Genomic DNA, 288,358 nt, shown 5'->3' on the forward strand with positions numbered 1-288,358 from the left:
ACTGCTGATTCAGATAAAATTACAAGATATCTAAAAATGTAGTACCTACTATAACAAGTTAATTTAAAGTCATTGGTCAATAAAAGAGCTGGCACAAATGGATCTGTCTGCTGTTGGCAAGGCTGAGATAAATTTGATTCCTTCAAGATTAGAAAATGTAATGGAAAAATATCTCAATCATGCCAGCATTCCTATTATAAAGTCAAGGGCTATTGAAGTTATCAATTTAGTGCAAATTTCATGTCAAGAGTGCCAATTGGCCTGAGAAGGAAGTAGAGACTGAAATAAGGAGGGCGATGGTGATTTGCTTTAACTGTCTATGAAAGCCTCCTGGTTGTCACTTGTATGAATTTAAATCCTGTCCTCTAAAGGAAATTACTGTTTCAATATGTAACATGTTCTTTAACAGATAGTAAAGATTAAAAATTGAAACTAATTTTAAAACTTTTCTGTTGAAGCAATCATTTAAATTTGCTTCTCACTTGCATGTTTCAAAAAATACTTTATTATGAGTTTATTAGGATTAATATGGAGTTGGCAGCTATCATATATCTAAATAATAACTCATTTCCAACTTTAAGACCGCAGATTATCCATTTCTGGCCTGGGTGGGGAGCATTCCTCCATAGAAAACTAATGTACAATTTGAGGGTCACAGTTCCTGCTCAAAAAGGAGGTTACAGCTATGGCCAGAAAGATCTTTGCACAACTTTATCTTTTGTACCAGTTGTACCAATTGCACTGGGAGGCTGTGCCTGCCACATCTTAATCACTTCCCAGTTGCATTAGTGTGACACACTGTACATGAGGGTGCCTTTGAAAATAATCCATAAATTGTTAACTATCTAGAATGCAGCAGCATGGCCAATTAAGGCACAGGCACACCCTACACAGAGATGTATACCACTACTCTGCAATCTGCATTTATTCCCAATAGGCTTTCCAGATGCAATTCAAAGTGCTGTTTATCACTTATAAAGCTACACATGACAGAAATTGGGTTATTTGTGGGGGCCTCTCTGCTCATTCTAGTAGTATAGCAATACTGCAGAGGTCCCTTGCCTTCATTTGGCAAGACCCAGGAGGTACCGTATGTCTTTTTTATTTGCATCTGCCTTTGTTTTAACAAATTACTCGACAGCAAACATATACAACACATCTTCCTCCTATTTTCCCTACAACCACAACCTTGTGAAGTGGTTCACAATGAGTGGTCACCTAGCTAGCTTTCACAGTTAAGGCAGGAACTCATAGCCTCCTGCTTTCTAGCCAGGTGCCTTAACCACTAGACACTGCCTAGCCTTTAGAACGGCCTCCCCTTTAACCAATATATGTTGCCTTCAGAAAAACAATAAAAATATCTTTTTTCTTGGGCACTGAGGCCAAATTGATTAGCATTCTCACCTGGAGGATCTAAGGAAAATTTGGTGTTCCAGGTTTCTTACCAATTTTTGTTGCTATTTTTAACCATATGGCTTCTTTGCTGTTTATTTTATTGTTACTGATTGTATACTATCCAGAATTGCAATTATTCAAGTTGGTCAGCTATATAAATTCCAAATAAATAAATATATGCCATGAACGTAGAGGTTTCTTATATCTTGATTAATATCATGCTGTATGAGGAATCAAGAGTGACAATAAGAATGAGAGGATAATTGAAGTCTACCAGGAATAGAAAAAAGGACCCAGTCTGTAATGTGAAATATAGTGGACTAAATTGCCTTTATACTTCATTTTTTGTAGTATTTTTTATTAAAGATTACATCTGTAAAAAGTAATAACATAATAATAAAAGAACAAAATAAATGTTGAAAAGAAAAATAATAAATATATAAAATAATTTTCCTCTTCATCACAGCAAGCAACAATTTTAGTAACCTCAAAGAATTCACCATCTCTTAAAACGAAATGATCTTTATATCCCATCTCTTATCTTAAACGAATCCATAAAACTTCATTTCAGGAATGTATTTAATGAATGGCAAAACTCATCTTTAACAGTCCTTCGTATGTTTAATGGATTTTCAAAAATTATCCCTGAAAGTGTAACACTAACAAAATCCTTTTATATTCAATAGAACTGAATTCCTAGTACCTGCCCTCAGTTGTTTCTTGTAAATCCCATTTAATTCAATAGCATGTGCTTCTGACACTGTAAATTCAAATGATACTGCAGTTCAGGTCCTGGTCTCCTAATATTTTTGCTTTTAGAGTGCACGCGTTTAAAGAGATACATTTTGATAACTTATTAAATGTTTAGTAGGTTATTTTATATTTTATAAAAGTTGTTGATTGCTAGTAGTGTCTTACGTTACTTAGAACCGAAGCGATTACATAGCAACAAAATTTGCAGATCAGAATGAAAGATCGGAACACATTGCTAGGTTCCGAAATGAGATACACTTTCTTCTTCCTTCGCCTTCTTACAAATAACATCATTTTCGTCTTCCTTTTTCCAAACCGCTGTAGACGCTAAACCCGCCCACTCGGGATGAATGACACCGGAAGTGTGGCGACTTTCGGCAGGGTAAAGCGAAGCGGGTCAAAGGAAGGGTGGCCAAAAAACCTGCACTCGGAAGTAGAATAATCATGAAAAGACCATAGAGCTGAAACAGAAAGGAAGTTCAAGATAATTCACGTGTCTGGAGAGAGGGGGAAATGTCCGCTTCCCTGCTAAGAAAGGGACTGGAACTACTGGAGACGGCGGGAGGTAACTGAGGGCTGCGGGGTGGCCAAAGGAGAAAAAGGGGGAACTCTTCAGGCTAAATAATCCCTCTTGTTTCTCTGTCTGATAAATAGTGTCCGAGTCCTCCTCTCAAAGATCAGGGACCGCCGCCCGACCTAATAATCTGTTGAAAAAGAAGAAAAACAAGCAGTCAAGGTCCAAAAGAGACAAGGCCACAATCAAAGGAAGAATTATCAAATCTGCATTAGGTGAGTAGGGGGAAGATGGAGGATGACGACCAAGTGGACGACCCTCACCGAACTTATTGGTTGACTCAAGTCTTCCATCCTCCCGAGGTCGCTAAAATGAGGACCCAGATTGTTAGGGGAAATATGCTGATTTTGTAAACAGCTTACAGAAAACTAAAGCACTGTGAACCTGTCCTGTATACAAGTCTAAATGCTGTTGCTGTTCAGTATCGTACTTTGGTTGCGCCTAATTAGTGCAAATTTTTGAGCTATACGTGCATTTTGCAGTTAAACAATAAATGCATAACATTGTATGGAAGTTTCATGGAAATTTCCATTCTATATTTAAGCAAAACAGAAACATCTTAACTGATGTCAATTTAAAATCTTTGTATACAGTCTTATGCACAGAGACATATGAGTGACATGCATGAGAGTTGTAGCGTAACATTTTTTCTTTTAGTGTAACTATATTTTTACCTACTTTATGTACGTCCTTTCATATCGCATTCAAGATAATTTATATTTTCAAACAATATACATGCTAAAGAAATTGACAATATATGCTTCCCCCCAAGTGATTAAAAATAAATAATAAAATCATGTATTATTGTGTTGCAAAAAAATGTGTTCTAAAGGCAGAGCCCCTGCATGTCATAGCTTGATGATGATATTTTCATCTTATATTTTTATAATGTGTATGTACTCAGAATTGAGGTGGTGTGGTCTGTGCCCAAGCTGAAACTTTTATGTGTTATATGTTTTGGTCAAAGCACAGAACAAAATAGATCTAGTCCGGACAGGAGTAATTGAACATGGTGTAGATAGAGGCAAGGGAGAAGAGAATGAGGAAGTGGCAGGGACAGCGAAAATACTTCCCTCTCTTCTCCCTTCAGGATTTTCCAGTGTGATACAGTCTATTCACCTGCCCATGGCCAATCTTCGCATTTTATTCTTCCTTTCAGCAGTACCAGTGCCCAAGCATGGGACATAGTACCAAACTTCCTGCCCTCTGAACTTCCAGTTCCTTCTCTTCCTGCTATTCCCTGAGCAGTTGCTGATGCTTATATCCTATCATGCTTATATCCTATCACTCCATTTGCTGATTCAATTATTTCCAGCTCTCCCACAATAGGTTTGACCGTGCTCCAAAGTGGATTCTTTATTCATTTATGTTGTGGTTCGTCGTTATGTTGTGCTGGTGGCAGAATCGGACAGTGATGAGGCGGAGACAAGGCCAGGGCCATCGAGAAATGGGGTGTGGACTCCAGAGCCTCCAGGGCCTGAGAATAGTGAGAATGAGGAGTGGACTCCAGAGCCTCCAGAGGCCGAGTAGCGGGGAGGAGGAGGAGGAACTGGGAGAGCCTGTCCCTAATGCCCGAATAAGAGCTGCCAAGAGACAGGAGCAGCTCAAGCAGAGAGGACACTTCGGGGGTAGGGCCAAGAGATAATCGGCCCTTCCCATAAGGTTTAAAAGGAGACCGGCATCAGTGTCTCAGTTTGCCGGAAAACAATGTTGGAGCTGCGCTCATCCCATTCTCTGCTCTGGATGTTTCTCTGGGAACACCTTGGCAGCTCTCCATTCTCTGCTAAAGACACTTATTTGCAAAAGACTTTGGCAATTATCTAAATTGGACCAGGTTGGAAATAATGACAGACTGTTTTGTGTGAGAAGCCTTTGCTTTCTTTTGAGTTTCACGACACTGGGAATGGTCAATTCCCAGCTGCTTGAATAAAGTTTATTTTCATTAAGGACTGTGTTTGTTGCTACTCGCTCAGTCTGGGTCACAACAATTTAATGCAACAAGAAAACCCCAAAGTTTGACCTATATTCCATATAAGCTGAAAGCATGTTTTGGAGCAGTTACCTACAACTTTGAGGTCATGTTTTTGATTATAGCTCTCGTGTTCCTCAGCCAACAGAGCTCTATTTTGTGATTTGTATTTGAGCTTACTTAGAGACAACCAGGCTGCAGACTATTATATACAAAACTTCTTGAAATCTTATGTAGTACAAGATTTTCTCTATAACTGAACACAATAATAAAATGCATTGATGACTATGGTCATATTTTCTGTTGTCTCAAAAAGGAGATAAGTATAAAACTTTTCACTGATTTTGTCATGTCAACAAACTCCCTTAGGAAAAAAGTTGTTGTTGTTTTTTTTCTTTATCATCTCATTTACTGCATGTGAAAATTCACATATGCCTTGATGAAATTTGACACCTCCAAAATAGTGGCTGCAAGAAATCAAATTAAAACATGAGGCAAGCAGGATGAATCAGGCTTACAATTGCAGTACTAACTCCCTAAAGACAAATATGAATTTATTTCCTCCTGAATTTTATCTATATGCATTCTCATTATTATTGTATTGTTTTTTCCAGAGGAATATCAGAAACATCAAGCAGCTGACCACTTTAAGAAGAACATGCAGTATATGATGGGTACTCATTTTGTGGCAGACAGTACAATTACTGAAAAGGTCAGCTTGTTTACTTGTCATTTGTTTATTTGGGGAGAGGAGATGCCATTAGAAATAAAAGAAAAAAGACAATTCTATTTATACATAGATAGCTTTTTGAGAAGGGAGCTTGTTTCTCATTGTAAACATATTTCTCATATTTCCAATTTTTTCTAATGTCCTTGCCAAATATTTTAGATCTTGAGTTTTCAAATTTAATTATTTGAAATTAGCACTGTGCGATTCAAAGCACAAATTGTAATTAACAGCCTGAATGGGCATACATATAGCATCTGTTGGGAGTACCTTAAAGTTCTCCCAGGATCATGCATCAAATCTGGAGAATACCTCTGTGAATCCAGATAAAAAGCTGTTTCAAATGCTCCCAACAAATACAATCCTTGAGTGGTGTTTAGGACTGCATACATGGACCTGTATCTATCATCAATTTAATAAAATATTCTTTATTAAGTTTGGTTAAACTTAGAAGGTTTATTATACTGATTAATGATTACATTTCTATATATTAAAAGATATTGAGGTACTATTTTCCTTTGCATTATTTCTGTAGATTTTAACTCAAAATAGAGGGAGGAAAGCTAAAGATCACCCTGTAGAAAAAGTGAAAAAGAAGAAGCCAGAAGGAACTGTCTTCACTGAAGAAGATTTCCAGAGATTTCAGAGAGAGTATTTTGGAAGAGCTGGAACAATTTGACAAAAACAACTTGTCCATCATTGCTAACAATATCAGCATCAGTGAGCAAATGCTTGCCAGTATCATTCTGGTCTGGAAGTGCGTCTATTATAAGATTACAGTATTTCTACATATGATCTGCTCAGTTGTTGCACTTCATATGGAATGATGGTTTGTGCCCAAAGTGGAGAATCCAGATCTTTGATGCTGAGTTTGGACATATGACTCTCAAGATTATCTTTTGACTCTGCTAGAAAAAATATCTACCTTCAACCAGACAAAACAGTCTTTTGCCACATTTGTTAGGAGTAAATTAAGTTAAACAAGTAATTTATACATATGGAACAGAGAATTTGGATTTCATATTGCAATATCGGAGCTGAAAGTATGTGCTTTATTGCACAAAGTTTTGCTGCAACAAACTAAAAATTACACTTCTAAGTGTGAATATGAAACCTTGATTTAATTCATAGCCAAATATTTTTAGTTCCTTTATAATAATGTAGAAATAGTCAGTTATAGGCATTTGAAGTGCTTCCACAAGGATATCAATGTTATTTTTGCTGTACTTAAGATGCAAGTATAAGAAGTCACTTTTATGTGATACCTTTTAGGAAAAGGATACCCCTGCAAACTCTTTTCTTCTCAAAATGTAGTTTGTATAATTTCCTACCATATTGTTAGTTACTATACAAGTGTTTTTGAGTTTATTCAATGTATCACTTGTCATTTCTTTAATAAATGAAAAAATTTTTATAGAAATAAAATGACCAATTACACCAGACTGTTCAGGCAAAAATTGTTTGTGAAGTACCAGAAATAAATAGCCTAAGAATATTATATTATTTTTAGAATCAACCAGATAATAAGAAAAATTAAAATTCTATACAGGAACAAGAGTGGGTCAGAGAGATAATAAAATGCTAATCAGTGGTTGGAAAATTCATATTGATGCAATATTTATGGTGGTAAAATTATGCATCATTTCATAACTATGAAATCTACATAAGAACAGTAATTTGTGCATTTTACTAAAATGCAAACACACTGAAATATGATTTTCTTCATCTCTTACTCATTACTAGCATTAAGCTAATTATATATATTGTCCATTGTACTTTTTCACTAGTATAATGTGGTTATCAGTTATTTGTTTGCATCACATCTTTAATATTTTTACAAACAATTCAAGATGGTGAACATATATCCACACCTTTCTCCTTCTGTTTTCCCCACAATTGTGTGATGCAGAGTGGCCAGCCCAAAGTCGTAACTCAGAATAAAGTCATGTCTGAAAATACTTCTGCCTGAAAGTGCACAATACTTCAGATTTACATGGAGTTGGCTATACAGTGGCATGTGTCTTGCGAAACCCAACCAGTTTAATTTGTAGTTCGGCATACTGGATGAATTGAGGCAACTATATACATTAAGCAGACCATAGTAGTTGACAAGGTTACTGTTAACCACGTTAGTATGTTGGACATACATACTCATATTTGAAGTTATAATCCTGAAAAAAGTTGTAAGAATGGTGTCTATTTACTCTTTTCAAAAGGGTGTAATTATGGAATAAACTATTCTACTTTGTACTTTTTAAATCATATAGAATAGAATAGAATTTTATTGGCCAAGTGTGATTGGACACACAAGGAATTTGTCTTGGTGCATATGCTCTCAGTGTACATAAAAGAAAAGATACGTTCATCAAGGTACAACATTTACAACACAATTGATGATCAATATATCAATATAAATCATAAGGATTGCCATATAAAGCAAGTCTTTAACCTTATTTATTTTAAAAAATTATAAACCTGCCCAACTCAGTGACACTGGATGGCTGAAATTATTCCATTTTGCTGGAAGGAGCACATTTTCACATTTTACTAGCTGAACATGTATTTCTGTGGTAAAATTAACCAAATTGTAAAGGTTTTCCCAGAGGTGGGTTTCAGCAGCTTCTGACCAGTTCTGGAGAACCGGTAGCGGAAATTTTGAGTAGTTCAGAGAGCTGGTAGTAAAAATTCTGACTGGCCCCGCCCCCATCTATTCTCTCCCTCCCAAGTCCCAGCTGATTGGGAGGAAATGGGGATTTTGCAGTAACCTTCCCCTGGAGTGGGAAGGGAATGAAGATTTTACAGTATTCTTCCCCTGCCACACCCACTGAACCGGTAGTAGAATAATTTGAAACCCACCATTGGGTTTACCTAACGTACTATCCTAAGTTATCCAGATAGGTAAATTATTCTATCCTGCTAGGCTACAGTGATTAGTTTGTAGCTGAGCATGTGCATGAAAGGTGCTGGTATATTTTAACCATTAGTCAGCCACAAGTGATGATTCATAGGAAGTCTCTTCTTCCCCCAACCACTGCCAACCCCCACCCCATCTCCTAAACCAGCTCTGCCAGAATCCATTTCAATTCAGTTCATGTTTGAAACAAAATAGCCCCAGCCTGAAACATCTGAAAAACAGGCCAGGAGGCGTTGTTTCCCATTTGCTGCCTAATACACTGTAAAGGAACAACTTTATTTGGATATTTTAATATTTAACAAATGTCATCTACAGTTAGCTTTTTATTTATTATTTATTTTTATAGCTTTTTATTTAATTACGCAATCAGCTTTTATCTACAATTAGCGTTAATATTTAGTGATTACAACGTAGTGAAATTAATTGTTAACAAGACAGCTGTAGGAACAATCTGAATTGTTTAAAAGACTTAAAACAATCTCAAAATTATTGGTTAAATAAAGCATTACCAATCATCTACCAATCATTAAACATTAAAATTTAACAAATAAAAAATTGTTTAAATGGTAGTCTGTTTATGTTGCTCATAAACTGATTATAGTTTTATTCCACGTTTGCTTGTGGATCAAAATAACTCTGATAAGTTCAACCTGTGCTTTAAACCAAACTGAACTTCTAACTTTGATGTTAAATATTGGATAAGGTTGTACAAAATGTTCTAGGCATCCTGAGCATATAAAGCTGGTCCTGTTAATCTGCATTTTTTAATATTTTGATCCATTTGCAGAAAGAGATTTTGTTCCACTTATACTGCAGCATGAAAAAGTAGTTTTGGGGGGAGCGCAGAAAAAAAGCAGTACCAGTGATTATGATTGAGACAAGGTAGGGAACAGGTAGAATATGCCATACTGGAAGCCTATTCCTTACAGTTGAAACATTTAAAGCTTACAAACTTGTACTTTAGCAGAAACCAAGGTGAAGTAAAGCATATATTTTAAAAGCAGAAGTTGAATGGGAAGCAAATGTTACACTGGGGGCTGGTTCTATATTGCCAAGATACCATTAAGATATTTGAGCTAATCTTTTTATTAGTGATGGCAACGAAGACAGGTGTTGAAAGATCAAGAATGGGCCCACCGTGTACTTTATGCTGGAATTGCTCTGGGGAAAAATGGGGCTAAGTACATACTTGTTCTAATTGTCCTGTATATCATTATGGAATGCAATCAGATTATTGCAGCCAAAACCTGTAACTACAAAAAAAAATCTGTTTTCTCCTGGCATGTTTTACTTACAAAATGTATATAGCCACCCATCTCATCAAAGGCAACTCTGGGTGGCACACAATAGTTGGGACATCACAACAGATAAAAGCATAAAAATCCATATGAATTCTATTAAAAAAAACAAAAACCTCTAGGTGATGGGAGAATTGTTACCTCCATAATGGAACCATATAAGGATGTCTCCAATCTCCTAAGAGCCAAAGCCTGATGACATAACCAGATCTTTCAAAATATCAAGGAAACCATCATTACATTACTACCCAAAAAGAAATTGCCTCCAAAATCTAACTAAAAACTACGCTTCTATTGCTACTGAATTTCTATTTAGTATTGGCCAAGACTGAAAAGTCTTACAAGAATTTACCAAAACCAATGAAAATTCTTACCCAAGTTTTGGATATTATAGAACACACGAAACAAGCAAGAGGCATTTTCCTGATGTTTTTGATAATTTTAAATTAGCCTGTTTAAAATTTTAGTTCACATTTTGATGAACCTAATCAAGAAAGGGACCTCTTAGGGTAGTGTATTCAGTAATAATATCTTTGTTTCTAATTTCTTTCAAGCAAGCAACAGATTCCTCAGGTGGAATTTTTTCCTGAGAAGTGGTCCAGGCCAGAATTGTATAAAAAAGTGAAATCATTTAATAACTCAAAAAACTCTCTATAATGTAAAAATTGCACCTCTTGAAAATTCAATTAGTCATTAACAGAATCATGCTATTATTATGGATGCTATGAATTGTTACATGGAACGTAGCTGCTGGGCATGCTCCTTGATTCAAATTATGCTAGCCAACGAACATGTCAAGTATGTTTCAACTGCATATAGATTCCAGCTCGTGTTTTGGTCATGGGCACATGAAAGAACCTTACTATGATTTATGAATAAAAATTGCACATTATTCCTATTGTTTATACTGGCCTTGGGAAGTTTTGAAGCAATTAAGGTAAAATGAGGGATATGGGTAAAAGTAAAGGTTCCCCTCACATATATGTGCTAGTTGTTCCCGATTCTAGGGGGCGGTGGTTGTTTCAAAGCTGAAGAGCCAGCGCTGTCCGAAGACGTCTCCGTGGTCATGTGGCCAGCATGACTAAATGGCAAAGGCGCACGGAACGCTGTTACCTTCCCACCAAAGGTGGTCCCTATTTTTCTACTTGCCTTTTGTACGTGCTTCCAAACTGCTAGGTTGGCAGAAGCTGGGACAAGTAACAGGAGCTCACTCCATTACACGGCACTAGGGATTCAAACCACTGAACTGCCGACCTTTTGATCAACAAGCTCAGCATCTTAGCCACCGCTGAGCATGATGTCTTACGTGTAAAAGCAATTTAAAGGGAGTGTTGATGAGAAAGCTAAACATTTGGTACACTGGCTGATCAACCAAGTCCAAAGTTAATGAAAAGTACGAAGGCATAGATTCAAGTAAAATTGAGTAGAATGGTTTTAAGATTGAGGGGGAAAGTAAGATATTTGTTAATTTGACAAATATAATAAATAACAACAGAGTTGGAAGGGACCTTGGAGGCCTTCTAGTCCAACCCCCTGCCCAGGCAGGAAACCCTACACCATCTCAGACAGATGGTTATCCAACATTTTCTTAAAAATTTCCAGTGTTGGAAGATTCACAACTTCTGCAGGCAAGTCGTTCCACTTATTAATTGTTCTGTCAGGAAATTTCTCCTTAGTTCCAAGTTGAATTATGAATTATGTGGTTCCAAAATTATAAGACATGGAATGAAAATTAAAAAGACATCTTAAGATAGGCTAAACTGCAATTGCTATCTTTTGCTGTTCATTTTTTAATGTAAAAATTGGGTTTTTTAATTGAGGGAGCCAAATAAGTTTCAGACAAAACTTCACTGAACAATATACACATATCCAAATTAGAAAATAATTTATTAAGCATTTAAACATAATTGTTTGCAGTAAGCAATATACATGCAGTAACCCCTACTCCACTATTCTATTCTGGGGCTTTAACCTTTTTACCCTTAGCTTTACGGACTTCTTGAATCAGATCCTTTAAATATTTAATTTCTTTGCTCAGGGAATCAACTTTTGATGTCAGGGCTTCATTTTTTTCTTCTAGTTCTCTACACTCTCCTGATAAAGCTTCTTGCTGTGCCCTTTTCTTTTGTCTATATCGTGTGGCAGCTGTCTTATTCTGCTCCATCTTCTTCAGTTTCTTATCTATTCCCTTTTCTTCTTTAATCTTTAATATTATGATTCCTGGAGGGTGATCATAAGGCTTGGGCCTTACAGAAACATGAAGTTGGGTTTTAATTGATTGGTTATCACTGAGGGAACTCGTAGAAGTGGCAGGACTTTGTTGAGGTGACTCTAGGTAAGACTCTGGGCTCATACATATTCCACTATCGTTGTCAGAATGTGCTTCATCCTCTTTTTCACTCTTGGGAAACACTAAAGCAGTGGGGGTTTCTGTTTTCTTGTCTCCTTCAAGAATGTCTACTTCACTACCTAACTCTAAACTGAATGAATGGTCAACAGTAGAATTCAGTGGCCTTTGGGCTACTGGAAATGGCAACAGTGTAGTCAATGGGGCCACCTGGTCTGCTTCAGGAGACCTGGGGGATTGGTTAATTGGTTCTGGCATTATTAAACTTTCTTTGCTGGGAATTTCTTCAATGGGCGGGTCAAGCGGGTCACACGTGTCTTCCAACGTGGCCATGAGCTCATCTGGGGAGACGGTGGCTTCCAGATCAATACCTAAAAGCGCATCAAAGTCAAACTCCTTCAGGTCCATCTTCTCCACCATCCAATCCATGCCAGAAAAGGCATCCTCTGTAAAACAAACAAAAAGCTATTCCAAAGATGATCTCAATAAATACAAAAAAAGTTCTCCTCCTGCTTTAGATCCATTAAACTATAAACATTTAACAGATGCATCAAAACCCCAAAAGGTTACCCAGTATTGGCAGAATATAATTTATCTTACCCTGGTTGCTGTCTGTGGCATTATTCCAACTGCCCACATCCAGCCAATCGGAGGAGCCCACTTTAGCCTTAGCGCTGGAGAACCCATGTGAACTGAAGCTCTTAGCCACCTCCAAGTAGTCATCTAAGAGCCCCAGACCTTCATCAGCCACCAAACACTGCTGGCTGAATGGGGACAGAAAGTCCCCCAACAACATCTCTGTGTTTGAGCAGCTCATTTTGGTCACGTTTTAGCACTTTGTTGTCAATTTGTCTAGACAAATAGATGGTGTCTTTATCAATTACAGCAAAGCTGCTGTGTGATGATTTGAAAAACCTGAAAGAAACAAGATAACTATTATAAAAAGAGCTTTTAGATTTGAATTTCAAGTTAAAAATCACATAGGGCAAACTGTGCATGGTAATACTGCAGCAATGACTCCTACAGTTCCAGTTTGTTCCCCTCTAGACTTCATCTGAACTATCTGTCTTAGACACCAATTATAACTACAGTACAACAGCGCCAACTAGAATTTGTTCAGCAAGTCAGCCCTCTTATTTCCTCCTAACTACACAGCTTCAATTCAATCTCCACCCATCTTGGACTGATTCATGAATTCATTAGTGACAACAGCTGCAGCCATTTCGTGATCTGCTTGCTGTGTGCATGTCTATAACCTATAAATAGGCCGCCATTTTGTATCCTGCCACGTTTACATTTAGCTCACCGAGAATGTTAATGATTAAGGTGTAACAGCAACTTAATACCACATTTGTTTATATCCACTTAGTTAAAAATTGGCAGTTTCTATGGAAAAGTTTATTTTAAAGTTACAGATTCATTACCTCTTAACTTTATTAAGTCAATTTAAACCTGCATTCCACCCAACGCCCATTAGCTATTTCAGCAAAATGTTATTAGAGTCCTGTCAGTATATCCATTGATAAACATTTTAATTCGTTATTTCTGTTGTGAAAAGCTCTTTAGATTACTCTCTTTTTCTTAACATAGGACAATTTCAATTTGTCAAAAGTTCTATTTTTGTCCAGAAAAAAACTATTAGTATACCAATTGCTTAAACCTCAGGGGATTTTCCCCGACAACGAAGGAAATCATTCTGCCTTCTAATTAGTCTGGGAAACCCAAGGGCTCATTCAACTACCTCCCCTTTTTCATAAATAGCCTAATCCAATGGTCTGGAATTTTTTGCGCTAACCTACCGTATTTCTTGATACCATCCCACCGCCTCCCCCGTATTTTTCGGTCACGAACAAGTGCCATTCCTTGGCTGAGATTTCCAATTTCCTCCCATATATTCGCAAACTCCGGCTGTTTTAAATCCATACATAGATCTTCGCTCCCTGAAGTCTCAATACCTTAACCCGATCGTACCCCCTTGCCTTATCTTCTACATTATTTAATAAAAGCCAATGCCTCCACCTTTAGTGGATTTCCACCTCCCCCCGCCACCCACCCAGGATACTCACGCCATGGTTGCAGATGCTCGGAGGTGCCGAGGCCGCGGCCGCCGCTGCTGCGCTTCTGCAATGGCCGATGCCGTCGCTTGCGCTGCCGCCCCTACCATGCCATGGTGGCGGCCGCGTATATTAAAACCCTTCCTCGATTGCTCGATTGGTCACTGTCACACTCCGGGGGAAAAAAGGTGGGGAGGGCAGGTGCTACTAATTTTTTTTCGGAAACGACAAAACAGGACCCAAATCTTTTTCTCAACGAGACAATAGGAACTAGAGTTTGCGCGTTTTCTCTTTATATAGTCAATGAGATCCGGTAGAACCTCATTTCAGTAAGCAACGGTTCCAGAAAATCCTTCCGCCCATAGCATCAGAATTGAATCCATGCCAGTTGAAAAAGCAGACTTCCTCAGAGCCCTCTCTGTGATGCCGGATTTGAAGGAAACACTCCGCGACGCTTCGTACCCGGATTCTATTAGACCTAACTCAACAATTTGCGGAAGGATTACAGGGACTATTCTAAATTGTTGAATCATAACGTCGGTTGCCGCTGCCGCTTCAATTAAGGTCAGACACGTGACGGTGAAAAAAAAGAATTCTAGCTTAGTTTTCCTATTGGCTGCCCAAGGGGTGCCCGATTCTGCATTCCAGTAATTTGAGAAAGAACGTGAACACGAAGCACCTGATTGGTCGGCAACGTTGGCTTCGTGTGTCCTGTGAAGTATTGTTGGCCGAGTGAAGAAACCACGTCAAGGATTATGCTTAATTGTTGGGGGGAGGGGGAATGCTCTTGCAGGGTCGCCCCGGATCACTAAAAATAGAGTCGCGGGGTAGGGGTGGGGCTTCTGCTGTTTTCTCTTAAAATGCTGCTCTTCCGACCCACATTTTCTGCCTACATGTCAATGAGAGATCAGCCTTCTCCGTCCTTTTTGCCAGACTCCCTTCTTTAGTCCTTCCTCCGTGTTTTCTTCGCCATTTGGGGTTAGCGACCATTGATGTCCGATTGCTCCTAAATCGGAGGGGGGGGGGGAAGACTGCAGAGAGGTTGCGACCTTCGGCTAATCCCTAACCACCGCGCTCAAGGGGGGGGTTGGCAAGATGGTGGCTGGAAGCTTTGGGTAGCCGGCTAAAGGCAGCAAGGCTAAGCGTCGATTCTGGAAATAGTAACCACTCTTCAGGTCTGGTCAGGGTCGAATCACCATACATGGAGATCCTACGCTCTAAGCCATTTGTGACGCACCGCCCAAGAGGGCTTGGTCGGGGAAAGAGTTACCACAGCATCCGTTTTTCTCGCTCTTCGGCTGGCTCGAGAGGCGCGGGAACTCCATCCCCCTCCCCCCAACCTGCTGGGGGAAAAACGCCTTATTGAAGCAGGCGCCTCATTGGAACAGCCACCGCCCTTTTACTCGCGGATGCTTCATGGCTGTCTGAGGGCGGGGTAACGTCTGCAGCTTTTCTGGCCCTGCTGTTGAGAAAAAGGCGGAGGCATGAGCTATTGCGGGGGGCTTCTTCGCGGAACAGCGTCACTTAGAAAATGAACCTGATGTCCTGGACTTTATCAGCCCGAGAAACCACAAAGCGGGCGCACCCTGCGTATTCCCTGCGTATTGGTAAAGGGCAGGTGCCTAAGGTTTATTAATTAAGCATATGCTACCAACTACTGAGATCTTTTTGAAGTTTCTTCTTCGAAGTTTTCCAGATGTTGTTAGTTGCGAAGTTGTGTCTGACCCATCACAACCCCATGGACCAAGTTCCTCCAGGCCTTCCTGTCCTCTACCATCCTCGGGGGTCCATTTAAGCTCACGCCTACTGCTTCGGTGACTCCCCAGCCATCTCATTCTCTGCCGTCTCCTTCTTTTGTCCTCAATCTTTCCCAGCATTAGGGTCTTCTCCAGTGAGTCCTCATTAGGTGGCCAAAGTATTTGAGTTTCATCTAAAAAGCAGTCAGGGTTGATCTCCTCTAGAACTGACTGGTTTGATCACCTTGCAGTCCAAGGGACTCGCAGGAGTCTTCTCCAGCACCAGAGTTCAAAGGTCTCAGTTCTTTGGCGCTCAGCCTTTCTTATGGTCCAACTTTCACAGCCATACACTGCAACTGGGAAAACCATAGCCTTGACTATACGCACTTTTGTTGGCAGGGTGATATCTCTGCTTTTTAGAATGCTGTCTAGATTTGCCAGAGCTTTCCTCCCCAGGAGCAAGCGTCTTTTAATTTCTTGGCTGAAGTCCCCATCTGTAGTGATCTTAGAGCCCAGGAAAATAAAATCTGTTACTACCTCCATTTCTTCCCCATCCATTTGACAGGAATTGAAAGGGCCAGATGCCATTTTCTTAATATTGAGTTTCAAGCTAACTTTTGCACACTCCTTCACCTGCATCAAGAGGCTCTTTAGTTCCTCTTTGCTTTCTGCCATTAGAGTGGTATCATCTGCATATCTGAGGTTGGTGATATTTCATCCGGCAATCTTAATTCCAACTTTTTATTCATCTAGCCCCGCCTTTCTCATGATGTGCTCTGCATATAAGTTAAATAGGCAGGGTGATGGTATACAGCGTTGCCAGACTCCTTTCCCAATTTTGTCAAGCTACTAACTGCTGAGATCTTTTTGAAGTTTCCTCTTTGAAGTTTTCCAGATAGTATCTGATCCAATCCTTAAAATCACAAATCAGATGTTCCTCTTAAAATAAGACTAAAATGCTTGGGGAAAAATATTTTTGTACTGTGTTATCACATAGGCACCTAAATTCAGAAAAAAAAAATTGCACCACAATTAATCTCAAAATAGATATGTCCAAATGTACCTCTTTTGTTTCCTGATTCTTCCCAGATACTACTACAAAATAAACTACTTAATGACCTCTGGAGTAATTCTTCGTCATTTCCATATATTTAATTTGTAATAAAATTTGCAACTCTTTGAGGGAGTTAACTGGATCAGTGATTGGAGAATTGATGGCTGAAAAGGGTGATAGTGAAGTTCAAAAACAATTAAAAAAAATAAAACCTACCAGTAAGTAGGGAAGGAAATGGGCAACACTGTTTTTGAGGCAGAACTAAAAAATGGGAAGAGATAATAAGGAACTGGCTTTTCCTCTGAAATTTCTGGTGGTTTCTGGTGGTGCCTTATCATTTGAACTGTGCCATTGCCACTTCCAGCTTTGCTGCAATATATATTCGTTGCAGGCTACAAGCCTATCTTCCCTATATGGTAGAACTAAAAATGGGACTGCAAAAATGCATTCAAGATCAGGATCAGGGAAAATCTGAAGTATATTTGTTCATAACAAAGTTTATAAATTCTGTTTCTGTTACCAGAAATGAAATCCTAAACTGAGCATATGCCCAAGGAATACTTTTGTTTTTCAGTTTTTGATTTGCTTTTCTTGAGCGGTTTTAAACCTAATTTAGTTAGTCCCAGAATTCAAGTGAAATACAAAAATAGCTAAATGAAAGGTTAAAAGTTTGCTTATCTATATAATACTGATACCGGTACTTACATTACTAGCCAAAAAAATGCTAAACCTATTTGTAATGTTTCCAATATTTGTCATCTGGTAATTCTTTGTTCCCCTTAATGCAGTAATATTTTGATAGGACATAGAAAGAGAAAATAAATTGCTCAAAACCAGAAAGGGGAAAACATTCAGTAGGTAGACAAACCAGTATCTTTGTTTTTCATTAACAAAAAAGCAATTCCTTGTTTGCTTCGCAGGTGCTTCAAAGGCCTTATTTTAGGGGGAGGGCTTATTTCAGCAGATGTGCTGAAAAGCCCAATTGGGCTTATTATCTGGAGAGGTCTTCATTTTGGGGAAACACAGTACAAGTTATCTGCCATGTTCAGATTGAACAATGATTTTAAATGATTTGTACAATAAGTGTGCTAGAATAAAATATTAAAAGAGTCTAACAAATTCTATTTCAGTTTTATCATTTGTTCTCCAAAAAAAAATCTAAAAAAGCACATCAGTAATGTAGAGGACATTCATTTACCCTCACCACAAACAAAACCTTTTTTAAAAAAACAGTAAGAAAATGCATCTATGCAGTTGCATATGTGGGTGAGTGGGTATCTATAGTGAGTAGCCAGTACAAAAGGTTCCTCAACATTCACCCACTCATTGCCCTTTCTTTTAAATGAAAATAGAATGATTGAAAATTCTTTTTTACAGAGATACTGTGTTTCCCTGAAAATAAGACCCTGCCTTATATTTTTTTTGAACTTATTGCCATGCACTCAAAAGCCCAGTTGGGCTTATTATCAGGGGATGTCTTATTTTGGGGAAAACTGGGTAGTAAATGTATATGAGTTCATTCTGAATTTCTGCAAAAGGTATAAAGATACATGGATTGATTTAGCTTGGTATTACAGAAAAATTAAATAGAACCTTCACTTGTATGCTACTTAAAGAACTTATCTTAACATTAGTCAATTTTAAATTTCCTGCTTTGAATTTGTATGTGCTGTTACTGTCCATATACTTCTACACTACAGCTGAGTTCTTGGTGCTTTGTGAGCTTGGTTGTTTTCTTGCAGATGCTTCATTACCTCACTAAGTAATATCATCACTGCTAGTGAGTATGAAGTTTGCTTCCTGTTTATATATAGTAGGTTACTCTGCCAGTGTTGGTAAAGGGGTGGTTTTCTCCTTGGACTACCAACTCCTGGATTTGAATTTTTCCTTTGAATCAAGTAATAAAATAAATAAGAGAAAACATTGGTAGTGTTACCACCAATGCTGGGAGAAATCCACAGCTACATATATTCTCTTCTATTGAATATTACAGAAGGATTAATGTAGATGGATGTAAATAATTTTTATATTCATGATAAATTTGAAACAGGATCCCAAAGTCTAGTTCAGCTGTTGGCAACACGCAGCTCCAGAGCTGCATGCAGCTCTTTTGTCCCCTGCTGAGGCTCCCTGTCGGGTGATCCCACCACGTCTGGCCTCACCCCTCACCCTCCCCTTCAGTCATTCCTTGCCCAGCCTGAGAAGGTAAGGGGCAGAGAGCAGGTCATGCGTCTCCCCAAGTGACTGAGGTGCATGCAGCACCAACATGGCCGGAAGAAGCACCCATGAGACCCAGCAAGAGATGAGGTACCAGAGAATCAGAATCAGAGACAGAAAGAAGAGGAAGGAACGACAGAGGAAGAAAGAGGGAGGAGAGAAAGAAAGAAAGGGGAGAGCAAGAGAGAGAGTGCAGCATCAAATTCTGAGATGCAAAGGAGTCTTTGAGGGTTGAACTCCGAGAGGCATGGATTTCCTCCGCCTTCTGCATTCCCACCCCATGCTGAAGCAGGCCAAACAGGCTGGGGTCTCCCTTCCTGCTAAGCGGCCCTGCCGAGACCACTTGCAAACTCTCCGAGTGCGGCTCCAAACGTTTGATTCGTGTATCCTGCCGTGGCGCACCTCCCACCCGGATGGCTGAACTGGATGGTGCAGCGCCTACCTTCTCTCCCGAAGAAGGTGAGGGTGGGTGCCTGCCCACCGGCCTCTACCCACTTGCCGCCGCCGTCCGGCCCTCCTCCACCTGGGAGGCATTGTGCTGCTATGCCAGCTGGCGGGAAACACAATGGTGCCAGCTGCCAGAGCCTTCCTGGGGCTAAGTGAGGAGACCCCACCGGGACTCCCTGCAAGGCGCAACTGCCACAGGAGCCCCTTGGCGGCGCCTGCATATAGAGATCAGCCAGCACCAACGCTACAGCAGGGAAGGTGTGCACCCTGCCTGCTCCTCTCTCACCAGCCAGAGGTGGGGCTCTGCACTGCCGCTTCCCAGCCGTAGCACCATGTTTTTCTGCTTGCTGGCTATCTCTGAGCAGGGAGCTGCCCTTGGGCCACCCAGGCCCCTGCCACGGAGGGAGAGGGAAGGCGGGGTTTCTCCGCAACAGGATCCAGGTTGGAGTTGCCTTATTTTGCGCAGATCTCCAATGCTTGGCTTTGCCTGCCAGCCTCTACTACCCCTCAGCAGCCCAAGTGGTTGGATTCACATGACACGTGAAGCTGGCCAGGAGAGCACAGATAGATAGATAGATAGATAGATAGATAGATAGATAGATAGATAGATAGATAGATAGATAGATAGATAGATGAATAGAATAGAATAGAATAGAATAGAATAGAATAGAATAGAATAGAATAGAATAGAATAGAATTTTTATTGGCCAAGTGTGATTGGACACACAAGGAATTTGTCTTGGTGCATATGCTCTCAGTGTACATAAAAGAAAAGATACGTTCATCAAGGTACAACATTTACAACACAATTGATGGTCAATATATCAATATAAATCATAAGGATTGCCAGCAACAAGTTATAGTCATACAGTCATAAGTGGAAAGAGATTGGTGATGGGAACTATGAGAAGATTAATAGTAGTGCAGATTCAGTAAATAGTCTGACAGTGTTGAGGAATTATTTGTTTAGCAGAGTGATGGCCTTCAGGAAAAAACTGTTCTTGTGTCTAGTTGTTCTGGTGTGCAGTGCTCTATAGCGTCGTTTTGAGGGTAGTAGTTGAAACAGTTTATGTCCAGGATGCGAGGGGTCTGTAAATATTTTCACGGCCCTCTTCTTGATTCGTGCAGTATACAGGTCCTCAATGGAAGGCAGGTTGGTAGCAATTATTTTTTCTGCAGTTCTAATTATCCTCTGAAGTCTGTGTTTTTCTTGTTGGGTTGCAGAACCGAACCAGACAGTTATAGAGGTGCAAATGACAGACTCAATAATTCCTCTATAGAACTGAATCAGCAACTCCTTGGGTAGTTTGAGCTTACTGAGTTGGCGCAGAAAGAACATTCTTTGTTGTCATTTTTTAATGATGTTTTTGATGTTAGCTGTCCATTTTAGATCTTGCGATATGATAGAACCTAGAAATTTGAAGGTTTCTACTGTTGATACTGTGTTGTCTAGTATTGTGAGAGGTGGAAGTATGGAAGGGTTTCTCCTAAAGTCTACCACCATTTCTATGGTTTTGAGTGTGTTCAGTTCCAGATTGTTTTGGTTGCATCACAAGGCTAGTCGTTCGACCTCTCGTCTATATGCGGATTCGTCAGTCTCGAATGAGACCAATCACTGTTGTGTCATCTGCGAACTTCAGTAGCTTAACAGATGGATCATTGAGATGCAGTCATTGGTATACAGAGAGAAGTGGGGAGAGCACACAGCCTTGGGGGGCCCCTGTGCTAATTGCACAGGTATTTGATGTGATCTTGCTTAGCTTCACCTGCTGCTTCCTGTTTGCTAGGAAGCTTGTGATCCACTTACAAATCTGTTCCGGTACCTGTAGCTGGTTTAACTTAGTTATAAGAATGTCTGGAATGATGGTATTGAATGCTGAACTAAAGTCTACAAAAAGGACCCTTGCATAGCTCTTTGGAGACTCAAGATGCTGTAGGATGTAGTGCAGAGCTGTAGGATGTAGTGCAGGATGTAGATAGATAGATAGATAGGAGAGAGAGAGAATGAGACAGACAGACAGAGAAAGAGAGAGAGATACCCATTTCCAACAGAAAAAAAACCCACAGGGAGCCACAAAACCTGGATAGGCGTGGATGGGTGTCATATGACTGGGTGGGAGTGAGTGACATCGAGTTGGCTGTGCCCACCCAGGTTTTGTGGTTGCCAGTGTTTTCTGTGGAAAATGGTCCAAAGGTTGTAGACCCCTGGTCTAGTTCAACATTAGCCTATTTATAATTTGTTTTACTTCCAACTACGTCTGTTATCATACACTGTAAAAGAACTGGGGTGCTGAGTTAAGTGTGTTCCTATAAGCAGTCCAAGTCCAGCCCCTCCTGAATTCCATTGACCCTTATCTGGTGCCAATTTAGTGTTAAACTTTAATTGACCGGATTCTTGTGTATAGGCTTGAATTCTTCTATGCTGCAATATAATAGATGGTCCTGATTCTTTGCACCTGACATATACATAGACATAAGGGAATTCAAGTGTCACCAAAATTACGCATTAGCCTCATAATCTGAAATCACTAATGCTTGATTAAGCAATTTGTTCCAGGCCAAAGATTACATATTAGGACAATAGAATAGGAATCCAACGGTAGTTAAAAAGTTGCAAATCTGCATATCAGGCAGTGGTGGGTTGCTACCGGTTCGTTCTGGATTGGGTGAACTGGTAGCGTCAGTAGCGGAAGGCTCTGCCCACCCTCCTGGACACCTCTGTGCATGCGCAGAAGCGTTGCACAAGCGTGAGCAGCGATGAGCAAACCGATAGCGACAGATTTAGAAACCCATCCCTGATGTCAGGTCCAGTCTGACATCAAGCCCTTCCTTTACTCCCTTCAAACGGTTTTTCAGACTATTCACTGGCATTTTTGTTACTCAAGTAATTTTCTCTCTCCAATAGGGGAAGTATTCAGATCTCATGTTTGAATAAAATATTTTTGACTTTATTTCTACAAACAGTATAGTCCATCTCTATAATAATGCATAATTCATATTAGTTTGTGAAATAATTGTATTCTTACTGTTACGGAAAAGTAGAAACTCAGACCCAGCTGCTGGTTGTTCTTAGTTTTGCTTAACACATGGTGCAAGGAGCTCCTTTTATGCAGCAGCTAATAACAGGCAGACGTAACTAACACTGAGCGTCAAAAATGAATACAGAGCAAGTTTGTAAAAATATTTCCATAGAAAAAAGAGCACTGCCAGATGAACAATTTGAACTGATATGAAGAACAGCCTTGGGAATAAAAATCAGAAATGAAGGACAGAAAGTAAAGTAACTGAATTTTAATAGTACACTGCAGTTTTGTTATTAAGTCCTTTTCTCCACCATATCTTTCATTCTAATAATGGGTAGCAAAACAGAACCATCTTGTTTTCTATAACCTATCTTATATAGTACATCTGGGAGAATTCAAGCAATATCCAGAATAATTCTTTGATTTACAATAATATGTACACCTACCGATACTTTTACTTATTTAATTCTACTAGAGTAGAGAAAGCATGTTACAGGCAAATTAGCAATAGCATTTAGACTTAAGATACTGCTTCATAGTGCTTTTACACCCTCTCTTAAGCGGTTTATAGAGTCAGCATATTGCCCTCAACAATCTGGGTCCTCATTTTACCCACCTCGGAACGATGGAAGGTTGAGTCAACCTTGAGCCTGGTAAGATTTGAACTGCTGAACTGCAGCCAGCAGTCAGCTGAAGTAGCCTGCAGTACTGCACTTTAACCACTGTGCCACCTTGGCTCTTAATTGCTGCTTGTGGGAGGTACTTATTTAGTTCCTTATTTCTATTTTAGGCAAGATGATCCTTTTATGTCATAAAAGTGTTACTTGCATACAATTCTGTCATATCAAGGACGATTTCTTATCGTAGACACATGGATGGATGATTTGGGATAGCTAAAACAAAATTTTGGGTTACAATTTGACATATGGGGTATCATACTTTTGTGCAATGTTTTTATTAGAACTACTTTTTTAAATGCAATATTCTAATTACAGGTAGTCCTTGACTAATGACCAAAATTTCTGCTCAGTGAGACGTTTGTTAAGTGAATTTTGCCCCATTTTACAAACTTCCTTGCCACAGATGTTAAGTGAATCTGGCTTCTACACTGACTTTGCCAGGTCACAAAAGGTGATCACATGACCCTGGGACACTGCAGCTGTCATAAATATGTACCAGTTGATAACTGTCTGATTTTTGATCACATGACCATGGGGATGCTGCAACGGTCATGAGAAAAATAGTTATGCTACTTTTTATAACTTCGAATGGTCACTAGTCAAATGATTAGTAAGTCAAGGACTACTGTACTTGCTTACTAACCATATGCTTAGTTCTAGACATAGTATTAAGATTCACTTTGAGAATATTTTTCTTAGTATCATTAAGTGTTCCAAATGAAGAAGGTAATTTCATGATTATCTGATTGCATTTTCTCTTCATAAAAATAATATAGAAAAAGTGCCAACATATATTTAAAAAGAGCCACATGGTTGTGGAGGATTTTATTTCACAGCTTTTATGCATTGTTACAGACCATTAGAATTCCCTCCTCCAACCCTCATACATTTCAGCCTGGCCAAATATCCCAAGTATTTCATCAAACCTTGGAGGTCGACAGTGCCAAGTGAAGACAAATTTATTATTCAGCTAGCTGGTCATAATTGCAGTTCCTACTGATTGGTTTGACACTTAACATATATTCCAGGACTAGCAGACTTGGGCTATTGGCTTGAGACCATCAGCTGCTCTCATTGGCTTCCCACTTCCCAGTGATTTAGAACAATTTGTTTGTTCTAAATTTGTTGTACTTCATACTACTGAATCAATATCTATGTTCTGATTGTTTTACAGACTGAGAGCTGAAAACTAAACCTGCCAGTAGGAAGTTGTCACATACAATTTAAGTGAATACTTGTAAGTTTAAGTATACTAAGTTTTCAAATTGAATTTTCCAGGGAAATACAGCTGCCTCACACAAGCTGATTCACATAGAATGCAAGGTATATTACCCTCAATAGAAAGGAAGAGTAAACACATTTCTTTCAGCTCGAATTTTGCACTGATGGCAGTGGCAATTTGTGTTAATCAGTCTTATCATGAAATCCTTTTTACATATTTTAAAGAAAAAAAAATCCCAATTCATCACTGTTTTGTAGGAAACGAGAGTTAAAAGACATGAAAGTGAAATAAAAATCAAAATGGCATCTGTCACAGGGATAGTTGCTTAAAGCTACATACAATATATATACAACCTTACAACAATTTTTTAAAAAATTAATAAAATGTTTTTGCAATTTTTAAAAGTAATAGATAAGTGAGAATGCAAGAGATACTGGATTCTTCTAAGTCTTGCCTCATGATTTGCTTTCATGCTCTAAACAAACAGCAGACTAAGTGACAAAAGGAAAAAGGGAGCAAAGATGACGAACAATGGGCCTCACAGAAAAGTCTCTAACCGCATAATGTCTCTGTAGGTGTTCATCAACTCATACAGCAGGAAGAGGAATGGAGAGGAATGTATTCCCAAGTATTTCCCAGGTTACAATTGCCAGCACTCAACTTTCTGTCTTTGGCTATAACACTGAAACTTAAATTAGGCTAATACTGATTCCATTGCCACAATATATGCCATCTGTAAAAGACAATCTGATCTCAAAATATAATCAAAGATGTTGCACTCTCCATAGCTATAGAATTGGAGCCTACACATTACAACTAAATTGAAGAGTATCTTAATAACACAAGCATTAGAGCTATATTTTGACACTGATTTGAAAGGAACATTTTGAGCCTTGCACAACAAAACTAGCAGCTCTGTGCTATTTATTAAATTCATTTTTTCAGGCTTCCAAAATATGCCACTACTTTACAGATTCCATTCATTAAAGTTAACACACCTCTTTAAGTGGCACCCTGAAAAAGAACTGGCTACTTTAATGAGTATCAGGTGATTCTATGCAAAGAAGGACCAAACCTTCTTTCAAAAATGTTCTGAAGCGTATGTAGCCTTAGTAAGCACCACTTTCAGCAGAAAGAATATGGAAGATTTATGTTCAATTCCCAAAATCTGCAAATTATCTCATTATCCATTCTACCATTTAATGTTGAGGGTAGATATTTGAAACAAGGTAACCCTCAGAATTACATACAGGTATGTATTGTAGCAATTCTTGTTATGCAGGTTTGACAGTTTCATCTCTTAGAGTACCTTCTCTTGTTTTTTCCCTTGGGGAAAGATGGAAGAAGTACCAGATGATAGCAACATTAACAAATCATATATTCCCAAGAGATTACACATTCATCATGCCATGCTTGTATCTGCAAAGCAAGAGATATAGCTACAGAAGCTCCTCCCTAAATCTTGTATCGTTTCAAAGAATGAGTAGAGATTAAGAAGAGGGTTATATAAATTATGTACGGAAGATCACATAGGAGAAAATGTGCTGATAGTTCCTTGAATACAATTGGATCAAACTGGTTAAATATATAATATGCTACCTCCTTTAAAATTAAACAGCATAGTATATATTTTTCACTTAAAACTATTTTGTGTTCCTCCAGTAGCGTCATTTCTTCTAGTTGCCTGTGCCCAATAGTTTATAGATAAAACATTCAGGAATTATATGTCAGTATCCATACATTTGCCAGCTAGTCAATAATTTGAAGCTCAAGCACTAATGATATGCAGTATTCAGAATTGAAGGGGGGCAAAGGTGCTTCAAATTCAGACTGGGCTTCTCTGACCATCAATAACAAGTACAGCAAATGAAGTTATATCTACCAAAGCATATTTACCCTCTTCAGTTTTGCATATAGTCACCTCTTAACTACTCTTTGTTATGATTTTAAGGCACAACATTTTTTGAAGTGTCATAGCACTTATTCAAGAATTTTTATTTCAAGTGTCCTCATCTGTGCCTTAGTGATATTTCCTAATTTCTCAAACAATTGAACACATGGACAAATTATTTCAAAAGCAGTAAATATGAAATTTCTCTTCTTACATTCCTTTGCATCAATTAACAATCTGCTTACCAGTTTTTCAAACGAGTGTATTGAGGACCTTATATGTGCTTGTGCAGTGAAGGACTCCAATCTGGCAAAGCAGCAAATCCTAGACAATATGCACTCAGTTTTCAAAATATGGGGTTATCATCTCTCTGCCACATAAATTTAAGCAGCATGCTATTTAAAAAGAAAAAAACCCACCTCTAGACAATATAATTACAGTCAATGTACAGAATTCACAAATATATATCCTGCTACAAATATTTTTCTTGAAGCTTTTCTGTCAAGCACTTTCAGAATAAAAAGGGGGAAATGATCATCAATCAATAGGAATATTATACTTTGGGTTTTTTTTAAATTATTAGTGACAATTTTACGCTTTTGAAATAGGAGGTAAGAATTTTCACTGCAGCGAAGTATAAAGTATTACAGGAAATAGAGCACAGGTTGGGACTCCAGCAGCGGATACATCAATAAGAACATTATCACAAATTGAGCAGATCTTCAAAGTTGCTTCTTCCTTCAATTCCTTGAGTGTAGTGGAACTAGACCAGTAGCACCAGGAAATCTAAAGCCCCCCACTCCTATTTAATAACAATAAAAATGCAGAGGCAGACTTGCAAAATAACCAGGGCAAGATGTGCATAGGTCACTCAGAAGACAAATTGTCATGGCAAGTAGTTCTAACACTAACTCATACTTAAGGCAGCCATTACATTTGCAGCAGAAGTTCTGGTTCTGAAAGTGAACAGTACAGAGTATAGCCTAACTCATCTACTTCTCCAGTAGTAAGCTCTGAAAACAAGTTCACCTTGGGATTTAAAGCACTCGGAAGAATTCCTTCTTCCAAATAACCAATTAGTTTTTTCAATACCTGAAGAAAACGGTCAGCTATTGCATCTTGTGACCAATCAGTTTCTTCTTGAGTCAGGTGTAATATTACATTGGTAAGCTGGCTGGCAGAAAGACGACACAGAACTGGATTCAGTTTACATATGGCCTTTAGGATCTTAAGGCACAAAGAACGGCAACCAGAGTCATCTTGGTCCAAGGCCCGCAGGCGAGCTGTCTCTGCTGGCCGAAGGCTGAGTCGCCATAGATTATCATATTGGGCCAGTCGATGTGGCTTGGCTACCAATACAGAATCACCTAGTGTCACAGATGGCAAAAAGTCTATTAGAAGGTGCCGATCTGGTTCATACTGGACCTCCATAGTTAGAGATTCTAAGGGTGCAACTGGACGAATCACATAATCTAGGAGGGATCCAATTGCTGGCCAATTGATGGAGCCAGCCACTACTTTCTCAAAGGTACCACAAACAGACTTAGGCGAGAGATAACCTCCCACTACACAGCGGTCCCAGTAACTGCTACCACGAGGAAAATACTCTGGGTTTTCCCGACGTACTAGGCAGAAGCCAGGGATGTTCATAATGGTTTCTTCACCTGGAATGCATGACCATAAATTCTGTTCTAGCACAAGAGGAACAATAAGTTGAATGTGATCAGCTGTCACAACCTAGCAGCAGAGAGAAATAAAAAAGAGCATTAAACATCTGAGGACTGGTCCTATCAACTAGCTTACTTGCCTCCCTCCAAATGTTTGCACTTGAATTCACATAATTAAAGGGTATAATCCAACTGATATGGCCACCAATTTGGGAAAAGCTAGGCCAGAAGGAAAGCTGGGAATACTAAGAACACTTCAGTTGCAGTATCTGTGATGTTCAATACCGTATCCTCTTTAGCTATACTAAAGTCAGAGGCAGTCTAAAAATAATATGCTATACTGTAGTTAAACAATTTGAAAATATATTTTGCTGAACAGATGTAGAAAAGACACAGAAAACAAAAATGTGGATATTGGCCTCAAAAAGGGCGCTTTTTCTTATACAAGATCAGGTTAGACACACACACAAAAATCAAGAGATAACCCTAAGAACAGTGGGATAAATTATCTCTACCAACATTATTCTTGCTGAAGAACATTTAAAGCTTTTCATCTGTTCAATTTACCTGTAAGTCATCACAGAGGCTACCACTCAGATACATCTCACGCAGAGGCATGTCTGGCAACTTGGTACGGAGGAAACTGCGTAATTCAGCACAGATATCCACAGCAGCTTGCTTAGCTTTGATCTGTTCTTCTACAGAGATAGCCACCTTTCTTTGATAATAAGCAAACAGTTTTTCTTGCAAGGACATCCGAAGGCGGGATTTCTTCAATTCCACCTGGCTTCTTTTAGCAGGTGATTTATGCTTCATAGATTTGATGGAATCTGTTCAGGTAATACAACAGAGAAAAACTCAAAAAGAGCCAAATATTTCACTGCAAAATGCTTGTGTAAATTGCCTGCACTGAAATTATTCTGTTCTGAACGTGTATTTTTTAACAAACGAAATAGCCCTAGTGTAAAGTTTAAGGGACAAAGAAAATCCATGGGACAATAGACATCTTTTGTTATTAAAAAAAATCAAATGAGACAAACTACAAAGCCATGCCAATACATTAAATATAGCCTAAAGTCAATTCAATGTGTATATTCTTTCTTTAGACTATTTCTCACATATTTCAAAATCTGAAGCATCTGTGGGCAGAGTCTGCAGAGAACGGCTAAGATTTGTCTTCATGTCTTGGTTCAGTAATCGTGATGATGACCCAAGCCAACTTGGTTCCTCCCAGCTTCTCTTTCCTGACTGGCTTAAATGGGTGGGGCTGGCTGGAGCACTGATTGCTCTGTCATACATCTGCAGAGTAAAAGTAGAATATTGATTATATGACCTAATGAGACTTAATTTCTCTATTCCCTACTGAATTTTTTCCAACCTCAATAAATCTTGATATTCCTTTACTAACTATATTATTTCTTTTAATCTTGTATTTTGTATTTTAAATGTTATGTCATATTGTATGCCTTTTTTAAATTGTGATGCTTCTGACACAAATAAACATTTCTTACCCGTTTGACAGCCAAGGTAGCAATCCCCAGCATAGCAGCACCTCCCACTCCCAGTACAAGTCGAGCATTGGACAACACAAAATCAATAGCCGTGCCAATCCCGTTGTCATCCTTCTTTCCTTTGCGCTCTCCAGCGCCTGCCATTGCTCCTACATAGGAAAAAAACCCAAACAGCACACTGTTCAAAACGTTAGGTTGCCATTCGGTGCTTATTTGGTTTTAATTCCATGGACTTTTACTAAGATTAAATATTTGAAGCTAAGTTTATTTTAAATATATCACCTTAAAACATGTTTTGTAATTCCAATTGTAAAAACCATAATCACAATGCTACTTAATACAATATAAATCACAAACTTTAATACTAAAAATTTCATTTTCCATAAAATTAAAATGCAAACTCTATGTAGAAAAATGCAGAAAAGGTCAAATTGGGGGTGTGGTACAATTCCATGTATAAGGTTATAGTCCAAGAATGGTCTCCAATTAGAATTGAATTTTATATCAGATTTACTTTTTAAAGAATAGAATAGAATTTTATTGGCCAAGTGTGATTGGACACACAAGGAATTTGTCTTGGTGCATATGCTCTCAGTGAACATAAAAGAAAAGATACGTTCATCAAGGTACAACATTTACAACACAATTGATGATCAATATATCAATATAAATCATAAGGATTGCCATATGAATATGAAATTAATTGAATATGGAATTGAATATGAAATATGAAATTATTCTAGACATTAACTTCCTTAATTCAATTAGTCATTCTTCCAAAGAAGGAATCTAAGAAGGAAGCATATAAGATCACTGCAGTCATTAATATATTCAAAGGTTGTTCAATATAAACAACCAGAGTTTTAACCTGGTTGTTTTGGTTCAGCCAAAACAACCACCTTTGGAAAATATCAGGCTGGATAAGGTTGACTTGAAGTGAGATTTGTTCAAGACCAAGCACTAAAACTCACATTAGTTAATATCTGACATGTAAATAAGACCCTTTTTCACATTAATAAACTTAGAGCTATTATGAATAGAATTCCCCAGTAGCAGAGACTAATTTTAAAAAAAGGATTTCATGGTGAAAGGGAATTTCTGAAAAAGGAGTGGGTAAAACATAATTGCAAACCCTGTCAAGGAGGGAAAAAATGTAGATGCAAAAGTTATACTTGCACAAATTTTTTTGTGAAGATCTGAGAAAAAAACAATACATTTAGAAGTTAAAGAGATGAAACATATACATGTTTATATATGTTTATATATATATATGCAGGTAAACTAGAACTGCAAAATTATGAACCAATATTTCAATAGATGTCCCTTAGACAAACTGATTTCCAGAATTTAAGGGGAGTCAAGGTAAGAGTTGCCAGTACAGAAATAAAATTTGGTATAAATTTCTCCATCCTCTCCAGTGTAAATATTAATTTTGTAATTAACTTTGAATAGTACATTCTTTATAATGCCTATTTCAAGCATGCTAGAATTGTTTTATTACTATAAATAAAAATTAACTTCCAATTACTCAGATAAGTACTCAGTTACTCAGGTTAGCTTTTTATCTGTTCAAATAATGAATAATTAAAATAGCAAAATACATATATTTTACCTGAGGCTTAATGCATCTGCAAAAAGGAAGGAGAAATGCTCCAAAGGATATACGTAGGCTACTTTGAGAGATTTGTTTTTTGCAGATTTGCAGCAGAATTCTGATATTGACCATCCAGTTCAAATTACTAAATAAATAAAGGGAAATAAAAGCAAAGAAATATATGACAAGAAAAAAAAAGAATTTCCTAAATAAGTCCTCCAAGTTGGCTATGCAAAAAAGCCTGGCCCTTTTTAAGTTGTCGCTCTTTATCTTCTGGGGACGTAAGGTGCTGATTCTTGCGAAATTCTTTCCGGATCGAGCTGAGATAGAATTCACGATCAGTGTAGCGCAAGCCACGTCCCTGACGCAACAGTGCACGATAAAGATTTAGCACAGCTTCACGGCTCCACATTGCCATGGAGGACAAGTTGAAGAACAGTGAACTAAAGATACATAAAACAGAGAAAATGAAGTAATCACTTTTTTTCAGAATTTATACTTCAGTTATTTCATTAATTCTAAAAGAATGAGTAAAATAAATCTAGTCATAAAAATAAATTCAGTAATTCATAGCACTAGTATTACTAGCACAGTAGTAACTAATAAAGAAAATATTTGGTCATTACAAAATATTACCTTCATATACATAGACATTAATTTTATACATGATCAACAGTACAATCTGAATGCTTCAAACGCACAAGGATCTTTCGTTCACCAGTTTAGCTTTTACCTATTTAATAGTATACCACTTCACCGAGTGAAGGGTTTCAAGCCTTTATATGCATCCCAATTTCTTCCCCAGATATCACAACTTCTGAAACTTGTGGTGTTGTATTTTACTGCTCAACATTTTGGAATCTGGGCAGAATCCTATTTTGTTTAACTGACTTGCTCTCCAAATGTTTTTGGGGGTTTTTTTTAACCTATGTTATGCACAGTAATTTAGCAATCGTAGAGAAAGAGCCATCCTCGATTAGAGGAGTATCTAGGCTCGACTTAAACCTCCCACAACGGTAAGGAAATAGATGCCTCTTTGTAAAAATATACGGACATGTTTTCCACAAAGTCGGTTATGAACTCCTCAAGCGAGACCCCAAACCTGAGTACTATGACAAAGCATCCTCAGATTGGTATCTCCTTCCACAGGAGAAGGAGGGAGGGCACTCAAGAAAAAGAGGGGCAGGTGCCTCATAAAGAAGCTGAAAGGCCATCAGGGGAATCTAGAAAGAGAGGAAACATTTCCTCCTTCACCAACACCCTTTTTCGCTACTCCGAACTGGGTCTCACTTAAGGGGAAAACTAGGGAGGGCCCGGACGGGCGAGTGGAAGGATTTTGGAGGCGTTGGGACTCACCCGTGAGAGGGCGGGAAATCCGTCAAATCGGCGGCGGCAATAAAGGAAACGGACTCGGTTTTCGATGCCTTGGAGCAAATCCGCCGCGCTTCAGAGCTCCCAACCCCGCCTCTTCCCGTAACCGGCAGAGTTCCTAGGGTCAAGCAACAATATGGCCACTTTGCTTCCGGGGTATGGGTCGTTTACCATAGAAATCTTCCCTTCCGAAGGGAGGGAGCGGTTCCGCAAAAAGTTTCAACTGCTACTCCGTCGATGTGTGACACGCGGGAGGCGGTGTGTGGGTGGTGCGCAATTTGGGCGGGAGGGAGGAATGCCTCAGACTTCTGGAAGAAAGTCCGTTTCAGATGACCGGATCAAGGAGGCAAGAACCCTTGAACGCCTCCGGGGGCGAAGGGTTGCGTTTTTTTCTGCCTTTGCTGCCGTCTAGCGGTCGTCCGGATAGTTCGAAATTTCACTCCACTTCTCCCACGCCGATGCCCTCGAGAGGCGTAAAAAGTACAACCGCCCGACCAGGATTTTCTGCCTTACAGAGTTGTCTTTCCATCGCCTTCTTGGAATTCCCGTTTTTGAACGCCCCAAACCCAGACATTACTCAAATAATAACAAGGATTTCCCTCTCGGATGCCGCGGCTTGGGTCGTCGGGAGTTTTCCAAGTCAAATGGACTTTCCGAGATTTACCGAGATTCGTCCGGTTTAATGTTTGTTGTCACAGAGGACAAAAAATAATAGTTCTGATGGGCTTTAGCTGCAGAGGAATAAAAACAAGTTGAGCATTACTAGGAATTTCTTAGGAACAATTCTATTGATTTATATAATTGGAGCCAATTATCTGCTTTATTAAGTTCAGTATATAAAAAATACTGTAGGTCTGGATTTATTTTATAGGGTAAAAAGTGGATTCAATGGCCTACATTAGCAGTTCTCAAATATTTTGGTCTCGGTCACCTTTACATTCTTAAGAACATTTGAGGACTCCAGACAGCTTTGGCTTCTGTGGGATATATCTGTTGATATTTTATTTCATAATTTAAAACAGAGACATTTTAAAACATTTATTAGTCTTCACTAACCCCTTGAAAGAGGCTTGGGGACCCCCAGCCTACACTTTGAGAACCACTGGCCTATGGGATTCTTTTCTAATTCTTGCCAATTGCATTTTAGCTATGTAAGCTCAGCCTCTGCGAACTGAGAAACATTGGAATTGGCCAAAAGTTTATTTTTCTTCACAATTTAAGCAGTATCCAAATAGATTCTGAATCCAACTTGTCTGGGAGTAACTCCTTTGAATTCACTGCCTATAGGACTGAATTGTCAGTCACATACCTAATACCTGCAATCTGACATAACTATACCCACACTATGAAGTGTAAATGTTAACAGGAAATTCATTAGGGTGTTCAGTATTAATAATACATATTCAACCTTTGAGAAAACTAGTTAGCACAAAAAGTCAACAAGGAAGTCTTATTTCTTTTTATAATAATCTTCAAGTTGCATGTTGGGAGAGTATACGCATAGGAGTTAGAAGAAAGAAGATCAAAAATTTGTATTGGAATGAAACTCAAGTTTGCTTTGAGCATCGAACTTTGAGATCATAGAGACAAAACAACGTGATAGAAAGTCAGCAGCAGGATTTCTGAGGTACACATGAAGCACTTTTCCTGGTGGTAGATTAGGGAGCTTGCTTGAATCAAATCAACAGCGCCACCTTTTGGCTGATTTATGGACAAAGAACATTTTCAGAACAAATTAAGAGAACATAAACATGCAGTGGAAGGAGGCATGTACTCCACTTGCTTTTTGGTGCAGAAACTGACAAAACATTAAGGGTATCTTACAATATTGGGAATATAGGATTTTATAGAACTAGACCTTCCCTGGTGCTAAGAAGGAAATATTTTTCTATTTAGTTCTACTTGTGGAAACGACAAAGACTAATTGAGCATGCTTTAATTCTATTCTCATTAGGACTAAAATGCAGCAAAAGTAGGATATATAGTTTTTCCTTTCCTAAGTTAAGAATGTGAACTTCTTTCTAAAAATGTTCATCATGTGAATTTTATTTAAATAGAGCGCAACACATTCCTTTCCTAGATGTCTCTGCATCAGGGATACTGGACATTAAACAGACACAGAAGGCACCAGAGTGAGAAATTATACCAGGGCCTAGAGAATTGCTTACTTTTCCTAGAGAACTTACCTATGGAAAATTTTGAAAAGCTTCCAAATCTATGAATATGAAAACCTTCCGTGGGGCAGAATTTTTGTAAAGACCAATCAAAATGCCAGAAAAGAGAGTATAAGTTTCTTAGACCACCAGAACTCTGTTCGTGTTATTCTCAAAAGAGGAGGGGAAATAGGGAACAAAGTCCAACATTTAACCAGAGTTTGCTGCCAGGAGATCTACAGTTTAAAGACAGTTTCAAAACTCTAAAATGAATTCATTAGTTAAGAGAGACAAAGAATAAGACAGTGTCTTATAAATGTATGCTGGATTAAACATACTCAAAAATATGGAAGATGAATACTTGTGCTGTTTTAGGTAATCTCAAAGCTTCCGGCAAGGCACCTGGGAAAGATAACATCCCTGCCAAAGTTCTGAAGTGCTGCAAAGAGAATATCTCCACTGAACTGCATGAAATCTTCTGTCTTTGTTGGAGGGAGGATGAAGTACCACAGGACATGAAGGATGCAAATATTGTCACATTGTATAAGAACAAAGGTGACAGAGGACTGTAACAACTACCGCAGCCTCTCTCTTCTTAGAGTTGTAGGGAAGCTGCTTGTCTGTATCATACTGAAGAGGCTCCAGGTGCTTTCAGAGAGAGTCTATCCAGAATCACAGTGTGGATTTTGAGCCAACAAGTCTACTACTGACATGGTATTTTCCCTTAGACAATTGCAGGAGAAATGCAGGGAACAAAGACAGCCTTCATAGCCTTCATAGATCTTACAAAGGCTTTTGAGTTGGTTACTAGGGACGGCCTTTATAAAATTCTCCCCAAGATTGGATGTCCACCTCAACTCCTCAACATCATCAGGTCCTTTCATGAGGAAATGAAGTGCGCTGTAGTTTATGATGGCTTAACATCAGATTCCTTTGACATTCGAAGTGGAGTGAAGCAGGGCTGCGTCTTCGCGCCAACTTTATTTGGGATCTTTTTTGCTGTCATGCTGAAACATGGTTTTGGAACTGCAACAGAGGGTATTTATCTCCGGACCAGATCAGATGGAAAATTCTTTATCTCTCTAGATTGAGAGCAAAGTCTAAAGTCCAGCTGAAATGCTTACGGGATTTCCTCTTCACTGACAATGCTGCCGTTACTGCTTACTCTGCCAAAGACCTTCAACAACTTTTGGACTGTTTTAGCAAGGCCTGCCAAATCTTTGGACTAACAATCAGCCTGAAAAGAACACAAGTCATGGGTCAGGATGTGGATTCACCTCCATGTATTACAATCTCTGCACAAGAACTGGAGGTCGTCCATGACTTTGTGTACCTCGGCTCAACTATCTCCGACACTCTCTCTTTAGATACTGAGCTGAATAAATGTATTGGTAAAGTGGCTTCCACATTTTCCAGACTTACAAAGAGAGTATGGCTTAATAAGAAGCTGATGGAAAACACAAAGATCCAGGTCTATAGAGCCTGAGTCCTGAGCATACTCTTGTACTGCAGTGAGTCTTGGACCCTTTACATACAGCAGGAGAGAAAGTTGAACACCTTTCATATGCTTTGTCTCTGACATATTCTTGGCATTACCTGCCATGACAAAGTACCAAATAGCACAATCTTCAATTTCTGGAATTTGGAATTTCTAGCATGTGTACACTATTGAAACAGCGATGTCTATGCTGGCTTGGGCATGTCATGAGAATGGCTGATGGTCGGATTCCAAAAGATCTCCTGTATGGAGAATTAGTGCAGGAAAGTGCCTCAGAGTGAGGCAACAGCTGTGATATAAGGATATCTGCAAGAGGGATTTAAAGGCCTTGGGAATGGACATTAACAACTGGGAAACCTTGACCTCTGATCATTCAGCTTGGAGGTTAAAGACGCAGCATGGCCTTCTCCAATTCGAAGAGATACTTGTTCGGCAGGCTGAGGCAAAGAGGCAGTCCCGGAACCAGCGAAATCTGGGGGCTGGGCAGGGGACAGAATGTATCTGCCCTCAATGTAGAGATTGCCACTCTTGAATTGGCCTTTTTAATCACACTAGTTGCTGTTTTAGGACATCTTTCCAGAGCATGATACCATAGTCTTTTGAGACTGAAGGATGCCAATGAAAGTAGGAATAGGCACTTCCCATTGAGTGGTATGCCAGAGGTTTTACTGAAAGAAATAGTGTGGACTAGAACAAAATTGCAAATTTACCTAAAACTATTAAATACAGTTAATATTAACCTTTGTGCATTTGATAATTTACAAGCATCAATTTTGTTGCAATTTTTGGAGAGTCTCCATCACTGGTGGGATTCAAATAATTTAACTACCGGTTCTCTGCCCTAATGACTGGCTGGGTGGTCATGTGACTGGGTGGGCGTGGCCAATTTGACGTCACTCATCACACCCAGTCTTGATGCCCGGCCACTCGCCTCAAAGACAGAGGTGGGATTCAGCCGGTTCAGACCAATTCGGGCTAATCCCACCACTGGCTGGCCCCGCCCCTGCCCATTTTTTGGCCCATTTTGAAGTCCAGAAGTCTTAAAGTTGCCAAGGTTGGATAACCCTGAGCTAGATGCTCTGATAGATGAGTGTTTTTCAAATTTGGCAACTATTAAGATGTGTAGACTTCAACTTCCAGAATGCTGTCCCAGCAATTCTGGAAATCCACACATTTTAGGATTGCAAGTTTGAAAAACTCTCAGAAATGGGCAAATTAAGATCCTTTTTAGGGATCTGTGCTTTGGTATCCTTAAATTTTTTGTACAGATTATCCTGAACAGCGTATCTATAAAGGAGAACTCTAATAGAAACATGATTTATGCATAAAAATATAGAAAAGCATCTAAGGATCACTTATTTCCCCACCTTCAAGGACCATAATTAATGAGAAGTTAATGATCTCAGCAGAAGTTTTCCTCAGCTCTGCTTTGCCTGAATATGCAATATCTGTGCTCTGTCATTGAGCTGTGATCATTCTGGTCCTAAAAATAGACACAAAGTTCTCTCAATCACAAGAATTGTCCTCCATTCTCTATATTTATAGTATGGGACCCTAAAAATAGACACAAAGTTCTTCCAATCATAAAACCATCCTCCTCTGTCTTTATTTATATTCTGGAATAGTCAAATAATGAGGAAAACCTGAGCAGGAGAGAGACATGGACAAACTTTATTATTGATCTGATTTATCCTAGAACTGTTATCACTGGAAAAAAGGGACTTTTACACTGATACTTAAGATGCCTTCCCTGCCCCACCCCATTACTGATGTACTGATATGAGGAAAAGGTCCAAGTGGGTGGAAGGATTTTTGATCCTCTTTCAAGCTTATTTTCTCAGAATTGGTTCTAAAACTGAACGTAAAATGTATTAGTACAGAAATTGTAATTGGAGCAGAGGACTTTAGGAAGACAACATGGCAATTCAAGTTTTTGATGAAGTTTTCTTGTTTTCCTTATTTTCATATGTTGGCTTTAAATCAATCCAAAGACATTACATTTGTTCAACATAATCTATATATGGGGTATGAGAACTTATATTATTTTTTCCCACAAAGTTTTGCTATAGTCCAGGTGTTACTGTTCTTAATAGTGCAATTTTATACTATTTCATATGGTTGTGTAATAATCCAAATTCAGAAGGGGGAATATGCTTTAGGGTGAAGGCTCACTTTGTGTTTGCCAGCAAATGTTTAAAAGATTTGTGCCTACACAAGCTATGAATTCCTCTTCTCTTTTCAAATCCAGATTGTTTTACAGCTTCAAGAGAAGTAATTGAAGATTTGAAATCTTCATTTTTCAGCCTGTTTTGGGGGCATTTTCAGACCGTTTTTGAGCCGTTATGTATGTTCGGTAGTAGTAAATAAATAGGGAAATTGTACCTTGTTGACGTCTTTGACTCAATTTCCCTCTCTATTTACTACTACTGAACATCCAAAATGGCCAAAAATGGCTGAAAAACGGCCCATAAAAGGTCCAAAAAATAATCTGAAAAATGGGTGGTGGTGGGGCCAGCCAGTGATGGGATTAGCCAGTTCACCGAACTGGGCAGAGTTTTAACAACTGGTTCACCTGAACCAGTCTAAACCAGCTGGATCTCACCCACCTCTCCCCTCCCAGGAGTCTCCACACAGCCCGTTTTGGATGCCAGGTAAGTGTAGGGCCCGCACAGAGGCACTCTGAGGTTGAAAAATGGACCTCCTGGAAGTTCCGGAAGTCTGGAAATGGACCTGTTTCCGGCCTCCAGAGGGACTGCGGAGCCCTGGGGAGGCTGTTTTCGCCCTCCCAGAAGCTCAAAAAAAGCCTCCAGAGCCTGGGGAGGGTGAAAAACAGGCCTCCTGGAAGTTCCAAAAGCCTAGAAACGGGTCTGTTTCCGGCCTCCGGAGCCTAGGGGAGGGTGTTTTTGCCCTCCTAGAGGCCCGAGGAAAGCCTCCGGAGCCTGGAGAGGGTGAAAATGCTCTCCCCCGCCATGGTGCAAGAGGCCAAGTAGGCCACGCCCACCGTGACCACACCCACTCAGCAACCGGGCAGAGAATTGGTTGCTAAAATTTTTGAATCCCACCCCTGCTCTTGTTTTCAGTATATAAGACACATAGATTGTGAAGAGGAAGTGTTGTTGATATTGGAATTATCTAGAGCAGAGTTCAGACTTGTTCAGAAAAAGAGGTAAGGAACTGTACTGTATGTAATCTGGAAATAGGGCAAAGGGGATGGCCAGTTATATAGCAACCCCTATAGGTCACCGGGTTTCAGAAGGGCCTTAAAAAGACAGTGACAATGATTCAGTATTGATGGGCAAAGAAGGGTAATTTACTAGAATTGTGGAAAACCTTAGATTTTATGTTATTTATTTTTATTTGTTTATTCAATTTACTCTCACTGCAATCAGACGACAATGGATTATAATCAATTTACTTTAAAACATTTATAGTTCTATGTATTAAATCAGAGTAAGAAATAAAAAAATGGTTATTAAAATGACCATATAATGTCACAAACCAAAGCAAGTCATATAACCAATAATTACATTCATAATTCAAAACCTCTTTTAAAAAGTATCAACCTCAGGAGTCTTTTTTTTTACAAAAATAATTATCATAATGTTAATATTTCTCCCTTCGTACACTCTTTTGTCATCTGCTATCTAATAAACTAGCAAGTACAGAAGAGGGTCTTTAAAAAGATATTGGAATGCAATGAAGTATGTTTCTATGTTAAAAAGATATTTGTGCAGATATATTTCAGACTTTCTTCCAGCAGCAAGGTTCCTAGGCATTGATGTCCATTCCATTTAGTTATTCATAAGAAATTCAGTCTAGTAAAAGGATTTAAATCTTGATTTTTACCTCTGTAAACACACATTCTTTGTGCTAAAGAAGGGTCCGCACCAGCTACTTACTGAACTGAATGTTGTTTTCCTCTAATGCTGCTTTTGTTTGGATAGTGCAAATCTACAGGCCACAGTCAAATAGATGTTAAGAATCTTCTAGAACAGGGGTCACCAACCTTTTGGACCTCAGGGACCAATACATTCATAATTTTAAATCCTGCAGACCACTAATATGATCTGCCTAATGACCAGCTGCATGGGTGTGGCTAGCTGGTCATGTGAATGGGTGGGCGTGGTCAGCTCAATGTCACTCACATTGAGGGGTGCCTCACCAGCCACTACTCACCCCTCCCCACCCAGCCATTCCTCGCCTGCTCACCTGGGCTCCTTAGGGCCCCAACAGGAAACAGTTGTTGAAACTAAGCAGCCACCACAAGAAAGAGTTGGCAAAACAGCTGACTCAGTTCAAATTGGATCTGACCAAGAAGGAGGCTCAGCAGAAGCACCTCATTGAGGACTACAAGCATAAGCTTTCCAAGCAGAGGGAAGATCTGCAGAAGTGCAAGGCCAGGAACTGGCGCCTGGAGGCTCAGCAGGCTGAGATGGTCAACCAGTTCCAGGCCATGAGGCAGTCCCACTGAAACAAGGCCCTCCGGCTCTTCACCACCAGCGGCGCTTCCCTCCAGCTTTCGCCCAAACCCCGGCACCAGGAGGCCGAAGCAGACCCCAGTCAGAATTTCTGCTCCCCTCTGACCCACAAAAAAAGACCCCAAAGGGGGGAGACTCTCTGCAGTAACACAAACATTCATTGCACATAGGACCCCTGATTTAGTGCAATATAAAAAAATGCAAATAATTTTTATAAAAACCACCAAAATTTTCTCGCAGACCACCAGTGGTCCATGGACCACCAGTTGGTAACCGCTGTTCTAGAAAGCCCCTCAAGCATAAGAAGCAATTTAGTCTCAGTTTTTTCCCATAGTAATGGGACTGTGGTCTTGAACTCCACCCAAATCTTGGTGCTATGATTAAGTGTACTTTTGCTGCCAGCTGTCATTCTATTGTTCATTCTTTCAGTCCTGCCACAGAAATTGCCATCTTCCCTCTAGTGTCTAGTCCCTGACTAAGATATTACAGACCAAGTCTCTTGAAGGAACTAAAATACAAAACCCTGGTCAAATCCACATTACAGAAATTACATTCAGAAACCATTATTTCCTTAGCTTGCTTAATTTATTCTGGCTCTGGCAGAACTTGTTGCAATTTTATAGGGCATGTCAAATTTTTCAACTTTTGATTTCCAAACATTAGGGGTGCTCAAAGGTTGCGACATACCTTGGGGGTTGTAAATATATTTTGGTTACTTTAATATAATTTAGATGTGCTTGGTAAATAACTACATAAATATCATAACATTTTAACATTTTGTTTATTTCATTTCATAGGTTCAGCTGTCTTTTTCTTTTTGTTAAATGTTATTTTGTCTGAGAGTGTTAATACTGCTGGCCTCGTTTCCTGTGAGAGTGATAATAGATCTGTAATGGATTCTAAAAAAAGAACAAGACTGGGAATATTCATTCAAATGAGCAACCTAATTGGGGCTCACAGAGACTTGTTGCTATCTGAACTCCCAGCGTTGCGAGACATTCTAAGATATTGTTGTGTCTTGCCCGCCCTCAGAGCAGCCGGGGCCTTCTTACCTGCTCCCGAACACTGAGGAATGTATGCCTCCCGGCCCAAGTCCTGGCTCCATGCCCACACAAACTGCAGAAGAAGGAGCATCTCCCTGCCCCAGCCCTGACTCCATGCCCAGGCAAACGGAGCAGCTAGACCCCTCCCCCTCCTCCACAGCAGGTGAGCCTGAGGAGGGTTTACTCCCAACAACAGCTGATTGGAGTAATCCTCGCATCAGAAGATTGGAGAGGCGGAGGCAACAGAAGGAAGGGAGGGGCAGGCCTTAATGAGTGCTGAGTCATGGAGCCACACCCCATGGCCTATATAAAGGATCTACTTTCTGGCAGTCTTTGAGTCAGGCAAAAGTCGAACTTATCTTGCTGAAGTCACTTACTGGTCTCCTGCCTGCTCTGAGGACTTTGCTAGGACTTTGGGCAGAGCTGCAGAGGCAAGCCTGATTCGGATTTCCCTGACCCGGCCGTCAGCGGAGGAGTGGGACACGACAGATATGGCCGACTGTTAAAAGAACAAAGTAATAATGCTAGAAACTACCCAGCAACCAGTCTAGCAAGAGACATATATCCAAAAGTGCTTGAAAAGTGGGAATGAGCTAACAGTTCTTTTGTGACTCCTGTTGTAAATTCATGAGTGACAATCTTGAAAAAGATCCAAGTGAGCTGGGATCAAGCCAAAAACTTATCTCTTGGTAGAGGAAAGCTAGATATCAAAGAGATTTTCACTGTGAAACTTGACAAACTGTTTGATTTCCTCAACTGCAAGTGTCAATTTGTTCTGTGTGCCAAATTTGGTTGCCCTGCTGGGTGCAAAAAGGAAACTCACAGTAACTCTACTGCCCTAAGAAGACAAAGATACCATTGAAGGAACTTGCTTTCATTAAGGGTCAGAGAGACAAGATTGGTTCTTTTGGATCACACCAGATTGATTTCCCAGATGTGCCCGAGCAGAAACAACTAGTCAAAAGGCAAACGTGGCAAGACAATGAAAGACAAAGGCTCGCTAAATATAAGCAGACATTTCAATACTGACAAATGAAGTAATTATCTTTTACGATGAAAATGAAGACCAGACAATAGATGATGAAGATGAAGAGGAATGTGATAGAAGTTACGAAGATGCCTTAGACCAAACATGCATGCCTTCTACTTCAAAAGAAAAGACAGAATACAATAGATTAGAAATAACAAAAGTCACTATGCAGAATAGAGCATAAGATACAGTGTTGGTCTATGTGCCACCGCCACCTTCATAGATGCTGGTTTGATCACCAAAGAAGACAAGAGACTTGCAGTTGACCACAATAAAGTCAAGAGAGCCCAGAAAAAAATTATGAAGTCCCTAGTTCAAGAATTTGATAGACTCTGTAAGAAGGGCAAAATAGAATGCATCTTCTTTGACAGCCTTAAGGATGCAACAAAAGTTATGCTGAAAGCAAACAATTCAGACCAGCAATTCCCCAGTACCATCAAAGAACATTATTCTGTGTGCAGTGAGCCAGGTGGAAGATATCTTTATCATTTCACTCCAGAGAATGGCTCAAAAACAGGAAAACCTGTTAAAGTGATTGCAGATAATCTGATGTATTTCATGAAGAAGAAATTCATTGACAAAAGCCTGGAGGCCATTGGAGGAGATTCTACAAATGTTAATACTGGCTGTGAAGGTGATGCCATACACTGGATAGAGGTCAGATCACTCTCTTCTTCGCCTGGACTTTCTGACCACCATTCACCACCGCAGGGAGACGGAGCCGATACGTTGGTTCCGTCCCAGGCGCCTGATGGACCCGGATGGGTTCCGGACGGAGCTTGGGCCATTTCCTGAGGGTCTGGCTCACGGCTCGGCTGAGGAACTTGTTGCAGCCTGGGAACGGGCCGCGGCGGGGGCCTTAGACCGTGTCGTGCTTTTGCGGCCTCTGACCCTGCGCAGGTCCCAACCGGTTCCTTGGTTCTCCGAGGAGCTGAGAGGGATGAAGCGCCGGAGAAGACGCCTAGAGAGTTCCTGGAGGTCTAGCCGTTCGGAAGCTGATCGGACACTAGTGAAGTCCTATACTAGGACTTACCTAGTGGCATTGAGGGAAGCGAGGCGTAGCTACGCCTCCTCCCTCATTGCATCGGCAGATAACCGCCCAGCCGCCCTGTTTCGGGTGACTCGCTCCCTCCTACACCAGGGGGAGCGGGATGACCCGTTGCAGGGACGTGCTGAGGAGTTTAACGGTTATCTATACGATAAAATCGTTCAGCTTCGGGATGGTCTGGACCAAGATTGCGGTGACGCGGGTGAGATGCTCGAGGGTGGTCTTGGCGATATTGTTTGGGATGAGTTTGACCCTGTGGCTCCCGAGGACATGGACAGGTTGTTGGGTAGGCTGAATGCCACCACGTGTTTACTGGACCCGTGCCCTCCTGGCTGGTGCTGGCCACTCGGGAGGTGACACGAGGCTGGCTCAGGCGATTCGATCGCTTCTTTGGTGGAGGCGTCTTCCGGCCGCCTTGAAAGAGGCGGTGGTGAGGCCCTCCTTAAGAAGCCTTCCTGGACCCGGCTGTTTTAGGTAATTATCGTCCGGTCTCCAACCTTCGCTGCGGCGAAGGTTGTAGAAATATGGTGGCATATCAGTTTCCCTTACACCTGGATGAAACTGTCTATCTAGACCCGTTCAGTCCGGTTTCCGGCCCGGTTACAGCACGGAGGCGGCTTTGGTCGCGTTGGTGGATGATCTCTGGAGGGCCAGGGATAGGGGTTGTTCCTCTGCCCTGGTCCTATTAGACCTCTCAGCGGCTTTCGATACCATCGACCATGGTATCCTGCTGCGCGGTTGGAGGATTGGGAGTGGGAGGCACCGTTTATCGGTGGTTCTCCTCTATCTCTCCGACCGGTCGCAGTCGGTGTTGACAGGGGGCAGAGGTCGGCCCGCGGCGCCTCACTTGTGGGGTGCCGCAGGGGTCGATCCTCTCGCCCCTACTGTTTAACATCTACATGAAGCCGCTGGGTGAGATCATCAGTGGTTTCGGTGTGAAGTACCAGCTGTATGCGGATGACACCCAGCTGTACTTTTCTACACCGGACCACCCCAACGAAGCTATCGAAGTGCTGTCCCGGTGTCTGGAGGCCGTACGGGTCTGGATGGGGAGAAACAGGCTCAAGCTCAATCCCGCCAAGACAGAGTGGCTGTGGATGCCGGCATCCCGGTACAGTCAGCTAAATCCACGGCTGACCATCGGTGGCGAGTCAGTGGCCCCGATGGAGAGGGTTCGCAACTTAGGATGAACGGCTGTCTCTAGAAGATCATTTGACGGCCGTCTCCAGGAGAGCGTTCTACCAGGTTCGCCTGGTACGCCAGTTGCGCCCCTTTCTGGACCGGGATGCCCTATGCACGGTCACCCACGCACTCGTGACGTCTCGCCTGGATTACTGCAATGCTCTCTACATGGGGCTCCCCTTGAAGGGCATCCGGAGGCTACAGTTAGTCCAGAATGCGGCTGCGCGGGTGATAGATGGAGCCCCTCGTGGCTCCCGCATGACACCCATCCTGCGCAGACTGCACTGGCTACCTGTGGCCTTCCGGGTGCGCTTCAAGGTTTTGGTGACCACCTTTAAAGCGCTCCATGGCATTGGGCCGGGTTATTTACGGGACCGCCTACTGCTACCGAATACCTCTCACCGACCCGTGCGCTCTCATAGAGAGGGTCTCCTCAGGGTGCCGTCAGCGAGGCAATGTCGTCTGGCGGCGGCCAGGAAGGGCCTTCTCTGTGGGGCTCCCACCCTCTGGAGCGAACTACCCCGGACTTCGTCAGCTTCCGGACCTTCGGACCTTCCGCCGCGGGCTTAAAACATACCTATTTAATTGTGCAGGACTGAGCTAGATTTTAAATTTATGGGTTTTAATTGGGTTTTATTTTTATATTTTAATTAACGGGCTTATAGAATAAGTTTTTTAATTGTTTTTATATTGTATTTATGTGTTTATGTGTTTTTTAAGTGCCTGTAAACCGCCCTGAGTCCTTCGGGAGATAGGGCGGTATATAAATATGATTAAATAAATAATAATAAATAAACTGGAAGTTGATCTGGTTGGTGTGTACATACTACACAAATGAGTTATCCCAGGACACTTAATCACAAAATTGTATGGGAAGACCTTGTCTAACAACAACTGGGCATGTAAAATTGTCAACATGCTAGACACTGCAACAGAACTTGGCATTGATCCTTCATTCACCAGAGTTTCAAATGGTGAGCCTCTCATTTCACTGAGCGACAGTGTTGTAAAGGATTTCTCTTCTGATCAAACGTATGGATACAGGATCACGCAGGCAATAAGGACAGGAGAACTTCCCACAAAACTGGCTGTTCTGGAAATTGGCCCTATAAGCCATTCATGCTGGTTGATAACTGCAAATAGGCTTTGTTAAATATAGGCTTTAAAACATGGTTTTGGAATACATCGTTGGTGTGTACTACCCTTGCTGGTTCAACATCAAAGTAAAATATTAGTGGACTGAAGTCCCGTGTCATGTGTTGTTCCAGCTGCAGTAAGTCAGACTGCAAAAGAAGGCTGTAGTACATGCTGTTTTGCCAACCATTCAGTATGGTATGCTTTCAGTGAAATGATAATCAAGATACTCTTGTATTCAGATGACATTCAAGAGAGGAGAGCTGGTCTTTTTATTATTCTTTCCTATCTCTTTATTTTTATTGTGAGGGGATCTAAAGTTTCAAATTTTTAAAGGTGGGAGGTTATGTATATTTTGTATACTTTAGCTTGTGATTGTTGGTCATAATACCCGGTATTTGCTCTGGGAAGTCTGGGGGAAGGGAAGGGGGAGGAGGGGGGAAAAGAGGGGGGGAAATGATACAGGGATTGATTATTAATGTACAGTAATTTTTGAGGATATGAAATTAAAATTTAAAATGATATTGGGGATGCTCGACTGCCATTTCAGAAAGAAAAGGAGAGAGGAGTAGAAGGAGGGAAGAAAGTAGGTAGGAAACAGTAGAGAAGGAGGAGGGGAATAAGAAGGTTAGATAGGGTGGAAGAAGGGAGGAGTGGAGAAGGAGGAGAGGAAGTAGTAAAGTGAAGGAGATGAAGGATGGGAAAGTAGTAGAGGGTAGAGAGGGAGGTTGTGAAGAAAGGAAGTGGCAATCGGGCAGGCCTGAATTAGTAATAAATAAAAATTAATGATTAATGTTGGATAATAGTTTGTACATAAATATGATGTTGGAAAATGGAAATAAAAATTATTTAAAATAAAAAAGAGAGGAGAGCTGGTGTGCAAAACATCATTGACTTGAGAGGTGCAGACAATGATGCACTGGGAGATTTTTCTGTACGTGCAAGAAAAAAGCCTTTAATCAATGCCAGAGCATCCACTCTGTTGGAGGTGATTGAGTGGTCTGAAGGTTTATATGAGCCACCTTTGATGTGCAAACTGACTACAGCAGAAATAAAGAAGTTCATTGATGAACCAATGTAAGTACCACAGTGGCCCTGTCATGCCCAATCAAGAGAGATATGTGAAACAGATCACAGAGGCAGGAAGCAGAGTATATACATGAGAAATGTGAAGGTTATATCAAAGGCCAAGAAGCAAGTCAGTGGCTGATGTTGAAGAACGAATCAAAACAAGACTTTATGAAACTTGCTTAAACATTTTTGTAAGTCAGATAATTGCTTTCTGATGTTAGTTTATGATTGCATGGATTATTTTTTGCTTATCTAGATAAGATTCATGCAGAAAAAAACTTTAATTTTTATAGCACAAAATGTAATTTTGAGAAGATAAAGTTAACAGTATTTGCATTGCAAGATACTTTTGTGGGTTATATGATCAGATGTGGATTTACCATACCAAGCTAAACTTTGTACAATTGCAAAAATAACAGCAGGTTTGAATTCTTTGTGTAAAAACACATATTTTTTAGAATCCCTCACTGAAAAAAATTGCAAAAATTAATTTTCACCTCATTAAATGACACACCCTAAAAGCATACTACCATATCAGGTCCTTCTGATCGGATTCTAAACTTCACTGTTGTTATGAGGGCAAGTATGCTTCCATTCCATTCAGTTGAGATATCCCAGGAATATTCTGGACGCATCTGCATTACAAGGAAATGAAAAAGGTTTATTTCATATGTTGGTTCTGCTTAATCATTCATTGTGTTGTGTTCTTTGTGTCTTGATGAATGGGCCATGAATGCAATACACTTTCAGCAAATATATATTACATTGAGGTTTTCTGTAACTGAGAGCAAGAATAAATAAACAGTAAGCCAAACAAACCTTAGCATTACGTGTGAGGTATATACCATTATTTAAATATTTCTGAACCTGACCGGTACAAACTCATCTTGAGAGCAAATTCAGATGGGGTGGGGTACAACCACAGTTTGGCCCTGGATTAATGATTAATGAATCATAATTTCAGATACTTTCTCCTTCTTCCCACTACAGTAGACTATGTTTTCACCAGGAATAGTAGCAGTGGTGGGATTCAGGCAGTTTGCACCACTTCGGGAGAACCGGTTGTTAACTTTCTGAGCAGTTTGGCAAACTGGCTGTTGAAAGAAATCATTAGGGCAGAGAACCGGTTGTTAAATTACTTGAATCCCACCACTGAATAGTAGCTTCTTCAAAAAGTCATGCAGACCCCATTTTTCTCTTTAAAATCTTGCATCATATTCTGATAAGTAAAACACAACTCACTGGCTGGTCAAAAGTATCATCAATTTCCTCACAGTACTAGGAGAGGCTATGACAGAGATGAAAGAGATATTTAAAATTGTGATTATATACAGTATATGCCCATTGAAAATGCAGCACACACATTCCAGTCTTATACTGTAGCAGTGTATTCAGAAGGCCAGGTTGCATAGGATTGCAGCTGTGTTTGAATTTCTATTCACCCTCTTGAAGCCAGCTGGAATTGTATAAGGATCACTTGTGACTGACACATTCTGATTTCATTTTCAAAAGCAAAACGTGTGTAGGGAAAAATACTCTAGTAAAATTAGCAGCCAGAAAACCACTTCTGTCAAGAAATATGTATAGCTGGAGCTATACAGTTGAATTCCAAATATATAAATAGTTTTCAGTTCTTGAAAGAAAGTTGGTAGGCGAGGCAAATTTTTCAAATACATTTTTTCTACCCATTTTGCTGAGTGGAGAGACATGGAAACCCCATAAACTTTATTGGCAAACCTTTAACCTCTTTAGATTTCTATATTTAGTTTCATAGAACATAATATTCCAGACAGTGTTTCACTCCTATTAAGCAAAGTATTTGGGCAGGAGCTTGAATAATCCTATTGCTGGGTTTCAAATCCTTAAGCATTACTAATGCACAAGATCATTTTCAATTTGCACCTTATTGACTACTCAGGTAAGTCTTAAGACAGCTCTGAACATCCCATAGACCTCTTGATATATAAAATTTACTACTTATTTTAATTTGTCTAGATTGTTTTCAGTAAATATGGACTAGTTTCCTTTTAATTATTTGAAACTAAAAATGAGGGAATGTGCCTCTGTCTCACTAGTTTTCTATTTGTACATGATATTGGAAACTTGTGACCATAGTAATGATATTTCCAAATCTAATATGAAAAATTATATGAAAAGTTGAGGCATTTCTTATAAATATGAGCTGATTTCTTCCTGTACAATGCACAGTATTCCTCGCAGGAAGTTTATTTATTCATTTTAAGCCTAATTCAAACAATATGACTGGGCAACATACAACAAGAATAAGCATTAACAAAAAATAAATAACCATACATCATTAAAAAATAAAGTCCAGGATCATCAAGGAGTGATCTGTTTACCACAAAATCACATCACCATTATCCCAAAAATAAAAACTGAGTCTAACCTATGACCTGTCCTGGAGATTAGCCCTGCAATAAACTGAGTCAAATCCCAAGTGGTCACGAACTCCTACACTACCTCTTAAGTCTGTCCCCAAAGATTAAAGTCCTCCCAAATCATAGATCTGAGGGACTTCATTACAAATCCAGAGGTGGCACTGAGCAGAGCAGGCAGGGAGGCTGCCAAGTAGCAGGGAGGTGAGTAAAACAGAACTCAGTCTTAAAATCCAGTCTCACCATTGTGACTCAAACACAGTTGTTTGCAGATCAGCTCCTGCAGATCTTAAGAAAACAATAGGAATTCCCCACTCTGGCTTAGAGTTGCAGTTTGGTATCCCTTGGGCATGTTTCAAAGTAAGCCACTCCCCACTCTTTGCCAGCCAGGTCTTGATAATATATGCTAGGTCAGTCATCTTATGCAGGATCAGATAAGCAATAGCACTCTCTGAGCAGTTTATAAATGTCAGCATATTGCCCTAACAGTCTAGGTCCTTATTTTACCAAACTCAGAAGGATGGAAAGCTGAGTCAACTTTGAATCGGTCTGGATCAAATTCCTGGCTATAGGCAGAGTTAGCTTGCAATACTGCATTCTAACCACTGTGCTATCAGGGCTCCTGATCGCCTGATTCCAGATCTCATAAGGAGCATTATTAGAGGCCAATATTACATTCAAAACACCTTGCTTGCTTAAGGTTCAGTAATCTGTAACTGAAGATAAAGGCAGAGGGTTGGAATGTGAGATTGATACAAGACATTGCTCCCATGCTCCCTGTGTGCATCCCATCCCGACACATCCCATATCTTCCATTGCCTGTCGTCATCACAATATTCTCCCCTGAATCTGACTGCTGACCAATCTCTCACCACCACCACCTCCTACTCCTTTCCCCCAGCCATTAAAGGTCCAATTCACACTTCCTCTAAGTTGGTATGTAGCATCAGATGCACCCATGAGCCAATCCCCCTGCATATTCTATCTAAAAAATCCAACTTATTTTCACCAGAGGTGGAGGGCAAAACACACAACGTTATAATGCAGGGCCCTATTCCCTGTTCTGACTCCTACCTGAGGTATGTTGGGGGTGGTGGGATAGATGGCTCAAGCCCCAGCCATTCCTCAACTATGCTATCTCATAACGTGCCTCCACCCACTCACCATCCTTCTTCCAACTTCTAGGCAGCTGCACTAGGTCGACCAGGCAATGGATGAGCTTTCACAAAGACCACCAGTGAACTACTCCTGATGTTGCTTGGTACTGCCACCATGCTTTACCCTCAGTCTTTCATAAATGTGGGGGCCAGCTGAGACCATACATCTTGCTCAACTACTGTACAAAATTGGGAACAGATGACTCCAATCTGGACACTGAGACTAAAATACAGCCTCAGGTAGGGGCTCTCCTCTCGGTCCAAGTTTTACAGATCTCATTTGGCTAGTTATTTGTTTTAAATGAGAAAGCACTAAACAGTTCATATAGTGATTTGGAAGAATATGACCCCCATCCCCACCCCCGTGACAAGTCCTGAGCATCTCATAATATGGAATGTGGACCAAAGCTTATATTGTTTGTTTATTCTCCATTAATTGAAGACTTTAAATTGGTTAATTTTGAGGATGTTTTTATACATTTTATTTAATTAGTGAGGCACTAATTATTAATGTTATTAAATCAATTATTGCTATTTTAAATGATCCAATAATCTTTCCCTTCCAACATTTGGAAAACTTGATACAGTGCGAGTGCAAATGAGTGAGTGATAACCCTGATCTTTGTTGACAAATTGAATTTTCTGTAAAGTCTGAGATCATTATCTGTATCAGAAGGACTCATTGTGGGTGTGTTTGTTCATCTTCACTTTATAAAATATAAAGCCAAAATCTATATTAACTGCTCTAATGATTGAAGGGATGGAGATATGTTTATAAATGATAATGCCAACTGTCACCAGTTAATCTCTGTTCTAATCTCAAATTGCAAACAAAATATATGAAGTGGATCCATGATTTTATAATGCTTAAGCTTTGAATGAATAACTGTCCACTGGTTAAATTATGCAGCATTCCATTTTAATACATTGGATATACATTTCACAATGGATGTATAAAAGATTTCAAGCTTGAAAAGATATTCTGAGCATGTTGAGGTTGGAACGGAATCCTGTTCAAACAGCTTTGTCCTTATCTTTGAATAAAATGCAATGGTTTGTTGCAAACTTGAATCAATCAGCCATTTTGAACAGTATTATTTCAAGTGTTCTAAGAGTCTCTTTGTTTTGTAGCATGATTCTATCTCTATGCTTGGACAAAAATAGGTAAGGAAATGGAGCAAGGGAAAAAGGCATTTACATAAACACATGCTTAAAGTATATGCTACTGTTAGGGCCCAGCCACCAACTTGTTTGTACGTTAAACAAATCTCAAGCCAATAAACAGAGATGTTTATATATATATTTTTCTTCCTCTTCTTGTTTAGGGTTCAGTTGAATGAATCATGGTATATAGATTGTTCCTTGCTAGGCTTCTATAGCTCTTTCTATGGGCCAGGTGGGGAAATGTACTTAAACAAATCTTATAGGCATTTTTTAAATGTTTCCACAAATTTTTGTTTTGAAAAATCATTCCCTTGGGCATTTTTTATGGAAAATGAGCAATAGTTCCTAGGTGAAAAATAAAGTAGAAACAAGCTTATTTTTTGCAGTCCCGTTGTTCCCTAGAGTAGGACATGGAACACCGAGATGATTCAGGTTTTATTCCTTGGGAAACAATTGACATGGAATGTTCCAATGGGACACTCTAGGTCAGGGGTCTCCAACCTTGGCAACTTTAAGCCCGGAGGACTTCAACTCCCAGAATTTCCCAGCCAGCAACGCTGGCTGGGGAATTCTGGGAGTTGAAGTCCTCTGGGCTTAAAGTTGCCAAGGTTGGAGACCCCTGACCTAGGTAAAGTAGCAGTGCTTCTTCCCACCTTTGAAACAGAAAATTTAGTGTAAAATGACTTCCCAGTGACTTTTTCCACTCTGTCTATAACTTTATTTGTAATGGGGGGAAAAACCACTTTGTCAATTTACATCAATATCCAGCTCATATCCTTTCTAAATTATCTTGCTAATTATGTATTAATAGCAATATTAAGCAATTTAATTATAATATTTAGTATAATATTTCTGCATTCTTCTGTGTTTGGATTATAAACTTTCTAACACTAACTGGAGCCTTTTTCAGAATCCAGTGGGCACGAAGTTAATTCATAGTCTTACACTGTCACGCAGTTTGTTTAAACAACCAGGATAGATGGCTGAATCAAGCTGTCACAACTGTGAGAAAAAGTGGTTACATACTCTACACCCCATTAAAAAGAACACAAATATTTTAACGCTGCATACTTTTCCATATATGTATGTGTGTTTATTCAGAGCTGAAAGAAACAGGCTCGCTTACCCTCTTCCTTGAGCGTCTTCCTGTTCCAGTTTGAAATAAAAACAAGCACGCGTCCCAGGTTCCCTTTCATTGTGTAATTTGTTTTATTTTTTCCTTTAAACATCCCTTTAAGGGTGAAATGAAATCCAACCATTTACAGAGAAAATGATTTCAGTATGTACACACCGATTTACCCTTACAAAATTATTAATATAGGTATTATAAATTAGACTTTAGAGGACTTCTACGTATTTGGCGAGTCCCACATAAACCTTAGCCAACACGGGCCACAAAAGCTATTTCGGTTTGCTAGTATAAGATATCCCACATCCTTTCCTTGAGAAACAGAAGTCCTATTTTCAGGACTTCTCTCTGTGGTAATTATACAGGACAGTGGTGCATCCTTGTTGCCAAATTTCCTTTTTAAGCCAATGTACCAAGCCTAGTAACTTCAGTGATGGTGTAACACAATTACCTCTATGTCCTAATACTGTAGTGCTATTAAGGCCTCTATTTCCTCCTATACCCACACAACTAGAGTTACCAGCAACATATTTTCCCTTTTAAAATTTCTCCAAAGGTGGAAAAGCACCTTGGAAGTAGACATAAATGAAGGCGAGAGCAGTCCCTTCCTTTATTAAAGCAGCTAGCTTTTAATGGACTTACCAGACATAATATCTTGTCCCTTACAATCTATGCCAGATTGTGAGTATAAGTCAGACAGCCATCACTTTTGAAACCAGGGGTAAAAAAGAGAAAAACATAGTGATTGGCCAGGAGCAAGCAATGAATCAATATAAATATCAATTCAGTTTCAAGGTCTGTTCAGCTGCACTTTTAAAAAATGGCAACACTTTTGAATGATTCAGAATCTCCTTGAACAGTATGCCTGCTAAAGAAAATAAAATGAGCTTCCTGTTTTTGTAATACAGATATCGGAAGATAATAAGGAGATATATAGTAGGAGAAAGAGGGAAAGTAAGAAAAGAACCCCACAGAGAATCAAATGATGAACATATACAATCCTTTACTTAATGCCAGATATCTTTCTTAACCAGAAAAGCTTTTCTTAACCTGGTATTTTCCTAGATATTGAGACAGCAATTGCATTAATATTCAGCCACCACAGACTTTGCTTAAGCTGATTTGACTGCCATTGTAAGAGCAGGTTGTGGAAAGCCAAAATAAGATGTGCCAGAATTGTAGTGAACATAAAAAAATGAGAATTAGAACAAATGGACAAAGATGGTAGCATAATTCCAGAAGTCTCCTAAGTTGCTGTCTGTATTGTATAAGAGATTAAAAGATAATAAGATAAGAATAAATTAAAGCCATGATTAGCCTAGTTCATATAAGAAGTAAATATGGCCTCTGCTATGGAAAGCTGCAGAAAATGGACAACAAGACAAGAGCACATCCCAATTGCAGTCACAAAATCAGCACATCATAGAAGCTGATAAGATAAAAATCTTCTCTCTCCATGTGTACGCCTCTATATATATAAATTTATGTTTTATAAAGAAGATCACTGAATTCCCCCACTTACAATTAAAGAGAGGCATAGCCTAGCCCTAGGATGAATATTAAACCAGGCTGTAAGTTTGAAAAAGGAGTAGAATGTCTTAGGAGTAAGGCGTTCTCTGAACTCTATACAAATGAGAAGCTAAGGTCCAAAATTAGACTGCAAAGTAGGCACCACTTATCAGCTACTCAGTATGGCTGCCATTGACTGTGGCAATTATGCTTAAACTCATCTACAGATTTGTTTGGAACAGTACAGTAGAATATGGTGGGGTAAAGGCTGTAGAGAAAATACATAATTTTGATCTGCAACCGTTAAGAGGCATTATCCTATTAGCTCCAGTTATTCATGATGGCTGGGAAGGAAAAAAGAAAGAAAAGAGCCATTTCCCAAAACTAAGTCGTCCAAACCAAACTTCACAGCAGATGCTCGAACGATTGTTATTAGTGCAAAGTTCCTTACAGTCTGCTCCGTGAAACTGAATGCTAGTAGCTATAAAATAAATAAATAGATGGTTCATATACTAGAAGTATTTCAGGCTACCCTGTGCAAAAGTTTGTTGTTACTATTATTAAAGCAAAGGTTTTACTGTAAATTCTCCTTTTCTCTCCCATTAGAGGTCAGATTCAAGTTTCACTTTGGTGCAATTGGAGGAGGAGACCAGAACAAAGAGTCCTTTCAGCGCCCCAGAGGAATTTAGTGCTAACTTATCCATTTAGAATAGGATCTGTTCCTTGGAAACAACAGTGGACGGGAAAGAAAATAAAGGGAGAAAAAGAGATGTGGGAAAGAAAAAGATGGCTAAAAAAATTCTAGAACGATAAAAGAAGAACTCAGAAACATTTTGGCTGCATTTTGATGACAGGTGGAGCCAAGAATTTGTGCTAATGGGTGAATTAAGAATTCATGGGCATTCATTGTAAAAGAATCACAGTTGCACATACAAAATGTAGGTGTTAAATTTTATGTATATCACAATCAACGTTGACTGAGCTGAAGGGAAGGCTGCATTCTTCTAGGAAACTCCACAGTAATAGTATAGAAAAACATCTCGTCTGTTGTTTTAAGTAAAGTTGATTGACTTGAACCCAATGGCCAGATATGCTTCAACCCTTCAGTTCATGTCTCACCGAGTATAAAAATGCCGGTTTTTTCCCTATTACAGTAGTTTGAAAGCACCTCCTCCATTTGGTTTGAAAAAGGATCTCCCAATTACTGCTTTTTAATGGAATTATAAGTACTAAAAACTATAGCCTCTAGAGTAGCCTTCCTCAGCTTTCCAAATGTGAAGTCCAGCATATTTAGAGAACACTGCAGTGGAAAGAGTTGGCCCTAAACTAAAGTGGACAACTTGCAATCTTTCTGATGTTGGATATCAACTCCTGTCACTTCTTATAACTGAATGTGCAGACAGACCTCCTGTTTAATTAGAACTAGAGAGCAATGGAGTTGTGGCCTAGATTCTCATTTCATCACAAGGGTGAAGGCAAAACATTTCCTGCATCTGCAGTGAAGAAACACTAAGAAATCTGGTATTTCATTACCTTCAGTTCCTCAGTAGTGGTTCTTTTGCTATTGCTACACATTTGCTTTAGCATAGCCATGTGACCCTTGAAATACTCTTTTCCGTTCTCCTTTGACATGACAAATCTTTCTCACAATATAAGGCATATGTATCTTCTCTGGCTCAGTTTAATTTTGTGATAGAGCAAGTAGCAACATCTATAGAGGGAAAGTTTAACATAATTTAACATTGACTTCATCTTTATGCTGATCACAAAAGATAAAAAATAGTACAGATCTCTTTTTGGTAACAAGACAGATTTTAAGCAAGCTCAGGGCTCTTTTGTACTTATCATAAAATAATTTCTTTTTAAACTGTTGATGAATTCACTCGAGCAACAGAATATTACTTTGCTGGTAAAGGAGCCACCCTTGAAGCACAAACCAAAAAATCCTACTCATCTTCTCCCTGCTCAAATCCTCTTTCCTGAAACTTTGCTATTGGAAAAGAGTCTGTATTTAGATATTCACCACATAAAAGAAGTCAGAGGATGAACTGGCAGAGTATACCACACAGGCAAAATGTGCAAAAAACAAATCACATACAACATGGCTTACAGTCTCTGGAATGGTAGGACTTCAGATATTGTAAAGGCAGCAAAGAGTGTGAAATGCTAGGTGGATCAAACAAGGAAAGAGGTCATGCCAGAATAACACATTATGACAAAGAAACTCTTTTTGAACTCCTCATTGCTTCATATATTTTCCTAGCAGCTAGCAAAATGTAAACCTTGACCTGTTTTTCATCCTGACTTAGGGCCATAGACACATAAGTGATGGGGGGGCGGCACTGATATATTTCATTGAAAGCTAAAAAAAAAAATGGAACATAGAAATGCTTGGCATCCAGATTATAATTGTTGGCTTCTCATTTCATTTCCATCAGATAGACACCCTCCTTTCCCGTCTCTGCCTTTGCAAACCAAATGAGTGGTATTGGTATAGCAACAATATTATCTTGTCCTCAAAACAATGGCATCATAGAGCCAAGTACTTTTGCACTTCTTCTGTTTCAGAAGTAGAAAGACGGGCACTGGAGCTGACCTCTCCTTTCCTCTGAAGCATTAGACACACCCTGTTTTAGTTGAAAATGTAAACATCACATTGTGTTGCTGAAGAAGAGGGAAGTGTATCTGTGATAGCTATACTCTTTTCAAATCTGTGGGCTACGGGTTGTGCTGTCATCTTATTCTTATATTAAAGGCTAGCTATCCAAAATATATCCAAAATCAGACAGCTTTTCAACCTTCATACCCTGCCAGTTTGTAAAGTTTCCCTGAATGTCCATAATCATGAAATGGAAAGCAGAATTCTTTGGTGCTACTATGCTTCCAGTTTGTGTGTGCTCCCATCTTTATATCCTCATATAACAGATGCACATGGCAAAATATAAAGATCCTAGATGAGCTCAATGTCCATTTTCACTGACAAAATCTCTCTTAGTGGCCATATATTAGGAAAGCAGAAAAAGCCATTGATGCCAAAGTACTTAAGGAGAAACTGGGTTTTGAAAATGGAATTGAATGTTATCCTTAGCTATACTACAAAGGCTGTAGAGGCTTTGGCACATTCATAACCTCGCACATCCACTGCATGCTCCCCAGATCCCATGCTTCCTGCATCAGGTTTTTCTTCAATCCTACCAAAAGCTAGTTCCTGGGGACAGGAATGTTCCTAGTTATTAACATAACTAGGAGTCTCTTTCCACACATACACACATACCCTAAGTCTCTTGTCTGCAGTGGGACTGATAGGTTAGAGAGAATGTACAAATCCCAGCAGAATGGGGCAGGGGAAAAAAACAAAAGACACAGTCTGACTTTCCCTTTTTTCCAAAATATCCTGTTTTCTCATGCAAGCCCACTCCCCTCACCCTGTTCCCTTTGCCTTCTGATAGGGATTTTCCAACAAGTAACAAAACCGTTGATAATTCTTCAAAAGGTATTTGGGGGCATACATTTGTTCTTTGGGGTCTGCAGGTGGATACTCCTGGGTGGTACCATCAAACCACCCACCAGTTCGAATTAACTCCCGAATATAGTTAAGGTCTCGCTTGTCCTCATAGTCACCCCAACGGGGAAAGTCCCCATTTTGAGCTGAAACCAGTTTAAAATAAATTCCTTCAGGTGTAAAACACCAAGAGCAATGCCAGCCAGCAAAGTGGAGTGGACTGCCCAGTGACCACTGTACTAGGATGTGACCTGTGCTGTTTTCATACTGCCGAAAGCCTGGCATGGTATAATATTCTCTCCGGCGTAGGCGAATTCCATCGGTGGCATAAACAGCCTGGAGCATTCCAACTGTACAACCAGAAACCACTTCTAGAGTGCCAGGCTGCTTCCAGAAAAATCCATAGAGAGATTTGCGCATGTGGAAGGCAAAAGGCTCTGTCCAACCGTCATAGAGTTTGAGGAAAAGCACACCATCACGGGCTGGGATTTCGTCCGCATCATCAATAATGAAAACATCATCAGGACGCAAATTGCGGAAGCGAGAGATGCCATCTCGAGTTAGGAAAGTACGCAGGTAATCATCAGCAATCCAGCCATCCTGACGGCCACCAGGGGGGAAGTGATCCAGGAAGACATAGAGCACCTTGTGGCGGATGTAATCAAAGGAGCCATTGAGTAGCATCTCACGGAACTTGAGAGGGCGTGGTTCACCATATGCTGTGAAATTTGATTCACAAACCACAAAGGCATCCACCACATCACCTAGCTCATGAAAACGCACATCCAAGAGGTCAAATTCATGATTCACATTGATGGCATTAATGACTCTCCTGGGCACCTCCCGTGGTGTCAGACGGTCTTTTGTAGGGAGATTTGAATACTGAACCACAGTGGGAACACCACAGCTGGGTCCATGCCAGCCTGTCAGGCACATGCACTCCACCCATTTACGTCGTTTTGTCCCACTGGCACTCAGAGGTTTACGGCCTGTGCGCCCCAATACAACTCCCTCTATCTTCTCCTCTGGACGTCCTGCTAGTGGCTTTTCCAATATTTTAGTCCCTGGCTTGAAGCAGACACCACCAGCTTTGGTGCGTACAAAGTATTCTGTGGTGTCTTCAGGAAGCACAAACTCAGCTTTGTGCAGCTCCTCACCAGCTTTGCTTGGGGAGAGAGGCTGAAGCAGTGGTGAGTGGGAATATAATGGGGTACGGAGAATTTCTGGACCCCCAGAGTCAGGGCTAGCCTGAGGTGTGACCGGTACATTGTTCCAGAATAAGTTAGACACGAGGTTAGGGCTAAGCGATGCCAGCTCCCTGGGGAATGTGACATAGGAGAGGGCCTTCAAGAAATGAAGGAAGGAGATGAGGCAGAGACCAGCCATGCACAGAGTCAAAAAGAGCTTGTGGCGTCTCATCTTCATCCTGTGATGGAGAAAAAGGGAAGAGAGGGAACATTTGGTCATTTTATTTCACTAGCTTGCAAGACTGCTTAAACACTTTCAAATTTTCCCAGTACAATCAATCATTGACATAGGACACTAGCAACAATGCTTTAGAAAGATTACATAAATAAAAGAGGAAAATAAAACCAGTGCTATGTATATAAAAATGACTTTACCAGATATAGGATAGAGGTATAATAAGCTATTAGGAGAAGGCCAATATTAATATAGGAACTGTTTGCAAATGTATGCAATCTAAACAATAGGATAAAACCAATGCAAAAATAATTCTGTCATGCTATTAAGCCTACTGTGACTTCAGTCACTGACCCTTGGTGTCCTAGACAAAACTGTGGTTGCAGATTGACTAGTAGGTCTTCTCAAGACTTAATACTCTTATATGGAACTTTGTATTTATTCTGACTTTCATGTAATTTATTTTCTAATCGTTAGTTGCATTAGGAGTTTTGCTCTGAATGATGGCCTGTAAAAGCACTAAACAAAACGAAGTAAGCAGTTAAATTACACATAGGGGTAGCTTTGGTACCATTTTACATAACTATATAAAAACACTTTCAGTCATGCAAAAATGGCAATATTAAGTAATTAATATTAGCTGAAATCCTAAACGTTTACATCTTTGCTTTCCATCAGCCTAAAAGAGCTTACATGAGGTCTCCAGTTATTCTCCACAATGGCAATCCTAAAATGAAGGTTGGAGAGAATGATTGGCTCACCAAGTTTCCTACACAGTTTTCTTATTCCCAAAAGGAAGAAAATTTTAGAGATGACAGGGAAGTCATTGTCTTTCACGGACATGAAGAGTCATGTGGATTTGACAGGTGATTTCAATCCAACCCCATGAATAGGTTAGATTTTTTTTATTTAGTTGCTAATGTTGCTATTAATGCAGGGTTAAGAAGCCACTGGCCCACAAGCTGTTTTCATATGTAAAGCCCTGCAATCTTCATTTTAGACTCTGCTATAGTTTCGCAATATTAGGAGGGGTATGGATTCCCTTATACTGAACAAATATGTTAAATTTAATTAGAATGCTGTTTGGGATATTTTTCCCCCCCTTTCTGTCTGCAAGCAACTTGATTTTTTTAAAGAAAGCAAAATGAAAGTTTAAATTATGGGAGAAGGTATTGCTTTAGATATTGGAAGAGAAATGAAGAAGTAATGCAGATGAAAATATCAATACAGTCTTGTGGTTGTTAAGACTCTTTTTGTCTGTCTTCAAGATGACCAAAAAATTCGATAGAAAAGTGGAACAGTTTCAGATATTGCCAGAAATGGCTATTTACAGGACTCTAAGCCAGGTACAAATTGAAAAGGCAATTCATATTAAGGACCAACATTAGAATGAAATTCTTTTTTGATTTCCATGTCTATAGAGAATCTCAGTCATCCAGGTCATGGTTGTCCCAAAAGTGCTTTTTCAAGAGGCAACTGGACTTTCTGGGGTTTTTTTCTTTGAAGAAGCTTCTTGGATGAGAAGCAAATGTCTTCAAAGAAAAAAAACAGTAAGCCCAGTTGCCTCTTGAAAAAGCACCTTTTGGGATTTAATTTCCATGTTTCATTATGCAGCTAAGACAGACTGAAAGCTCAAAAATGGTTTAGATAACTTTAGAAAATTCCCAAATTCAAATTAGATGAATTAACCATAAAAATATTGAAACTTTAATATTTTTACTCAACTATTATGTTTCTAACTAGAAATTCCATTCCAGTAGCATCAGCAAGAAAGCACTGTATGAATTTCCCACTGAAATAATATAGAAAATATCATAAGAGGAATATTGTGTAATATGCATGTCTGCTTAATAGTGCAGGCTAATCTAATACCCATATAGGCACTTACACACACACACACACACACATATTCATACACATACCGTATTTCCCCCAAAATACATACATAGATACATACACATACACACACCTACAGAGGGGCAGAGAGGAATGTAGGTATTTTATCATAATCATGGTGTCAGTTTTGGAAGGCAATTTTCTTTCTTGCTTCTTAACTGCCACATATTTTAGCTGGGGAAGTTGGGAGGGGGTTGTTGTTGGAGCAGTAGAAAGTAAGTCATAACAACATTCCGTTTTCAAGGACATCCTGCATCTGATGGAGACTGCCTGAAGATTGTATCCAATTGAGTGTGAAGAGTTGATTGGACAATGTATGGGGCAGGGCTGTCAACTGCCCACTGGGTGTGGAAAACCTGGAAGCTTTCATTTCGGGTTTTCCCAGCTGTGCCAACATGACATCTCTAATAAATTGGAACTTTGAGGAACCTCAAGCCTCAGAGCTTTATTTCGTGGGGGTGTTCCTTGGAACCCTGACACATGGGCAGTATTCACTCATGAAAATGCAGGACACTTCCCAGCATCCTTTGTTCACTAAGTGAAGGATGGGTTCATGCTTTCAAGGATGCTTGTGAATTTTTTTTGTATCTTTCAGCTGTATCTTCCATGTGAGATGCATTGAGAAATATATTGTCTTTCTAAAAGTACTAAATACACTTACAGAGGCAGAAATAGAGGAAATTTATGTTCCATGGAGGAAATCATCTTCCAGTGGTTCATGCATCTAAGACAACAATTTAAATTTGTCAATTCTTTGGATCTTATCATGCATTAGGGCTAGTACTTTGCCACTTGGGAAACATATACTGTATTTCTTCGATGCAGAAGACTTTAAGCAGCTGTCATTTTATTTCTCCCTCTTTTAATGCATTTTTATAGCAATTTAAGAACTGACATCACTACTACTATATGTATTTTTCCAGATTCTTACATCTGACTATTATCCAGCAGAAAAATAGGAAGCAAAGTAATACATTGTGATAAAATTCATGCTGTCAAAAAATGGTTTTAAAAAATCAAAAAAAAGGGTGGTGACAACATTTTCTATTTTCTGATGTGTAATTTTGCCTCAAGAGATCATTGAACCAGCCCATTACTGTGCTCTAAAAAATGGAAGTGCAACATTTTAGAATTAATCATTGCTGAAATTAATTATTACTAATGGGTTGACTGACAAAAAAAAGATACCTTGAATTGCATCTTACTCTCTACTGCACCTTCTAAAACTTCACTATCTCCCCCATAAATGCAATAAAGATACAGGAATAGTTATACAAACAGTTACATAAAGATATGGAACATAAAACAATTCGTTTAGTGACTGAAGTTACAACAGTACTGGAAAAAGTAACTTAGGACCATTTTTTCACATTTGCGACAGTTGCTGCATCTCCCATGGTCACATGATCAAAATTCAGTTGCTTGACAACTGATTCACATTTATGATGGCTGTAGTGTCCCATAGTCAAGTGATCCCCTTTTGCAACCTTTTGACAAGCAAAGTCAGTTGGGAAACCAGATTCACTTAATAATTATGTTACTAACTTAACAACTGCAATGATTCACTTACCAAATGTGGCAAGCAAAGTCATAAAACAGGGCAAAACCTATTTAACAAATTTATCACAGCAACATACATCATGGGCTCAATTGTGGTCATACGTTGAGGACTACCTATATTCTCTATAAGGGAGCATCTTCCCAGATGGACAGAAATTAAGCTAAGAGGTCTTCAGTTTTCATCCCTTGTTTCTGAAGATAAGATGTGATCTTTTGGTATCATATAATTCAATGCTTGGAATATACATTGGAGATCATCTACTCTAACTACTTGCTCATTAAAAGATCTACAATATAGAATCCAACTAAAACAGGATAAATAGTCCATCTTTAGATGCAACCCCCATATTTCCTCCAAAGTCGCTACATATTTATTTTTCCAGGCTTCTATCAAATTAAAGTATATTTAATTCAATTTAAACTTATATTGGGGAACTGATACCAGACATTGGGGGAGGCAACGCCATATGTTTGTTCTGATACCAAACTTCAGTTAGAGCGTGACAGGGGAATATGGTTATCTAAGCTCAGCATATTTATGGGTGTATCTTGGCCAGGCCCTGGTCATACATCAAGCTGAGAAAGCAGTTCCCTTAATATAGCTGACAAGACATTTCCTTTCACAGGGAAGTTTTTCTTGACCAAAGTTTCTTTTCCCAGTGGCTTGAGGCCTGCTATGTGTATCCTTGGGCTGAATAGGTGTATGTAGCCCACCTTAGTTCAACCTCCCATCTATAAGCAGATTCATCACTATCTCTCAAATAAGGCCAATTATCATTGTATTATCTGCAAATTTCAGAAATTTAACCATGGGTTCCCTTGAGGTGCACTCATTGGTATACAGAGAGAAGAGCAACAGAGTTGGCAGATAGCCCTCAGGGGCACCTTTGCTAATTGCTGGTTACTAGATGTAATTTTCCCTAGCCTTACTTGTTGCTTCCTATCTGTCAAAAGCTGATTATCCACCTACAAGTATGAATAGGCACAGTGAGCTGGATCAGTTTAGAGTGAGGAATTTCTGGAATGATAGTATTGAACACTGAGCTGAGGTCCACAAAAAGGATCTATGCATAAGTCCCCAGGGATTCAAGATGTTGCAAGATAAAATGCAATGTCATATTGACAGCATCATCTGCCAATTTATTTGCTCAGTAGGCAAACTGCAAGGGGTCTAACAGCAGATCCACGATGACTTTCAGGTGGGCCAGCACTAACCTCTCAAAGGTCTTCATGACTACAGATGTAAGAGCAACCGGCTTGTATTCATTCAGATCCCTGATGGATTTCTTAGGATGATGGTAGAGCATTTAAAGCAAGAAGGGACATAACACATCTCTAGTGTTTTATTAAAAATCTGGGAGAAGATGGGGCCAATTGTTTAAAGAATTGTTAAAACAATGAAGCTTTCAACATAAATGCATAGAACAGCCATATATCCCTGTTAGATGAGGAAGTAATTTGAAAATTTTTAGACTGTGCTGAAATGGACAGACTAACGTTAACATAACATAACATAATAACAGAGTTAGAAGGGACCTTGGAGGTCTTCTAGTTTAAAAATAAAAGATAAAGAAGACACAGAATATCATTTGATAGGGAATAGATTTTATTAGTGGTTAGAGACAAGAGGTAAAAATTAGAGGAAGAAAGACTATGAATGTTTCTATTAAAAATAGTGATGGTTTATAGCTACAATCATTATAATTAACAAAAATGTAAAGCCAATATAAAAAGAAACTTAGTTAAAATTATTTGGTTATATTATTACTATTATTCTCAGTAAATATGTTATATTATGATTATTACTATTAGTTCATGTGTTAATATTTATTACTATTTTCTATCTGGTCTTTTTCTTCTTGTAAATGGTATACCCTGGCAATACACTGTATTCAAAAATGTTTATGAATAAAATTATTAAAAATTTTCTTAAAAAGAACCATATATCCCTTAACTACAGAACTTACAAATTATTATTGTTTAGCCTCTGTTTAAATATCTCAGAAAACCTATCAATTCCCAAAACAGTCTGTGACATTATCACAACTGTTAACATAATTTCCCTGAAATTTTAGATTCTTCATCCTTATCTGTCTTTGAATAATAAAGACATTTGCTCCATTTTCTGCATGACAGCTCTTCATTGAGAGAACTGAGATTATGGTTTCTCTGCATTAGTGTTTCTCAACCTTAATAACTTTAAGATGCATGGACAGCAACGCCCAGAATTCCTCTGACAGCCAAGTTGATTAGAAAATTCTGGGAATTAAAGTCCATGCATCTTAAAAAGTGTTAAAAAGAATTGAGAAAAACTGTTCTACATGAAATAGCTTCATCTGTTTCAATTTTCCCGCAAAAGACAAGGGTCATCTACCTGGTTCTCCAATGTTTATTTAAAGTTTTGCAACTTGTTGTAATATCTGCAGTTAATTTGTATTGTTTGCTTGGGATGTTGCTTTAAATTCCTTTGCTTTATACTTCTTTCTCACCAATATCAAAAGAAAACATTTACAATACTAAACTAACCGATGAGCACTAAGGAAATCTTCCTTTGCATCTTTCTGAACCATGGAAGAACAAACACAACCTGATGCGTTCAAGGAGCAGAATAAAATCTGATAAAGTCAAGCATGTTTTTTATTTCCCCTTCTATTTAATCTATTTAAATATTGTCTGTCTTCCTATTCATGAACAGATGCCAAAAAGTGAAACAGGAAGTCCCAAGTTGGAGGTCATCTGTGAAAAACACATCTACTAAATCCTCTTTTTACTATACCTCTCCATTACCTTTCTTTCCTTGCAAATCAACCTCACTTCTGCCATAGCCAAATTTAACTTCAGGCCATGCCTTTTGTTTTTAAATTTCTCATCTCTCAATCCTGATTTGCTCAATCAAGCCACCCACTCCTTCATGTAGTTGTTTTAGATTTCAATATCCATTCAGCATTGTTGGACAAAACCACCTCATGGTACTTCTTTCATATTGGCCACTCATTTTTGTATTCAATCCATATTTCTTCAGCACCGTGACCATATTTTATATGTGTGTTTTTTGTTAGATTTTGTTCCATTTTAGTTTTCTCACTGTAGCTTTAAAAAGAAAAAGTCTTATTTTCCATTGTTTCACTTATGGCCATCTTAAGTTTTAGAAAAGGGCAAGCCTACCTCCTTTTTTCTTCTTGTTCCTCTATCCTTGAATTCTCCTCCATGCTTTTTCATTATTATTATTATTATTCTAATGCATCCTCAGCACCCCTGAATCTTAGCCTTAAATGAAGAGATTAAATCTCTTTGGAGACTGGAGACTTGAATCTCTTTAAATCTCTTAATATTGCTTTCCCTGATCATAAACATACTTTGCTTTACAGTCTTCCATTTTCCCCTGCTTGTTGAGGGTCTACAACTGTTAAATATTATGAATCATATCTAGTGCTATTTTTGAATACTGTTAATAGCTAAATCTCCTGATCACTAAAGTTCATCAAGATATTCCCTCTGCCTTTATTTCTATGATTTCCTCTCCTTTGTTTGTATTGTTCTTGTAGCTTTAAGTTTACTTATGTACAAGCTTTGGGACTGTGCTCTGATTTTCTCAGGTGGCTACCAAGTATTATTTCAAACTACAGATGGGAAAGGGAAACTTCACTTTTGTAGTGTATCCCTCCTTACAGCAATCAACTACTGTATTTCTAATCCATCAACACTCCCTTTGCTAATACCACTCCGGCTGCCAGGTTAGTGTTTATACGAAGGGGCACAATGTGTATTACAGCATGACCTTCCATTTTGCATCTTAGTTCATTGCATTCAATCATCGGAAAATTAAACAGTTTGAATTGTTTCTGTTCTTGAACGCTCCTTGCTTTTTTACAATTCAGAGCCAATTAAGATCTGTAAACATTCCTAAGGGACAGATATAAATCTAATTACTGGGGACAACTGATTTTGGCTTCCAGTCCCATTTTTTGGTGCTTTCAAGTTCCCCAAGATTGTATTGGGAATTACAACATTATGAGTTTGTCAGTTTTCAGCAGGCAAATCTCTTGTTTGTTTTAATGCACCTATTAATCTTAGAACAATCACTTTAAAAAAAGTATTTAAAAAGGTTGGAAAAATGCAGCCCTGTCCCCATTACTAATACACGTCACATGCTTTATGTGACTATTGGTGTCAGCCCTTCAAGGTAGACCAGTTCGGGAAATAGACTGCACAAGGAGTACTGGAACTATTTTTGTAGAGTATAATAACAGAATCTTGTTTCCCTATACCTGCCCCTCCCCCTTATACTAAGCCAATTGAAGGCAAAGTTATCTGAAATTCTTTTCCTTCTTAGAGATAAATTGATGCTTACATAATGATTCTTGCAGTCTTTCTTCAGGTTTATCTCCAGAGTCCTCCACAACATTTTCCTTGTTGGACTCAGTCTCCCCTCTCACCACAAAGATAATATTGGCAAGTTATTATGGGAACCAACTACACACTCACTTCCCTCACCCTTAGCTGTCAGTTCCTCAGAGATATAAATGGCATGTACCCTACAAATAAGCAGTCACAGATCATGAAAGGCATTACAAGTAGGATGTGCAAGATTGTGGAGAAGAACACTGTTCACAAATGAAATCAAATATACTTTCCCCAGGATAATGTTGCAGGATCCAATTTGGGTCGGTCACCGGGACCAGAAGTTTAGTCTTCCAAGCTTTCAGACTCATGCTGGAATACTTCTAGTCCCAGCGATTGACCCATATTGGATCCTGCGAGAACACAGTTCCACAAAATGTCACAGAAATCTAAAGATGGCTTTATGACAAGGCAAGCATGGACAACCTTAAAAGTCTAACTCAGTTGGTTGAGGACCTATGAGGAAGGTCCAAATGCTGATATACAGTAGGCAGAATTGAAAGAAAAGCTCAGAGCTTTTTGGAAACACTAGGATGGGATCATAGAACATCTGCAGTATGGATTAAGGAAAGCTGTATATCATTAAAGTGGACATACATGGTCCTTAGTCCTTGGGGCTCCAATAGATTAGGACAAGTATTCTACGAGTAAGTTAATTAAAATATTTAGAATGGGACATTTCCAACCAGATGAATTCAAAATTTTCTATTCTGGAAATGAAACTCAGAGAAAGAATGGAGTAGGAATTTTTATTCTAAAATATATTGCTGAGTATATAACTACTCAGTTCAGAGAATAATTTCCATCAAGATTCAAGTAAGGGTAGGGTGGGATGGGATGGGATGGGATGGGATGGGATGGGATGGGATGGGATGGGATAGGATGGGATGGTACTTACGAGACCGCCTGCTGTTACCTTATGCCTCCCACCGACCCGTACGCTCTCACAGAGAGGGTCTCCTCAGGGTGCCGTCCACCAAACAGTGTCGGCTGGCGGCCCCCAGGAGTAGGGCCTTCTCTGTGGGGGCACTGACGCTCTGGAACGAACTTCCCCCTGGCCTGCGTCAAGTGCCTGATCTTCGGACCTTCCGTCGTGAGCTCAAAACTCATTTATTTATTAAAGCGGGACTGGCATAATTATTGATGAATTTTAATTGGGTATTCTTAATATTTTTTAAATTTTTAAATCTAAATTTTAATAATCAGCCTTTAAAATTTGCTCTTTTTAAATGTTGTTTTAAATTGTATATATTTTGTTCTTATTCCGGCTGTACACCGCCCTGAGTCCTTCGGGAGAAGGGCGGTATAAAAATCTAATAAATAAATAAATAAATAAATAAATAAAAATGGGATAGGATAGGATAGGATAGGATAATGATGGGAAAGATTAATTTCTTTGAGCTATCATGCTCAAGACTGCCTCATATTTCATGGACAGCCAAGAGAATCAAAAGTTCAACACTAGAGAACATCAAGCCAGAATTCCAACTGGAAACAAGGATCATGAAACAAAAACTGGCAAAATGCTTCCACTGTTTCACAGCTGATTCCTGGTGACATAATGACAATTGCATCTGAGACTGGAATCTGATGTCAAGAAATTTTCTATCTAAAGCATTTGTAAAAAAGATGACCAAATATTTTGAGTTGAAATATTCAAATATAACTAAATAATCAAAAATAAAACCATACATCTTTAACTAAATTTTAAAAATTTATGAATTCACCAAATAGACTTAAGATAATGTGGAGTATTAAGACAAATCACTTTATTAAACCAACACTTTTTATTTTATTTTATTTATTTTATTTTAGGGGCTATATAATGTATAATGTATTATTAGATTTTTCTTCTCCCTTATGTTAAGATTTAAATAAACATTTGGTTATTTATTTTTGTCCACTTTTTTTAGAAACATAAATCCAACATCTGTTAGTTTTGTCACATTTTCAGTATGTAAAATATTGCTGTGGTTTAGATGCAATGTTGGATAAAAATAATTATGGAAGATTATTATCAAATTGAGAGTGTACTTACTCAGAAAAAGATGATTTCGATAATAAATTATTGTAACTCATGAAGCATATAGAATACACTGACACAGTCATCTATATGGGCTACATAAAACATTTGCACTACAGTACAATAAAACAGAATACTTTGAGTATAAACTTGAATTTGTCCTCACAAAGTCAAGGAACTGGTTATAACACACAAAAATGTGGACAATCAAGCTTTAAAAATATCTTACAATGGTGGCTGATTCACTGATTAACTAACTAGATGCACTGAATTCTATAGGGACATCCATTGTTACAGCCCTGTAAATTAGGAACAGATTAAATTCAGGAAAAGGAAACTTCTCCTTACAGTTTATAGATTAGGAAATGTCTGCTATGTTGGCCAGAGAGTTATGTTTTTACTGTACAGATACTCTGATTTTTATTATTGTGGTCTACATCTCTCAGCAAAAAAATTTTGAGGTCATCAATACAATCTAATGTTTATTCAATTCAGTGAGATTATTACTTATTAAGTGTGACGCAATTTCAAAGAAAATGAGCAAATGAAGTTTATAGATCAAGAAAAGCCTTCAGATATTATGAATTTGATTTAGTAAAGTAATGCTACTCTTATATTCTCCCATTTAGGACCTGAAGCAGACAGCAGCAGAACTAAAGAGAGCCCACTTATCCATACGCACACCAGATTGTAGATATGTAGCTGAATATAGGTCTGTTTCTCTAAATAAAACAAATTTCTGCCCAAATAACAATTTATCTTGCCACACTTCCTATTGATCAGATAGCTACAGCATTATATCATTTCTGTTAAATCACTGAATCCTTAATATACTTTTTGATTTCTTGCCAGAACTGATTAATTATGTTCATGTATTAATACAGCCTAACCAAGGCACTAAAGACATCATTCTGACAGCAGTTTTTATTCAACACATCAGTGCATCCATTTAAGATCAGAGAAAGAATACTCTTTTTTTAAAGAAGTACTACACATTTGATGAGGAAGTCCTCGATTTACAACCAAATTGAGCCCAAAATTTCTGTTGCTAAGCGAAACATTTGTTAAGTGAATTTTGTCCCATTTTACAATCTTTTTTGCCACATTTGTTAAGTGAATCATCGCACGTGTTAAATTAGTATCACGGTTGTTAAGGGAATCTGGCTTTCCCATTGACTTTGCTTGTAAGAAGGTCGCAAAAGCTGATCACATGACCCTAGGACACTGCAACCATCATAAATATGAGTCAATTGCAAACACCCAAATTTTGATCACATGACCATGGAGATGCTGCAAGGGACATAAGTGTGAAAAATAGTGATAATTCGCTATTTCAATGTCGTAACTTTGAACAGTCACTAAATGAACTGTTATAAGTCAAGGACTGCCTATAGCCTGCTACATAACAAAACAACAGGTTCTTAAGGACAACTAAAAACAGGTTCCATATACAGTATAAGGATATATATCTGAAAGCTTACGGAAGGGGAAATTACTCAAAAAACCACTCTTCTCAAACCATTTCACATTGTCTGCAATTGGAGAAGCACGTTTTAGCAACTTACTAGCAATGTCAGTTGGTATGGGTTTGCATGACAAGCAGTACAATGCCTGCTAAGTTGGTGCAGTAATTAAGGTGCTGCCTAGATACCAGTTCTAGTCCTGAGTTAGTTATGAAAGCCTTCTAAGGGACTTTGGGCCAATCTCTCTCAGCCTGTTCCACTTCACAGGGTTGCTGTTGTGGGGAAAATAGAAGGAGGAAGGAGTATTAGGTATCTTTGGCACTTTGAATTACTTATAAAGTAATAAGGGCAGTGTTAGGTTCGGGAAGTAACGAGGCTGGAGACCAGGGTAGTGACAACAGCTCTTTAATATATGGTGAACCCAGCGACTAGGCTGGGGAAAAACCTCTCCTTATATACAGTTCTATCGGGCTTGTCCAATCAGCAACGTGCTGATTTCCTTAAATATTTAAAGGTACATACATGAATACATAACACTCCTCCTCCCAGAAAACACTTTGCTTCTATTTACATATTATTTACATGTTATTTTTAGTCACGCAAATAACCTTCTCTAATTCTTTCAGACCTGCGGTTCAGTCCTGGGTGGTGTTTTGAGCTGGTCGGAGGGGCTTTTCTCCTCCCAGCTCTTTCTCTAGGCCATCGGGCCCTGGATTACTTTCAGACTCTTTTCTTGGCCATCCGCCTTGGATTACTGTACTTTTCCTGTCGTTTCCTCGAACCTGATGGCGTCGCTGGACCTCCGGGACCTCAGCTAAGTCTTGCGCCTCCCCCGGGTCATGGTCAGCTGTGGGTTCAAATAAGGAGTGGTCATGATCTGTTTCATTTGGCTCGGGTTGTTCAGTTATTCGTTTCCTTATCTGATCTATGTGGCGCCTCCATACTCGGTTGTCTTGTAACTCGACCAAGTATGATTTTGGACCGGTTGCTTTTATGATTTGCCCTGCGAGCCAACTTGGGCCATCCCCATAGTTGCGGGTGTAATGTATTACTGTAAGTTTTGGAGGGAGTTTTAGGCGGGAAATATCTCGTCTCTGATTGGATGCAGCCTCAGGCTGAAGTGTATATAAGGAGAGGTTTTTCTCCAGAGTTTTGCTGGGTCACACTATATTAAAGAGCTGTTGTCACTAACCTGGTCTCCTGCCTCGTCAATACCCAAACATAACATTGGCGACGAAGGTGGGATTTTGAGGCAGAGCACCAGAACAGAGCTGAACTCACTACGAGACTCAAACCCAGCAAGGTGACGGCGAATGCAGCGATGACCGGCTACACGCCACCCACTCCGTTTGACCCTGCCCAGGAGACATGGGGAATATACATGACCCGTTTGAAAGTTTCCTGGAGGCAACGAGCTACAGGAGTCTCCGACAACCGAAAACGGGCTTACTTCATAAGCCACTGAGGGTCCGCAGTCATCGCCGTCGCAGAAGACCTAGCGGAGCCAACACCGCTACACTCCGTATCGTGGCAGACCCTTCAGACCCTCCTGAAGAATCACTACGCACCAGCCCCGCCCAAATACGCTCGACGGTACGAGTTTGGGGAGCGAGGCAACAAGAAGGCGAGTCTATCAGCGACTACATGGCAGCCCTGAGACAAGCCTCCAAGCATTGCAGTACCGCGATCTGGACGAAGAGCTGCTGGAACAACTTATACGGGGGTCAGAGACATCCGTTTGAGGAGACGGTTGCTAGCCAAGAGCAACCTGACATTGGCAAACGCCTGGACGAAGCCAGAGCCCATGAGATGTCCAACCATGCAGCAGACACCTTACAAAGCGACTCACGCCGATGGCGGGCGCAAAGCCGAGCACAGTCCACCACGAAGAAACCTATCGTGAGTCAACCAGCGAAGAGGAGGAAGAAGTCCACTACACCGAAAATCGACAAGGGAAGACCGGAGGAATGCGGAAGTTGCGGGCGACATCAGCGCCAAAGATGTAAGTTCAGGGACGCCATTTGCGGCGGTGTGAAAGGAAGGGCACCTGGCTCAAGTCTGCCGAGCACCCCAACCTTCCCGCGAAAATTCAAATCGCCAATCAGAGCGGCTCTGAGTCAGAGATGCAAACCCCACATTCCCGCCGAATTTCAAACCAGCCAATCAGAGCGAGATCGGCGAAAGCGATTGGACACAGGAAAGAAAGAGCGAAGTCAAACCGAATGACTGTTACCATAGACCACGCAGCTACCCGCATCAAGAAAAGATCTTCACAAACCCGACAATTGAAGGCGTACCGTGCCGACTGGAAGTAGACACAGGATCAGCTATCTCAATCATGTCCTGGGACACTTTTGTGAAAGCCTTGCCGCACATCGCAAAGCGCAAGCTACAGAAACAACGGCCCGGGTGCAGGATTACCAGGGCAACCGCATCCCTGTTCGAGGGACAACGACCGTCGAGGTCAAGTACGGGACATACGAAAAGACCCTGCCCATCACGTTAGTCGAGGAACCTTGCCAAGCTTGTTGGGGCTAGACTGGTTCCGGGCGTTGGGAATGGGGTGACTGGCGCCACCGGACGGATGCAACCTGCAAAACACCCTAATGGAGGAATTCGCAGACGATTCGAGGACCGTTTAGGCAAGTACAAGGGACCCCTATCTCCTTCAATTTAGACCCCAAATAGCTCCCATTAGGTTAAAGGCAAGGAGGGTTCCTTTGCACTCAAACCTAAAATCGACAAAGAGTTAGATAAATTAGTCAGCCAGGGGATACTAGTGCCAGTTGACCATGCCAAATGGGAGACGCCAATCGTCACCCCTATAAAACCAGACGGGTCCATAAGAATTTGCGCTGATTACAAGGCTACCTTGAACAAAGCATTGCAAAAGAGCGCCTACCCAGTTCCAGTAGTGCAACACTTATTGCACTCACTAGGGCACGGACAAGTTTTCGCCAAATTAGACTTGGCACAAGCGTACCAACAGCTACCCGTAGATGCTAGCACAGCTGAAGCCCAGACCATTGTAACGCACCGAGGTGCCTTTATGCACCCGGTTACAGTTTGGGGTGAGCGTGGCCCTGGGCTATTCCAAAATTTGATGGAGCGACTCCTACAGGGCTACCAGGAGTCGTGCCCTATTTCGATGATGTGTTGGTATCGGGAAGAATTTAAGAACTGGGGAAGCGGCTGAGGAAAGTTTTGGCCATTTTCCGGTCAGGCCTGAAAGTTAAAGCAAAAATGCCAGGTGGGGTGAGTCAGTGGAATTTTTGGGATATAGGATAGATAAGAATGGAATTCACCCACTGAGAGTAAGGTCAAAGCGATAAAGAGAGCCCCAGCACCCAAAAACAAGACAGAGCTTCAGGCTTTCCTGGGTCTGGTAAACTTTTATGCTGTATTTTAAGAAACAAAGCAACCGTTGGAACCGCTGCATAAAGTTGTTAGGAAAAACACTGTTTGGTCTTGGGGAAAGACAGAAAACAGAGCATTTGAGGCAGTCAAAACTTGCTATCAAGCGATAGCCTGTTAGTCCAGTACAGTAGCAGGCTGCCGTTAGTATTGGTTTGTGATGCATCCCCTATGGAGTAGGAGCTGTACTTAGCCACAGACTCCCAAACGGCACTGAAGCCCCTATAGTACAAATAAGCCCACGGAGTAGGACGCTCACAGGGCAAGGTCCAGGGTTCCAAGTCCAGCCTACCCGGCTAAGTGAGTCCACAGGGCAGAATCCAGGCCCAAGACAAATGGCAGTCCTTCGGGCAAGGACAAGGTACAAGGCAAGAGGCTGTTCTAATAAAAAAGCAAAGCAAAGGGCCAAAAGTAGTCCACCAGACAAAGGCAAAGTCTAAGGCAAAAGGCAAAAAGCAGTCTTCAAAGCAAGGCAAGGCAAACAGCAAAAGGCACTTAAAGGCAAGGGAGTATAAGCCAAAACAAACAATTGTTCCTGGCAAAGTTTAAATCCCAACGGCTTCTCCTGTCACTTCACCCCTCCCACTGGTGTTCCTTGTGAGGAGGGGTCAACTCTCCCGAGTAGTAGCTTTGCAGCCTTCTCTGAGCTTGCCTATGCTCCGCTCTGTGTCCTTGGATCTGGAGGAGGCAGCTGTTCCTTGTCAGAGATCTGCTGCCTATCAGCAACACTGCCTGTCAGCAGCCAATCCTCCCTATGTCTGTGAAGGCAGGCAGCTCTCAGTTTGGTCGACCATCTCCCCCAAAACCTGTGGGGCCTGGGACAGCATCGCTCCTCAACCCCTGGTCTCCCCAACATGAGCACTAAGGAAATCTTCCTTTGCATCTTTCTGAACCATGGAAGAACAAACACAACCTGATGCGTTCAAGGAGCAGAATAAAATCTGATAAAGTCAAGCATGTTTTTTATTTCCCCTTCTATTTAATCTATTTAAATATTGTCTGTCTTCCTATTCATGAACAGATGCCAAAAAGTGAAACAGGAAGTCCCAAGTTGGAGGTCATCTGTGAAAAACACATCTACTAAATCCTCTTTTTACTATACCTCCATTACCTTTCTTTCCTTGCAAATCAACCTCACTTCTGCCATAGCCAAATTTAACTTCAGGCCATGCCTTTTGTTTTTAAATTTCTCATCTCTCAATCCTGATTTGCTCAATCAAGCCACCCACTCCTTCATGTAGTTGTTTTAGATTTCAATATCCATTCAGCATTGTTGGACAAAACCACCTCATGGTACTTTCATATTGGCCACTCATTTTTGTATTCAATCCATATTTCTTCAGCACCGTGACCATATTTTATATGTGTGTTTTTTGTTAGATTTTGTTCCATTTTAGTTTTCTCACTGTAGCTTTAAAAAGAAAAAGTCTTATTTTCCATTGTTTCACTTATGGCCATCTTAAGTTTTAGAAAAGGGCAAGCCTACCTCCTTTTTCTTCTTGTAAATGGTATACCCTGGCAATACACTGTATTCAAAAATGTTTATGAATAAAATTATTAAAAATTTTCTTAAAAAGAACCATATATCCCTTAACTACAGAACTTACAAATTATTATTGTTTAGCCTCTGTTTAAATATCTCAGAAAACCTATCAATTCCCAAAACAGTCTGTGACATTATCACAACTGTTAACATAATTTCCCTGAAATTTTAGATTCTTCATCCTTATCTGTCTTTGAATAATAAAGACATTTGCTCCATTTTCTGCATGACAGCTCTTCATTGAGAGAACTGAGATTATGGTTTCTCTGCATTAGTGTTTCTCAACCTTAATAACTTTAAGATGCATGGACAGCAACGCCCAGAATTCCTCTGACAGCCAAGTTGATTAGAAAATTCTGGGAATTAAAGTCCATGCATCTTAAAAAGTGTTAAAAAGAATTGAGAAAAACTGTTCTACATGAAATAGCTTCATCTGTTTCAATTTTCCCGCAAAAGACAAGGGTCATCTACCTGGTTCTCCAATGTTTATTTAAAGTTTTGCAACTTGTTGTAATATCTGCAGTGAATTTGTATTGCTTGCTTGGGATGCTGCTTTAAATTCCTTTGCTTTATACTTCTTTCTCACCAATATCAAAAGAAAACATTTACAATACTAAACTAACCGATGAGCACTAAGGAAATCTTCCTTTGCATCTTTCTGAACCATGGAAGAACAAACACAACCTGATGCGTTCAAGGAGCAGAATAAAATCTGATAAAGTCAAGCATGTTTTTTATTTCCCCTTCTATTTAATCTATTTAAATATTGTCTGTCTTCCTATTCATGAACAGATGCCAAAAAGTGAAACAGGAAGTCCCAAGTTGGAGGTCATCTGTGAAAAACACATCTACTAAATCCTCTTTTTACTATACCTCCATTACCTTTCTTTCCTTGCAAATCAACCTCACTTCTGCCATAGCCAAATTTAACTTCAGGCCATGCCTTTTGTTTTTAAATTTCTCATCTCTCAATCCTGATTTGCTCAATCAAGCCACCCACTCCTTCATGTAGTTGTTTTAGATTTCAATATCCATTCAGCATTGTTGGACAAAACCACCTCATGGTACTTTCATATTGGCCACTCATTTTTGTATTCAATCCATATTTCTTCAGCACCGTGACCATATTTTATATGTGTGTTTTTTGTTAGATTTTGTTCCATTTTAGTTTTCTCACTGTAGCTTTAAAAAGAAAAAGTCTTATTTTCCATTGTTTCACTTATGGCCATCTTAAGTTTTAGAAAAGGGCAAGCCTACCTCCTTTTTTCTTCTTGTAAATGGTATACCCTGGCAATACACTGTATGACTGTAACTTTTTGTTGCTATCATTAAGGGTTAAATTGCAACCTATGACCAGCATTTGTGTTGTAAATGTTGCACCTTGATGAAGGTATTTTTTTTTATGTACACTGACAGCATATGCACCAAGACAAATTCCTTGTGTGTCCAATCACACTTGGCCAATAAATTCTATTCTATTCTATTCTATTCTATTCTATTCTATTCTATTCTATTCTATTCTGTACATTCTAAATTCAAAATTCAAAATACTGCAGTCCCGATGCTTTTTAATCATCAAATTAATGAGCATCTTCCAATATGATACTTGGAATATTTATTATTATCATAGCCTATCTCATAGTCCAGTATACTGCCACTTAATGCATAGGAAGATTTTTCCCCAGTTTCGATCAGCTATGTTACTATTAAAGCAATCTTGAGACAGAAAGATTGGGGAATCATAGACCAAACGGGCCCTAAATCCTATCTAGTGGAGCTAGACGATGGCGAATCTGGCGGCGCCACATAGATCAATTAAGAAATAGAGTGAGCGATAAGGCGAATTAGGCGAGACCAGCCCTGACTTTGATTTAATTAACCCCACAGCTGACTGGAGCCGAGAACAAACAGAAATCGTAAGCAAAGAACCAAACAGAGACTTATCTGAGTCAGGCGAGGTCCAGCGACACACTCCGGTCCCTCTAGAGGACAGCAGGCCCGAGCGGGCGAATAATCCAGGGCGGATGGCGGGAGGAGGAGCTCAGAGGAACGAAAAGTCCCTCCGGCACGCTCGACTCAACTCCAGAAAGTGAACTGCAGGTCCGGGAGAGTCAGGAGGCGCCCACGTACCTGCAGGACTACGTAAGTAGTATGCAAATATGGGCAAAGTGCCTTCTGGGAGGGAAGGAGTGTAATGTATTACTGTAAGTTTTGGAGGGAGTTTTAGGCGGGAAATATCTCGTCTCTGATTGGATGCAGCCTCAGGCTGAAGTGTATATAAGGAGAGGTTTTTCTCCAGAGTTTTGCTGGGTCACACTATATTAAAGAGCTGTTGTCACTAACCTGGTCTCCTGCCTCGTCAATACCCAAACATAACAGCGGGCCCACACTCGGTCGCCTATGCCCAATTCCCTTGTTTTGTCTATTTCCCCCTTGTAACCCTCTGGTGTGTAATGGGGATTCAAACGGTCAAGTGGGCACCGAAGTTTCCGTCCCATCAATAATTCGGCTGGGCTTCTGCCGGTAGCAGTGCTTGGGGTTCTATGCTGAACGGCCAGAAAGAAATCTATCTTTGTTTGCCAGTCACCTGGCTTGAGCCTGGACAATGCCTCCTTAGCGCTCCGGACGGAACGCTCTGCAAGGCCATTCGACGCAGGGTGGAAAGGCGCAGAGAGGGCATGTCGGATGCCCTCCTCTGCCAAGTATTCTTCGAACTGGGCTGCCGTGGTGCGGGCGTTGTCGGACACCAGAGTGTCAGGCACCCCGTGGGTTGCGAATAGGTGGCGCAGGGCTGCGATTACTGCCTCGGCCGTGGTGGATTTCATGAGTATGATCTCCAACCATTTTGAGAATGCATCGACAACCACTAGGAAAGTTTGGCCATGGAAAGGGCCAGCAAAGTCAATGTGGATTCTTGACCAGGGCCCTTGGGGTTTTCCCATTCCTGACTGGGGCCGTTGGGGTAGGGGTCTGGACTCTTGGCAAGCCTGGCATTTCCCACCCTCTCAGCAATCTCTGAGTCCATGAGTGGCCACCACATAGCTTCTTGCTAGCCCCTTCATCCTTACGATCCCTGGGTGACCCTCGTGAGGAGGTCCAGTACCTTTCCCTTAATTTATCCGGGATTACCACGATCACCCCATAACAGGCACCCCTTGAGCCGAGAGCTCATCACGTTTTTAACAAATTCCTTAAAGCGTTCGCCCGGCAGCGGGCCACCCTCTTGTACCCAACCGAGTACAGTCCTTAACATAATGTCCGGTATGATGCCCGAGCCACTTCCTTAGATGTGACTGGGCCAGAGTCCAAGAGTCAATAAGCAGGATGGGCGTCCCGGGTGGGGTCTTGATGGCCCCTGGTAGTGGGCATCTGCTTAAGCGTCTGCATGCCCCACTTCTTTTCCTGGTCGATGCTGCAGCTTGTATGCGAATAAGCGGCTAAGAAAATAGTCCATCGAGTCAAGCGTGGCGAAAGTGCCACAGGCGTTGGTGATCGCCAGCCAGTATTCCTAACAGCGGTCTGTGGTCAGTCACAATTTCAAAATCCCGCCCAAAACATATTCGTGAATTTTTTACCCCTGACACAATGGCTAGTGCTTCTTATCTAATTGGCTGTAGTTCCTCTCTGGGAGGACATCGTTCTAGAGTAAAAGCTATAGGGGCTTCTGTACCGTTTGAAGTCTGTGGCTGAGTACAGCCCCACCCGTAAGGGAGGCATATAAACCAGCACTAGGGGCAATGAGTTATGATATTGGATGAGCAGGCTATCGCTCGAGAGCAGGTTTTTACTGCTTGAAAGCCCTATTTTCCGACTTTCCCCAAGACCAAACAGTATTTTTCCTAAAAGCCTATGCAGCGGTTCAGCACGGTCGCTTTGTTTTTAAAAAGACGTAAAATTCACTAGCCCCAGGAATGCCTGTAGCTCTGCTTTGTTTTTGGCGCTGGAGCCTTTCTAATTGCCTTGACCTTGCTCTCAGTGGGGTGAATTCCTTTCTTGTCTATCCGGTAGCCCAAGAATCGACTCTCGACCCCTATCTGGCATTGTTTACCTTGACTTTTAATCCGGCTGACGGAAAATGCCCAGAACCTTTCTTAACCGCTCCCCAATTCCTCTATGTTTTCCTGATATTAGACATCATCAGTAGGGAACTACCCTAGGAGCCCTTGCAGAGTCGTTCCATTAGTTTTGGAACAGCCCTGGTGCCACCTCACCCCAAATTGTAATCGGGTGCACTTGAATGCCCCTGTGCGTTACAATCGTTTGGGCTTCAGCTGTGTTGGCGTCACGGGCAGTTGTTGGTAGGCTTGGGCCAAGTCTAACTTTGCAAAGACTTGCCCTTGCCCCAAAGAGTGCAGTAGGTGTTGCACCACGGGTGGGGTAGCGCTTTTCTGTAAGGCTTTGTTTAGCGTCGCCTTGTAGTCAGCGCAAATTCTAATTGGACCCATCTGGTTTTATTGGGTGACGATTGGCGTCTCCCACTTTGCGTGGTCGACTGGCACCAAAATCCCTGATTTATGAGCTTATCCAGCTCCTTGTCAATTTTGGTTTAGGGCAAAGGACTCTCCTTGCCTTTAACCTAATGGGGGCTACCTGGGGTCTAAGTTGAAGGAAATAGGGGTCCCCTTGTACTTGCCCAGGCAGTCCTTGAAGACATCTTGAACTCGTTAAAGAGAATGTCTTTCAGGTTACAGTCACTTCTGTAGATGCCAGTCACTCCCATGCCCAGGGCACGAAACCAGTCTAGTCCCAACAGACTGGGCAGGGTCCCTTCGGCGATCGTGATGGGCAGGGTCTTCTTGTGTGGTCCGACCGACTCGGACGGAGGTGGTCCTCGAACAGGGATGCGATTCCCTTGGTAGTCGTGGACTCGTAGCCGTTGTGCTTGCAGGTGGCGCCGCGACTGACGGCAGTGACTTCGCCAAAGTGTCCCAGGACATGATGGTGATCGCTGATCCCGTGTCTACTTCAGTCGGCACCGCATCCTTCTATTTTGGGTTTGGTGAAGATCTTCTTCTCCACTCGGGTTGAGGCGGCCTATAACCACAGTCGCTTGGTTTGAATCCACGCCTTTTTGTTTGAGCCAATCTGGTCGCCTTGCCGATCCAGCGCCTGATTCAACGATTTGAATTTTCGGCGGAAGGTTGGGCGCTCGACAAACTTGAGCTAGGTGCCCTTTCTTTCCGCATCACGACATGTTGCGTCCTTAAACTTGCAGCGTTGGCGCTGGTGTTGACCTCCGCAGCTTCCGTGATCGCTCGGTCCTCGTTGTCGCGTTCTCGGTTCGGCAGACCCTTCCTCATCTTCACCGCCGGATTCGGTCTGAACCTCCTCCTGGTGCACTGGAGTTGGCTTTGTGTTCGCCTTTGGTGGAGAGGCTTTGCAGTGTCTCCGCCGCTTGGGTGGACATTTCATGTGCTCTGGCTTCGTCCAGAGCGCGTTGGCGTAGGTTGCTCTTTGCTAGCAGCCGTCGCCTCAAACGGATGTCTCTGACCTCGGATGAGTTGCTCGAGGAGCACCTCGTCTAGGTCGCGGTATCCGCAGTCCTTGGACGCTTTCCTTAGGCGGCCATGTAGTCACCTATGGATTCGCCTCCATCTGTCTTCGCCTCTCGAATTCAAACCGCCGCGTATTTGGACGGCGTTGGCGAAATGGTTTTTAGTAAGGTCTGCAGAGTTGGCCACGATACCGATTGTATCGGCGTTGGCTCTGCCAGGGCTTCGCGATATCAAGGAACTGGTTATAACACACAAAATGTGGACAATCAAGCTTTAAAATATCTTACAATGGTGGCTGATTCACTGATTAACTAACTAGATGCACTGAATTCTATAGGGACATCCATTGTTACAGCCCTGTAAATTAGGAACAGATTAAATTCAGGAAAAGGAAACTTCTCCTTACAGTTTATAGATTAGGAAATGTCTGCTATGTTGGCCAGAGAGTTATGTTTTTACTGTACAGATACTCTGATTTTTATTATTGTGGTCTACATCTCTCAGCAAAAAAATTTTGAGGTCATCAATACAATCTAATGTTTATTCAATTCAGTGAGATTATTACTTATTAAGTGTGACGCAATTTCAAAGAAAATGAGCAAATGAAGTTTATAGATCAAGAAAAGCCTTCAGATATTATGAATTTGATTTAGTAAAGTAATGCTACTCTTATATTCTCCCATTTAGGACCTGAAGCAGACAGCAGCAGAACTAAAAAGAGAGCCCACTTATCCATACGCACACCAGATTGTAGATATGTAGCTGAATATAGGTCTGTTTCTCTAAATAAAACAAATTTCTGCCCAAATAACAATTTATCTTGCCACACTTCCTATTGATCAGATAGCTACAGCATTATATCATTTCTGTTAAATCACTGAATCCTTAATATACTTTTTGATTTCTTGCCAGAACTGATTAATTATGTTCATGTATTAATACAGCCTAACCAAGGCACTAAAGACATCATTCTGACAGCAGTTTTTATTCAACACATCAGTGCATCCATTTAAGATCAGAGAAAGAATACTCTTTTTTTAAAGAAGTACTACACATTTGATGAGGAAGTCCTCGATTTACAACCAAATTGAGCCCAAAATTTCTGTTGCTAAGCGAAACATTTGTTAAGTGAATTTTGTCCCATTTTACAATCTTTTTTGCCACATTTGTTAAGTGAATTTTGTCCCATTTACAATCTTTTTGCCACATTTGTTAAGTGAATTTTGTCCCATTTACAATCTTTTTGCCACATTTGTTAAGTGAATTTTGTCCCATTTTACAATCTTTTTTGCCACATTTGTTAAGTGAATCATCGCACGTGTTAAATTAGTATCACGTATTAAGGGAATCTGGCTTTCCCATTGACTTTGCTTGTAAGAAGGTCGCAAAAGCTGATCACATGACCCTAGGACACTGCAACCATCATAAATATGAGTCAATTGCAAACACCCAAATTTTGATCACATGACCATGGAGATGCTGCAAGGGACATAAGTGTGAAAAATAGTGATAATTCGCTATTTCAATGTCGTAACTTTGAACAGTCACTAAATGAACTGTTATAAGTCAAGGACTGCCTATAGCCTGCTACATAACAAAACAACAGGTTCTTAAGGACAACTAAAAACAGGTTCCATATACAGTATAAGGATATATATCTGAAAGCTTACGGGAAGGGGAAATTACTCAAAAAAACCACTCTTCTCAAACCATTTCACATTGTCTGCAATTGGAGAAGCACGTTTTAGCAACTTACTAGCAATGTCAGTTGGTATGGGTTTGCATGACAAGCAGTACAATGCCTGCTAAGTTGGTGCAGTAATTAAGGTGCTGCCTAGATACCAGTTCTAGTCCTGAGTTAGTTACGAAAGCCTTCTAAAGGACTTTGGGCCAGTCTCTCTCAGCCTGTTCCACTTCACAGGGTTGCTGTTGTGGGGAAAATAGAAGGAGGAAGGAGTATTAGGTATCTTTGGCACTTTGAATTACTTATAAAGTAATAAGGGCAGGATAAAAGTCTAATTGATACACAGTGTCCTTTCACGCCTGAAGTTTTAACCCAGGTAGTCAAGGCAAGACAGGCCTCTAGAGAGTTCTTTGTCGCTCTCAATAAATGTTCCAGAAACGGGCTCCCTAATGACCAGTTAGGCTCCACCCCTCTACCCCTTGAAGGTAGCCACCCTCAGCCCCACAAAACAACAGCCCCTATAGTACAAATAAGCCCACGGAGTAGGACGCTCACAGGGCAAGGTCCAGGGTTCCAAGTCCAGCCTACCCGGCTAAGTGAGTCCACAGGGCAGAATCCAGGCCCAAGACAAATGGCAGTCCTTCGGGCAAGGACAAGGTACAAGGCAAGAGGCTGTTCTAATAAAAAAGCAAAGCAAAGGGCCAAAAGTAGTCCACCAGACAAAGGCAAAGTCTAAGGCAAAAGGCAAAAAGCAGTCTTCAAAGCAAGGCAAGGCAAACAGCAAAAGGCACTTAAAGGCAAGGGAGTATAAGCCAAAACAAACAATTGTTCCTGGCAAAGTTTAAATCCCAACGGCTTCTCCTTAAGTCACTTCACCCCCTCCCCACTGGTGTTCCTTGTGAGGAGGGGTGGGGCAACCTTCTCCCGAGTAGTAGCTTTGCAGCCTTCTCTGAGCTTGCCTATGCTCCGCTCTCTGTGTCCTTGGATCTGGAGGAGGCAGCTGTTCCTTGTCAGAGATCTGCTGCCTATCAGCACCTCTGCCTGTCAGCAGCTGATCCTCCCCTGTGTCTGTGAAGGCAGGCAGCTCTCAGTTTGGTCGACCATCTCCCCCAAAACCTGTGGGGCCTGGGACAGCATCGTCCTCAACCCCTGGTCTCTCCCCAACATGCCAAGGGAGACGTTCCATGTCAGGTGTCATGACCACAACAGAGCTCAGTTCCAACTCTTCCTCCTCCAAATTGGACTCTGATGGGACCATGACATCTGACCACTTCAAACAATTTATGTACCATATCAGCTCCTCCTCCTTATGACTTCTGTTGACTTCAACATTTAAGAACTGAGCTAATGAGGAAATTTCTAAAGCTACTACAAATTCTAATTCAAAAAAGTGCTTTGGGCTACTCAAAAATATAACACCTTTCTAGGGTGCTTAAACCATTCTCATCTTTCCCAAGAAGAGGGCCATTAAAATATTTACAGATCCCTCACATCCTGGACATAAACTGTTTCAACTCCTACCATCAAAACAACGCTATAGAGCACTGCACACCAGAACAACTAGACACAAAAACAGTTTTTCCCCGAAGGTCATCACTCTGCTAAACAAATAATTCCCTCAACACTGTCAAATTATTTACTAAATCTACACTACTATTAATCTTCTCATTGTTTCCATCACCAATCTCTTTCCACTTATGACTGTATGACTGTAACTTTTTGTTGCTATCATTAAGGGTTAAATTGCAACCTATGACCAGCATTTGTGTTGTAAATGTTGCACCTTGATGAAGGTATTTTTTTTTATGTACACTGACAGCATATGCACCAAGACAAATTCCTTGTGTGTCCAATCACACTTGGCCAATAAATTCTATTCTATTCTATTCTATTCTATTCTATTCTATTCTATTCTATTCTGTACATTCTAAATTCAAAATTCAAAATACTGCAGTCCCGATGCTTTTTAATCATCAAATTAATGAGCATCTTCCAATATGATACTTGGAATATTTATTATTAATATCATGGCCTATCTCATAGTCCAGTATACTGCCACTTAATGCATAAGGAAGATTTTTTCCCCAGTTTCGATCAGCTATGTTACTATTAAAGCAATCTTGAGACAGAAAGATTGGGGAATAGGCAAACTCATTCACTCAAAAGGAATTGGGATTGCTAATGGCAATGAGCTGATTTACTTTCCAACCCAGTGATATCTCTGATTGCATAGTTTGGTTTGGGGCTTTTCCTATATAAGCAAATGTTTCTATTGATTTCTACATGTTATTTTAAGTCCTAGAAAGAAGAATCATGCTTTCTAGCCATTTTAATAAGAAGTACTTTACTTTCCTAGTTGTTCTTCTCTAAGATTTTTACAGTAGAAAAAATAGTATTTTCCAATGATCCCCTGGACTTAATTTGCTTTTAATATTAAAACTGTGATTTATTCCTCAAAGGAGCAAGAAGTTTAAAATCTGCCTCAGTTGTGCTAAATTATTAGAGCTCTGTATTTATAGTTATTTTGTTAGGCAGAAAGGAAAGAGAGTCATGTAAAAATTGACATTGCCCTTTCCATCAGCTCTATTCTTTCTGATAGAATTATCAAATGATCTACATTACCCTTCACTTATATTCAAAATATAAAGGAGCTAAGATAAAAAAACAGTTGGGAGTTACTTACCGGCATTGTAGTATCTTGAAATCAAATAATTAGAGAACAAATAGAAACAACTGTAAAGTATTATTTTTAGTCAATAATTGCCTTAATAGCTCTCTTAGCTCTCTTGTTTTATGCCTTAGGATTGCTATATGCAATAACAAGAACCACAGCAGTTTCAAGCATCAGATGAACTAAATTTAGAGCAATAATTTGACCAAGACCATTTGACATTTTGAGGAAGAATATACAGGAAGAATATTATCTCCTTTATCTGTAACTTTAAAAAAAAGTAGTAAAACGTATTTTCCAGCTTCTTTTACATGACTCTGATAAAGACCATAGGGTTTATGTCTCCCTGGGGACAGCATTCCATGAATATGAAAATGCTATTGAAAAGTCTTATCTCAAACCAGCTTATATCAGATACTATATCACACTATATGATGTATAGATTTCCAAGGACTACTTTTCACAAATAGTTGTGGCAATTTAAAAAATTGAACACGCATGCGAATAAAAACATGAAGGCTGCAATTCTGTACATCTTTTTCTGAGAACAAGCCCTGTTGAACAAACTCAGCTGAATCTAAAATAGTCAAGCATACAACAGAACCATTGAAACCAGTGAGACAATTGGTTCCACTGATTTCAGATGTACTTTGTGTGTTAGTAAAGATGAATCCAATACAGTAAGGGCTACTTTCTAAGAAGCATCCATAACATAATGATGTTAATTTTTGTTTTTAAATATGAGTGTCATCTCCAGCAATGTCATGGATATTAGCCAACAAGCTCATGCAGTGTTTATTTAACTTTTTTAAATAGAACAGAACAGAACACTTTGTTGGCCAAATGTGATTAGCCACACAAGGATTTGACTCCAGTGCATAAGGACTCAATATACATGCAAAAAACAAATGGTAAATAAGAGTAATGAAATATAAGATAAGAAAAATAATCTTTATTGTCATTTTTTGTGTACACAATGGCACACATTAAAATGAAATTCCAATGCTCAATCTCAAAAGAAAAGAAAAAGAAAAAAACCACCCACCAAACAATGTCACCATCCCAAGGATAACAACAACATAATAACAGCAGTAGCAACCCAAAGTGCCAACTTATACAAAATGACAGCAAAACATACACACACCCGTACACACACAATAGCATTTAGATTCATATACCGCTTCATGATGCTTTACAGCTCTCTCTCTAAGAAGCAGTTTATAGTCAGCATATTGCCCCCAACAATCTGGGAGCTCATTTTATAACCTTGGAAGGCTGAGTCAACCTTGAGCCAGTCAGAATCGAACTGCTGGCAGTCAGCAGAGTTAGCCTGCAATACTGCATTCTAACCACTGCACCATCTGTGCTTACTCATACACACACACACACACACACACACAAATATAAATATTAATCACAGCCAATGTTTTATACATAACAGGAAAAAAGTCTTGAGAGTTAACAAGGTTGATATATATAGTATAACGCTATTACAGAATCTAATTGTTCTGCTTCGAATGCCACAAAGCCTCCTCCCAGAAAACAACAATGAAAACCAGTCATGGAGAGGATCTGCAAAGTCCCTGACAATATTTGCAGATCCTGGTCAAGCAGCACTTATAAGCCATGTCCTGGATAGAAGGACGTGAACTTCCAATAATCCTTTCCACCATCCTCACCACCCTCTCTATAACTTCCAGCCCAAAGCAGTAATACTTCCAAATCAAACAGTAATACAATACGACAGCATACTATCAATTATTCCTCTGTAGAAAGTGGTAAGGATAGAAGAAGGAAGATGCACTCTTCTCATATGATGCAGAAAATGCAGGTGTTGCTGTGCCCGCTTCATCTTACAGTTGAACGACCAAGCTAACTTATCCCCAGAAACTTAATATTATTAACCACCTCCACAGTTGAATCATTAATACACAGAGGTGTATGGCTATGCCTGCCTTTCCTGAAGTCAACGATGATCTCTTTAGATTTTCCTACATTTAGAACCAAGCTGTTCTTATTACATTAGTCCTCCAAATCCTCTATCTCCTCCCTGTAAGTACCATCACTGTCATCCCAAAAAAGGCCCACCACTGTTGTATCATCCACGTACTTCACAATATGGTTGATAACCAACCTTGCACAACAGTCATAGATCAACAGAGTGAACAGCAGTGGACTTAGGAGACAGCCTTGAGGAGAACCTTTGCTCAAAAAAAATGGTGTTAGAAACATTAATCGTAACGTGCACATACTGGGGCCTATCGGAGAGAAAGTCAAGAATCCAGTTGCACAAAGGAGTTTTAAAACCTAAAAGGTCCAGTTTGTCTACTAAATCCTGAGGAATGATCATATTAAATGCCGGACTAAAGTTGACAAATAGTATTCGCACATGAGTATTTCTTTCCTCTATGTACACCAAGCTCAGATGGAGGACAAAGGAAATAACATCCTCTGTGGTGCAATTTGCCTGGTAAGCAAACTGGAGTGAGTCAAATGCTTGAGGGAGGCTGGATACAATAAAATCTTTTATCAATCTTTCAAGATATTTCATCATGATGGACGTTAAGTACAACTAGACGATAATCGTTAAGACCTGCTCCTGAAGATTTTTAAGGCACTGGCAAAATAATAGTAATCTTAAAACATGATGGGACCACTGCCTGCAGCAATGAAAAATTGAAAATATATTTACAAACAGGTTAGCACATCTGCACATTTCCTAAAAACTTCCCCAGGGATATTATTCAGGCCTTCTGCTTTCCAAATGTTAACTTTCTGCAATGTCCTCCAGACAAAGGTAACATCAAAACTATGCACTTGCTCATCAGGATGAGGCATAGCTTTTATTGCAAGGATGCTATTTGATCCCTAGAATCATGCAAAAATGTGGAAGATCTCATTTAAGAAATCTGTGTCACCCTTATACCACGATAGTGCCTCCTTATAGTCTGCAATGGCCTGGATGCCTTGCCATATAACACATGTGATGTTCCTAGGGTCCTAAAAAAAGCTTTAAACTTTTTTTGACAGTGGGCTTGCTTTGCTATTTTTCTGGCGCTTTTCAAATTGGCTCTAGCTGTTCTAAGCACCAGCATATCATTTGATTTAAGCACATTCCGTATGTTTAGAATTTCACGTACCTCACGTGTCAACCAAGGTTTTTCACTATTTATTTATTTATTTATTTATTTATTTATTTATTTATTTATTTATTATTCGAATTTATATACCGCCCTATCTCCCAAAGGACTCAGGGCGGTTTACAGGCATATAAAACATCAATATCAATATACAAATTAAAATAATCCTTAAAAAACTTATTCTAGCGCCCGAATTATTAAAAATAGAAATATAAATATCAAATATAAATATTAAAATCAATTTAAAACCCCTCTAAATTTAAAAATCTAAGCCAGTCCTGCACAGATGAATAAATGTGTCTTGAGCTCGCGACGGAAGGTTCGAAGGTCAGGAAGTTGACGGAGTCCTGGGGGGAGTTCGTTCCAGAGGGTGGGTGCCCCCACAGAGAAGGCCCTTCCCCTGGGCGTCGCCAACCGACACTGCCTAGCTGACGGCACCCTGAGGAGTCCCTCTCTGTGAGAGCGCACGGGTCGGTGAGAGGTATCTGGTCGCAGTAGGCGGTCCCGTAGATAACCCGGCCCTATGCCATGGAGCGCTTTAAAGGTGGTCACCAAAACCTTGAAGCGCACCCGGAAGGCCACAGGTAGCCAGTGCAGCCTGCGCAGGATGGGTGTTATGCGGGAGCCACGAGGGGCCCCCTCTATCACCCGCGCAGCCGCATTCTGAACTAACTGCAGCCTCCGGATGCCCTTCAAGGGAAGCCCCATGTAGAGAGCGTTGCAGTAATCCAGGCGAGACGTCACAAGGGCGTGAGTGACCGTGCAAAGGGCCTCCCGGTCCAGAAAGGGGCGCAACTGGCGCACCAGGCGAACCTGGTAGAACGCTCTCCTGGAGACGGCCGTCAAATGATCTTCTAGAGACAGCCGTTCATCCAGGAGGACGCCTAAGTTGCGCACCCTCTCCATCGGGGCCAATGACTCGCCACCGATGGTCAGCCGCGGATTTAGCTGACTGTACCGGGATGCCGGCATCCACAGCCACTCTGTCTTGGAGGGATTGAGCTTGAGCCTGTTTCTCCCCATCCAGACCCATACGGCCTCCAGGCACCGGGACAGCACTTCGACAGCTTCGTTGGGGTGGTCCAGCTGAAAAGTACAGCTGGGTGTCATCTGCGTACAGCTGGTACCTCACACCGAACCCACTGATGATCTCACCCAGCGGCTTCATGTAGATGTTGTACAGAAGGGGCGAGAGGATCGATCCCTGCGGCACCCCACAAGTGAGGGGCCTCGGGGCCGACCTCTGCCCCCCTGTCAACACCGACTGCGACCGGTCGGAGAGATAGGAGGAGAACCACCGATAAACGGTGCCTCCCACTCCCAATCCCTCCAACCGGCGCAGCAGGATACCATGGTCGATGGTATCGAAAGCCGCTGAGAGGTCTAATAGGACCAGGGCAGAGGAACAACCCCTATCCCTGGCCCTCCAGAGATCATCCACCAACGCGACCAAAGCCGTCTCCGTGCTGTAACCGGGCCGGAAACCGGACTGGAACGGGTCTAGATAGACAGTTTCATCCAGGTGTAAGGGAAACTGATATGCCACCATACTCTCAACAACCTTCGCCGCGAAGCGAAGGTTGGAGACCGGACGATAATTACCTAAAACAGCCGGGTCCAGGGAAGGCTTCTTGAGGAGGGGCCTCACCACCGCCTCTTTCAAGGCGGCCGGAAAGACACCCTCCACCAAAGAAGCGCCAGAATCGCCTGGAGCCAGCCTCGGGCCACCTCCTGCGTGGCCAGCACCAACCAGGAGGGGCACGGGTCCAGTAAACATGTGGTGGCATTCAGCCTCCCCAACAACCTGTCCATGTCCTCGGGAGCAACAGGGTCAAACTCATCCCATAAAATGTCACCAAGACCACCCTCAGCCGCCTCACCAGATCACCGCAATCTTGGTCCAAACCATCCCGAAGCTCAACGATTTTATCGTATAGATAACCGTTAACCCCCTCAGCACGCCCCTGCAACGGGTCATCCCGCTCCCCCTGGTATAGGAGGGAGCGGGTCACCCGAAACAGGGCGGCTGGGCGGTTATCTGCCGATGCAATGAGGGAGGAGGCGAGCTACGCCTCGCTTCCTCAATGCCACTAGGTAAGTCCTAGTATAGGACTTGACTAGTGTCCGATCAGCTTCTGAACGGCTAGACCTCCAGGAACTCTCTAGGCGTCTTCTCCGGCGCTTCATCCTCTCAGCTCCTCGGAGAACCAAGGAGCCGGTTGGGACCTGCGCCGGGTCAGAGGCCGCAAAGGCACGACACGGTCTAAGGCCCCGCCGCGCCCGCTCCCAGGCCGCAACAAGTTCCTCAACCGAGCCGTGAGCCAGACCTCAGGAAATGGCCCAAGCTCCGTCCGAACCCATCCGGGTCCATCAGGCGCCTGGGACGGAACCAACGATCGGCTCCGTCTCCCTGCGGTGGTGAATGGCGGTCAGAAAGTCCAGGCGAAGAAGAGAGTGATCTGACCATGACAAAGGTTCAATGACTATTTCCTTTAAGTCCAGATCTCTCAACCACTGACCAGAGACAAAAATCAGGTCCAGAGTGCCACCCCCAATGTGAGTAGGGCCATCAACTACTTGGGTCAGGTCCAAGGCCGTCATGGAAGCCATGAACTCCCGAGCTGCCGTCGATGACGAGCCGGAAGATGGCAAGTTAAAGTCCCCCATGACTAAAAGTCTGGGGGTCTCAACTGCCACCCCAGCCAGCACCTCCAGGAGCTCGGGCAGGGCGGCTGTCACGCAGCAAGGAGCCAGGTACGTGACCAGCAAGCCCATCTGACACCTATGACCCCACCTCACAAAGAGGGATTCACACCCGGCAATCTGAGGTACAGTGGTCTCCCTCGGCTCTAGACTCTCTTAATAACAACCGCCACCCACCACCCCTACCCTGGGCCTCGGCTGATGGAATGCACGGAAACCCGGTGGGCACATCTCGACCAGGGGCACGCCCCCTTCAGTGCCCAACCAGGTCTCCGTAACGCCTATAATATCCGCGGCACCCCCCTGAATCTGATCATGTATTAGGGGGGCCTTATTGGCCACGGACCGTGCGTTGCATAACATCAGACGAAGGCCCAGGCTCTGAGGGTCTTGACCATCCGGGGGACGGGAGAAGGGAGGGGATCGGGCGCGATCGCCTGCAGACATCGAGCGCGCCCCCAAAACGATGCGGTCCCCCTTCCGCCATATCTGCCCCTCCCACTTACCGTGCAAATGGAACCACCTCACCAAAAGGAACGAATCCCCCTATAACCTCCGAACCCATTACTAAACCGCCACGAGCTGCAAGGACTGGCTCCCACCCGCGGGCTACTCCCAATACCCGCCCTAACCCTCCCACCCCTCCCGACGGGTTCTCTCCCTACCCGTCGAATCCTCCCCTCCCAACCCTTAAAATCCCCATTAAAACTCCCTTAAAAATTTCTTAAAACAACTAATTAAAAGCCCTAAGCCTCCTATTTTTAGCATGCCACCTCTCGGGCTCCAAAGCCCGTCCTCAAGGTGGGCCTCGATAGTATGGAGGCCAAACCCGCGAGAGAGGGGCGCCTCGCAGGGCAAGAAGGTCAGCCGCCGTGGCGTTCGCATCACCAAGAAAGTCCGCAGGAGGCCCATCCTGGGCCGGTCAAGATGGTAACAGATGATACAGTGACCACAACCGGTCTGTCAGTCAGTCCTGATGGGAAGCAGTCAATAGTGATCCTCGTGGGGTAGAAAACAAAACCACTCATTCAGTCAGTTCGCCACCCACCTATAAATAGTCAGGGGTGGACTAAGGAAGAAGGAGAGGGGGGGGGCGGACCGATGGTAGAGATGTTAAACAGGCCGTCCGCCACCTTGGAGCGCCGAGGTAGGCCGCCGCCACCGGCCACCTCCGCCCGCCGCCGCCACCAAAGCGCCCCATCGCCGCCGCGTGAGGCCCCCGACACCCCCCCCCACCTAGGAAGGGACGCCAGCCCCCCCACCGACGCCAGACGAAAAAGCCAGGCCGCCACCGCCGCCAGAAAACCAACAAAGGCCGACGGGGGCCCGGTAGGCCCTCCAGATCTCCACTGGGCCTCCTCCGGGGCTCCGGGGCTCCTCGCCCCTGAAGTCGCCCGTCATCCATCTTCCTCCACGACTGAAGCCTCCTCCATCAGGGCGGGGGATCTAAGGGGGCCCAAGATGTCAAAGGCCCCCGCCGCCGCCGCCGCCGCCGCCGCCAGACCGCCGAAAAAAGGCCGGCGGCAGCCCGGCAAGCCGCAGGCCGCCCAGCAAGCCGCCCGGCTAGCTGCCAGGGCCGCCACTGCTTCCTCCCACGGGCGGGGTCCAAGGGGGCCTGGACATCAGTGACCCCCCGTCGCCGTCGCCGCCGCCGCCGCCGCCGCCGCCAGACCGCCGAAAAAGGCCGGGCGGCAAGCCGGCAAGCCGGCAAGCCGGCAAGCCGGCAAGCCGCCCGGCCAGCCGCCATGACCACCGCTGCAGCAGGACGCTCCGGGGCTCCTCCCAACGCCCCCCGGAGTCGTCCTGCGCCAAGTCACCCCTCCTCCGGGTGACTGGATGCTCCTCCTTCAGGTCCGGGGGGCCCAAGATGTCACCAAGGCCCCCCCCAGAACCGGACAGGGCCCGAAAAGGCCCACTGCCGCTCCCCCGATCAGCAGGGCGGCGCCATCTTGGACATGCCCAGAACCGGTTTCAGTTAAGAAGCTAGCCCACACATCAATGTTTTTAAGGACACAGACATCCTCAATGCACTTTTAATGGAATGTAATGAAATTATCTTCTGGTCTTATCACTCTCACATGTACACATACAAATATAGTAACTGTGTTGTGAGATTTCCTTGTAACAGAAGCACTATTTTTGAAAGTACCACCTCTGTTCTTTTAATGTGCTACAAGCAAAGAACAAGTTATTCTTTCAATTGCAGTTAAATGCTACTTGAGAATTACTCTTAATGTACAAAGATTCTTAGAAGCTCAGAAGTAAATAGTTAATTTATTCTTCACTACAAATACAACCATCAGGATTCTCTTGTGATATTACATATTAGCAGAGATTCCTTTGCCTGGACTGAAGTCCAGCCCTTTACCTTAGATTACATGCCAGATGATCAGTCAAGAGAATCTGCTGTTGTAGACAAAATTAAATGGTAATCAAAAAGGGATTCCATCCATTTTGCTTTCTTGTATAGGAAGAAGAACAGCTGAGCTACAACTTAATGTGGGAAGACAGAAAAGAGAGAGTGGAGGTTGGGTTTACAGAGGCTAATTCTATACTGGAGTTTCTTGTTCTTCTGCTATTCTACAATATTCATGAATTGTAACAAAAGGGCAGCTGGAATTCCTTCTAACATTTTTCCTTCTACCGGTATAACATTTTTTCTACTTTAAGGCTACATTATATAAAACACTTTTGGAGTTTCTGATGGTGCAATAATTCATTAAGCACAATAACAAAATTCTAACAGCCTTTCCCAGGTCAAACCTGGTGATCATAAAATGCCACTATAATAATACTTAGTATGTACTGCTAATCGCCCTGCTGGCTGGAAACATTGAGAATTGTAAATTAAAATATCTGGCAGATGCTGGATTGGGGGAGGCTGAACTAGGCCATTGTGTCACATCATGGGTGAACTCAATCCTCTTCTCTTGGTTCCCCTTCTGCTTTATCCTGCTGGGATCAACCAGCACAAAATCCAGGTAAAGAGCTTTAAAAATATTGCCAGTTTTAGTGAAAGGCTGATGTCCAACTGCCACTCTGGTTCAGCTGTAAAAGATCTCTTATTAAGTCTATAATTGGGGGAGGGGGAGTGACTTCTAATACTTTCAAGGCCTAGTATTAATCACATTTTTAAAACTACAATGAATGAGCCAAATGAGGCAGGAGGAGGAAAAAACCGGAAGAAATGTTTCCTTACTGCTATAGGGATATGAGAGAATATCAGACCTGACCGTTAAGCCTATATGTGAAGGAAATTAAAACCTCTTTCAACTCAAGCGATTCTGTGACTGCATTCACATATTACACTAATGGTTTGTTTAGCTGTCACAATTGGCTGGTTGCATATAATATGCTATGCCATAAACCCTGAAAAACATAATATGCTAACTCAACCAAACAGGCCATCCCTGCCTGTCCAAGTGGTATGTGTGTGTAAATGCAAATGGCTTGTGTGCAGTTTTCTCTTCAAAAGATAGCATAGACTAATGCTTGCAATATTTTACAACAGCCATGTTTTTCTTGGGATTGCATGTAATGCCAGGACAAGGCAGCTTCTTTAAGAGGTTGCAAAAGAGACTTAGATTTGCACTCCCACTCTGAAGCACCTTCTAGCAAATGAATCTAAAGTGCTGCCCAGCCCTAGTTTACATCAGTGTGTTTTCACATGCAATTCCTAATACTAGACCTTTAGTACCATCTATGGTTTTTGAAACTAGAAAGTGTTCTGCCTCTCATATGAGGCAAAATAAATAATTTCCAAGATTAAATGCCATGCTAAACGTATTTTGGTTAATTTGTCAGCTCTTCTATATATTATCAACATCACTCCCCTAGAGTTTATGAACTAATTTTGTCATGTCCAATTGTCCTCAATGCAGCTTCCAAGAATTCCAGATTTAGAAAACCCATTACAAATGTATACCCCTTTAAAATGTCCATAGTAAACATAATTAAAATCAAAATTGTAAACAATAAGGAGGCGGAAGAAGACATGCAGCCAAATACAAGACAAAATGGAAGTCGGTAGTTAAACTGAAATTAGAAAATGATAAGTAACTAATTGCCAAATGATTCATAGAAGAGTTCCATACTAAGAAGCTTCCAGAACATTAAGAGGGATTGTGCAAGGATTACTTAGAGTTTAATGGTTAGGGAGGGCACGATTGTCTTTTTGCTTCCCTCAACTCACAAATAAGGAAAAACAAAAAAACAAGCACCCCGCATATGTCCCATCCCTATCTTTGCTTCACTGTGTTTAGAACTGGGGTTGGTGGTTGGGAGTAAACTATGCATTGCATATTTGTGAGGGGGAAAATCATGACAGCTCCAAGCTAGCCCTTTATTAAAGAAACTGAATTAAAAAAACTCACTGAAGGGAAAAGAAGATGATTAAGAAAATGAAAATTGGGTGAGATGAAAGTTTCTGCCCATGGCAATATTTATTTATTTATTTTTATTTATTTGTCAATTATATATAAGATAACAGGTAAACATAATTTGGATATATGAAAAGAGTAAGTAAAATGGAATATTAGGACAGGGACGGTAGGCATGCAGATGCACTTATGCACGCCCCTTACAGACCTCTTAGGAATGGGGTGAGGCAACAGTAGACAGTTTAAGCTTAAAGTTTTGAGGGTTAGGGAAGAAACTACAGAGTCAGGTAGTGCATTCCAGGCATTGACCATAATATGATCAATATGGCCATGCCAAACCCCTCTAGGACTTCACATTTCAATAAGGAACGTTTGCAATTCTGGAACTGTAACCAAGATAGAAATACTTAGGTTCAGCTTCTCAGTGTTGCTATTGGAATGGGATCAAAAAGATGAAGTGCTGTTACGGAACAAGCACCAGAATTGTATGTAGAAGTCTAAGAAATTTAGACATCAACTTGGGGAAAATAGGAAAGAACCAGTAAGGGGGGACGTTAGGAGACATTATGCAGTCCAGAGACTGAAGTAAGGATGATAAAGAAACTCAAAATAACCTTGCCTTGAATGGGACAGAAAGAAACCTGGTCAGGCTTTCAAGATTCTTTTACCCTTCCCTACAACAATAAATAGCCATGCATGAAATCCTTGCAGTGGCTATTTCTTGAGCAGGTTTAATTTGAAAGGCTGGCAAGAAGTACCCTGATTGTGAAGCTTTTTATCTGCCTTTCTGGTATTGAATCAGAAGATTTATGGTTCAGGGAGAATGTACATACCATACTAGTACTGTAACTATCAGCACTGGAGCTTCTTACATTGTGCAGTCCTAGTACATTGTGCACTACATTGTACAGTACATTGTGCACTACCTGACTCTGTGGTCTCTTCCCAAAATCCCCAAAGCTTCAACCAAAAATTGTCTACTATTGACCTCACCCCATTCCTAAGAGGTCTGTAAGGGGCGTGCATAAGAGCACCAACATCCCTACCGTTCCTGTCCTAATGTTCCCTTTAATTGTATCCAATTAATATAGTTATTACATACTTATGCCTATATATATGCTTATATATTGTATAGTTATTTCATGCTTATGCTTATATATACTGTGTGACAAAATAAATAAATAAATAAATAAATAGTTCCTTCTGAAGTTGTCTGACAACTTTGTATTCTCAGTTGGCTCCAAAATCCACCATTCACATTTTAAGTATCTATATTTTAATCATGACTAATCTAACTATAGTTACAAAATCTAGATCTACTTCATCTAAGCCTAAACCCAATACTAAAATTTCAGCTTCCAATTTACCAAGTAAACTCAAGTATAATTATTATTAAAACTTTTAAACATAAAGGTAAAATCTAACACAAACTAACAGAAAATAAGCAAGAAAGAAAAGCAGAGAAAAAGCAAAAAGCAAAAAAAAAAACAAGACAAGAAAAAAATTAAGAAAAGTGTAAAAGAAAGAAAAAAGTATAAAAGAATGACCTTCAATTTTCTTCACATAAGGAAAAATATACTTTGACTTCTCTTTCTAAAGTTAGATCTTATTACTCTTCTTTCTATCATCTATCTTGCCTAATCATCTCAAGTCATAGGTGAAAGGGACCTTGGAAGTCCTCTGCCCAAGGCAGGAGTCCTTAAACCAGGGGTGTTCTGTCCCCAAACCACAATCAATTAGAAACACAAACTGACTAGATGTGCCAGCAATTTATTCTTGCCAAGTCCAAGCGGTCCTCATACATTAACCATTTATCTTTATCTGCTATTTCTCTTCTATACAGGTAGATCCCAACTTATGATCATAATCAGAGCCAGAATTTTCATTACTAAGTGATTAAGTAGTCATTAACTGAGTTGCACACAATTTTATGATATTTTTGCCACAGTTGTTAAGCGAATCACAGTCATTAGGGGAATTCAGCTTCCCGCATTGACTGCTTGCTGGAAACCCTCTAGAAAGGTTGTACAAGATGAACTCATGATGCCAGGATTCTACAATAGATGTAAGAACATGTTGGTGGCCAAGCACATGATTTTAATGTCACTGCATCAGTCATAAGTGTGAGGCCCAGTTGTAAATTCCTTCTTTAGTGCCATTGTAACATTGAACAGTTGTTAAACAAATGGTTTTAAATCGAGGCTTTTTGGAAAAAAAAAAGACACAACCTGAGTTTATATCTAAAGATAGTCCTCGACTTATGACCACAATTGGGACTAGAGCATCTGTCACTACGCAAGATGGTTAACTGAGGCACACCTAATTTTACAACCTTTTATGTTCTGCTTGTTAACTGAATCACATGGCTGTTAAGTGAATCTGGCTTGCCCTATTGACAGAAGGGGGCTAGAAAAGTTGCAGATGGCGTTACATGATCTCAGAACACTGCAACCACTGTAAATACATGCCAGTTGCCAAGCGCCCAAATTTTGATCATGTGACCATGGGGACACAGATCAATGTAAGTGCATGGACCAGTTGTAATTCTTTTTTTTCAGTGCCATTATAGCATTCAACAATCACTAAACGAATGGTTGTAAGTCAGGGACTACTTGTATTCCATATTCTCAATATGGCCCATCTAATAAAATGTTTTTAAAATCCAACTTCATCCTTATCATACCATAAATACTCATGCAATCCAAACCTCAGGTTGTGACTTCCTCGCTGTAAAAGTCTCTTATTTCTCAGCAGCATCCTTTTTTTTTACCCAGACCAAACCACAGGCAGCAAAATACAATTTTAAATCTGGTAAACCCAATCCTCCTCTTTCCTTTATATGTTATTACACTTTATATTTAACTCTTGGGTTTTTTCCCTTGCCATAAAAATTTAGATATAGCTTTTTGCCATTGTTTAAATGGTATATCCGTTGTCAAAACAAGTATTGTCTGAAACAAAAACATTATTCTTGGCAAAACATTCATTTTTAATCACAGAAATTCTATCCAGCAGTGACAATTTTCTTTTTCCCAGAGAAGCCTTTGTGAATGACTACACTTTGCAAGTATATAAGCTTATGTACAAAAACTGATTACTGATTATAGTTACTGATTATATGAAAAAAGTATTTTGGGAAGGGGTATGAAAATTAGAAGGGAAATGTACTTTTAACCAGTGGTGGGATTCAAGTAATTTAACAACCTGTTCTCTGCCCTAATGATTTCTTCCAACAACCAGTTTGCCAAACTGCTCTGAAAGTTAACAACCGGTTCTCCCCAAGTGGTGTGAACTAGCTGAATCCCACCACTGCTTTTAACCCATCCCCTGCATTGTGTTTCTCTTGCAATACTCCCTAAGTCTGATTACATTTGCTTTGTTCTTTGTGCAGGTTGCCCATTTTTAGTATGATTTGGATTGTTTTTTTGTTTGTGAATGTACTTGGAGATTTCATTCTTTCTATTCACTTCTGTCTGCATTCCAGACATTGGAATAAAAATTATTTTGCCCATAAAAAATTCTCCTTCATCACTGTCACATTAGTTGAAGAATTTGCCTCCTGTTGGATCATATAGTTCTGGAAGTTTCCAGCTGAAAGTAGCTCCTTATTTTATTATTTCTTTTGGAGAACTGGGAAAGATTTTCACTTTATGAATAAATCTGTGAGTTTAAGAAAGCCATATAGCTTTATGTTAGTATAGAATATTCAGATATATTATTCTTAAATAATTTTTAAAGAGCATTTCTTACCACAAAGCTACTGTGTTTCCCTGAAAATAAGACCCTGTCTTATATTTTTTTGAACCATGAAATAAGTGCTTGGCCTTATTGCCATGTGCTCAAAAGCCCGATTTGGCTTATTATCAGGGGATGTCTTATTTTGGGGGAAAACAGGGTACTTATTTAAACTAGTCTTCTAAATGAATGCCCAGAAACATAATTAGTATATGGGTTTGGTTTTAATTACCAGCGTTACCTTTAATGGTTTTATGCTACGCACAGCCATTTCAGCAGGAATGGGCTACTGGGGGTTTGTAGAGGTTCGGGAGAACCTCTAGCTAAGATTCTGTGCAGTTCAAAGAACCCCCAAATCCTGGCTGGCCCCTCCCGCCCCGCCCCACCCAGGAATCCCCACATGGCCCGTTTTGGATGCAGGTAAGCGCAGGGCGTGGACGGAGGCTCAGGAAGGATGAAAAACGGGCCTCCAGAGCCCGGGGAGGGCAACCCCCCCCCGCAATGGTGCAGGAGGCCCACCACGGCCATGCCCACCCAGCAACTGGGCAGAGAACCCCTTGCTAAAATTTTTGAAGCCCACCCCTGCTTTTCAGTATCAAGTTGTCCCCAAAGTACAAAAGATTCTGAATGAAAAAATAAAATCCATCTTAGTACAGAATGGAAAAATAAATATCTCTGCTGAAAGATAGATTTCCTAGGATATAATAGTTCCTCCACCATATGACACTGAATTCTTATTTCTTTCAGGGCCCTTGCTAGAATGTCCAATGGGACAGGATCACGGGAGTTACAGGTCAACAATATCTGGATGTTCACATGCTCATCTCTGATCTAAAGATCTCCCTCCTGGACTAGAGCCATGCAATGTGAAATAGTTCTCGTAATTCTGTTAAGTTGCTACAAACTTTAGGATAGAAAAATGGTCGATTTTTTAAAAAGCTTCAGGAAACAACCTATTTTTCCTGTGTTGTTTTTTCCTTGGGGGAGGGAAACGACCTTCTGGATTAGAAACAGGGTTTGGAAAGGGAAGCTGGTGGCTCAGCAAAACCCTCCTGGCAGGACTACTATTGAGAAATAGGGTAAGAGCTCAAGAGGGGGACTAAACCCTGTTCTCAGACACACACCGGGTCACCCCTTCATTTGAGGTTTGGCAGCATGCTTTCTTTCCCACAGTAGCAGCTCTATTGCTGTTTTGGAACAGAGTAGAGCCTCTCAACCTCCCTTGTTTCCCTTCATTTCAGTCTGCAGGGGTCCCTCCTTGGCAGTCAGCAACTCTTTCTTTCCTTCCGTAAACATTTGGTGACAAGCCAACCCCATGCAAAAAGCATTCCCCCCTGGCTTCCCCCATTCATGACATAGCAAGAAGGAAACTCGACTCCATACTTCCATGGGGGGGAGTGGGGAGGGTCTTCGTCCCCCCCCCTCTTTTCCTCCAATCATAACCCAGCTACAGTAGGAAATAGAACTCACTCTAGAAAGCAGAACTTTTTGCTTAAGGGAGTTTTACTTGTTCCAAATAGTGGCTTTATTTATTTTTTCAGACTTTTGTTCTCGATTTCCTGATCTTAAATTCTGGGAAAAACTGATGATTACTTTAGACTTAACATTATATATACCATAGAATGCTACATACAAAATCCATAAACCCTAGCTTGAACTCCAGCAGTGTTTCCACTTGGCAGAAATTTGCTTCCTGCAAATGCCCATTTCCCCCCCCCCCAAAAAATCTGGTGTTTTCCAGATGTGTTAGACTGTGGTTTCCATAATCCACGTGCAGCTTCAGTAGGACACCAGGTTAAAAAAATGTTATAGAATTAAGAGGTTTTTTTACAAAGTGATTCCACTGTTCACAACAAACCTCAAAATATTTATAATTGTTAAACATAAGAAAAAGATGTGCTATATTAAAAAGCATGGTTTAGGAGGAAAACAGAAGTGGTTATTAGCAGCAAAGAAAAAGCATTCTTTTTTACTTTTTAAAAAATATACAGGTTATTACACTAATTTATATTAGATAAAAGGCATTGATCACATTAATTCTGGTTTATTTTATTCATGCTATTATATGTATACAATTTCTGTAATGTAGCTTTTCCTAGGATATAATAGTTCCTCCACCATATGACACTGAATTCTTATTTCTTTCAGGGCCCTTGCTAGAATGTCCAATGGGACAGGATCACGGGAGTTGCAGGTCAACAATATCTGGATGTTCACATGCTCATCTCTGATCTAAAGGTCTCCCCCCTGGACTAGAGCCATGCAATGTGAAATAGTTCTCGTAATTCTGTTAAGTTGCTACAAACTTTAGGATAGAAAAATGGTCGATTTTTTTAAAAGCTTCAGGAAATAACCTATTTTTCCTGTGTTGTTTTTTCCTTGGGGGAGGGAAACGACCTTCTGGATTAGAAACAGGGTTTGAAAAGGGAAGCTGGTAGCTCAGCAAAACCCTCCTGGCAGGACTACTATTGAGAAATAGGGTAAGAGCTCAAGAGGGGACTAAACCCTGTTCTCAGACACACACCGGGTCACCCCTTCATTTGAGGTTTGGCAGCATGCTTTCTTTCCCACAGTAGCAGCTCTATTGCTGTTTTGGAACAGAGTAGAGCCTCTCAACCTCCCTTGTTTCCCTTCATTTCAGTCTGCAGGGGTCCCTCCTTGGCAGTCAGCAACTCTTTCTTTCCTTCCGTAAACATTTGGTGACAAGCCAACCCCATGCAAAAAGCATTCCCCCCTGGCTTCCCCCATTCATGACATAGCAAGAAGGAAACTCGACTCCATACTTCCATGGGGGGGAGTGGGGAGGGTCTTCGTCCCCCCCCCCTCTTTTCCTCCAATCATAACCCAGCTACAGTAGGAAATAGAACTCACTCTAGAAAGCAGAACTTTTTGCTTAAGGGAGTTTTACTTGTTCCAAATAGTGGCTTTATTTATTTTTTCAGACTTTTGTTCTCGATTTCCTGATCTTAAATTCTGGGAAAAACTGATGATTACTTCAGACTTAACATTATATATACCATAGAATGCTACATACAAAATCCATAAACCCTAGCTTGAACTCCAGCAGTGTTTCCACTTGGCAGAAATTTGCTTCCTACAAATGCCCATTTCCCCCCCCCAAAAAAAATCTGGTGTTTTCCAGATGTGTTAGACTGTGGTTTCCATAATCCACGTGCAGCTTCAGTAGGACACCAGGTTAAAAAAATGTTATAGAATTAAGAGGTTTTTTTACAAAATGATTCCACTGTTCACAACAAATCTCAAAATATTTATAATTGTTAAACATAAGAAAAAGATGTGCTATATTAAAAAGCAAGGTTTAGGAGGAAAACAGAAGTGGTTATTAGCAGCAAAGAAAAAGCATTCTTTTTTACTTTTTAAAAAATATACAGGTTATTACACTAATTTATATTAGATAAAACGCATTGATCACATTAATTCTGGTTTATTTTATTCATGCTATTATATGTATACAATTTCTGTAATGTAGCTTTTCCTAGGATAATATACCCTAGCACAATGCTTCTAAAACTTTTTCTTTCGTTATCCAAAACTGCTTATCAGAAAGTCCTTTTTCCAAAGGTAGGTAAAACACTTTTAAGTAAATGTTCCTGTTATAATTGGATAATGGAGCTTGTGGTCATTACCCAAAGAAAAACTATTTTTGCCTAATTTGGGGTAATTTATTCAGGTTTGGGAAAGAGTGCTCTAAGAGTATTGGATGACACTTGTAAATTCCCAACTAGAGGCTGTAATTGATGGGAATAATTGGAATTGAAATCCAATACACATGAAAGGCACCAGGTAGACACAAACAACCTAGCTTGATTCCTCATTTTCTCCAAGACTGAAAACATTTTCAAAAGATTTCAGTGAAAACCTTCTACAATAATGGATTTTCACAGTTTGCATCACAGGACAAGAAAACAAAAAACATGTGCAGATACACTGGAGCTCCACCATGACCAACAATTTACAGTAAGTCAGAAGATGCTGTTATATGTAAGAATGATGAATATATTATGCAATAATGCTTTCATTATGCAAAAGAAACCCTATAGTTCTCCTGGCCGTGCCAAATTGAGGAACATCATTGAGCAACTGCAGGAATTTGTAAACAGGAGGATTGATTTTGACCTGAGACTGCATACACTAAGGTAATTATTTGCAATGAAAACCTAGAAAAGAAGTATGATGAGAGGGTACATCCAGTTTTATCCTTCCAACTATTGGAACTTTTTGCTTCAAAACAATTTTGCTAGTTGCAGATGTAGGATTCAAAACATGCCTGAAATCATAGTTATTCTGCTGTTGAAAGGGTTACTAATTTATCTTCAAAGTTTATGGATTTCTTTGATTTTACATAATATATATATATAGGGTGGTTTTGTTTGTTTTATGATTGTATATATTGTTCTATTGGTTGTAAGCTCTCCAGAGTCAGTTTTAAGATGGGCAACTATACAAATGCTTATATAAATATATTATTTATATACTTTTACTATAATATATATATTACTGTTACAGCATCAAACTCCTTGATATTAGTTTCCTTTATGGTGAACAAAGGATCAAAGAGATGCTGTATTCCTTCCAACAGCCATGTTTGTGTTGAATTCAGAAAATGTTCAGTATTCCTACATTAGCATAATTTTCAAGAATAACCACCCCCTATGCCTGAAGAGAAAAGTTTTCAATCAGTGTGTGCTACCTGTTCTAACATATGCCAATGAAACATGGACACTAACCTCACAATCAATACAAAAGCTACAAGTGGTACAAAGAATCATAGAAAGATATACACTCAGCATCACAAGACAAGATGGAAAGACCTATACATGGATTAGAGAACAAACAAAAATATACGAAGTCATCAAAAAGGTAAAAGAATTGAAATGGTTGGTCACATAGCAAGAAAAACTGATGACAGGTGGACTAAGGCAATCTTAGACTGGATTCCACTTGATAAAAAAGCATCCACAAAAGAGACCTAAAACAAGATGGAGTGATGACATCAGCAAGTATTGTGGGCCCAACTGGCAAAGGAATGCTCAAGACCATTTGGTTGGAAACATTCAGAAGAGCTCTTCATCCCTCAGTAGATTGACAATGGTTAGAATGATGATGGTAGTGGTGGTGATGATGACGATGGTAATGATGATTCCTCCATTGTTCTACTTTGCTAGTCATACAAGCAGCAGTTTCTCTATGGCTCATTTTAGCTTCTTTCTAAGTGTGAAGGACTACGACCAGGACACATGGTCTTTCCCTCCAGTTTGCTAGAAGCTTTTGTTATTTGCTTTATTCAAATGTTTCAGTAATGTCAATTTCCTCAGTTACCAAACTTTTTTACCTTTCCCTCAGAGGTGGGTTTCAGCAGGTTCTGACCAGTTCTGGAGAACCGGTAGTGGAATTTTGAGTAGTTCGGAGAACTGGTAGTAAAAATTCTGACTGGCCCCGTCCCCATCTATTCTCTGCCTCCCAAGTCCCAGCTGATTGGGAGAAAATGGGGATTTTGCAGTAACCTTCCCTTGGAGGGGGGAGGGAATGGAGATGTTACAGTATCCTTCTCCTTCCACACCCACCAAGCCATGCCCACAGAACCGGCAGTAAAAAAAATTTGATTCCCACCACTGCCTTCCCTATAATAATCTTCTTTTCCTAAGCTTCAAGAACCAGACACTTGATTTTCTCATTGATGTCTGAATAGCAGAGTGGAGGGGGGGGGGAAACCACATGATAATTAGTCTGGCTTATTCATGTTAATGCAAAATATCATCTATATCAGTGGTTCTCAACCTGCGGTCTGCAGACTCCTGGGGGGGGGCATAATGTTGTCACAAGGGTCCAAGAAGGTTTGACGAAATGTTATGATTTAAACCTTGAGTTACATAAGTCTGGATGGTCCGTGGCCATAGTCTGTGGCCACAAAAGGTATTTAAAGGGGGTCCATATTGAAGAAAAGGTTGGAGACCCCTGATCTATATGATCTTAAATGTGTACTAATTTATTACAGCATCTGAATGGACAAAATTGATCTCAGCATCCCGGTGGTTTTACATGTGCCTAAAATACCGGTATATTACAAAATAGTTATAGTTGGGGTAATGCCAGTGCTATAGAAACTTTAAAAGTCACTAAGTTTTCCTAATTCTTATCAACACCTTGGAGTACACTTTTTAGGTGTCTTAGGGAAAAGATAAAAATGTATGCCTAAAAGGGATCTGATTTAACACTCATAAGGGGAAAAAATCCCAATTCTCTTATCAACATAATAGCCTCTTATCAACATCGGGCCTCTGGTGGCTCAGCAGACTAAGTCTGTCTGTTATTAACACAGCTGCTTGCAATTACTGCAAGTTCAAGTCCCACCAGGCCCAAGGTTGACTCAGCCTTCCATCCTTTATAAGGTAGGTAAAATGAGGACCCAGATTGTTGGGGGCAATTAAGTTGACTTTGTATATAATATACAAATGGATGAAGACTATTGCTTAACACTGTGTAAGCTGCCCTGAGTCTTCGGAGAAGGGCGGGATATAAATTCAAATTAAAAAAAACATAGTGTTAATAATAAAGATAACTGAGGAGTTGAACTGGTTTTTCAAGACACCAACAATTTACAAGCCATAAATTCCCACTTGTAGTTTGGTTCTAATTATTCTTAATTCTATAATAAGTATTCTACTGCAGCTAAACCAACATAGCAATTTCATAAAAAAGACTGCAGACTAGCAAGGGATTTTATGCAGAGTGGACATTTTAGAGGGAATGTCTCAAATACTAAAGTGGAACTTAATAATAATTAACAACAGATGCATTTCAAGTGAACTTCGGTGCCAAATAGATTTATAGGCTAGTTGGTCTCACTAATTTCAACAATTTATGCATCTATCTATCCAGCAAATTGAGACTCACATAAGTCATATTTAGATTAATTGGTTTGGGTGCATCAAACTCTGAATGGGAACAAATTATACAGGCATATTTAACTCCTTTTGAGTTATTATTTGAACTTCCAAGAAACACTATTGCAAGAATTAGCAGAGATGGAGGAATATATATAACTTTCTTTCCAAAAGGCTGAGAAGATATTTTCACACAAGAGCTTCTTAAAACTGAACAAGATATATTTCTAAGTTTTTCCTAGTAGAATTCTTGTTTTTCCTAAAAGAATTTTGAGAAGACTCCAAATCTATTAGTTTCCCTTCCCTTGAAGATCCAGGTCTCACATTGTTTGCAGATCTATCATGAACAAATTCTGCAGGATCTTTCCTAAACTATCTAAGATTTTTGTGAATGTACAAAATGTAGTTATGCCTCACTGCACTTAGTCAAGACAATGGCGATTAATTAATGCAAATAGCACATATCAATTTCATTCTCTTTTAAATGGCACTGTTGAATTTATTATTTCTCAATAATCTCAAAAGGGAAATTATTCAAACAATCAAAATTACAGTTATTAAATACTTACTGATTTTCTCCAGTAATCCATGTGTTTCATAATTAGTGTTTTTTAAGAAAAGCAAAAATGTATTGATGATGGGAACAAAACTGAAAGGATTCAAACATTAAAACTTTTCTAGGGAACAAAAAAAATTCTCACTAAAGAGTCAGTTACGCTGCAACAAGTTAACATTTTTATTCTTACCCACTGAACAGCCATTCTTTTTATTTCACTAATGGAGCCTTAACTAATAATAATAATAATAATAATAATATTTTAATTTATAGACCGCCCTTCTCCCGAAGGACTCAGGGCGGTGAACAGCCAGTTAAAATACAGGAAAACAGACAATATTAAAAACAACCCTTAAAAAACTCATTCAGTTGGCCAAAACTAAAACACAGTTACACCCTATAAATTACTAAAAATTTAAAACCCCAATTAATCAAATTAAAATTATAAAAAAATCAAGCCAGTCCAGCGAGATGGAACAAATAGGTTTTAAGTTCGCGGCGAAAGGTCCTAAGGTCAGACAATTGTCGGAGTCCAGGGGGAAGCTCGTTCCACAGGGTAGGAGCCCCCACAGAGAAGGCCCTCCCTCACAGCAATATCCTGTATTTTGTACCTTGATACTCTTCAGGTTATCAATACTTCACAGATCCCTGTTATATATATATATAAAAGTGAAAACCACTCACGCATTAATAACAAAATTTCCAGAACCGTAAAGCCTACAAACTTGAAATTTGCCACATATGTTCCTCTTGGCTTCTAGGTGCTCACTAAGAAAGGATTTTTCGAAATGACCATCAGAGCATTAGTATTTCCTATATTATTATAACACGCTCTGATGCTAATTGGTTAAACGTTCTACTCCCCCTCCCAACTTGAAAATAACTCTGGTGAGAATGGGATAGCATAGGACAGGCTTCTATGGGGCAAGCCTCATGGAGAGAAGGAGCTAGAAACCCTGAGGGAGAGAAGTGGGTAGGATAGGAGACGTTTCTGTGGGACAAGGCTGAGGGAGAGAAGGGGAGAGGCTTCTGTGGGGCAAGCCTCAGGGGGAGAAGGGGCTAGAAAGCCTGAGGAAGAGAAGCGGGTAGGATAGATGTTTCTATGGGGCAAGGCTGATGGAGAGAAGGGGTAGGATAGATTCAAGCTGTAAGTGTCAATTTATCAAGCCCGATTATATAGATTCGTAGTGAAGCACAGGGATCCAGCTAGTCTATCTGATAGAATTATAGAAGTGCAACTTCTTTTCCTCATGAGATTGATTCACCTAAACTGGTCAAAAATGTGACAAGGAATAACCCCTTTCTTCTATTTTCATTTTCTTTGCCTATATAAAATAATTATCTACTGAATCCAAACCAGTCTGGGATCTTACAGATGTATTGAGAATGCAATCCCGAATTCCATTCATCGTATACACTTAAGAAGAATGAAGAGAGCCAGTTTTAGAATTTAGAATATTGCAATATGTGCTTCACTGGTTGGACAAACAGTCTTATTTATATACAATTTATTTTAGAATGTTAAGTATCCTATGAGTGAGCTTCTTAAATGTGTCTGGGATGTTTATTAAAATTTGATTAAGTACAAATGGAAAAGTTTATTATACATTGGTTCGGAGAAAGTGTATGACAGTGAATAGGCATGAATTATAGAATGCTTTGTATGACTATGGAGTTGAAAGAATAACTCCTTATGAAAAAAGCATGAATAAGAATAAATGGGATGCTTCCTGAAATTACTACTGAAGATGGGAAATTGATGGAGAAATTTTAGGATATGGCAATATTCATGGAAATATAGTAGTATGTAGTCTATTTCAAGGAATGAATGTCAGAGGAGCAAAAATGGTTGTATATAAAAACATGTTCCTACCAATTTTATAGTATGATTTTATAGTAAGTCAATATTAGGTATGACAGGAAAATGTAAAATTGGATGCAATGGGATCAGTCAAATTAACTTGAATGATCATTGGGGTGATAGATTGCTCTCACATCCAGATGCAGTGGGAATGGGTTACTTAAGAAATATGTGTGATGAAACAAGAAAGGAGCAGGTCAAGAATCCATGGGTGCTGAGTGGCTTGAATACAAAGGTGAGTGAGCAGAACAAAATGCATTGATTGAGATGGCTTGATCATTTAAATAATGAAAACAGATGAAATCACAAAAGAAGATATATGCTGGAAGAATGAATGGCTGAGGAGAAGGGGAACACTAAAAACTCATGATGAGAAGGAACTTATGATCTCATCAAAAAGAAATTTAAAGAATCAAAAGTAATGTATGAAGTTATATCTGGAAATGGTGCAAGTAATGATTGTAAGGATAGAAAGATATGGAGAAGCATTGTAAATGGTGCTGGGGTAAACCAGATTTAGATTTCTTGCTTTAAAAAATTATTATCTTCATTTTGTTTACTTCTTTTCTCTTGGTGTGTTTGTGCTTAGCAAATGTTATTTAGCCTGAAAGGGAATTAAGTGTTGGATATGCTAGGCTGGCTGGAGAATTCTGGGAGTTGAAGTCCACAAGTCTTAAAGGGACCAAGGTTGGAGACCCCTGCGCTAGTCTATACTAAAAAGACACTTTGGATATTAGATTTATACTGAAGGCTCCTTACTAAAATCTATTTAGTATAAATATTTTTTATTGTACATCACCCAGAATCATCTTCTGTGAGATGCGTGGCCATATAAATATGATCAATAAATATTGAAACAAGAGTAGCATAGCTTTCGATGAACCTAAAAATTGGGAATTCAAATGTCTTCGATATCAGTTCTAAAGTGACATATTTTAAAAAGGCCTTAAAGATAAAAACAGTTGTTTGTATACATATTTCAAATTGTGGCTGTTTTTCACAACTAATTGAAGTCTAGTATTTCTTGACTACATGACTATGGATTGCAATAAGGAACTCAAGATCAAATTCTTCTTCATTTAAAAATCCCCACACATGTGTATCCATACAGGAAGTGAACATTCCAGGCAAAAGGCTAGGCTCTTTTGTGTAGTTATTTTGCTATATATAAAGACTTCCTGGGATGAAAAAACTTTCCATTCTGTTACTTGATCTGCAATCTAAGGTAGATATGGTTAACTTCAGATTTACTACTTTATCTTTTGTTTTCAAGAATTAGATTGAAGGGCCCCAACTGGGCAAAATTAAAAACCAAATATATTATTCTGTTGTGTTCCAATCTTACTTTAAATTTTTTAATCTTTATTTCATAACTACTGTTTTGAAATAAAGAAAAACGTAAAATGGAAATAATGATTTAAGAGGCCAGCGTTTCCTAGACTTCTCATAATTTTTTATTCTGGTTTTCTGAATCAACATTGGAGATCATTCTCATAATTTTTACATCACTCTTGAGATTTAAAGAGACAATTACTTTTGTCCCACTAATTATATTTCCAAATGAGTCACTGTTCTGAGCATCATTTCTGACCAGAAAGTATCAAGGTCAGGCCATTAATTCAGAAAGAGAGTAAATCATGTAGTAAATCATGCAGAAAGGCAGATCCGTTTTTGGAGGGCTTTCTAGAGGCTCTGATAAACAGGAGAAGCATTTGCATTCTCACTTTTAAAAAGTAGTCTTCCTAGTCCTTCAAGTAGTCCCCCTGTAGCACAAAAAGATGCTTAAGAATGACTAGAGTAAAAATGAATCTAGGGCTCTCTATGTTAAGTCACAACAGAACATTTTCATTAAATGCTTTACATTTATTCGTTTCATGTATCATTAAGGCAACATTTCACCTGCTCTGAATTTTCATGCTAGGAACCTATTAAAAATACAGGAGGAACCCATGAAGAGATGGCACTGATATGCTCAAAAGAACTTCATGGATTTTTAAAATGTTGTAAGTCATGCTAAAATCATGAAGGGATAGGAGATTAAAAAGTAATGCTAGCCAGTGAACCCTTAGCAGAAGTAGTACTAAAGTGCTTAGCAGAACCAAAGGTATTGTGTAATTATTGTGCAATAATTCTCCCTTTTCTGTGATGAAGGTTATCTGCAGCTACTGACAATTCCATTAAGGAGGTGAGTTAATTTTATAATAAATGTCTTCTATGAAGTCAGGCTTTTGATCTACCTCACAAATTCCTACTTGCTTTGCTTAGCAGCAGCTATTCCTCCCATAATATCTATAAAAGGTTTTTATAAAGTTCAATAAGTTCTGATTTCCCCGTTATAGTTAATGTCACATTTTATATCTGCCTTGTCCTAATGAATTATGGAAAATAAACATCAGCTTTTCCTAATTTAATTCTCAAAACTTTCCTGTATTAAAACAAAATGCAGAGATAGTGAGCAATATCTAATGAATGCCTGGTTTAAACAATACAATCAACTTCAAACTAGCCTACTAATTACAGCCTAATATGCAAACTCAGCCAGTTTAGTAAGGTGTGTCTTCTACTGTGTCAGGAGAACTTAAGACAATGATATTAAATAAACCATAGTTTCATTGAGCATGTTTGTAGCTAATGATCGTAAGAACATGGCCAATGATTAAAATCAAGTGATCTACCCATTCAAAATACAAGCCTTCCATTTATTACATCACATTATTTCTTCACCGCTTCCCTATAATCTGAAATTCATCAATACAAGTATTTCCTAGTACAGAGATACGTGTAGGAGACAATGATTTAATTTGACCATTGTCTTATAACATCTTATGTGCATCTTAATGAATTTAGGCTGCAATTCTACCTATATTTATCTACTGAATTCAGTATCTATTGGGCCCACACATCATGCTAAACCATACAGTGGTACTTTTGGTTATTACTTAATGTCTTGTGTGAACCTACCCCAGGTGCAGACATGCAGCATAATCATAAGCTTGCATCAATTAGATTTTTTTCTCACAAAAGTAGGTTGTTTCAAAAGTATCAGTCTTACAGGAACAGGATATTTTTATTGCCTTGCTTCATAGGTCCTGCAAAAATCACTACTATCTATTTCTGAAACTAGCCTTTAATAATGAAGACCAAAGGGGGTGGGGAGGCTTTAAGTGCTAACAAGAGCTTCATAGCATAGTTTTGGATTACAATCAATACAAAACTGACAGTCGCTTAAAGAGTTACAGATATTCCAAGTTATAAATAATCAAATGCCTGGGGAAATAAAAAACTTCACAGAGAAGGGATTGCAAAATGGGCACCAAGTGAGTCTGCTTAGTAAGGATTTGTCCAAGTGAGGCATGGCTACACTAATGGCTATGCACTTATGGAGTTACCATACTTTATAGTAGGGACACATGATTGAGAAAAAAACCCTGAATGACACACACAGCTTTAAAATTAATGATAAAAAGAAGTGGCTTCAAACCAGTTGGGATATGATCCCACAGCCAGATCCCTGCTTATTCCTGATTATTCCCATACATACACACCTGAAGGTACTTTTGCTGCTGTTTTGTGCTTACCTTTGGCTGCAGACGTAAGAAATAGAACTGGAAGAGAATCGTGCAGTCCCTACTATCAAATGTACAAATACAGAAGATATATTGCGAAGGAAAACTGACTGTTCAGTGCATTTGATCTAACCCAGAGATAGCTTCTCACCCTTAGCTTTCTCAACAATCCCCCACTGTGGTTTTACCACGGCTATGTTAAGCTTTTATAGGCTCTACCTCTTCCTCAAACAGTATTTCTTTGCTAGCTCGGTCACAATTGCAACAATGTACCAAAAAAAACTTGCTTTAGAGTAAACATTCTAGCCTCAAGTCATAGTAACTTGAGTAAGCATTAATTAGCAATCGCTGCTCCATTTGATTTCAATGGAAACTATTTGAGGTGCTTGAAGCTTACTGATGTTTAGCTTGGTCTCATCCTAGTCAACCTTACTCATACCTCCCTTCAGACTCTGATTATATATAATCCAACATAAGATTGGGAAGGAAGCTGAAGAAATACTTAAATGTAATGCATACTGGACCTTCCTGGACCAGGATGCCCTATGCACAGTCACTCATGCTCTTGTTACTTCTCGCTTGGATTACTGCAATGCTCTCTACATGGGGCTTCCCTTGAAGAGCACTCGGAGGCTCCAATTAGTCCAGAATGCAGCTGCGCGGGTGATAGAGGGAGCGGTTTGGAGCTCCCATGTAACACCCATCCTGTGCAGACTGCACTGGCTGCCTGTGGTCTTCCGGGTGCGCTTCAAGGTATTGGTTACCGCCTTTAAAGCGCTCCATGGCTTAGGACCAGGATATTTACGGGACCGCCTACTGCCATCTTGTATCTCCCAGCGACCTGTGCGTTCTCACAGAGAGGGACTCCTTAGGGTGCCGTCAGCCAAACAATGTCGACTGGCGGCCCCCAGGGGAAGAGCCTTCTCTGTGGGGGCTCCCACCCTGCGGAACGAGCTTCCCCCTGGACTTCGACAAATACCTGACCTTCGGACCTTTCGCCGCGAACTTAAGACTTATTTGTTTCGTCTTGCTGGACTGGCTTGAATTTTAATTTCAATTTTTAGCTGATTTTATGGGGTTTTAATTTTATATTAACTTTTAGTGTTACTTGTATTTTAATATTAGGCCAAATTTAATAAGTTTTTTAATGTTTGTTTTTAATATTGTATGTATTGCTGTATTTTTATTCTGGTTGTAACCGCCCTGAGTCCTTCGGGAGAAGGGTGGTATACAAATTAAAATATTATTATTATTATTATTACTATTCTCCAGGAAGTGTAAAACCAAAAGTCTATTGAGCACTGATTGTTCAATCTCCTTGTTTACCACTTAATGTTCAGCTTCATAGAAGTGAAAGACATTGCTATCAGATTATGTGCATACTCATTATTTGCTCAAAACCAGGGGTGAAATGCTACCGGTTTGCACCGGTTCGGGCAAACCGATAGTAAAAAAAGCTACCGATTCATCCGAACCAGTATTTCCAACAATCAACTCTGCCGCGCAATTTATATTCGCTAGAAAGCAGGAAATCCTGACTTAGCAAATCTAAGTCACGTGGCACAGCTGTTCCCCGCCCTTGCTCTTCTACTTACCTTGTTAAGGCTCCTTTTTCTGCATGAAGCATGCATTTGGCATGCACTGCACATGCGTGTGAGTACAGCATGCTTTTGGCACATACACTGCATGCACGTGCATGCAGCATGCTTTTGGCATGCACTGTGCATGCGAGCACACAGCACACGTTTGGCATGCACTGCACATGCGTGGACAGTGAACTGATGGCAATCCACGAAGGATTTCACCACTGGCTCAAAACTATATTTTGAAGATAAAAAATAAAACCCTTGGATAACTACAACAATGCAAGAGAGGTAACTTTAGGATCAAAAATATGTTGATGTTCCCCTGATGAGTATGGTATGCCCATCAGACAAATGCCAACTTGTCCAATTGGATGCCTTCCATATATTTTTGGTCTTCAACTTCCAATTAGCTATCATACTCACTGGTCAGGACATAAGTCCAACACTGATGAAGAGTCTTAAGTTGAGTATATCCCATACTCTGCAATAGAATAGCCAGACAAGAAAATGAGCCAAAGCAAGTTGTTTATTCCTACAAAGATCAAATACCTACAAGGATCAGTACAATAATACAGAAAGACTTCCAATATTTTAATCTTCCTTTCTCAAATCTATCTTCTGAAGTCAAAAAGCTACTGTAATTCCATGAGCAGTTTTATTTCCAGTTCTTTTAGGATTGCTATTTTTTCCCCACACTAAGCCTTCTGCATTTTGTACTAGGACAGAACTTTAGCTACATGACAGACAGAAATTCAGCAGCTGAAGCTTTGCTCAAAACAGCAAAGTTGGAAAAAAATTAAATGAACAAGATTTTGTTTGTCCCATAATTGCAGAAAGAATAGCTATCCTGTCAGAAGAAGCTGCTCACATCATTCAGAATGTCTTCTGCAATCACCAGCCATTTTAATCAGCATTTCTCTCTTGGTACTTTGTGAGTGCTTTGTGTATATAGCACGGCATAGGAATATATTGCAACTTATTAGACAAAGATTTATTTAGAAATTCTTGTACATACATAGAATTGTATAATTACAAACAACATAAACATATTTAGAAAAAAAACAATTGTTAGGCATGCACAAGGCAACTATTTGCTGGTCTTCTAACCAGAAAAATTATGCAGCTACTTGGGGACCCCAATTCTTGACAAATTTGATGTGGTTTTTGGTTTTATACTTGATAAGGTATGCATATGCACATCTAAATTATCTGATCTCAAATCATCCTCATCTCCATCGTAGGTTATATCATGCAGTCTTTAAAAAAATATTTTTGACATTTTCTTTGAGGAAGGCTGTAAAGTAAATGAAGACTGCTCAGAGGAGACCATAGCATTTAAAGTAGGCCAGGTTCCTGTCGACTCAGTGAAACATGATTGATGTCCAAGCAGCTGCTTTTAATACAATCTGAGAAAAATCTGACTTGCCCACAAGCAGAGATGGCACTAGCAGAACAACTGGCCTCTATCATGTTTCCTTTATATTTAAAGAATCCACATTAGGGGATGTACAGTATAAGAGCATCCCAGTTGGAAAGGATGCTCTACTTCTCAAGCAAATCACCTTGAATAAAGAAATACAGATAGTAATTCGGTAGTGTTCCCGTGGCCTGTGACAGTCTTAGGCACTATTCCAAATCTACTGTTCATCAGCTTTCACTGCAGAAACTCAAGGATGCTCAGAGGGCATCAAGAAGGGGAAAAGCATGGCCTTTTCCTCCTTGACTGTCTCACCACAAGTAACTGTCTTACTCAGTTGGCAATTAGATCCTACTACACTCTTCTTCCCCTGCTCTAGTTGTTTAGAGATTTGTAGATGATGCCAATAAACCTATGATTTTGATTGTTATGTTTTAATCCATTATGAACTCTGGAAAAAGTTTTGCAAGTTTTTGAAGCAATGCAAGACCTGCTTGTTCCAAGATTACTAGAATAAAAAAGAAAATATGTATTCAGGCAAGTGGTATTCTTGCTTTCTTATTTCCATATCTGACAACTCAAGGAAGGGGTGTATGATATACTATTTGTTTTCAAATCTGGTCCTAGATTTTTGGCCAATATAAATCTTCCTGTACATCAGGCAGAATTGGTATGATAGCTAAAATGTTGTTCTTCCCAAATAGGAAAAGTGGTAACAATGGAAATACTTTCATGGGGAAGTTCCAGGTAACATGAGATCATGCCTCAAAATAAATGCTAAGGGTGTGGCATGGCTATTTCATGGAATGAGGGTGTGACTAGAATGCCGTTTGGTGCCAGGTCCCCGTGATCCTGAGTTCACTGCTAGGAAAGTGATTGGTGGCTGAGTCAGTTTTACTCCTATGTACAACATAGTAATGCTATGGTGGACTTTCCAAATAACTATGTTCCCTCCATTGTTAATTAAAATTGAAATTACATAAAAGTAAACTAAATGGAAACCACTTAATTCACCTTGGCTGATCTCAAAAATGCTATGCAAGTTTAGATATAGTCAATACCTGGGTGGGAGAACACCAGCAATCCCAAATCTGTAAACTAGATTAAGAAGTGGAAGGAAGGAAGGAAGGAAGGAAGGAAGGAAGGAAGGAAGGAAGGAAGGAGGGAGGGAGGGAGGGAGGGAGGGAAGGAGGGAGGGAGGGAGGGAGGGAGGGAGAGAGAGAGAGAGAAAGAGAGAAAGAAAGAAAGAAAGAAAGAAAGAAAGAAAGAAAGAAAGAAAGAAAGAAAGAAAGAAAGCAAATTTTCCTAGAAAGTAAAGGTCACTGTAGACATTGTCAAGAAAATGTAATGAATATGGCCATTAGATTACAAGGAATCACAGTTGACTTGAGGGAGTTTTGGTTAATTAAGTTCTGGTTCATTTATACAGTCATGTGATGATTGAACTATCAAATGATACCTGGCATATGTTTCAATCTAACATCATCAGAAATAAATTTATTTCATTTGCTATTAACACTCTCACTAATGCTTTTTAAATGTTTGAATAGTTGTGTCCTAGTCATTAATAACTAATTTCTGTGAGACATATCAACTTGGAAACCAATCCAGAAATTGGCCTTCTTCAGCATAAAGCTTTCCAGATGTGTAGGTTATTCTGTAGATTGCTAGCCTAGCACATCTGAAAAGTGACTGGCAAAAGCTGTCAGACATTTGTCAAGCAGAGTCCTGGTATAAAACTGTCATGGACTCATTAGCTCCCTTAGGCTTGTCACCACCAACCTCAACCTCTCTATTATAGGGAAATAATAGTAATCTAGTTCCTGGAGCTGCTTTTAAGACAACTGAAAGCACTATGCAAAGTACTAGGAACATACAGTACAAATTATCTGGACAACTCTGCTAATCATTTGAGCTTTATTTTTTGAGCTATTCACTTCTTAAAAGTTTTGCTAGACCTTCATGAGATGATAAAAGGCTATTTTCAATGTGACTCAAATTACTTCCACAGAAAGTCCCAGAAGAAAACAAGTAGTCCATTTTTTCTGTCTTCCATCCCTCCTCCTTGTTTGGCCTCTCTTTCTCCATGCTGCCTAAATAAGTCTATAGCTGCAGCACACACTCAGCTTCCTGACTGCAACACCTTTGCTGTGCTAGTGCAGACAATCACATATCCCAGGCAGAAGCTGCACAATATGACAGGTACTCTGGCAGAATCAAAAAGTAGACGGACTGATCAAGCAAGTCAACTTTAAAGTATTACCAATGACCCCTATAGACCAAGAAAGACACATAAGCCTGGCTATTAAATATCGTTCCTGGTTTTTAAAAATTAAGCTAAGAAAAGGGTAAATAGGTAGGAGAGGACAGTCTCTGTGCCTGTTTATTCTGTACCATTTCTGGGATTGAACGGACTCTGGACACTCATTTGCTGCCTACCAAATACTGCAGACTGGACACAAATGCACCATGAGTGGCATCCTGGCACAGGGAAGCTAGGAGCAAACAGGCCCTTTCTGCAGCACTGATGGCAACCTTCCTTGGAGTTTGTGCCTTTCTAGAGGGGGAAGGCAAAGCAGAGGAGGTTTGTAATCAACCTTGGCTTTCCAATTCATTAAGTTCCCAAATTCAGCCTGCCTTGACTGGCCAGGCAGCTGCAGGGAAATCAGGGATCATCTGGAGATTTAGAGATGTTATCACAGGCACATGCATACACAACTGCTCTGGTTGTTAAATACCGATAAGAAAAGGAGAGCAGGGTGGGGGAGGGATTCTTCACTAGATCTCTAGGAGAGCTTCCTTCACTTGGCATTGAATTGGGGTAAAAACACCACTATTCTTGGCCAACAAGGCCACAAAGGCTGTTGTGGATTATGGAAAGTCCCAAGTAGAAGAAAGCCAGGCTAGGAGCACCCATCCTCCAAATGCCTAAGCTTCAACGAACCGGCCAATTTGGAGCAATCTCTTTCCACTTTCCCTGCCCAGTATCTCAACATCTCCCAAATCTCTTCTCCCAGGAAGCCTTCTCTTCTCCATCCCTTTCCTAATCAAACACAAAGAAGGTGGGGAAGGGGAGCTAGGATTGCATCGGTAGGAAAGGGGCGCCTAAGGAAGAGGGCAAGGGAAGGGAGCCAGCAAGGGGGGGGGGTGCGAGGGAAGGCCCGCGGGGGGTAAGGCATGAGATGGAAATAGAAGACAAAAGGGAAAATGGATGGAAAGGAGGTCGGCAAAGGTGACAGAAGGGGAGACGAGGGGCAGAAACGGGGTCAGAGGGAAAAGGGGGGTAAGGCTGGGATCAGCCGTGGGGAGGGAAGTGAAGCGGAGGGTCCCTTCCACGGGGGGGGGAGGGGGGGCAGCCTTCTCGCACTCACCCATCGCCCGTCGTCTTTCAGCAGCGGCGGCGGCGGCGGCGACTCCTCTGCCTCCTGGGCCCCCGGTGGAGAGATGTGGGGATCCTCAGCGACGTCTCGCCCCATTCCTGATTCTGGCAACCACGGCCGCCCCCCGGCATGGCTCAGCCCGGGTGAGAGCCCGCCACCTCCCGCCCTCCGCCCCAGCCCCAGCAGCAGCAGCAGCAGCAGCGCAGTCTCTGCAGGGGTGGGAGGGGGCGAGCCAGCAACAAACGGGGGTGCGGAGGGTAGCGGCGGCGGCGGCGGCAGAGCAATCGAGCGCCCAGGGCTGCTGGGGATCGCAACCGCGGGAGAAATCACTTCCCGCAGAAAAATAACGAAATCTTCTAATGCTAATGATGAGGATGAGGATGATGATAATGATGATGATAATAATATGATCAAAGCTCCTCCCCCATCTCCTCCTCCTCCTCCTCCTCCTCCTCCTCCTCCTGGAAGCCTTGCACCATCCAAAGAGGGAGCCCGATGCTAACGGGATAGAGAAAGCGGCGATCCGGAGAGCTTCGATTTCCCCCCCCTTCGACTGTGGCGCGCCTGGCAGGTCAGCCGGCTGCCTAAACTGCGGCAGTCATTCAAAGGCGTGCGTGCGAGCGGAGCCCTCCCTCTCCCTTCCGCCCCCCCGTTGCCCATCTCTCGCTCGGCCCCCGAGGCGCCTTCCCAGTCCCCGGCTGGCTTTCCCACCACCTCCCGCCCTTCTCCGGTTTAAAAATATCCCGATTGTCGTCGTCGTCGTCCCCCCCTCCAGACGCAACGCAGGAGTGAGGGGGCGGGGGCGGGGGAATGAGCTTCTCGAATAGCCCGGGGAAGGGGGAGCGCGGAGGGAGGGAGGGGGATTAAGTCATCCGAGCATCATTCTGGCCATCAGAGAGAGAGAGAGAGAGGCAGGCAGGTTAGTGCGAGCGCGTGTCTCCCCTCTCTCCTCCCTCCCCCCTCCCCGCGCCTTCAATCTTGAAAGCGCCCCCCTCCCAGTTCCCAAGAACGAACATCGCAAATGGACGGATCTTGGAGCTCGGGTAGAAAACTCGAGGCTTTGCTCCTGGAGACCAGCCCTCTTTCCCTGCTCTCCGCGCTCCTGCTCTACCTCCGCAATGGAAAGGAATACAAAGGAACGCCTTGTGGTCAGACGCCGGCGGGGAGGGGGGCGAGGGGGTGTAGAAGGAGGAGACTGACTGGTGGGCTCTTGAGAGCGTCTGAAGTGGGCAACCACTTTGGAAGATTTAAAAAAAAAAACACACACACAATAGCACCGAGGAAGCAAAGGAAGGAGGTCAAGATTCTTCCTTCCCCAAACACCTGAAAGGTGCAATGCAGGAGAGGCTTCCTGGCACCAAATTCGGAAATGCATAGATCTAAATTCCTGCGGATCTCAATACATTCTGTAGGATACACTGGGCAAAACAGGGACTCACACCTTTGTCAAATCAGGGCATGGTTCCCCTCTCCAGTTCAGATTCCTGGCATCCCTGAAACAAGAAACTGTGAACATATTTGAGGGATTTCCCCAATAGGCCATTCCTATTTCTCAGGGTGATAAACCTGCATCTTTGTTGCTTTCTAAGCTGAAAATCCAAACGTTTTCCCTACAAAATAGTTTTTTTTAAAAAAAAAATTAAGAATGTAACGTAAACACTGCACTCTCCACATGCACACCCAACTTCTCCAACTTGCATAACTTCACCCTCCACGTGCACACCCAACTATTCTCCAACTTGCATAACTTTACATCACTATGAAAATAATTTGGGCGATCCCATAACTACATAAGAATACAGTGTGAAAAGGCAATGGGAAAGCCTTTGGGGCAATGCTTGGGACATCCCTGGAGACAAAACAACTCCTTTCCCACAGGGCTGTTCCACATGTGCTTCTGTTTTTTATACATATTTGATGCAACTGCTACTCTCAAAACGACGCTATAGAGCACTGGACACCAGAACAACTAGACACAAGAACAGTTTTTTCCTGAACGCCATCATTCTGTTAAACAAATAATTCTTTCAACACTGTCAAACTATTCACTAAGGCTGCATTACTATTAATCTTCTCATCTTTCCTATCACCCATCTCCTCCCACTTATGACTGTATGACTGTAACTTGTAGCTGTATCCCTACAATTTATATTGATTGTTTACTAGTAGGATTTGATTGCTTATTTGTACCCTATGACCATCATTAAGTGTTTTTATTTATTTATTATTTATTTATTTATTTTGTCACAATAGTATATATAAGCATAAGCATGAAATAACTATACAATATATAAGCAAATATATAAGCATAAGTATGTAATAACTATATTAATTGGATATAATGGAAGGAAACAATAGGACAGGAACGGTAGGCACGCCCCTTACAGACCTCTTAGGAATGGGGTGAGGTCAATAGTAGACAGTTTTTGGTTAAAGCTTTGGGGATTTTGGGAAGAGACCACAGAGTCAGGTAGTGTGTTCCAAGTATTAACAACTCTGTTACTGAAGTCATATTTTCTGCAATCAAGATTGGAGCAGTTAACATTAAGTTTAAATCTATTGTGTGCTCGTGTATTGTTGCAATTGAAGCTGAAGTAGTCTTCAACAGGAAGGACATTGTAATAGATGATTCTATGAGTTAAACTCAGGTCATGTCGAAGGCGGAGTTCTAAGTTTTCTAAGTGTTTTTTTCTAAGTTTTCTAAGTGTTGTACCTTATGATTCTTGACAAATGTATCTTGTCTTTTTATGTACATTGAAAGCATATGCACCAAAGACAAATTCCTTGTGTATCCAATCACACTTGGCCACTTGGCCAATAAAGAATTCTATTCTATTCTATTCTATTCTATTTCCTTTTAGAAGCATCTCTGCTCTATCTTCAATTGTCTTTGAAATACATGGACAGAGAATCCCTGAACTGCAGGTGGATCCTTCCTGTCCCTGGGAATCAGGAAATGTCAGTGTTCAGTCAGCAGAAGTTAAGAAGTACAAATAACAGGATGTTTGCAGATGACGCTTATTTGTCACCCGTTAGTTCTTTTAAAATCAATGATAATGACAAATGAGCTCTGTCTTCAACAACTGCTGCAAGTGAGTGGCAGTGCTGGCAATGAATCCAGTTTGATCCTCATGGTTGGCAGCACCCAGAAGTAGGCTATAGACAGCCAGAATGCAGTAGGCAAAATGCTTCCCCTCCCACTAGCATGTAATAAAAACAGTGACAGCTACAGCCACATACAACCACGTGTCAGCAAAAGCAGTGGAAAACTTTTGACGCGCACAACAGTGACAGTACCAACAACACACAGCTGGCAGAATGCAGTTCTCTTTCCAAGTTTAAATCAACCATCTGTGAAGCATAGACTTGTTTTTTAAACACAAATCTAGTGGTCTTCCAAAAGAATATCAAGCCTCAGAGGTATAGTGCTTTCTCAAAAAACAACAACAACCAAACCTCTGTTGGTAAGGAACCTACATAAGATACACAGATAGGTGGCTCTACAGATATCAAGTGCCCAGTTCTTCTGCCAGTTTTCAGGTGTGGCTCAATAAAATAAAGACAAAGTGCAGATGTTTGCCTCCATAAGCTATATACAGTATGGGCTTATTCAGCTGAATAAAGACATCTAAGCAAAAGGGAACCCTGAACAGAAGATGAGACATATATTTATACATTTTCTTTGCTATCACTTTGTAACATAAGATAAGATAAAGAAGTACAGAAATAGCCACGTATGCCCTCTGTGGCTTTGGGAGGTTCCTGAGGGATTTTCCAGGGCCCTAAAGGACCCCTGAGGTACTGTAATTATTGCACCATCTGAATATATGTTCCCTCAAGGCAATTGTTAGGTTCCTCATCAACACAATCTTTTCAGCAGCCAACACCAAATTGGTCATAAGAGGTCAAATCCTAGCAAAGAGAAGGGAGAGATGTACCCACAATTACCTGAAGTGGCCAGTGGGAACTGGCCAGATCGTATCCTCAACCATGTCAAACAATTAGGCCATTCATGAAGGATTCTAGCTTGTACCCATGGCAAAAAAAACATCTGTCTGACTGAGGAACCTGGGAATTGAAAGTCCAGATATCTTAAAGTTGCCAAGGTTCAGAATTACTGTTTTAGAGGTTTTTGCTACAAGAAAGGATAGGTGGCAAGGCAGAATGTTTTCTTAACAGGGCTGAATGCTGCCAGTGTGAAGAAATAGCTCAATCTGCAGTTTTCTTTTGTATTCAGAAAGTGTAAAAAGTTGCAAAACATACTAATATAAATGAACAGGGGGTGGGGGTAGGGAAATTAACTCTGTGCCCTGATAAGTCTGCCAAAACACAGAAAGCATTATGTAACTTCATACAGAAGTTAATACAATAATGATTTCAAAATCTGTCTACAGATTCTGCTTCCTCTCCAATGTATCCCTTGCAGTGAATGCCAGGAAGGGAGAATATTTGTAGCTCAGGGTTGAAATGAAGGGTCTTTGATGCTCTCTGAGCTTGTTTGTTTTATTGCAGATGTTTCATTACCCAGCTAGGTAACATAATCAATGCTAGTGTTAGTAAATGTTTACATTGCTTAGGGCACTTTATAACTTGGAACAATAAAGAAAAATAAATACTTACTTACATACATGCATGCATGCATACATACACTAATTGGTCAGATAAATAAACTCCTGGGTTAAGAAGCATATACTACAATGCACCTAGGTTTCACAAAGAAATGGGAATTTTAAAGAAAAATTCATTTCATATTCAGTGCTTCTGTTTCACCAGTAAATGCAGAATTAAAGGAAATGATCCAGTGACTCCCAGTTTAACCATAAAATATTTGTAAGGTTTATTGTATTGTCTTTGCTAAAAACAACTCCACAATCCACAAGCCAATGAGGAAGAGAAATATCCATGCTGAGCTATATATGTTATAAAGCAATTCCTATCCTTGCCAATAAATAACTTACAGTTTCAGCCTTGGAAACGTATACTCTCACTGGACATGTCTATGGAGATTCTCAGTCATCCAGGTCATGGTGTCCTACAGATGTTTTTCAAAAGGCAACTGAAAAAAAAAGGAAGTCCAGTTGCTTTTGAAAAGCACCTTTGTGTCTCACTGTCATACTTTCATGGAAATTTACATTGATTGCAAAATTAGGATATAAATTGCACTTTCATAATCATCATGGAGTGCTTGTCTTTCTAAAATTGCATTGCTGTGTATTATTTATATTAGGTGTTAAGAAACAATAGTTGGGACCAAGAACGGTGCAGAAAGATTAAATGTCCTGATTTTAAATGATCAAGACCACAATGGCTCAAGCAAAGAGCATAACATGCTTGTGGTGAGTTTCAGGAATTTCTTGGAATCCAAAATTCACAGGAACTTCTATCAACAGGGCCAAGTGAGATAAGCTTGCCAATAAACCAAAATTGTGGGACTGAGGTACAGCAAAAGGAGAGCAGCATCTAGCCACTACTGTTGGACTTGATGTTCATAAAGCAGAATGATCTGCTCCGATAGTTTGTGTAAGTAGAAAAGGCAATGATTTGTTCAAGCAAAATAACCCCCAGGTCACAAAGAATAATTGAGCACACCCAACTTTACCCCAGATGCTCTGCGAGGTGACTAATGGTGTACTCAGTACTTCAGAAATAGAAAATTGAAAATTCAGTGTTGTTTTCTTTGTATTCGATGATTACTTATAGTTTATGACATAAAGAGAAAAGCAATGAAATATAATCATAATCAATAAATAGGAGACGGGGGCACCACAAAGCAACACAAAGAATAGAAGCAGATGGTAGCTGAGTAATAAGCTCTTCCAGGAAAAGTATAAAAAGATGCATGTTTATATATTTATCATTCTAAAATCATTTTTGTTGTTGTTGTCTAGCTAAAAGGCCATTTTATAAAAATCTGAAGACTACACTCAGGATTTCCAGCAGCTACACACAACCCTGAGGCTTACAATTGTGATCTGTTCAACCCTTTGTTCAATGCACAATCTGCCATACGAAACTGAATATACAACCTCTTTAACAAGAAATATTATCTTTTACTGTAATGAAAGTACAGTAAAGGCATTCTATTCTCCTGTACTGTACTTTGCCAAAATCTGAATTGTTTGACATTCCCCCACCCCACAATGTTTTTAACAATAATGATTTGAATACATATCATTTGTTTTTGGTTTAGGGGGATTGGTGCTTTTGGTTAACATTTTGTAACATTTTTCAAATGAAGGCAATATTGCTTGTTTGTTGATGTTACAGCTTTGGTGTGTTGCTGAACTAAGGGTGTTCTAGTTATCACGTAGCTGAGCCTAAAGACAGCTCATGCTTAAAGATTTTTAGAATGATCTTAAAAGAGTTTTATTTGCTTGCTTCTTGCACAATTAAACTTAGTTAGCTATATATTACTGTTACCTACTTGTTCTCTATTCAGCTATTGCTTCCTGAGTGTAATTTAGACTTTTCCTTGTACCAAGTTCTAATAATGTTGTTACTAATTGCCAGGCTTCAATTACCCTTACAATTCATCCATAATGACCAACTGACAGAGAAGTGTACATACATGCACAGAATCTACCAAACAATACAATATTCTTTTTACTATCATTTGTTCTCTTACAGTTCACATATGGCAAGAGTGACATTTTTGAAATAGGATTGTTCATAATAAGGACCTTGTAATAAGGTCTCCCTCTGGCTTTTACTGACAGCACCACTTCACCAACAGTATCAATTTGTTGTGCTAAATAGCCTTGAAAGTAGAAGTCAAGAAGATTCTTTAATCAAAGTTTGATGCATGCACTATATGCTAATGGAGCAAGTGTCCTACCAGAGCTGATCAACACTTCAAACATTTCTCAGCAGCGACAATCGAAATAGAAAAGTCTTTTAGAATTTGTAGGATTTTTGTCAGAACAATATGACATTTACCTTGATTACATTAGAGCAGGGGTGTCAAACACAAGGCCTGGGGGCCGGATCCAGCCTGCAGGGTGCTTAGATCTGGCCCTGGAAGGTCGCCCTGGAAACAGCGAAGGACCAGCCTGCAATACCTCTGCCAGCAAAAACAGAGCTCAGGAAAACGTGCTCCATTTTCGCGGGCAGAAGGTTGCAGGAAGCTGTCCTAGCTGAAAACAGAGCTCAGGACAGCTCCCCAAGCTCCATTTTCACTGGCAGAGGGTTGTAGGAGACTGTCCCAGCCGAAATGGAGCTTGGGAGCCTGTTTTCTATGGCAGAGCACTCAGGCAGCCACATCCCCCCCCCCCGACACAAGTGATGTCAACCTGGCCACGCCCACCCTGGCCACACCCACCCTGGCCCCCTAAAATCAAACACAATCCTGATTCGGCCCCCAATGAAATTGAGTTTGTCATCCCTGCATTAGAGGAAAGCTAGAATAAACCTTCATGTTGTTAGCGAAGATATGTTGCCAAACTGGCAGCTCCTTTACAGGAAAAATGAAGTTATCAAAAAAGCTAAAGAGGGAGTATGTTATGTAGAACATACAAAAACCCTTCGCTGAACAGTTTAAATTAAAGGACATTATAAGTACAATTCAATAAGGATTAGACATCTAAGTAGCTGCAAAATGCTGACGAAGTATTGGAAAAACAAGGTGGAATAGAGTTTCCTAGAAAAGATAAATTCCAAGGTCAGAGTAAGGTATCTGAGAGCACAATGCAATTCACAAAATCTCAGATTAACATTGCAGATAAATTCCTGCAAAATGAGACAAAGTAATTATTCAAAATGGAACAGTCGCAGAACCTATACTAAAGAATATAGCTCTACCTTGAAGAAATAAATAGGATATAAAATATAAATACTTACTTCATTTATTTCAAAAATGTCAATTCTTTTTATTTAGAGAGCGAGAAAGAGGAAGATTTTCCTTGGCAGACAAAAAGAAACTGCTTTTGTTTTTGAAATGATACTTCCTTTTCTACCCGCCCTGTGATGGGTTATCAGAGTCTAGAATTAGGTAACAAAACCTGTGGGATGAGAGTCACAGCTATCATGTCCTTCCAGAGATACAATGCCTTTCTCAAAAATCAATGGAGGAGGATCTTCTTTTGCCTTTACTCATGGGCTCTAAGCTTGAGCTTTTAAAAAGTATACTCAAAGCTCTGTGCTGTTTTCTTCATGTTATGTTGTTCCTTCCTCTTTTACCTTTTCTGAATGAGCATCAAATAAATATTTCCTGCCCATATTCTTACACAGTATTACAAAAGGGATGTAGCAATTGCTTCCATTTCAATCACACAAAGAAAAGGGAACAGCAAAATATCAAGGCCCCACCACAGAGCTGTCCTACTTATGTATTCCCTGTTCTTTTTAAACTGCAACCATTAAACTTACTCAAAAGCCTTGGGGGGGGGAGCTTTGCTAAAAGCTTTTGAAAGGCCAAACATACCAGTATTTGTGGATCTGGGTTGGGTCTTTAAATACCTGTTCCACTCTTTCAATAACACTCTTTTCTCTTTCTTTCTCTATCTCCCTCCTCAGGTGTTTTAGGTACTAAATGGGATGAGAGGAGAGTAACATCTCAGCTGCACCTGCTGGAGTCATGAAAGTGGCATTCCCCAGTCCCAAGCAAGTGGGAAGGTGGGGAGGCAGCTAGGGGAGCAGAGTAGCATGTCTCTCAGTCCATTCTCCCAGTTTCCCTTCAATCCTGACCATGGGAAGGAATGCCTGGACTGGGCAGTGGAGTGATTGTCACAGGGTAGGTAGGCTTAACTATGGACATCCAGTGCATCCAGCAAGAAGACAGCATGCCTCCTTGTTGTGCCTTGGTGATGGCTGCCATAGTAGGTTGCTTGTCTGTGGCAGGTTTCAGTCTACAGCAACCTTCACTAAAATTCACAACCTCCTGCCTGACTGCTCTTCTGATCCTTACCTCATGCATTCAGATTGTACAGGAACAGAGGTAAAATTGTGCATAATTGCTGGTGGAACGTGGACGCAAGCAAGGACAAACGTCCAAAAACAGCAACAGGCAGAGGGAGGGATCAGTTTATGCAGGTTCAGTTAAGCTGTAAATGCTGTGTGAGCCCTACCACTTACTTCCACTTTGATACAGAAGGGAAACTATGAGGAAGCAAAAAGTTCAGTCCTTAAACAGGAATCATTGACCACTCTTCTGAAACTGCTGGTTAAAGGAGGTGGATTTAGGTATAAATGTCTTAGCAATTGCCGTTATGCAAACACAAGTTCCATTAGGCAATGAGCAAAGTCTACTAGTTGATTTCACACAGACCAGTGAACAGCCATCAGATGGCAGGTTTCATGTCACTCTCAGGTAGTTCTGCTCTATTTATTATTAACAGAGATTCTGAGTCTTTAAGAAGCATAAAATGTGCATACCAAATTCATAATTTATTTTCTCCTAGTATAAAGTTGTGGAGACCATGAAAAAAAACTGAACTTTTAAAAATCTTGTTGTTGTTAGTTGCAAAGTCATGTCCAACCTATTGTGACCCCATGGACAATGTTCCTCCAGGCCTTCCTGTCCTCTACCATCCTCTGGAGTCCATTTAAGCTCACACCTACTGCTTCAGTGACTTCATCCAGCCACCTCATTCTCTGTCGTTCCCTTCTTCTTTTGCCCTCAATCTTTCCCAGCATTAGGCTCTTCTCCAGTGAGTCCTTCCTTCTCATTAGGTGGCCAAAGTATTTGAGTTTCATCTTCAGGATCTGGTCTTCTAAAGAGCAGTCAGGGTTAATCTCCTCTAGAACTGACCGGTTTGATTGCCTTGCAGTCCAAGGGACTCGCAAGAGTCTTCTCCAGCACCAGAGTTCAAAGGCTTCGATTCTTTAGCGCTCAGCCTTTCTTATGGTCCAACTTCCACAGCCATACACTGCAACTGGGAAAACCATAGCCTTGACTATACGCACTTTTTAAAAAATCTATGTATATATTAAAACCATGGATTCAAAAAGACAGCCAATGGCTTGTGGGAATATGAGGATTTCTTCACATTATTTAAGTAAAACAGTCCAGAGCTGACACTGACTGTTGGAATAACACAATTATAAGCTATAGTAGTAGTTTTTGTACCCAGGTAGGATGTATTCTCTGAGTTGTTTTCACAAAAAAGGTGTCAGTACTAGATACGAGTTGGCCAATTATGGGACCTTTCAACCATCACTACAGTGGATGCCTATTAAATAAAAGGACCAGTGTGCCAATTCATTAATTCTCCTTTGGCTTTAAAATTACTACTGAAAAAGTCAATGAAAGATCTGGAAGAGTCCTTGGTATGTTACTTAATTCATGCCCAGGACTGGCCTTACCATTATGCACAATTGTTACAAAAATTCAGAAAATGGCCCAGTATGGCATTATTATTGTATCTTTAGTTCTGGGAAAGAAGAAATGTACTTGCGAAATATTCTGACTCAGGTAGCTGTGATATGGCAATGCTTTATCAAATCCTGTTCCTGTCAAGAGTGGCGTTCCTCAAGGCAGCGTTCTTGGACCAACACTCTTTATACTATACATTAATGATCTTTGTGACCATATCTCAAGTAATTGTGTTCTCTTTGCTGATGATGTCAAACTATTTAACATCACAGACAATACTTCTATCATTCAAAACGACCTTGATCATCTAACCGCTTGGTCTAAAAATTGGCAGCTCCAAATTTCAACCAGCAAATGCTCAGTCTTACATAAAGGAAAAAAGAACCCAAAAACTAAGTACATACTAGATGGACATTACCTTACAGACGACCCCCATCCCGTTAAAGACCTTGGAGTTTTCATGTCAAATGATCTAAGTGCCAAAGCCCACTGCAACTACATAGCAAAAAAAGCTCTAAGAGTTGTAAACCTAATTTTGCGTAGCTTCTTTTCCAAAAACACCACACTACTAACCAGAACATATAAAACATTTGCTAGACCAATTCTAGAATACAGCTCGCCTGTTTGGAACCCTCACCACATCTCTGACATCAATACAATTGAACGTGTCCAGAAATATTTTACAAGAAGAGTTCTCCATTCCTCTGAAAACAATAGAATACCCTATCCCACCAGACTTGAAATCCTAGGCTTAGAAAACTTGGAACTCCGTCACCTTCGACAAGACCTAAGCTTAACTCACAGAATCATCTATTGTAATGTCCTTCCTGTTAAAGACTACTTCAGCTTTAATTGCAATAATACTAGAGCAACTAATAGATTTAAACTTAATGTCAACCGCTTTAATCTAGATTGCAGAAAATATGACTTCTGTAACAGAATCATCAGTGCTTGGAATACTTTACCTGACTCTGTGGTCTCTTCCCATAATCCTAAAAGTTTTATCCAAAAACTTTCTACTATTGACCTCACCCCATTCCTAAGAGGACCATAAGGGGCGTGCATAAGCGCACAAACGTGCCTACTGTTCCTGTCCTATTGTTTTTCTTTTCTTCTTCCCATATATATGCTTATACCTCTTATATTTACTCATATATGTTTATATACTATATAATCTTTTTGTATGATACCTACATATATTGTTGTGACAAAATAAATAAATAAATAAATAAATAAATAAATAAATAAATAAATAAATAAATAAATAAATAAATAAATAAATATCATGCACTCTGACCTGGATGGGACATTAGAGCACGGGTCTTCAATCTTGGCAACTTTAAGACTTGTGGACTTCAACTCTTCAGCTTTGCTGGCTGAGGAATTCTGAGAGTTGAAGTCCACAAGTCTTAAAGTTGCTGAGGTTGGAGACCCCTACGTTAGAGGATATATGATCACCTGGACTAAGCTGCCACATTCTTCTATTCATAAAAATCCCCAAGAACCTTGTTTTTCAACAGTTGCGACCTAGGGTCTATCTTGGCTCCAGTTCCAACCTGGCCATCCTTTGTGCAAAAGATGAACAAGTTTCATTTGAAAGAGACCACCCTTTGAAATTCAGATCAGGGATTCCACTATAAAAAGAAACAAGACTATAGGAGAAACTTTTAAAAATGGATGTGGATTTTTTTTAAAAAAAAATCTGGCATACAAATATTATTTTAACTTAACTATGTTGTTTATCTATTACATGTTTAACATTACACCTAGTCACAGACATCCCAGAAATTATAATAACAGAAACATGTAAGTCTGATTTTGCTGTACTTCCTCCTTCTTCCTATAGTTCAGTGAATTAGGCATATGTTTGTCTGGGCCACTTCTGACTATTGTCTGTTGTGAATTCAAAATGTTTTACCCCTCTATCACCCTAGTTATGAATCTTCCATACCTCTATCAAGGTCATCTTCTGTACAGACATAAAACATGATTATTTTCTATATTAGTGCAAGTGGGCACACATGTTATTTTTGCCAACTTCTTTAAATTGATTTTTGCCAGGCTATGTGAAAATTGGTTAAAACAAATAGTGGCAATCTAGCAACCAGTGTGCTCTCAGTAAAAGATGTCAGACTTATTTGTTTGATTAAACTTGCATCAAAACATAAATCTGATCTGCTCTAGCAATGTTTGTAAGGAAAGGAATGTCCCAGTTTCAGTAAGACCTTTAAAATTCATGTAGTCACATCAATGAACAGATTTTATGAGAGTTCTTATTTGGATTTCAAAATGTTAAGGCTACATAAATTACTTTGATGATAAAACAACAGTGTCCACATAGCCATGTATAGAAATGCAATGGAATTCTGTTTATGTAAGATTTTGTTGTGCCTCTTAGCTACATGGTTTTGGTTAAAAAAAAATTGAACGAGCAATTGCATGGCTAAGATGTTAGAATATTTTATTTATTCATAATTATTAGACTGCACTCTGTAAAAAATAAATATTAATATGGATAATTTCTCTAGTGCTCCAATGTATAACATGCCTTGAGATCCCAAAGGGTAGTGATAGAATAGATCAGGGGTCTCCAACCTTGGCAACTTTAAGACTTGAAGTCCACAAGTCTTAAAGTTGCCAAGGTTGGAGACCCTGGAGTAGATTAAACTGTACAAATTAAGAATAATTCACAAGTGTCTGATTTTTAATTAGTCTTCTGAAGTAAAAAGGAATTATTTTTTGCATTTATCAACTTAATTTTAACAACATCTATATTCTAAACTGGATGATAAGACTGCATTGTATATATTTCTCTTTATAAATAAAAAAATTACTTTGTTATATTAAGAATGAAAATGTATTTCAAAAAAAAGGAGGAAAAGGAGGAAATATCAGCTGATGGTGGAAAAGAAAATAGCTCTGCAATTAGGACCCAAAGAATCTCAGAGATATTTGATGCCTGAATGTGTGAATCAGAGCCATTGTCAGTTATTTATTTCAGTGGGCTCTGGAATGCTCTCAAATTCCTTGCCAACAGCTGCCAATCTGCCAAAAGCTTCTATTGAAAACAAAATCCAGCATGGGATAAGGAGAATTTAGAGAAACCCATCATACAGTAACAGTTCTGTGAACAAAGGGATGAACAAATGAAACCCAAATGTTTTGCCTGTAACCCCCCCAAAAAATGCTGAAAGAATGATCAGCAAGAATTGAAAAAAGAAACATACCAAACTATTCATGATGGGCTGGATAAACAGATAATGAAAAAAACTTGCAGTGGCTGTTTATATAATTGTCTCCTGAATCTTTATCCATCTGGGAACTAGCCATTATCCAGTTTCACTAAGCTCATAGAAACATCACTGTGGAATAAATTTGAAGGTCCGTTTACACTGGCATTTTTCTCTAAGAGAACACAACCAGATGTGTTGCAAGATATGTATTAATTGCCCTATATATAATGTTTTATACTTTTTAAAATTTAAATTTAAAGTTTTTATTCTCATTTTGTTTTAAGCTGGCTTGAATAAGCTGGTTTATATAAGCAGAAAGGGTGGAGGTTTGAGTTGTATAACAACTTTCTAAATGTATACATTACTTTGCCCCCATAGAATAGAATTTATAGAATTGAATTTATTGGCCAAGTGTGATTGGACACACAAGGAATTTGTTTTGGTGCATATGCTCTCAGTGTACATAAAAGAAAAAGAAAAAAAATACCTTCATCAAAGGTACAACATTTACAAAACAAATGCTGGTCATAGGTTGCAATTTAACCCTTAATGATAGCAACAAAAAGATACAGTCATAAGTGGAAAGAGATTGGTGATGAAAACAATGAGAAGATTAATAGTAGTGTAGATTTAGTAAATAGTTTGACATTGTTGAGGGAATTATTTGTTTAGCAGAGTGATGGCCTTCGGGAAAAAACTGTTCTTGTGTCTAGTTGTTCTGGTGTGCAATGCTCTATAGCGTCGTTTTGATGGTAGGAGTTGAAACAGTTTATGTCCAGGATGTGAGGGATCTGTAAATATTTTCACGACCCTCTTCTTGATTTGTGCAGTATATAGGTCCTCAATGGAAGGCAGGTTGGTAGCAATTATTTTTTCTGCAGTTCTAATTATCCTCTGAAGTCTGTGTCTTTCTTGTTGGGTTGCAGAACCAAACCAGACAGTTATAGAGGTGCAAATGACAGACTCAGTAATTCCTCTGTAGAACTGGATCAGTAGCTCCTTGGGCAGTTTGAGCTTTCTGAGTTGGCACAGAAAGAACAGTCTTTGTTGTCCTGTTTTGATGATGTTTTTTATGTTAATTGTCCATTTTAGATCTTGCGATATGATAGAACCTAGAAATTTGAAGGTTTCTACTGTTGATACTGTGTTGTCAAGTATTGTGAGAGGTGGAAGTATGGAAGGGTTTTTCCTAAAGTCTACCACCATTTCTACAGTTTTGAGTGTGTTCAGTTCCAGATTGTTATGGTCGCACCACAAGGCTAGTCATTCGACCTCTCGTCTATATGCGGATTCGTCATTGTCTCGAATGGGACCAATCACTGTTGTGTCATCTGCGAACTTCAGTAGTTTAACAGATGGTTCGTTGGAGATGCAGTCATTGGTATACAGAGAGAAGAGAAGTGGGGAGAGCACACAGCCTTGGGGGGCCCCTGTGCTAATTGTACAGGTATTTGATGTGATCTTGCTTAGCTTCACCTGCTGCTTCCTGTTTGTTAGGAAGCTTGTGATCCACTTACAAGTCTGTTCCGGTACCTGTAGCTGGTTTAGCTTAGTTAGAAGAATGTCTGGAATGATGGTATTGAATGCTGAACTAAAGTCTACAAAAAGGACCCTTGCATAGGTCTTTGGAGACTCAAGATGCTGTAGGATGTAGTGCAGAGCCATATTAACAGCATCATCTGTTGATCTATTTGCTCGGTATGCAAATTGCAAGGGGTCTAACAGTGGATCCGTGATGGTTTTCAAGTAGGAAAGCACTAGCCTTTCAAAGGTTTTCATGACTACAGATGTTAGAGCAACTGGTCTGTAGTCATTCAGTTCCTTGATGGTGGGCTTCTTCAGCACTGGGATGATGGTAGAGCGTTTGAAGCAAGAAGGAACATAACACATGTCTAGTGATTTATTGAAAATATGGGTGAAGATGGGGGCCAATTGGTCAGCACAGACTTTTAAGCAAGAAGGAGTTATCTTGTCTGGGCCTGGAGCTTTTCCTGGCTTTTGTCTGTGAAATAGGTCCTGCACTGCCTTTTCTATGATCACTAGAGGTTGTGAACCCAATGGGATGGGGTCAGTTGTAGGAGGCTTGGCTGTTGTTGGTGTGTCTGAGATGGGGGTTATGGAGATAGGTGGCTGTAGCTTCCTTTCAAACCTGCAGTAAAACACATTCAGGTCATCTGCCAGTTGTTGATTTCCTTCAGCCTGGGAGGGAGGTTTGCCATAGCTGATGATATTTTTAAGAGTTTCCCACATGTTTGCTGTTTCATTTGCTGAAAACTGATTCTTTAGCTTTTTGCTGCTCTGATCTCCCTTGTTAGTACATTTCTGGCCTGATTGTACAGTATTTTATCACCTTTCCTGTAGGCTTCCTCTTTGGAATGACGTAGCTGATTAAGTTTAGGTGTGAACCAAGGTTTGTTGTTACTGTATATTCGCAAGTTCTTTGTCGGTACACATAAGTCTTCACAGAAGCTGACATATGTTACAGTATCTGTGAGTTCATCCAGGTCTGCAGAGGTCTCTTCAAAAATGTTCCAATCAGTGCAGTCAAAACATGCCTGTAACTTTAATTTTGCCTTCTCCGTCCAGATCTTCACTGATTTAATTGTTGGTTTTGTGGTTTTAAGTCTTTGCCTGTAAGCAGGTACAAGGTGAATCATGAGGATCAGAGTGTCCTACAGCTGCACGTGGTAAAGACCGATAAGCATCTTTTAGTGTTGTGTAGCAATGCCTCTAGTGGGACAATTGCCTCTAGTGGGACAATTATTGCCTCTAGTGGGACAATTGACATGCTGAAAGTATTTTGGTAGCTCTTTCCTTAAGTTTGTTTTGTTTAGATCTCCCAAAATAATGGCCAGTGAATCAAGGTATTTGACTTCAGCCTCTATGATTTGGTCAGCTAGAGTTCGTAATGCCTTGTTTACACAGGCTTCAGGTGGTACATAAACAGCAATTAGAAATGAGGAAAATTCACGAGGCGAATAGTATGGTTTGCAGTTGATAATTAAAGTCTCTAAATTGTTGTCGCAGAATTTGTAAATTACAGATAAATCTTGACACCAGCTGATATTAATATATATGGTTATATAGCAATGCTTCTTCTGGCCTGCATGGTGGTAATGGTGTTTTTTGTCTTTCCCTTGCTACACCTTTTCTCTTTCTTTTATTATACCTTGAGAAAACACTTTATTGATAATAACTTCAGTTTCTCACCCCTGATATTAGAGATCAGCTGATCAGACAAGAAACTCAGCACTCAGAAATTTGCTGTTAAAATTTATTCTAATGCTGTTAGAAACAAATTAGAAATTTGTTTCTAAACCCTGAGAGGCTATTTTCCTCTCCTTGCAGATTAAGGACTGCCTATCTTAGTGCTGTGGAGCAGGGGTCTCCAACCTTGGCAACTTTAAGACCTGTGGACTTCAACTCTCAGAATTCCTTTGCCAGCTTTGCTCCAAGGTTGGAGACCCCTGCTGTGGATAGCAAAGGTTATCATTCTCTCTCTCTCTCTCTCTTGCACCGGTTGGAGAGTTTGGGAGTGGGAGGCACTGTTTATCGGTGGTTCTCCTCCTATCTCTCCGACCGGTCGCAGACGGTATTGACAGGGGGGCAGAGATCGTCCGCGAGGCGCCTTATGTGTGGGGTGCCTCAGGGGTCGATTCTCTCGCCTCTTCTGTTCAACATCTATATGAAGCCGCTGGTCATCAGTGGATTCGGAGTGAATTATCATCTGTATGCTGATGACACTCAGCTGTACTTCTCCACCCCGGACCACCCCAACGAAGCTGTCGAAGTGCTGTCCCGGTGCTTGGGAGCCGTATGGGTCTGGATGGGGAGAAACAGACTCAAGCTCAATCCCTCCAAGACAGAGTGGCTGTGGATGCCGGCACCCCGGTACAGTCAGCTGCAACCGCGGCTGACTGTTGGGGGCGAGTTATTGGCCCCAATGGAAAGGGTGCACAACTTGGGTGTCCTCCTGGATGGGCGGCTGTCGTTCGATGATCATCTGGCGGCCGTCTCCAGGAGGGCCTTTTACCAAGTATGCTTGGTCCGCCAGTTGCGCCCCTTCCTTGACTGGGATGCCTTATGCACAGTCACTCACGCTCTGGTTACATCTTGTTTGGACTATTGCAATGCTCTCTACATGGGGCTGCCCTTGAAGTGCACCCGGAGGCTGCAGCTAGTCCAGAATGCAGCTGCGCGAGTAGTAACGGGAGCCACTCGTTGCTCCCATGTAACACCACTACTACGCAGTCTGCACTGGCTTCCTGTTGTCTTTCGGGTGCGCTTTAAGATTTTGGTTACCACCTTTAAAGCGCTCCATGGCTTAGGGCCCGGGTACTTACGGGACCGCCTGCTGTTACCTTTTGCCTCCCACCGACCTGTACGCTCACACAGAGAGGGTCTTCTCAGGGTGCCGTCCGCCAAACAATGTCGGCTGGCGGCCCCCAGAGGTAGGGCCTTCTCTGTGGGAGCTCCTACGCTTTGGAACGAACTTCCCCCTGGTTTACGCCAAGTGCCTGATCTTCGGACTTTTCGCCGTGAGCTGAAAACATATTTATTTATCCAAGCGGGACTGGACTAAAAGTTTTACTTAATTTTAACCGGAGTTAATTATTAATTTTTAGATAATGGGGTTTTATCATTTTAACTATAATTTTAATTCTGGCCTATTTAAATAAGTTTTTTAATTAGTTTTTATTGTGTATGATTTCTGTATTTTTATCTGGCTGTGAACCGCCCTGAGTCCTTCGGGAGATAGGGCGGTATAAAAATTTGATTAAAATAAAATAAATAAATAAAAATAAAATAATGGGAGTACTCAGAAATGGATCCAGAGATTTCAGTTTCTGCTTCTGGAGAATTCACTATAGCCGTGTTTTTCAATCTTGGCCATTTGAAGATGTATGGATTTCAACTTCCAGAATTCCCCAGTCAGCAAAGAATTCTGGAAGTTGAAGCCCCCACATCTTCAAGCTGCCAAGGTTGAGAAACACTACACTATAGCATTGTAAGTATCATGATTGTACAGCACACCATGTGAGATATCTGGAAAACTGCTTATTCTAACCTGGAAACTAACAGCTCCATCTCCATTGGAAGATTTCCATCAGGGTTACTCTGGTCCAAGAAAGAAAAATTCCAGCAACCTTTTTTTTCCTCAATTATGAAAATTTCAGAACAGATATCCCACATAGATTCAGGCATGTACTGAAAGAAGATTGCAAACTACATATTAACCTCCACCAAACTGTTGGCCAGCAGATCACAATTCTCATCATTTTCAGCCAGCACTGGCATCTTGGTTAGCAATAATAGCAGTAATGACTTAAATGATTTTCACTTCTTAGCTGAAGAAAAGCATATTTGAGCAATGTAGTTATATGTCCATGGGTCAGTCTGAGAAGTCACCTGCTGTTTTAATTTGTTATACTTTTATGTTATGAAGAAGTGTCAGAAGGAAGAAGCAATTTCTTAGTGTTCTATCATTTCCTCTCTTATCCTGAACACTGAATTGCCCTATTTGTTTTAAATTTTATTTTAAAAGCATATGTCAATGTGTGCAAACATGGACATCTGGAGACTGAGAATACTCCTTGTGTAGCAATGGGTCTGTGGATGTATGTGATTCTGATGATTCTCCATTTTGTGGATGTAATTCTGCTATTTCTACAGAATGTATTCAGTGCCTCTCCCAATTCTGGGATATTACTTTGATACACACTTCCTAAAGTGTCCAGTAGTCTTCCCACCCCCACCCCCCTCCATACAATTTAGGCTTCTGTGGCATGATGTTTAGCAGTTTAGAAGTGCTACTTTTTTACATATATCTTCATCTTACTTCTTTATGTACTCACATTTATGTGACACTTCCAATGTACTTTGGGCAAGAAGCCATTTTGGAGCCACTCATATATTCTCTTGGCTTTCTACCTTTTTTCTCCCTCACAAATTCCCTTCCCATCTCTTTCTTTTTGTCTTTTACTCAGTGCACTTACTTTTCCCATTTTTTTGCTTTCCATCCTAACCCCTTAATGGGTAGCAGTACTGTATCTTGGTTATTTTATTTTTATTTTTACATATAGCTATATACAATTTATATACAACCATTGCAGCATCCCCATAGCCATGTGATTAAAAATTAGACACTTGGCAACTGACTCATATTTATGATGTTTGCAGTGTCCCGGGGTCACATGATCACCTTTTGTGACCTTCTGACAAGCAAAGTCAATGGGGAAAACAGATTCACTTAAACATCCGTGTTACTAATTTAACAACTGCAGTGATTCACTTAAAAATTGTGGTGAGACAGGTTGTAAAGTGGGGCAAAATTCACTTAACAACTGTCTCGCTTACCAACAGAAATGTTGGGCTCAATTGTGGTTGTAAATTGAGGACTACTTGTACTACAAAGCAAAGCTACAGTTATGCTCACCAAATTTGTTTCTCTGGAGAACATCTAGGGAAGGAGAATGAGAAGGGCATAGAATAGAGTTTCTGATATTACTGTTTTAAAAAGTGTATTTCTGAATTTGATGACACTCCAGTTGTGCGGTCTAGGATATTTGTTCATGGACTGGCTGTATCGGAACATCACTGTATACTAACTTTAGTATTAGGACTTTCCTATCTGAGTTTCATTTCCATAATCTTCATTTCCATAATCTTCTTCAAGAGAGCTAGCAAGCTGAATCTGAAGTTCCTCTTCCACAGAAATTGAAATCAGTGTTCTTCTGCAAACCAAGGAGTTGTCTTTTTGTATTCAGATTCTTGAAGAAAGTGTTACTTGGAGAAGAAGGATGGATGGAGAAAGGATTTTATAGGATCTGATCCAGCTGTAGACAGAGCAAGTTGTTCATTTGGAGTTGTCCATGGTGCTGTCTGTTAGGGATGGATCAGAACACTTTGTTCCACTTTAATGTAACTATGAATGGGCTTCTTGTTTGATGTATAATTGGAGGGAGGGTGGCCAGAAAAAGAAAGGAGAAGTACTTTCCAGTGCTACATTGGAAAAAAGTATTTGGGTATTTCAGCTTGACAGAACAAAACAAGCTCCTTGGAAATTGTGGCAGCCCACAGAGACTCTTGAATAGTGGCTTTACTGGCATGCTTGGAATTACTGCTGAAATTTCACAGAAAAAGCATGAATGTTATGCTAGTAAAGCTGTATATTTAAAGGTTATGAATGTGACATTATAGAAAAGGACATTCATGTGTGAGCGGTATTACTGGAAATCCAAACCCCAACATATTCAAGCTTATTAACATTTCCTAAAAGCACATTTCCATAATATTATAAATAGAGAAGTGACATGATTCCATGCATATTGATATTAAAATCAACCTCACTTCTTGCTTTATAAGTTATTTTATCCAGAATGATTATTGCTGAAAATGTACAGTTCTTGAACATCCTGTGGCTAATGATAGCTTTCATTAGTTCATCTGGGTGTGTGTATGAATTTTGACTTTCCAGTAGAAGGAATCCAGTATAATTTTTGGAGACCTAAGCATTCATATTTTCCAAGCACCTCTTTAAAGAATCAAGCTATGTAATTTCCCTCTTCTCAGAATGCATTAATTTTGTCCTTGAATTTGGGTGATGCACTAAAAAAACATTTACATAGCTCCAAAGTGACTTTTTTTCAATGCCATACTTGCTGCAAGGAAGTATTGATTTGCTAACACACACGTATTTTGTAATTCCTTACGAATACAGTCTTGGATATTTCATGCCATTATTGCTTATATAATAACATTATTTCCCTTATTTAATTTCTCATGAAAAGACTACCCCAGGTTCTATAAATGATTTCCTTCAACAAGCAAAATTTGTGAAAGTTTGCATATCACAAATTTGGGACATATTGTTCTTGTTTACGTGTCTTCTGTGTCACCAACTTGTTTTACCTTTTAATGATGGATGGCTTTTTAAAGACCTCTTTCTTCAGCCTGTGTCCATGATAAGGGCTAGTAGAATAAAAAGGACAGTCGTCTTCATACATCTCACAGGGTCTCACAATTCAAGAATCCACCATGACTGAAGTACTTGCATATTACACAGTTCAGTGGACTCATGCAAGCATTCTTTATATTGCTGTAAGTCACCATTCCCTATGTCATCCTAGAAATTTCAGTGAGTTCACCGAAATTTCAAGTTCACTGAACTTGCATGAGTTCAGTGGACTCATGCAAGCATTCTTTATATTGCTGTAAGTCACCATTCCCTATGTCATCCTAGAAATTTGCTAAGCTGTAGTTCCAGAATCTCTATCATTGACCAAGATGGGTGAGTCTGCTGGAAGTGGTAAATGAATAACATCTGAATGTTACAGACTGCCCATATGATGTGACTCGCCTGCTTTAAGCTTTACATGATATATAAACCTACTCATGATCACTTATTGATTCGTCATTGTCTCGTCATTCGACTAGCCTTGTGGTGCAACCAAAACAATCTGGAACTGAACACACTCAAAACCGTAGAAATGGTGGTAGACTTTAGGAGAAACCCTTCCATACTTCCACCTCTCACAATACTAGACAACACAGTATCAACAGTAGAAACCTTCAAATTTCTAGGTTCTATCATATCGCAAGATCTAAAATGGACAGCTAACATCAAAAGCATCATTAAAAAAGGACAACAAAGAATGTTCTTTCTGCGCCAACTCAGTAAGCTCAAAGTGCCCAAGGAGCTGCTGATTCTGTTCTATAGAGGAATTATTGAGTCTGTCATTTGCACCTCTATAACTGTCTGGTTCGGTTCTGCAACCCAACAAGAAAAACACAGACTTCAGAGGATAATTAGAACTGCAGAAAAAATAATTGCTACCAACCTGCCTTCCATTGAGGACCTGTATACTGCACGAATCAAGAAGAGGGCCGAGAAAATATTTACAGACCCCTCGCATCCTGGATATAAACTGTTTCAACTACTACCCTCAAAACGATGCTATAGAGCACTGCACACCAGAACAACTAGACACAAGAACAGTTTTTTCCCGAAGGCCATCACTCTGCTAAACAAATAATTCCATCAACACTGTCAAACTATTTACTGAATCTGCACTACTATTAATCTTCTCATAGTTCCCATCACCAATCTCTTTCCATTTATGACTGTATGACTATAACTTGTTGCTGGCAATCCTTATGATTTATATTGATATATTGACCATCAATTGTGTTGTAAAGGTTGTACCTTGATGAACGTATCTTTTCTTTTATGTACACTGAGAGCATATGCACCAAGACAAATTCCTTGTGTGTCCAATCACACTTGGCCAATAAAAATTCTATTCTATTCTATTCTATTCTATTAGTGTTATAAATGAACCATTTTATTGTGATGTAAAACTATAGTCTAGCATTATTTGTGAATCTCTGCTATTTTTTCAGCTTCTATTCACCTACTGCTGCATGTCAAATAGATTATTTCTTCTTTTATGTCACTCTTTTTCTATATTTATATTGTCAGTACCTATACTGACAACCTTATCCAACCCCTTATGGAGTATTTTTTTTTCTCTAATCTTGCTGATCATTCTTTCAGCATCTCTTTTTTGTGGATTCAGGGAAACCCAAAAAACATTTGGGTTTCATTTGCTCATCCCTTTGTTCACAGAACTGTTACTGTATTTAGAGGGTGTCTCTAAATTCTCCTTATCCCATGCTGGATTTTGTTTTCATCAGAAGATTTTGGCAGATTGGCAGCTGTTGGCAAAGAACCTGAGAGCATTCCAGAGGCCACTGAAATAAATAACGGACAATGGCTCTGATTCACACATTCAGGCAACAAATATCTCCAAGACTCTTGGGTCTTAATCGCAGAGCTATTTTCTTTTCCACCGTCAGCTGATATTGCCTCCTTTTCCGAAATACTTTTTTTTCTTTTTTCTTTTTTACTTAATGTGGTGTAGAAGCTTCTTTCAGGTGCAATAAGAAGAAACTTAATAAGGCACATTTTGGAAGTAATAGTGCTCTTTTTTTCCCTTTAAAAAAGAAGTATACATGATGCAGTCTTACATTTCTTATAGCACATCTGGTTGTCTTCTATCAGAGAAAAATGCTACTCTGAATAGGTAGGCCTTGAATTTGATTTAACAGTGATGTTTCTCTAACCTTACTGAAACTGAATAATGATTAGTTCACCAACTGATAAAGATCCAAGAGACAATTATGTAAACAGCCATTGTGAATTTTTTTCCATTTTCAGTATAAAAAAAACCCTGCCTCCTCATCACATCCCAGGGAGGCATATTGAGGAAAGAAATCTCTGCCCAAATGTAGACAGATATATACTGGTCCTAACTGGGGACAAATTCAGATGCTGAAATTTCTCCTCAGCTCTTTCATCCTAAATACTATGAACAACTTTCTTGAAAATTATTACTTTTGGTTACTGATAGGGTGCCAAGGAACCTGCCAGAATAGTTACAATACTATATTTCTAAATGTAAGATGCTAAAAATGAAATATTATTGAGTTTTATCACGCACAAGGGATGATGGGAATCTTTCAGGGAAATTAGAACTGCTCGTTTTTTATTTACTTTTAACTAATGCATTACACATTAAATGTATTAAAACATTCATAAGAACAGAAAATGCATTAAAACATATAAAGAAATAGAAAAAAAACAGGTGTATAAAAGAAAAAAATAGGATTGAAAGTCATATGGTGGATAAGAATAAAATAGAATCGCCTGACAAATCAGTGGCATATAAATTTAACAAATAAAATAAAACAGCAGTAAGGAAACAATTACAATGAAATTAAAAATTCATTATTTCATTAATTGATTAATTAAAAATAATTGATGTAAATATAATTAAATATTAATTAAATCATTATGTCATCTTAAGAAATCTCTAGAAATCTCTATACATTTAATTATTAATATTGATACACCATTGTTTGTCATTGTTCAAAAGGTAAATGCACATGTAAAAGGGGGAAAGAGAAAAAGGGGAATACTTTAAAAAAATATTTAAAAGAAAGAAGAAAAATAATTTTAAAAGCTTTTAGGAAATTACAGAATAAGCTCTCCCCCAATGTATCAGACTGAGAGTTACATCAATTTATTTCAAAATACTAAAATTACTTCTAATTACACTTTTTATGTCAATTATTTTCCTCTTAAAAATCCCACAAGTGGCTGCATTTACCTGGCTGTGGGATATATGATATAAGGGGGATCTGTTCTACTTTCATCAAACTACTGTTCTAAATATATACTGTGAATTTTGTCATTGAACCATATGTCCTGAGTTTGTTTTTCCAATTTGATATTGGCAAAGTGACTCTTGTTCAATGTTGAGCTAAATTTATCCTCAGCCATCAGCATTAATCGGAATAAATTATAGTATTTTTATTTACTTATTCTGAAGAAATTCTTGGTAGAAAAAAATGAAGTTTTTTCCATTTTGTTTTTTTTAAATAATGCTATGCATTTCTTTTGAATAATTTTGAAGTTTTTATGTCCACTGTTTATGATAACATATTCCTTCTGCATCACATTTCCAGCATATGATTTTTTTTGTTTTTGCAGAAAACAATTTCCAATTCTTTCTAAAGTTATATACCATTTACAAACACTTTGTATCAATTTTCTCTTAAATTATAAGAAAAATAATAGGATAAATTTTATTCAGTTTTTTCTCCCTCCTATTGTACTGTAACTGTATAGGAGAAGAGCAGGTAGAGCTGGGGAGGGGGGCAGAATTAAGCATGTCATCAATTTAGAGTCATTTGATTCTGGAAAAACCCAACAGGTAAATAGGGTCGGGAGAGGAGTGAGGAAAATTAGACTCTAATTTTCACCCCATAATCCCTTGTTTGTGTTCAGGAGAGTTGTACTTTATTATAAATCAGATCTGAACCATAGTTACATAAGTAAGTCTGTAATATTTGTGAACTTTGGTTGAAGAGATATGCATATCACATGTTTTGTTGTAATCTGTCTTGGTTTTTGGTTTCTACATCAAGGGAGGCAGGTGTTATTTCCATATAACCCTATGGCAAAATTCCTGTGGTTTCCAGTAGGAGCAAAAACATGTTCTTTTTCTCAAAAAAAAAAAAAATCCCCAACCCTCCATCAAATCAACAAAAAGAGCTGCTGGAATTAGCAGCTAAACAGTTCAAAGGCAAATATGAAAGAACTTTAGACTTGTGGAAAATATGCCCTTCACCTCACTCTCACAGGAATTATTCACATGCTTGTGAACAGTTCAAACATCAAGAGAATGGAAAGAAAAAAGTAAACAGAGGATGGAGCCTCTGTAAAAAGTTTATGGTAGTTTCATTCCCTTGCCCTGGGGAAATTATAATTCTTTTAGAGTGGAATGTAGAAATGCAGAATGGTGTTTAGCTCTCCAACCCTTCTGCCAAACTTAAGATCTTCAGCTTTTTTGCAGCAGACTGTGGCATTTAAACATATATAAATCATACAATTTATAACATAAATGTGTCAATGCAAATGCTACGTATGTATACCCAGCAGGCATAACATATTACTATGATAATCTAACTTTTGTACATCAGCCTTTGTAGATCAATCATCTGCGTATGGTGGAGGCTACAAAAATATCCAGACAGTCTCAGAAGAGAGAGATGTACATTCTTCATTTTTCTTTGATATTAGCTTTGTAGAGAGATTTCAGCAATAGGAACAGGTATGGCCTTTTCTTTTGTTCCTCAAGGGATCTTAGGTCAATTTCAAATTGAAATGCCTCTTCTTTTTCATCTGAGAAATAGTCCTTTTTCTTTTCTTTTTGAAAAACTTTTAATACATCTTACAGCCTTGTAAGGCAAAAAGAATTTACCCCATGGAGTGATGACTTCCTTTTCAAGAATATTCAACAATCTCTTGTAATTTGTACGCTATTAATTGATCATAATTGTTTATGACCAGATGGAAATAAAATAGAGATGGTGTAGAAATGTGACAATTGTAGAATGTAGAAATGTGACAATTGTAATATTACCTCTGTATAAATATTTTTTCCTTAGAAGTATGAGATGGCATGCCAGAGAGGTGGGGGGGATTATTATCTCTAGAGAGGTTATGATCCTTTCAGTCCATCTATCCTGCCTAAACATGGGGTTGGACTAGAAAGCCTCCAAGGTCCCTTCTAACTCTGTATTTCTATTCTATCTGGACTTACCACACTGCTTAAATAATCTTTACCATGTTATTTGTATGTTATTGTTCCATCTTGTTGTACTTCGGCTACAAAGCTGATGAAAATAGCCATGCATTAAGTGTGTAAAGAATGATTCCAGATGAAATTATTTCTCCTTCTCTCTCATCTAGCGACATTCATTTTGTAAGTCTAGTTCCAGCTACAACTAGATTATGGTTTATTCAGAAGTAATGAAACATTTTGCAAGGTATGCATCCCCGACATTACAGCCAAAAATGTAAGAACTTAAAACTGCTGAAGGTCAAAGCAAAAGCAACATCCAGTTTATAATGAAATAAGAGAATGTTGAATTGCACCTTTTCTACTGACAGCACCAGGACATTGAATGCTGACAGAGAGATATGGTGAGGCATTCCTCCAGACAGAACGAAAAGACACTTTAGGAACTTTTTAAAAGTTCAACCTGTCATCTGTAGAAATATGAAAAGAGAATGTTATTCATTCTTTTCAACAACATATAAGTTTTTTTTTCCTTTACAAGCTTCTAACAATACCACAAAACAGCCCTGGCCATTTTTTTCTTTTTTATTCCTGTGGGGTTTTTCTTATTTCATCTCCAGGTAAATGGCTTAAGAGAAAATGTGAAGGCAAAGATATGTTTACCTTGGAGAATAAAGCTGATCTAATGTCAAGAAGCTTGTAACTGTAATCTAATATTGTATAATACACAAGATTAGATTTTCATTAAAAGTTTCTTGACATTAAGAAAACTTGGAATTATTTGCATCAGAGATACATCATCTGAAACTGGTCCCCATATAGAGCCCTTGTACCCACACAGAGTTGGTGAGATTAAATATTTTGGACTGGAGGGAGAGGGTTGAAGGTTTTAAAAAGCAAAATGGGTGCTTTAAGGCCCTATTTCAATCATTAAACTGACAAAGTCCAGTTGTGCAGGGGAAAAGAACAGGTCTCAAAATGTTGGCTGTACTCAATCCAGTGATATCGTAACAGCATACTGCTGCTCCCAGACAAGCATGATAAAAGTGCATCTTCCCTAAAAACCAAAACAAATTGACCACTGCCTGGATTCTTCCATCAGAGAGGACTTCAGGCAGAGGATCAACATTCATTTCAGGATACTATTTCAGAATTCGGGTAACAAGAAAAGGATTGAGTTAGAAGGTCCTGTCTTGGAATAACCCCAATTTAGAAATGTGGTGACATTTCTATTTGCTGGGTCTATCGTTATAAAGGCAAGCACACACCTGGGAAAGGGAAAAAGGTGAAAATTCTCATTTTAACTCCTACTAGAAAGCCACTAGTTATCCACTCCATAATCCCTGTAATGGGTCAAGTAGCATAATCCAAAAAACAAACTAAGAGCAGCTGAGCTCACAGGCTGAACTCTTGAGGAGAATGTTTGTAGGTTCTTTTCATTTCTCCGTTGTACAAATAGATGGATTCACTGTTGTTAGCTGTGAGTTATGAGGTCTACAAATGGAGCTTCTATGTTTGAAGGCACTATAACTCTGTCATTTACTGGGAGACAATGATAAGGGAAAGTTGAACTGATAGCATGTTGTCCTGTTTCAGGAATTTCCTTTTATATTTTTCAGTGTATCAGGCAAACTGTTAGACATTGCCTCTTCCTGAATAACCATGCACAATGTTCTTCTATTTTTATGTGGCAATTAACAATAGCTCTAATTATTGCATTCTACTGGCCTTTCTGTTGAAAATGATATGACCACCAAGCCTTTATTTGCAATAATTCTGAACATCTCTGAAAGGATTTTCAAGTTGTTAATAAATGGCTTATAATTACTGTCATTTTGGCCCCTGAGGAGAACTTATATTTATATTTATATATGTATTTATTTTGTCACAGAGTATATATAAGGATAAGCATGAAATAACTATACAATATATGAGCATATATATAAGCATGAGTATGTAATAACTATATTAATTAGATATAACGAAAGGAAACAATAGGACAGGAACAGTAGGCACGCTTGTGCTCTTATGCACGCCCGTTACAGACCTCGTAGGAATGGGGTGAGGTCAATAGTAGACGGTTTTTGGTTGAAGCTTTGGGGATTTTGGGAAGAGACCACAGAGTCAGGTAGTATATTCCAAGTATTAACAACTCTGTTACTGAAGTCATATTTTCTGCAGTCAAGATTGGAGTGGTTAACATTAAGCTTAAATCTGTTCTGTCCTCCCTCGCCTCCGTCCGAACGATGGCTTAATTAGCTGGCACTATCAGCCCTGGCAGCAAAAGAGCGAGCGTCTGCCAAGTAGCTCCGTTATCTCTCTCTACGCTGATAAGTCAAACAGCACTTCCGCTCTTAGTTCAGCAGTTAATTTGCCTGCTACGAAGAGACATAGCAGCTCTCGCTGCCTTTATATGCTGTGGGGTGTGGCTCCATGACTCAGCACTTCCTAGGCCTGCCCCATCCCTGCTTCTGTTGTTCCCGCCTCTCCTGCCTACGAAATCTAGGGTCCAGCCAGGCCTGATTGCCATCAGCTGGGTCTGGAGGTGTGGCCTCGGGGGGAAAGAGTCAGGGGATGGAGGCCTCGTTATCTCTTCCACCTGGCCTGCCTCTGGCTCCTGGAGCTGAGCCAGGGAAGCCGGTGCTCCCAAGGTAAGTCCTGATGGCCCTTCCCCCTCACTTTCCAAGTCACTTTCTGGCAGGAGGGCCGGCTCGAGGGGCGCAGACACGACAAAATCCATTGTGTACTCGTGTATTGTTGCAATTGAAGCCGAAGTAGTCTTTGACAGGAAGGGCATGATGATTCTATGAGTTAAACTCAGGTCATGTCGAAGGCGGCGTAGTTCTAAATTTTCTAAACCCAGGATTTCGAATCTGGTGGCATAAGGTATTTTGTTGTATTCAGAGGAGTGGAGAACTCTTCTTGTAAAATATTTCTGGACACGTTCAATTGTATTGATGTCAGAAATGTGGTATGGGTTCGAGCTATATTCAAGAATTGGTCTAGCAAATGTTTTATATGCTCTGGTTAGTAGTGTAGTGTTTTTGGAGAAGAAGCTACGCAAGATTAGATTTACAACTCTTAAAGCCTTTTTTGCTTTTTTGTGATGTAGTTGCAGTGGGCTTTGGCACTTAGATCATTTGATATTTATTTTTTATTTATTTATTTATTATTTAGATTTTTATACCGCCCTTCTCCCGAAGGACTCAGGGCGGTGTACAGCCAAATAAAACAATTCAATATACAAAATTAAAACAACAGTTAAAATACCTATTCTATAAATGGCCGAGAATTAAACCGTCGAATTGACCCATACTAAAATACCCCCATTAAAATTGTTAAATATTCAAAAATTTAAAAATTTAAAAATCAAGCCAGTCCCGCTTGGATAAACAGATACGTTATCAGTTCACGGCGAAAGGTCTGAAGGTCAGGTAATTGGCGCAAACCGGGGGGAAGTTCGTTCCAGAGGGTAGGTGCTCCAACAGAGAAGGCCCTTCCCCTGGGGGCCACCAGCCGACATTGCTTGGCGGACGGCACCCTGAGAAGACCCTCTCTGTGTGAGCGTACGGGTCGGTGGGAGGCATAAGGTAACAGCAGGCGGTCCCATAAGTACCCGGGCCCTAAGCCATGGAGCACTTTAAAGGTGGTAACCAACACCTTGAAGCGCACCCGAAAGACCACAGGTAGCCAGTGCAAACTGCGCAGGAGCGGTGTTATCCGGGAGCAACGTGTGGCTCCCTCAATCACCCGCGCAGCTGCATTCTGAACTAACTGGAGCCTCTGAGTGCACTTCAGGGGTAGCCCCATGTAGAGAGCATTGCAATAATCTAGACGAGAAGTGACGAGAGCATGAGTGACCATGCATAAGGCATCCCGGTCAAGAAAGGGGTGCAACTGGCGAACCAGGTGGACCTGGTAAAAGGCTCTCCTGGAGACGGCCGCCAACTGATCTTCAAATGACAGCCGTCCATCCAGGAGAACGCCCAAGTTGTGCACTCTTTCTGTTGAGGCCAATGACTCGCCCCCAACAGTCAGCCGCAGTTGCAGCTGACTGTACTGGGGTGCCAGCATCCACAGCCACTACGTCTTGGATGGATTGAGTCTGAGTCTGTTTCTCCCCATCCAGAGCCGTACAGCTTCCAGGCACCGGAATAGCACTTCGACAGCTTCGTTGGGGTGGCCCAGGGTGGAAAAGTACAGCTGAGTATCATCAGCGTACAGCTGGTAACTCACCCCAAAGCCACTGATGACCTCGCCCAACGGCTTCATATAGATGTTGAACAGGAGAGGCGAGAGAATCGACCCCTGAGGCACCCCACAAGTAAGGCGCCTCGCGGTCAATCTCTGCCCTCCTGTCAACACCGTCTGCGACCGGTCAGAGAGATAGGAGGAGAACCACCAATAAACGGTGCCTCCCACTCCCAAACTCTCCAACCGGTGCAGCAGGATACCATGGTCGATGGTATCAAAAGCCGATGAGAGATCTAACAGGACCAGGGCAGAGGAACAACCCCTATCCCTGGCCCTCCAGAGGTCATCCACCAACGAGACCAAAGCTGTCTCCATGCTATATCCGGACCGGAAGCCGGACTGGAATGGGTCTAGATAGACAGCTTCATCCAGGTACCGGGAGAGCTGCCATGCCACCACACTCTCTACAACCTTCGCCACAAAGCGAAGGTTGGAGACTGGACGATAATTACCCAAAATAGCTGGGTCCAGGGAAGGCTTCTTGAGGAGGGGTCTCACCACCGCCCTTCCAACAAAGAAGCAGTTATAATTCCCCGGAACCAGCCTCGTGTCACCTCCTGAGTGGCCAGCACCAGCCAGGAGGGACACGGGTCCAGTGAACATGTAGTGGCATGCAGTCTCCCCAGTAACCTGTCCACGTCCTTGAGAGCCACAGAATCAAACTCATCCCAAACAACATCAACAAAACTGTTGGGGTGGCCCAGGATGGAAAAGTACAGCTTAGTCATCTCATCCGGATCATCGCAATTTTGGTTCAAACTATCCCGAAGCTGAGCGATTTTATCGTATAGATAACCACTAAACTCCTCGGCACGTCCCTGCAAGGGGTCATCCCGCCCCCCCTGATGTAGGAGAGAGCGGGTCACCTGAAACAGGGTGGCCAGGCAGTTATCTGCCGACGCAATGAGGATGGAAACCTAGGAACGCTTCGCCACCCTCAGTGCCACTAGGTAGGTTTTCGAAAAAGACCTAACTAGTGTCTGATCAGCCTCGGAACGGCTGGACCTCCAGGTACTCTCTAGGCATCTTCTCCGGCGTTTCATCTCTCTCAGCTCCTCAGAAAACCAAGGAGCCAATTGAGATCTGCGCCGGGTCAGAGGCCGCAAAGGCATGACATGGTCCAAAGCCCCAGCCGCGGCCTGTTCCCAGGCCGCAACTAGTTCTTCGGTCGTGCCGTGGGCAAGATCCTCAGGAAACGGCCCAAGCTCCGTCAGGAACCTCTCAGGGTCCATCAGGCGCCTGGGACAGAACCAACGCATTGGTTCCGTCTCCTTGCGGCGGTGAGTGGCGGTCTGAAAGTCTAGGCGGAGGAGAAAATGATCTGACCATGACACAGGAACCGTCACTAAATCTTCTAATACCATATGAAAGCTCCAAGGTCTTTAACAGGGTGGGGGTCATCTGTAAGGTAATGTCCATCAAGCTTGTACTTAGTGTTTAGGTTCTTTTTTCCAATAGGTAAGACTGAGCATTTGCTGGTTGAGATTTGGAATTGCCAAGTTTTAGACCATTCAGATACAAAGTCAAGATCTTTTCGAAGGGTAGCTCTATTGTTGGTGGTGTTAAATAGTTTGACATCATCAGCAAAGAGAACACAATTACTTGTAATATGGTCACAGAGATCATTTATGTATAATATGAAGTGTGTTGGTCCAAGATCGCTTCCTTGAGGAACGCCACTTTTGACAGGAACAGGATTTGATAGAGTATTGCCAATTTTGACCACTTGTTGTTTGTTTGACAGGAAAGCTGTTATCCAATTGTGGAGGGGTCCTGAGATGCTGTAGGATTTTAGTTTTAGGAGAAGTTTATCGTGTACTACTGAGTCAAAAGCTTTGCAGAAGTCTATGTAGATTGCATCTATTGCTTTGCCTTGATCAAGATTAGTAGTCCATATGTTTTTGCAGTGGAGAAGTTGTAAGTTACATGATAATTTTTTTTCTGAAACCAAATTGTTTATTAGAGAATAGGTTGTTTGTTTCTAGGTGGAGGGTAATGGATTGGTTGATGATAGATTCCATTACTTTGCAGGTGACGCAACATAGAGAGATTGGTCTGTAATTTTCAACTAGGCAGGGGTCTCCTTTTTTGAAGACAGGGATGACTATGGCTAGTGATCAAAGTTTGGGAAGGGAACTGGTCGTGAAGGCTTTTTCAAAGATTATGCTTAGGGGTTCAGCTATATTAGAGGAAAGCTTTTTTAAGAAGTATGCACATATTTATTTATTTATTTATTATTTGCATTTCTATACCGCCCTTCTCTGAAGACTCAGGGCGGTTTACAGCCAAGATAAAACACATATACAACAGTTAAAACACAATATTTCAATTAAAAATCTGATTCAATTGGCCGAAATATTAAAATAGCGAGTAAAACTATAAAACCAAACCATCAATAAAACCACCCATTAAAATTGCCATTAGGCCATTAGGTCCAATAGATAGGGATGGTTTCAGTTTGCGGACCTTAGAAGCAACTTAGAAGGAATTTAGAAGCAACTTGCAGACCTTAGAAGCAAGCTATCGAAAGGAAAGCATTTCAATCTGTTGATTTCAGTAGAAGAGCATCAGTGTGTTTGTAATTTACGCACTGATATAAATGAAGCTTGAATGTTGTTCACTCTAATTCAGACTTCTCCAGCAAATATTCTTCACACACAGTGTAATATTAATTTCCAAGCTGACATGTTTCAAGAGCCATCACTTTGGCCGTATTGACTGGTATTCTGAAAGGCATCCCCATACATAGTGGACCCTCATGATAAGGTTAAAGAGGGTGTTTGGTTGATGACAGATTCTCTGGATGGTTTATGCCTGTATCTTTTATGCAACTAATCTTTATGAATTCATGGCCAAAAAAATAGGGCAGCTAATAAGTTCACAAAGTTTTCAGTGGCACTGCAATGTTAAAGCATTTAGCAGTGTTTTTCTTTCTTGTTACCTTCTCAAACTTGTATTTATGCTGGTTACTCATTCCAGTAATCTGCTTCTTGCAGCAAATATTTTGGCAAGACGTCAAACCACAAAAATGTATTCTTAACAGGATGAAGTGTACTGTCAGGACAGGTCAAATCCATTATAACTTTCTCTCTTGAATGGATGAATACAAAGTCAGACTCGGCAAGGAGTTATTAAAAAGAAATTGTTCAAAATATTGTTTTATCAAAATAGCTATAAAGCTATTAATATTATTTATTTATAGCCTACCTTTTAAAAAAGGCAGAGGGCAATTTGGAAAGCAATGTAATGCACAAAAATGAGAGAGAAAACACAAAACATCCAGTACAAAATAAAAAAAAATTAAAACTGCAGTTGATAGCAACATTAACTAAATAATGAGTCCAACCAATTTCCTCATTCTAAGAATATAGAGAGCCCATATCTTGCAGTGATTCGCAGCTTTGGCTTTAAGACAAGACATATCTTGGAATATTGAAGGTACAATATTGGTTACCTTCCTGTTCTTTGGAATATGGAAGTTGTGGGTAGAACTGAACACTGCCAGCTTTGCCAATGGAGCAACAGGGATATCATATTCAGGTCATACATAAGGGGAGGACTTTCACTTTTCCTTGACACAGCCCCTTCACTTCAGCACATGAAAATCTCAGCATTGTCTAGAAATTATGAAATTCAGGATAGGGTGTGCTAGCATGTTATTACAAGGTATCTGGCTGATCTTTGAAGATAAGCAAGGCTGGCCTAGACAGTCAGAAAAACATCCTAGGAGAAAGCAATGGCAAATCATTTTCAATAATATTGCCAAACCCCACCCTAAACAAAAAAGCTTTGAGTCATCCAAAGTTGAAGGTATCTTTACCTGTTAGATGAGTCCCATTGGTCTAGAGATGTGGCAATAAAACTAATAATAATTTGGACTGAGTTGATGGCATCAGGCCAGCAGGATTTCCCATTTTACTGACAACATATAAAGAGATTATACTCCAATAGCCGGAAAGACATATTGATGTAGGTCAGCCTGAAAGCCTCCTAATACGCTTCGGTGAAAAATCCTAGAATTACTAGCCAGCATAACTATGCTTGGAGAGAGCCCAACAGTTGGTGTAGGAGGCTGTTCTCGATGTAGTATTTGCCAATTTTCTATTAAGAGTAAGAAGTAAATCCTTTGGCCTAAAGATTGAAATGAATCTTTTTCTCTTCCTAGAAATGAAAGTGAATGAAGCAAATGACATAGACATTGAGACCAGATTAAATGGGAGACTTCCATAATAAGTAAACTACTGAACTCAAATCCCTTCTGAAAAAGATAATTCCTTCTAAAAGGCAAGGGATATGCTTTTCTTTCTATTGTTTATTTCTCAATTTATTCTGGACATAGGAGTGCTGAGTTGGAGCACTCAGATGAAACATGGCTTCTCCCATGTTGGACTCCAATACAGAGTCCTAGAGCCCTTGCTGTTTTATGGGTCTTTGTCTCTCACATACTTTTTGTTTTTTTGGTCCAGTTGATCTATGGCTATGAGCCTTTTACTAAATTAAGCTAGTGACATTCTAGGGGTATCAGAATCAGGAAGTTTATACTTGATAAAACTGGCAAATATTCAACTTTCTAGTCTTTGCCGATATACCGTTGCAGGGAAAGTAAGATATAAAAATACAGAAGGAAGCTGCACAACTCTTACTTAGCAATGAGTTTTCTTTCTTAATTGCCAACTGCAGGAAATCCATATTTCGAAGCTTATACTTCGCTTGATCTGGATGCAGGCAGGTGCTCTAGAGATGAAGTCCCGGCAACAAGAGACATGCTCTCACAGACGCCATGCTGGCCTCGTAAGTAATCCATCTTCATATCTTTTATTCCCATAATTGTTTTTTCCCCCCTTTGGGCTAATTACACTTTTGGCCTCCTGTTCCAAAGTGGGGCCCAGAAACATTGGTTTTTCTTGATTTATACCATCATCCCCTCAAGGTGTTCAGAGATTGCATTTATTGCTGTGTTGATGCTCTTTTCTCAGCATCTGGTTTAAATTACAGACATTTAGATCCTCCATCTCTGAATTTTATATCCATCTCGTGGCCTTATTCTGCTGAGCAGGATTATACTTGCCTTTCTCCCATCTCCTCTCTTCTCTCTCACCCTCACCGTTCTGAGATTCCGGATAGGTCTGTCTTTGCTTTGTCTGAAACAGTTTGAGAGAGGAAAGAATTCCATTGGTCTGTCTTTGTCAACTTGGTTGCATTGTGTGCCTCCTTTACTCTTGAAAACAATTTTCCCCTGTCTGACCAGTTTGAACTGGACTCTTGAGGTCCACCACTTCCAACCAGCAAGGGGATAGTGGGTGTTGCAGTCCAAAACATATTGATACCACCCGATTAGAGAAGAGTATCTTTAAGTTCAAAGTGTCCTCCTCCTTGAAGTTGTGCTGTGTCTCTTTTACTCCTATAGGCATGATTAGCAATAAATCAGTAATTGGATTTTCATGAGTGGATCTGATCTTTCACACCTAACAACTCCCTTTCCCATTCATGAACATCAATGAGCAATCAGAAGACATGATAAGAACCCCTTAATTTTAACAGCATATAAACAGACTTAACCATAGCTTCAACTAGGAAACTGTGACAATCATAGCCAAAGCCAAGTCCAAAAATGCTAGATAATTTTTGGAAGTCTGGCACTCTGACAAACTGGTTATTAATAGACACATAGACATAAACAGCATCTACATACTGTGCAAAAGAGATAACAAGCCCAAAAGGGAACAAAAAGACCAAAACACCTCCATATCAGCAATCAACACCTAAATGAATATAGATTAATACCAAGATTAACATCAGACCAACAATCAGGAAATAAATAAATACTCCAATCAAGGAAGTACCAAACAAGCTAGTAGTAAACAGCCCAACCAAAATACCTCCAAGACCACTCCCACCAACCCTGACAAGAGAAATCATTAGTATAAAAATTAAAAGTAAATCCCAGTCCTTACTAGAACTGATGATATTAGCTAGTTTGGGTAATGAAACATCTGCAAGAAAAGGACCAAGGTCATAGAGGACCAAGAACCACTCAACTCCCTTTCTACAGTATGCCATCTTTTAGTGGGATTTAACTCCATCCTCCTGCTTGTTGGGCCTATGGACTTCATGGATCTTCAAAGGATTGTTTTGTTAAGATCCAATTTGTCATATGCGTGATGCTTATAGAGGGAGCTACACGTAGCTCCCATGTAACACCGATCCTGCGCAGGCTGCACTGGCTACCTGTGGCTTTCCGAGTGCACTTTAAGGTGTTGGTTATGACATCTAAAGGATTGCTAGTGTGGGGTAAACTGTATCTTGTATGTACGCATTTTTCCTGTGTGAGCATCCCTCTGGTCCTGGATGATTCCCTTTAGTTTTCTACCTTTGAGGCGAGTAATTATTTTTTTTATATTAAAAAAATCAAATCTGTGCTCAAAACAAATTGTGCCAAGCTTTTGGTCTGAATAAAGTGGTTGCAAAATTTGTGGTTCTCAAAAAATGTCAAAGAATATTTGGCAAATTTAACATGGGTCAGGTAAAGACATAAGAAATGCTGAGAAATTAAGATGGTTTTTTTTTTTTTTTTTGCCTGAAAACAGATTATTAGAATAGGAAGGGAAAGCTTGCCATTTTCTGTATGCCTTCCCACAGACTCTGCCTGATCTCTGTTCTGTTGTACTTTCTATCTTTGACAACATGCAGCTATTTTTGTACCCTCGTACTCCCTGCGTTAAATGCAATCATAGGTTTTATGTTGTGGCCTCTGGGAATTTCATGCTTGCTTTTGTATATGTGAGAACTATTACAGTACCTGGGAATGCATGTAGTCAACAAGAATCATGTTGTCCTGTGATTTATCACTGTGAATTAAACATGCATCTGTAAAAACATCTGGACCCTATATAATACCAATTTCAAGAAGTTTCACAATGAAAAATAACCTTCCAGAATTCAGTAAAAACCACATGGATATCATTTTCCCCATGGTAAAAAACTATCTTTTGATAGTGAAACAGACACAATTCAACTAATCAGATTACAGTAACTTTGCACAAAAGTAAGTGGCATATTACCTGGGAACCAAGAAATTACAATATTACAGCTTTTGCCAAAGTAGTGCCTTCCAGAAGTGTCGGGACTACCACAAAGAGAACTGCACTGATATTAAGTTTGTGTTGCTTTTTTTAACAATCATTTTGGCTTCCCCTATTCTTAGATTAATTTCAGTGATATTGTTATAACTAAAAACAAGAGTCTGTTAAAAAAAATGCTAAATTGTTCTTAGTATCCCCAGTCACAAATGTTTATATTCAGCGGTGGAACATGAAACTTTAAATTGTCACCATTGAGAAATAACATTGGAAGCCTAGGTTCCCTTTGTTCAGCATTGTATAGCATGTAATTATGATGATTGGTAAGTTATCCATCCACACAAGTGGTAGCTAGCTAGGCAATAAGTATTCGGAACCTGAAGGACATTGAGATTTCTCTTTCTCCACCACTTCCAACCAGCAAGGGATAGTGGGTGTTGCAGTCCAAAACATATTGATACCACCCGATTAGAGAAGAGTATCTTTAAGTTCAAAGTGTCCTCCTCCTTGAAGTTGTGCTGTGTCTCTTTACTCCTATAGGCATGATTAGCAATAAATCAGTAATTGGATTTTCATGAGTGGATCTGATCTTTCACACCTAACAACTCCCTTTCTACAGTATGCCATCTTTTAGTGGGATTTAACTCCATCCTCCTGCTTGTTGGGCCTATGGACTTCATGGATCTTCAAAGGATTGTTTTGTTAAGATCCAATTTGTCATATGCGTGATGCTTATAAGAATTCTACTTGGAAATGTGATAACCTCTTTAATAAAAACATCTGGACCCTATATAATACCAATTTCAAGAAGTTTCACAATGAAAAATAACCTTCCAGAATTCAGTAAAAACCACATGGATATCATTTTCCCCATGGTAAAAAACTATCTTTTGATAGTGAAACAGACACAATTCAACTAATCAGATTACAGTAACTTTGCACAAAAGTAAGTGGCATATTACCTGGGAACCTAGAAATTACAATATTACAGCTTTTGCCAAAGTAGTGCCTTCCAGAAGTGTCGGGACTACCACAAAGAGAACTGCACTGATATTAAGTTTGTGTTGCTTTTTTTAACAATCATTTTGGCTTCCCCTATTCTTAGATTAATTTCAGTGATATTGTTATAACTAAAACACATCTCTTTATCCGCGCGGGGCTGGCTTAAATTAGTTTTAATGGGAAATTTTATTAATTTTTAAATGGGGTTTTTTAGTATGGAAATTTTTAATCTCAGGCTAATTTAAATAAGTTTTTTAAATGGTATTTTAATCTGTATATTGTATGGTTTTATTTTGCCTGTACACCGCCCTGAGTCCTTCGGGAGAAGGGCGGTATAAAAATCAAATAAATAAATAAATAAATAAATAAATAAATAAATAAATAAATAAATCTCCTCTCTTCTCTCTCACCCTCACCGTTCTGAGATTCCGGATAGGTCTGTCTTTGCTTTGTCTGAAACAGTTTGAGAGAGGAAAGAATTCCATTGGTCTGTCTTTGTCAACTTGGTTGCATTGTGTGCCTCCTTTACTCTTGAAAACAACTTTCCCCTGTCTGACCAGTTTGAACTGGACTCTTGAGATCCACCACTTCCAACCAGCAAGGGGATAGTGGGTGTTACAGTCCAAAACATATTGATACCACCCGATTAGAGAAGAGTATCTTTAAGTTCAAAGTGTCCTCCTCCTTGAAGTTGTGCTGTGTCTCTTTTACTCCTATAGGCATGATTAGCAATAAATCAGTAATTGGATTTTCATGAGTGGATCTGATCTTTCACACCTAACAACTCCCTTTCCCATTCATGAACATCAATGAGCAATCAGAAGACATGATAAGAACCCCTTAATTTTAACAGCATATAAATAGACTTAGCCATAGCTTCAACTAGGAAACTGTGACAATCATAGCCAAAGCCAAGTCCAAAAATGCTAGATAATTTTTGGAAGTCTGGCACTCTGACAAACTGGTTATTAATAGACACATAGACATAAACAGCACCTACATACTGTGCAAAAGAGATAAGCCCAAAAGGGAACAAAAAGACCAAAACACCTCCATATCAGCAATCAACACCTAAATGAATATAGATTAATACCAAGATTAACATCAGACCAACAATCAAGAAATAAATAAATACCCCAATCAAGGAAGTACCAAACAAGCTAGTAGTAAACAGCCCAACCAAAGAACCTCCAAGACCACTCCCACCAACCCTGACAAGAGAAATCATTAGTATAAAAATTAAAAGTAAATCCCAGTCCTTACTAGAACTGATGATATTAGCTAGTTTGGGTAATGAAACATCTGCAAGAAAAGGACCAAGGTCATAGAGGACCAAGAACCACTCAACTCCCTTTCTACAGTATGCCATCTTTTAGTGGGATTCAACTCCATCCTCCTGCTTGTTGGGCCTATGGACTTCATGGATCTTCAAAGGATCGTTTTGTTAAGATCCAATTTGTCATATGTGTGCTTATAAGAATTCTACTTGGAAATGTGATAACCTCTTTAATAAAAAAACATCTCGTCTGAAATTCCATTTACTGCAGTTCTTTCATCCTCCTTCTTTGGTGCCATTATTTAGATTTCTGTATACTGTAGCTTTTAAGTGCTATTTTTCACATGGTGAAAACGAACAAACCTTTCCTTAAAGCCCTTCTATGGTTATTGTAGCCATGTTAATCTCTATATTTACCAAACAGGTAATTATGTCAAAAAAGTGAACGTAGCTCTACCTATATTTATTCTGCGCCTTACAACTCCTATGACTGTCTTTACAACTGTTACCTTGCTATCAACCTTATTTCTTGATTAAACAGGTAGAGTAAAATGAAAACATGTTTTTAAAAATGATTTTAATAAGACATCTAAAGGATTGCTAGTGTGGGGTAAACTGTATCTTGTATGTACGCATTTTTCCTGTGTGAGCATCCCTCTGGTCCTGGATGATTCCCTTTAGTTTTCTACCTTTGAGGCGAGTAATTATTTTTTTTATATTAAAAAAATCAAATCTGTGCTCAAAACAAATTGTGCCAAGCTTTTGGTCTGAATAAAGTGGTTGCAAAATTTGTGGTTCTCAAAAAATGTCAAAGAATATTTGGCAAATTTAACATGGGTCAGGTAAAGACATAAGAAATGCTGAGAAATTAAGATGGGTTTGGGTTTTTTTTGCCTGAAAACAGATTATTAGAATAGGAAGGGAAAGCTTGCCATTTTCTGTGTGCCTTCCCACAGACTCTGCCTGGTCTCTGTTCTGTTGTACTTTCTATCTTTGACAACATGCAGCTATTTTTGTACCCTCGTACTCCCTGCGTTAAATGCAATCATAGGTTTTATGTTGTGGCCTCTGGGAATTTCATGCTTGCTTTTGTATATGTGAGAACTATTACAGTACCTGGGAATGCATGGAGTCAACAAGAATCATGTTGTCCTGTGATTTATCACTGTGAATTAAACATGCATCTGTAAAAACATCTGGACCCTATATAATACCAATTTCAAGAAGTTTCACAATGAAAAATAACCTTCCAGAATTCAGTAAAAACCACATGGATATCGTTTTCCCCATGGTAAAAAACTATCTTTTGATAGTGGAACAGACACAATTCAACTAATCAGAGTACAGTAACTTTGCACAAAAGTAAGTGGCATATTATCTGGGAACCAAGAAATTACAATATTACAGCTTTTGCCAAAGTAGTGCCTTCCAGAAGTGTCGGGACTACCACAAAGAGAACTGCACTGATATTAAGTTTGTGTTGCTTTTTTTAACAATCATTTTGGCTTCCCCTATTCTTAGATTAATCTCAGTGATATTGTTATAACTAAAAACAAGAGTCTGTAAAAAAAAAAATGCTAAATTGTTCTTAGTATCCCCAGTCACAAATGTTTATATTCAGCGGTGGAACATGAAACTTTAAATTGTCACCATTGAGAAATAACATTAGAAGCCTAGGTTCCTTTTGTTCAGCATTGTATAGCATGTAATTATGATGATTGGTAAGTTATCCATCCACACAAGTGGTAGCTAGCTAGGCAATAAGTATTCGGAACCTGAAGGACATTGAGATTTCTCTTTCTCCACCACTTCAATTCTCCTCCTTTCATTGTCCCATATCAGTAGTTTTATTAGAAAGCCACTGTACTGAGTTGGGCATTTCCACAATTGCATACATCTAGTGATTGATTAAAGCTCAACTAATTCAACAATATCTGTCTAGGAAGAGTATTCATGATCTCAAAATTGTTGAGATTAGCTTAGCACTAAACTTTTAAGTGACATTGACTAGCTAAAAAAGAATTTAATGATAGTACCTGCTTATCAATCTTCCAGCATACAATCATCAATAGATTACTTGTCTGCAAAGTTATTCAATGACCTAATAGCCACCTAATGTCTCAAACTACCAATTGCAAAAGTGGCCCCATAGACACATTATTTGGTTAACTCATCAGTTTCATTGAGGACCTGTATACTGCACGAATCAAGAAGAGAGCCGTGAAAATATTTACAGATCCCTTACATCCAGGACATAAACTGTTTCAACTCCTACCCTCAAAACGACGCTATAGAGCACTGCACACCAGAACAACTAGACACAAGAACAGTTTTTTCCCGAAGGCCATCACTCTGCTAAACAAATAATTCCCTCAACACTGTCAAACTATTTACTAAATCTGCACTACTATTTTTCTTCTCATAGTTCCCATCACCAATCTCTTTCCACTTATGACTGTATAACTGTAACTTTGTTGCTGGCAATCCTTATGATTTATATTGATATATTGATCATCATTTGTGTTGTAAATGTTGTACCTTGATGAACGTATCTTTTCTTTTATGTACACTGAGAGCATATGCACCAAGACAAATTCCTTGTGTGTCCAATCACACTTGGCCAATAAAAATTCTATTCTATTCTATTCTATTCTATTCTATTCTATTCTATTCTATTCTATTCTATTCTATTCTATTACATTAACTTTCAAATTATAGAACACCACCAATCAGGAAATCCTGGGATTTCATTTACATTTCTGATGGTCTTGAACACGAGTGTCAAACTCGCCGTGTCATGTTGCCGTCACTTGATGTTTTGTGATTTTTTCCCATTCACAGAGCTGGGGTCAGCATGGCCTGTGCATGATGCATCCAGCCCGCGGGCTGCCAGTTTAACTCCCCTTGTCTTGAAGGTGTTTTCAGTGCACTGGTCAGAGGGAGAAAAGAGTTCACTAAGATGGCTCATCTTGATGATTGATTAATCAGCCCTCTTTTTGTTTATTCATATGTGCAAAGTTGTCCTTACATCACTGCATTTCTCATTTTCCTTATCAGGCTCCAAAGGGTTAGTGAAGGCAGCCGTGCCTGATTCCCCATAGCTGCCCCAATTCATTCAGGAGAAGCCATGGGTGAAGTTTGTTAGCAATAACTGACTTAGCAAAGGCAATCAGAGGCTACAAGCCATAGCACTGAAAACAATCCACGTTTAAATAACTGTAACCAATTGCATTTATGTTTGACACTCAAAAGGACCATAATCTGCATAGCAGGGAGAACACAAGGGAAATGCAGTGTTTCTTGTTATGCTAAATCCAGCCCACTTATCTGTGTTATAGACCCTCAAACACATGTTATATATCTCTGTACTTCTGATACCTGCACAAGAACACCTACTCACAAGTGTTTTAGGCAAGTGTTCCTAAAGGAACATCTAACCAACTGCAATTAATATAAAAATCAAAGTTAATAAATTTTACTCATGCCATCTTCTATGCCTTTAACTCAGGGGTTCCCAACCCCTAGTCCGTGGACCGGGACTAGGCCCCGGCATGTCAGAAACTGGGCTATGTGAACAAGCAAAGCCCCATCCATGGGATGCAGGCAGCATGTGAAACCACTTCCCCTCTGGTCCATGGAACCTCTCTCCATGGAACTGATCCCTGGTGCCCAAAGGTTTGAAGGCCTCTGCTTGAACTTGTTATTCAAACCTTTCTAGGAGGTTTCAATTAAAAAAACAAACAAGTGAAATAACATTTAATAGTTCTTTTTTAATAAGCACATGTATCAATTTTTGTGAGTGCTACATGAAAGAAACAAGTATTATTAAACTTTTGTTTAATTATTTCCTGGCTTCTTTCTTGCTGATACAACTTATCTGCTGGTGGTTTACAAAGAATCATAAAATTAAGAGTTGGAAAGGACTTTGGAGGTCACAGTTTCTCAGCATTTTTCCTGTATTGTGGCAACCAGAACGGGACACAATATTCTGGGTGGTCTTCAGCAACAAACAGGGTTACCATTTCCTGTGACCTTGACACTATATCTCTGTTAATTCAGTCCAAAACTGCATTGGCTCTTTTGGTGGCAGCTGCACATGGCTGGCTCACGATCAGTCTGTGGTCCACCAAGGCACTCAAATCCTTCTCATAAGTACTACAGTATTGCTAAACCAGGTTTTACCTATATGGTATCTATGCACCTGTTTTTTCCTGCCTAAGTGCAAAACCTTACATTTCTCAGCATTGAATGACATTTTGATGGATAGAGCCCAATATTCAAGGGTATCAAGATCCTTTTGAATCTTAAGTCTGTCTTCCTAACATGCTCTCCTCTCCCCCCTCTGGGTTTCAGATAGCTGTTACAAGAGACAAGCAGAAGTATTACAAAAATACCTGTAAAGACTTTGAAGATGGAAATAGAATGGAAAAACAAGGAAGTCTTTCAAAAAATCTCTGAGCTCAGAAGAGGTTCCAACCTTAAATTGTTATGCTAAAGGATGTCAACAGATAATAATTCAAAGATCAAATGAAGATGGAAGGATCTCTACATTTAAAAATACTGTATCGTAGGATTCACTTATTGCCTTGTTCAATGACCAAAGCTAGAACAGTGTTGAAAAAAATTGCTACCGATGACCATATATATATTACCTTTACAGTATACATTACCTTAACAATATACTTTACATTACACAATAACAACTACAACCAGTATGTGTTTCCCACCACCCCCACTCATAGAGTGGCGAGATTGGAGAAAAAGGGATTACAAGAGGAACTTCCAGTGAATCTGGCCAACTGTTCTTTCCAGACCAATGCTGTTTCGATTTTACAAAACAAGGAACTGAGTTCCCTAAGCTTCAGTGGTGGGTTTCTATTGGTTCGCCCCAGGGTTTCTATTGGTTCACCCCAGGTACAGTATATGTGGTACCTTGCTCAATAGTAGTACCTGTGAGTGGGATCTTGGAGTCCTAGTGGATAACCATTTAGATATGAGCCAGCAGTGTGCAGCAGCTGCTAAAAAAGCCAACACAGTTCTGGGCTGCATAAACAGAGGGATAGAATCAAGATCACGTGAAGTGTTAGTGCCACTTTATAATGCCTTGGTAAGGCCACACTTGGAATATTGCATCCAGTTTTGGTCACCACGATGTAAAAAAGATGTTGAGACTCTAGAAAGAGTGCAGAGAAGAGCAACAAAGATGATTAGGGGACTGGAGGCTAAAACATATGAAGAACGGTTGCAGGAACTGGGTATGTCTAGTTTAATAAAAAGAAGGACTAGGGGAGACATGATAGCAGTGTTCCAATATCTCAGGGGTTGCCACAAAGAAGAGGGAGCCGGACTGTTCTCCAAAGCACCTGAGGGTAGAACAAGAAGCAATGGGTGGAAACTGATCAAGGAAAGAAGCAATTTAGAATTAAGGAGAAATTTCCTGACAGTTAGAACAATTAATAAGTGGAACGACTTGCCTGCAGAAGTTGTGATTGCTCCAACACTGGAAAAAAATTTTTTAAGGTTGGGAGAACCAGTAGCAGCAGCGGGAGGCTCCATCCATGTGCCTGGACATCATCATGGACACTGTGCGCTGAGTATAATTCATAAAATCATCTGCTATAATGTCCTTCCTGTCAAAGACTACTTCAGCTTCAATTGCAACAATACACGAGCACACAATAGTTTTAAGCTTAATGTGAACTGCTCCAATCTTGATTGTAAAAAATATGACTTCAGTAACAGAGTTGTTAATGCCTGGAATACACTACCTGACTCTGTGGTCTCTTCCTCAAATCCCCAAAGCTTCAACCAAAAACTGTCTACTATTGACCTTACCCCATTCCTAAGAGGTCTGTAAGGGGCGTGCATAAGAGCACCAGCGTGCCTACCGTTACTGTCCTCAGCTCATATGGTTATTTCATGTTTATACTTATATATACTGTTGTGTTTGACAAATAAATAAAATAAAAAACAGTTCCAAACCGGTAGCAAAGGTAAGTGAAAACCACTACTGCTAAGCTTTTATGAATCTACTGTGTTAGGGAGAGTCCTAGAATCATCCCACAAGATCCTCCATATAGCAGTAGTCTTCAAGGAGACTCTGGAGCAGCACTCCAAAGTAGCTGGGTCAGCTGTCTACTGTAGCTGGGGCTCAGGGATGCAATAATTTCATTGATGAAAAAGCAAGCATTCTGGAATTTATTTATCAAATGGACAATAAGCCGTGCCTTTCACTTCTTAAACATTTTATTTGATTTTTACCTTTATTAAAGGGGGCCCAACAATAGCTCAGTGATGAAAGAGAAGGTTGTCAGTAGAAAGTTCTGTTTGAGACCCTAGTGCTATGCAACAGGGACCCCTAGCTGCTGCCCATAGCAGTCCGAAAGCTTACAAATGCGAGTAGAAAAATAAGTACTACTTCAGTGAGAAGATAACAGCATTCAGTGCACCAGATGACCATGGAAAGTGCTGGCTCTCTTGACTCAGAAACGGAGATGAACACCACCTGCTAGAGTCAGACATTCTGTTATTCCTTTTTAAAGATTTGTGCCTATTTTAGGACATTTTAGATATATACTATATAATCTTTTTGTGTGATGCTTATATATATTGTTGTGACAAATAACATAAATAAATAAATAAATAAATAAATAAACATTGTTATTGCTTAAGAGATGGAGGGTTGCTAGAGATAAGCTAAAATAAGGAAGTCTGGAGTATTTTTTTCTTTCTAACTTTGATGGAGAAACACAAGGATTTAAAAAACAAGGATTTTGCCTTTTTCAAGAATTTGCCACCTTTATTTGACATTTGGAGTTATAATTTGAAGTTTTGATTGTTTGTTGTGGGATGCTGAAACCTTCTGATTTTAATGGATTCTGATTAGCCAGGAGACTTTACAGAAGTCTTTCTGTACTTTCTACGCTGCTTTACCTTAACCTCCACCCCCCATTTTTAAAGAAATTATTCTTTGACCACAATAAGAAGCTAAAGAAATATCGAAGGCATTTAAGCCAGAGAGAGATTGAAACATTCCAAAGATGTTGTGAAAGAGGAGCAAGAGGAACAAACTACTCAAGTAATTGAAAGAAAGATGAGTAATCCAGAGTTGCAATTAAGTGCAGATAGTTATCAAACCACAGAGGCTACTGCACAGTATTTGACAATACAAAGGACATAACTGTAATTATGGGATCTCAAATTGACACCAACAGTGCTTATTATGAAGATGATTTAATTACAAGTTCCCAGTGCAATTGAAAGAAGAGTTGTAGTAAATCTGCAGCCCTCAAGAGAACAACCTAAAGATGCTTTTTCAAAAGGCAACTGGATTTTGTTTCTTTGAAGACCGAGAATCTCACTAGACCAGGAGTCTGCGAACTTGGCTCTTTTAAGACTTGTGGACTTCAACTCCCGGAGCAAAGCTGGCTGAGGAACTCTGGGAGTTGAAGTCCACAAATCTTAAAAGAGCCAAGTTTGCAGACCCCTGCACTAGACGGTCAAGAGAACAAGTTTTGAATCTCCTCTTCAAAATTAATATGGAAATGACTACGTTGACATGTTCGTTTTAAAAGTCATATTGGAAAATCTCGTGAGAAAAAAAAGTTTATATTTGCTTAATAGACGTTTTATTTGATTAAGACAAGCCGGAAGGAATGACTTAAATTTAGTAAGTTAATTGGCATTAGTAAATTTAGTAAATTTAATTTAGATTTTAAATTAGTAAGTTAATTTAGTAAATTAATTCACACATATCAAACCATTTTATATTGGTTTGATATATGTAATTAAAATATAGTTCCAATGGATTGTTTTCTCATAAAGTGGGTTTGAAAATGATTAGTGAAATTAAATTTGGGAAGTATTTATGTTCAAGAGGAAGAGGGAAAGAAAAATTTTGGTCTTTTTTTTATATATATATAGCGCCTGAGTAATTGTTAAAATTTGCAAAATATTATTGAAAGTGAATTTGAAAGTGTAAATGTTAAAAAGAAGTTTAAAAAGATGCATTAAGATGGTATGTAAACTATTTTAAACAAAGATATTTTATTTGGTCTTGTTTCTATTAGGATATTGCATGAAATGGAAAAAGAATGAAATTTAGAATTTAGTTTGAAGATTTAATAATTGTGAATTTACAGAACTTGCTTATTATAATTATAAGTAATGTAAAAATTTGAGATTGTAGATATATTATATTTTACTGTGTTGGAAAGAGTCAGAAGCCAACACCTTTTTCTTTTCTTTCTTTCTTTTCCTCATCCTGTATTTCCCTTCCCTTTTTATAAGCCTTTCATTGAAATTTATGCTATAATAAACTTAGTAAAACTAAAACTTTAATAAAACTAAAAAAATGAAAGGGATTACAAAAGTGAGCAGACATACACAGTGAACGGAATGTAGCAGCACTAGCAACCCCTAGTGCCACAGGAGTGCTGCATAAATAGCCAGGTATTCCTCATTGTATACCTATTCTCTTGAAATCTTTTCTTCTCCAATCTCTCCGCTTTATGAAGTGGGGTTACCATGTTTCACTAATGTCCATATAACCTTCTAAGCAAGATGTGCCTTTGGTTATCATAGGGAATAATATATATTTGGCCTCATTATTCTTGTTTTGTTAACACAAGGATTGACTACTATTATTGCCACATACTGTATATTATGGTGCCCTTGAAGAAATTTCATCAAAAAAATAATTGGTAGCTATTCCAATAATCCTAAAATTATTCTTTTTCATGGGAGTTACTAATTTGGGAAAGTAAATTATGTAAAGCTAAGATCCTTGGCTTCCTATATTTTAATGAGATATGAACATTTAAATTGACTAGTGACTTTAGTCTAAAGAAACTTAAAAAATTTAAAATGTAGATATTGTTTATTACCTCTGTAATGTTGCAATGCCATTTAGAAAGCTCTGTTCCTTATTAGCAAGGTTCTTACAGTATATTTTAAATATTCTTTAGAGAAATGCAAAGGAATTTTCCAGATATGTATGAGGAAGTTAGTGATATCCAGATCTATTCTTCCTGAGGCACTCTCAGACTGCTCTAAATTTAGATGCAAAGAAATCAGTTACATATTCCTTGTCTTATGATGGTAATTTTGATAGAAATTGCCATTGCAAAGTGATATGGTTTTAAGTGTGACATCACATGACCACATTGCTTAGCTCTGGCAATTCCAGCAATCCTGGTTGCTGTCATTAGCAAGGGCTGAATAAGTCATGAAGCAAGGACCTCATGTGACAACTACCTACCTTCCAGCTTCCCCATTGATTTTGCTTATGGGAACTGGGAAATTCCAACGATTTCCACAATGTTGGAAATTGTGATCATGTGACCGTGGGAATGCTGCAAGTCAGAATTACGATAACCCATCATAAGTACCATTTGTCCAGCATTATCATAACTGAACAGTTACTGAGTGCATGGTCATAACCCAAGGACTACTTATAAGAGATAAGAGAATCTTGTCACTTTCCTGTGTACACAATGGCACACATTAAAATGAAATGAATGCTTAATTCTCCATCATTTGATTGAAAAATATGTATCAAAGAGATCTGTATCATTATACGCCACTTTTATAGATTTCAAGGCAGCTTTTGATACGGTTATCAGGACTAAGCTATGGGAGAAGCTGGAAGCCATTTCAATTGATATAGGCTTCTCCATTTATTACATGCCTTACATGCTAAAACACCCCTCAAGATTAGATGGTACAAGCAAGGGTCCCACTTGAGGTCAGTCAAAACTCAAAAGGGGGTTGCATTTTGGCCCCTTTGCTTTTCAACTTTTATATAAATAACACGGTAAAATGGTAAATAAACCAAATTACCATCCCTCCAAAATAGGTGATCGAAGTATCAGTCTGCTGCTCTATGCAGATGATGCTGTGATCCTCTCCAGGACACCTGTAGGCCTTAAAAGAGCCTTGCAAGCCCTCGTCCAGTATTCTATTTACAATAAACTGGACATAAATTATCAGAAAACCAAGGTTTTCTGGCTGGAGGAAATAACAGGGCAGAAAATTCCTATTGGGCATTCTGGAAGGGAAAATGGAAAGAAATATACAATATATCATACTACGCATATTGACGGCATGTAGAATTGTGATAGCACAGAACTGGAAACATCTGGATATCCCACCGGATCAAATTATAATAAAAAAAATATATGAATGTGCAGAAATGGACAGATTATCAATGGAAATGAAGGAGAGAGAAGATACTGAGTACTATCGAATATGGAATAGATGGTATTTCTGGCTGGAGAGTAAGCATAAAACTTAAGGGAGATTTTTGTCATGAGACTGAATTCTGAATAGAGGTTAAGATAATTTAAATAAGAATGTTGGTTTATAGAGATACTTAGAAACAGAATCTGTATACAGAGGTTAAATAAGATAAGAAATACCAATGTAGGAAAAGCTGTTATGAGTAATGTAATTTTGATGCGTTTGTCTTTGTGTGTTTTATATATTTTTTTGTTTTTGTGTATTGTGCTTTTTTTTGTATTGTGTATTTTAACTTTTGGAAATTCAATAAATATTATTTTTTTAAAAAGAAAAACAGAAAACCAAGGTTATAGCCTTTGCAAAAAGGCTAAAACTCTGCTCATGGTATCTTAATAGAATAGAATAGAATTCTTTATTGGTCAAGTGTGATTGGACACACAAGTAATTTGTCTTTGGTGCATATGCTCAGTATACATAAAAAGACATCAAGAATCACAAGGAACAACATCCAGTGACAGTCATACGGTACAATAAGTTAATGGTTGTAATACAGAACAAGTAACCACCTTTAAGTACATGGTGACATCCATGCCACTGGCTCAAGAAAAGGACAGAGTGAATATGTGGCTGCCTCTAGCCAAAGATCAGCAAAGGTCTTTCTCAAATGTTTCCACACAAAGGGAAGATACTATGTTCCTGCTACAATTCTCTTTCCAGCCAAACAGCTAGCACAGCTTCTTTACGGGACCTCAGCTCAGACTCTCAGCTTCATGTTTCACACCATTGGAAAGAGTTCAATCTAAATTTATTAAAGCAATTCTCCAGATGCCGCGTTGTGTCTCAAATGCACTTCTGCGCCCGGAGACAGGATTGACAAAAGTCAAAGCGAGAATCTGTGTAGCTTCTTTAAATCTTTGGCTAAATTTCTTCCTACATTAATCCTCCAAGACAAATTCTCCTCTTCATGGATCAAGGCCGTCGAGTCCAACCTTGCCAAACTAGGCTTCTCTCCAGCTTCAATATTCAAGTTGGACGATGACCAAACACAACAAACCTTGCGACAAAGGGTAGAGGACATCGAGAGGCAAGCGGGCTTAGGGACATCTCCGTTGTTTGTGGCTCCAGACTCTATTAGATATGTTGTTACTCCTGCCAGTTATCTTAGCCGGTTGGAAAACATTGTTGCTCGCAGGATGCCATGCGCTTCCATTGGCCGTCCTGTACAGCAAGTATAAAAAGATACTACTGATTGAAAGACTCCGCTCTGGTGGCTCAGGAGAGGTGGAGACCATTGGACACATATTCCTTCGATGCTCTTTCTACAGAAATATTCGAAAAAAACATATCCTCCCAATAATCGATAGGTATCCTGGCAATTCTGACACTGATTATCTCCAATGGCTACTTAACAGACTGTGATTACACCGCAGATGGCTAGATTCTGCACAGCAGCACTGGGGATCCGTTGGAAATATGATTACTCCACCATAGCTATTTTACACAACTAATGTAGCAAAACCTTTTTGCATTACTACCCATTTACATTTTAGTATTCAATGACTATGTCATTAAATTTAAGGATTGATTTTACAGTATAATTAGGCCATGTGTATCGAACAGATTGGATGCCAATTTCTGATTTTAATATAGATTTTATTTGTTATTATTTTATTCTAGAATTTTTAACTGGATATTCCTTGAGTGTTTTTATTTGTTCTTGTCTCTGGAATGTTAAGGGTAATCTGGGTTCACAACCAAGGTTGTGGACTGTTGAGCTGAGTACCCTACACATAAAAACGACTGAGACTGATTGTATACAATAACAGTCACTTGCAGACAAACTGGGGTTTGATATTCCTTTACTTTTAGGGAAAAGGCAAAATCATAGTCCAAAAACAATTCCAGGTCATACACATATAAAGCCAGTCAGTCAGGGATGTTACAAAGTCTTCTTACCAAGTCTTCTTTCAGTTCAGCAAAATACAATTCAATACACAACTGTCAGTATCTTGAGGAATCAGTAACTAGCCATGGTCAAGCAAGGATCATAAAGCTCAAATACACAGTTGCAGCATGTCTTCAGCTTACAATGCTGTAGCGTCCCTGTAGATTCCCAACAAGCTATAATTTAGTCTTCCTTTTATACATTGGCTACAGAGCTCAACCAATCAGGATGCTTGCATGATGCAGCACAGCCTTAAAGCAATATCATGCTGCAAACATACATAGTTAGTTTATATATTGCCTGGCCAACTAGTTAGGCAAATAACAATTTCCTGACATGGACTTTGACTGTAATAAACTTGATTTGATTTGAACTGTGTTATTCTTGGCACCAGGGTGAAATGTTTGCCTGAACAACACTATAATGATTTTAAGGCTAGCTATTGAGAGTCAGTGGCTCGGTTCATATATATCTTCACAATATCCTGTGATTTGCTCATATTTAGATTGTCATGATGTGCAAAACCAATTTTTTTTACAATGGATCACAAATTGAAATGGCAGGTTCTTTTGTTTGCATTACACATCAGCAAAATTAGTGGATCAGTATTTGAGATGATGTATATGTATGTCTATTCTTCTGAAAGATACCTGCTCTAAAATGATTAAAACCTTAGGAGCTCTACAGCAGGAGCTGAGGATATATATGCTTCATATGATCACTGATTAAAAGGCCTGGCCCTTCCCCGCCAGGCCCAGCCACCACCTTCTTAACCCAGATCTGCAGCAGCTTGCTGAGGAGGATGGATAGGAAGCTGCTCTGGAACATGTTCTTGAACATCCTGTTGCCGCAGGGCTGCTCCTCCGGGGTGCGTCAAGAAATTCAGAAAGGGGAAAGGATCCCCAGAGCCAAAAGGTGGGGCTGTCAGGCCTCTAAAGCGATTCCCCAATCCAACACCCTCCAGATGGAGTCACAACAGGAGGAAACTTATAGTAGTAACTATAAGTTATCATTTATTTTGCAAATCAGAGGTATCTTTCATATCATGATAAGCATTCCCAGATTTATGCCTTCAACAAGATGCGCCCACATACATATATACATACACACACACTCTTGACAGATATTTGCTGTGGACTTATCCATAAGACAATTCTGGCTGCTGACTATTCTTCTTCCTACAGCCATGCAGTAAAAGGGTTTGCAACCCTCTCTAATGCCACAAGATTTCACAGTGGAAGAGACCATTAGAAAAGAATTCAATATGAGTAAATATGCTTGACAATTTGATGAGAATAATCACATTAACAATTTGTCCCGAAGTCTCCAAAAGATCACGCTTTGTAGAAAAATGTTGTCAGCCAAGAGATGAATTGCAACCTACTGTCTGGTGGGACTTCACGGGGGTTACTCTCCATGTATTATTGCACAGTCAGTGTCCCCTGTTCACTGTGGTCCATATTCCAAAGGCGGTAAAACTCTGCAAAGTCTACATAGGATTCAACACGCCCATCTTCATCCGGCCTGAGAGAATGAGAAGGACGAGAACGGAAAAGGCCTCCATCTGAGCTTGAGCTGCTACTCTGGGTATGAGTGTTAGTAGACTGAAGAGTCACAGTAGGACTTTGACTGTAGGTAAAGCCATGAAGGGAGGAAAGAAAAGAAAGAAAAGCAATCATTCATTCAATCTTCACAAATGACAGAGCAAAGTAATTTGCAGTGGGACTCTCAAAGCCCCCACCCAATGGTCCCTCTGCACAATCACGTAACAACCACAATGGGGAGAACTGGGATTGTGATAATTGAGCAAGGTGATCACATAGATGTCTCACTTAACTTGTTTGGAGATCCTAGGAGGGCGGGTTTAGATTCTGAAAGGCTTTTTAGATTTAACATTGTCGCTGTCCTTGCTGACACAAGGTATGTATCAATTTTTAGCTGATGAAACACTCTGGGCTCTTTTCATATGTACCACTGCAAGCTAGGTTTTCCCTGATCCCATGCCTGTGACTTTCATCCCTTCCCCCCATGCAGGACTAATTTCCCCCTTGTTCGTTTTGGCCACTTGTTCAAGCTTGTCTACGCTTGTCCTTGGACTCTTCTTTTTCTTTTGTGTTAGCCATATCTACTTTTGTGTCACTGGAAAATTATGTAATTATTCTCTCAATTCTTTGAGAGAAGAGGTCAATTTGAGGTCATTAACAAAAATGTTGAACAGCACAGGGCTTGGAAGTTTACATTAAGCAGCATCTAGAAAAAAATAATGTAACACGTCCAGTATTCCATGGATAACAGGAATAAAGGGTAAGAGGGAATAAAACTTAACAGGGAACATTTACTTGGTAAGTGTGGGTGTGGCTTCATCCAGCGTAGAGCTGCTGTGGGCACCATTGACCATCTGACCTTGAGAAGGCATCACAAGTGATAAAGTCACACTGGTCTTGCTTGTGCTCTGAGTACTAGAGTAGGGCACTGACACAGGATAGACACGACCACCTAGAGGTACAGAAATACATCATGAAAAGAATGGGTAAACTGGGATATGCCAGTAGCTTTGTTCTAAAATTCCCCCCCGGATGTTAAAAGCATGGCCCTTTAATCCAATGATGAATAGCTTATATATATTGTTAATTAAAAAAAAACAGCATTATGGCTGCTTCATACTATCCTAAGCCAAATCAAAATCTCACAAGATGTTTATAATGCTTCTTTTTATGTGTGCTTATTTCTTTATATGCTTCTCTTTCACACAACTAACTGGGGGAGAGTAGAAGTCTAAATCTGCTGCTGTCTTTCACATACAATTTCTGTCACAGAAATATTTAATTTTCCCATACCTTGTGTTGGAGTCAGTGTGGGCTGGCTCATCTCCCCTAGTGGGTACCCAAAATTTCTTACTAGGACTGTCATGTCTTCATGCCGAGAGCAGAATTTGGACCGTTCACCACCACTGGCATAGGTATCACAGTGAATACGCTTAACTCGATCTACAACTGCTTGAGCCACAGAATCCAATGAAGTTTGTTTGGCAAACTCTGTGGCAATCATGGCTGCAATTTCCTGGAAAAGGAGGAAGTTTACAAAATATATATATATATGTTGGCATTAAATGTGATTCATGGAAAGCCCTGAGGATGTTGCTCCCATCACATAGGAGTTACTTATTTGTGAGCAGCCCCAATGCAGCTTAGACAACTGTGGGGGATCCTGCCCCAAAACAGACATCACCCCGAACAAGTATCCTCTGATCAAAACCCTGAGAATCAGATTATGGCTGGGCTCTTAAAGCGGCATTATAGGAAAGCTGCTCATGGCTAAACAGTTCCCAAAGATCTGGATAAACATTAGGACAACATCTCAGTAATCCATCTGAAGTGGAAAGGTATAAAACCTAATAAGCTTTTTTTCAGGACTGCACATTCTTCCTGCAAGTTTATGCGTACATACAGAAAACCTTCTATCAGCGGTGATATGGACATGGTTTTCTTGTAGGTTGCCCCATATATTTTCTCTTCCAATATAACCCTTTCATTTTTTAATATAATCTTACTGACAGTTTTAAAAACAAGAAATAAAAATTAATAGAAACAAAAACATAATCAGAAAGAAAAAAGAAATAAAAGAAAACTAAAGTGCAAAAAGAAAAAATGGTAGAAGAAAAATATAAAAAATATAAAAAGCGCTTCCAATCTTAGAGCAGCTGCAAGTTCGTTTGTAAATTTACTTCTTAAGTTACATGACAACTCTCTTCTTTCTATAATCTTTCCTATTTGATTGTCAAAACCATACATCATACTTTTTTTGGTTTTGTTTTACACAAAAAAGTCAGTAAAGTCAATAATAAACATAGATATTATCTTCTCTAATCCCAATGTACCTCTTATAAGGTACCTATATACACAAAGAAGAAAGAGAGATTACCATATTTTTCGGACTATAAAATGCACCGGTTTATAAGACGCACCAAAATTTTGAAGAGATAAGTAAGGAAAAAAAGGTTTTTGCCCTCCTTGGCCCTCAGGCACTCTGTAGGCCTCCCAAACCCTCTGCGCACCAGTTTTTCACAAAAACGGGCAAAAAACAGGCCGTTTTCCACCCGTTTTTGAAAAAAATGAGGTGTGCAGAGGGCTTAGGAGGCCTGCAGTGTGTTCCTGGGGGCTGGGGGAGGGCAAAAATGCCATTTTTGTGAAAAACGGGGTGTACAGAGGGTTTGGGAGGCCTGCAGAGTGCTCCTGAGGGCTGGGAGAGGGCAAAAGCGCTATTTTTGCGAAAATCGGTTTGTTTTTCGCAAAAATGGAATGAGCAGAGTGGGGCGGGACTTCGGGAGGCCAAAAATGGCTGTATTCGGTGTATAAGACGCACCAACATTTCCACCCTCTTTTACGGGGGAAAAAGGTGCGTCTTATCCTCCAAAAAATATGGTATTTTTTTATTCTTCCCATCCCGAGTACTGGAAATGGCTGGAAGGAAGAAAATCGCTATAGGTCTTTGGGGCAGATCTGAATGTCAAGTTCTAATCTAAGTGGTCAAAAATGACTGCTTGTGTCTCTCTGGTGGAACTATTAGGAATGGGGAGAATGTGATGCTTTTCCTGGGGATATAGGCTTGTATTCCTAAAAATACTCTTATTAATGATTTAACAGGGGCTCAGTTACATCATAGTTTCTAAAAACATTTATTCAGGTTTGCATTATTTCCTACACTTTATATAAAATCAACCATTTTTAAAGGAAAAATTTCTATTATTATTGTTCTACATGCTTCAGACCAATATAGATCATTTATTTCTACAAAAGGTGAACTCAAATGAGGTTTATGCTTTTCAAAAAGTTCTTATTAAACTATAGAAGAGAGTGTAATATTGGAAAAGAAGATACAACTCTTGTAAGTTATTGGCTTTTTAAATAAATTAAGTAAAAAACACATTACAATCTATATAGGATATCAAAAGGAATAGATATGTATATAATTTTTTCTTAATCAAGCATTTTTTAAAAACTGTGTAGCAATAATCCTTTACTGCTACACTTTAAACATGATTTAAATAAAACATTAGAAGATGAATTATCACATTTACCATAAGATCAGTCCATTTTTCCTTTACATCTTTCACTTCGGGAAATTATCATTAAATTCCTGGACATGATAATGTTTCCAGAAGAACATTAGAACAAATATTTATTGTATCTAATTTAAAGGGGCTTTCCATATTTATTCAACTACAGTAAGTCAATATATGTAGCCTATGACTATCATTAAGTGTTGTACTTCAGAACTGTTGATGAACGTATCTTTTCTTTTATGTACACTGAATGCATATGCACCAAGACGGATTCCTTGTGTGTCCAATCACACTTGGCCAATGGAAAATTCTATTCTATTCTATAGGATGCTGGATACTTTTCTCTGGCAAGGACGTTCAGTGAAATGTTGACTATATAATTTATAATTATTTGATGAAATAGGAATTTTTAATTTCATACTTTCAGGGTTGCTATTAGTATTTATCCTAATTTTGTTTCCTATTTGGAATAAGGATCTTTACAATTCAGCTCCTCTTTGGACTCAAGAGCTACTATCTGACAAGTACTATTGGTGCAAAGTTTTGTTTTACTACTTGATTTAATGCTGCAGGACATCTATGGAAAATAACGGGCCACAGATATAATTTTGAGCTATTAATCAATGAAAAGCCTGTATTGTGAAATAACGTCAGTTTAAAACTAGCATCAAATCCTTTTTCTGGGTAATTGTGGTCTCTCAAATCAATTGCTTCAAATCAATTCTGAAGAAATATTTTTAAAATGCAGATTCAAAAAATGAATTTTATTTTCCCCAGAATGCTTACAAGCAATTTGATAAAATTAAAACTATTATTTAATTCTGATGCAATCACAACTTCTGACATTCTATGATGGCTAAAAGGTCCTGCAATTACTTAGATGCATCTTAGGCATCTAAGCCAGTAACCCTTCTTTACCTGAAGGAATTTGATAGGGTTGATAGTTTTTATGTGACCCCTGGAATAAGCAGCTTATCGTGTCCCAAGATAAACCAATAAACCAATGGTGGTTGCACTTTAGAATACGAAATCTGTTTCCTACATTCTAAATATAACAATAAAACACCAGATTTTACTCTGTATATATTGCACATATTAGAGAGAATGTTCAGCTCTCTCTACATTATTGGCCATGCATCTACAAGAATGGCTCATCTATAATGCTGTACTGTTATCTACAGATTATAAGCATTCAGAATTGAAACGCCTTTCAGTTTAGATCTAAAGACAATAATGTGGTGCAAAAGAACAGTTTTTAACTGCTATGGAGTCACTACCTGATTGGCTTGTCCAGGTCCATGAGCAGCTTCTAGAGCTTTGTAGAGTCCTTCTGACATGAGCACAAGAAAGCCTGTGACGCCATCTAATGGGTGACCACCATGGATTTCAGGCTCTGCTATGATTGGCTTAGATTTCGCAGCACTTCAAAGAGAAACCTCAATTAGTACTATATAATGCAATGGAAAAGGATTTGGCAATACAATAAAATTAAATAGGGAAGTGAGAGTAAGATACAAATAAGCTTTACCTTACCTAAGAATTTCAATATCACTGTAGCCATATTTGACCTTATAATCTCCAATACGCCGAGTACTTTCTTGCCCACCTATGGTTCCTACTTGCTTTATTTTTGCTGCATCTAAACCTGCCGGGGTATAAAATAAAAGCCTCATTGATTTAGGTATATGTGCCAAGAGGTTACATTTGCATTCCAAGTCAGGGGACAGCAATGTCAGTTGGAAAATTAATTAACCAATGAAGGAAGAGATCATGAACTTAAGGAGAGACCGAAAACTGACTTTCATCTTTAGTTGGAAGGGGAAGGGGAAGGGGAAGGGGAAGGGAGAGGAGAGGAGAGGAGAGGAGAGGAGAGGAGAGGAGAGGAGAGGAGAGGAGAGGAGAGGAGAGGAGAGGAGAGGAGAGGAGAGGAAAGGAAAGGAAAGGAAAGGAAAGGAAAGGAAAGGAAAGGAAAGGAAAGGAAAGGAAAGGAAAGGAAAATACAGCAAGGGTTTGGGGTTTGGGGGTTTTTGTTTTGGCTTATTACCCAATAGTTGAATGTCTGTTTTTCCAGAGATCAATAAACGCCTGAGTTTCTGAATACAACAGAAAGCCATTTAATTGACCTGGTGGCTAGTGGCTGCCTAGATAACAACTCACCTACTGGTTCTTTGGTGAATATTTTTCTGAACCACATATAACATATATTGGAACAAATTTAAATGTTTGGCTTATGTATTTGGTTTTTTTAGAATAGAATTTTTATTGGCCAAGTGTGATTGGACAAACAAGGAATATGTTTTAGTGCATATGCTCTCAGTGTACATAAAAGAAAAGAAAAGAAAACCTTCATCAAAGGTACAACTTTTACAACACAAATGATGGTCATAGGTTGCAATTTAACTCTTAATGGTAGCAACAAAAAGTTACAGTCATACAGTCATAAGTAAAAAGAGATTGGTGATGAAAATAATGAGAAGATTAATAGTAGTGTAGATTTAGTAAATAGTTTGACATTGTTGAGGGAATTATTTGTTTAGCAGTGATGGCCTTCGGGAAAAAACTGTTCTTGTGTCTAGTTGTTCTGGTGTGCAATGCTCTATAGCGTTGTTTTGATGGTAGGAGTTGAAACAGTTTGTGTCTAGGATGTGAGGGATCTGTAAATATTTTCCCAGCCCTCTTCTTGATTCGTGCAGTATACAGGTCTTCAATGGAAGGCAGGTTGGTAGCAATTATTTTTTTGCAGTTCTAATTAACTAATTTAATTAATTAAATTAAATTAATTAAATTAATTAATTTAAATAGTTAAATTAATTAATTTATCATCCATTCTCTGTAACTGGGAATACTACAGCTGAGACTAAATAAAATATTAGTTTTGCAACCTCTGGTGGCAACAAAAGCTCCTTTTCAATTACTCTGATATTCAGATATTCAATTATATATTTCCTATAGTGGGAAGGAGAGAGATTATTACCTTCACCTGTTCTATTGGGCATGTTTTAGCTTGACACTGCTAACTAGAGAACCCATCAATAAATGGGTTCTCTGTGATACTCTGTAGGGAAACAAAAGAAAAAGAAAAAGAAAAACCTCAGCAAAAAAAAATCTTATTTTGGAATCTCTTCCCCCTACTGCAGGGAAGTAATCTGGGAGCTACTTATAAACTCACAATACTTTTTTGATAGTATGAACACTGATATTAAACTGCTCCAAAAAACCCTCACATATTTTGTTTTATCCAGTTTGTTAAATTAAAATGCCAATTCTTGAGGATGGTGGGGGCTTTTAAAGCATTCTTCTATATTTTTTTTTTCCTCCGTGGCTTTGCCTACTTCTGCATCATAACTTCAGCCAACTGCTTGTGCGATTATTTTTAATTAATTAAGAACCATAGGCTTGCACATTACTCTGGGTTACTAGGTGTTTAAAGGCTCACCTACTAATGTTCCCAATAATAACTCATAGTTTCCACGAGAGTTCCAGTAATCCAATGTACCATATCCATGGTTTATTTCCTTCCACTTTGTGAAGCATACTAATTTTAACTAGTTCATCATAAATTCACCTCACATTGCCAAATTATATGAAGTCACTCTTTATTTGATCCAAGACTGGTTGACTTGATTTTGTTGGGGGTCATGTTGTTCTTAGTAACTGCCAGAGGAACATTTCTTACCCAGTTGTGAAAAGCGGAATAATTCATCTTCATTCTCGGTAGTGTGATCCATATTGAGCTGTGTCACTTGCAATCCATCCATGGTAGATTTGCACAAAAGTGCACGGTTTGTTCCTGTAAAGACAGAATGTACAATGCAAAGTCAGAAACTGTAACTGACCACTACCACCCTATGACCAAAAATATTTTTGTTTCTTGCTAGGAAACTGTACAATTCCAAGCTGTTTCACAAAGCTATTTTTTGTGGTCATTTGAGAAATCAGAGAAGCATTTTCCTTGGATAAATCCAATCAACCAACTCTCATCACTTAATGCTGGACTCAGAAAGTGCCAAGTCAAAAGTGCATAAAAGAGGAACATACCTACATTAGCGATATAAAGTTTGTTGTTAAGAATCACTGCCACAATGGCCATGGCTCCTCCAGAGATTTCCTTTTCTACAGCCTTCAACCTCTCCAAAATTTTCTGGTATTGAGGAGGCAGCTGGTGATGGGGAACCCCCTATAAGACAAAGCCATAACTAAGCTTATCAGCAATATACTTTGGGAATCTTCTATGCATCAAAAGAATTGCTGTGTTTATATTTTTCTTCACCTACATACATATATACTTGTCAAGTAAGGAAAATGCATCATGCATTTGACAAACGTCACTCCAGTCCTCAAAGTTTATGTCATAATAAATGTACTAGTTTTCTAAAATGTTAGCACATTTTTAATATAAAAAGAACAATCACATAACAGCATTTGACAGGATCAAAACAAGCTACCAAACAAAGGCATTCAAACATATTTAGCTTAACCATCTCTATATTAGGTCAGGATTGTTAAAACATTTCCCTCTCAAAATACTTGTGCTATGCATGAAACAGAATTTCCAATTAATTTAATAGTTATAATCATTATAAACATAGGACATTAAAGGACTTTTTTTGTGTGCCTTTGAGTAAGTGTTGCCTCCTGGTGGCTGCCCAAACAAGTCCTTGCAGTTCTTTTGACAAGATTTTAGAAGTAATTTGCCACTGCTTCCTTTTAAGGGCTGAGAGAGAATGATTGATTTAAGATTGCCCAGTTTGCTCCAGTTCTAAGGCTGTACTAAAACTCACAATCTTCTAGCCTGCAGGTTTAACCACTATACCAAAGTACCTCTCAAAGGACTGCATTATTTCTTAATTATTTAACAGATTGCAAGGGCCCAGTTTTTTGCATACAGTATTTATATTCTATTATTCCAGCTTCTACTCACATAGCACTCATCTACCCACATTCTAAAATAACACATAAACAATTAGGGTTTCCAAAAATAAAATGTGAAGTCAATGTTCTGGAATTGCCTAGTAAGATATGGAGTTACCTCTGGTAATTGGGATTGGAGGCTGGCTTTTTCTGCCAATGCATCATCAATGGACTCCAAGAAACTTCTTTCTACCACATCAAAGGCCTGAGAAAGTACCAGAAATAGATTAATAGAAATAGTCCATTAGACCCCAAATATTTATAACCAGGTATATAGAAATGATCAGATGATTCTTTCTGTCAATTATTATATCGTCTTCTAGGAATTCCCTAAATGTGCTCATGCTGGTATGCTCATACCAAAGAGATTACATCTGTATATGTAATACATGTTACATCATTTGTTTGTGCCAAAACATCCCACTACTCTCATCAGCACAGTTTCATATTACACTTATTTTCTCTTTCACTGGACAAACAGGCTGACATTTCTAATTGCCAGTATAAATAAATGAAACAGGCAGATAAAAGAAAATAGGACTATGAAAAAATAACTACAAGATTTGAGGGTTGGCTTCAGAGATTCAAAACCAGTCATTTTCTTCAATAAATAAATGAGGAAGTGTAATGTTCTCAACTCATTTAATTGGATTCTCTTTATCTAGTTTTAGGACTTCTATGAAAAACAGATCACATCTGAAGTTATATCAGTGCAGAGATACTGAAAATTCAAAAGGGTTCACAAACTTTTAAGCACCACTGTAGCATTTCGGCTAATTGTTCAAACTGCGGTCTCTAGTTTATAAACTTTTGAGAGCTTGTTTGCTTTCTGACAAAAGGTGCAAGGTGAACAGAAAGAGAGAATTGCCAATTCTGAAGTGTCAATTATTAAATGGTCTCTCCAGAACACTTCTACTGCTTTTTCTGATACCACACAAAAGCATATCTATTTTCTGGGATCCTCTAAACCCACAAATTCTTTTTTTATCAAACCTTTTAGAATATTTGTGGGTTTTGTCAGATTTCTTTTCAAACTGATTTTGCATTTTTAACATGCCTATGTCTATGTCTATTAAGATCTTTGTGACTTTACTAAATGGTACTTGGCCCTATTTTAAAACTTATACATTTTAAGAAACTTTCTATTGCTATTACTACTATTTTAAAGTTCTTTGAACAGTATCATACAATAATGATTCTCACTACATGAAAAGAAATACTGAACTTTTGAGTAGTTTTAATTTAAAGATGCATCCTAGAAAAGAAGAGCATGATTTTTCTAAAGAGAAACAGACACCAAAGAATTTCATTGGCTTAGTTGAAATTATTTCTTGAAGGTTTTAATTTATCAATGTTTCCACAATTGGGCATTTATTTGTTCATTTATGAAATGAGAACCAAGTATAAACCCCTAACAATTGTGTTGGAATGTGATTTATGTATCTCTGTTAAGAACCCAGCAATTACTTTTATATTCGTATAGCAAAAACATTTTTTAATTTCCTGTCTTATGTGAAACGAAAACATATTTGGGCTTCATTAAAGTTATATTGGATTTTGATGCTAAGTCTCATGAATATATAAATTTGTGGAATAATAATAAACAATTGAGAAGATGTTCTATTAGAAAACATGGGAAGATCCTGGAATAATTATTTAAATCAAGGATTTTTAATAACTGCAGGTAACATTTTCTTTGCTGACACATCAGTAGCAATATATTCAACATAGCATGTTTTGATTTCTCAGTATGGATCAGACGGCTGCTTCAGAGAAATCTCAATCTCATTTTTATACTGTCTGTTATTGAAATTAAACCAGGTCCATATCAGAAACTGAAAAACTGAAGTTGAATTTACTGATATTTCTAAGTTATGGAATAAAGAGTTGAATACTTAATAATGGATTATCAATGGGTCAAAATATTTAAACATTATTTCTTTAAATTTGAATTTGAACTCAAACCCACAAAAGATTTTATTCCAAGCCTATTGAAGTCCTCAGAGTATGTGTCAGAAAGCGTAGACAATAGATTGTTGATGTTATAGAAAAATTGAGGGTATATTGATTCAAATGATTTATATCTGGTTTTGGAAGAATACAATTTCATAATTTGTTGGATATTATTGTTTTCTTTCCTATTCTTTTATTTTTCATTTACAAATTCCAATACAATTATAGATAAAGAGAAGATTCTATTACCTGTAACAGGATTCTGCGCACCTCTGCCTCATCCTGCTCTGCATTCAGTTGGCCCAACAGGAGTTCTGCAGAAAGCCGCTCTCCCACAAAGTTTGTGATACGGTTACCATCATAACCATTAAAGACTCCATAGAGGTAGCAATTATTTTCACTTCTGCCAAAATGAGTCAGGATAGGTAAGCAGTGCTCTTTCTTATGTAATCAGAGTAACAGCCAGAGAAAACCAAATGAAAGAATGAGAAAATTGTACCCTTGTTCCAGGGATGTCAAACTTAAGGCCCGTGGGCCAGATCCAGCCCATGGGGTACTTAGATCTGGCCCACGGGGGAAACAACAAATGACCGGCCCGCAGTGCCTCTGCCAGAGAAAACAGAGCTCAGGAGGGCCGCCTACCACCCTCTTGAGCTCTGTTTTTGCTGGCAGAGGGTTGCAGGAGGCCATCACAGCCAAAAACGGAGCTCAGGAGCCTGTTTTCACTGGCAGAGTGCTCGGGCCACCACAGGTGCCCCCGACACGAGTGACATTGAGCTGGCCATGCCCACCCTAGCCCCTGGAGGTCAAACACAACCCTGATGCGGCCCTCAATGAAATCGAGTTTGACACCCCTGACTTTTTATTTTATTTTACTTATTTATTTAATTTTGTCGTAACAATATATACAAGCATCACACAAAAAGATTATATAATATATAAACATAAAGGGGAGAAACAAGGAAGTATAAGCATATGCATATATATATATATATATATATATATATATATATATATATATATATATATATATATTGAAGTCTCATTCGTCATCTTCAGGCTTCAGTTTCGTGCTTCTGGGCGCAATCTGGGAGCAATTGCTCCCAGAAGCACGAAGCTGAAGCCTGAAGATGACGAATGAGACTTCGTCGAAACGTCGCCAAGACACTTCCAATTTTACGCGGGAGAAAACCCGAATAACCAAAGACCTACATATATATATATATATGGACCAGAAGCCAGACCGCAGCTGCAACATTAGCCATTTCAAACCCCTCCAATCCATTCATGCAGCAGACTGACACCCACTATGAAGATGTAGCAAGACCACAAAGCCCCACAACATACATTGGACAAACCAACAGAAGAATAAGTGCACGCATTGAAGAACACAAGAACTCATTCAAAAAAGAGGAACCAACTTCTTCCCTGGTCCAACACTTTAAAGTCACAGGACATGATATTGACTTTAAAAAGACCAGAACTATCGCCAAAACTGAACACTTTAACAACAGAATAATCAGAGAAGCCATTGAGATAGAAAAACGCCCACACAGCATGAACAAACGAGATGACACCTCCCGCCTACCAGCCATTTGGAAACCCGCCCTTATTGACAAACGAGTCCCTAACACGAGGAATGACACCAGACCCACACTCACAAGGTCCACACAGGATGTCACCACCGCACATCCACCCAGAAAGCAGACCCAAACCCACACTGATCATGAAGCACGACCAAGGACCAGAAGCCAGACCGCAGCTGCAACATTAGCCATTTCAAACCCCTCCAATCCATTCATGCAGCAGACTGACACCCACTATGAAGATGTAGCAAGACCACAAAGCCAAACAACAGCTATGCAGCTCACCAGCTCAAATCCCCTGCAGCACAGACTAGACTGAGCACAACCAAGCCCCCACCAACACAGGACACCCCCAGCCAATCAGAGCACAGAAAACCCCATCCAATCAGAGCACAGCCAAGCTCCCACCCAATCAGTTCAAACCCCACTAGCAGTTAAAAGGAAGAAACAGCTGCGATCACACATTGCTCCCAGAAGCACGGTTGAAGCCTGAAGATGACGAATGAGACTTCGAAACGTCGCCAAGACACTTCCAATTTTACACGGGAGAAAACCCGAACAACCAAAGACCTATATACAAACACCCGTGAAAACCTCAGAAAACATATATATATATATATATATATATGAAAAGAAACAATAGGACAGGAACGGTAGGCACTTTTGTTCAGTTGAACAGTTCCATTCAAATCTGTGGCTACTTACCTGAATTTCAACCAGTTATCCTCTAAGGGATGAATTTCAGTGCCCTTTCCATCAGTAGTATAAGAACGATTAGAAGCTGAACCGACACCAGAGAGCTGACATAGCGGCAAGTCATCTGTCCAGCTTGAAAGCTGCTCCTAAATATTTAGAAGAAGAAAGCTCCATTTCTCAATAAAAGCAAATGTAATAAATGGCATATTAATCAGAATGCCTTATCAGATTGCTAGCAGTTAAAACACTTAAGATCCTTTTCATACTTACATAGATCTTGCCACCTCAATCATATTTTCCCTGCTGTTGCATCACTCTTGCTTACTGCCTGCTCCTTGAAACCTAACTCCAGATATTAAATGCCCATGTATTGCATACTCTATACTACCATCTGAATATAGATAACTTGTCCTGCAAAACTACTAAGAGGCATACATTTTAATTACCATCATGTTATCCTCCAGAAAGCCACGTAAGTATTTATAAAGCAGTTCCTTTTTTAAATAGGGGTCTAAGGGCAAGAGTTCAAATAGCGCAGATTGGAAGCTGCAAGCTACCAGTAACTGAAATCTGCAAAATCTTTCATTCATCTTGATAGGCACCACTCATGACTAATGCTGAATTGAACTTGACTATATTGTATACAGATGCCAGAGCCAGAAATATAATTATCTTGCTATATTACTAATATCAAAAGAGCACCAGAAGCTGTTTTATTATCAGTGTTTTTCCTTTACTCTTTATACTGAGAAAATTATCTCAACAAAACTGATGCAAAATAGGATAGCTGATGCAAAGTAGGATAATATATTAATGCACAAAGTACCGGTACATGAATAGTGGAACTAGAGTATCTTACTGATATGCTGCATCTTATGAGAGCAACCATGTTTTGATTTCACTTAATTCCTTTCCCTGATAAAGTAATAAAATAGCTATATATTCCGGGGGATAGTTGGAGTGGAAAAATACTATTTTTCATTTTCATGCATATTTTGTGAAAATTATAAGCATGAAATTGCTCCGATTCGGTTTCTAATTTGCAAATTTTATTGTACCCAGAAGGAAAAAAAAAAAAAAGGGGGGGACACAGCAGTTTCTCACCCGATAACTGCAGGTAATAAAGGATGTCTGGTTTCATTCAAAAGTTTGGGAGACAAGTTAGGATCTAGCCCCAAAGGTGCTTTTTTTCAAGAGGCAACTGGACTTTCTGATTTTTCTTTGAAGATGTTTCGCTTCTCATCCATGATGATTCTTCAACTCTGACTGGATGGTGGGGAATGGAAGGATTTATACTCCTTGCAGACAGTTGGTCATTTGCATTCTTTTAGCCAGTCATTAAGGTCAGCTGGAGGTTTATCTGTGTCATCAGAGTCACCTGAGTGGTGCAAATTAGTGTGGATGTGGAACCCTCTTGGAACTGTTGAAAAGACGTGTTATAGATTGGAGATAGATGATGTCGTATCCCTCCCCTTCTGTTGAGAGAGGGCTGTTCAATTTTGATTTTGTCCAGTTGCCTTTTGAGAAGAAGAAAAAAAAGCACATTTGTGACAACCATATACCTGGTTGACTGAGAATCTCCAGACATTTAGGATGTAGCCTATTTACACGCCCCACATTTTGCAGCTTACGGAAATGGGGCGCACCCGCCTTTGGCAACGGTGCCTCTTCCGGCTGGGTTGGCTGCAATGCCTAGACTTCCAAATCAGCCCAGCCTACCGCGGGAGGTATCTTGGCGCATGGAAAACTACGCATCCCAAAATGCTGCCTCGCGTACGGCATCATTAAAGGGGAAACCCCTCTATGCCTTTGGCTCCGGTAACTTCCACGGCTGAAAGGGAGCAGACCGTGTACCTCTGCCTGCAACGCCCATCCCTTCCGTTAACGTTGCAGGGAAGCATCCCTCCGTGCATGGGCAAGGCAGGGGAAAAAGCAGCCACCCGACTCTTCCCTTAAATCCGGGAGTGGTACTTTCCTCCGTCCCTTCTCCCCCCCCTCCCCCCGCCGTCGCGCCCCTCCTGGGATCCCATAGAAAAAGCGAAGCTGCTCACACTCTGCAAAAGACTCCTCCTCACTGCCGCCATCTTTACGCAGAAGCAATACCCTCCTCCCACCCATCGGCGGGCGAGAGAGGTAGGATCGGGCTGCAGGATGGCCATCGGATGTAGGTTTAGCCTGCGGAATTGGTTCTGATTTCCCTCGGTCGACAGCGCCCTCGAGAGGACGGGAGGAAATATTGAGGGTCGTTGTTTTGCTCTTCTGCGTTTTGTCCTGCGTATCATTTGTTTTGTTTTGTTTTTTAAATATACACTTATCTATTTGCAGCAAGAAATTTGTCAGCGTAGTCCTCGGCTACCAAAGCGGATATGGTGTATTTTGCAGATAAAACAGGAGGAGCGCCGCGGACATCAGCACCAATTGGCTTTCTATATTCAATTGATCATATATTTCTAAGCCTTGTACTGAGGCGGACTATTTGAGCAGTATATTGTACATTTTCACAGAATTGGGGAATTTTAAGTCTGCGAATCCACATCTTAGATCATCTCTGAGAAATTTCAGTAGCCTGCAAAATATTATCTTGTGATAATTGCATGTTACCTTTGGTGCCGCCTTCTCCTACTGCAATTTTGCTTAAGTTTTAAGTTTACCACTCATTTTCAAAGTGGCACCGATTTGTAATGTAGTGTTTAAGGTCCTGGCTTTAGTCTGGAGAGATCAATTCCAGGTGCCTTTCATAGAACTCCCTAGCTGGTTTAAGGCTGACCTGACCTACCTGCCAAAGTTGTTGTAAGGATAAAAAGATTAAATGAGTGGAGTTCCCCATGAGCTCCTGGAGAAGTGGGAGATGAATGAATGAGTTTGTGACAGACCTTAGAGCAGCCAAGCCAGGTTTTACATTCAAGATGGCCTCTTTTCTAGGGTTGTCCCCAAAAGACTCCAATGTGAAAGTTGCAGAACTGTAAATTGAATGGATTTTTTCTTGAATGGCTTGGAAAGGGTTAGTAGATGGACCAGCTGGCTGTAAACATGAGATCTGTGCTGAAATGCTTTGGAAATTGGTAAGAGAAGGTTCTTCCTATTACAGTACCCTAACTATTCAGTGTCATACAGTACAGGTAGTCCTCAACTTACAGCAGTTTGTTTAGTGACCATTCAAAATTACAAAGGCACTGAAAAAAGGGATTATGACTGTTTTTCACATTTAAGACCATTGCAGTATCCCCATGGTCACATGATCAAAATTCAGATGCTTGGCAACTGACTCATAGTTAGGATGGTTGTAGTGTTCCAGGGTCATGTGATCACTTTTTGCAACCTTTTGACAAGTCCACTGAAAAGTCAAATTCACTTAACAACCGTGTTACTAACTTAACAATTTCAGTAATTCACTTAACAAATGTGGCAAGAAAGGTTATAAAATAGAGCGAAACTCACTTAACAAATGTTTCATTTACCAACAGAAATGTTGGGCTTAATCTTGGTCGTATATCGAGAACTAGCCACTTCTTAATAGAAATCTTAATGTCTCAGTAAGAATGTGTTTCAGAAATCTTAGCCATTGGAGGAATCATATGATGAAATGAATCCAGTGGCTTGTCATCTTTTCCCCCTGGATTGTACCCAAATGCCTCTGCACACAATAGGTTGATGAGGTTTGCTAGTGCAGGTATAAAGTATTAGCTCACCATGCTAATGACTAGAAGCAACAAGCAGCCAGATCTTTGAATGGAGGTGCCTCTGTTTTAGGTTACCTTGAGAAGTCCTTTTTCTGTCACATGCTGGCTGGTATAAGCCACATAAAATGTGGCTGGGTGCTCTTGGTTCTTCCCATTTTCTCAGAAAACAAACGACATTTTAGTATTGTGTGAACTGCCCTGAAAAGCTTTCAGGTTGGAAAATGAGATTTTAAAAATCACACAAGGTAAGATTATGCATCTTTTTTCACATCAAGAGCCACAGTTTCCTTGGGCCTGCTTCGAAAATCAGACAAGGTTGGGGAAAAGAGATGGTAGAGCCTGTTAGGTGAAGAGATGAAGGTGTTGAGCTGAGATATGGGAGATCTGGATTGAAGCCAGCGGTGTACTGGAACAGGCTTGTACCAGCTTGCAAGAACGACTGGTTAAATTTTCAGAAACAGTGAGAGCAGAGCTGAGCTGTGACACCTAGCATGCTGATTTGGCACACTACTGATTGAAGCCCACTTTCCCACCAGATACTCACTGGGTCGCTTTGACCAGCCATTATTTTCAGTCTACTTTACTCTACAGAAAAAAAATAAAAAGGAAGAAGTACTGTATATGCCAGCCAGCTTCAGCTCCTGGAAGAAAGGTGGGACACATATCTAACAAATATGATTAAAACTTTTATTTGATTTTTGGTGCCAAAATGATTGCCTGTCACCTTAAAGATTACAATTCTGTAACAGTTTTTGAAAGGTTTCTGGGGACTCTTTTTAAAATTTTTAGGGGCTGCATATGGCCTTGAGGCCACAAATTGTGCACAGTCATTTGAACTAATGTAGTAATTTAAATTTGAGAGAATGAAAATTTCAGAACACTCCTGTTACAATTTTCAATGTAACAATTTTATTGATAAGATATCAGTAATTATCACCTTCACTTGTTTTTTTTTAAATAACCACAAACATATAGGATGTCATAAACAGAGGTGCCAAGAGGTCAGGGTTTCTTCTATTAGTTGGTAGGAGGAGATACACTGAAGAGGATAAAATGAGTGGAGCTAAGAATTCACTGAATATTTGGGGGATCCTATATGGAGCAAGCCACTCTTTCATTGCCAGATATGTGTATATGTATGTATATAGAGTTCTATATTATACATCTTTATATATAATATATATATATTATACACAGCAGTAATGCAATAGATTAAGGATATACTCCTGAGTCAATGATTTTGGGACAAAGAGATTGTCAGAACTGTATGTATTGCATGATGTAAAATGAACTGGCCTATGATTTCTTACTCTCTTCCAGCTTAATTTCATAAGATCACCAAAAGTTGCATCTGAAATCATGCTTGGGAATGTACAGAGATCTAGCAGCATCTAATACCAAGAACCATTGTCCACTATTATTGAAAATAACTAGGGAAAAATACGAAGATTAGAGAAATATTAGTTTGATTTCAGTATTCAATAATAAATAATTGGACTGGATATCCATTCTTCCTTAGTTGTACATCAAAATGATAATGGTCTTCAGGTGAGATATGTATGCAAGTACTTCCCTATTTGCTGGGCGCAAAAAAATTAAAGCCAACCTTAGGCTACACACAGCTCTATAGCAATATAAGACAACTCACCTCAGTAAACAACCTATACTGTTGCCTAGCGATCTTCTTCATCTGGATGAACGGATATTTACTTTGGGGGTTTTAAACCTCACCAGATAGACCAGATTAGGAACTCAATTCCACAGGAAGGCTAAAATTACTTTTATTGTGGTTGGCTATAATAACAGAATCTTGCAAGTCTGATTGTACTGCACCTCCTCCTTACACTCCAATGAATTAGGGAGGTGTCTATCTTAGTCAAATACTATTTACTGTAGATTTAAGATACGCTTCACCCCTCATTGCTTTGGTAATGGAGCTTGCACATCTCTGTCAAGGTCATCTTTCTTTCTCTCTGCAGTGGCTCAGAAGTTGTGTAGATATAAACAAATATATCATTAAACAAGGAAATCCCTATATGCTGATCAATCTAATTGTCAACATTTATGTGGCTTATATTCCCTCTGAACAATTAAAATCTGAGGAAGATAACAACTGAAACTTCAGAAATATAATGCAATGTTTCAGGCCAATATTGTATTTCCAAACTGTTTCACATTAGTTCAAGCAGCCAAATTATACTAGAATTGCCCTACAAGGAATACATTAGCGTAAAGGGCATATGTATGGTTCTAAAGAGGCAGAGCCATCTGCCAGGAAGCTAACTTAAGTGACAACTCATTGAGCATGACCTCTATGCATAAGTGTTATCCATTCCTGACGCTTTATGTGGAAACTGAGCTAAACACTGAGGTAATTCAGTTGCTTTATAATTCAGCATGAAATGACTGCAATCTTGTGTCAGAAATTAATGCAAAGATTCCAGTGGTGTATCAAAGAGCAATCATCACAATGCTGAGTTCAGTGAGATAACAGTGAACTCTTCCTGCTGGGAGGAAGCATATGCTTTATGCCCCAATTGTGTGGATTGTTCTTGTTACTGGGCCTTTGTCAGGGAGGATGACTATTTATTTTATGGTTATTGGTTGCCCAGAGTTGCATTTTTGCAAATTGGGCAGCCATATAAATATATAAATAAATATAGCTTCTGAGTAGCCAAAATGTCTCCCTTGATGGTGGACTTTTTCTACAGAAAACCCTTGTATTGTTCAAATAAAAGGCTTGCATTATGTAGTAGCCAGTGTTACTGTCTGCGTATGTTCAATTAAATGGAATTAAATGGAAGTAAGCCAGACTGACATCTGATCCTCTTTGAATGAAACAGAAAATGTTTCAAAAAAGAACACAAAAAGAATCATTATTGAACTTTTTTGTAAGAAAGATGATTTAAGACAGAAATTGGCCATGGCCAGATCTAAGAGCAGGAGTGAAGTGTAAAATTTGTTACTACCAGTTCTGTGGGCGTGGCTTGGTGGTGGTGGTGGGTAATGTGACTGAGTGGGCATGGCCACCTTTTTTATTTTTTTATTTTTAAAGGCATTTCTTCTACAACCTCTTCAGCTGAGAAGTTGTTCTCAGAAGAGGTTGTAGAAAAAATGCTTTTAAAAGCCTCTGATGATCAGGCAACTCAGCTGGGATCGCCAGAGGAGCCTTTTAAAAACATTTTTTCTACAACCTTTTTGGCCGAAGGTTCTGACGATCCCAGCTGAGTTGCCTGATCACCAGAACCTTTTAAAAGCATTTTTTTACAGCCTCTTCGGCCAAAGAGGTTGTAGAAAGAATGCTTTTAAAAGGTTCAGACGATCCCCGCTGAGCCGCGCAATCATCAGAGGCTTTTTTTTTACTTTTAAAAGCATTTTTTCGGCCCAAGAAAAAATGCTTTTAAAAGTAAAAAAAGCCACAAACTTCTGATGATCGCGCCACTCAGCTGGGCATGGGGGGCTGCAGGGATTTTTGCTACCAGTTCTCCAAACCACCCACTACCATCACTACCGGATCAGGTGATCCGGTCCGAACTGGCAGCATTTCACCCCTGTCTAAGAGTATAATGTTTATTATAAAGTGAAAGATTCAATACCATTAACTGCAATCCTGGTTTGCAGGATGACAGAAATGAGCTAACATTTTCATCATTGTCAGACTTTGCCCCTTTTCTAGACTTTGTAATAGATACTGAATGGCTGAGGTAAGCTCCTTTTTGGATTTAAAATTATATCCATATGGGAAAGAAAAAGTGGCATGAATTAATGTCCATTACTACAAGAATTTAGAGTTCAGTTTCTAAATAGAGAGTTTAACGTAGCTAGGCCTATCCTACAAGCCAAAACCCAGCTGTCGTTTTTGCTAGGTGAACTTGACATGAATGCATGCAAGTGACATTCACAAAGCTTCGCAATTCTACACCACTAGATTTTCTAGCCACCCGTCCAATTCTATAATCAAGCACCCCTGGCCTCATTTAGTAAGAACCCCCTGCTCCCCTTTCCCATATGCCTAAATATAAGGCTACTCCAATAACAGAGGCTTTAAAAGAAAATCCCACCCCACCACTCAATCCTATACAATATTGCTTTCACCTGGAACTATAAGAGGACCAAGTTCTTTGTGCTTCAGTGCTACAGATCAGGGGTCTCCAACCTTGGCAACTTTAAGACTTGTGGACTTCAACTCCCAGAGTTGCTTCGCTGGCTGAGGAATCTGGGAGTTGAACTTCACAAATCTTAAAGTTGCCAAGGTTTGGAGACTCCTGCTACAGATGATCGCATCCTCTTAATGCTGCCTAGTAGCCTCACCCTCCTCACAGTGTATTTCTAGAGAAAAATAGACAATAGAAAACATACTGAAGTCACTCTACATACAAAAACCATCATACAAACCACACATGAGGGGAAAACCAAACACCCCAGTGTGCGTTTCTTTTCATTTAATTTCTCTCTGCTTTCAAAGCCTGAACTAATTATATGGAGATTTTTTCCTCTTTGTGCAAGAACTGTCTGTTTATACCAGCTTGATTTAATAAAAGCAGAGAAGGTCAAAAGCTGCAATATCCACTGGGGAAAGAGGTCAATATCCGCAAGAAGGCAGGTGTAATGTTGGGATCCTTTTGTATGCACACTTACTTGCCATATAAAAAAAAATTGCAATACTGCGTCTGCCATCTTGCAGATTTTGACATGTCCCATTGTGGATGCCCATAGTCAAATGGCATTTCAAATGATGCATGACTTTATTTTATACAGTGGCCCTGATGATGAACTGCTGTGATATTGGGAAGATTATGTGTAGGTATATCAGAATAAGGGCAATGTGGGAGCATAATTTGAACTACAGTTCCTATCATGCACAGCCATCATGACAAAGATCCATCTTTGGCTTTCTGACATACAATTAAGAAAATATGATTTTGGAAATTAGCTGAGTATTGAGATTGAATACTGCACCTTCACTTTTGGCTTATTGTTTTGTATTGCTTAGCAACAGGCTTATTCCACTAAATGTTGTGATCTTTGTATACCTAAGGCAAACCTCTTAAATGAAAATAATTCTATGGTTTCCTTTAGAGGAGAAATGGCCAGTAAAAGCTTGCTGAATGAAGAGATGGTTAAGGAAAGATGGGCAGATATTTGTACTAGCAACTTGCAAATCAATAACTTTTGGAGTTACTTTGGGTAACATACCACTAAGAGTAGATGAGCTTTTTTACAAATGTTGTTGGTATACAACTTAATGGTATTTTCTTAGCTCTGACCACTGTACACGAGCTTAAAAGATAGAAGAATTCTGTTTTGTTACACTCTATACAAAATGTTAATGTTTTTTTGTAAGACATTATCATTTAATACAATGAATGTGGTTTCCAGACAACATTTGGTCCTAGCACTTTTCTTTAGAAATTCATGAATAAATATTTTTAAACTTCTAGACACAATTCACTGGAGCAAGTCCCATTGAACAAGATGGAGTTTACTTCTGAATAATCCTTTGTCTGATTAGACTTGTATCAGTTGTTCCTTATTTATCCTATTAATTGCTTGAATCATGAATATATGAATAGTATACATATATTATGTATCCATCACACTTATTCCCTTTTGGGTTAATCGACATAATGAACAGTGCAGTAAAGAAGCAAGAAATAGTATACTGAAGAAAGTTAAGGCATGAGATAAGAAAAAGAAACTTCTCTCCTTAGGAGAATTTGAGTTTCATTCCACATAACTTTCTTGGTCTTCCTCTACCTCTCAACACACTCTTTCTTCATGTATTTAGTCTGCAAATCAATCTTCATTCGTTCTTTTTATAGGGCCAAACCATTTCAATATACTTCTTTTGTACAATACTGGTGACTCACTTTTATATTCAGTCCACATTCATTTTCTATCTATTCCTGACCATGCTTTACCTCATACATTTCTTAAGTAATTCATTTCCACTGCATTGAAGTTATGTTTATCCTGACATCCCCAACACTGAGTTCAATATAACATCCTGGGCAGAAGTATCGTCTTATTCAGAGCTATTTTTGCTTATTTTTATGTCCATTCCTCATTAGAGTTCCTCTACTCACTATAATTTTATCAGCATTGGCATTTCTCCAATTGGAAATCAGCTTTATTTAAAAAGAAACAACTGGAAAAGAGGATTGTCCACTGATACAGGTAATTTTGTTCAGTGGTACTTGAGCTACATCTCAATATGGTTGTGTTGTCACAGGATTTTCCAATATTGGCACTCATTATTTTTCCAATTGAATTGTGATTTGCATAATAGAAACCTGATGACAATTTATTAACTATGAGTCTGAATTTGAAGGAGATTTCATGGTCATAATTTGCACACTTGTCTTCATAAACCATTTTTGGAGAAAAAAATAATTGAATGAAATTATCGGTCATTTAGTTAATTTAAATTTTGTGGATTGTGATTGGGCCTCTTCTCATATGCTGTTTTGTCAATTAAACAAAGCCACTTCATCAGATTTGGTTTAACCTACAGTAGAATGAACAGACGTGATTCTGTTGTAAACAGCTGCCTCATATTCAGAAACAAATTTAACCACTCTGTGTCTCATTTTTCAGCCTGTATTTAACATTTTGCTTTTTGAACTTGATCAGAGAATCATGTAATACTTCTCAATTCTCCAAAAAACCAACTGCAAGTGATCAAACAGTGGAACAGTTTGTGAAGGAAACCACGTATTATCAACCTGAAGCACATAAAATGAAAAGAATAATAGAGTGCACAAAACAAAACATTTTAGTATTTCATGAAAATCCGGGATATTTTAAAGCTCCCTATTATCAAATCCAATCTGGCTTATTGTAGACTCCACATCCAACACTTTATGATTCCATTCTCACCTACCTGAGATCCTTTTCTGTTTACCATCTCTATATTTTTCTTTCCTGCTATGTATAGCAATCACCTTTGCTTGCCCACTTTCACTACTTGTTTATAGGATGCTCTACTCATCTGTCTAGTTCTTATTCTCATTTCTCAGCACTTACATTTACGCACTGGCATCTTAACTAGTATTCATCCACATCGCAGTGCTTATGCTTTCCACAACATCTTGAGATTCTTTCCCTCTGAAAGACAGCTTGAGCTTCCCATACAAAGTATCTATCACTGCAGTACGAACAATAAAATGTTTTGCAATGAGCAATCTAGTTATGATGGAGAATTTTGGAGGAGGAGGAGGCATTTTCTGTAAAGAAGAAATAAAAAAAGAGAACCTAGAAGGCCAGAACGGGCCAAAAGTCACCTGTTGCTCTGGTCTGCTTTGCACGCTGACTTCTCAGTGGCAGAAGAGAGTGGGTAGAGGGAAGGGAAATAGGAGGTCTCCAACAGCTTTCAGTAGTCTTGCGTTTGGTACCCCTGTGTCCCAGCATCAAAAGCATCTGCGGAAGGGGGCTGCTGATAGGTCGCCATGCTATCTGTGATATCCTCATTTGTGTAGGGTGCATAAGGCATGCCGGCCTCCTGGCTTGGATCTGTGTAGTCCTGGGAGAAGAGTGCTGAATCCGCTCCAAGTTGATATCGCTGGAATGCCAGAAAAGACTGGCCCACCTTTAAGGGAGGATATGGTGGCATGGGGAGATTTTGGAAAATGGGATGGGGGAAAAAAACAAAACAAAAGAGAGAAACATACCAGGAAGAAACAAATAGAAGCTGTGTTAATAATGGTTAGTGCATAAGACATAAATTAGGGAAAGAGACATGTTGCAATTACTTAATTAAATGCAAATACATTCTAAAGACCAGATGATCTGGTACAGCTCACCAAGACAAGCGAGTTCAAGAAAGAAACTGCAGAGTAAGCAAGGGAAGAATAAACTTTTAGGAGAGCCTATGGATTATTTACTTGGATAAAAGACTGGCGAAAATAAAGCTACAGTAGAAAATATGGTTCTGGACTGCTTTTTTTTAGCATATCCAAACCCAACAAGGCCAGGTCAAGTATGTGGAAGGCATTAGTCAGACCTCTTTCATATTCAATATTTCATATTCATATACTTAAGACAGGTAACGGAAGGATCACACAAGCCTGTGCAGCCAAGCTTTTCAATGCTGACTGAGTTATGGAGGTAGAGTATGAAACAATATTAGCTTTCCAGGGATATTTCATATCCATGTAACTCCACCTCTATTAATTCTGGAGATCTATGGAAGCTGACAGATAGAAATAAAGGTGAACCATATGTTCATGATTAATCAAAGTAGTGGTTATAAGAGGTCCAGCTCCATCATAAATCTCTTATTTGTGAAATAGTCTTTAGTAACAATGTTGAAGAAAGTGGGGGAAGCTGTCACAGTTTCTAAACTGCTTTCTGATACCATCAACATGTAGGTTATAAAACAGAAGAGCAAGTTGTGGCAATATGAGGGTGAGCAGGAATAGAAAACACATTTTGTCATTAGTGTTAAAATTGTTAACCAAGTCAACCAAAAAGGCACAATAGTGTTATCTAGAACTCAGGGTAGAAAAAGAAGCAGAAGAAAAGAAATTGAATAGGACATTTTCTACTTTCAACTATTTGAGGCTTCAAAAGAAGACAACCTCAAATATTTCCTTAAGTATCTCAATGTTTCTAGAATTTTCCTTCTTCCCCAAAACATTTTGTTTTATTTGCTGGACCTGTTTTCTTCCTTCCTTACACTTTAAGCATCAGAAATATTTGCTCTAAAATTTTCTCTCTGATATGTCAATTTTATGCACCCAAGTTTAGGGGAGAACTGGTGAAGAATTAGGAAACAGTGTGTTGTATTCTTCCTGAAAAGTAATTTCTCCAAGTCTGCGAAAGGCCAGAAAAGTCAGGAAGCTCTGTAGGAAAAGAATAGGATGGACAAAGGGCATTAGACACGATGTGAATTCAAGGCTTTATTGAAATTAAAGATAACATGGGGAAAACAGCTGGATGTCTAACTTCCATTTAGCAGAACAGAAATCTAAAGTGGCGGTATTTATAATAAAGGACTTCATTTGGCAGCAAATTTCTCCTGCAGATAGATTTTTTTTTTCTGTTTGGACCAGAAAAGGACTCAATCCATCCCAAGAGTAAAAGCTGTCAGTGATGGGATCCTTGGTGCCCTGCAAGCTTGGTGGTACTCTTCTATCAGTGCTGCCAATGATAAAAGCAATAAGCAGCACTGGGTGGGGTAACCTCAGACCTCCAGGACAGCATCACCAGATAAAAACCACTGAAATTTGCCAACAAAGTGGCCAGATCTACATGGCAGAATTTCAGAATGCTTGGGAAGATTAGCGAGGGGGAAGGGAGCAGTTTGCTTCTCCCAGTCTTTCCATTCCCACCCTAATCCCCACAAAAATGTTTTGATGGAAATTATATGACAGAATCAGCGTGCAACCTCCAACATCCCTCCAAAAAGCTGGAAAGAAAAGCCATGGCCCCTCATTTAAGAGCGGCAGTCTAACATTTAAACAGCATCTGGAAGAAAACAAATACCAAAACCCAGGGGGAAAGGGAAAGGATTTCATAAAATGCCAAAAAACTCCTGAAGCTTTGTTTCTAACTAAAATAAAAATCGACTACATCAACAAATATAGGAATTTCTTTTAGATAAAATCATATTCTGTACTATTCTGGGTTGTCTCTCAGCCTTTCATTTCTTGTTTTTCTTTTGGAATTCTCTTCTGAAGGAACACTTAAAATTTGGTTATATTTAAATGTAAATAAAAATTAGTAGTAGAGAATTCTCTTCTTCTCTATGAAAAGCAATAAACTTGTATGGTAATAGCTTTCTTGCAGCTCTTCCAAATTCTCACCATGTGACAATATATAAAGCAAATATGCCATATGATAATATATCTCTAAAATATAATATAAATCTGTATCAGGCCAGTAATCAGTGTCAATTGTAATCCACTCTGCACTTTTTGTTCCTTCCATTATCAGAGGCAGAATATTCTTTTTTTGTAATCCCCCAGTCAAACTGTGGGTAATTTTAAATTTAAAGACAGTAAATGAATATTTACAGATGGACAAAATATTATCTATTCTCATTCGCATTATAGAAATGGCAAGTCTAGTTTGCTTTAGTTATTATATTTAACTATTCCAACAATGATTTTATTTATCTAAAAATTTCTGCATTGCTTCTCATACTTATAGAGGGGGGAAATGTAGTGCTAAGTCAATGAATTATCTACTGTATCATTAAATTTGGTGATTTTCTTTTTTAAAAGATGCTAGTGTCAATTGAAATAAGCATTCCTTTCTTAAGTAGCCAATGAGAACCTTTAAAATATTTTGAAAATGACAATTAAATCCATGAAAGGAAGTCCAGCTTATGTGAAGAGCATCAGGTTAGAGAAAACTGTCTTGGAACCATTTTGCATTAAAAAGCTTAATTTGAAAAACAAGTTGGATTAGATGGCCTCCTCAAAGGCCTCCTCTAGTTCATTGAGATACAGAGCTGTAAAAGTCAGATTAAGATGGGGTTTTTTTGCTTCAACTTCATCTCCAGTAGGAAAATAATGGACAGAAAACAGGTACAGTATGTAAATAACAATGTCTTTAACCAATTAACTCTTTTTTTCCTCTAGAGTCAAGCTACAGATAATTCAGATCATACAAGCAGATTTTCTAAGGCGAAAGACTACCATAGAGGAGCTCTCCCTTATACAAATGGAAACTGGAGCAATAACATGCTTATAAATAACATTCCTCATTACTAGACAAGGCCCAAGCCTGCATAACTTACCCAAGTGAAGATGGAGAAAAAAGAGAAGGCAATGGCTGCTCGGGCTGCATCTGATCCTTCATTCAGTGGACTATCCTCTTCTTTCGAAACACGCCATTGGTCAGCCAAGAAACAAAAACCGACAAACCAGAGAAACGCCCAAAAGCCTATAAGAGATCACCATCAAAACAAGAGGGAAGGATGAAAGAATATACACCCAAGAATTTTAATTTTCACATGTGTTCTGAAATTTTTTCCTATAACATCTCAAAGTGATTTGCAGATTGGGATAAATTCCAGTTCTTTTCAGCATGGAAATGCAAATTAAATTCAAACATATTATTCCCAAGCCTTACATTTCCCAAATTTGAGGGACTGAAAGAATTGTAAGAGAATTAGTGGTAAGAAGGCCTTTTCCCTCTCTGCAATCTATCTCTGATGGTTATTTTAGCATCTTTCATTTGGCCAGGATCTGCACTCAGATGCAATTCTAGCTGTGAAAATATTAGAGCAAGTCCTCTTGTTGTTTTCCATACAGGTAGTCCTTGATTTATTACCATTCATTTAGCAGCCATATGAAGTTACAGTGGCAGTGGAAAAAGTGATTTATGATCAATCCTTGAGCTTACAACCATTGCAACATTCCTATAATCACAGGATCAGAATTTGGGTTCTTAGCAATTAGCATATATTTATGACAATTTCAGCATCCCAGAGTCATGCGGTTGCCAATTGCATCCTTCCTGGCTGGCTTCCAATAAGCAAAGTCAATAAGGAAGTCAGATTCACTTAATGATGGTGTGATTCGCTTAACAACCATGGCAAAAAAGATTGTAACATTGGGTGTGACTCGCTTAACAACCATCTTGGTTAGCAAAGAAAATTGTGGTCACAATTGTCAAGTTCACTCAAACACACACCAATTTCCTATCCTGATACTCTTTCTCCTCTTTCATGCTTTGCAAGCCAGCAGCAACAGCGTCTTTTTCTTTTCAACTGGTAAGGAACGTAGCTTTTATTGCAGAGGACTTTTAGGAAAAGGAGGAAGAAGGGAGAGGATAGATATTCATTTACCCAGCAAATCAAGTTTGTTGGGTTAACACTCATTTCTGCCCTAAGCAAGGAACACGCTATGGAATGGCAAGGCTTAGTCATCAAGAGTAAGTTAATTTCCATTGTACAAATGGTATCTCCTGGCCTCACAACAGTGGAATCACTTGTTCCCTTATTCTTGAATTGTAGCAGTTCTTCAGAACTAAACCATACAATGGAACACAGGCTCAGCTGAGAAGGAGGACAGATGTAGAAAGAGTCCAGGGGTGACATCCAGCAGGTCCTAACAGATTCTGGAGAACCGGTATTGGAAATTTTGAGTAGTTCGGAGAACCGGCAAATACCACCTCTGGCTGACCCCCGAGTGGGGTGGGAATGGAGATTTTGCAGTATCCTTCCCCTGGAGTGGGATGGAAATGGAGATTTTGCAGTATCTTCTCCCTATCACGCCCACCAAGCCACACCTACCACGCCACACCACGGCCACCAAGCTTCGCCCACAGAACCAGTAGTAAAAAAATTTGGATTTTACCACTGAAAGAGTCCTATCTTGAAGGAAGTGCTGGATTGTTGAAAGTCTCAGTAGTCTAAATAATCAAATGGAATCTCTGTAAATGGTTCTGTATGGCAGGCAGAGTTATTATTCCTGCAGTTTTAGATGAGGTGAGGGTGGGAGAGAACAATGTGGTTTTGGCCTCATTCTGAGTCAAAGCAGAACTAAGCGTTAAACTGACTCTGACTGCCTTGAAACAATTTTTTAATTACTCAGTTTTGCTTTTAAGTAATCATAGCTAAGAGAACTGGAGTAATAACTCCAAAATGTATTTCCTTTCCTCCATTATTTATGTAGCATTTTCATGCTAGTAAGCTAGCTAGCTCTGCTATAGAATTTGCTAACACAGAAGAAACAAAGCAAAGCAAAACAAAACAAACATGAGCAGGCATGAAGCAAATATCTCTCGGGCTCTTTTTTTCTATCCTGACATCATTAACAGATGCATCTAAATATTATACCTTAATGGATTTATAATCAAATTGTATCATCTTACAGAGCCATTTGGTGTAGTGGTTAAAACATCAGTCTAAAAAATAGGAGATTGTGAGTTCTAATCTTGCTTTAGGCACAAAGCTACCTCGGTGACCTTGAACTAGTCACTTTCTCTTAGCCCTAGAAAGGAGGCAATGATAAATCGCTTCTGAAAAACTCTGTCAATAAAACTGCAGGGACTTGTCAATCTCCAAGAAGAATGAATGAATGAATGAAAACTGCAGGGACTTGTGCAGGCAATTTCCATGATTGAATGGAAGTGGGGGGGAAAAGCCACCTCTAACACCTCTCAACAGAAACCAATCTGCACATCAATGGAAAAGAATGGATGCCTGATGCTCTAGTACAGCAATATGCTTTATTTTCTCTGAAAGCACAAGTGCATTTTTTTCCAAATGTGCAAGGGTGCCAGTTTCAAAAGATTCTCAGTCAAACCAGCCTCCACATTATCTGAAGAGTTGCGCTGGAGAAAGCCGTACAATGTTAGGTTAATCTGTATTAGGTCATGCTTGAAAATTTTCAGAGAAGGCTTCCTTGAAGGAAGAATTAGTATGGAATCACTTCTCAACTATAAAAATAACATTTAAACCCCACAATTGTGAAAAATAATTCGCTGAATAACCCTGTCCACTGGACAACTGTTGCCTTGTCAGATTTATTTATTGGATTCTAGCAGGGATGAAATGTTCAGACCGGATCCAGTTCAGACCGGATCGCCCCATCCAGTAGTGATGGCGGTGGGTGGTTCGGAGAACCGGTAGCAAAAATCCCTCTCCCCCATGCCCAGCTGAACTGCGCGACCATCAGAGGGTTGTTTTTTTTAAACTTTTAAAAGCATTTTTTCTTCAGCCAAAAAAATGCTTTTAAAAGAAAAAAAGCCTCTGATGATCATGCGGCTCAGCTGGGATTGTTAGAGCCTTTTAAAAGCATTTTTTCTACAACCTCTTCAGCGGAGTTGCCTGATCGTCAGAGGCTTTTTTTTCTTTTAAAGGCAAAAAAATGCTTTTAAAAGAAAAGAAAAGCCTCTGACGATCAGGCAACTCAGCTGGGATCATCAGAGCCTTTTAAAAGCATTTTTAGACCCTCTTCAGCCGTAGAAAACAGCAGTAGAAAACTGCTTTTAAAAGTAAAAAGAAAAAAAAGTTAGACACGCCCATCCAGTCATGTCACACACCCCACCAAGCCACGCCCTCAGAACCAGTAGTAACAAATTTTACATTTCACCACTGGATTCTAGGCTCTCTGATTCCAAAAAAATCTAGGTAACTTTAAGATTTAAAAATGAATGAAAGGTTAATGTTTCATTAAGTTGCCCACACAAAACCACATAAATAACATTCTGAAAAAACTGTTGGGACTCCACAAACATCCTAACTTCAGGCCTGGGAAAAGGGCCAGGTCTTAAGAGGCTGCCAGGCGGCTTGAAGCGTTGGGGCTTATGTGTCTCTGGAGGAATGTTCTTCCACACCCCTTTGGTCCCATGAGATAACAATATTTAATTGAGCAGACCCCTACTGTGCCCACCATGCCCAAGCATACCAGAAAGGCAGAAACAATTGGAGATAATTACTAGCAGTAGCAAATTATGATGCTTGGAAGAACTGTAGGAACAAATCAGCATCCCGGGAGGAGGGGGAGATGTGTCATTCAAGTGTAGAAATTTACCGAAATAAAAGTAACTTAAATAAGTTGTGACTGCTTTAAGATTTATATATCAATTTGCTTTGGAACCAGACTTGAAATAGCTGAGTAGAACAATGAGACCAATTAAAGAAAAGCTTAAATCAAGAGCGGTTTTTTAAAAAGTATTTCTAATAGTTCAGAACACCAGTATCTCCATGTTGGGTCTTGGATTCTGTATTCACCATCTTGCACGTTTTGAAACCCACCCACCCATGGATGTTGCTGGTTCAATGCTCCTGGCTGCTGCTCTTGCAGAATATTCTCTGTATGGATAGATCACTCTCCTAAGCCGATTACAGCCTGCATAAGCCAGCCCCAATTCCTTTTAATTTGGTCTTCAGTTTCATAAGAAGTAGAGAAGATTTTGAGTCACACTGTATACTATAGAGCCAAAACAAATGGCAGTGGCATCTTTTTAATTTAATTTGGAATTAGCTTGCTTTAGTATTAATATTTATTTGCTGGAAAGTTAATAATTTGAAAGACTGACTAGCTTTAAAACTGGCATATCACAATATTATAGATAATAGCTGAAAGTGGGTATTCCCTTTTCCCATTATAGAATAGAATAGAATAGAATAGAATAGAATAGAATAGAATAGAATAGAATAGAATAGAATAGAATAGAATTCTTTATTGGCCAAGTGTGATTGGGCACACAAGGAATTTGTCTTTGGTGTATATGCTCTCAGTATATGGTGTATATGCTCTCAGGAGAATAAAATACATTCATCAAGAATAAAAAGATACAACACTTAGTGAGAGTCAAGGTTACTAATAAGCTAGGAAACAAGTAAAAACAATATAAATTGAAAGATACAAGCTCATGGTTATAGTAATAAATGGGAAGAGATAAATACTAGTAAGGAAGAGAAGAATAATAGTAATACAGTCTTAGTAAATTTAGTAAATATCCAACAGCTAATATCCAATAATATAATATCCAATACCCTTCAACAGGGTATTTCTAGGAATAATTTTTCTTTCTTACAAAGTGGTGCCAAGAATCCTTCTGGTTACTTTTATTTGTGCATTTCTGAATGATGTTAAGGAAAAGCAGCTATATGACTCCATCAATGGAAGCCCCTCATTTTCCAGAGCCCTCATTTGCATTGAGATTCTCCATAGACAGAGGACACCCTGCATGACAGTCGTTCTCCATTATAGCAAAGGCAACACCTTCTATTCACAGTTACTTAATTAAAATGGATTAATTTATAAGCTAAAAAGAGTAAAACTGGTGAAATTAAGAATAGGAGAAAGAGTAAGCAAGATGATGCAAGAGAACAAAAAAAATGCTTTTAATTTGAATCAGTGATCAGTTTATTTAATAAAGCAGATTCCAAAGCAATGCAACTCCGTCTCTGATTAATAAAAAGCCATTTAAATCTTTATATAGATGTAAGACTGGATCCATATTCACCAACAGGCATACACACTGTCCCTATAGAAACCCATGTACATTCACCAGAAACTCACCAGATACTCCAATGTCTGAAAGCACAGCTTTCTTGCGATCCTTGACGCTGCTTATCTGTGGGAAGTAGACATCTAGGGCTAAGTAAAGAAGGCAAGTGAGGAATGCAAGGACTCCCACGGTGATACCATAGTTGCAGGCATTCTGGTTGCGATTGTAGATGCAGAACTGTTCTGGTGTGTTGGGTTGGTTGAAATAGCCTTCATTCACAATGCAGCCAAATACAACAATGGAAAAAAGCTGGGATACAGAAAAGTGAGAAAAAAATTAAAAGCATTTATTATACAAATATAAAATTCACATGAGGCAGTCTGGTTATGGATCATCAGGTTGGTGTTGACACTTAGCAACTAGATCAAAAGAGCAGCCATAAGAACTCTAGATCTAGTGATTTATATTATCACAACCCATCCATCCATTTAAGCTTTCATATAACAGAATAACAGAGTTGGAAGGGACCTTGGAGTTCTTCTAGTCCAACCCCCCTGCTCAAGCTATGCCATTTTAGACCAGTGGCTTTTCAGTCTCTTCCTGAAAGCTTCCAGTAATGAAGCATCCACAACTTCTGAAGACAAGCTGGACATTTCTCCTTAGTGCTTAGTTCTCTCTTTCATTAGTTCCCTTCTCTCCTTCATTAGTTCCCATCCATTACTTCTTGTCTTGCCTTCTGGTTTTTTGGAAGATACTACCTCTTCTTTGTGGCAGCCCCTCAAATATTAGAACACTGCTATCATGTCACCCCTAGTCCTTCTTTTCACTAGCCTAGACAACCCAATTCCTACAACCGTTCTTCATATGTTTTAGGCTAGCCTCCACCCCCCTTATCATCTTTGTTGCTCTTTTCTGCATTCTTTCCAGAGTCTCAACATCTTTTTTATAATTTGGTGATCAAAATTGGGTGCAGTATTCTAAGCGTGGTCTTACTAAGGCTTTATAAAGACCATACTTAGAATATTGTATATGTATACCATTTTTAAAATTCCTTATTTTTTTCAAATCAAGAAAAAATACATGAATAACATTCAGAAGTTATATTCCATCATTAGCATTTTTGACTTTCATTTACTTGTTCAATTATACTTCTGTTTCGTTGTTCATTCATTAATTCATTTCTTCAGACTTCTTTATCTTTTTCCTGTTTTTCCCAATGTATTTATTGCAGCTACATAATATTTACATAATACCAAGATAGTCATAAAATAAGAACCAGCTAAAGGTAGAGTTCAAATCTATTCTTCAGAATGATTCAGGTAATTTCATTACCTACCCCTTTCTGATTTCCTTATCCTCTGCTCTATCACAATAGTTTTTCATGCTCTAAACACAAGAATGTATAAATCATTTGGTAAACATACTGATATAGCAAAAGAAAATCAGAGATCACTAAGAAGGGAGAAATATGTTTCCAAAATACACTGTAAGATATCCCAAAGGTGACTTTTCAAGAACCATGACCTGGATGACTGAGAATCTCCATAGACACACTGTAAGATAATGCCATTCAGACCTCTGCATTCAACTGCAGAATTTAACCTTGCACACAGATCTACCAAGCAGCATACCTAAAGGGCAGCAAGTTTTGAAAGCCTGTTCATTTTCCAAATATCCTGTAGTTGTTCTTGCGGGATAAAATTATATTAATCAAGAGTTGCAAATATTTCCCATTTGAAAACTAACGTATTATACCTTAGTTAAATCTGCATGATGGTTTCCTTAGTTTTTCTTTCTGAGTGGAAGCTAATGTTTTCAAAAGTAATCATCATCCTCAATCATCCATCTCTACTTTAATCAGATATTTATTTATGTGCAAATTCATTATTTTGCTTTTTTTAATCGGATAGGTCAAGGTGACCTCCAGGAATATGTCAATAACATATAACATAGGCATAGTTGCATTGGCAGTATATTTACACTTTATAAGATTTTTAAAATCTATTTTTGTGGTTTGCTGTGAACCACCCAAAGTTATGCATTCAAGATGAGTAGTCACATAATTTTTCTAAATAATATATTCTAATAGCTGTACATTTAAAATATTTAAAAACAAAATGGAAAGTAAAACTGTAACAAGTATATTTTAAGCCCTCTCCTAAGTTGTACTGTATTTAGGAACTTTAGTTCCTATAACAATTAATTTCACAGAGTAACAGAAAACAACCAATCAATTTATGTAAATCACAGGTGTCAAACTCCCTGCATCACGTTGCCATCACGTGACATTTCACGACATTTTTCCCCTTCACGGAGCTGGGGTGGGTGTGGCCTGCGCGTGAGGTATCCGGCCCGTGGGCCGCCAGTTTGACACCCTGCATGTAGATATTAAACACATTTGTGCTGATATTTGACCTATTAAGGGCCTGGCCTAATATTGAAAGGCAAAATGAACATAAGCAGGTAGTCTGCAGACAATTTGGCCTATACCACATAATGTTTATGCTCTATAGTGACTACCATGAATAAGGGTCACCTCAGAAATGGTGCATGGCAGTTTATTTATAATTCCTTTATTATTTTTATTTAAAATATTTTAAAATAAACTGTTATGGTATAAAAGATGATGATACGTAAGTTTAAAGTGATATCAATATTTTTAAAAGATTTAAAACATGCTGGAAGTCACACAGGTTAAACAGACCAAGGTTGAGAAATACTTCATTAGACAACCTCTAACCATGGAGCACTCATTAAAAACATCAGTATACTTTTTCTTTTGAACCACTTCCATACTAAATTCTTAATAATAAAACTAAAAGAAGTCTAACTCATAGTTTAGGGACAATAAAGAGCCTTATTAGCTGTGGATGAAAACAATCCCAGTTAAGGTGTGATGAGGAAGCTTCTGAAAAATTTCATGTACTTATCAGCATGTGCCACAATTTAGGACCATTTCTTTAAACCCAGGACTTGATTACATTTCCATCTGAAATAAATTGTATAGCATGTAGATAGAGATTGATAGCAGAAAAATTGGAATTAACAGCTGTTTTATAATGTTTCAGGTCACTTCTATTTATAGTTATAGAGGACGGACAGACAAACATATGGCTGTAGGCAAAGCATTTCCAAGAAAATGAAGAAAGAATGATAGAGAGCGCAAGGCACAGAGACCTGATAGACACTAGATTAAACACTAAAAATATTTCTCAGAACTCCTGTGATTTTAAAGCTTCACTTGTTATTTTCACTGGAAATTTTCTCCATAAAGTCAGTCAAAGACTACCCTCATCTCCCTTATTCCCAATGTAGCAAAATAAATTGAGTAGATAGCTTACACAATAGATCTCTTGACTGCCATGTGATGCCTGCAGCATGATACTCATTTCCAGTGGTCTATTAAGCTCTCTTAAGTATCATGTGATGTGCTGGCATCTCAGGCCCCAGATACCTCTTGAGCATCAGACAACGAAAGCTGCCATTCTCCTTAACCAGTGTATTATTTAATTTTTGAAACCACCCACTGTGCCTTGAATTCTTTTTATTTCTAGCATTTTGCTCATTATGAATCCTTCCCCGCCCAGAAATGCTGCAGCTAAACCATCAAATTTCTCACCAGGTTTATAACAGAATTGATCTCGGAAAAGAATAAAGCAGTTTTTTTCTATACATTTGAGGAACAATTGCAAGCAAAAACAGCTGAGGGACTTCCTCTTTAACTCTATTAACCCTTATCTGGCACCAAAATAGTGCTAACCGTTAGTTGAGTAGATTCCTCTTCACAGACAGGCATGAGCCATACTTCAGTTTAATTGGAACTTCATGTGTGGTCCTGATCTTTTGCACTTGCCATTCAATGATTGACTTAAAACTGTGGCAAAAAAAGATTATAAAATCGAATGTGCTTAACAACCACCTTGCTTAGCAACAGAATTCTGGTCCCAATTATTGTCGTAAGTTGAGACTACCTATAATTGAAGGAATCTCTTTCCATTTGGACTTGCAACTTCACCTTTTTTGTGAGAGGCAGTTATTCAAACAAAGCACAAATGATTCTGAGTCTTTTTCATATGAGACCTATTCATTAAAAATGTTTAGAATATCTTACACCGCTTCTGAATTTAATAAAAGCAACCTTCTGCATGCCCATTAATAAATAGATCCTATTCACAATGGACTAAATCCTAGATAAGTATAGACAGAACTACTGCCTAGGAAGGTCAAGATGAATCATGTTGTTGACACTTTTCACTTTTAATATTGTCTGTAACTTGAAATAATAAGTGGTACTTTGCTGTCATATATTTATATTTTACATGCTGTCAGCTGCCAGCTACATTCTTTTTTAAAATTTCAGTTTCATACAACATGCAATTCTCATGCTTTTCTACAGAAATGCTTTCTCTGCCATTCCTGAAAATAAATTCAGTGCATGCCTATTTGCTTGAAAATTGATGCCTCTGTATTACTACTATATTCAGTTCTGCACAATTTAACATGTAGCTTGGATATCTCACACATATCATGTTTCAATGCTTTTAAATAAGAGATAGACTTTCTCCACGCTTTGCTTATATCGTGGCTTGACTATTGCATTTCACTTAACCTGGGACTGCCCTAAAAAGTGTCCAAAAATTGCAGTTGGTGCAAAACATGACAGCAGAAAATACAAGGATCTTACAATATTTGTACAAAAAGGGCTTTACTGGTTGCCTTTTATCTACTAGGCATAATTTAAGGTGTTGCTGATTACAGCTTAAAGCCTAACTAAGGTATCAGCCTTACCTGACCATGCTTCTAGGTGCTCGCCTATTTTATATATAGGACCTTCTCCTGTATGATGCTCTACCTTTACATTTCACATTTTCATTTAATGATTTGGATGTCAGGCAATCGATCAATCAGTTCTTTATTATGGTCACAGAGCAGCATGAATAATTTGGATAAGAAGTGGATGGAATGCTTATTGAAGTTGCATTTTATTCAAAATTAGATAGGATAATTTTTATTCCAGAAGATAAAACTCAAAGCAATCACTATACAGATATAGGGATACATGTTTAGGTACTTAAGAAAAATATTTTAGAAGAGTAGCTTGCAATCTGAATACGATCCAGCAGTGTGAAATGACTGTAAAACAAACAAATGCAATTTTAGCTTACATCAATAGAAGTATAATTTCCAAATTAGGAGTATTTGTTCTATTTTATTATGCACTGATCAGATTCTATCTTGCCTGGTTCTTGGATCTACACTTTTAAAAGTATATATAGAGAAATTGGAAAAGATTCACAAAAGAGCAATGTACATGATCAAAAGATTAGAAACTAAGGCCCTTGAAAGAAAATTGAAGGGACTGAACTGTTTAACTGTGAGAAAAGACAATTGAAGGGCATATAAAGGCATTCTTCAAATATCTGAAAGGATATAATTTAAGAGATTAGGACTTTTTTTTTCTTATTCCAGAAGTCAGGACACAAAGTAAAAGTGACAGGAATGTAGATTCAAACCAAATGTTGGAAAACCCTTCCTAACAAACAAACAAAAAGTCAGTTACCCAGAGAATTCATGAATTTCTCTTTACTGCATGTTTTCATCTGTTCAGACTTTGCTGTAATTTGGATTCTTGCAACTGAGCAGGGAATTGAATTTAGTAGATTAAACAGCCCTTTCCTACTTCCTGCTTCTATGAAATCCTGTTCTGCAAATCTTTGACAAACAGAACTTTCTTTTACATTTTTAATCATCATGTAATCACCGCGCTCTCTCCCCCCCGCCACTCATTTTCCTACTCTCACATGCCCCAATTCCTGTCTAAGAACTTTTAAATAAGAATTCTCAAGGAAAGTGCTTTCATAAAATGTACAATATATGCATGACAGACAGTATAGTTTACCTAGTACTCATGGGAAAAAAAGACAAAAAGTAAAGCTGGTGGGTGGCATGTCAGGATAGGTTGCCAACCTTCTCCCTCCCAATACATTCCTTTGTCTTAACAGCAGCATGACAGACATTTATTTGACATATAAATTGTTTTTGGCAATAGGGAGAGGGGAAAAAAACTCATTGTGTAGTGTGCCAATAATCAGTTGAATTTCTTCATGCCACAAGATGTTGAAGAGAAATTTCTACTGGAAGAAATGCTATCTAACTTACCTTTTGGAACCCAGTCCCTTTCTTCCCACAAAATGGGCATCTTCATTCATAAATACATACTGTTTTTAATGTATAAATAAATATTGGATTTAGATGAATGCTGTGATATTGTTTTCATTATTTTTTTAAAAAAATATTTTTATTAGCAGTTTTGAAGGCTTTTTTTTAACACAGCTGGTTTCTAATAGAAAACATATAGAGAAATAAATGTGCACAGATTTAACCTCTGGTAACTTTAATCCACGCAAAGGTCAATTACAGTGAAGGAAACTCCACTCTCTTTCCAGTATCTTGCATTTAAATACTAATCTAAAGAGAAATATTTTATATGGCTGTGAAACAATTTGGAATTGATTCCTAAAAGGTACTTCCAAGTATGCAGTAGCATCTGCCTGGGAAAAAGGGACATCTTTTCCTGGGGTCTCACGGCATTTGCAGAGGACAAACACAAGAACTGGATGATAAAGGTGCTTAAAAAGTTGCAGACTACCTTCACTTTCTAAATGGAAGATGAACAGCTCTCCAGGGAATCTAGGAAACCTGAACATGCCACAGACATATCTTATTACAGCAAACATTTAATATGCATCTCTCAAAGAATCCAAGCAATAGGCTGCATTCCACACTCACCTAAATACTGTAGATTGAAGATCTGGAAAAGAGGACTGTCATTTTCCAAAACTATAACTACTGTTATTCTATTTCAGAGATTAAGTGAACAAAGTAGTGATTGTATACAAAAATAGTTCAGATGATTCTAATTTTTAGTTGTGGTTCAGCCTAAATTTAGTTCCAATACTCAAATTGATCTGAAATAATAAAAAACAGGCTTTGCTGTCCCCTGAAGATATGAACAGTACTAGAGTTTTGTCTCTTATGGCATCTCTTTACAAGTATACTACTAATTTAAAAATAAAAGTTGACGAATACTGTGTAGTAGCATAGGATTATGCCCATAGGATGAAAGGTTGAAGTCCCCACTTCCTTCCCTGAAGTCCTCTGAAATGTCCCCCTCCCTCCCTCCCACTGCTATGGTACATTTTGTAGGTTGTGTTGCCATCACCAATCTGTCAGAGAGGGTCCTTTTACTTGATATCCTTTTTCCCAACCCCAGTGTGTTGTGGGACAGAGAAGAATCTCACGACTGCTTTATAGTATTTACAGCAAAATAATAACAGTAATACATTTTGTAGTTCCAATTCTTGGCCTTAGATCTTTCAGAGCACATGACTAGGGAGATCAAGCTGTTACTGCTCTATTAGGATATTAAAAATCATGCAAAGATAATTAAAAAGAACACCAACATTCTTTTGGCGTTTAAGGAGTGAAGCTTTAAAACATTCAGGGATAAAACTCATAGAATTATAGAACTGCTAAAGCAGCATCTTCGAGAAGCCCCCATCTCCTCGGGTGAAAAATGCACAGAAAAAGTTTAAAATTTGAAGATTCTGAACAAAATCTAAGACAGCATTGATTTGCTAATAATCAAGAAAGCCTTGTTACCCATAGAATCCAATGATAGAAAGCTCATACAAACACTGGGCTTTCAGAGATTTTTTAAAAATACATATTATATCATAATCAGAATATTAGAGTAAATAAAGCAGACTAAGTTATATACAGCAAAGTTTTCTTAAACCTTAACAGAGACTTCTAGCAAAAGGTATTTATGAGTTCCTTAGAGAGAGTGAATTCTTGGGAACATAGGATCTATTTTGCCTCCTAAGGTTTTCTCAGTTTCTCATATATTTGCAACCTTTTTACAGAGACTTCTATTCATTGTCTATAACAGATTAATAGAGTTGGAAGGGGCCTGGTAAATCATCTGGCCCAGCCGCCCATCCAAGCAAGAGACCCTACACCATTTCTGACAAATGGCAGTCCAATCTCTTCTTGAAAGCCTCCAGTGATGACGCTCCCAAACCTTCCGAAGGCAAGCTGTTCCATTCTCCAAAGTACATTTAAAATGAATGAGAAGGGGCCAAGGAGATCTCCATGGTTTATATGCAGGTTAAGTATTATTTTCTGCTCCATAACTAGAATGTAGCTATAAACCTCATGAATGATGAATACTGGTAGTGAATGTCATCTCAACATATACATGCTTGGAAGAGCCACTAATTTCGAGTAGGGTTTCTAAATGTGGCTTTCAGTTGGAATATAAGTCACAAAGGAACTGTTATCAATGATACTTCTTCACTAAAGCTTCCTAACAGCAACCTAACAGCATCTGATATTGTATCTGCAGAGATGAAAATTGAAAACCAACTATAACATTAGCCTGGCCAAATTCTGTTTATAGTTTGCAGAGCAAAAATCAGTTTTTAAACTTTTTCACACCATGAATAAAGCTGGCAATTTTGCAGATAATGTCATTATATTATATTTTTTGCTGCCTGTTCCTAGTTATGTTTACTAAACACACCTAAAGTGATCCTATCAAAATCAATGATGTTTTTAGCTACGGTACTTAATTTAGCACAACAGTGTTATTCCTATGGGACTAGTGTATGTTTCACAACTGAATAACTGGCAAAATTCCAACATCCCAGAAAAGCATTCTTGAATTTAAATTTGGTACATTGGTCTTCCAAAAAAGCCCTGCTGTACAGCAAACGTGTTGCCAGTTTAATACAGTTGTCAGTTTAGTACATACAACTTCAAGGTCCATCATCTAATAGGCCACATATAAGCCAGTTTTTAATCATCATCAGACTTAAAATTTTTATCCTCTATCTACTTATTACTACAATAATTGCATTCAAGATAATGAACTGCTCCGGAAAACTGACTAGGTTGTACTAACCAAGATTGTCTTCTTCTGCTTCATGCATTTAGTCCAAGTCCATCCGTTACTAATAGAATTTTAGGATATATTTTTCTGAAAGATTAAATAGGTAATCCCTCCCCAGCTCCACCTAAACTACCACCAAGGCAAAAAGGAATCCAAGTATTTGGCTCCTATCATTCTGTTAGGTTTGGCCTCATAGATGGAATGCTAGTTTCACATGGTTTCAGGCAACATTTTTTGTACTCTTGTTATAAATAAACTCATTCTCAGCACTCATTCATTTTAAATGCTTTAATTCACAACTCTAGAGATGTATGGAAATAAATAAAAGAATCTGCAAACTCTAGAAACAGTACACAGGTTACAAATTCTATGTAGCCCATCACTATTATAAAGCCTATTAAAAATATATAATAGGATTGATATTTTACACTTGATTTGTTCAACAATTCTGAATGGATAGCTCTCACCTGTTTTGGCCATGTAATGTTTACATCAGTATTTTTTCATAACATCAATATAATTCTAAAATGGGGTGGGAAGGTATAAATATCTGCTTGGAAGCAAGTTGCATGAAGCTTATTGAGACTTACTATTGGTAAATATGCTTAAATTTGCACTGATTATAAATTTGTGACAAGGAGCATGGTAGCTGAACTGGGTAGGGGAAAAATTATATTGCCACAAAAGAGAAAAGAAAATCCAAACAAGAAGGAAAAAAGTTGTGTTTCAGTAGCCATTTATTTAATTTGTTCCTTTAAGCTTGTGCTCCAATTTATGAAATGTTTGTCCTATGAGCATATAAATTGGATAAGCCCACAAACCCAGGAGGACTTCATCCCAAAAAAACACAGAGAGAATAGCCTGGAAATGTTACTGCTATTCTATAATTCACTTGTTTATCAAGTCAACAGAATTCTAACAAGAAATCAATACCTACAGTATCAAAATCACTTCCAAGGTCAAGGTACAATGTGCTGTTAATGAATCTGGGGAAATGTGGACACATCCAAGGGGGAAATTTAAAAAAGGATGCTAAGCATCTTTCTGCAGCTGGGAGTTCATTTCATGAAGAAGTCAGCAAGTAGCACTCTGGAACAGAAAGCAACATGCTGCAAAAATTCTTCTCCTTGATTTAGTGAAGTCCTGTAGTAATGAAGTCCTGTAGTAATTCTCTCTTTAAAGCAGAGAATGTTCTGTCCTAGATTCTCAAGAACCGAAACATCCATCTCAGGACACATCCTGTCAATTTTGTTAACTGTAATTGACCACTGCTGTGTTGTCACCTGGGCTGTCTGTCACTTTGCCTCATGCAGGTTTCAGGCTTTCATGCAACACAAGGTTCTTCCTATCACTTCATGAATTCCAGCAGCAGCTGGGAGCCAACTGCCTTCCTCCTTCTAATAGGAACAGTAAACATGCTGTACTGTAAAATCTCTCTGGATAAAGACATTCCTACTAGTCACATTAATTATCTATATAAATTTTCTAAGATTTCTTAAGCTTTTCATTCATAATCCCCCCCTTTCTTTCAGCACTTTCCATGGCTTCTGGAGAAATGAGTGGCAATCACTGACTTATTAAAATAAGTATTTAAAAAAAATACCTTCATTGAATGCATGAGGTGGGAAGTACTTATAGGTCCTCTAGTCCAGGGGTCTCCAACCTTGGCAACTTTTAAGACTTGTGGACCTCAACTCCCAGAGTTCCTCAGCCAGCTTTGCTGGCTGAGGAACTCTGGGAGTTTATTTATTTTATTTATTTATTATTCGAATTTATATACCGCCCTATCTCCCAAAGGACTCAGGGCGGTTCACAGGCATATAAAACATCAATATACAAATTAAAATAATCCTTAAAAAACTTATTATAGCGCCCGAATTATTAAAAATAGAAATATGAATATAAAATATAAATATTAAAATCAATTTAAAACCCCTCTAAATTTAAAATCTAAGCCAGTTGAAGTCCACAAGTCTTAAAGTTGCCAAGGTTGGAGACCCCTGATCTAGTCTAATCCCATAGACAGAGAAGGAATTAGGGGCAAATGTTTGAAAACATTTCCCCAAAGAAGACTTTAGTACTGATTAGGGCAAATCATAAATTCCATATAATGTTCAGCATGAACTGTTTTTCTTTAAATATCCAATTATTGCTCCTTGATGTGGTATTTAATATAGACTCATTCTTGTATTATGACAAGCTTTTAGATATTGTAGAACAGGGGTTTCATTGAGGGCCACATCACGGTTGTGTTTGACCTTGGGGGGCCATGGTGGGCATGGCCAGCTTGACGTCACTTTGTTGGAGGTGCCTGCGGAGGCCTGAGCGCTCTGCCAGCGAAAATGGGCTCTTGAGCTCCATTTCCAGCTGCGACGGCTTCCTGCAACCCTCTGCCAGAGAAAATGGAGCTCAGGAGGGCTGCCTGCAGAGATCAGGAGCCTATTTTCACTGGCAGATGCATCACAGGCCAGTCCTTTGATTTTCCCAGGGTGGCCCCACAGGCCAGATCTAAGCACCCTGCAAGCTGGATCTGGCCCCCGGGCCTTGAGTTTGACACCCCTGTTGTAGAACATTGTCATTTCTCCCGTAGTCGTCTTACTTGGAGCTTAAACACCCCTCAGTTCTCTGAGCTTACTCCAGCTTCCCCCGTGAGCCTTTTAAAATGTAGTACCCAGAACTGAACACAACACTCCAAGTGCAATCTACTCACTGCAGAGGACAGCAACTACTGTCTCCTGTGATGTAGATGCAATGCTAACATTAATGCAGACCAAGACTGCACTGGCCTTTTTCGCTGCTGCAGTCTTAAGCTATGGCTCATAATTAATAGCGGAAGAGAGGTTTTGTAGATGCCCCAGTCCTTGTTATTTATAGGAAACATGGGAAAACTCCCATAAAGAATGGATTAGATGGGAAACACACATAGTCCTCCTGAAGATCTGAATGGATGACAAGTAAAAGGTTATGCTTAAAATTTGTTTGTTTATTTATTTATATTCATTGGCTGCCCAACCCCAGTAGACTGGGTGGCATACAAAACAAAACAAAACACAAAACATTAAAAAAGGAAATACATTAAATCAACAGAATGCTAACAAAATCTACAAAACAAAACAAGGGTCATTAAACAATGAAAAACATCAACCCTTCACCTGAGACCAAAGCCAGGTTTCTATAGCTTTCTGGATTTTAGGAGAGAAGACCTTCCTCTCTTGGGGTGGGGGGAGATGTTGCTGTTCCAGAGGGTGAAGGCTGCAACAGACAAATCATGCTTCCTAGATCCCACAATGTGACAATGTTTAATGGAGGAGACCTGGAGCACATCCACTGTGGTGGAACATATTGAATAGGCAGAAACAATTGGAGATAAGTCGTCTCTCGGTTTTCCAGGCCCTAAGCTATATCTGTGTCAACCTCAGCTCAGTCTGCCTTCCTTGATCAGTTGGGGGAGGGGGAGGAAGCCATTCCATTTCTGTAATTTCTTCCTTGTCACTGTGTCCTCCTTTTCTCTCCTTGTGACAATCACAGGAGACAAAAGCTCTCTCTAGATTTCTGTTTGCAGTTTGCTCTCCTAATCTAAATGACCTTCTTGCAAACACTATAGGTGCACAGTAGCCATGGCAAAGTGTCACAAGATAGAATGACCTCCCCCTGATTCAGCTGTTCCAAAAGCGGGGGAAAACACATACAGGAAGGAATTCTTCTCCTTAGACTGACTGGCTATATCTCCATCACTTTCCCCATTACATTTGCAGGCTCTTACATAAAAATTGTGATAGATAGATAGATAGATAGATAGATAGATAGATAGATAGATAGATAGATAGATAGATAGATAGATAGATAGATAGATAGATAGATAGATGAATATTTAAATTGAAGCTAAGGGAACTGAGGATTTAGAGAGTTACACACATTTTCACCCCTCATATATTCCCCCTCCTCAGTTCCTTATCCCAATCCTCTCTGCAAATTTTGAAAAAGACAACAGGAAACTAAAACATTGAGGATGGCGTTCATAGAGGACATAAAATTCGCCATTATTCTCTTAATTCCCTCCCCAACTTTCTTTGTTCATAAGACAGCTATCTCTTTCTTATTTAAAACTTCTCTGTTTTCCTTATTTTGATCAAAATTAATAGTGGTGTCCACATGAAGGGTGGGGAAAACCAGTTAAATCACCTCTTTAAAAAAGTTTTTGAGAAAGGCAAAGGACAGATCCCAACATTCAAAAGAAATAAAAGTTTTGCCATTTTCTTTCCCACATACAAAATCATTAAGACCCATTTCTAGGCGATGGGAAGAAAGAGGGAGACCGAATCCTTGTGCTATTTTTCATCCTCCTTACCACTTGCTGCATAAACACATAGTATCCGTTTACATACATAGGACCCAGCCAAAACAACCCTTGCTAAGTAGGGGCTGCATCGCAGAACCGACCGAAAGCAGAAGAGGCAGCGGCCGAGCTGGAAAGCGATCCCGCCTCCCTGCCATCTTAAAGGTCATCAAGTGCCGTCTAATTCTGCCGCTCGCCCAAAGCCCAGCTCTCCTGTTTGCCCTGCAGGCTCTTCAAGAGGAAGGCGATCGAGCCCGGCCGTGGCCTTTGCAATCCATGCCAGCCCCACCGGGCATCCTTAATCGCCCCCATAACGTGCTTCGCGCCGCCCACATGAAAAAGGACACGGCTTCAAAAAAAGCCCAAGTGTCAATAGCTCCTGCTCGAGCGGCTCCCTCTTTAAAACCTTAAGGTCAGGTTTGCTTACATTTGCGCCCAGCCCGGCTCTTCGCAAACGAGCCATCTACGCCACATTTTGGAGGAGAATTTCTAAGCGTGCAGGTGGCTTTGAACGCGCTGGGCTTAATAAGCCCCATCGATCCGGAAAGCTCGGCCTTCCTTCATAACCTGACGGCCTCCAGGAGCGCCTCCTTACCCAAGAAACTATCCGGAGGATCGTGTGGGGTTGCCGGATGAAGGTCTGGGGGTCAAAGGCGCCTCCGGCTTTGCCAGCTCCATACGCGGCCGGTTCCATCCTCGGAAGCAGCCCGCTGGCAAGACCTGCCGAGCTGCCTTTCTCTCTGAGCTTATTTCCCTCGGCGAGCCAACTTTACCGCACCGGGGATGGATGCTCACGGAGAGGGCAGAAGGAACCAGGCTGCGCCGTCCAGCACCCGAGACCGCAGCCCGCAGAAAGAGGCAGCGGTGTCTGCGGAGGGGACGGCAAAGCCGCGTGCGATGTCGGGAGGTTCTGGTTGGGAGTGAGTTCTGCCTGACGGCCCCGCCCTCGCTTCTTGCTCCCGGCCTCGCTTGCCGTGCTGAACGCAGAGAAACTCGCGGGCGACAACTAAGGCCGGGGCGGGAAAGCAACCTACAGGCGGCACAGGGTTGCCAAAAGCAGCCGGGCGCGCTCCCGATCCGCAGCAGTCGAGGGGCGGCCGCGAGTCCTAGTGACGGCAGGCGCTTACGTCCACCCTCCATCCTAGCAACTTGGAGGGCGGGAGGGGAAGGGTGGGAAGGGCGCTGCGGAGCTCCGCTTCCCTCGGCCGTGAAGGCTTTTCCAGGGAATGCGGTCTTTCTTTAAACGAGGCGGTTTCGGATCCGGGAGACCCTATTTTAGGAACGAACTGCAGTCCTCCGAAACACTACATAGTTTACGTAACCCAGTGTACGCAGCGGCCGTTTTTTCCTGGATAGACGGGGAATAGGTCTGCTGCGCTGGTCTTCGTAAACAGGCGCTCTTCTTTTATCTTACCAAAACAAGATACAGAAGACATAAGACGTAGAGACCTCCTGGGTTAATATATATAGTGGGAGAGCTTGGGAGAAGTTGACAGGATGCCTTTTGTGTCACTTTAGATATTCCTAAGAAAGGTATCCAGTTGTAGCCTATGGACCAGGTCATGGTTGTTCCAAAGGTGCTTTTTCAAAAGGCAACTGTGCTTTCTTTATTTTTCCTTGGAAGATGTTTCTCTTCTCATCCAAGAAACTTCTTCAATTCAGAACTGAAGGAGTTTCTTGGATGAGAAGCTAAACATCTTGAAGGAAAAACAAAGAAAGGCCAGTTGCCTTTTGAAAAAGCACCTTTGGGGATATCCAGTTGTAGATTATATTTACTGTGAGAATTTTGGGAAGAATTGCCTCTTCATTTCTGTCAGCTCTTTACCTGATAATGAGATCCAAAATAATTCCTGCAGAATTCAGCGGGGCTTATTATGTGATAAGTCCCAAAAATTGCAGCGTTAAAAGAGATTTTTAACTCTTGCTACTTGCAGAATTCTTAGCACTCACTAAGACTAAGCAGTTGTCAGGAAAATAGCAGATACCTTTTACCAAACTTAAAATAATGGTATTAAAACTAATAAAATCATTTCTAGAAACATACTGCCTCTGAATATATTTGTTCATTTTCAACATTAGTGATGGTAGAGACTGGCCAATTTGTAACTATACGTAATAGCAGAACAGGCTGAACTTGGCTCAGCAGTGTTTTGCATAATTTTGTTTTCATCATTCAGTTCAGCAATTATTTGCTGAGGAATTAGAATGGCCCTGAAAAACCAGTTAGCCAATTGGTCATGCTGCATTAAACTGAAATGAGTTTATCTTTTACAATTAGAGATAAACAGTCTCTTTCCAATCTTCTAGAATCTTTAAAATAATGAGAATTTATATTAGCTAAAATTCTTTTGATACCTGAAATTTCAATAGCTCTGGAACAATCAGAAAAAAAAACATTTTTGTGCATGCTCTTGTTTTATAAAATAATCTCATTTCTGGAAAATCTTAAGTATTAGGGGAAAGGAAAAGATAAGTTATTGCGGATGACAATATGTGTCCTGTTTACTCACACTGAAGATATTCATCAGGATTGTTGGGAACAGCCATGAAAATGCAAATAAATGCCTGGTACACCTTTAGGTCATCAAAGTCCTGATGACTTTGGAATAGCACATTATCTAGATGATTTTTCATTAAAAACCAGATAATTTTTCCAGATAAAATTGCTGAGAAAGTTGCAAAACTTGCCAAGTTGCCAAAACTAAACAAAAGTCTGATTTGTCATCCAGTCACTGTTTAGTTTACAAAGCAATAGCAGTGTTAGAAAGTTGCAAGGAACAGTCCATCACTCTAACCTCATTCCAAAAATTAATGCACATATAGAACAACCTAAACCATGATTAGCTTTTTAAGCATAGTTTTATTTGATTATGAACTCTGTTAAATGTATTCTATAGTTATAGATATTTATAAGGGGGAAAGGTTGCTGCCTGTCAAACAGGACTGTTAATTTGTGCATGCTTTGCCCCTTTATTTTTCATTATAATTGCTTTTAATCACATCCGTACCAGGAAAACCTTTATCTGAGGCAATAGAAAGTGGCGCACTTATTCTTGATATGTCCTCCAATGTCAGCCATGCTGTAAGGCTGAGCCATACTCTGAAATATTTTCCTATTTAACAAATGGAGGCATTGATCCAAGTCTTATTAATACAAAGAGGTAAATAAGGAGTTAATTAAGATTTTTTCCAATGTAGGCATGTGCTGTGAATTTAACATTTAATTACAGAATCGGGACATTCAGGACTATGTTGTTAGGCTTACACAATAGAAATTAGCAATTGTGGATCAATGTATTCTTTTTTGAAATAATGCCCATTTATTTATTTACTGAGAGCATATGCACCAAGACAAATTCCTTGTGTGTCCAATCACACTTGGCCAATAAAAAATTCTATTCTATTCTATTCTATTCTTATATAGGAAAACCTGTTCACATAAATCATTTTGTAAGTCTCCAGAAAATAGTCTGATATCACTCATATTGAAAAGCCATAATTTAGTTCCTCGCTGTTTGTTCAGAAAGTACCAGTAGATTGGGTTCATAACATGTTAAATCTCTAAAACGCTACTGGGACTTTAGAATGTTTTTATTTTTTTTTATTGGCCAAGTGTGATTGGACACACAAGGAATTTGTCTTGGTGCATATGCTCTCAGTGTACATAAAAGAAAAGATACGTTCATCAAGGTACAACATTTACAACACAATTGATGGTCAGTATATCAATATAAATCATAAGGATTGCCAGCAACAAGTTATAGTCATACAGTCATAAGTGGAAAGAGATTGGTGATGGGAACTATGAAACGATTAATAGTAGTGCAGATTCAGTAAATAGTCTGACAGTGTTGAGGGAATTATTTGTTTAGCAGAGTGATGGACTTCGGGAAAAAACTGTTCTTGTGTCTAGTTGTTCTGGTGTGCAGTGCTCTATAGCGTTGTTTTGAGGGTAGGAGTTGAAACAGTTTATGTCCAGGATGCGAGGGATCTGCAAATATTTTCACGGCCCTCTTCTTGATTCGTGCAGTATACAGGTCCTCAATGGAAGGCAGGTTGGTAGCAATTATTTTTTCTGCAGTTCTAATTATCCTCTGAAGTCTGTGTTTTTCTTGTTGGGTTGCAGAACCGAACCAATATTATGCAATATGTACATTTTGCTAAATCCATGCTGTACATTCTGACCCAAAAAGGTTGCTGGCCTGCATACGGCAAATAAGAATATATTACACCGTATGTGAGTATTAATGAAAATAGCATTCTGAAACTTTGCCATGTACAGCAACAGATATCAAAATTGTGTTCATTATAAAGCAATGTTCCTCAGTTTAGTACCCTCCAAATGAATTGCACATCTTCCTGAATTTCCAGCCAACTTGTAGTATTATACTACAAAATATATAAATGCACTATAAGAATGTTGAGTAGTGGAATTGTGAACTTAGGCTGGGAAAAAAATGGTTGTGAAAATCCTAATAGTCTTTAATTACTTTATCACTAATTCTCTTCTCAATACCTGTTCAAGTTTACACCGATCTTCTTAGCCAGAATAATATGAAATGACTTATAGAAAAAAAATCTGTTTAAATCAATGAGTGACCTTTATACTAAATAACAATTAGGGATACTGCTAATAGATGCCACATCAGTTTTGTACACTGGATTTTATTATAAGGAAAATGTGATGATATGGAATACTTTACCTGACTCTGTGGTCTCTTCCCATAATCCTAAAAGCTTTAACCAAAACCTCTCTACTATTGACCTCACCCCATTCCTAAGAGGACCATAAGGGGTGTGCATAAGCGCACAAACGTGCCTACCGTTCCTGTCCTATTGTTTTTCTTTTCTTCTTCCTATATACATATATGCTTATACCTCCTTATATTTACTCATATATGTGTTTATATATTATATAATCTTTTTGTATGATACCTACATATATTATGACAAAATAAATAAAATAAATAAATAAATGATTTTGTAACAAATTTATTTTATAATGTAGGATGATACCCTGTTGCTGATTGCTTCATTCTAAACTTGATTCCCCCCCATTCTTTCTTGCACTCCTCTAAACTTAAAACAGGGTAAATACCCAGTTAGAATTTTAATCACATTTGTAAGTAACCTTACAAAAAAATATGAATTGTCAGTGGGGATTTGGAGGGTGGAAAAGCTGCATATAAGCTATGTTATAGGCTAGCACAGTTTATGAATCCTGTCAAGATCTATTTTTGTATGGCCAGTAAACTATGATTTGCTTAGCAATCCACACAACACAAGGTTCATACTTCATGCCAGCCAATACATCACACTATAAAAACTATCAAGCAATTCAAACAGTTCGAACAATACAGCAAACTGAAACAAAAAAAACCCACCCTTACATATTCATTTGTGTATTGTGAACTAGTTTTGCATGTAGATAATTCTTATTGAAAAATTAAATTACTCCATGTTAATATGCCAAGAATGGAAAACATCTAGAAGATTAATTCTTAAAGCACCACTTTTGCCTTCAGATCCCTCTTGAAAATTTTACATAGAAAAATCTGAAGTATAGTTATTTGTTCCTACCACGCTATATTAGCAAAATACATGAGGGATTTTTGCAGTTGTGTGCTAATAGCATGCATATATCCCCATATAACTGGGAACATCACAGTGCAAATGCCAAGGCAATGGTGTTAAAAAATGTCAGCATATAATAACCTTGACTTCTTTTATCTGATAATCTTTATAACACTGGAGAACATGGAAAGATAGAGTGCAATGAAGACCATGCAAGCCACCTTCATTCGCTTCACGGTTGTACCTGTTTTTTGCACTGAAGAAAACCCATTCTTCATTCTGTTGTTCTGGAACCTTTCATGCAGAGGAATATTGGTGGTATCTAAACCGTACTTGCCTGGTCCACTGACTATGTGCTCCGTGGCCACAACAAATTTTAGCACGTAAAAGTGCTGGGGTATGTCTTTAAGAATAGAAGTAGCAGGGCCCTTAAAACGGGCGCACAAGGGAACATGGATATGTGGAAGGACACAGGTAATATCACCTAAAATGTCCTCGTTGTGGGCTGAATGCTGAATGGGCTTGATGTAGTTAAAAAGTTGGGTCAGTGCATATTTCAATATTCCTATTGACAAGCAGGCAGCTTCCTGAACTCCATCCAAGAATCCCAGGAAGAGAGAGGTCACAATTTGTTTCATGACTGGTCGTAGCATTATCTGATAAAATTCGCTGTTTTCTTTGGGACAATTGTGCACAGAGTGGTAAAGTTGTCGTTCTGTAGATGAAGCACCTGGCAACATTCTTTGGTTCAGAAGTACAAACAGCAGTCCTAAAGTCCATTTGGCAGCATAATATTGAAAAGTATCGGCCCAATAAAAGCATAAGTTCTTTATTATTGCCTGGAAACACCACAAGATCCGGACTGTTGGGGCTAGCACATCTTTCCAGAACTTCCTAAGCAGAATGCAACGCACTGTGCTTGACATCTTTTGGCTGAAGTGACACAGAATGACAATCCCAGTCACATGGACAGCGATCCAGTAGAAGATCAGCCTCCCTATTGTGGCCAGAGGATGCAGCAGCATCTTGTACAGTTTTACAAAAAAAGAATATATCAAGAAACAAAGTACCAAGAGCTGGGTTTGGGGAAGCCGTAAGGTCTGTTCTGCTCTCTGAGTCATAATTTGCTTTCCCAATGGCTGGTAAACTGCACATCCTTTATTGCCCAACATGTTGTTAAATTGGGCACCTGATATGTAAGGCCACACTTACTCCAGCACAAATGTCTTCCCTTCCCTTTGCATCTGTTTTAAGATTCCTTCTACGTAACTAGATATCTCACCAACAAGCTATTACATCAGAATGAGAGCCAAATATGGGCATACTGAAGTAGGCTTGCCAGGTTGAATTCCAGGCATTTTATGACATCAGTCTTAAAAATAAGTTGAACACAATTCAGATGCGTGGTTTTTCTTCACCTCTGTAAAGGGGGAAGATATAGGTGGCTAGGAATTTGAGAATTAAGAAGATACAAGGAACAATGGGGACTTTAAAACTTTATTCTAGTAGGAAGTTAAAATGAACTCTAGGTTATGTGATAGTTGGACAGAATATTGACAGGAAGTATTTAATTTTGATTTTTTAATAAATTTGTTATTTCAATTTATGTGGTTACCCATCTCAAAGTCATGTTCCTGGGAAACTATTAATGTAAAAGAAACTATAAAATCATACAAAACAGGGAGAAAAAAACCCCACATCTAGAAACATCAGCTGAGGTAAAAACAGACCCAATAATCACAGGTCAGCATAAGAACCAGGAGCATTCCTCTTTTGCCAGACCTAGTGGGACAGGTAAACATAATCAGAAAGTTGTGATCCCTCAGTTTTCCTCATTCACCCTTTTTCACCTCAACGGTATCTTCATTTTCCTGTCTTGTTCCCCGTGAATATTTGTGCCTAGTTCTTCAGGAAATCTTGGATTGTTTCCAAATTTTAAAAATTTACTAGCTTAAAAAATGATATGATAAATTACATTCATCATGTCCCACTGTGTATGTGAGTGTGTGTACATATGGAACTGCCTTAAATAAACTTGACCTCGTTTGCTATTTAGTTATGGAAGTTACCAAGAGAAGTTGATGCTAATTTTCATTGATATTCTTTTTTTAACATATTACAGACCACATACAATCCATGTAGTTTTCCTGTTGGAAGAAATATCCATCTGGGTTCAGTTCCAAGTGGAGATAAAGACACTGGAAACATGAAGACTGCTTGGAAAGATGGTTTAATGGTGGTCAGGATCACATGGCTTGAGTTCCTGAACAGAAAAAGGGCGAAATGCTGAGCGCGCCCTGGCTTTATGCTTTCTCTGAGCTTTGAACTTCCTGGGGCACAGGATTGGTTGTCAGACTCCCAGGGGGTGGGGGTCTTAGCTAGCCTTGCTGTCTGATGTAATTTTCCCAAGTGCCATGTGGTGAGTTTCTGTTGCTAGATGGGTCCTATTGTGTTGCAGATGATGGTCCCATTGACAAAGGTGGGGGGGAGGCAGGGAGCTGCTTTGTCCTTAAGAACATGTTTCTCCATTTCTCATCCAGGGAACTATATCCTGCCTTTTTAATATTTTCTAAAATATTTCATTCTTCTAGGCGGGGGCTGGGTGCTAACTTCCTACATTCCTATCCATTACATATTCTATATCTCTATGGAACATCCTGCTATAAAACTGACATTTTGTTTTTAAAAAGCATGCTTCACACAGATTTTGGTGAGTGCGCCTCAGCAGTTTATAAAGCTTAGATATTTAGATTTTAAAAATTGTTTAAGTTTACAGAGTTGTAGACTCTTAGCTTAATGAAAGCAAGGCCAGAAGTTGTATATCTTTGAATACTAAAATGCTGGTAACGTAGAAGGCCGTCAAAGAGGGCCTTCCAAATAAGTCTGAGGTTACAAGTTTGGGTTGGATCTTGGAACTAGATCAGGAGTAGACATTTTCCCAAGGAACCACATGAGAAACTGGAACTCTCTTGGAGGGCCACTACTGCCACCAGCCCCTCCCAGAGCACGATTAAGACCAAGACATAATTTTCGAAGAGCTTCATTCCGAAGGTACGTTCATTCACAAGCAATTCCACGTCCGCGTTAATACGAATTACATCCCTAATCGGTCCTTCGCTATGCAAGCCCGTTTTCTGCTTTATTGAAGCTCTATCAGCAGCCGTAGTCCCGCCCCACCAGCAATGGCATCACTTCCTTGTACCCTCCTCGTGAATTCCCTCGGCTGACTTGAAAGGCGCATGCGTAAAAGTCCAGAAAGGCGTTTCGCCGTACCTCTCCGCGAAAAGTAGATAAATAGCGCATGCGCGGCCTTTGTCTTCCCTTCTGCGTCGGCTCGGAGAGAAAATGGTAGGTGATCGAGCGGGGCCTGCGATATGTAATCTGCTGCCATCGCTTCGAGGGTGTCTCGCACGTGTAAAAAGCCAGGTTTTCCTGACTCATATTTGATTAAAGGTACCCGGATAAGTATTTTGGGAGTTCGTATGTCCTCAATAGATGAGAGACCCGGGCCTGTTAAGGTTCTAAGAAATGGCCTACTGTGAAATAGTTACTTCTTTCTCCCTTTAAACGCACAGAATTGAGGATTTAAATTAAGACGTTCTTTTATGGAGGCTGGCTGGATTATTTGAAGAACCTGACCTAGTTATTCAGGAAATAATGCAACAGCAGCTATTCAAATTGGGGCTTAGCTTATTTGTCAAGGCCACGTGGAAAGCGAGTCTCAGGACTTTTATAAAGCCTTTGGAATAAGGTGATTCTGTGTTTACTGAATCTCTCCATTAATGGATGGGATTAGTAATTATAGAATAAGGTTTTCTTCCAGTTGTATGAACATTATTTAAACTGCTGCGCCGTGATGGGGTATCATTTGCATGGCCAAAGTCCCAATAAGGTCCCCAGGAGATGTTACTGTCCTTTAGAATGATTAAATAGGTGAAACCCCTTGTAGGATTGTATCTTTTTCCTTCAATAGAATTTTAGCACATGGGCGGGGGGGGGTGTGTGTCTCAATTTTGAATGTGATTATGATTCTTTCTAAAGTTATCCACATGCTCTGTTCATAGGGATGAGAAAAGCAGACTATCAGAAGCGTTTGAATGTGGGTGCAATTCTTGTCCACCAAAAATAAACTTCCAGATTCCCCAAATGCTATTTTAAAAGGGTATAGTTGGTATAGGGGAAAACAGTACCGCCAACTTGGCTTTTTTCTCAAGACATATACTTAATAAGAATTGATAGGAGAAGTGAGTCGTTTGAAGTAAAATGTATAAACTTTCTTTACGGGTTAGTTACATCCTGGGAGCCTAATAATGCTTATGTTGCCTCAAATCTTAAAATTATTTTGGAGGAAGGGTTTTAATGAATTGAATACAACCTACTTTCTTACTCAATGGGGGTTTGTTTTCTGCTTAAAAGGGGTCAATGATTTGAAATAACTTGTTCAAGATACACTTATGAGAAAAACATTTTTTTTCTAGTCGCACCGCAAATTTTCAGCTCCCAGGCATGGCTCTTTGGGCTTCCTGCCACGTAAGCGCAGTTCTCGCCATCGAGGAAAAGTGAAGAGCTTTCCTAAAGATGATGTTAGCCAGCCTATCCATCTCACTGCATTTCTTGGATACAAGGCAGGCATGACCCACATTGTCCGAGAAGTTGATAGAGTTGGGTCCAGTAAGTATTCCTTTACTCTGGGAATTTGGCTGGGGGTGGGTGGGAGTGAAACTGATATTTGCCATTAGTGCTTAAGATGTATATGATTAAGATGTAGCATTAAAACAATTCATCTTTCTGATGGAGACTACAGTTGCTTAACCAGTTGGACTGCAGTTGGGAAGTCTTGACATGTTCTGTCTTTTCTTTCTGATTGTGCAATGGTTTGACTTTTGTATAGGTATAAGAAAACATCTTTTAATCCCTTTGAGTTTCCTATGGTAGTTTTCACTAAGCTGTTGAAGTTAAGATGGGCAGCCTATAAATTTATAAATAAAAAGTAATTTACCATGCAGAACTGAAAGATTAGATTATTTCTGGGTGTCACCTTTTGCATTTTCCATTAATTAGAAGAAAACAAAACTTGGTGCTTTAAGGATGACTTCTGTAACATCTGATTCACAGAGGTGAACAAGAAAGAAGTTGTGGAAGCAGTTACTGTGGTGGAAACCCCGCCTATGGTCATCGTCGGGATTGTTGGCTATGTGCAAACTCCCCGTGGCCTTCGCACCTTCAAGACTGTGTTTGCGGAACACATCAGTGATGAGTGCAAGCGTCGTTTCTACAAGAACTGGTATGATAACTGAATTTTCCTATGTGGGAAAGTACAAAGGTTATAAGATTTGGCTGTATGATACAATTTGGCTGTATGATACTTCTGGCAGGGATTACACAATCTGAGTCTGGGAACTATAGCACCGAAAACTATACTGAAGGGTCTGTTCCTATTGAGATTTAGACATGAAGCATTCATTTTCTGTACTACACATGATGAGTTTCTCGACGGGCGGACATAAGGAATCGCCTTTGGCGTTTATTGCTGATTGTCGAGTATACTGAGTGTAGTTTCCATCATCAGAATGATTTCAAGGTGGTATAGTTTAAGAATTTCTGACATTCTGATTTCTTCCATATGATATAATTGGCAAATGAGTGATGATTCAGGAAATTATTTTCACTAGTGCATTTGGAGTCTTGCATATGAAGTGCAACTCCCACTTATACATGTAATGACGTTCATGTTAAAGTGAACCTGACATGTAATGTAAGACAATATTATTTTTGTACATATTAATGTTCTTTGGCATTTGTGGCAGCTCCGCTCAGCATTGGCAGGTTAGCCACTGTCTGATGAGCTCCAGGCTCCGCTTGCCAGTGGAAAAGACTCCTTAGAAGCTGGCAATGAGCCTATTCAACCCCCTGGTGGTTCCTTCCACTCAGCCACCTCCCTGGGTGGGCTGATGAAGGACTGTGCCAATCCCCCTCTGCTCTGCTCCTTGAAGGCATAAGTCCAAGAAGAAGGCCTTTACCAAGTACTGCAAGAAGTGGCAGGATGAGGAAGGCAAGAAACAGCTGGAGAAAGACTTCAACAGCATGAAGAAGTATTGCCAGGTCATCAGGGTTATTGCCCACACTCAGGTGAGTACTTACCTGTTTTCCTTCCACACATGGATTTACAGACACTGAAGTCTTATCCAAGGAATTGCTATTGTTATCACTACTATTAAATTGTAAGCTGCTTGCCCGTTACTTGTCCCAGCTTCTGCCAACCTAGCAGTTTGAAAGCACGTAAAAATGCAAGTAGAAAATAGGGACCACCTTTGGTGGGAAGGTAACAGCGTTCCGTGCGCCTTTGGCTTTTAGTCATGCCAGCCACATGACCACGGAGACCTCTTCGGACAGCGCTGGCTCTTCGGCTTTGAAATGAAGATGAGCCCCCTAGAGTCGGGAACGACTAGCACATATGTGCGAGGGGAACCTTTACCTTTAAGTTGCTTAACTTCTAATATTACTAAACACCCATGTGTTCTATATGAACTAAATTGTCCAATTGGACATTTCATTGTAAAATATTATTTGACTTCCCTGAAGGATTTCCATTTTATTGAGTATTTCGCATGATCTGTTTTCATTCTTCTGCCTGTTATTCATCTGGGTCTCGCTTATAAACAAACACTTATTGATTTTGACAAGGAAAAGTAGTTGGTGCTTTTTTATTTTTGCTTTTTAGCACACTTTCTTGAGTGTGGCCTATTCTGAGAACAAACACTCTTCATTTTTGGATGATTTCATTGAAGATGTTACATCTGATGGAAGGAAAAATTCACAGGTGAATAAAAAATGAAGCATCTTGTACAAACTATAATACTGCTTCTGTTGGTCCATCAGATGCGCATGCTTCCACTCCGGCAGAAGAAATCTCACCTGATGGAGATCCAGGTGAATGGTGGCACCATAGCTGAGAAGGTGGAATGGGCCCGAGGAAAGCTGGAACAGCAGGTGCCTGTGTCCACTGTCTTTGGCCAGGATGAAATGATAGATGTCATTGGAGTCACTAAGGGCAAGGGATATAAAGGTAACAATTGCTTTTAGGTAAACCTATAGTGATGCTGGTTTTTCAAACTTATGTAGGTTCTGGGGTAACTTTTGACTTTATGTTGCCTTGTAACAAGAGCAAAGTGATCTGCACTAAAATACTGCTCAGTGATGAGGACATGGAATATGCACTGGGCACGGTGCCTGAGACCCATGAGGAGTTTATTCCATGCTGCCTTCCTTCTGAGAGCAGCATGATAATGAAGGATGGGTGGTCAGTAAAAGATAACTGCAGAGGCTTCCTGGGTAGTTTAGTTTTATTTGTAGTACTTTCTCCTCAAAGAACTAGTAATTAACAGAGTAAGTTGACAAGTTCTGTGCTCTTCTTAGGTGTCACTAGCCGATGGCATACAAAAAAATTACCCCGCAAAACTCATAGGGGCCTACGGAAAGTAGCTTGCATTGGTGCATGGCATCCTGCTCGTGTGGCCTTCTCTGTGGCTCGTGCTGGTCAGAAGGGGTACCATCACCGTACAGAAATCAATAAAAAGGTAAGTGGGGGTGGTTTAACGTTTTGCAGCCTTGAGTTGGTGCCCACCCAGGTTGAAGCATTATTTCCACAGTCCCTTGGCATTGGCTGTACTTACTGCAGTTAGTATGAATGAGTTCTTACTTCTGCTTTTAAAGCTTCTGTTTAGTTTGGGAGAATACCAGCATATTGAGTGGGTTTGGAATTATACTTTTGAAAGACATAAGACAACTGACTTAAATTAATTGAAGAGTTGCAGTGCAGTGTCACTTGTTGGTATCAAAAAGGACTAAAATATTCATTCTTAAATTGCTGTAGAAGAAATGTAATTATGTGTATGTGTGTAAAATGTTTGGCAAATGTCAAATCGTTGATGGCAATTGACAGAAAAATCCAATGAATGTTAATTAAAAGTCCACAAATGATAACACAACTTTCAACTGCATTTTAGTTTGCAGTTTTCACTCCACATTTGCCGATAGACACACAGAATACTTGGAACAAATAGTAAAGTCTTTTACCCAGATGGGTAACAATAAGTATGTACTGTTCTTCAGAAAGTATTTCTGTATTGGTGAACCTTCTTTGCCATTTTTAATTGTTTAGATCTACAAGATTGGACAAGGTTACCAGATCAAAGATGGCAAGCTAATCAAAAATAATGCTTCAACAGAATATGATCAATCTGATAAGAGCATTAACCCTCTGGTGAGTTGTGTTTAAAAGTTGGAAATTAAGCAAACTTTGAATAGTAAAGATAGGGTAACCATGGTTTAATGGAACAGAATGGTGATCAGTATGGTTAGATCTGCACTATAATAGTTTTTATTATCCCTTTTCCTCAGAATGTGTTTTGGTAGCTTTTGTTTGCTCATTAGTTACTCTGGATTCTTTGCCTTGAAAAAAAGTAATTGAGTTTTTGGTAGAATCTCACTGGGAATAAGGGAAACTGGCTTAAATAGTGGAAACAACTTAAAATATTGCTTCCTTACCACACAGGGTGGATTTGTCCATTATGGTGAAGTTACCAATGATTTCATTATGTTGAAAGGATGTGTTGTTGGGACCAAGAAGAGAGTTCTCACTCTGCGCAAGGTGAGTGTTTCAAAGTGAAGTTCCTCTGCTTCCTTGTCCAGAAAGTAGTCAGATTTTCCAACAAGCATTTACCATCTGCAGAAACACTCCCTAGACAGACAGTAACTGACTTAGTTACATAATCTAATTCTAATCATGTCTGTAAGGAAAAAAAAACGATTTAAGCATGGAAGCACTCCTAGGCTGGTCACTTCTTTTATGTCTGAATTCATTCCTCTTGCGCTAGGATTGAGTGGAGCACTCAAATAGCATCAAGCAATATTACTATACAGTTTGCATGTGTACCATATAATCCAGCTCTTTCTAATGTGGACTCCTGCATATCCAGTAATGTATAGCCAGGAGCTATGCTACCTAGAATTCTGGAATTCTTGTAGCCAAAAATTGGAGAGCTCTTAAGATCTAGAGGGCTGATATGTACAGTGGAAGTTGTAGGTTTGCTGTAACATTAATGGTTAAGTTTTGAATAGGGGCTAATAAGATTTCCAAATTAACTGTTAATCAGGTTTTTTTTCCTAATCCTTTCCACTTTCCTGTGTAGTCCTTGCTTGTGCAGACCAAACGTAGGGCCCTGGAGAAGATTGTCCTGAAGTTTATTGATACCACTTCCAAATTTGGCCATGGCCGTTTCCAGACAGCAGAAGAGAAGAAAGCTTTCATGGTAAGAGTTATTTCCTTTCTTTCAACTTGTTACCTCAAGTAATGTTTTTGCTTTGTGTAGAGAAGTAGAGTAACTGTTGAGGGTCTGGACAATAATCAAGGCTTATGTAAAATTTACAGCCTAGAAGAGTTGGGACTTCAAAATTTACCATTGATAAAGATATAATATAAATTGGAAGTTATAATGTTGTTCTAGTGAATGTTATCTGGAATAGATGCCCATATGGCTTTATGATAGTTCATAACGTGACAAGAGGAAGGAAGTGGTTCTATACCTGAAAACTCTATACAGTTATTTTGATTTAGGTTTTCCGTTTTTGGATTTGCAAGCCATTATGGGGTAGACAATGTTGCTTTCTTATTTGTTGGCTACTTTTTCTTCGAACTTTTCCTATAGTTTTCATAGTATAAGAATTGAGAACTGTACATACCGTTTGCATTTCCATTCTCGTATTAAGATTCTCTGCTATGTGCAAAATTAAAATAGTTACATTTTTAAGAATTTGCCTCTAAAACTAACACAGATTTATATAGAGGAACCTGCACAAGTTTGAGATCTTAAATGGGAGTTGATTTGGTCCAATTCCCAAAGCAAATTTATTCTCTTCGCCTTCCTTGGCAAGTTTAATAAATTTACACTTCCAGTATTTTAACTATTGGAGGTGTACAGGTGTTAAACTTGCTATGTAAATATAGTTGCTGAAGTTGTTTTTATAGGACTCCATCTAGCATATTTAAAAATTTCCAAAGCCAACATACACATAGATGTAGTTCACTAACCACATGACTAAATTTCAGACAGTACTACATCAGGTGTCCAGTAGGTGGCAACATGCTCTCAGTAATTGTTCAATGGAGTATTTTTTGTGTCTTTCCAAAAAGGAAAAACCCCACCTAAAATATCCTTACTGGTATTTACTATGTAAATTGAGGGTTTTTTTTCTCTTTTCAGGGACCACTCAAGAAAGACCGTATTGCCAAAGAGGAGACTGCTTAATATACTGGCAATTGTGATTTTCACCTGTAGTTCATAATAATAAAACTACAAATAAAGTCTTTATTTTGCCTTGTTCTTATAGAATTGTTGCGGTTTATCAGTGTTAGATTAGGCTTTAATAGCAGATTGATTAATAGCAGTAAGTATTGATCTATATGTTAAGTAGTTGTACTGTCAAGGAAAAAATAAAGTAGTTGATGCCTGATTTCTGGAAGCCATTGAGCTAAATTAATCGAAATTTATTTGGCTTTCCAGTGTTTAGGAAAGACTTCTATACTCTTGAGAGTTGAAATGTTTGCAATTGATTTTGAGAGCTTTTGTACCTAAAACAATCTCTTGCATTTCATTAAGGAAGATATTTGAAGCGGACATTTAATGTGTGATATTGTAAAGAAAGTTCTCCAGAAAGAATCAGTAGAGGCAAAGTCATTCCCTCTGGCATATTTTGTTCTTAATGTGATTGCAGAAGCTGAGACTCATTGAACCAAGACATTTTCATGGTGACCTGTTATGCTTCAGTAGTGCCCAGATTAGAGTGAGGCATGCTGATCTCTATTTTGTCTTCCAAAATATTGGTGATTCCTTGAAAATATGTCAAAACCTGAAGTGACTTATTTTTGCACTTGGTAGGTTCCTTACGTTTTAAAAACAAACCAGCAATTATAAAGATTGATATGAATGTGTAGCCAGAGTTGATAACTTGGAAATCACTTTGCAGCCTTGATCTCTAAAAGCACTTGATGCTTTGAAGGGAGATAGCCAGGAAATCCAAAGGTTGTAGGGTGGATAGTAATGTCATTTCAGGAAAAGATAAAAAATAAAATAAGGACAAATAATTATTGCATTGTTGCCAAATAAAACATGGATGTATGCACTTTGAGTTGAGGGAGGCTTTTCCCTTCCAGCTTAAAAGTTCTTCAACTGGAAATGTGTGAAATTTTCCACATACAAATTAGTAAATGAAACAATGAGATCACTAGTTTCAGGTAGATTGGGATATGTTTGAAATAAAATATGCATGTTATGGTCAGACATGTTTTGGGGTGGGAAAAGGAAAAAAAAATATTAGGAAGATCTGGGAGAGGAGATAGGTGGCCAATTGAGAAGAACCAGTTTGGTCAAGTGGTTAAGGCACTAGGCTAGAAAGCAGGCAACTGAGTTCAAATCCTGTCAGTCATGAAAGCCAGCTGGGTGAGTTGGCCAGTCACACTCAGCCCTGGATGGTTGTGGGAAAACTGAAGAAGGTGTGTTGGACGTGTTTGCTGCCTTGAGCTATTTGTAAAAATAAAGGCCAGATTCAAATGAACAAATAAATAGACTGTATTTGGAAGGTGAATACTGCGGGCACATTAGGAAAAGGGAGGCTGCTGCGAGTACAGTTGGGAAAAAAGATGGTGGACTCCTTTATACTAGATACCTAGGATACCTTTCTATATTTTCTTCAAGTTCAGTAAAACCTGACTTCGTGTTTTTGATGGATTTCTAAACCAAACATTTTCCATTCAGCACATCCCTAGCATGGTATAGATGTAGAAAATGCATTTTACAGAAAATAACCAGACTACCATTTATCTGGATTTATTATGTGCCATCAAGTCAGGACTTTTAGCAACTAAATAGATACCCCTAACTTAGTATTTCAGGTCTTTCAAGGGTGCATTTATCCCTGCTGTAATGGGGTTCCTCTGCTTTGATAATGGTCATGCCTGTCTTTCCCAGCATTACAATCTTCTCCAGAGAGCTAAGTCTGCATAATGTGTCCAAAGTAGGATAATTTGAGCTTGCCTCATTGATGCCATGAGAACTATCCTGTTTTCCCCAAAATAAGACATCCCCTGATAATAAGCCCAATTGGGCTTTTGAGCGCATGGCAATAAGGCCAAGCACTTATTTCAGGGTTCAAAAAAACATAGACGGTCTTATTTTCGGGGAAACACTAACATAAAACATGCTGTATTCTGTCTTCGCTGAGCTCAATAAATCAACATCTTTTGAAAAGCAAAAAGCCATTGGATAAGCAGCTCTCTAAGTGGGTTGGGTGTAGGTGTTTCATATCAATGAGGTGACATGACAAGATCTCTTATGTGCCAAACCTGCCCTTAACAGGCATAATAATTTGGCAATGGGGTCTTCGAGGATCTCAGAAAAGCTCAGTGTGAGGCTAGGAAGAGATACAAAACAATTACTAAAAATTATCAGTCACATTCTCCCCAGGAATGGTGGTCCAACAAAAATCCAAGAATAAAAAAATGTTAAAAAAAATGGGAACGTTACAAGTATTTCAGAATAACAGCAAAGAATCTGCAAGGCATATTTGCATTTTCTAAAGTCAACATTTTAAGAAGAATGAACAAAAAAATGAAATTGGGTGGCAGGGGGAGGAATAAGGGGAAGGGCAAAAAACATGCTTGTCATTAGTGCTGCCTGTCTCATGTTTGCTAATGACCATTTTAATAGTTCAGTAGGTTTTCATGATAGCGTTCTGTGGACAGATTAAAATAAAACCTTATGGCATTGGCAAATTGGAGGAAATTTAAACCTATCCCAATCATGAAGCGTGATGATGAGAATACTGTTAATGGGGTTTGAAGCAGCTTTGCAACCTCAGCTCATAAATCATTGAGAGAACAAGAATTCTAAATACCCGCAAAATTCTACTGTAGGATGTCAAGATGTCTTGTGGGTTAAAGCTAAAACAAATTTGCAATCCAGTAATCCATAAATGCCCTAGAGCGATTGAAAGCCCTGACTTCATACCAATTTACAGTAATCTTTGTGGTATGTCTGAATCAAGAAGTTCATGCAAGTTAGTAAAACAATATCAACAAGGTGAAGTAGTTTTATAAAGAGGAATGAGTCAAAATACCTTCAAGCCAAAATAGAGGATTGATCAACAAATACAGTTATCGGACAGGTTTAAGGTCAATATTGCTAAAGGAAATGTCATCAATTAGAGTCAGATAATTTTTCCAGCAAAGACTGAATGTTAGCTCATGTTCTGTATAGATGGGAGACTATATCCAGAATCTGGATATAACCAGAATCTTCATATCTATTATTCTTTTTACAGGACTTAGATGTTGCTCAAATTATAGTATGTCACAATACTCTGTAGGATCGTGGATAATTCTAAAGAATTTGCAAACTTTCACCACTGTATGATTATTACTGTACTCATTGTGATTGGAAAGACTGATGCTGAAGGGCTGGAATAATGGAATATACAGTGGATGGGAAATATGAATAAACCAAAGGAATTTCCACCAGCATGATGCAGTGATTCTGGAAAAGTGTGATATAAACATCCCTTTCTATAGAAGGGATGCAGAAGAACAAGTTGTTTGAATATGCAAGTGAATGCATAAATGTCAAAACAGCATTTGCTCTCATTTCAGTAGTTACATTGCAAATTATTGACCAGATCTTAATAGTCCTATCATCCTCAGCTTACAGGGATATAGGAGAAGTTGAGGTGCATAAAAATATTTGTTATACTATTTTACAATTGAGATAGGATGATCACTGAAAGACCATTCATCACATTGTTTTTATATGGCAGAAGTAAATGGAAAACTCAGTGGCATCAATAATTTTGAACCACATACTGGCAGAAAACTTCCAATGAAGCCTGAACTCCAATCTTGATCCCTTCAAAATTTCTATGGCATCTTTAAAGCACTGGAGCAAGATGTCTTAAACTACTGACTTAAACTACTGGATGGATCATATTGACCATCCATCCATCCATGTTCATAAAGTCCTTGAAATAGCACTACTATGAATTTGCAGCATATTCCCATAATGCACTACTATGTATTCAGGCATCACCTCCAATCTGTACAAAATAACAGTGGATGCTAAAAAGTATTTCCCATCCATTACCTTAGTTTCATAATCATTTAAAGTTAGTCAATATACTTTATTCTTGCAGGAGGGAAGTTTTGCATTTGCTCAGCTACCGTAAGGAAGTAGCACGGTCAGAATGTTATGGATAAATGGGGGTAAATAACAGTCCTAAGCAATAATTTAATGGAGCTTTTGAATTAGAATTGCTTAATGCGTTGGGAAAATGGAACAAAGCAGTTTGATGTGGAAGTCATGAATAAATTTAAGTATTTAAATATTTAAAACTTTAAAAATTCTACACTGATATGCTTAAGCCAATTATAGTTCATAAACCAACTTTTTAAACAAGTGTTCGCTAGGATAAGCACAATCTTTCCATCTTAACTTTCGGCAGCTAGCTGACTTGGGTGTGTGTGTCAAAAAAACAGATTGTGGTATCTTCCTCTTTGCACTGTCTCCCCATCCCCAGCAACTGGCACCTGAAAAACTGACCAACTATACCAAATAACAGGAATCCATGTAATTTATTAGATATATATTCTGTATTTCCTTCAGAAGTTGAAGGTGGAATACATAATACTCTTTCCTCTCATTTTACTGCACATCAACATCTTGGGAGTATGTGACTGGCTCAGAATCACCCAATGAATTTCCATGACTATGGTGGACTTGAACTTGGATCTCCGCTATGCCAGCCCAGCTCCTCAACCACTATAGTCAAAGCTTCTGTTTATGTGGTAGCATAATTTTATAGCCTAATGTGTTATGCAGTTAATTTTTACTTCAGTCTATCATCAGTTCAAAAATTAGATTGAGCAAACATCATCATAAACTTTCTTTTCACCTCAGGAGGGAAATTTGTTCATTAAATATACAGTATATCTAGGCCAATGTCTCAATCTCACCACAGGATGGGTGGGAAGGTTGGCCTTCAGGCCAATGAAGTGCAGAATCAGTGCACAAGGTAGAATGCACTTTCTTGAAAACTGACAGAAGCATACGAATATCTGAAATGTACACATAACTAACCAGCTTAAGAACTGCCATTGAACACATTAAGTTTGTCCTTGCACATTCAATGGGTTTCTGGTCTTAGCTTTTCTGCAGAATTTGCAACACAGAATCCCAAAGGCAAAGCTGGTTAGTTTAAGAGAAACTGTTGTCCAGCACATCTGGCAGGATCAATTGGCTGAGAAAGTTGACTTAGCAGTGTACCTACAGATGTCCTTGAAGACACCAGTACTGTTGCTGAATTAGTGGACCAGTAGGTGGTGGTCTCTCTTTGTTCGCTCAGATCCATGGAATGATATCTCTGCCTTTCTATTCCTGCAGAAATGAAGGCTGCATCCTGTGTTTAGGACACCATCTCCAAAGCAACAAGTAACAATTGAGTGATGTCACAGGACTGGCCTTTGCCATGGGCTCAGTCTGGAAAAGGCTTGGCTGTCAGCAAAAATGACTTCTTTTGAAGTATCTGAGATCAGAATTTTAGACAAAGGAAACAGAAGGCACATTTTAAAATATACAGTACTTTTAGACCTTACCTTTATATAGAATTCTTTTCTCTGTATGCTTCTATGGTATGAATGTTTTTGGGTAAGAAAAAAGGATAGCATCTGAAGGTCAAATTGTATGATTGGTGGTTTTGCCTACATTACGTATTTATTCAGAAACAAGAGCTTTGTCTTTTTTTTTCCTTTACACTCTGGAGCCAGTTTTCCTCAAATCTTGAGGGGAGCAGGGTCTCTTCATTTTTCTTACCATAGCCTTCCAAAGTTGGTTGAGGGATGCAGCTCCACCCTAGTATGCTTCATACATGACAGAGTATCAATTTTTTATACCCGACCTTTGAAATTGTGGAAGATACCGTCCCAGTTCATCTGGAGCAGACTTTTTCAAACCTGACAACTTGAAGATGTGTGGACTTCAACTCTCTCTCATAATTCTCCAGAGAGCATGCTGAAATCCACACATCTTAAAATTGCCAAATCACTGACCTAGAGGTTGCCAGATTGGGAATAGTTGCATTTGCAGCACGAGGCAGCATCTAACTATCCTAGGCTGATCTTAGAAACCTGGTTAATGAGAGAACACAAGAAAATTTCAGGCTATAAGCCTAGAGAGTTTTTTTTTAAGTCTGGGAGACACAGACTAAATCACTTGTGTAATTTTCCAGAATGTATTGATGTGTCCAAAGTTGATCTTGTCCTTTTAACAACTCCCTCCAGCATTCTCCTACATTGCTGTTGACCAATATAGGTGCTGGCTTGCTTTAGCAGGGGTGACCTTCATGCTGGAGGTGATCCTGCTGGGATTACATATTCTTGGCATATTTTTCTTCACTCATCTGTCCAAGGACCACATCCCCACCCTACCCTCCATCTTGAAGGGACAGCATAGCAGTCTCTTCTCTTCGCAGTAATGAAACATGGAGAAAAATGAAAGCGGACAGATTGGCTCCTCTATAGTTCTTGAGAGTTCTGTGCAGTATTTTAAAAAACAGGCAAAATTTTCTAGTCTGCTTCACCTGCAGAGCTACTAGGTAAATTTAGGCTTTAATATTAATTAACACAGACATAGAAATTGTTCGTTTTCAGCTGATGTACATGATTTCATTTACTTCAAAATGCAGTATTTGTCATCCTGTTGTGTTGGATGCCTTCCTGATCATTCTGCTGAGTGGGATCCTGGCCCTAAAATTCTGTTGTAATGGTATTTCCCCAGTAATAACATTACAGTAATAGATCTTCCTAAGAAACTTTGTGTTCCCAATTTGTTAACTTTCAGAATTGAGCTGGAAAGCAGTTATGGAACAGTTAGCGATGTTCAGAGCTGCCAGAGGCATTGAAGGAGGTTGGGTTTTGACATTCTCTATGCACACAATTAGCTTCACAAGTGACCCACCTGACACTTCTACACAGAAGTGGGCCTCTTCCTTTGATCAGGCTGACAAGGGGGGGCACGTTAAGTATACTTAACATGAGAAAGTAGTTTATTAATATGCCCAGTAGGGGTGAAGGTGTAGTCTTTATCCTGCAGGTCTATGAGTCAGTGCTTCAACTTCATATTCTCCTAAAATGCATTTTGTTATTCCTGCCTCCGTTCTGTACTTTTTGCCATTTTGGTGCTGGAAATTGAACCTGAAAGTGTACATTTCAAATTGCTTCTTTTTCTTTCTTTTTTTAAATGGTAGCTTGGTTTGATTTGTGATTCAGGCAAGTTTCAAATTGCTGCATCCCAGTCAGTTTAACTATTATTTATTGGTTTGTGACAACAGCAGTTGGAGGCCTCAGATGAGTCATTGTAAAATTGTAATAATGTGAATTTTTTTTTATCCCTGAATAGTAAGGATAAATGAGGCATTATGACCCTGTTTTATATCTTAACATACTTGAATGATTTGTTCAAGGTTTGCACGTTTTCTCTTTCACAACCAGTTTGCTGCAAAGTTAAAAAAAAATTCTCTTGCTTTTTCTCCTGTCCCTGTGCACAGGACAGAGGCCTCTCCTTATCTTTCTTGCTCATTACTTTCTTTTTAAAGTTCTTTATATTTTGTCTGTTTTCCCATTACATGAAAATCGAGAGAGATTCATCAGGCTTGTTGCTAAACCGTACTGAAAAAGTGCTGAGAAGGAAAAAAATCTTGAGAAGTGAAAATGATGTACTCCTCTACTTCTGTTTCTATTTTTATTTTAAATGAATTACTGTATGCATATATGAGAAAATGAAGCTGTTGACTCCATTTAGATCTGTTGACTACAATGTAGATCCTAAGCAACAGCAATTCAGGAACATATAATTTGGGGTGGCAAAGGAATGGCAAAGAAAATAATCCAGGGAGTAATAAAATACATATGTTTGTTTGTATATATTTATAGGCATATATGTACTATCTTTATATCTTCTATCTATTCAATATATCTATCTAACTATATTAAAGGTAAAGGTTCCCCTTGCACATATGTACTAGTCATTCCAGACTCTAGGGGGCGGTGCTCATCTCTGTTTCAAAGCCAAAGAGCCAGCGCTGTCCCAAGATGTCTCCGTGGTCATGTGGCCGGCATGACTCAACGCCAAAGGCGCACGGAACACTGTTACTTTCCTACCAAAGGTGGTCCCTATTTTTCTACTTGCATTTTTTACATGCTTTCAAACTGCTAGGTTGGCAGAAGTGGGAAGATTAACGGGAGCTCACCCCGTTATGCGGCACTAGGGATTCGAAAAGCTGAACTGCCGACTTTTCCATTGACAAGCTCAGCGTTTTAGCCACTGAACCACCATATCCCTTCCCATCTAACTATATTAAGCCTGTATAAGTTGGTGAAAAGAGCAAATTTCTTGGGAAAGAGTCTTATATATCCAACGTTCAGCTCACTCTTGTCTAGGGCTCCTTTTTTCATGGGATCCACAAAATCATTTCTTGGCTTGGATGAGGTTGGTTGGGGAGCGCAAATGCCTACCCATTTGGAAGATGGTACATTTGGGAGGGTGGTTCTATAATATTTTAAAATCAAAATTTTTCAATAAAAAAACTATAAAGTATTTTGAATTGGAATACGGTTACAAAATTACATGGCAAAAATAATTTCCCCGTAACAAGTATTTATATAAAATGGATTAAGTTAAGCTTTCTGGCAGTATCCTTTGAAGTGAAATGATGTGTTCTCTAGGCAAACTAGTTCATTTGCTCAACTTTTCCAGTAAAAGGCTCACTTTTCTGGGGAAGGTGACTAAAAAGAAAATAGGATTATTGTCTGGAGATCCAGTGAGAACAATTAATTAGTGGAACGGCTTGCCTCCAGAAGCTGTGGATGCTCCATAGCTGAGGTTTCTAAAAAGAGATTGGACACCCATTTGTCTAGAATGGTTATAGGGTCTCCTGCTTGAGCAGAGGTTTGGACTAGAAGTCCTCCAAGGTCCTTCAAACTCTGTTATTCTGTTTTCTCGTCTTCTGACTCTTCAGTCATATTTATGAGTTATGATTTTAAGTGCCAAATTTCATCCTGGTTACAAGACTTTCTGGGATTTGGAGAATTTCCACAAAAAGAAATTTTCATATTATCTTACTGCAGAGGTAGGAAAAGTCCTGTTTGTCAAGATGGTTTGAGGTGAAAAGTAATAAGCACATGCTTGGAATAAAGTTAAATGATTTCTATGGATATCTATCTCTGCTCAGATCAATTGCAAACTGGAGTTTGCATCCAAACCAGTAGACAGTTACAGTTATATGTAAGCAATGCTTGTACCACCTAAACCAAGCCATTGTAGGAAATGCAGAGTTGAGCTTGCTATGCTTTTTAAATAGTAACCTTTCACAGAATTTATGATTAAATCTTTATACCACTGTTTACCTATTCTTCCATTTCCTCTTCATTCCCTGTCATTGACTGGGTTCATAAATAACACCAAGCCACAACTTAATCTTTGATTAATTGAATAAAGTACAATTGTTGAATTTGTACAATATGCTAAATTTTAATCCATAGTTGGTAATTTGTAGTGACTGGGTGTGCACAATCTGATAATAAAAACAAATCAAAATACTTTATGGTTTGGCACAAGGTAAAAATTCAATGACAGGGTCAAATTTTAGGCTGCAAGCTTCTTGGTGCTCCCTCCCTCATGAGGGATGTTTTATTGGACAGCCCTTTACCTCAAAATAATAACTATTTTTTTTTTAATTTCAGATTTTTTTAAAAAAAATCAGCAGATTGGAATTTTTATTTAATATTGCCATTTTCAGCTGATTCCCATGTGTAGGCCAGCCAATGTGTAGGCCAGCCCAATGAAACCAGCTTAAGAAACCCTTTTGTGAATTTCAAACCCTTTCTCTGCATTAGTCATGGTGTGACAAGAGGGACTATCCATGGTCCTAATTGGTGCATTTCCCTGCATTTTGCCCTTCCCACACAAGCTGAGAAAGCAAGCACCAATTGCTTTCCTTCCTGTGGGCAGATCCTTGAGGATGTGTGGTTTCCATTGATACAATTTGTGTATGAACCCCCCTGTGGTGTCATCCCTTGCACCAGACATCTGATGTGTCTAACAGTGGACCGGTTTAAAAACAAACGGACCACAGTTTTATTATTATTCCAGTCATTTGAACTACAAGGGGAAACTGACTATATCTGTTAATTTCACTTGATTGAAAAGAAGTTCTTCCATTCATCCTTCCACTGGTGAACTGGTAAGCAAACAAAATAAAATCCTCTATTTTATTGGTCCACCAATAAAATGGAGGGGAAAATGTTTAGAGGTTCAGCAGTGAGCCAAGGTCCCTTCAGAAGTGGACAGGTAGCCTGGCACAAAAGGTTTATAGAAGGCATCCATCAGTGATCATAGAAGATCAAATTCACACAGAAACCAATTGTAGCAGACGTGTTCCCCTACAATGAAATGCAGTAGAGTGGTCAAAGCAGAGAATATTTCCACACACACCCCCATGCTGGCAACAATCCCAAAATGCTATTTTTAATGTATAGCAAGAACCGGCAGGTGGAGTCTACATTCATGGTGACCATTATAATTTTTGTGTTTATTTTGCCCTAAAATAAACTGTAACAAAGGAGTAAAGACTATAACAGAAGAGTAAGAGATGTTATAAAGCGGTTAGGAATCAAAGCAAGGTACATTCTACACGATCCCAACTTCCTGTATCTTTTAACAGAAGAGACCATGGGACCATGCATTGGGCTCTGTCAGCAGAACTGTTGAACTATGAGTTCATTGGGCTTCCTAGAAAAAGCCACTGTTTCATGTGATATTTTATGGGAAGTAGTTCGTCTCCTCCCAGTGAAGAACAATCACGAGTTTCATTGCCATCATTGGCAGATTTTAAGGTACACTAACTAAATATTGAAAGCTTAACTTCCCTCAAAATACTGTCAAGATACAGCCTACTAAGAAGGGGGTTTTCTGGAAGTGCTATGAGATAACACATTCCACGAATTCAAAGCTGCTGAGAGGAAGGTTTCCAGTAGAAAACCAATCTTTTACCATATCATTCATTCATTAATGAAGAGTTGCCGTTTCTTCCCATAAAGAACATTTCACTCCACTTTCTTCTTAGTTTGGAGGTTCAGATGCTAAGAATATACATCAAAGGAAGGCCCAACTGCTCAGATCAAATGATATTTTTGAGATAATAGAGTAGAAGTGCACAATCTAAGGTCCCAGAGCACAGGTGGATCCTTATAGCTTTGAGAGCAGCCCACATCCTACTAAAAATAACACTAAACCATAAATGGCAATTATTAAACACACAAGAATTAAGCAATTTAGCATTTAAAATTTAAATAAAAAACTTTCTTAGAGTTGACAGAATAACAGAGTTGGAAGGGACCTTGGAGGTCTTCTAGTCCAACCCCCTGCTCAAGCAGGAAACCCTCTAGGATATCATTTCAGACAAGTGGCTGTTCAATTTCTTCTTTAAAAATCTCCAGTGTTGGAGCACCCACAACTTCTGGAGGCAAGTCATTCAACTGATTAATTGTTCTAATGTCAGGAAATTTCTCCTTAGTTCTAGGTTGGTTTTCTCCCTGACTAGTTTCCATCCATTGCTTCTTGTCCTGCCTGCAAGTGCAACATAAACCCTCAAATATTGGAACGCTGCTATCATGTTACCCCTAATCCTTCTCTTCGTTAAACCAGCCATACTCAAGTCTATACTTGTGCATTTGGTTTTCTTGACAAAATTTAAATCCTTACTTTTCTCTGCACTGAATTTCATTTTCTGTCCCTTGGTCTTTGTTATTCCCTTACCTGGTTCAAAGTACAGTCCCAGAAAACTCACAGAAAAGCAGAAATTATTGCTCAGACTGAAAAAAATTATACAGCCCCTTATATTGCATCAGAATTTGGCACTTGGTTTCCTTTCTTCTCCTCTCCCCTTCTTCTTTTTCCCAATGGCTATATTATCTGGAGCTGATAAGAATTGTGGTTTAATGCATCTACAATTGGCAGATTGTGGAAGGCCATTCAGGTCTGAATAGGTATAATGTAAGTATACCGATAGTCCTCGCCTTACAACAGCAACACAGCTGGAAGGTACCTTGGAGGTCATCTAGTCCAACCCCCTGCTCATGCAGGCGACCTGTACTGGGGATTCAAACTGCCGACCTTTCTGATCGACAAGCTCAGTGTCTCAGCCACTGAGCCACACAGCAATTCATTTAGTGACTGTTTAAAGTTACAATGGCACTGAAAAAAGTGATTTATGCAGCATCCCACTCTTGCCCATACCCTCTTATCTTCCTTGGTGACTTAAATCTACCTCTCATTAACTGGACAACCAATGAATGTTCAACTGACCCAATCCATACTACACTATACAACGCTGTTACAAACCTAGGTCTTGAACAACTTGTAACTAACAATACAAGACTCAACAACTGCCTTGACCTCATCTTCTGCAACAATCCAAACTCAATTTACGGTATACAAATTAAAGAACCTTTTTCAAACAGTGACCACTGCATGATTGATTTTCGTCTCAATATACGTCCATACTTAATTCGTCATAACACCAGAACTCCCAACTACAACTTCAAGAAAGCCAATTACGACCTTATAAACAACGATCTTTCACTTCTGAACTGGCAAAATCTGTTTGCAACCTGCATAACCGCTGATGACCTCTATAGAATCTTCCTACTTGAAATCAATAGAGTCATTAAATTATATGTACCACGAATGACTACCATGTCCAAGAAAACAAACTACCCATATCAATAAAAAGCTTCAATCAAAAAAATCCTCTGAAAAGAAACAAAAAAGGCTATGTTACAAACTTCAGAAACCGTTACAGAAACATATGCAACCAAATTAAAACTGAATGCACAAATTACCACACCAAGCAAGAAGAAAACCTTCTACGCACAAATTCCAATCGTGCCTTTTATAATTTTGTCAACAGTAAACTTAAAGATTCAAGATCCATCCCACCACTAAAAGATTCTAACAACAAAGAATGCAATGACGAAACAGTCAAAGCAAACCTCTTCAACATTTTCTTTGGCTCAGTTTTTGTTAACTCCGATAACACATATCCAACATTCCACAAACGAACCAGCAATGACTATGATGATTTAACTCATATAGATTTCACAGAAGACAACGTTGGTAAAGCTCTTCACAACTTAAAACCATCGCTTTCTATTGGACCTGATGGTCTATGTGCATATTTCTTAAAAACTTTCCATTAATATAGCTGACCCCCTAAGTATTATCTTTGATAAAGCTTTCACTACCAGTTCTCTTCCCAAACTTTGGTCACTAGCCACAGTCATCCCCATCTTCAAAAAAGGAGACCCCAGCTTAGTCGAAAACTACAGACCGATCTCCCTTTGCTGCGTCACCTGCAAAGTCATGGAATCTATCATCAATCAATCCATTACCTCACACTTAGAAACTAACAACCTACTCTCCAACAAACAATTTGGTTTCAGGAAAAGTTATCATGTAACTTACAACTTCTCCACTGCAAAAACATATGGACTTCAAATCTAGATCAAGGCAAATCAATAGATGCAATCTACATAGACTTCTGCAAAGCTTTTGACTCAGTAGTACACGATAAACTTCTCCTTAAACTAACATCCTATGGCATCTCAGGACCCCTCCACAAATGGATATCTGCTTTTCTGTCTAACAGACAACAAGTGGTCAAAATTGGCAATGCTTTATCAAATCCTGTTCCTGTCAAGAGTGGCGTTCCTCAAGGCAGCGTCCTTGGACCAACACTCTTTATTCTATACATTAATGATCTTTGTGACCATATCTCAAGTAATTGTGTTCTCTTTGCTGACGATGTCAAACTATTTAACACCACAGACAACACTTCTATCATTCAAAACGACCTTGACCATCTAACCGCTTAGTCTAAAATTGGCAGCTCAAATTTCAACCAGCAAATGCTCAGTCTTACATATAGGAAAAAGAACTCTAAAACTAAGTACATACTAGATGGACATTACCTTACAGACGACCCCATCCCGTTAAAGACCTTGGAGTTTTCATGTCAAATGATCTAAGTGCCAAAGCCCACTGCAACTACATAGCAAAAAAGCTCTAAGAGTTGTAAACCTAATTTTATGTAGCTTCTTTTCCAAAAACACCACACTACTAACCAGAGCATATAAAACATTTGCTAGACCAATTCTAGAATACAGCTCACCTGTTTGGAACCGTCACCACATCTCTGACATCAATACAATTGAACGTGTCCAGAAATATTTTACAAGAAGAGTTCTCCATTCCTCTGAAAACAACAAAATACCTTATCCCACCAGACTTGAAATCCTAGGCTTAGAAAACTTGGAACTCCGTCGCCTTCGACAAGACCTAAGTTTAACTCACAGAATCATCTATTGTAATGTCCTTCCTGTCAAAGACTACTTCAGCTTTAATTGCAATAATACAAGGGCAACCAATAGATTTAAACTTAATGTAAACCGCTTTAATCTAGATTGCAGAAAATATGACTTCTGCAACAGAATCATCAGTGCTTGGAATACTTTACCTGACTCTGTGGTCTCTTCCCATAATCCTAACAGCTTTAACCAAAAACTTTCTACTATTGACCTCACCCCATTCCTAAGAGGACCATAAGGGGCGTGCATAAGCGCACAAACGTGCCTACCGTTCCTGTCCTATTGTTTTTCTTTTCTTCTTCCTATATATGTTTATATGTGTATATACTATATAATCTTTTTGTATGATGTTGTGACAAAATAAATAAATAAAATAAATAAAATATCTGTGGGCACGTGAGTGTTGCCCTAGCTTAGCTCCAGCGCGCAGGCGCACACTGGCCAGCTGATTTTCAGGCCTTCTGGGCCCACCGGAAGTCAGGAAACAAGGTGTTTTTGGCCTCCGGAGGGTTCCGGGGGGGTGGCGAAGGCCATTTTTGCCCTCCCCAGGCTCCAAGAAAGCCTCTGGAGCTTGGGGAGGGCGAAAAACAGGCCCATCATGCCCATCGGTAACCATTCTGCTGTCACATCCCAAAAGCGGGGGGAGCACGGGGGGGCCGTGCGCGCATGTGCAGGGGGGCATTGAATTATGAGTGTGGGCATGCATGTGCATGACCCCCCATATGACCCCCACTTTTGACACGCGACGGCAAAAAGGTTAGCCATCACTGCTATAGTCACTTGACTGAAATTCAGATACTTGGCAACTGAATCATATTTATGATGGTTGCAGCATCCCAGAATCATGTGATCATTTTGGGGGGTGACTTTCTGACAGTCAAAGTCAACAGGGAAGCCAGATTCATTTAACAGCCGTGTTACTAACTTAACAGCTGCAGTGATTCACTTAACAACTGTGGCAAGAAAGATCAAAACATGGGGCAAAATTTACTTTACAACTGCCTCACTTAGCAACTTTAATGTTGGGCTCAATTGTGGTCATAAGTTATCTGTTACTTCACCGTGTAAAATTTAACACTTGGGTGGGATTTTATTTTTCTTAACAATTATTACCTGGCCTCTTGCCTATTTTACCTAAACAGAGACTTCTATCCTGTTTGCATATCAATCTTCCTCCCCAAAAGAAGTTCTGGGTGGCATAATTGGAGTTCTCCCATATTCTTCTCATAACTTTAGTGTAAAATTGTTGAAATAGACTGCGGCTTGCCCAAGGCTTCAGTGGAGCATCATGTTTGAACAAGGATTTCAGCCTAGATCTCATGGATTGTTTAATCATCAATTGCATATACTCGGGTGTGCAGAAAGGTTCATGTAATTTGTTTACGTAGTCCAACGTTACCTATTCTAATTGACAGCACCACTGGAAGTCCTGGGAAAAGAATGACCTTTTCCGTCTCCTGTTACCCAATATTTTTAACTGGAGATAATCAGAAATTGAATCAAGGACTTTCACAGGACAAAGAATGTATTCTACTATTATCCAATTGGTCCCATAAGTTAACAATCTAAACTGCTTTCTAAAATTTTTGAAAAGGGAAGGCATTCTTATTGATTCCTAGCCATAATGGAAAGTTCTCAAATGTAACAATGCCAGCCTCTTTTACATTTTTTTAAGGGAAGGGGAGGGGGGATGTTTACACTGTATTCAGTTCCACTGAGAGAAGTTGTATATACTGTAGATAGATGGAGAAGACATTTACTATCCTCCCTTGTTCTTTCAATGAGCTAAAAGATAACAATTAATTCTGTGTAACAGCTGTCATCTGGTTTGAGAAAGCAACAAAGAAACACAACAATCAAGACTCAATATAATACAAGAAGTTGTTCATTTCCTCATAGTTGAAATACCTGGTTCCAGTTTCTCTCCTTTGAATTATGTTTTATTTTTTCTATGACTTAGAGACATGTAAAATGTTATAAGCACCTGAAAAAGCCAGTTAGACCAGGGGTCTCCAACTTTGGCAACTTTAAGCCTGGCGAACGTCAACTCCCAAAATTCCCTAGCCAGCTTTAGTATGCTTTGCTTTGCTGGCTGGGGAATTCTGGGAATTGAAGTCCTCCAGGCTTAAAGTTGCCAAGGTTGGAGACACCTGGTTTAGCCAATACTTGAAATGTCATGGGATTTTTTTTCCTCCAAGGGAGTAAGGTTTGAATGGTTTGTTACCATATGGAATTGGTGGTCAAAAATAATGAATAGATATAGTATAGCTAATACTACTTTTCTGACCCACACCTTTCCATCTCCATCAGCTTTCTCCAACTTTTAAGGACCTTCAGATGTGTTGGACTGCTACTGTAGATATTCCCAGACAGCAGGGATATATTAGGTTCAGGAAAGTTAAGCTATAATAATGGATTATAGACAAGTGTTATGTTCTCAGTTCTTTTAATGTTTGTATTATAGTAGAGCTTTAGAGTGTGATCTCAAGACATTCTTCTTTGTACTTTTTGGCCTTTCTATATTAAGTGTTTATATTGCAATTGTCAGCATTTTAGTGATGGATACTGGCTCACTGCATCAGCTTTGATGGCCAAGGTAAGACCTGCTATTAAAAGCCACTGTATTCTACTGATCTGCAACTCATATTCATGACAGTAGCTATTAGAAGTTCAGCAGGATAATGATTCTCCCTAAAAATCATGCTGAAATGAAGAAAATAGAGGTTAGCCACAAATTGATTTTCATATGGAAAGTTTTGGTTACTTTGGATAACTACTGTAAACTAATTCTTCAGTTCAGAATTCTCTTAATGCTCTTTTTGCATTGGGGAGCAGATCAATAGAGTCTGAATTCTGTCCAGTTCTGTCATGGAATCCCTGAATCTATTCCTTACATCTTATTTTACTACAAGTTATTTTATTGACAGGGATAAGAAAAATATTCAGAACGGCAGCTTAGCTGGCTGCTGCTTCTAGTTCAGGTAAAGAAATGGGACTAAGATGTTACCACGGATTATAGGCAGCATCAGCCTAAACTGGGTAAATATTATTGAGACTGAGTTCTATAATTTTAATCATTTGCCAATTGACACATATCCAGGGATGGAACATAAGGAATTCATTTATCTTATGCAAACCTTGTTGCCTGTGATGTCTTCATTTCACACCTGTCTTTGCCATCTGGATGCACTGAAGACCCCCTCCTAAGAATGTAACTATTTCTCTCCCTTCATTCCGCATCTTTGTACTTCAATTCCTGCCTGCTCTATACAATAAATTGTTCTATGTTTTCTTCCCAGCCTTTCCCATGGCTTCACCTTGAACATCATTTGCTGAAATTCTGCATGGACACTGGAGAAATTAGGGGAGGTGGTCTGGTGCTTCCCTCTCCGGCTGACAAGTCCCTTTTGGCTTTATTCCCATTTCTGCCTCTTGGAAGTGGAATTCAGAGCAGCCCCAACGTGTACTCCTGACTGCTGTTGCCTGAACAGGCTTCTTCTCTGAAGCTGGGCCAGGAATTTTTCACACCCATTCTCCCTGGGCCCAAAGAGGGAGTGAAGATGGAAGGTGGGGAAGCAGCAGCAGCAGCAGCAAGAGATCTGACCTGGGACAAAAGCCCAATGATCTGCAAGAAGCCAGGAAAATGATGCATAGCAGAAACTCATCACGGAAAGGCTTCCTGCCGTCTTAAGAGACAGAAGTAAAATGAGAAATCTGAAGGACCTTAGAGCAAGGAAGGGATTGAAAGAATTGGACATTTTAGGCTCTCCTGTGTTCCAAACAAATGGAACTGTCTGCTCTGATAGACTGACAGACCTGGGAGCAGACTAAGAAATAAAGATCACAGGATGCCATACACAAAGAGTTGGTACGTGGTCAGAGACTCCACAGTGAGCAGGAGGACCTGTTTGCCAATAAAGGGGAATATTTTTAGCTCGTGTCTTTGGTGAAATGAGGGGTCCTTGGTGCTGGTTTGAGCTTGGGTGTTTTCTTGCACATGTTTCATTACCCAAACTAGGTAACATTATTCTGGCACTGATGATATTACCTAGTTTGGCTAATGAAATATCTGCAAGAAAACCACCAAGCTCAAGAGAGCACTAATGACCTCTTAGTATCTGTTTAGCACCAGCTTCTTCTTGTGAGAAGTTATGTGAGTTTTTGAGCCCAACTCCTTGAGCCTTTAGGCGTGTTTATTAACCTCAGTGCTCTGGGTTTTCAAATCATCCCTACAAACAGCAAATTCTTGCCACTGAGGCTCTGCATTGCTCATGCAATTTGCAATGCACCAGCTGCTGAGTCTTTCTCTCCAATGGAAAATGAAGGTTGGAAGACAGATGTGTGAATGTGTTTGCCACCATGTTTGGTACAGCTCTATAATATCAGAGGTGATATTTCAGAAAGATGTGGGAGATTATTAACTGCACTTATCTTCTTATTCTGCTGAGAATTGGAACTCAGCAGGAGGTCTTGTTATGGGATGGCCAACTGGGCATATCCAGAGTACAAACAATACTGACTCGCTTATGCTGATATATCACCATAATAATGATTTGATTGGTTGATGCTGAATAATTCAATTTGAGAACACTCTGTTAAAAAAAATTAAATGCCCATACTATGATTGCCTTGAGTGTGGGCTGCATCCAGCTACTAATGAGTGTTATCCATTATATCTGAAGCAGTTAAAATTTATTAAGCAATACATACATAGGACAGTAAAACATTGTTACGTCTTGAATTGAGAGAAAAATAGGAAGTTCTCTTTTGACTCTTAAACACAGAAACTCATTAAACTAACAATAAGCCAGAGAAGAAATAGATACAAGGACGGTGTGTGAAAATCCCTCCCCTTCCTGTATCTACTTATGTTGTTTCCCTAGTGTTTAAAATAGCTCATGGGAGAAAAAAGATGCTATCTCCTCCACACTTCTGAGAACTTAAGGTGCAGGATATCTTCATGATGAGAGATGGAGATTAGCTTCCTAATGAATACTGTATATGAGTAGGGATTTGTCCCTATTCTAAGGAAGTACACTATTACACTGTTATACCAGTTACCACTCTCCTGGCATATAGCTGAACAAGAAAAAATTGATGCTGCGTTATGTATTAATTTTACAAATTATTCCTCTTTACCCATACTCATTTTTGTTTATGTCTCTCTTCTTCCCAGGGAATCTTAGGAGTTGTAGTGTTAACAGAGACCAGACATCCCCCCCCAATTATTATAATACTGACTCTTCCCCAAACTAAGATTGCTAGGATTCTTTGATGGTTAGGGAGGCTAAGCTGCTGACCTGTTAAATCCAAAATAGATCTGAAATGTAGAATTACACACCTGTATAATAATCCCCCAACTTTTGTTGCACAAGTTATACATATTTCGGAATCCATCTTTTCTTGGGATCGTGTTTGCTGACAATGAAACAGGATTTTGAATATACTATCTGTACTCACATGCATATAGTTTAGAATCTACATTAAAAAGTTGCTTAAAAGACAGCTATAGAGAGATAACAATTAGGAAAGATTATAAGACCAAAAAGGGAACATTGGAGACACTCATTGGTATTAGGAGCCTTTGTAAGAAAGATTGCATTAGAAATAGAGTAGTAGGAAAGGGACCCTCCTGTTCTGAACATGTTGTGACAAACCACATTGGCTCTGCTCCTGCTTTGCAAATTTGTCTCTTTCTACAAAGAAGTGTGTGTGAAGTGCTGAAAGATGATTTTCCCAGGTGACCTTGTTGCCATAGAACCCTCCTATTTTGGATAAAGTTTGGGGGTAAACCAGGCCTGTGCAAGAAGTAGGTGCTACTTTTCACACTTCCCTCATTTCTGCGTTCATATTCAACCATTTTCCCCTCTAACCACAGGCTGAGTCTATAGCAGTGGAAAATGATAGATCCTATCAGTGAGTTGAAAGAGGCCTCTTGATCATGAAAAAAAAAAGGCAAGACTTGATCAAACACGTCTGTGACAAAATTTATTTTTTGATAAAGGACCATAATGGACTTGCAAGGAGTGGTCTGGAATGAATGTTGTGTTGTGACCCAGGTTCCTGGACCCAGACTCCTGGACTCGGATGATTCAGAAAATGAGGGAGAAGACCTGGCAAGCCCTGTTTCTCTTGAGCCCTCTCCCTCCCTGGCACCCACTCAAAGGGAGGGGCCGGCACGGCCTGATTCTCCCGGGCCTTCTTCTGATTTGGCAACGCCCCAAGAACAGTTTTGGAGGGACGCAAGATTACGAAGGCTTGATCGACGTGCGCAGCAGCGGAAGAGTTGGGACAAAGCCAAGTCATAATTGTCATGCAGTGACATCTGCAGAGACTATAAATAGGAGGCGGGACTTCCTGGTTTTTTGTCTTGGACAAAGCAATGAATTTGGCGCGAGCTAACTATTTCATGGAGGGAAGAATATATTCGTGAGTAATTCTGGCCTTATCTATAATTTCCTCGTTATCTCCAGAAACTTGGCAGGCCCGTGGGTAGACGTGGCCAGGACATGTATCTATGTAAATAAAAGGAAAAAAAGGAAGGCCTCTGACGGACTCTTTGCTGGGAGTATTGGGGGAAGGGAAACAGAACATTTTGTCCAAGACCTGACTAAAACATCTTCCACCAAAGATGGATCAGCAGCAGGGACAGCAGCAGTTAGAGCAGCTACACGTGGCTAATCAACAGCTCCAGCAGCAAGTGGCTCACTTGGCAGGCCAACTTGCTGCCAGGAATGTGCCTGCAGCCCCCCATCCTCCCACCTCCTCCTCGTCGCAAGTGCCCGATAACCGTGCCGGATAAGTTTTCTGGGCAGCCTGAGATGTTCCCGACCTTCTTGGGACAGTGCCAGCTCTACATGGCTATGAGGCCAGAGGATTTCCCAGACGACCGGGCTAAGGTGGCCTTCGTGATTAACCTTCTTTCCGGCTCGGCTGCTCGATGGGCCACGCCCCTCTTGCTCCAGGACAGCCCCCTGCTGGCGGACCAACAGCGTTTTTGGCAGCACCTGCGCACCATGTATGAGGACCCCGTCCGAATGCTGACGGCAACCAGGCGCCTTAAGGAACTCCGTCAAGGGAAACGCCCCCTGCAGGAGTACATCGCCGAATTTCGTCTTTTGTGCCAGGACTCTGACTGGAATGATGCAGCGCTGGTGGACGCGTTCCAGGAGGGACTCTCAGAGGAATTGCAAGACGAGCTGGCCCGCGTGGAGGCGCCGCGGACCCTCGACAACTTGGTGCCCCTTTGTCTCCGCCTCGATGCCCGTCTGCAACGGCGACCGTCCCGTCGCACCCCCCGGGACCCTCCGTCGACATCTGCACCCCCACTTCCTGCACCACCAGCACCCAGGGTCGCCCCACGGTTTGTAACCGCGGAAGAGCCCATGGAGTTGGGAGCGCCAGACCTCGCCTAACAGCCCAGGAGCGGAACCGAGGCGCCAAGGGGATTGTGCCTGTACTGTGGGGAGCCCGCCACGCCGCTTCTTGCCCCAGAAAGCGAAGTGGGGCACGACGCCGTCCCCGAATCACAGCGTGACCAATCGGAAGCGGAGCAGGCCCGACTGGGAAACCCTAGGTCGGGCACGTACTAAGCCCCCACTGGGCGTTGCGGAAGTAGACTCTGGGCCCCTCGGCATCTGATTCTGGACACACGGATATGGTTGGGGAACCAGTCGGACGGGCTCCAGGCGCATGCGCTGGTGGACTCAGGGCCACAACAAACTTTATGGACCAGGCCTTTGTGACCCAGTTTGCGGTCCCGTGGTTCCGTGGACCCTCCGATGCGGGTAGAGACAATTGATGGACGAGAACTGGTGTCCGCCCCATTAAATTCGCCACCCAGCCTTTGCGCCTGGCTATTGGGGACCATGAGGAGGCGATCCAGTTTTATGTCACGGCGGACCTTCATTTTCCTTGGTCCTTGGGTTGGCCTGGCTTCGGACCCACGATCCTCAGGTGGCCTGGTCGCGAACGCCATCTCTTTCCCGAGTCTGCAGTGCGTCGATCACATCCGCCACACCTGTGCCGCCAGAACGCCCCACCGCTGCCATCACCTTGCCTCCTGAGCTGACGGACTTCGCCGGCGTGTTCAGCGAGAAGGAGGCGGACCGACTACCCCGCATCGCCCCACGATTGCCCGTGGACCTTCTGCCCAACGCACCACTGCCTGTGGGACGCCTGTATTCCATGTCGGAGCCCGAGTTGGCCGCCTCAGGGACTTCCTGGACAAAAACCTGGCCCGAGGGTTCATCCGCCTTCAAAGTCCCTCTCTCGGCCCCGGTCCTCTTTGTGAAGAAGAAGACAGGGGACTTGCGCCTATGCTGTGATTACCGCCGGCTAAACGCCATTACGGTGCGGAATCGCTACACCCTGCCGCTCATCCCGGAGCTACTGGAAAGGTTGCGGAGGCCACGATCTTCACCAAGCTCGATCTCCGGGGCCTACAACCTGGTGCGGATACGAGAAGGAGACGAATGGAAGACGGCATTCGCACCCGACACGGACACTACGAATACACTGTCATGCCATTTGGGTTGACCAATGCTCCGCCGTTTTCAGCACTTCATGAACGACGTGTTCCGAGACATGTTGGATCGGTTCGTGGTTATCTACCTGACGACATCCTGATTTACTCCCGGTCCAGGAAAGCCACCTTCGACACGCCAGTCTGGTTCTGCAACGCTATGGAGCAACAACTCAATGCGAAGCTGGAGAAATCGTCTTCTTCCGGACTTCCATAGAATTCCTCGGGCATATCATCTCGCCCGAGGGCATAGCCATGGACCCATGTAAAGTAGAAGCTTTGTGTAGCTGGGAAGCCCTCGTCGGGTGAAGGATGTTCAGCGCCTACTGGGCTTCGCCAACTACTACCGGACCTTCATCCCGGCTTCGCCACACTGACAGCTCCACTTACCCAGCTCCTCAGGAAGAAGGTTGCATTCGGTGGGGTCCCCCGCAGCAAGAAGCATTCACAGCCCTTAAGAAAGCCTTTGTCACGGAACCTGTCCTGAGGCATCCCGACCCGCTCCCGCCTTTTTTGGTGGAGACGGACGCGTCCAATGTGGCTCTTGGAGCGGTGCTGCTACAGGCTCTGACGAATGGTGGCACACTTTTTCCCTGCGCTTACTACTCCCGGAAACTCAATCCTTCCGAGTGCAACTACACCATCTGGGAAAAGGAGTTGCTGGCTATCAAGGCTGCATTCAAGGCTTGGCGACACAATCTGGAGGGGGCCTGACATCAGGTGGAGGTCCGAACGGACCATCGGAATCTCGAGCACCTCACCACAGCTCGGAAGTTGAACCAGCGGCAGATCCGGTGGTCGTTGTTTTTTGCCCGGTTCAACTTCCGCGTGACCTACATTCCCAGCGGTCACAACCGGAGGGCGGATGCCCTGTCCCGCAAGCCAGAGTACCTCTGCGCCAAGGACCCCCTTCCTCCACGGACAGTGCTGCCGGCAGAAGCCTTGGCCGCAGCACGGGAGCCAGTGGACTTGCGGGCCCAGGTGCGAGGCGCAGCGCCAGGACGCCTGGTCGCAGCAAAGGAGAGCGGAGGTGGGCCCCGCGCCTCCTTGGACCTTGGAGGAGGACTTACTCAAGTTTCGGGGGCGATTATATGTGCCCACAGGACCACTCCGAGCCCTCGTCATGACCCAGTGCCACGACAACCCTGCAGCAGGACATTTTGGGTTCTTCAAGACCTCCACCTGGTGACACGGACCTTTGGTGGCCCAGTGCGGCATGATATACATGCCTACGTGACATCCTGCGTACCGTGCCGGCAAGCCAAGACCGCCACGGGGCCCCTCCCGGCTCCTCCAGCCCTTGCCGACACCCGACAGACCCTGGGGGGCGATCTCTATGGATTTCCTGACAGACCTGCCGCCGTCCTCTGGGTTCACCACGGTGCTGGTGGTGGTGGACATGCTCACCAAGATGGCACACTTCATCCCATGCCGCGGACTGCCCACAGCCGCAAAACGCCCGTCTCTTTCTGCAGCACATCTTCCGCCTCCATGGTCTACCGGACAGGGTGGTTTCGGACCGCTGGAGTTCAGTTCACAGCCCGCTTCTGGAAGAGCCTGATGGCCGCGTTGGAGGTGCAGGTATGTCTGTCGTCATCGCACCATCCGGAGACCGACGGGGGTACAGAGAAGGTCATCGGTATACTGGAACAGTATCTCCGTTGCTTCATCAACCAGCAACAGGACAACTGGGCCGACTACCTGTCTCTGGCGGAGTTTGCTTTTAACAACTCTCAGCACACCTCTACTCAGATGACCCGTTCTTTGCCAATGGGGTACCATCCGCTGCTCTTCCTCTGGCACCACCGGACTCTCCTGTTCCCGAACGCAGACCTTCCTGACGGAATTGCATGCGGTCCAACAGTTGGTACGCCAGCAGCTGAATCGGGCAAAGGAGGACTACAACGGTCCGCTGACCGCTCCCGACGGGCAACGCCCGCTGGCAGTTGGAGACCGGTGTGGCTCTCCACCAAACACCTCCCGTCCGACCGCCGGTAAAGAAGTTGGACCACCGATTCATAAATAGAACACAAAAACGCAGTCAGAAAAGAAGACAAAAACTCCTCCCTTTTCCAGCACCTTAAAACCACAGGACACAAAATTGATTTTGAAGGAACCAAATTAATCTCCAAAACTGAACACTATAACAAGAGAATAATTATGGAAGCCATTGAAATAGAGAAACACCCCCACAATATGAACAAACAGGATGACACCTCTCGCCTACCAGACATCTGGAAACCAGCCTTGTTCAACAAACAAGTCCCAGCCACGAAAATTGACCCCGGACCCAGGACAACACACAACGCCACCATCAATCATCTTCACCAGATTCAAACCCAAACCCATCCCACAGACGAAACACAACCACCATCCAGAAGCCAGACCATGCTGACACCACTGGCTGCTACGCCCCCCTCCAATCCCCACACAAAGCAGGCTGACACACACCAGGAACACATGACAGGACCTCGGACTCGGAGCCAAACCAGGGCCCGGGATGCTGCATCACAGCCATCTGCTCAAGACATCACATCACAGAACTCCAGAGGCCACACACCAAAGCTCAAGAACAAAAGACCAGGACCACACCCACACAGGATGCTATGAAACAGCCGACCAATCTGCAAACACCCACTCCATCTACCAATCAGGATGCAACCACAGAGCCAACCAACCCGCTCACAGCAACACTCCCCACCTCGACCAATCTGCAAACACCCACTCCATCTACCAATCAAGATGCAATCACACAGCCAACCAACCCACTCACAGCAACACTCCCCACCTCCCCACCAGTATTTATAGAGAGATGATATATATATGTAGATCTTTGGTTATTCGGGTTTTCTCCCACGTAAAATTGGAAGTGTCTTGGCGACGTTTCGAAGTCGAAATTGGAAGTCGAAAAAACCCCATCCAATCAGAGCACAGCCAAGCTCCCACCCAATCAGTTCAAACCCCCACTAGCAGTTAAAAAGGAAGAAACAGCTACAGTCACACATTGCTCCCAGAAGTACGAAGCTGAAGCCTGAAGATGACGAATGAGACTTCGTCGAAATGTCGCCAAGACACTTCCAATTTTACGCGGGAGAAAACCCAAATAACCAAAGATCTACATACAAACACCCGCGAAAACCTCAGAAAACAAATATGGCACCTCTACGGGGAGGAAATCCACCATCTGACCAGGACCTATGAAAAACTAGAAGTCCAAAGAGCTTCCATTTTATGTGACCTTGCATTCCTACGAAACTGCTGAGATCAAAATTTAATCCCCACATGCTTCCAATTGAAATTCCACTCCAACTCTGCAGCCGCCAAGCGCATCCTAAAAAGAACAGAATTGGCCCTAATCAGAAATGAACTTCACACAAAAAGATTCCTCCTAGATCAAATCAACAAAGATCTCCTCACACTTCATCTCAAACTCAGCAACAAGATCCACCCTGCACTTTGGGACAAATCCAAACAACTCGCCGTCTGGAGAGCCGAAACACAGACCACCCTCAAGACAGACACACACACCAACAAACTCCAAAGACTACAAGAACGCCAGAAACAAACCCCTCCCTCCTCACAGCCACACATGAAACAAACAGTGCATAATATCTCAGATAGGATCCTCACCAAAGCTGAAACCGATGTCCTTTCCAAAGGATTTAACTTTGCAGTCACTCCCAAATACATCCCCACTGAAACCATTATATGCGGAGTTGAAACCAGCCTGACCAAAATCAACCCCGATGACGCTAACAAAATCAGACTCGAAATCACCAACATCCTCTGCAGCAGCAAGCCACCCAAAAGCAACTTACCCAAAGAGGAACAGACAGCACTACTTAACCTGAAAAAAGATACCAGCATAATAATCCTACCAGCAGACAAGGGCAATGCCACAATGGTTATGAACACATCTGACTACCAAACCAAATTAACCAACCTACTCCAAGACCCTGCATACAAGCCCCTAAAAACAGACCCCACCACCTACCTAGAAAAAACCACTAGATCCAAAATAAAAGCCTCCCCCATCAGCGAAGAAATCCAACAAAGAATCATTCCCAGAGAGAAATCATCCAGATGCCCTAAGTTTTACAGCCTCCCCAAGATACACAAAGAAGGAACCCCATTCAGACCCATAGTCAGCTCCATAGGCTCACCTCTACAAAACCTAGCCAAATTTCTCGCTAAACAACTACAGCCCTATGCAGAATCCATCGCCTCACATGTAACAAACTCATTCCAGTTCATAGAGATCATAAAGAAACAAAACTTACAGCCCAGCGACCTACTTGTGAGCTTTGATGTCATAGCCCTCTTCACCCAAGTGCCAATCAAAGAAGCCTTGACAGCTATCCAAAACAAATATAACACCCCCCCCAAGCACATCCTAGATCTGACCAACCACTGCCTATCCAACACATACTTCATCTATAATGGACAAAATACAAACAAATAGAAGGAGCACCCATGGGATCACCCTCTCACCTGTCATTGCCAACCTCTACATGGAACACTTTGAAACCCAAGCACTAGAAAAATCTGATCACAAACCCAAACTCTGGCTCAGATACGTAGATGACACCTTCATAATCTGGCCACACGGAAAGAAAACTTGACAACTTCCTCACACACCTCAATAGCCTACACCCCAAAATACAGTTCACCATGGAAACAGAAGTTAACAACCAACTTCCTTCCTAGATGTCTTAGTCTACAGAAACCCAATGGCTCCCTAGGACACACCATCTACCAGAAGAAAACACACACAAACCGCTATCTGCATGCACTCACACCACCACCCAGCACAGATCAACTCCGTAGCCAAGACACTCATCTCTAGAACAAAATGCTTAGCTGATGAACAACACCTAAAAACCGAACTACACACTCTCACAAACGTACTAACATCCAATGGATTCCAGAGAAATAAGATTACCAAACTAATCCAAAAAGAACCCCCCACTAAAATCCAAGACAGAGAACAAGAAAACGGCACAGCCCTCCTCCCATATATAAAAGGCACCACAGACAGAATCAGCAAGATCCTCCACAAACATAACATCAAGACAGCATTCTGCACAAACCAAAAAATATCCACCATCCTAAGAAACCCCAAAGACAAAATTGAGTTAGAAAATCAAGGAGTATATGAAATCCCATGCACCGCCTGCCCCACCACATACATTGGACAAACCAACAGAAGAATAAGTGCACAGATTGAAGAACACAAGAACTCATTCAAAAAAGAGGAACCAACTTCTTCCCTGGTCCAACACTTTAAAGTCACAGGACACGATATTGACTTTAAAAAGACCAGAACTATCGCCAAAACTGAACACTTTAACAACAGAATAATCAGAGAAGCCATCGAGATAGAAAAACGCCCACACAGCATGAACAAACGAGATGATACCTCCCGCCTACCAGCCATTTGGAAACCTGCCCTTATTGACAAACGTGTCCCTAACACGAGGAATGACACCAGACCCACACTCACGAGGTCCACACAGGATGTCACCACCACACATCCACCCAGAAAGCAGACCCAAACCCACACTGATCATGAAGCACGACCAAGGACCAGAAGCCAGACCTCAGCTACAACATTAACCATTTCAAACCCCATACATGCAGCAGACTGACACCCATTATGAAGATGTAGCACGACCACGAACACGAAGCCAAACAACAGCTATGCAGCTCACCAGCTCAAATCCCCCTGCAGCTCAGACTAATCTGAGCACAACCAAGCCCCACCCAAAGAGGACACACCCCAGCCAATCAGAGCACAAAAACCCCATCCAATCAGAGCACAGCCAAGCTCCCACCCAATCAGTTCAAACCCCACTAGTAGTTAAAAGGAAGAAACAGCTGCAACCACACATTGCCCCCAGAAGCACGAAGCTGAAGCCTGAAGATGACGAATGAGACTTCGTCGAAACGTCGCCAAGACACTTCCAATTTTACGCGGGAGAAAACCCGAATAACCAAAGACCTACATACAAACACCCGCGAAAACCTCAGAAAATATATATATATATATATATATATATATATATATATATATATATATATATATATATATATATATATATATATATATATATATATTTATATATATATATATATAAAATGTACCTTGATGAACGTATCTTTTCTTTTATGTACACTGAGAGCATATGCACCAAGACAAATTCCTTGTGTGCCCAATCACACTTGGCCAATAAAAAATTCTATTCTATTCTATTCTATTCTAAAGATTTTATATATATAAAATCTTACAATGAGAAGGAGTCTGGCAGCATCTTCCCAATTGCCAGATTTTATGAAAAAGCAGAAGCATTCATCAGCTGCTGCTTTCTTCATATATAGAGTTTCTAGATTGGTATCAGGCATATTGTGGGGGATTGATTGAAAAAACAGATTGATCTATGGATCAGATAAAAGCTTATATCTTTAATAAAATTTGTTAGTTGAAAAAGGTGCTATCAGATGACTCCTTTTTTTTTTTGCCACCTAGACTAACCCATTTCCTCCACCACCACCCCAATTTCTATAACTAAAAAGGATGCTGAGAGTTAAAGTTTTAGATGTTAAAAATAATTATCTATATATAGTATCACCATTCTACCTTAATGTATAGTGTAGTTTTGCCAGTAAATCAAAATATGGTTTTGTTTTGGTTTAATGGGCTGTGTGCACCTAACTATTATGGTTTGTAAATCATGGTTTATGCCATTGTATGATGTGTTAACTGAGTTATTATGGTTTATTCAAGCTTCAAAGAAAATATGACTGAGCACAATATGAAACCTGTTCAGTCAACTGTCCCCTTGTGCATCAGCCTTTGCCAGATGGTGCCTTCAGAGGTGTTGAAACCTTGTTGCAGGGAAGGCTGGCCTCTATTTCAGTTTATGTAATAGAATTGCAAAAACTTTTAAAAACAAAATGCCACTCAACACAAATACAAATCTCAAAAGAAAAAAAGAAAAAACCCAGCATCCAATTAAAAGCTGACAGATTTTTCCAAGTCCTCCTAAATGTACAGTATACTCAGACCAGATTGCCATTTCTTTGGCTTGAACAAATGTTGTTGAAGGAAAAATTGCAATACAATCAAGGACAGCCTTTGGCATCAGTCCCAATGTCAGATGAAATTGCTTTCCTATTTTCCATGCCCTCCTGGGGCCAAAGAAGTCTTATATTTTGTTAAAATACATTTTTGGGCATAAAGAAACTGGCATGCAGGAATATGAACTTCAACCAAAGTTCTTTTCCTCTTGTGGACTGATGGAGAATTGCAGAGAGACACCTTGGCATTTCTGAATGGCTGGAAACAACCTTACCTAATCTTAGAAATGCCCACAGCACGAGGCTAAAGCAACTAGCCAAGAGGAAGGAAGGAAAGAAGAGATATATCAGAAGGAGTGAAGTCACATTCCCAGACAGCTGTGTACATTTTTCCAGATCTGTGACATAAGGTATAATGTGCAATAGAAAGGAAATACCCTTCTATTAAAGGTTGACTAGCTGTCTAGCTAGCCAGGCAGCAGATTTACCCTCTTTCAAGCAATTCCCTTAATAGTGTAAAATAGAATATGTAATATTCCTTTTCACCATGCAGGTAGATTGATTTATGGTTTCAGAATATCAGAATTCCCCTTGCCTCTGAGCACAGATGGCGAGGTTGTCATGACTCAGCCTTTACTAATGTCTGCTTCAGTCATTGCTCGGCTTCCTGAGCACCTCTTGCAGGTACAGAACAGCCGAGTCTACTTTATTACTCATTAAGTAAATGTGTGCTGCAAAGATTAAGATCCAAGTACTGTACAATTCTCTTTGGCTACAATTCTGAGGGTCCCCCCTCCCCCCCTTGTTTCTTTTTTAAGCCAAGGAAATGAGGCATTATGTTTTTTTTCCAATTCATGTCATCTTTCTGTTTTTCATATTGGAACCCATCTCTTTAGTAGACCTATGAGTTTATTTATCTCTGAAACAAAGGTTAGAAAGCTAGCCTTTTTATTTCAAACTCCTCGTTAATTTAAGACAACCATATAGACATCTGGCCCTTCAACTGTTTGAAATTAAACCATTTGATGATTTTACAGTTTCTTGGACTTGGTCATTTTTACTTATTAACTGTTCACTAAAGATTAAAGGCCACTGATCTTACCTCTGTCTTTTTGCTTACAACCTGGAATTCAACAGAGAAAGGAAAAAATGGTTTTGGATGTCTCAGCAGTATATGCTTAGTCTTATTATATGCTTAATTGACTTATAATAGGAGATTGGTAAGACCCTTCAGATATTACTATGCTACAACCCATATAGTACTTATTGCAATCAGCTTGTTTAATAGGACAGAACAGAGGAAACATAATTCTGACACATATCTGGAAGGACATGTTATAAGAGTCGTGTTGAATATGCAAGTAGGAGTGAGTCTTACATCAGCTATCACTCATTGGGAGGAGTGTTGAACATACAAGTAGGAGTGAGTCTTACATCAGACTTCACTCATTGGTTCATTTTCCCTGGTGGGAAAATGAACAAGCGTCAGTGGCTGACAGGCTGGACAGCTCCCTGTAAAAGGAGCTGCAGCCTCCGGCAGCCCTGAGTTCATAGTTATTTTTGTTGTTGTTCCTGCTGCCTGAAATAAATGGTTGTTTTACTTCACTACAATTATCCTGCCTCTCTTTTCGTGTCCGGACTTAACAAGTAGAATATGTGAACTTAGAAATTTTCTCCGTAGCTTTACTGAAAAGTCTGATAACTCTATACTAGCTATCTGAGAACAATTCTGGCCTAAGTAGGGTTCTAAATAAAGTTCTGAATGCACTGAATGTGATGACTTCTGGAGATGATTTGTTCCTGCCTTAGATTCCCCTGTTTTGTCAATAGTCTTGTCTTTGCTGTCCCACCCGCTCCCATGACAACATGAGATGGGACTTGCCTAGGTGACATCATAGCTATGGTCCATCCTCTTTTAATGCCTGCAGCTATTCCACATCAGCAGGCAAGCCTGGGCCCAATCCCACTTCACTAAAAATATCCTTCCATCCCTCTCTATTATACCCTCCAGGGACAGAACAATCTGGCTTTTGGCCTGCACTGCTAAATTATACATGCATAGATTCAACAACTTCAGCCCCATGTGCATCAAAAGCAAATACTAAAATTATCCTGAAATCTGGCCAGGACTTAGGGAGTGGTGATACAGCATCCAATGCTTGGTGGAAAGGACTATAGATTATCAAATCTCAATATTCAACTTTTAAAGTTTATTACAACAAGCTGAAATCACATCTGTCAGATAGAAGAATGCTTTGACTATTTCATTAGACGTAGGAATGTCCAAACCCAACATTAGATAAACCAACCTTCTCCAACTTCGTGCCAAGTTTTGCTTTCAAAATGTCTGGAAATAATGGGAGTTGTAATTCATTCTGGAGGGTATCCATTTTGGAATAGGTTGAAATAAGCTTTAAATTCCTAAGGGCAGGTTCAGAGGGGCCCGTACAAGTGGTGAAATTGCTATTGGTATGCTATGAATGCTTGCAAACTAGATTTTATGACAGTTGTTTCTCTTTCACTATAATTTATCTGGAAAATCACAATGGATGTTTAAAGCTGTATAATATATGGCAGGAGAGAAAACATTTAAAAAGTAGCACAAAGTTAATTTGTTCTTGAGTGGCAAGCAATAGACTCAGCTACTCACAACATCACTGTATATGTCCAATCTGTACCTCCTTTAAAAACTTGAAAGAGTAGAGTAATCCTTATGCCATTTTAAATAATATCAAGCAAACTAGCCTTTTCTCTTGGAGCTTTCTTCTAATATAGTCCCTGTAGAAGTGTCTTGAGGGCTAAACAAGTTTAGCAAAGCCAAAAAAGGAAACCAAAGAGACAATTTCGTGGCCTCGGGAGAAGTTGCTTCTGAAAGAGCCTTGCCTCACTCTGCTATCCAGGTGTTAGTCAGGACAGCAAGGGCGGCGTGACTCATATGATGAAGAAGGTGCACTTCTTCCATCAGGCAATATTGCCTAGAGTCTCACATGCTGACTACACCACAATGCAGCTTTCGATTGCACAGTCACCTCGGTTTTGCCTTCAAAATGTCATCTGCACGGCCTGCCAAGACTAGATTATCTATCTGCAGTCTCCTCCCTGCCACGTTTATAAATTTGGATTTCAGACAAAGTGTTGTCAAGAGATACGAGGAAGAAACGTGTGCAAAGGTAGGGACAAAAATGTTTTTTGGCACAGCAGTTCCAGCTGAATCCCTTTGTTTATTGTAGCTTGTCCTAATGAGAGCTGTAAAATCTATTCATTGTGGTTATTGGTGTGGGTTCACATTGTCTACTAAGGATTGTTTTAATCAGGATTTGCAGAATAAGCCACAAGTAATACCAACTACTAAATTATGAGGTATAAACCATAATGCTGCCAAAATCCTAAACCAAATAACCCCTTTAGATGTTAGCACCTCTATTCCACATATGTGGGAAGAAAGTAGCTTGGCTGTCTTGCGTCCAAAAAACTCCAGATGAAAAGTATGGGAAGCTGCCACTACCAGGTGAATTCGCCTATACTAATCTGAAAAGAGATATGTAAGGGAACATTAAAAACTGATTCACAAGCCACATCAGTCTGCGACATACTACTTGATAATAATAATTGAACTTGCAAATATTAGGTTGAAGTGATCTCAGAAGACCTGTAAGCTCTGTTTAGTGACTATTACATGACAGCTGATTTACATTTGTAAGTCTTCACTTGGTAGCACGGTACATTCTATCTACTAAAACAAGGAGATATTTAGAATTATAAAGACCAGCATTGTGGCTTATGCATGCAAAAAGTTTAATCAGTAATACACAACTCTAATTTCAAACTTAAATTGGGTGGTTTACCATATAAGTGGAAATTGATCATTTAAATGATCTTTAAAGCGAGTTAGACTGGATTAAAGAAGCATCACTGTCGCCCTACAATTATATGGGGAATGGAAGGAGGTAGTAAACAGTGGTCATTTTGCAGGTATATATTTTGGCTAAAGGTGGCTCCCAGACAGTGGCGAAATCCAAAATTTTTTACTACCAGTTCTGTGGGTGTGGCTTGGTGGGCATGGCAGGGGAAGGATACTACAAAATCTCCATTCCCACCTCACTCCAGGGGAAGGATACTGCAAAATATCCATTCCCTCCCGACTCCTGGGGGAAAGGATATTACAAAATCTCCATTCCCACACCATTCTGGGGCCAGCCAGAGGTGGTATTTGCCAGTTCTCCGAACTACTCAAAATTTCTGCTGCCGGTTCTCTAAATTGCTCAAAATTTCCACTACCGGTTCTCCAGAACCGGTCAGAACCTGCTGGATTTCACCCCTGCTTCCAGGTCAGAAAAAACGATCTATTCAACTGCAAAAACCCATTGCTACTGATTCTATGTCCCCTCCCCAAACTTTTACAATCCTAGAAAACTTTTGAAAGAATTTCATACAGAAACTATTAGTGACCAAAAGTAGCAAAAAAGACACTGCTAATATGAGCCAAAAGAGTAGGAGAAGGACTGGTTATTGCCTTGCCCTTTTGACTAACTCCGTGCACTCTTCCAAGCTAGATTTTCTTTGTAGAAGCACAGGTCTTTTTGCTTGTATTATCACTATTCTACCACTCCTAATCACAACCTCTAAACTGGTTTTTTATTTCAAGAGAAACACCAAAGCAATGGGAGACTCTTCAGACTTTTCCTGAGGAACATAAAGTTTGGTCTTAACCTCAACTCATTTATGAAGCTATTGAACCGAATAAAAAAGTATGGCCTGAATCACACAATATGCTGTGCTAGATGGTGATTTTGTCTCAGTGTGTTAGATAAACACAGCTGCTGTAAACCTCAATCTGTAGCTGTGTATTATGTACATCCAGACAATGGTGGCATAGAACTCCACATCAGAGTTAAAGTGGTCATAGAATATATATTTATTTAATCAGATTTGGACACTGCCCAGCCAAGTTAGCATCCGTTATTATCTTAATAATCATTATTTTATTATCTTAATATGACTTTAAGGATGCATTTCCATTTTTCTTTTCTTTTATTCTACACAGTGTTAAGCACCTTATCAGATTCAATACTGTTGACACATTCCTGGGGTTAATATATAACCAATTTATAATAGGACACTTGGTCATCCCCATTGCTAATTGCATATACTGGTATCTATAGTGGGATCATGTCATCAACCTCACCGACCTGATTTATTTGTCACCATTATTTTCCTCCTCCTTTGAGCTCTTAATGGCTTAGTTTTGGGGGAGGCTAGACTGCCAAAGAGGAAAAATGAAGAGAAAGTGTTGGTAGATAGGTAACAAAGAGCCTTTTAAGGGTGGAGTTGGAAGTATTGTAACACTAGGTTTTCCCAGGAGGAGGCACTCTTGGGAAAGTGGGCTTGTCCAGATACCTCATTTTTCCGGGATTTTATTCCATCAAGAGTTCTGCACACAAGAGGAAATCTCATAATTTTGCAAGCATCTTAACAGTTTTTTACATGTATGCTAAGCATGATATATGCATCTACATTTAGCAATGTATCTTTGATATATACATGCTTGTTTTTCAGTGAGCTAAGCACTAGCCAACACCTCTCACACTTTTTTTCATACGTTTATGTTTTATAGGAAATTGTAATATCATATCCTGATTTCTACCAGAATTGTTAATCATACCCAGTTGATATGAAATTGGGGCAGTTGGTTAATTAAAGATAAGATTTGCTTTCTAGACACTTATGATCTATTGCTTTATTGTTCCTTCTTTTTAAATTATGTGCTGCCCAGAGTAATTTGGAATCAGGAGGCTTCTAAACTGTATTAATTTTTCTTAAAGGGGGAAAATATTTATCTAAAATATTAAGGTTGAACATATATAATTAAGATAAAGAACATGAATACTAAAACTATAGGAGAAATAGCATATGCTACAAAAATAATATGTTGTTGATGACAACAGCCCTGCAGGGCAGGCTTTAATCACTGCTTTATTTATTTGTTTGTATCTCATTTCTGAATGAATCTGAATGAACTGTACTTTTTTTGCTGCTGTACATTGGATACAGATCTTTAAAGACAATAGTGTGTTTCTACTTAGTACTCCTTTGGAATAAACAATGAAATGCTCTCACATTATTTTGTGATGATTTGGCCATTCTGTAGTTGTTTCATTCCTCCATCAGACTACCAGAAATAGTTTCATCATCCTCTAAACAATTCTGCAATTGTGATAGAAAAAGCTCCACTCTGCTTATATAAAAATGGTATACACCCATTCCTAATAGCCTTTCAGAAACAACACTGGTAACATCATTAATCTGAAACATATTCTATAGTACTTAACAGCAAATGGAACCACTGATTGCCTAAAAAATATACCACAAAACCACTCAGGAAATAGGACCAAGACCATAGTTTGGAACAAGCCCTGTGTGAGTCATTTGTCACATATGATGGGATGTAAGCCCTGTGTAAATCTGCACTAATTTAATAGCAACTCACATGAAGGAAGGAGCAAAGTGGTTGCATATTTTGCTTTCAATTCCATTTCATTTTGGTTTGTTGGCTATGTTAAATTCATCCAAGATAGTTCAATGAAGGATTATCTGATACAATAAAAACTAAAAGATAGCTGCATGAAGGAGGGAATGGAAAGAAGTTTTAAAATATCATGTTGCAATTCATTTATTGTGGCAATAGCTGGAACAGTCCAGCCCTTGTCCTGAGCTCGCTGAACTTTTGCTTTCAAGTGCAGTAGTAAAGCATGAGAGAGGGGCAACCTGAATCTGAGGTATATATTTACTTCCAGTAAAAGATAAATTTAGCCTTCTCAGCATGAGCAAGGTGTTATCAACAGCTCTGTCAATGCTAAACAAGCAGATACAGAAAATACAGAACACAGATACAGAATGCAGATACAGAAAATACAAATACAATTCTCATGCCATTTCATGTTTCGGGATATTTTATTTTTTGGGTACTGTTTATGTTTTAATCGTAAGGTGCCCAGAGTCACAAAAGAGAAATGGGAGGCTATATACTTTGAGCAAATGAATGAACAAATACATACATACATATATAGCTATGCAATGTAAAAAAATATGGATCAGCCACTCCTAGAGATCGATTTGTATGAACTTACATGTGTTCATTTATACATATTGGCATACATTTGAAAGTCATTTCTGAAATGTGAACAAAATATAGCATGATTAACAAAGGGAAAGACTGCAATCAGGTAGCATTTTTGCCAGCTCAAGCTATGGTCCCTGTGCTTAGAATTGATGGGTAAAGTAAGGAGCAATTCTCTCCCTCCTTTTATGGAGCTTTATTCAAATAGAGATGATGGGCCTTTGCTAAGTAGGACAAATGACTAGTCTATTTTTCATTTTAAAGAACTGAAACATGTTTTTGCACCTTTATTAGCTGACTCATAAGTCACACATCCAATCTAGTGAGAGACAATCTGTGCATAAAAATAAGACGTCCAAGTTTCTTCAACACTGACTGCATGTATGTGTTTTGCTATTTTGTTTTTGAAGGACAAGGAGTGGGATAGGCTCATATCCAGGTTTTGGATTGCATTATGCATGACCCCTTTGCCTTTTATCAAAAAAGAAGTAATTATCATTGCAATGGAACAGTTCAAGCAGCTGCTCTTCTGTACAATTTCGTGCATCCAGTCTCAGGTAACAGACTGTTTTTAAGATGTGCGGTTGAATAATAGTTTATCTGAGGCATTGAGAGCTTATCTGAGGCATTAAAACAACCTAATGCGGTACACATCACACTGAAGTCTCAGAAGACTGATATGAACTTGTGATATGAAGTTGTGAATGCTCCAACACTGGAAATTTTTAAGAAGAGATTGGACAACTATTTATCTGAAAGAGTATAAGATTTCCTGCCTGTAACGGGGTTGGACTAGAAAACCTCCAAGATCCCTTCCAACTCTGTTATTCTAATTCTAACTTGCTGCTGTATTCTTGGAGATCCTTTTCTTCCCCAAATATTGGTTAGCATTGTCAGGGAGTGATAGCAGAGGTCATATATTCAGAGAGGGAGCAGGGCCTTTTTTATAATGTCTGTGGATCAAGGAATTATAATGCATTTTTGTTTCTTTAAAGCAGTAAAATAGCTCATTGAGGAACTGGACAGGGAACATGAAGAACAGTTTATCAGCTATAAGGAGTGAAAACGTAATCTTTCAAATACGCACTTTTATTTATTTATTTATTTATTTTATTTATTTATTTTGTCACAACATTATATATAAGCACATATAATGAAAGAAAACAATAGGACAGGAGCGGTAGGCACTTTTGTGAACTTATGCATGCCCCTTATAGTCGTCTTAGGAATAGGATGAGGTCAATGGTAGACAGTTTTTGGTTAAAGCTTTTGGGAGTTTGAGAAGAGACCACAGAGTCAGGTAGTGTGTTCCAAGCATTAACAACTCTGTTACAAAAGTCATATTTTCTGCAATCAAGATTGAAGCGGTTAACATTAAGTTTGAATCTATTGTTTGCTCTTGTATTATTGCGATTGAAGCTGAAGTAGTCTTTAACAGGAAGGACATTGCAATAGATGATTCTGTGTGTTAAACACAGGTCATGTCTGAGTCGGCGGAGTTCTAAGTTTTCTAATCCCAGGATTTCAAGTCTGGAGGTATAAGGTATTTTGTTGTTTACAGAGGAGTGGAGGACTCTTCTTGTAAAATATTTCTGGACTTGTTCAATTGTATTAATGTCAGAGATGTGGTATGGGTTCCAGACAGGTGAGCTGTATTCAAGAATGGGTCTTGCAAATGTTTTGTATGCTCTGGTTAGTAGTGTAGTGTTTTTGGAAAAGAAGCTACGCAAAATTAGGTTTACAACTCTTAGAGCTTTTTTTGCTATGTACTTATTAGAATATAAGGTAGCCAGTTCCAAAAGAGTGAACATACTGAGTCCTATTAGGGAGAGTTAATAGGACCTTAATACATTGTCTCTCTCTAATCAGAAGTTTGTATTCAGTTCATCTTATCAAATCAAATAAAAACAATATTGTAACTGAACCTGAGACAGAAACCATTGGCTCATGAAGTGTGTTATCTTCCAAAAGTAAGGATTGGAAATGTGACACAACTTTCAGGACGTCTATGGAGATTCTCAGCCATCCATGTCATGGTTGTCGCAAAGGTGCTTTTTGAAAAAGCACCTTTGGGACAACTTTTAGGATTTAAGTCAACTAACAATTATCTCTTCTTTACAGTTTGTATGTGGATATTATTTATTATTATTATTATTATTTATTATTATTATTATAATAATAATAATAATAATAATAATAATAATAATAATAATAATAAGTATGTGGATATAAAATACTTTCAAACATAACCTCATGGGTTTGAACACCTAGAACCCCTAGCTCAAACCTTTATGCTCAGGTGTTGTTCTCATTCTGTATTCCATCCTATGGAAGAGGATTAGAAAGAGAAACTAGAATACTGAAAATGAATGGTTGAATATACAAATGGTCCACAGGAGATATATTGGACTGCAGGCTTACTTACACTATTTTTATAATGGACTGCTGGTGTGAGATGGTTGCATCTTACAAAGATAGGCAAGAGTTGGAAAAGTGATTGGGCAAAGCATGGTGACCTGGATCGTGTGTGTGTGTGTGTGTGTGTGTGTGTGTGTGTGTGTGTCACCATCAGTCAATTGCAAAAGGCAGCTTTACGTGGAGCAGCTTACATTCTGCCATAACACCTTTAACACCATCAAAGAACATCTGCCTCTCCCAGATCCTTGGGAAAGACTCAATAGGTGGAATAAAAATGCCAAATCCAGTGCAACCAACTATATAAATTTCATAAAATCACTTGGGCTTGCTCGCTTTGTCTGTCTGTCTAATCAATCAAACGATCTAGTAAAATTAGCTTGAATTATTGCAGTAAGTGCCTAACTGAGATCCACTGAATTACATCTCACTATAGGAATATTCCAATTCTATATACAATTTGTTCAATTAGAACAGAAGTAAGACAAAGACAGGAGGAGTTGTATTGCATGTTAAAAGCACCCAAATTTGCTTACAAATCTAAGTGAATCAGTGGTGGGATTCATTTTTTTTAAACTACCAGTTCTGTGGACATGGCTTGGTGGGCATGGCAGGGGAAGGATATTGTAAAATCTCCATTCCCTCCCCACTCCAGGGGAAGGTTACTGCAAAATCCCCATTTCCTCCTGATCAGCTGAGACTCGGGAGACAGAGAATAGATGGGGGTGGGGCCAGTCAGAGGTGGTATTTACTGGTTCTCCGAACTACTCAAAATTTCCGCTACTGTTTCTCCAGAACTGGTCAGAATCTGCTGAATACCATCTTTGAAGTTAATACTGTAGACAGCAATTTGGTTAAAATAGCAATAGCAATAGCACTTAGACTTATATACTACTTCCTAATGCTTTACAGCACTCTCTAAGTGGTTTACAAAGTCAGCATATTGTCCCCAACAATCTGGGGCCCCATTTTACTGACCTGGGAAAGATGGAAGGATGAGTCAGCCTCAAGCCCCATCAAGATCAAATTCCAAGCTATGGGCACAGTTAACCTGCAATACTGGATTCTACCCACTATGCCACCAGGGCTCCTTAATAAAGAAATGAACAAACAAAAGTGTATTATGTTGTATTAATTATTTCCCATCTAGTGAACTTGTAAATAATGCTTTCCAAAAACAAACTGGAGTTTGTTGGGAGGCAAATACAGTCAAGCATTTTCAAGAAATTTCTGACTTGTCTTATTGTCAGTTTTCAGACATACTGTCATATGAAGACATACAGCTTTATATAAAAAATATAAAATATAAAAATTTCATATAAAGACATATAGCTTTCAGACATAAAGGCTGAGCCATCCATGACTTCACAAGAATTAATGAGGAAGGTTTACATTGTTAAGGAAGTAGATGTGGCAGAAACATTGGAGGAAAATGATGACTGCTGAAGTTCTTGATTTTTAAAGGAAAATCAAGCCATGTTATCATGTCTGTATCTTGAACTTTAAAGAAAAAAAATCAAGTTTTGATATGCTCAAAACAGTTATAAGTTGCATTGTATGGAGAAGAAATTATTGGGAGCAGGAACTCAACACTGGGACAGAAGGTAATTTTAAAATTATTAAAATGACAACAGCAAATATTTTAATGAGAGGGAAAAGGAGGAGAGCAGAAACCAATATGGCTACAGTAAAATCATAATGAAGATTCCCAAACAAAAGATGACACAAATAGGAGATAGAAAGCCGGATTAGTCACTAAAGAAGAGCAATATAGAGATATGCGCATCTATCAAGAAGCTCAGATAAGGTAAGATGAGTGGAGGATGCTAAGAACAATTTAGGCATGTTGAAAATAAGTCCATGTTTAATATTTTAGTGAAAAACGAACACTAGGCATTATTGTTAATATTCATTTTATCAGGGAAAAAAAACTTCCATGCCTGAACAATGGATTTTCCTGCAGTTTTAGTATTCCCATAAGGTTGAGCTATGAAGCCTTATGCACTTTATAGTTGTTGCTCTACTGTTTCAAAGTCCTCTTGAGAGGAAAATTCTCTCAGACACAGCTCTGTCCATTTATTGTATTGCTAAGTGGAAGACTGTTTGGACATTTACTCTTTAAATTCCAGCCATCTTTTCTTTTCTACAAAATTATTGAGTGCGCTCGTGTGGATCCTCCCACATCTGGCATCCACAGAAATGGCTGTGATATCATTGATAGTCATGACCTTGAGGCAGTAGATTAGCAGCAGGAGACTTCTCAAAAAGCTCAGATCCTGTTTTTATGCTACTGTTTTGCTTGTGTACTAAAGGAGATGGGGAGAATCGGAAATACAGGAAGTTACAGGACAGAAGTTGAATTGTTGCTCAAAGATGCCAACAAGAAACAATGTGATTCAGAAAGATCTAAACTAGGCAGGTTTGAATCATGTTCACAATTTTGTTCACAAAATGTCCAGCGCTCTCTTTCCTTTTTAGGGCATACTAGTATAGGATTCCACCACCTCTCCAAATTCTTTCTAGTTGGATGCTGACAGAAGAAATATTCTCTGCTTAAATGAAGGTATTAAAATTATAAGAAGGTAGTACCTCATGGTTGACCAACCCAGCTTAAGACCATGTGGTATAACTGCTGATATTTGCAAGAATCTGGAAATCAAATGTCTGTATATTTTGGTTGTATTCAAATATGCATCTGTAAATATTTGAATGCATTATTTTTGTGCACACGTGAGATTTCTGTAGCAGGTCCATTATTTTTTAGGCCAAGCTGATACTGAAGAGTGATATGGATTGATCACAGATTATTCCCCCCTAGGACACTGTTCTATGTTTGCCTGATCTGACGGGAAGGTGGGTGAGACAAAAGGAAAAATAGAGGTCTAGAAGCAGCTGTCCAGGATAAGAAACATCACAGGCTCCATTTGGCCAGGCTGTTCCAGCCTATTTAGGCCTCATGCCAGGCATTTCAATGCATCAGAAATTGAACCTGCTTTCAGTAAACAATTAACAGCAGAAGTCTCAAAAACCAATACCTTATTGCAGACAAGAAAGAGGTTCTATATATTCAGAAGTTCTGCAGATTACAGAGCATGGGAATCAATCCCTATATATATCTCCTTGTATCTAACCAATAGATACAATTATTAGATCAGCATTAATTTTCCAGTGTTCTTCCCTAATTTTATTGGAGGTCCAGTTGCAAATTTGGACTGGGACCAGGAGACCCCCAAGAGTTTATAGCTTGTATGCAGCTGTTACACAGACCAAAAACCCTCCCAAAAAAACCAAAAACCAACCACAAAACCACAGACTGGCTGATCACAGCTGGAACGGAGATGGGAATAATAACTCGTAGCCCTTCTTCAGGGTGTGGGCGAAGGTCTCTCTGCCATTTCAAAGGGCTCTGCTTTCCACTTCACTGTGCCAAAACAGCTATCTTGTTCATAAGCCGGAGACATACAACAAGTTCTCTGTCCAGTGTGCACAAAGGAAAACTTTGAGCAGAAACGCTACAAAAAAGTCTAATTTTTTCTCACAAAATGTTTAGGAAAACAGTCTCACTTGTCTCTGTCTCTTTGATATATACATCTATATAGAGCCATTCTGTTTTCATGGTACAAAACATTTTCACGTTAGGAACTTTCTACTGCTATACCAGGGTCCCCATCATTCTGTTCAATTCCTCCAAGTTGTTAATGAGTGTCCTCTTCTGTTGGTCACTGAGTGGGTATAAAATGACACCACATCCTTCTTCTAATTTTCCTTTCATGCTTACTTTTTCAGATGGGAATAACAATTTTTAAAACAATAATTGGTCACTGCTTATTGGAATGGCTATGCCTTTCGTCAAAATGGCCAGAGAAAATGCAGGGGAAATGGCAGCAAGTTTTCATGGGGGGGACTTAGGCTTGTGAGGGGAGGAATCCCAGGTGACAGGACAATCAATGCATTTCCACTAATTGCTTGCCCCATAGCTGGAGAGGAAATGTTGCAAAGCGTTTGTTCTGGTGCAGAAACTGAGCCAGGAATAAAATCAGCTTCAATTTCCAGTGCAGCCTTTGCTTATGGAAGCACCCAGTGGCTCTACTAACTGAGGCTTCTTTCTTTCTTTCTTTCTTTCTTTCTTTCTTTCTTTCTTTCTTTCTTTCTTTCTTTCTTTCTTTCTTTCTTTCTTTTTCTTTCCTTCCTTCCTTCCTTCCTTCCTTCCTTTCCTTTCCTTTCCTTTCCTTTCCTTCCCTTCTTTCCTTCCTTCCTTCCTTCCTTCCTTTTTCTTTCTCCCAATATTCAGTTAGTAGCAACTTACATCTCCAAGAAACAATTCTATGTATAGAAAATTGATAGTAAAGCATCTTCTTCACTTATCCACTTACACTGACTGATTGCAATTAAGCAAGGCTTGAGAAAGTGAAAGCATGTGCTGTATCACAAGTCTCTAAAGCTTCTCCAAAAGTTTTTTTTTAATTATTTACATTTATATCCCGCCCTTCTCCGAAGACTCAGGGCGGCTTACATTGTGTAAGGCAATAATCTCATCCTAGTTGAAGCTGAACTGCGGGATTAGGTAGAGTATCATGTAGTGTAGATTTGACCTTGAGCTTCACAAAGTTCTTATCTTTAGCAGCTTCTGCAACAACTCCGGTTACATTGGCTGCCAATGAAACAACTAAGCAATTCATCCTATGCTATCCTATCGATTTCCCGCTTCTTCTTTGGTGGTGGCCTGCAACTGAAATCTCAATGTTTTAGAAAATGTGGACAACATAGGAAAGATTTTGCCCTTTCTTGTGCAATTTCAAGAAAGCCAGAAATTACCATATGGGGAATTTGGCAGCTTCAAGAATTGTTCCGGTTGTCTCCCTTGACCTCATCTTGGCTGCAACTCAATTAGACGGACTTCCGTTAGTTGCTGGGTTGCATCACTTCCTTCAAGAGAGTCCTTTCTACCTCCTGCTTGGGATAAATAACAGCTGCAGCTGGTTTCCTGGGGCCTAAAGAACCGTTTCTGGCTCTTCCCACTTTCTTGCCACTCAGAGAATTTAAGCTTGCCAAGAATTTGTTCTGAGTGCAGATTACATGTTTCACCAAAGTGTGATTTTTCTGTTTTTTCCCCCCCTGCACACATGCAAACATTTCTAAACAAACTGTTTTGCTAACTCATAAAAGATCCTAAGTAGGCCTAAAATAGAGAAAAAAAATCTGGGTGCAAAAGTTAAGTCCTGTTCCAATGTCCTACATTGTCCAGGTTGTTTTTTTTTAACTTCATGCTTATAGCTGAATGATTGGCAAAGTTGTTATGTGAGTTTGACTGAATGTAACTAGAGCCAAGGTGGCCCAATCAGAGGTAGACCATAACTGTGCTAAAAAAGATTGGGATAACCACTAAGATGACTACAAAATCATTGAACACAAAATAACTTCTATGTAGGTAGACCTCACATAACCACTACAACTGGGACCAGCATTTCCATTGGAAAACAGTTGTTAAGCAAGTCATCCTGTCACTGCCATTTATGATTTTACTGCTGCCTTTTCCATTGACTTTGTCCATTGCTAGAAGCCAGCAACAAAGCATGAAAATGGTGATCTTATGACTGCAGAGATGCTGCGATGGTTTTAAGTGTGTGGTCTGGTTATATTTTTTTAGTGCCACTGCGACTTTGAATGGTTGCTAAATAGGACAGTTGTTAAATGAGCACTTTCTGTTGTTGTTCAGTTGTTCAGTTGCTAAATTGTGTCTGACTCTTTGTGACCCAATGGACCATAGCACACTATGTGCCCCCCCCCATCCTACACTGTCTCCCAGAATTTGCCCAAATTCATGCTCCTTATGTCAATGACACTACCTCTTATCCTCTGTCGTCTCCTTCTCCTTTTGCCTTCAATCTTTCCCAACATCAGGGTCTTTTCCAATGAGTCCTCTCTTCTCATTAGGTGGCCAAAACATGAGCACCACCTGTATGATACATTTCTTTTTCCACATTGAACCTGCTTAATATCTCCCTCATGAAACTGATGGTTCATAAGGATCCCCATTAAAAAATAAATGATGTTTGATAAGTAGTATATATAAAAGATTACAAATACTAACTGGGAAATAAAGGGTTTAATCTAAAGGGAGTAAGGAGGGGGAAAGAGAGAAGTTGATAAATGATTAGAATTTAGGGCGAAGGGTAAGATTAGATATACAACATAAATAAAAGAAGGAAAGTAAAAATGAGAGAAAATATATTAATGTAAACATATAAAATGTGTTGGAAGAGAACTAAAAGTGGTATGAATTTGAAATCTGGCCAATATTCTGTTCAGAAAAAATGCATTGTATGTTGATGTGTGTGTGTGTTAAAAAAAAGTACAAAAAAATTAAAATAAATAAATTTACTATTAGGATGTTTCTACATATAATGGAAAATTGACAGGAAAGTGAAGAAAACAGAAATAAATGGTTCTAATGCAGCATGAAGAACCGTGGCACTTGGTAATAGCTCATTTCATGTATTCTCCTCTTTATGACAAAGAAAGATTTATGGATTTGTTTGTGTTGAAATGTATAGTCAGGCCCACCCAGAAGGCTTTAGTTAGGGAACCATTTACATGCATAAAAATCTCACAAAATTAGGCAAATTAAAAGGTTCTGCTCTTTCTGACTGACAGCCTAATACTAGGCAAGTCCATTGAGCAATAAATGAAACTTACCATACTCCTTATTTCAAGAGAAGGAAAGAACTGTAGTGGGAAAGGGAAAGGAACAGCCATAAGAGCTTCCACTGTTTTACATATAGACACCCAGCATCTGCACCCTGAGGCAGCCACCTCACCCTGCCTAATAATAGGGTTGGCCTTGCCAGGTTAGATATGCTTCTTCATTTTAGCAAATATAATTGAGGAGAAGAAGATGCCATTTCATTGTGGGTGTCTAGTTATTAAAGTCAAAACAAGCACGAGTGACCGTATTTGAAACACTAACAAAGGATGAGATCTAAACTTCCAGGATAATAATTATAATGCAAATATGATGGGTAAATTAAACACAAAACAGTTAAATATATAATCACATATGGAGCAGGAAATGTAATATGGAAATACATAACACAAGGAAAAGTACCCAATTACTTAACAATCTTCTTCCTTGACTCTCTTTGACACCGTTCAAACTGTTGCGTGCAAGGTATATCTCTATAAAGCATTCATAGCATTTAGTGCTATATTATATTCATGAATATTCATGAATAGAATAGTCATACTAGAATGCAGAAGAGCATATGCATGTTTGACAAACAGCAACCATCAAATTGGTAGTTCCATGGATTTCAGATCATGATCTGGTGACAGAAGTACAAAACTAAACAAAATGAGCTACGAGTGACATTACAAATCAGAAATTGAGATCTACAAATAGCCCCAAATCTACCTCTTTCTTCACTAACCTTGACATAAAGCACTACATAGTTCCATACTGAGTCTGTAAAACTGTTTTTGCCTTTACTAGAGGAGCAATTAGTGAGAATAACAATCTTTATACCCACATTTTCTTCAGTGCTTGAGTTACAAACATGACAAAGGAGAATGAAATGTGATAAAAGGTTAAGGAGACTGAAATTTGTAATGGCAAAGAGCTGAACTAGGAACTAGGAACTAATATTTTTGAAGACATTAGTAAGATACATCTATGTGTCCCAAAGGTGCTTTTTCAGAGGCAACTGGACTTGTTTTTCTTTGAGGATGTTTCACTTCTCATCCAAGATGCTTCTTCAGCTCTGATTGGATGGTAGGGAACCATTTGCACTTCAGTTTGAAATGCAGACAACACAGACTCCTCCCCAGCAGCCTGCCCCTGTGTTTAACAATGAAGGGACACAGGGCAGAAAATATCCCGCAAAAAACACAGCTCCAAGTGACTCTTTAAAAACAATGCAAATGATCAGTTGCCTGCAAGGAATATAAATCCTTCCATTCCCCACCATCCAGTCAGAGCTGAAGAAGCTTCTTGGATGAGAAGCAAAACATCTTTAAAGAAAAACAAGAAAGCCCAGTTACCTCTTGAACAAGCACCTTTGGGACAACCATCACCTGGATGACTGAGAATCTCCATAGACAGATATATCTATGTTCTTTATCTGGGACTGTATTTAAAGGCTACCCAGAAACTGTAGTTCATGCCAAATGTAACAGCCTGTTTACTGGTGGGTGTGGGTTGCTACATAACAAAGAATAGGAAATTAGAAAGTGCAATGAATCTGAAATACGCCAGCATGAAATCTGAATGGTCAGAATAATTTTATTTAGAAATCCAGCAAAACCAATCAGTATTAATAATATTGGGCCTAGTGTGCCTGCAGTTTAACTTAAAAATAGATAATACTCTGAATTCCTGTTTTTGCAGAAATGAGCCTCAACTCAGTGGTGAAGCATTTTCTTTGAACCTGAAATACACCAACATGAAATCTGAACGGTGGGAGTAAATTTGTTCAGAAATCCAGCTGAATCACTGTAAATCAGTATCAATAATATTGGATCTAGTGTATCAGTAGTTCAGCTTGAAAGTAAGCAATATTCTACACTCTTATTTTTGTAGGGGGAAAAAAACACAACTCATGATGGAGCATTTTCTTTGCATTCAGAAAATTTGAGATTCAGTACCCAAATCTCCAGGTAGAACTAAAAAAAAACCTTTTAGTAGAGGTATATAGACAAGGAAACAGAATCATAGAAGGACACATAAGATACCCAACACAATGTTATATGGTCATATATTTTTGTTCAGGTAGCATGAAAACTACAGAGAAGAAGAACTGCAAGGTAAAATACATTAGCAATAGAATTTATAGAAATATAAGAAAATACTTAAGAATCTAGGATCTCCAAGACCATAGGCCACAAAACCATAGGTCACAAGTTTTCCAAGTGGGAGCAGCTGAATTGCATTAGCAATTGCTTGCTGGAGTAATCACAATTTTCATAGTAAGTATCCTTTGGGATTAGGGCCAGATTGCTGCTTAAAATAAGAAAGTCAAATTCAGTGCATAAATAGAGTTCAGTTATAATTTAATCACAGGAAGCTGCTAGTCTACAAGAAACTAAGCCAGAGGGGAAAAAAACTCCTCTGAAGTAGCAGATTTATTTCCGGCTCAGGATGGCACTGGTTTGCCGAGGACAGCAGTGGAAGCTCCGGTATCATTGTGGTATTATGAAAGATTAGATCATCACCCACATTCCAGGGCACAGGAACTCAGCAAGGGCAAGAGGAGGCCGGATACTAGACAAGATGCGAAGGATATCCCATCTCTTTCTTGAGCCAAGAAATGAAAAATTTCTGCTTCTATAGTATATAGGGCATCAGGAGAATTCTTCAGTCAAATGACATGCTCTTTTCACTAGCTTCTGGCATTTTTCCCCTTCCGATCCCTTGCTAAACTAATTGTTTTGAAAGCATTTATGAAAAATGCAGAATTTACAGCAAACTAATGCGGAGAATTGGAAGGAAAGTTCTTCACATTTATATTTTCCGCCCTCAATTTGGGTTAGGATAATAGCTGTTATCCCATACAACTGGGAAATGCCAGGTCGGAGAATCAGATGCCAAAGGACAGTTTTGAAATGTACCACTAGAATTGATTTCCAGAACTTTAATAGTACATACTGGTATAGAGTAGATGGCTATGTGGAACTTCTGGTACATTTTTCAAGAGAGAATCGGTTTTCATTTAATTAGTTCTTGATTGCCTGAATGAAGAGACATTCAAAGTCTGTTGAAATTGCCTTGCATTTTTTAAAACAGAAGAGATCACCCAGGATGAACGAACTGTTTGCTGAAACATAAAATCCCCACCTACCTGCTAAAATGTTCCCAACATTCCTCCAAGGCTTTTCATTATAGGAGAGATTGATAAAGTGGGACAATTTTGTTTTTCAGGGAAGCTTTCCTCATGGCAAAACCTTTGATAACTTTCCAAAGAACTTAGGATGCCTGAAGATAATCCGAAAATCATTGCTTCACCCCAGGGTTTTGACGTTATATGACAAGTGCATATGCTCTCAGTGTACATAAAAGAAAAGATACGTTCATCAAGGTACAACATTATCAAGGATTATCAAGGATGAACTACAGATATATGGTAGAATGCTGAGTCCAAATATCATTTGCTAACTTTTATTATTCTGTAGCACAATAAAGACAAGATAGCTGGGTCAGCTTCCTACTTTTTTTTGTCTAGTCTAATTCTGCAATGGCATGTGAGGTAGACCTTGAGTGTGGGGCTAAGAAATATTGCCTAAGGAACGGTCAGATAAGAGAGACCACAACTCATAATGGGGGTGGGGAGAAATGCTCAGGAGGGATCCTTTCTAGCTCCTAAGTGCATAAAGGAGATGGTGGAGAGATTTGTACTTTCTATCTTGAAGGATTCTGTTAATATAGAAGTAGAATTAGCTCACCTGGTTGTGTTTCCTCTCTGGTCAACCTGGGAAGGCTGACAAATTCATGGAAATTAGGTAGATGCATTGTTAAATTAGAAAGATTTCAATTTACTATGTTTCTGTGTATCAATTCTCATAAGAGCATTTCGGAAAGAAAAAAGCATTGTAACACCAAATAATGGATTTTGCTTAGCTCATGCAGATCAGTAAACAATGAGAATGCGAACACGTAACCTATGTCGGTATTTCCATCAGGGTACTCTCATCCTTTTACCTCCTTGTACAATACAAGGCCTCCATTGCCTGCTTTTCTATGAGCTCAGCTCAGTGCATTGGCTGATGAGTTTTCCAGATGCAAAGGCAAACAATAAAGTAGGGAAATCCTTATTATTTTGGAGTTCCCAAATCCATCCCTTAGGAGTATTCACCCTTCCGATCTCTTTCCTGTCACTCTGGAGTTCTTCAGGTGTACTTTAGCTAGAACCACCATCTGGCCACTGGAGCTGACTCATCTGCCTTCCTGTGTTCCCTCAACTTCTAGACTGTCTACGTCAACTAGAACAGTGGCAAACAAGCCAAAAATAAAATTGAGAAGTCTGTCATTTTCTCTAGTTTAAGTGGAAGTCAGAAAATGCAGTAGTCCATCAATTTCCTAATGGAGTATGTTAATAAAAAAGACCATTAACATATTGGTTTGTTACAACGTTGTAATAAATAAATTGAATGAAAAAGTCTCCTATGAGTTGCATTTATGCTTCTACAAGGACCACATACTGAATTTTTCCATAACAGCCCTGCCAAGCTTAAATCCTTTCATCTATCTATGGGGTGAGGAAACAATAAGCCTTCATGTGCTTTTTAGAAAAATTATATATTATCTACCCTAAATCATTTCAAAAGGGCTAGCTCAGGTTCATTTGCTGCACAAAGAAAACATATTTGATGCTGATGATAAAGTTTTATGGAAGTTACAAACTGCATATGAATTTTTGGCATTAAATAACTCTGCTGTTACTGAATCAGAAGCTTGTAAAAGATTTTGTTAATGGCATCAGTGAAAGGATATCTGAATTGATGGAATAGAAGCTGTCCCACAAACAATAAAAGAAACTTGTTCAAAATTAAAACTATAGTTCTGTATCTATAATAATAGGAACAGAAGAAAAAAAATTATAGACTAATAGAGTTTGAGAACTAAGGAAAAATGGAAGAATCCATTTTAGAATGGAAGGAATTTTCTACCTGTTCTTTAATCCACTGTTAGAAAAACTACATTTCAACTTGCAAGTAATTATTTCCACCTTGAGATGGCAAAAAATAAAGTTGTGAAATTCAGAGCCGTAGTCAAAGTGGAAATAGAAGCAATATGTGGCCCATTATGAGTCTAAAACAGTGAACAGCCCGTTTCAAAACCAAGAGAGGAGCTTTTGGCTTGGCCTCCTGAATAATCGAGTTCCCCTTTTCCTCTCCATAGAGCTTCACAGTATCCTTTCCTGTATTCCCCCTTGCAACAGCAAACGCAGGTGACAAATAAAATTCTACCCAAATATCGTCTCTTCTGGATCAGGCTTTTGGCTTTCCAGTTCTCCCTATTTCCTTGCCTGCTATCTTGTTTTGCTTCTGTTTTTTTTCCGAATCACTCCTCCAGTTACTGCGGCTCAAGTTAAATTAGTTAGGCATGATGCAGGGTTCAAGAGGACACCAAGAGAGGAAATACAAGTGCAAGACAACACAACAGTTGTCTTCCCCCAACCTGGTGACCTCCAACCATTGTGGACTCTAACTCCCATCACCCTCAGCCACCATTTGCAAAGCCTTTTTGTTGTTGTTAGTTGCAAAGTCATGTCTTTTGATTAAAACAACAATCTCTCAGCTTAAGGAAAGTATAACAGAAAGTACACTAGACTTGGCAACTTTGAATACAGGTAAATTGTACAGGTTTTTATCTGTGGTGAAAGACAAACAGAAAGTGGAAAGTGAGAAGGAATTCTTGATCCAAAACAGTTCCTTATCTATTTTCCGTTTCCTTTGCCCCAGAGAGATACCGTAGTCTCAGTGGGCTGTTGTTCCTTGAAGAGGTCTTCCTCCTCCTTCTTTTTTCACCTGAGCAACTCAGTTGTCACTCAACACACAGTTCTTGTCCCACAGCACTTTCCCTCGTATTCCCAAATCCTACTTGATTACTACTAGGCTAACTGCTGTGCTAAACATTTTCAGTAAATTTAGAGGCACATAGGCATCGAGTATCTGGAAATAATTCAGCTTCTTAAAGAGTTCAGTTTTGACAATGTACACTTATTCTTTGCTGAAGGGTCACAAAGTCAACTCAACTCTGGAACTATTTTTCCTAGGTGACTTTGACTTTCAAATGAAACCTTCCTTCTTTACCCCCAATGGTGCCCCCCACAGTCTGGGCTCTAGAAATCAGGGGTGGGGATTCAGTCAGCTCTGACCGGTTTGGGTATACTGGTAGCTCCGACGATCAGCTGAGAGCGAACTGGTTTGCTTCAATAATCAGATGGGCCTGCCCGCCTGCCACTGCACTATAATCTACCTATATTTCTTTTGTTTTAAATCCAGCTGATAGGCACGGCAGAGCAGATTGCCTCACGTCAGCTGTTATACTCACTCTGGATTCAGTAGAAGACAACTTTAGATCGTAATGAGCATGAGCAGAAGCGTGAGTTTGGCAATTGTGCGCAGCAAACAGGTTGTTGTGCCTCGCTCACTCCTCCCGACGCAGCCGGGCCCCTCTTATCTCCTGCCAGACGCTGATAGTGCTGAAGAATGTCCTGGCATGCCTCCAGCCCCCAGCCCTGACACCATGCCTGGACAGGCCGAACAAACAAACCTCCCTCCGATAGCATGTGCCCCTGAAGCCAGCCACGAGCTGGGATTACCAACAGTTGGAGACGAAACGATGCAATGGATAGATCCACGCTTCCGGAGAATGAAGAGGCGATGTCACCAAAAGGAAGGGAGGGGCAGGCCTGGATAAGTGCTGAGTCATGGAGCCACACCCCATGGCCTATATAAAGGATCTGCTTTCTGGCATTCTCTGAGTCAGGCAAAGTCTAACTTGGATTGCTGAAGTCACATCCTGGTCTCCTGCCTGCCCTGAGAACTCTGACAGAACTTTGGCAAAGCTGCAGAGGCTTTGCAGCCACGCTTGATACGGACTTCCCCGACCCGGCCGTCAGAGGAGGAGTGGGACACGACACAGGTTGTTACAACCGGTGAATCCTACCACTGCTCTAGATGTGTTGGGTTTCAAACAATCTTTTTAATGTGGCCAGAGGGGTAAATGATTACCTATACAAGGAACAATCATATTAGCTTTATTTAATTATTGTGCTACTAATTAAGTATAATGCAAATCAAATTTCATTCAGCTATTTCTTTTTGGAATGTACCTTTCTCTCAGCCAAAGACTGAGTATGGTCCCTAGTCCAAAAGAGTTTGCACATTCAGAGCCAACCAGTCCACATGACAGGTTCATTTTCTGGATAATATTGTACAACTAATATCCTTAAATATACAAATAGATTTATATATCCGAATAGTGTGCACTTCCCTGAGGAAGATTATATGAAGTGTCTAGACATCTAGACTTTATAATATAGCTACATCGGTGCAGACTCATTGAACCCAGATTTACATCTTAATGATTTAAATTTCAAAATACATTAATCACCCAAATAGATGCATGCATATACTTATAACAGAAACAGATGGAAAAAGAAACAAATAGAATGCCTGTCATTTACAATTCCTGTCATTTACAATTCCCAACTAAAGATACCAGCAATGAGCTATAAGTCATCAGGAAAATTGATGTTTCCCTCTCAGAGGGTTTGGCTGATAGTTATGTACTTTTTGGCTGGATAAGGTGCATCAAGAGTTCCAGACTGTGGATAGCTGGCAACAGTATGGTTGCAAAAGCAACTGTGATGAGTTTCTTAAACAGTTCAGTTTAATCTAAAACATAATACTCTGAGCTCCAAGGACTGAAAGGCATAATGCACATTGCGTAAATATGGTAAATCTTCATTTTTTATCAAACTGGCTTTTTGTTTTCCTAAATTAACAAGTCCCCAGCATTTTGACATTTCTTCACAACAATATGCATCAGCCATACTATTCCTGATTTTCTCTGTATTCAGCAACAGACAGCCCTGCTGTAGTTCCTGTTCTTTTTTAATATGAAAAGCATGAAAACCTTGCTAGCTAAACTCACAGAGGCCAGTATCAAGCTATTCTGAACTCTATAGAAGTGAACATTTAGACTTGTGGTACCCTAAGCAAGATACCAAAAACCAGATGTTAAAGGTGCACTTTCGGAATGTACTGTATAATTTAAAAAAAATAAAAAAATAAAAACCCAAGCATAACTCTTA

The 288,358-nt window shown here is 39.7% G+C and overlaps 8 protein-coding genes, 1 long non-coding RNA gene and 2 other non-coding genes across 18 annotated transcripts; 5 read left to right on the forward strand and 6 right to left on the reverse strand.

Annotated features, from left to right (window-relative positions):
* The first annotated feature begins 2,556 nt into the window (after positions 1 to 2,556).
* RPS19BP1 (ribosomal protein S19 binding protein 1) lies at positions 2,557 to 6,860 on the forward strand. The gene is made up of 4 exons (XM_058191015.1): positions 2,557 to 2,713; positions 2,803 to 2,937; positions 5,306 to 5,403; positions 5,954 to 6,860. The coding sequence occupies exons 1-4, from the start codon at positions 2,662 to 2,664 to the stop codon at positions 6,095 to 6,097; spliced, it is 429 nt and encodes a 142-aa protein (XP_058046998.1). The 5' UTR covers positions 2,557 to 2,661; the 3' UTR covers positions 6,098 to 6,860.
* A 4,638-nt stretch (positions 6,861 to 11,498) lies between these two features.
* Positions 11,499 to 14,308, reverse strand: ATF4 (activating transcription factor 4). Its single transcript, XM_058191008.1, has 3 exons — positions 14,044 to 14,308; positions 12,578 to 12,892; positions 11,499 to 12,423 (listed from the first exon to the last, which is right to left on the reverse strand). The coding sequence occupies exons 2-3, from the start codon at positions 12,792 to 12,794 to the stop codon at positions 11,585 to 11,587; spliced, it is 1,056 nt and encodes a 351-aa protein (XP_058046991.1). The 5' UTR covers positions 12,795 to 12,892; positions 14,044 to 14,308; the 3' UTR covers positions 11,499 to 11,584.
* Positions 14,309 to 23,982: 9,674 nt separating this feature from the next.
* Positions 23,983 to 31,230, reverse strand: MIEF1 (mitochondrial elongation factor 1). The gene is made up of 5 exons (XM_058191001.1): positions 31,092 to 31,230; positions 29,480 to 29,628; positions 29,087 to 29,267; positions 28,536 to 28,798; positions 23,983 to 28,038 (listed from the first exon to the last, which is right to left on the reverse strand). Exons 2-5 carry the CDS (start codon positions 29,621 to 29,623, stop codon positions 27,232 to 27,234), a joined length of 1,395 nt encoding a protein of 464 aa, XP_058046984.1. The 5' UTR covers positions 29,624 to 29,628; positions 31,092 to 31,230; the 3' UTR covers positions 23,983 to 27,231.
* A 40-nt stretch (positions 31,231 to 31,270) lies between these two features.
* On the reverse strand, positions 31,271 to 47,700 carry LOC131202235 (mitochondrial ribosome and complex I assembly factor AltMIEF1). The gene is made up of 3 exons (XM_058191016.1): positions 47,579 to 47,700; positions 32,430 to 33,175; positions 31,271 to 31,516 (listed from the first exon to the last, which is right to left on the reverse strand). Exon 3 carries the CDS (start codon positions 31,489 to 31,491, stop codon positions 31,279 to 31,281), a length of 213 nt encoding a protein of 70 aa, XP_058046999.1. The 5' UTR covers positions 31,492 to 31,516; positions 32,430 to 33,175; positions 47,579 to 47,700; the 3' UTR covers positions 31,271 to 31,278.
* Positions 47,701 to 52,953: 5,253 nt separating this feature from the next.
* MGAT3 (beta-1,4-mannosyl-glycoprotein 4-beta-N-acetylglucosaminyltransferase) lies at positions 52,954 to 126,694 on the reverse strand. Of its 5 annotated transcripts, none has more exons than XM_058190997.1 (2): positions 126,575 to 126,694; positions 52,954 to 59,364 (listed from the first exon to the last, which is right to left on the reverse strand). In XM_058190997.1, the coding sequence occupies exons 1-2, from the start codon at positions 126,577 to 126,579 to the stop codon at positions 57,858 to 57,860; spliced, it is 1,512 nt and encodes a 503-aa protein (XP_058046980.1). In that variant the 5' UTR covers positions 126,580 to 126,694; the 3' UTR covers positions 52,954 to 57,857. The 5 variants fall into 5 exon arrangements, 4 of the variants coding, with proteins under 4 accessions (XP_058046980.1, XP_058046983.1, XP_058046981.1 ...); XM_058191000.1 differs by lacking the exon at positions 126,575 to 126,694 and adding an exon at positions 123,697 to 123,756; XM_058190998.1 differs by lacking the exon at positions 126,575 to 126,694 and adding an exon at positions 118,730 to 119,148.
* On the forward strand, positions 119,194 to 199,849 carry LOC131202237 (uncharacterized). Its single transcript, XR_009156104.1, has 3 exons — positions 119,194 to 119,309; positions 154,363 to 154,473; positions 199,698 to 199,849. It is a non-coding gene; the product is annotated as an uncharacterized LOC131202237 (long non-coding RNA).
* TAB1 (TGF-beta activated kinase 1 (MAP3K7) binding protein 1) lies at positions 169,711 to 187,771 on the reverse strand. The gene is made up of 11 exons (XM_058190996.1): positions 187,483 to 187,771; positions 185,441 to 185,577; positions 183,399 to 183,552; positions 181,315 to 181,401; positions 180,324 to 180,462; positions 179,962 to 180,075; positions 177,819 to 177,930; positions 177,563 to 177,707; positions 174,061 to 174,283; positions 173,563 to 173,719; positions 169,711 to 172,852 (listed from the first exon to the last, which is right to left on the reverse strand). The coding sequence occupies exons 1-11, from the start codon at positions 187,711 to 187,713 to the stop codon at positions 172,645 to 172,647; spliced, it is 1,707 nt and encodes a 568-aa protein (XP_058046979.1). The 5' UTR covers positions 187,714 to 187,771; the 3' UTR covers positions 169,711 to 172,644.
* On the reverse strand, positions 185,441 to 219,415 carry SYNGR1 (synaptogyrin 1). 3 transcript variants are annotated; one of them, XR_009156097.1, is made up of 5 exons: positions 218,911 to 219,415; positions 205,098 to 205,335; positions 199,856 to 200,001; positions 196,395 to 196,699; positions 185,441 to 185,577 (listed from the first exon to the last, which is right to left on the reverse strand). XR_009156097.1 is itself a non-coding variant. In XM_058191012.1 (4 exons), the coding sequence occupies exons 1-4, from the start codon at positions 219,007 to 219,009 to the stop codon at positions 196,484 to 196,486; spliced, it is 699 nt and encodes a 232-aa protein (XP_058046995.1). In that variant the 5' UTR covers positions 219,010 to 219,414; the 3' UTR covers positions 189,998 to 196,483. The 3 variants fall into 3 exon arrangements, 2 of the variants coding, with proteins under 2 accessions (XP_058046995.1, XP_058046996.1); XM_058191012.1 differs by lacking the exon at positions 185,441 to 185,577 and having other exon boundaries at positions 189,998 to 196,699; positions 218,911 to 219,414; XM_058191013.1 differs by lacking the exon at positions 185,441 to 185,577 and having other exon boundaries at positions 196,562 to 197,954; positions 218,911 to 219,410.
* Positions 219,416 to 227,116: 7,701 nt separating this feature from the next.
* Positions 227,117 to 234,257, forward strand: RPL3 (ribosomal protein L3). Of its 2 annotated transcripts, none has more exons than XM_058191005.1 (10): positions 227,117 to 227,237; positions 228,368 to 228,560; positions 229,005 to 229,173; positions 229,883 to 230,018; positions 230,769 to 230,955; positions 231,306 to 231,466; positions 232,051 to 232,152; positions 232,444 to 232,539; positions 233,081 to 233,200; positions 234,152 to 234,257. In XM_058191005.1, exons 1-10 carry the CDS (start codon positions 227,235 to 227,237, stop codon positions 234,194 to 234,196), a joined length of 1,212 nt encoding a protein of 403 aa, XP_058046988.1. In that variant the 5' UTR covers positions 227,117 to 227,234; the 3' UTR covers positions 234,197 to 234,257. The 2 variants fall into 2 exon arrangements, with proteins under 2 accessions (XP_058046988.1, XP_058046989.1); XM_058191006.1 differs by having other exon boundaries at positions 227,204 to 227,342.
* Positions 229,835 to 229,882, forward strand: LOC131202733 (small nucleolar RNA U82P). The gene has a single exon (XR_009156214.1). It is a non-coding gene; the product is annotated as a small nucleolar RNA U82P (small nucleolar RNA).
* On the forward strand, positions 231,076 to 231,169 carry LOC131202732 (small nucleolar RNA U83B). Its single transcript, XR_009156213.1, has one exon. It is a non-coding gene; the product is annotated as a small nucleolar RNA U83B (small nucleolar RNA).
* Positions 234,258 to 288,358: the final 54,101 nt, after the last annotated feature.

The sequence above is a fragment of the Ahaetulla prasina genome, chromosome 7 (assembly GCF_028640845.1).
Source record: "Ahaetulla prasina isolate Xishuangbanna chromosome 7, ASM2864084v1, whole genome shotgun sequence".
Lineage (NCBI taxonomy): Eukaryota > Metazoa > Chordata > Lepidosauria > Squamata > Colubridae > Ahaetulla > Ahaetulla prasina.

Excerpts from the sequence above, each read along its gene's own strand:
- RPS19BP1 (XM_058191015.1), top strand. The coding sequence starts at position 2,662 with ATGTCCGCTTCCCTGCTAAGAAAGGGACTGGAACTACTGGAGACGGCG. Across the intron at positions 2,714-2,802 it reads ACTACTGGAGACGGCGGGAG|TGTCCGAGTCCTCCTCTCAA; the intron begins GTAACTGAGGGC and ends TCTGATAAATAG. Across the intron at positions 2,938-5,305 it reads AATTATCAAATCTGCATTAG|AGGAATATCAGAAACATCAA; the intron begins GTGAGTAGGGGG and ends TGTTTTTTCCAG.
- ATF4 (XM_058191008.1), bottom strand. The coding sequence starts at position 12,794 with ATGAGCTGCTCAAACACAGAGATGTTGTTGGGGGACTTTCTGTCCCCA. Across the intron at positions 12,424-12,577 it reads TGCCACAGACAGCAACCAGG|AGGATGCCTTTTCTGGCATG; the intron begins GTAAGATAAATT and ends TTTGTTTTACAG.
- MIEF1 (XM_058191001.1), bottom strand. The coding sequence starts at position 29,623 with ATGGCAGGCGCTGGAGAGCGCAAAGGAAAGAAGGATGACAACGGGATT. Across the intron at positions 29,268-29,479 it reads CTACCTTGGCTGTCAAACGG|ATGTATGACAGAGCAATCAG; the intron begins GTAAGAAATGTT and ends TTTACTCTGCAG. Across the intron at positions 28,039-28,535 it reads GCCTCTGTGATGACTTACAG|GTTGTGACAGCTGATCACAT; the intron begins GTAAATTGAACA and ends CTCTGCTGCTAG.
- LOC131202235 (XM_058191016.1), bottom strand. The coding sequence starts at position 31,491 with ATGGCAATGTGGAGCCGTGAAGCTGTGCTAAATCTTTATCGTGCACTG.
- TAB1 (XM_058190996.1), bottom strand. The coding sequence starts at position 187,713 with ATGATACGCAGGACAAAACGCAGAAGAGCAAAACAACGACCCTCAATA. Across the intron at positions 180,463-181,314 it reads TCCAATCCCAATTACCAGAG|GGGGTTCCCCATCACCAGCT; the intron begins GTAACTCCATAT and ends TTTGTCTTATAG. Across the intron at positions 174,284-177,562 it reads GACCTGGACAAGCCAATCAG|GAAATTGCAGCCATGATTGC; the intron begins GTAGTGACTCCA and ends CTCCTTTTCCAG.
- SYNGR1 (XM_058191012.1), bottom strand. The coding sequence starts at position 219,009 with ATGGAACCGGCCGCGTATGGAGCTGGCAAAGCCGGAGGCGCCTTTGAC. Across the intron at positions 205,336-218,910 it reads TCCTCCGGATAGTTTCTTGG|CTTTTTTCCATTGTTGTATT; the intron begins GTAAGGAGGCGC and ends TCTGTATCCCAG. Across the intron at positions 200,002-205,097 it reads TTCAGACATTGGAGTATCTG|GCTTTTGGGCGTTTCTCTGG; the intron begins GTGAGTTTCTGG and ends GATCTCTTATAG.
- RPL3 (XM_058191005.1), top strand. Across the intron at positions 229,174-229,882 it reads CGTCGTTTCTACAAGAACTG|GCATAAGTCCAAGAAGAAGG; the intron begins GTATGATAACTG and ends TGCTCCTTGAAG. Across the intron at positions 232,153-232,443 it reads ATAAGAGCATTAACCCTCTG|GGTGGATTTGTCCATTATGG; the intron begins GTGAGTTGTGTT and ends CTTACCACACAG.